The 243,153-nt window shown below is 41.0% G+C and overlaps 4 protein-coding genes and 1 long non-coding RNA gene across 14 annotated transcripts; 4 read left to right on the top strand and 1 right to left on the bottom strand.

Annotated features, from left to right (window-relative positions):
- Positions 1 to 42,725: 42,725 nt before the first annotated feature.
- SGMS2 (sphingomyelin synthase 2) lies at positions 42,726 to 76,994 on the top strand. 5 transcript variants are annotated; one of them, XM_061992706.1, is made up of 6 exons: positions 42,726 to 42,752; positions 66,005 to 66,670; positions 67,460 to 67,577; positions 69,305 to 69,458; positions 72,345 to 72,511; positions 73,288 to 76,994. In XM_061992706.1, exons 2-6 carry the CDS (start codon positions 66,216 to 66,218, stop codon positions 73,489 to 73,491), a joined length of 1,098 nt encoding a protein of 365 aa, XP_061848690.1. In that variant the 5' UTR covers positions 42,726 to 42,752; positions 66,005 to 66,215; the 3' UTR covers positions 73,492 to 76,994. The 5 variants fall into 5 exon arrangements, with proteins under 5 accessions (XP_061848690.1, XP_061848689.1, XP_061848688.1 ...); XM_061992705.1 differs by lacking the exon at positions 42,726 to 42,752 and adding an exon at positions 43,029 to 43,082; XM_061992704.1 differs by lacking the exon at positions 42,726 to 42,752 and adding an exon at positions 43,101 to 43,585.
- Positions 76,995 to 84,964: 7,970 nt separating this feature from the next.
- LOC104551484 (cytochrome P450 2U1) lies at positions 84,965 to 99,369 on the top strand. Of its 3 annotated transcripts, XM_061994159.1 has the most exons (5): positions 84,965 to 85,629; positions 89,611 to 90,243; positions 94,589 to 94,750; positions 95,730 to 95,897; positions 96,310 to 99,369. In XM_061994159.1, the coding sequence occupies exons 1-5, from the start codon at positions 85,206 to 85,208 to the stop codon at positions 96,486 to 96,488; spliced, it is 1,566 nt and encodes a 521-aa protein (XP_061850143.1). In that variant the 5' UTR covers positions 84,965 to 85,205; the 3' UTR covers positions 96,489 to 99,369. The 3 variants fall into 3 exon arrangements, with proteins under 3 accessions (XP_061850143.1, XP_061850144.1, XP_061850146.1); XM_061994160.1 differs by lacking the exon at positions 95,730 to 95,897 and having other exon boundaries at positions 84,967 to 85,629; XM_061994162.1 differs by lacking the exon at positions 95,730 to 95,897 and having other exon boundaries at positions 84,968 to 85,629; positions 98,778 to 99,364.
- Positions 99,370 to 100,837: 1,468 nt separating this feature from the next.
- HADH (hydroxyacyl-CoA dehydrogenase) lies at positions 100,838 to 120,383 on the top strand. 2 transcript variants are annotated; one of them, XM_061994163.1, is made up of 8 exons: positions 100,839 to 101,008; positions 104,458 to 104,586; positions 106,041 to 106,198; positions 110,904 to 111,030; positions 113,733 to 113,822; positions 114,632 to 114,704; positions 117,787 to 117,903; positions 118,969 to 120,383. In XM_061994163.1, exons 1-8 carry the CDS (start codon positions 100,880 to 100,882, stop codon positions 119,085 to 119,087), a joined length of 942 nt encoding a protein of 313 aa, XP_061850147.1. In that variant the 5' UTR covers positions 100,839 to 100,879; the 3' UTR covers positions 119,088 to 120,383. The 2 variants fall into 2 exon arrangements, with proteins under 2 accessions (XP_061850148.1, XP_061850147.1); XM_061994164.1 differs by lacking the exon at positions 117,787 to 117,903 and having other exon boundaries at positions 100,838 to 101,008.
- A 2,062-nt stretch (positions 120,384 to 122,445) lies between these two features.
- LOC133625178 (uncharacterized) lies at positions 122,446 to 148,492 on the top strand. The gene is made up of 3 exons (XR_009818484.1): positions 122,446 to 122,494; positions 145,285 to 145,448; positions 146,108 to 148,492. It is a non-coding gene; the product is annotated as an uncharacterized LOC133625178 (long non-coding RNA).
- LEF1 (lymphoid enhancer binding factor 1) lies at positions 133,253 to 204,504 on the bottom strand. Of its 3 annotated transcripts, none has more exons than XM_061993450.1 (13): positions 204,442 to 204,485; positions 204,267 to 204,355; positions 203,524 to 203,755; positions 202,565 to 202,628; positions 200,934 to 201,067; positions 162,336 to 162,468; positions 158,335 to 158,425; positions 155,857 to 155,940; positions 153,926 to 154,048; positions 153,037 to 153,199; positions 150,332 to 150,439; positions 146,576 to 146,624; positions 133,253 to 134,382 (listed from the first exon to the last, which is right to left on the bottom strand). In XM_061993450.1, the coding sequence occupies exons 3-13, from the start codon at positions 203,731 to 203,733 to the stop codon at positions 134,303 to 134,305; spliced, it is 1,239 nt and encodes a 412-aa protein (XP_061849434.1). In that variant the 5' UTR covers positions 203,734 to 203,755; positions 204,267 to 204,355; positions 204,442 to 204,485; the 3' UTR covers positions 133,253 to 134,302. The 3 variants fall into 3 exon arrangements, with proteins under 3 accessions (XP_061849434.1, XP_061849435.1, XP_061849436.1); XM_061993452.1 differs by adding an exon at positions 145,848 to 145,888 and having other exon boundaries at positions 134,293 to 134,382; positions 204,267 to 204,504; XM_061993451.1 differs by having other exon boundaries at positions 203,524 to 203,752; positions 204,267 to 204,504.
- Positions 204,505 to 243,153: the final 38,649 nt, after the last annotated feature.

Here is a 243,153-nt window from a genome sequence, read left to right as displayed (position 1 = left end):
CTGTCCCGTTCTTCTGTGCCACAGGCAAGCTAAAGGCATAGCCAAATCAGAGCACTCTTTCCCCTGCCTTGGAAGAAGGACAAGACTTTGCAGCATAGCTTTAGCTTGAAGATGATGAATCCCTTAAGAAGCATCAGAGTGGGCAGTGGTGGTAATGTATTCATGAGTGACTTGGAAGGCAAAGATAATTTTATTTCAGTCTCCACAAGGGTTTCTCCAACAAACAGCTAATCTTGTGTTGCATGCTAGGAAATGTCTCTTACTGTGAACTACCAGAAGTTCTCAGATTCTTACTTCCAGGAAGAAACCGCTTTAGCACTCAAGTGCTAATTCTAAGGTGGAAACAGTGCCATATTAACCAGAGTAATATTTGCTGTATAAATATTAGTCCATTTATATTAGGTACGAAAAGGAATGCTTTAGCACTTAAGTGCTTATCTTGTGGTGGAAGTCTAACACGAGTCAAATTTACTGTAAAAGTATTAGCCTGTTTACAATCTGTGTGACAGTTTAAACAGGAAATAAAAAGGCCCTCCTTATGAATGAATGTTTACTCTTGCTAATATCAGAAATACATCCTTTCAAAGATATTAAGGTGTTGGTTTTAAAGCACATATTGACATTCAGATGAAATGCTTAAAATCCTTATGCAAAGTAGGTGACCTATTTGAATCAAGAAAAATAATTAGATATCTCTCAGGCAATCTGACAGAATTAATACAATGTAACAATTGAAGTTATTTATTCAGGCTCAACTTGAATGACAAGGCTGTACAGCATGGTGCCCTGCAAGCTGTCTGTGCAACACATGCTCCCTGGCCTTACAGAAACAGAAATTCTAACCATCACAAGCAGTGACATAAGCAAGGTCTGGATTTAGTTAGCAAAAGCTCTCCCACGATGCCCTCTCAAGCATGGAAAGAGATTTGGCACACTGCTATGGAATGGTGAGCTGAGGGCTTCCCACTGCTGACTGTTCTGTTATGTCTCGGGCATGCTTGGTTAACTGAGCTTTGCATAACATTGTTTTATGTGGCTTTAAAGTATTTCTAAGCGTTATTTGCAATTACATTCTTTTCAGAATTCTACTGTTGCTTTAACGGCATTGACATAGATTGGTTCTGTTCATTCTGCGGTCTGAGAGACAATAGTGGGAAGATGGTAGTACATTAAATCAAAAAAGACAGGCAGCCCACTTAAGTATGCAAGTGACTTCTAACAGGCACACTTGGCCCCCTGTAATGCTCACATAATGACTGGGAGCAAGAAACATTGTTGTGGGTTTTTTTTAATAGTCTACATAGGAGTTTTTCTTTGGTCAGCTGTTTGCCAGCAAGGAGTTCCACCCCATCATGGGAATTATTTTGTCACTTTGTTTCTAGAGAAATTGTGTTGGATTTTAATTGAAGATTGATAAAATGAAGCTTTGAGCTTTGAAGTTTTGGCCAACCGTATTTACAGTTTGGAATATCAGAAGAAAAGGAAATGCAGTTGTATTAATCAAGATGTATACACAGTATTGCTGTCATGGTTTGGCCCAGCTAGCACAGCAGCACCACGACAGTCTCTCATTCCGTGCCCCCATTCACCCCCACCCTCGTTAGGATGGCAGAGGCCCCAGCAAAATGGGAGTAAAAAGATAAGCAAAGTTGTTGTGGATTAAGACAAGGGCAGGGAGGGATCACTGCCAATTATGGTTCTGGGCAAAAGAGACTCCAGTACTCGACTTAGAAAGGAAAGTAGGAAAGTTTATTCTACAAGAAACAGAATGGAATAAAAGCAAAAAGGAAGTAGGATGATGAGAAAATTACAACCAGCACTTCAAGATCTCCCTCCCCCATCCCTCCTTTCTTCCCAGGCCCAGCTCACTGCTCCAGATATCTCTACGTCCATCCCCCTCAACAGCTCAGGGAGGCAGGGAGTGGGGGATGTGGTCAGTCTCTCACAGATGGGCTCTGCCGCTTCTGTCTTCTCAGATGAGGACGACTCCTGGCATTCTTCCCCCGCTCAAACACGGGGTTCCTCCCCCAGGACACAGTCCTTAACAAACTTCTCTGGTGTGGGTTGTTCCCAACAGCTGCGGCTTCTGCCGGTACAGGGTCCCTCACACGGGACGCAGTCCGTGGTGAATATCTCTGATGTGGATTCTTCACCACGGTTGCAGTTTCTGCAGTTATAGGGTCCCTCTCTTGGGACAAGGCCTCTTCTGGGCATAAGTTTAATGAGCTGCTTTGCCATGGGTTCCTCCCCACAGTTACAGCTGTGGATATTAGGTCCCTTCCTCGGAACACGGCCTGCTCCGGCCATAATGATAAAGGGTCCCTCCTTTGGGACATGGCCTCTTCTGGCCATAGTTTCAAAGAAGAAAATCACTGCCCCTGGCTCAGGGTCTGCAGTGAAGTGGTTGGGTCTCCCCCACGGGACACAGCCTCCTACGGCCATAGTCACCGTCCCTGGCTCGGGGCCTTTAATGAAGTGAATCGCTGCCCCTGGTCCGAGGCCAGCTTTAGCAAAATGAGTCTCTGCCCCTGATATGGGCTCATTATCAAAATGAGTCTCTACCACCAATGCGGGGTCTTTAAAGAAATGAAAAAAAAACTCATCTTCACCAGTTCTCTCCACAGAATGCAGGGGAGTCTGCTCCAGCACACTTCCTCCTCTCTTTCATCACTGACCTTGGAGTCCATGTGTTTTTTTCTCTCACCGTTCCTACTCTGTGCACCACCACCAGCCAGAAGAAGAAGAAGGGGCAGAAGAAGGAAGAAAAATGGAGGAAGTTGGAGGAAGAAACCTCCTCTTCTGGCTTCTTCTTAAAAAGTGATTGTGGATGCATCTAATTGGCTCAGCCCTAGAAGTGGGTCTGGCTCTGAGCTGGGGAGAGTTGCAAGCAACTTCTTACAGGAGCCATCTTTACAGCCCCTTCCCCCTTACCAGAAAAGGCTGTCATGTCAAACCATGACAATTGCCCAAAGAGACCAAAGGCTGGGAGCTGCATGATTCCTTCCACAAAATATAGAAAAAAATCCCCGATTAATGGATCATATCCTAGTGAAATCTGAAGTGTGACTGCAAATATAGACACCAGTGGCCTAGATGAAATAGAAAAACATTTCTGAGCAGCAGTTCCTAAAACAGATCAGCTTTTACAATTACACTAATACTTCAAAATAATGTATACATATTTTATACATAATGTATACTATATACATGTGTATATAGTGTAGTAAAATATTAACTATACAGTAAAGCCATGTGTGTAGATGAGGTATATCAGGCAATAACCAATGCTTGCATGTTTTACAGAGGCTCATGTAACAAGCATAGGTCATATTTAATCAGTTCCTGTCATCGCTGTTTCAGTGAAAATGTAAATATACTTTTGGAGTACAGAAGTTTGACATATAAGTCCATCCAGAGCTGTACAAGCATTTTGCCTAACATTTTAACCTCCTGATGAATTGCTGTTATTTCTTAATCTGCTTCCAACCTGAGTTCAGAAACTGGTCTCGTGGCAGCATATGCTCTTTCAACCCTTCCCTATGGAGCTAATATGCTATATGTCTGTGCCCTTACTAAAAGTTAAAGTCTGTTGAGAGAAAGACAGCAGAAATTATATCATGAACTAAATGTTTGGCTAGTCTGATCTCCTCAAAAGAAGACACACCCTGCCTCTGGAAGAATCACCAGGATTTAATATTCTTGAACTGATTGTGATGCAGAATATTTATGTCAAAGAGACACTCTGTAAAATGACCATAATAAATTTAGATTTTATGTTCTTGAAGGAGCAAAAAAAACACTTCTCTTGTGCTTAATTTAAAAAATGTAAATTACATTAAAATGGAGGTACTTGTTAAATAGGAATTAGTAGAATCTCCATAAGCAGCACAGGGCTAGATAAAGAAACTGTGTTGGATTCTGCTTTGAAGGCTTTATAAGAGCAGGCTTTGAGCACAAATGAAGCCTTAGACAAAGCAGTCTACTTACACACAATATCACTGAAGAAGGACTAGACAGCCCAGAACAAATTCTACATATGGACATGTTGATCAGACCAAATCAGGGAAACCCTTTCAATTCCATAGAAAATAATTCTCTACTGAGTTAGTATAACTGGCTAAGGAGAAGCTATCTAATACCAATCAATCCCATATACTGAGTCCCACCCAACATGCATTATTTAACGTTGTCCCTATTTAACATGATACACAGTGTCAAACAGTTTTAATCTCTGTTAAAATATGGGCTACTTACCACATTAGGAAATAGATTTCAATATTTCATCTTAGGTTGTATTCCAAAGAAAAGTAGAAATTTGGAGGGGGAAAAAATCAGCTTTTCAAATAAAACATATTTATTTAACCATGGTATTAAAAAATCGTGATTTCTGATATTTACTTTTTAATATAGCGTTTCACCAGGCAATCTGTCCCAGGATGCCACTGGAAACAACAGAGATAAATCAAGACTTAGAATGTTTAAAAATAGACAAGAGTATTTTGAGTAACTTCCAGACATCAATTATAACACAAAAGAGATGTCTGAGTTAGACTTGACTACAGTCTAGAGACAAAGTATTCTAGTACACCATCTAGTTGTGTATAACTAAGACAAATCCAGAAATGCTTTACCTTTAAGATACATGTTCTCTTATTTCTATGAAGAAAACCAGTGTTATTGAAACATTCTCCAGAATCCAGGTACTGTAGTCACGTTTGATAAAATGAGAAATTAGGGTAGAAATTACTTTATTACCAGAACTGCTCCCCTGATAAGCATTCTGACCAAACACTGCTGACATGTCACGATCATGTAAAGATGCATCTATTTTTTTTAATTTTTTTTTTTTTAAATACCCCCAGCAGTGTAACTCAGGTAGTCACACAGGCTCTCTGCAGTTGTGTCTTTTTTTTATTGAGAAACATATCATCTTCAACATAGATGATGCTGCCTACATAGAAAATGCTCATCACTGTTCTGTCAGAATTGTTTCCAAACTTTATTTCTCACATAAATCATTCTTCTTTTGACACCATTCGGGCAAATGAGAACTTCAGAATTACTTTTAAACACATTAAGTATTTTGTTCAAGCTCTTCTCAAGTATTTTTCAACAGAGGTAGTAGGATCAGGAAGCAATCTTTAATGGCTCTTAACCATAAATTCCTTACTCAGTGGTCTCCTGATGGAGGTGCTATATTTCTTCTGTCACCAGGTTTGTGTAGTGGAAAAGATGACCACAAAATCTACCTGAGATTAAAAACATCAACATGTGGATATTTCAGCTGTAATGCAGCTTGGGTTGCTGACAAGGTACGCTCATCTACATAAAAAAAAAAAAAAAAAGGCAAATGCAGGAAATCCTGTATAATTTCCCTATTTGAGAAAGATGGGAATAAAAGCAGTGTTTCTAGGAACTCATTCTCTGTTTTTATCAAAAGCTTTTAATAAATTCTTTAATATTTGGACTGATAGTTACGTCCAGCAGAACAATCTGACCCAGCTGTTTATAAAGAAGCCACAGAAAGATCAGCAGAAATACTAATGAAAACCCTGGGAGGTAAGAATACCATTTGATTTCTGACAGACTGCTGAATGTTCAACACAGATTTCTTTTCATGTCGCACAATACCGAGGATTAGAGCTCTCTTTCCAATTACGCTACAAGTTTGACATCTGCTGAGTTTGCTCTTTAGACAGATAAACTCACTCCATATCAATGTTCACAGTGGTCTATTTTGGCAATCAGTGAAAGATGAAGGTTGGTGGCCAGTTCCAGGTAATACCAGTGATGTTATGGGAAGCTGGACAGATGTCATATAAGGTAACAGGATACACAGCAGCGGTGGGTTGGCCGATGGAAGGCTATCTCTGACAACGTTTTAGAGGTATATTGAGGGAGGTAGTGTCTGGCAGAGACAGACAAGGGCCAGTGCTAGAATTCTGGTCTTAAACTCCTGCAGAGTTCACGAAGTTTCACTTCGTAAAGTGAAATAAAATATTATTTCAATAGTGACAGTGGTAGAGCAAAAATTGATCCTCATTCTCCACGTCTCTAGAATGTTCCAAGCTTTGTCATGTGAACGGCTGTAAAAACTGTCATGACCACTAGAGGTCATTCAATGAATAAGAAATAATCCAAGCTTTCAGTTTGGTGATTTTCTGATTTGAGGTTTATTTGCTTTATTTTCTTCTTTGTAGTTAAGAATATAAAGAGTTAACTTTACAAGACAGCCAAGTACTATATTTCTAAAGATAACTGACTATCTGTGTACTCTATTGGCACACAGTGTACTCTATACATACACAGTGACGGTAGGTAGCCCTAGGTAACTGCTGATATTTTCAAAAGTGATAGCTAATTTGGTTGAGAACTAGATATACACCTAGAGACCTGAATACTTTGTACTTCTCTGTGTTGTCAGGTAATCAACATCCTTAAAAAATCAGGTCCTAATTCCAGCATTCAGAACTTCAAAAATATTTATCTATATGACAGATGTCTATTTTCCATATAACTTTGTCTACTTTAAATTTAGGTACTATATAATGTCACGCTGTCTTTGGCAGATACAAGGAAGGACAGGTGTACAGTTTATTTACACATCAGGAGCAATGCTGAGAAACTCCAGATGGATCTCTAGTGAAGCAAAACTAAAGACAGGTTAACTTTAAACGCGATTTGGGATTTTTTCTACTACTATTAAAGTCTCTTTTCAACATTTGAAGGAAAATACTTATTTCTTTGTTTTTCTACATCTCTGGATGTGACATTATGTGGAAAAAAAATCTTGTGGCAAACCTCTAAATAAGATACACCTGGTAGGATCTCTGGGATTAAGAATGGAAGGTTATGAGGCAGGAAGATGGGAAGATGCTTTGAGAATAAAACAAAGATGAGCAGTCATAGCTCCTGTCAGGTGAGAAAAAGATTAAGATATATGCAGCAGTTCTTACCCTAATACCAAAGAAGGACCAGCTCTTCTTAGATACAATCCTATTGGGAGAGACAAGCTGAGGAAGAAAGTGAATGTGAACTAACAGTTTGTTTTCTTAGGGATGAGGACATATAGAGCACTTTCACACTTGTCACCAATCCCAGGACATATCTCCAGGACTGTTTTTGCCAAATCACAAGTGTTGAAAAGGAAGTTTCTTCCAAGAGTACCTAGTTCTCAATTAAAGTAAGTACACTGTACGTAAAGAACTGAAAAGTAATTTCTAATGTGACCATGTCACTGAATTGCTTTCTCAATAGCTACAAGTAATCTACCACTTTGTTTGCTACTCACTACATACATCATTTAGCTTAGTAATAGTCATTAGAATACAAATTTTCTTTAATGAGGAAAGCCTTTTCTCAGAAATATTTGTAATACAATTTCTTCTTAAGTCATTTGATCTGTGAGCCATTTTCAATAGTTTATATGCAAATTCACCTGAGTAACACATTTTGGAGAAAAATATCTATGTCATCTCTAAAAGATTTTTTTTGACTACTAAATAGAGAACTGCATCACAAGCATAGCTACCTGTTGGAAACAACCACAGCAGCATATCTTTGGCAGTGCAAGCATGGCAGGTTTTGAGAGTCTAACTAATGTTTACCCCAAGAATTATTTATTCTAAAAGAAAAAAAAAAAAATCAGGAAAGCTACTTTGGTTGCCTTTTGCAGTTTTGGCAAATCCAAATAGTTTTAAGCTCTATTTTTTTTCTAAATGGAACTATCAAGTTCAAAGGTCATTCATAAATAGAATGTTGCCCACAGCTTTAAAAGATAGAAAAAACCATTTTACATGAGAGCGTTACAAGTGTGGTAGACATGGATACTAGAATATAGATTGGTGAGTTGCCACAGAGTCACTGAACTTTGAAAGGTAGCATCATAAGAATCACCAGTGAAAAAATACATTAAAGGTTTTCAGAAGAGTATGGTCTGCTTATTATAAAATAGGACAAGGATCATGACATGCATACAGCAAAGGAAAAAGTAATGTATATTGTTCAGTAACAGACCTTTTGACATAGGTTTTGGAGGACTACTCAGAACTACTAAAGTCACATAGATGCTAACAAGCATCCTTAAAAATGAGTACTTTAAATAAGTCTGCAAACCTACTACTTAACACTAAAGATTTTTGGCTTATCATTCTGTGTTAGAATTTATTCTTCTGTAACATTTATCATTCTTTAACATACAAATAATCATTATTTTTACTGTAATCATTTTATTTGAGAAAAATGCTTTGAAACCAAAGGCTTTTTATATACCTTAACTATTACTATATCATATACATCAAATAAAGTTATTCTACCACGGTAGCATTTAGCTGTCATAGTAGCATGGTAGCCTGGATACGTTCCTAACTGACCTAATCTAGGTGGAGCTGCTTGAGCAGGGGGGTTGGTGTAGATCTTTATAGGTCCCTTCCAACCCCTGACATTCTAGGATACTGTGATTAACCAATACAGAATTATAAAACTTATTTTGGTGGAGAACAGACAAGGGCCAAAGCTAACAGAGGGTCAAAACACACTCTAGTTTGCTTAAATCCAGCAACTAGAGAACTAGGAGAACTCTAATTCAAATTATTTAATCAGTTGGTCATTTCCTGTGTTTCCTCTACTAGTTAAAGGTAGCAGCAGCAATACTTGATTGATTACTGTCCTGGTTTAGGCCCATCAGGGAACAAAAGACCATGATTAGCCTCAAGTAAGGAAGACTTGAGGATTGCCAAAGGGCAGGGAGAGCTTAATTGCCACTTAAGGTTCAGGACAAAACAGACCAGGCTACTTGGCTTGGGGAAGGAAATGGAAAATAATTTAATGTAATACCAACTAAAACATACCATAAAACCCCAAAACATAACCAAAATAAAATGACACAGAGTGGTACAACAGTGAAGAGTCCAACCATCCCTTTAAGACCACCTTCTCCCCACCCTTCCCCTCTTCCCGGGCTCAGAGCCCTGATCCCGTTTTTTTTACCTCTTTATCTCTTCCCCCACTGAACGGCCCAGGGAGGCAGGGAGTGGGGGTTTCAGTCGGTCTATTCCTGATAGCTTCTGCCATTTGTCTCTCCTCAGGGCAAGTGGGCTCCGCACCAGTCCTCCCTGCAAGTGCATGGGGTTCCTCACACACACCGCAGCCCTACACGGGCTGCTCCAACATGCATTTATCCCAAAGGCTGCAGCTCCTTTCTGCCTTTCTGTCTGCTCTGCGGTGCGCAGGCTCTCCAGCATGGCCTGCACTATGGCTGCCTCCTCACACAGTCCCTTGCCCGTCCGGGTGCACTCACACGGAGCTGCTGGTGGCTCTCAGTCCTTCCCTGGCCCTGCATGGGTTGCAAGGATACAGCCTGCATTCTCGCCACGGCTTGCAAAGGGATCTCTGGTCTGGTGCTCCTCCTTCCTTCTGCCTTCTCTGACTGTGGGGTCTGCATGGTCGCCTCCGTCTTGTATCACTCTTACACCTCCTCCCAGAACTCAAATTCCCATCCCTGAATAGTGATCGCAGAGGTGCCAGATTGGCCCAGCCGGGCCAGAGGTGGGTCTGAACCCAGGAGTCGGGGAAGAGTTCAATAGCTCTTTACGGGGTCTTCACTGCAACCTGCTCCCCCAGTTACCAAGCAAAAGCTGCTCCTTGCTAAACCATGACAGTTAGTTAACTAACAACTAACTTGGTTCCCAAGCAGCAATTTCTCACCTCAGTGCCTCAGATAGATGCTTGTCTCAGTCTGGTTTTACTGTGGCTTCAGGTCAGAGAGATACAGAGAACAACCTGTGAAGTGTTTCTACCCAGATCTCTTACTGACTTGTTAGAACAGATGATTAGCGCACTAATCAAATCAAAAGGAGCTGAAGGTTCTAGCCCTTTTTAAGAGGCTTTTAGCCTAGTAGCTTATAGGATCAATCTCTAAATGATGGAATAATCATTTCTTTCCTTTTATTCCTTTTGATGTCTGAGAACAATACTCTCTGTTATGCTGACTGAAACTGAAATAGGAGGAAAAATTTTTTGAATTGCCATCAGTTCAACTGTCTTTTCTCATGGGAGCAGTCAGTTTTGGTCAGACCCATTTATCTAGTCACTTAGACTCCCTGTCTCCTCAAAAATTCTCTCTTACGTCTACAAATAATGTAAAAAAAATGGGAGGAAGAGTTTTATAAAGGTACCTAAAACAGAGGCCTTTCAAATCTTTTCAACTTTGCAAACATATTGAAGTAATTTTTTGAGTCACTAGAAGTTCCTAACCATAGAGCTACACAATATGACGAGGGTTGCCCCTAGAGAAAGCTCTGGAATTATTGTTACTCTCTGAAAAAGACTGCACAATCTCTTGGGCAAACTCTTCAGTGAGCCGACTAGATGGGATTGCATCCAGAATCTGACATTGCATTCAGCAACAGCCAATAATTTTCCAGGCTGGTACTTGTCTGTTCAGTAAAGCTTCAATTTTTAACTGGGGGAAGTAATCCTGGAAAACATAGCCCCAAGAATGATGCCTTGGAAGCCTTCAGAAAAGGTAGGAGAAGAAAAAAAAGAACTCCTTTTATCATCATGTGAAGAATGGGAGAGAAAAGGAGGCAATGAAACTAGGAGAGAAGCTGTATATCTGGCAGGAAAGTTTTTCTGAAATGTCAGCCTGTGAAATGTCTCAGAATGAATCATTACTTCATGAACACTAAAATTGTATCCTAATTATGAATCTTTCTTTGCTGTTATCTCTTTCTGCCATAAACACTTCTAAGAATATCAAGCTTTCTCCCCAATATCAAATAGTTCATTTAATATAGAACCCAATCAGATAAACTGGATGACTGTTAAACATTGTTATGAATATACAATGTCTATGTGGAACACATTTGTACTCATACCTGTTATAAGGATTTGAGTAATCTGATTAGAGACTGTGTTTATCTCAGACTTAAAACATGGATTGTAATACCTAGTTGCATAAGTTGACACAAAGATAAATAAGTCTTATAGAAGAGGGGCTGAGAACTTTAAAAATAATGAGAACTATCCTATGTCCTATATCCTTTTACCCAAAGCAGGTAGACCACTTGATGGAACAAGTCCTACTGCATTAAATAGATAGACTTCTATAGATAGTCTTTTATCTAAATAGATAGACTGGTGTGCTGCTTGACCTGGTACTGACAAATCAGGAGGGTCTGGTTGGGGATGTGAAGGTTGGAGGCAACCTTGGCTGCAGCAGCCATGAGATGGTGGAGTTCAAGATCCTGTGTGGAAGAGGCAGGACACAAAGCAGGACCATGACCCTGGATTTCAGGTGAGCCAACTTTGGCCTCTTCAAAGACTGCTTGAACAGATCTCATGGGATAAAATCTAGAAGACAGAAGTGCCCATGAGAGCTGGTCAATCTTCCATTTCCTCCAAGCCCAGGATCAATTTGTCCCAACATGCAAGAAAGGAGGAAAAGGAGGTAGGAGGCCTCCATGCATGAGCAAGGACCTGCTGGGACAACTCAGGGAGAAAGCAGCCATCTATGAGAGGTGGAAACAGGGGCTAACTTCTTGGGAAGAGTATAGGAACATTGCCAGGGCATGCAGGGGTGCAGCTAGGAAAGCTAGAGCCCTTCTAGAACTAAATTTAGCCAGGGAAGTTAAGGACAGTAATAAGGCATTTTTCAAGTACATCAGCAGCAGAAGGATGGCAAGGGGGAATGTGGGCCCACTGCTAAACACAGAGGGTGCCCTGGTGATTGAGGATGCAGACAAGGCTGAATGCCTTCTTTGCTTCAGTCTTTATGGCCAAGGCTGGCCCTCAGGAAGGATGGACAGAGGATGGACAGGACAACAGAGGACTTGCCCTGGGTGGAAGAGGTTAAAGACTTGTTGGCCAAGCTTAAGGCTCATAATGGGTCCAGATGGGATACATCAGAGAGTGCTGAGGGAGTTAGCTGATGTGATTGTTAAGTCTCTCCATTATTTTTGAACAATCATGGAGGACAGGCAAGGTGCCTGATGACTGGAAAAAGACCAATGTCACTCCATTCTTCAAAAACAGCAGGAAGGACAACCCTGGAAACTCCAGGCTGGTGACACTTACCTCCATACCTGGAAAGGTGATGGAAAAACTCATCCTGAATGTTGTCACTAAATATATGAAGGAAAAGTTGTTATCAGGGGGAGTCAACATGGGTTCACCAAGGGGAAACCCTGTTTGACCAACCTGATAGCCTTCTATGAGTGCATAACTGGCTGGCTAGGTGAGGGAAGAGCAGCGGATGTCATCTACCTTGACTTCAGCAAGGATTTTGACACTGTCTCCCATAACATCCTCATCAGAAAGCTCAGGCAGCGTGGCTTGGATGAGTGGACAGTGAGGTGGATCGAGAGCTGGCTGAATGACAGAGCCCAGAGGGTGGTGATCAATGGCACAGAATCAAGTTGGAGGCCTATGGCCAGTGGGGTTTAACACAGGGATCAGTTCCAGGGTCAGTATTACTGAACATTGTCAATGACCTGAATGAGGGGACAGAGTGTACCCTCAGCAAGTTCACTGATGACACCAAACTGGGAGGACTGGCTGATTCACCAGAAGGCTGTGCTGCCATTCAGTGCGATCTTGACTGGCTTGAGAGTTGGGCAGAGAGGAACCTCAGGAGGTTCAACAAAGACAACTGCAGAGTCCTGCATCTGGGAAGGAACAACTCCATGCATCAATACAGGCTGGGGGTCGAACTGCTGAAGAGCAGCTCTGCAGAGAGAGACCTGGGAGTCCTGATTGATAATAAGCTAAATATGAGCCAGCAATGTGCCCTTGTGGCCAAGAAAGCTAATGGCATCCTGGGATGCATCAAGAAGAGTGTGACCAGTAGGTGGAAGGAGGTTCTTCTCCCCCTCTACTCAGACTTGGTGAGGCCTCTTCTGGAGTCCTGTGTCCAGTTCTGGACTCCTCAGCTCAAGAGGGGCAGGGAACTTCTAGAGACAGTCCAGTGCAGGGCCACGAAGATGATCAGGGCACTGGAGCATCTTATGATGCTGTGGGAAATGGGGCTTTTTAGTCTAGAGGAGACTGTGGGGGGATCTCATCAATATTTATAAATATCTAAGTGGTGGATGTTAGGAGGATGGGGCATCACTTTTTTCTATTGTATCTAGCAACAGGACAAGGGGTAATAGGATGAAGCTGGAACATAAAAAGTTCCACTTAAACATAGGAAAAAACTATTTCACCATGAGGGTGACGGAGCAGTGGCACAGGCTGCCCAGAGAGGTTGTGGAGTCTCCTTCCTTGGAGGTCTTCAAGACCCGCCTGGACATGTTCCTATGTGACCTGATCTAGGTGGACCTGCTTCTGCAGGACTAGAGGATCTCTAAAGGTTCCTTCCAAACCTACCGTTCTATGATTCTATGATTCTAGTCATTTGAAAGAAAAAAGTGTATTGCATTTAGATACTGTTTTCTACCTTATAAGTAAACATAGATCATGTTTTATTTCTTTTGCCTCTCACTAAGTTTTTACATTCACATCTATATATGCCCAAAGAACTAAAACAGTTAAAAATGTCCATGCAAATTGAATTCTTCATGAAAATGTGCTTAAACAATGAAGAGTCTGAAGAGCCAACAGGCACGGGAGTCACTTTGTTGAACTGAATGTTCGGTTTCAGAAGGGACCGTTAAAGTTTGTACTTCACAATAGAAAGGAAGCACCTGGCGTCTCTTTAAGGCTCCATAAGCTTAATGCATACCAGGCCCAGTTGACTGGGAGCAAACAGTACAATCTGCTAAGTGTCCAAGGGGCAGATTGACCTGGTTTGTGGCAGCATTAATTCATGTATGACATTGTATTTCACTTGGTCAGAGAGATATGGACACAGTTTGTTTGACATTTCTAAATGTTTATAAAAGTTATGTCTGTGTATGGCTTTTAAAATCCATGGTTTAATATATATTCACTTACATGTTAATTCATGCAAAGGACTCAAGTAATGTTCAGCAAAATGCCTAACAACAACTAGAGAAATCTTAGGAGTTTTATTACTGTGATGAGTAATTATTCGTATTAACATTATTATTCAAAGTTGGATTGTAATGATACAAAATGCAGCCATGCAGGAAAAAGAATTTTTCAACAGTGTGCTTTTGTTCTCTTGAAAATTTGCTGCAGAATTATCTTTCAAGATATTATGAGAAAATGAAAAAGCTCACAGTAATTTGAAAAAAAAGAACATTTGAATAGAAGAGACAAAAAAGCAGAACGGAAGAAGTTAAATAACATAGGAAACAAAGGAAGCTTTGAATTTGTAAAGCAAGGTGTACCTCTGGCAGAATCATCACTGTATTCATATCCAAATTTTCCTTTATACAATAGCTTTCCATTTCAATCTTCTGTTACTCTGGAAATCAAAGCACATGATCAAGATGAAATTACTTGAAATGCAGGCATGTATAAAAAGAATCATCCTTTCACGTAATTTTTTCTTCTTGAGTAAACTTTAGTTAGTGCTCCATAAATATCTTTGCAGCAATTCCAGTGTTTACATATTCACTGAAGATTTAAGGTGAAAAACACCAGGGTTATTTTAACTCGAAGAAATGGTTACATATAGGTTTGGCTTATCACATGTAAACACAATCTATATACCTCAATAGACAGTCAATCAACAGAGTGCTACCTAAATTCAATCTGCCGTACAGAGAGGAAAAAGCATGAGGATTAGTTGGTTAGGTTCTAAGCTAAAAGAGCTTCTATATAGAGTTTTGACTTCAATAATAATAATTACATTGGCTACCCTGAGGTAAGGCAGTTTTAAACACTCTCTCTGTAGGAGCTGGGCAGAGGATCAGAGTAAAAATCATGGTCTTAGTACTTAAGGTGAAATATTGACAAAAAATACACTATTTTATCCATATTTCAAGAAACTCTTTTTTGGGGGGCTGGGGGCATGGTAAATTGTGTAGAATTTTGAAATAGAAAGGCAACCTGTAATGATGAGGGGAATGGTCATCATCACAGGAAATAAATAATTGTTTATGCTACTATTTATTATTTCAAATTCCTCCAGTTAACCAAAAACACATCTCAGATAGGAGATGGAAATGAAGTTCATTCTAACAGAATCATTTTAATTTTGCCTTATATATTTTTCTTTATCCTCTACAGCATCTCTATTACTTTATCACAATTGTTTGTTTTAGGGATAGTATCTTCACAGCAAACATTTTACCTCACAGTGATTTTAGTCCCTTAGCTTGGTAAAGTTATGATTTCATTCAGAACACAATTATTTCAAAGCTGCACATGAACAGCTGGCTACCTGCTGTGGGGGTAGCTCCATGTGATGCTAAGCCTTTGTGTGTAGTCTCTTTGATATGGTTAAACTGACCTCTACCATAAAATTATTACTTAATTTCTTGCTGCCACTGATGCTCACCTTGCCTCACGTGTCTGAAACCACCTCCATCTATTTGCATTCTAAATATTTGTCTATATATACAGTTTTTCAGTAGAGTTACAGTGACAAGTGTGTGAAGACAGGATATACCATGAGGAGTCCTTATTTCTGAGTCTGGTTTTAGCTGCTGGCTGATCTCTTCTGATTTTTTTCTGTTTTGTTTTGGTAGAGCTAAAAATGAATGAGGGGAGGTTTGTGGAACCTGTTATTATGGCACTCAGTGAAAATTGCACCAGATGAAAGCCTAGAGCAACTATTGTGGGAAACCACATCAAGAACCACTCTGTGTATATTTACATAGCAGCCTATAAAATTTTATTCTGATCTGACATATGAGTATGTCCTTCATCATCTTCCTGTGTAATTTAAAATTGTAGAAATACAGTTTAATGGGGTTTTTTTTAGCTCAGAAAACAAATTATTCTTGGACAATTTCATAGGTTGCTTGGGAAATTTCCCAGAGGTGGAACTAAGAAGGGACGGGCTAACCTGTCAAAAACAGAAGAAGATAAAAAAGAAAAAGCCAAGATAAGAAACTTACATGTTTGTCTTTTAAACAATCTCTGTGTCTCTGCATATCGCAGAAATGAGGAACCTGAAGCTTTGTATTAAACCAAACCATAAAACCAGTCATTTCTTCTCTACAGATACTATGTCATGAGAGGGCTCAAGGTACAATGCTGGCTGCCAAAGCTTTCATACAGAACAATTTGTTTAACATGTAGAACACAAACAAACTTCTTACAGACTTTCCCTACACTTCAAACCACGCAAGATTTTCATGTTATTTACCCAGAAAAAAATGCCGAGATCTATCAGGTTTTCTGTGGCTTCACACTGCATAAGATTCACATTTCAAAGATCTGAAAGAGTAACCATCTTGTTCTGAGATGACACAGTGATGTATATTCTGACTGAAGGAAAACATGGGATCAACAGATGCCATACAAAACAGCTCAAGCACGCTCCACCATGCTCCATACTTGTCAGCATCTATACGATTTGGCAGGTTTGGATAATTTCCTTTGCTCCTGAGGCACTTCAGCCTCATCCTTTCCATCTAAGACTGCAATTTTCAATCCAGTGGCTTGAAAGTCTCAATTGTAGACCTAACATTTATAGTAACCCTTGTGATCTATCTAGGCAAGACAGGCCTCTTTTCAGAATCTATAATCTCTCAGTTCAGAGCTCATATTTGAAGACTTTGATTCACTGTGGTTTAAAAAAAAAACTTTGAAGCAGAATGCACTCTTCAGCAATAAGGAAACCCACAGGCTTATGTCCCCTTTGATGAATCCATCTGATGCCTAGGAAAGCAAAGGCCTTCCTCCATCTTAATAGGCACATCCCTGAAATAGCAGACACAGTACACGTTGACCGCCTATTCACATTTCAGGAGGACATTACAAAAAAAAAAAAAAAAAAAAAAAATCAACAAGCAGGAGACATTGTTTTCACAAATCAGACAAGAAGACCTTTTTTTTCAGATGTTCTGGCTTCAAGAGAACCAGCTCTAAAGTATCTGTGTCCAAGGCTTTCTACTATGAGTGTTAAAGGAGTAAGACAGATATATTTCTGGATAAATGTCCAAACTTTAAACCCCATTACTGGGGCTGCTAAATGGCTACAGTCACACTGGATATTGCAAAGAAAAATCCAGTTCCCTATGCATGGAGCAGGAGTTCAGATTACCTCTTGAATTTTTTTTGTAATTCTCCTTCATGATCCCTTTCTACAACACAGGGCAAACAATGACACTATTGTTTCATCCTGGAATGGTATTTTTAAGTAAGTTTGAGGTGGATGTTGCAAGGATGACAAGTTTTATTTAACATTTAAAATAAATGTATTTATTTATTTATTAAAATAAAGGATATAAGGATGACCATTTCAGATGTCATAGAGATTTAATCTCTGCAAGTGCTTTGCAAACATGGAAAAATTCAAATTCATATATCTATTGTGCAGTAGGATTTGAACCATTCCAGATGGGAATATCCTGATCTTTCTTTTCATTTATACCTTTTGTAAATTCTGACAACATTCTCCAGGATGCTGGCAAGTCAATACTATGCAGTTGATGGATCTTTCTTGTTTTGGTGTTGATACAGGGAAAAAAAAAAAATCACACATTAATTAGGGAATACATCTAAGAAGGCCAAGATAATATAAACAGCTGAACAAAGTATCACTTTTTAAGAACATACCATGTGACAGAATAATAGTTCAGACCAAACTGATTAGTAATTCTTATGGTAAATCACAGTGACTTCTAATAAGACAGACTAGAAAAACCGAGCATTTCAGCAATTAACTTAATTGAGATACAGTTACAGTGAGGCCCCTTCTTTTATTCCCTAGTTCAGATATAACCCCTGTGGATTTGATGACCATTGGGCAGACAGCCAAATGAGTTCTGTAGAGTTGTTGCTTTAGGCACCTCAGTTCTGCTCCTAGTAGCACAGTACTCCTTGCCAAGCTTATTTTGGGAATGACAAAATTTTAAAAAATCTGTTACTTTACCTGAAATGATGAACTGAAAAGCAAAGGGTTAGTTAATTGGGTGAATGAGACAAATACTGTATTATATTACTAAAGATTAGCAAATGGAGTCTGGCCAGAGAAGGGGAAGTAACCAAATAAACTATTAAACTGGCTTTAATGGCATGCAAGGTTTTGAAACACACAGCATAGGAAAGAACAATTAACTCATCAAGGTAAAAGAGAATTTGAAACAAAAATACAAAGATTCAACCTGTTGCACTGAAAGGGGAAGTGTATGGAGGAAAGTTACCAGCAGAATTTTCTAGCATTAGTTTGGAGACTAAAAATAGTGGATTGTATCATAGGTAATTTTGGTACAGCATATGTGTGTGCTTATGACATTTTCTGATGACACAGTCTGGAGGAAGTGTCAAACTAGAAAAGGCTTGGAATACTATAAAGGTCACTGAACTTCAGTTACTGAAAGGGGATGAGGTTAAAATGTACAAAGTGCAAGGTTGTACGCTTTGGAACTAATAACAGAAATCTTCTATTACCAGCTAACAGTTCATAGTTTAGAAAAAATACTTAGGTAAAAATCCTAATGAATTCATCTGTTCCAGCAGAGATACATACTACTAGGGGATATGAAGCTATGAAACCCTCCCCACAGTTTTCCTATAGACAGGCAAGTGACAACCTACTATATAAGAATTTGTTACAACCTTTTCTGAAATAATGTAAAATGAGTGACAAGCTTGATAAAGGAGATTGAGAAGATTTACATTATTTAGATTTATTACCTTATTTCTTTATCTATGGAAAAAATGAAAAAAAAAAAAGTTTATTCTTGTTCTCCAAATATATTGCAGATACGAGAAAGTAAAAGAAACACCAAAAGGAGAGAGACTTAAAGCAGAATTCAGTTTCAGCATAAGATCACCTGAGTAAATTGTCATAAAAATTTATCGTGGAGATCAGAAAAGTTTCCAACTGTCAGGGACATAAAATATCGCAACAGCTTCCCAATAAGAATATGGAGGCAAAAATTCCTCAAAACCGTTTTAAGACGTAACTTTGATAAATTTACAAATGGGATTATGACCCGTTTAACTGAAGCAGGAAGGAACTAGACTCCATAGTCCAAGAAATCTTTTCTGATCCTCTGTGCTACTCGAAAAAAAAGCAAATGAGAAGGTTCTGCAATGAAGAAAGCAAAAGGCAACACAAACATTTGAATCCAAATATAAAGGAACAAAAATTTAGTTAAATGCATCTGTTCCTTCAATGTACCCATAACATCTTTCTACACCTGTGCCAACCTGAATATTTTGTCTGAAAGCATTGCTGATTTAAGAAAAAAAAAAAAAAAAAAAAGAAAAAAGAGCAGCTAGTTCAATAAAAAGCAATTCTCTTTTAAAACTTTGCCTTGAGCATCTTTCAAACAACAAGGGACAGTCAAAACCTAAAAGCAGTTCTTGAACCACTTTATTTACAAGAGCCTAAACAAAGTAACTCACGATTAACTTTCACACTCAGTCTTGGGTTCTGCATTTTGTTGGCTGGATGCTTATCTCTGGTTATCACCAATCGACACAGTTGAGCTGCCTCCATCACTGCCAGTAACTGGATTCATTCCCTCACTGGAGCAACCTCCCCTCACACAGTCCTTAGCCCCATCTTCCCAGCACAGGTGAGTACACCAAACTCTTATGGGTCAGTACTTGCCTCAGGCTAGAATCTTCTGCAGCAGCTCAGCTTGGAGGTTCTGGAACTCCCCAGCTTGCCTTTCCAGGTGCCTGCCACTCAGACCTCATCCCCTCTCCAGGCCAGGCACCACTTGTATCAGGCCCCTGGTACAAGCAAGAACGGGAAGCCTTAGAGGTAGTCCCAACAGTCAGCTAAAGGGGGCAAGGTTGCTCTTAAGCGGGCACAAATGGCCGGATCTCACAAGCAAAGGCCCCACCGGCCGTTGGGGGGGGGCGCTGGGGACAGCAGAGGGCACTGCGGGCCCCAGCGGTTGCCGTTGGCCGTTGTGGCCGGAGTCGAGGAAGGGCAGCCGGTGTGGCGGAGTCCCTCCGCGGGAACAGCAGGCCTGGCTGAGGGGATTGGATCCGCCACGGCCTTTCTAGGGGCCTGAAACCTCTGCGCGAGTTGGGCCGTGCGTGGGCCCTGAGAACAGACTGCTTCCCACTTCGGCGGCGAGCTTGACTGACTGGCGATCCCAGCGCCTCGCCTAGGAAATATCCCCTTACTCTTTTGACTCCAGGCAAGAAAACCTCACCTCTTCTCTCTTACTTTTACTTAACTCTCCCACCCACCCCCCTCCGCCAAATTCAGAACAAAGCAGTCTCCTTATCCCCACAAAAATCAGCTAGACTATCCATGGCTTCTGTCCGTGTGTTTCTGCAGCTCGCATTTTTCCATAAAGGTATTTCAATGTAAGGTCATGACTTGTAAACTTTTCAGGTGGTCTTCTCAAGCAGCTAAACTAGCAGGCTGTGCTTTTATTTTAAGGACAAATGGGGAAAAACATTCAATTACAAAGGATGCTCAAACAGGCCTCTCTAATTTTGATTTCTTTCCACTTCAGGCTATAAATACAGCTGAAGATTACAAAGGGTTGTAAAGTGAATACCAAAATACAACATTCACAGTTTTCCACACAGCTACACCCTAAACCAATAATCTTGTATTTGTGAAAATATCTGTGTGAAACTTTGAAGTGCTATTATAGTTTGTTACATGACAAAACACTGGGGTTTATGTATATTTATTTAGGCACCTACCACACCCTTGCTGAGTTTTGAAACCCATTTGTTTGCTATATAGAAAAATGTAATATTAAGGGAGTTGTATTTTCAAGTAATGGTGTTACAAAACATTAAATGAAAGTAAAATCATGCTAACAATGTATCTTTGACTTGTACTTGACTTGATAACATCAAAATCTGCTTTTAATCTTTGATCTGATGCATCTATTTTCTCCTTAATTATTTTCCTCATACTGAATGCTTTTCCTATGCTTCTAGAAATAAACTTGTTTAAAAGTAATTTTGACCTTAGATCCCATGAAATACACAAAGTAAAACACAAAACCACATATTCATAATAGTAGTTGTGTTCATTTGGGAACACATTGAAGGCAGCAGGTGGTACAGATGATATAATTTAAGCAAATGATGTAATAAAGCAATACTCAGGATTAGGAAGATTTCCTTTCCGTATTTAAATTCATTATAATCTGGATTATAGTGCCACATGCTTTCCTAAACCAGAATGTCAGAGCAACTGATGAAATTATATCTGAAGACTAGATTTTTTAATAATTTTTTGCATTAGTTTTAGAATGCCAGACCAGATGAGAGAAATTTCATAGTCTGCAACTTGGCTGCATCTCTTTCGTACAAAGATCAACAATTTTGAAGCATAACTTTAGTCCCTCAAGAGTTTGCTGCATCAATGAGAGTGTGTATTTATATTTATTTAGTAATAAATAATATGTATTTAATGTGTAAATATTTAGGAGTTTCTACTGAAGAATATGTGGAATCAGATAATCCAAGGGAAGGTTGCAATAGGAAATTTAAAGTGAAATTATAAACCATAACTATTTGAATAAAGCTGATCTATTTTTATCTTTATAAATGTGTTCTATCTAAAAGGACAAGGGGTAATGGGATGAAGCTGGAACACACAAAGTTCCATTTAAACATAAGAAAAAACTGTTTTACTGTGAGGGTGAGGGAGCCCTGGCACTGGCTGCCCAGGGGATTTGTGGAGTCTCCCTCTCTGGAGATTTTCAAGACCTGTCTGGACATGTTCCTGTGTGACCTGATCTAGGTGGACGTGCTTTGCAGGGGGGTTGGACTACATGATCTATAAAGGTCCCTTCCAACCCCTACCATTCTGTGATTCTGTGAAAAACAAATTACATGAGAGTAGATGAAGCAACTGAAAAATAGTGAGTTTTGTATTGTAAATATTAACATAAATTTTATTAGTCTCCTCCCTCTTTACAGGTCCTTCCAGACATGCTTCACTTAAATGGAGGGTGAGTAAATACATCTGGTGTTGGTACAGAGCAGTAAGCCAAAATCAAACAGTCTAAGCTGAACTCCATGTTCCAGCATCTAATCCATTTACCAATTCCAACAGTACAGCGTTAATTATAGTAACATGATTTGTAATATGCTGAAGCAGTAGGAAAGACTGTGCTACATCTGGAGCAATACATAAAAGGAGAGTAAAACAAGAAAAAAGAAGGGAACAATGCAGGTTTTATTTTCAGACTCTAAACTCCAAAAGACTCTCTATAGCACAAATTAAAATCCTGGAATGTCTTGAGAATTTCCAAAAAAGTTGATGTTGTTAAGGCATCTTGAGAAACACCTTTAGATCCAGATGGTTTTACATGCTTTAGCATGTAATCCCTTTACAGTCGTCATGGAGTAATTGTGCTTTATACGTGAGGGGTTTTTTTCTCATTGATATACTTAACCTCATCCTCCAATGTCTTATATGCTATAGAAAGTGAACAGAAATATATTGGTAACTGAAGTCATATATGTTGTAGAGCTGTAGAGTTATGTCTGCACTTTTTTTAAGAGAAACTCAAGCTAAACTCAAATAAACTAGCTCAGCTACTGGAAACAGTGTAGCCATGGCAGCAAGCAGTTCAGTGTCAGATGTAAAATCTGCTTGTAAAGGTAAGTAAATATTTGGACAACTTCCTGGCACAGAGTAGTTGTGCTACAACAGTTATACTACTTAGCTGCTTTATATGCCACTCAGGGTGACCTCAGCCTCAGAAGACAAAATAGCTGTACCGGTTGGCTCCTCAGTGCCTTGCACAACAGACTTGGAAGTGCTCGTGAAATGAAAAAGAAATGAAAAATGATTCCATTTCTTTCTGAGTGTCTGTGTAGTAATCTCTTAGTCAAAAATGTGAGACTGTAATAGATACTTATACCTACTCCTAAGCTGCCAGTACCTTTTCCTTTCTCAGTACTCAAGTATCCCACATTTTAGAGGAAGTGGTAATAGTTAGCAGTGCATCCAATTAATATTACCAGTTCTTGTATGTATATGTTTTCCATAAACATGTTTACATATTCATCTAATTATTCCAAGGGCCACTTTGCAAACTGATTTTTGTTTCTGCACTGTTCAACTGTGGATTCCAAGAAGACTAGTGACTTTGGCCAGTCCTGTTTCAGGGTGCTCGTTGAAGGCCTGATTCCATTCCTCTTGAAAATTTCAAACCTGGATCATTACATTAAGTTGCTTTACAGTGCAGGGGAATATACATGTGGTAAGACACATGTGAAAAACATCTCAGGCCTTTAGGATTGGTCATTTAATATCCACATGGTTTTGTTTTCTGCCCCAAAACAATGTAAGCAGGCTAGCATTTCTGGGGCAAAGAGATAACCTGTTAAGATGCCTACTGAAGCCTGTTATTTACAGTTACTTTACACCACTGTTTCTATATTCAGTAGTTTTTACATGGTGATTGAGTTATTATTAGCAACCAAATGATTGTTAGAAATCACTATAGCTAAGCCAGCTGACTTTACAATTCTGCTGCTCTTAAAAAGGATTTCAGTAAAGGGTTTTTTTCTAGAATCTAATTTGTTTTAGCTATGAATAATTTACAGACTTCTCTTACAAGACACTAGAAAGAATCAATACAGTTATAAAATGTGCCCACTACTGTACATGCCAGCTATTGCAAAATGCTATGCTGTTCCTTTTGTAGAACAAATTGCAAACATACACACCAATTCAATAGAGATTATTTAAATCATACAAGTTATCCATTAATTCAGTAGCTAATAGTGATTTTTACTTCTTTTATCTTTCTTTGAATTACAAAGTCAGATACCAACAACAAAAGAAAAAAGTTGCTTTTCATTGTTCAGCTTGGGGAACAATAATGGCTATTCATTTTCAGGGTTTTTTAATTTAAATCTGTATACATATGCTAATAGTTAGAATCTGTGTTTTTGTAATTGAGGTGGCAAGGTGTTTGATACATATTTTGTATATTTTTTGTACATATTGTACAAATATTTTGTACATATTTTAATGCATATTTTGTTATTTTTATGCTTTTGTGTGGCATCCAATGGGTTTAGACCCGAAAACATCTGGGCAAGCAGAGCATGAAAGCTGTGGTCAGAGGAGTGGCAAGATCTCCAGCCCGGGGGCCACTGCCACAGGAAGGACCAGCACCAGGACCTCTCTGGTTCCAGGCTGGGCAGGGGGAGAGGAGCAGCCAGGAGGACAAAACCCAGATCTCCTCGCCAAGGGGCTGGGAGCATAAAAGAAAACTGGATGTCAGGAAATGTGGTTCTTTAGATGCTCTAAACTTATTTGGCTCTAGGGTTACAAATAGGCAGAAAAATGCTTAGAAATGCCCTAGTCTCTGAACATCTAAATTGTACAAAGTACATAGACCAGTCTTTCTACTATTACAATTAGACTTCAAAAATTAGTATTGATGTGAATGATGATAGCTGGCTTTCTGATTTGAAAGTTGCGATGTAAGTTTTGTAACTGAAGTATTTCACATAAACAGAATTCAGGAGAATCTAGAATATGGTGATATACTTATGTTGTGGTTTTGCCCAGCCAGCAATGAAGCACCACGACAGTCTCTGGCTTGGTGCCACCCATCCATCCCCACCCTCGTTAGGATGGTGGAGGTCTCAGTGAGATGGGAGGAAAAAAGATAATCAAAGTTATTGTAGATTGAGACAAGGACAGGGAGGGCTCACTGCCAATTACAGTTCCAGGCAAAATAGATTCCACTACTCGACTTAGAGAGGAAAGTAAGGAAAGTTTAGTCTACTACCTACAAGAAACAGAACAGAACAAAAAGCAAAAATAGAGTAGAATGATGAGAAAATTACAACCAGCACTTTAAGATCTCCCTCCCCCATCCCTCCTTTCTTCCCAGGCCCAGCTCACTGCTCCCAATATCTCTACCTCCTCCCCTCTCAACGGCTCAGGGGGGCAGGGAATGGGGGATGTGGTCAATCTCTCCTCACATTCTTCCCCCGCTCCAATATGGAGTCTCTCCCACAGGACACAGTCCTTAATGAACTTCTCTGCTGTGGGTTCTTCCCAGCAGTTGCCGCTTCTGCATATAAAGGGTCCCTCACACGGGACAGGGCCTCCTCTAGGCATAGTTTTAATAAACTGCTTTGGCATAGGTTCTTCCCAACAGCTACAGCTTCTGTGAATATGGGGTGAGTCACACAGGACATGGTCTCCTCTGGGCATAGTCACTGCCCCTGATGGAGCGTCTTTAATGAAATGCAAACAAATGTCTGCTTCACCAGTACTCTCCACAGGATGCATGGGAGTCTCTGCTCCAGCACACCTACTCCTCTCTATCGTCACTGACTTTGGGGTCCATATGTTTGCTTCTCTCTCTCTCCCAACTCCTTGCACCACCATCAGCCAGAAAAGGACAGATGAAAGAAGAAACAGGAAGAAGCCTCCTCTTCCCGTTTCTTCTTCTTAAATAGTGATTGTGGAGGCATCTAATAGGCTCAGCCCTAGAAGTGGATCTGCCTCAGAGCTGGGTTTCAAGCAACTTCTTACAGAAGCCATCTTTACAGCCCATTCCCCATTACCAGAAACAGCTTCATGTCAAACCATGCCAACTTATATATGAGTATATAACCTGAAAATATAATTGACATAAATATCTAACTGGAATCTTGTTGGCTAATCTCAAAAAATGGACAGAAATTGGTGTAAGCAGTTAGCTGTTGTAACCAGCAGCATCTTAAGGGAGCTAGGGCTCTTTATCTTGGAGGAGACTGAGGGGTGATTAATGTTTACAAATACATAAAAGATGAGTGTCAGGAGGATGGAGACAGGCTTTTCTCAGTGATGTCCAATGATACGACAAGGGGCAATGGGTACAAAAGGAAAAACTTCTTCACTCTGGGGGTGATGGAGTACTGGAATGGGCTGCCCAGATGGGTTGTGGAGTCTCTTTCTCTGGAGACATTCAAAACCCACCTGGATGAGTTCCTGTGTGACTAGGAGGTCCTGCTGTGGCAGGGGAGTTGGACTAGATGATCTTTCAAGGTCCCTTCCAACCCTTAAGATTCTGTGATTCTGTGATTAAGAGAGGCTACATTTACCACATACCCAGCCTTCATAGTTTTTACTGTGAAACCTCAAAATCTTTTTTCTGGAATGTGTATATGCAGAATTTACTCCCCACCAATACCAGATAAAATTGTAGTCAAGATTTGCGTGGTTCCAAAAATAGCATAAAATATAAATTTTTTAACTTCTAAATATTGATTTTCTCCAAACTTGAAGAAATGAGGCTTGGTTTATAATCAAAACATAAATTTTGCCAGACTCTCAAGTCTGTCAGATTTTAGTAGTTCTTGTCTTCAAGTTGCAGTGTGGAACCATTGCAGGATTTATCCTTGGGGTAAAGAGTTTGTACACTGTTGGGTAAGTGACTATGTGGAGTATAATAGAAACATAGCCTTCCCCAGATCTGGCCATTATTGTTAAAAATTAAATAACAAAGAAATATGTACCTAGACTTTCATTTGACCTTGGCTATTGTTGGTTCTAAACCATGTTCCTCTATTGACTCTGCTCCTGAGAGATTCTCTAGTGCATTTCATATTCTGGATTAAAACTAGTGTTACCCAGTTGCCCTTATGGGGGATATTCTTCTGTGTAAGATTGAAATGACTCAGCACTCCCTGTGCAGGGCCTTAAAACCTAGGCAGCCACTGTTAGGATCTAGTGATGTGTCTAACTTGTACTGCTACCTTTAAAACTTAGAAATACCCTTCAGAATAATTTGTCAGTTTTGCCTCTCCTAATTCCCATTATCTGTAGCAGAGGGATAAACTTAAAAAGGCCAGCCTGTCTTCTGTTTATTTAGAATAGTTTAATTTTGTTTGCAGTGTCAGCAGAGAACGACATAGCTTCAGAAGGTATTAGTTAACTTCCTTTACAATGTTAGGAGTTTGGAGACACCAGCGGCTGTAGCTGCAGCTGCAGCAATAACAGGCCACTACTGGCAGTGCCAGCTCTTGTCCCTGTGTTAGATTCTGCATCATTTTGGAATCACTCCCTGACCAAGAGCAGTGTATAAACCACAGAAATTCCCACTATAAACTCTTATTCTAAGAACAGAACAGAAAATATGCCTTTTGATGTGCCAACAAAATAAAGAATGTTACATTTTCTCCCCATACTAAAAAGACTATAAATACTTTTAAGTACTACGTATGAGAAGATTAGAAAGACTTCAATTTACGCTGTCATAGTCTGGTAGACTTTCAAGAAGCCCCTTACATTTAACTTGAGCTATGATAACCGGTATTCAATACCCCTTCTGCTGCAGTGTGCTAAACCATCTTCTACTAGGACAGTTAAATACGATGCATATAAGCTTGTTGAGTATTGTTGCTTGAATATTAATGATAAAAAATTTCCTACATTTCCTAATTGCAGTGGTACATGAAAGAAATACAGGGAAATGTTTTATTCATTATTAGGCTGATGGACAGTTCTTGCAGAGGCTGCTAATATGTCTTTTAGTTGTCTTGAAGTTGGATTCTGCTGTTTCTATTCTCTTGTGATGTTTCAATCTTTTCATAGTTTATTTCCTTTCCATGCTTGTCCTTATTTGTAAATTATTGTCTCATTTTGTTATAACATACTATGCTTTCTATTTCCGTATCAATATACACAGATTTGCATCTTGGGAACCCCCTTTTTTAGGCATTACGGCACAACACGTCTCATACTTCCACATACTTAAAAATGCAGCATTAGTGGTAGTTCAGCTTCAACAGTGGGCTATAGCATCCTAACCTGTAATGAGTGTCCATGTGACAGTGTTTCTGCTAGCACAAAAGCACCTGATCAGTCCTTGTGAGGGTCAAGTAGACAGAAGAGGTCAACATGTAATTTGCCATACACTGGCACACTCTGGCCAAAAACAATGAGTGGAAGAACGATTTCCGTACTCTGAGGCAAACTGGAGCTGATTCAGCAATGCATAATCTTACATTAAAGACTGAAGAAGTTGATAGTTTAGCAAAAAAAAAAAAACAAAACCACGTGGAAACAGACATCAGCATTAGTCATATTGCTCATTCTCTGGAGTTTTTGTGAATTTAGCTTGAATACCGCATAAAGTAGTCTCAATTTATTAAAGAAGGGAACTTCTTTCTTGCCTCATTTTTATTTATCATCTATCACCTCACAAAAAGAGAACACAACATGGATGTAATGTCATTCTTACATGACATTTGTAGAGCTTTTCCTAAGAGTTTAATTCATTGTAAAGGGTTTTTTTAAAGTGGATCATTTCACCAAGCTGATTTAAAGTATGAACACATACTTCTCATAGCAAAGGAAGCATTAAGTTGTAGCACTTAGGTAAGAATGAGTACTAGGGCAGGAGGGATTTGAAGGTTTTGAACCTCTTTAATTGGCCTTACCATTAAAGGAAACTGTAATGTCAAATTTAGTCGATGGTGTAAAATGCTAGTTCTTCAGAATAAAAGCATGTTTACCCTTACCTTGCATCCATTTTTTAGAGATGAGAATATCTTCAGCAACTGACAAAAGTTGAGAACTAGCAAACTTCCTTATTGGTCACACATGCAAGGTAATAACTACTGTTAAAACTCAGCAATTAAAAAAAGTTAAATCACTGTTCCCTACCTGTACTGTCAATTATGTGTACTTGATGTGTTACACAAAGTATACACAAAGTGCACATAGCTGTGCTTTCTGTTGTGGTTTTTTTCCCATATATTGGTATTTTCTCCTAGTGTATGCCCACTTCAGGAAAACATTAAAAAAAAATTAAAAAAGAAAAAAAACATTTTAATAAGAAACGATATAAATTCTTAAATGTCACAACTTTCTATCAGAGCTCTTTTCTCGGCTTTAACTACCTGACTATTTTTATACCATCTAACACAAATATATTTATGATCAAAAGTAATTAATGTTTTGATCAAACAGTTAATAGAGATTTGACATTGGTTAATGTGGTCTGAGGGGTTACTCTTACTCAGCAAACATGCATTCCTGGCTTACTGCAATGTTGAGTAAAATGTGTTTGCATAAAATACTATGGAAGGTATTGTAAAATGATTTCTTCTTCATACTGTAGTTGTCTGGTGATGATTACAAATGAGGATTGTTAGGAGGGGATATAGAATCATAGAATCTTTTTGGCTGGAAGAGACCTTTAAGATCATCCAGTCCAGCCTTCGTCCTAGCTCTATCAACCACTAGAACATTTCCCTAAGTGCAACATCCACTGTCTCTTAAACACCTCCAGGCATGGTGACTCCACCACCTCCTTGGGCAGCTCATTCCAATGCCTGACAACCCTTTCAGTAAAGAATTTCCTCCTCATATCCAGCCTGAACCTTTGTTGTCGCAACTTGAGGCCATTTCCTCTTGTTCTGTTGCTTGTTACTAGAGAGAACAGACCAACCCCCTCCTCACTACAACTTCCTTTCAGATAGTTGTAGAGAGCGATAAAGTCTCTTCTGAGCCTTTTTTTACCCAGACTAAACAAACCCAGATCCCTCAGCCATTCCTCATAGGAGACATGCTCCAAATCCTTTACTAACTTGGTAGCCTGCTTCTGGATCCTCTCCAGCACCTCAATGTCCTTCTCGTAGAGAGGGGCCCAAAACTGGACACAGTATTCTAGATGTGGCCTCACCAAAGCCAAGTACTGGGGAACAATCACCTCCCTGCTTCTGCTGACAACAGTTCCTGATACAGGCCATGATGCCATTGGCCTTCTTGGCCACCTAGGCACACAGCTGGCTTATGTTCAGACAGCTGTCAACCAACACTCCCAGGTCCTTCTCTGCCAGGCAGCTTTCTAGCCACTCCTGCCCAAGCCTGTAGCAGTGTTGGAGGTGGTTGTGGCCCAAGTGCAGGACCCAGTGCTAGGCTTTATTGAAACTCATGGCATTGGCCTTGGCCCTGGCCCAGCCATCCAGCCTGTCTAGATCTCTCTGTAAAACTTCCCTACTTTCAAGCAGATCGACACTTCCACCCAGCTTGGTGTCATCTGCAAACTTACTAAGGGTGCACTCTGTCTCCTCATCCAGATCATTAATAAAGATGTTAAACAGGAGTGGCCCCAGTACCCTGGGGGACACCACTGGATTTAACTCCATTGACCAAGACTCTTTGGACTCAATCATCTAACCAGTTTTTCACCCAGGAAAGTGTATGCCCATCCAAGCCAAGAACAGCCAATTTCTCAAAGAGAACACTGTGGGAAACAGTGTCAAATGCCTTACTAAAGTCAAGGTAGACAACATCCACAGCCTTTCCTTCATCCAACAAGTGTATCACCTTGTCACAGAAGGAGATCAGGTTTGAAGGACCTGCCCTTCATAAACCCATGCTGACTGGGCATGATCACTGGGTTGTCCTGTATATGCTGTATAAAAGAACTTATGATGATGATCCACTCCATCAGCTTCCCGGGCACTGAAGTCAAACTGACAGGCCTGTAATTTCCCGGGTCATCCTTCCGTCCCTTCTTATATGTGGGTGTTACACTGGCTGACTTCCAATCAGATGGGACACCCCCAGTCAGCCTGGACTGCTGATAAATAATGGACAGTGGCTGGGTGAGCACCTCCACCAGTTCTCTCAGTACGCCAGGATGTACCCCATCTGCCCTCATAGATTTGTGTACATCAATGTGGAGAGCATGTCACTGACCATCTTCTGAATTGTCGCAGAGACATTTTGCTCCTCTCCCCTGTCTTTTGGCTTGGGGGGCTAACTTTCCCCAATGGAAATGCTGCTATTACTAAAGACTGAGGCAAAGAAGGCATTAAGCACCTCAGCCCTAACCTCATATTACCAAATTTCCTTCTGGATCTAATAGGGGATGGTCTATCCCTGGTCTTTCTTTTATTGTTAATGTATTTATAGAAACTTAATATAGAAGAGAAACTAATCTAGAAAAGGGAAATGCCAAATAGATAGAAGGAGGAAAATATCCTGGTGAAGAAGTAAAGCACTGGAATTTCTTGAAAAAAGTCAATGGAATATACATCCTGGGAGGTACTCAAAACTTCACTGGACAGTCCTAAGCACCTTGACAGAGCTTTACATTTATCCCTGCTTTGGTAAAGAGTTGGATTTTATGTCCTACAGAGATGCCTTCTAACTAACCTCTGCTATGATTTACTGTTAACTATCTGTACTACCTTACGTTTGAGTCACAGAGAAAGATGGAAATATTGTAGACCAGCCAATTTATAATAGAAAATGGATACTCAGTATAAATCCATGTTTTTGTTTCCATTTGTACTATTTTAAAACTTAGTTTCCAGACTGACTTGTTTGAAATATATTTTTAATGTGTTTACAGGCTGAGCTGCTCTGTATTAACTTTAAAAAAGACATTTATCATGGAAAGCTTGACCCAGAGTTAATTTTAGAGGTGCTTGCAAATGCTGCTCTTATAAAGCCTCTTTTCCTGTTTATGGTAAGAACAGGTCTTCTCTTTTTCTTTTACTTAATTATCTTGCAAAAACCAGAAGTCACTAGCAAAGTGAATCTCTGCTTTTTAGCGCTTGTGTCAATATAATTTTAGGCAACACAGACAACTGCTGTACAGTACAATGTTTCAGTTGGAAACCCATGAAATTTTCAAATAGTGAAAACTACATTTGAGTCTACATTTTTCCCATTACTGTTATTGATCTTATTTGTATTGGGTGTGAGGGATGTCAAGTTTTTTTGGGAAAAAAAACCCAGCAGTCCTTGCTGTTTCTCTTACACAGTTAGTTTATGTTGACTAAGAAAGGGTATTCTACAAGCTGAAATGGTTACAACTAATACAAGTATACATCCATTAGGGCTTAGGATGCTATAGCCCATATCTTAGCTGAGCTAACATTAGCAGTACTTAAACAATACAAACAATATACCTGTATAAAAAACTCCCAACCTATTTAGTATATAATCATGCAAAATCCTGGGAAGTCAATAAATATATGATAGAGACTTGATACTACAAGTGCAGATGTACAGTCAGTTTTCTAGGTTTTCATTTTTAGGTAAGGATTTCAAAAGTATTTTAAAAAATGGACAGAGAAATGGGGAGAAAAAAAATATTTTTTTCCCCTGCCCACCTCTCCCCAATATATGTATAAAGTTATTTGAGAGCTTTAAAATACAGCCACAATTCATCAAAATCTTTAATAGAAGAGGCTGGTCCTAAGTCTGTTGTAACTGCCAAAAAGCGAAAATATATATAAAATATAGTTAGAAGCCACTTGATCAACATCACAATGCAGAGCTGGAAATTAAATTCCAGACTTCTATTTAAAAATCATAAAATACACACTAGATTTACAGTGTTCCTCAACTTATATACAGTTTGAGGGGTTTTTTTTGGCAGACTAAGAAAGTTTATCAAAACACTGTGGGCTTATGTGACCTTCTTTCTCTCTGCACTGTTCTTGGAAGAATGTTACAATACAGTCATGTTAAAAGGTTTTTCCAGCACTTTCTGAATCCAAAGTTCCTTCCTACAGTTTGTATATCAGAAGCCTGATCTGTCTTGCATCTGTGCAAGCATTCACAAAGCCACTCCCTCTGTTACTTACGTGGTTGAATTCTGGGTTTATTTCAAATTTTGTAGATCTAGTTATTCTACACAAACTAGATGTAAACAGTGTGATGTCGCCTTACAGCGTATAAATCAGTGAGACAAAGTCAGGAATTCTCATCCTGTTTCTGATATGCAAATGAATCCTGGAGAAGCCACCACTGTATGATCTTTAACTGGGAAAATTTTACATATCTTCCTTTCTTAAAAAAGACTGGAGGCATGTGGATTAAAAAAATACTAGATATTATATTACTAATAGTGAATGCTTAGAGAAATCAGCTGAATATACATTACATATCTTTCAAGGATTGAAGGCGTCAAAATTATTTAACACATTAACACTTAAAAAAAATCCTTAAATATGTAAAAAAATAACCATTTATTTATTTTCTTACTAATTAGTGTTTATTATTCTTCAACAAAGTCCTAATTTTTGTAACCTTGAGGATCATATAAAGAGAAAAAGGTAGATCATACAAACCTTGAACAAAAGTAAGAATATATAGAAAGCACTGCATCTATAAGAAAATTTGTAGAGCACGGGGAAGGAGTAGCAGAGGAGGATGATGAAAATAGTAATGAACAGGAAAATTTATATAAAATTTAGGCAGAAGAGAAGTAGTCATAGAGTATATGCCTCAAGAATTTGAGTTTAGTAATTCGTGACTATCTTGGAGTCTACCATCAGTAAGAACTGAAGTTTTTTTACTAATGAAAAGTCAGTGTGAAAATAGAATATTTATAACTATATGTAATCTTGAAATATATATTATTCTCCTATTAGAGCTTCTATTCTTGATTAAAACAATGTGAGTAGCCATTTTAAATCTTGCAGAACAGAAATTGCTCTCAATGTCTTTCACATGTTATCTCAAATTACTGAAGAGGGATATAGGTCTTTCTTCCATTTTATTTTGGAAACTCCCTCATAGATCAATATAAAGAAAAAGCTGGTGATTATGACCCATCACATACTTAGTTACTAACTTCTGAAATAAAATGTTATTCTAGATTTCTGCTAAAAATCTTAAGTCTACAAAAAGTGTTTCTGATTTTTTTATCATACAGAAATTCAGTAGAATTTCTAAGATTTTATCCATGACCTGCAAAACTTCATGGATTTACATTAATATCAAAACTTTTAATCCAGTACCTCCCTAAACACTTTACAGATTTAGTAGATGGTCTGTTACAGCAGAAAGTAAATTTGTCAGAAGAGTAGCCTTAGTGCAGCTTTCCAATGCTTAAAAGTTACCAACCCAAGGGTCCAATGCCAGAATGAGAAACAAGAGAGTAAAAATTTGAGAAATTCAAGATAGAAAGAAAACGCATTTCAGTATGATGATATTTAAGCATTGGAGCAGATTTCCCAGAGAGAATGTGAGGTCCCAGAGGTTTTCAAGACTCAAGTGGACAAAGCTCTGGGCAGCCTGACCTGAATTTGGTGTTGACCCATCTACAAGAAGGAGATTGCACTAAGTGGCTTCCAGAGGCCCATTCCTCCCTGATTGAGTTTCTGATTCAATTTCCAGCTAAGTCTGGCACTGAATGTGACAACTTTTGAACAGGCAGCATGCAGCACTGCTGAAGAGTTTTGGACAGAAAGCAATATGTAACTCTGATACTCTCAAGGAAAATTTAGCTAAGTAGAACAAATGTAGGCAAACTGCCGTCTGCTTTGCTCCCATTAACTAACGTAAAAGCAAGTGAATATGTGACAGTTTTCCTTTAAGTTTCTTTGTGAAGTCACAGTCAGCAGTATTTGCCTGCATCCCATTTTTGCCCTAGTCTGCCTAATATTTTTCAAAGGATAGTGGCATTAAAAAAAAAAAAAGTGAAACAGTTATTCCACAAATCTACTATAATGACTGAAATGTAATTCTACAAGTGACCTTCACATTTAAGAGAAATACACAGGAAGCAAAAATTATCCCAGGAATTGATGTCTGTGTAAAAGCACTGTATGCTCATAAACCTGTTAGTATCAGCATGTAGTCAGGATTGTGGTGATGTACAGGAAAAGAAAGGAATGGAATTGATTAACACTGGCCACTGGTTGGTTCCAGTTCTGTTCTCAGGATGCCCAGTGTGACCATGATCTCTTAGGCAAGAGCTCTTTGGTTCAAAGGCAGTTGATCCCAAAATGATTCCAGAGATGTAAGAAGTATAAGACACTCATATTCCACTTCCCAGATTTTGTATTTTGAATATTTTTTGCTGTAGGCAGTATCCTGTGCCTACTCTAAAAAGCTGTGATAGGAATCAGAAACACAAACAAGGACATGTGTACAAGGAACTGTCTTTAGCTTGTTCTTCTCCTTGTCTCCATATGGCAGCAAAATTACAATTCCTAAGGTGTAAAGAAAGACATTTTGAATTAAGTAACAGTAGGTTTCAAAAATATATTTTTATAAATCTCAGTACCTCTATATACAATGTTCAACTAACATAATCACTGCAGCATGAAATCTTCAGGAATCATTATGTACACTCCACTTACGGTGCTTAGGTGATGTGAAAATGCTTGTCCACTGTATTGTGGGTTATGCCATCACCAGCTTCCATCTGTCCCAGGCCTTAGCAGAAAGGCATAGAAGAAAGAGGTCCTAATTAACTAACTCCCAGTTGCCACAACATCCAGTTTAGACATGACTGCCTACCATGGCATAGTTCTCTGCTGTTGCAATATTTTTCTGTTATTAGCTTTCTCCTCAACAATTTTCTCAAGAAATTAACAAAGTCATTAAATAATCTTTAGAAGTATCAAGCAGAGCAGAAATAAGAGATTTGAGTGACAGCACATACTGGATACTTACAGAGTGAGGCTTTTTTTCCTTAGGAAAGACCACTGTTACCACGGGTTTTCCAGGTCGACTAGAAAAGTGCTTGCCTCGAGTTATTTCTACAAAGTGATCATCAAAGGCTGCTTTTGTTTTAGCGAAACACATTAAAAAAGCTTCTTTTCATTAATTTCATTTGAATGGTAACTCACTAGGGATATAATTGCCAGCTGTGGATGCCAACACTTTATCATAGCAGTTATATCGTCATCAGTGTTTCCAAGAGTCACTTGCTTATTCCTGAGTCAGAAAAGAGCACTACTCTCCAGTCAGAGCATAATATATTCACCTTTCTTCATACTCTGAAAGGAAGTCAAAGATCTTTGTATTTCTGGTTCCGGTATATTTCCTTCTTCAAAGCCTATCACCTTGTATATCATTCATACTTTTTACACCTGTCCCTGAACTAGGACAATGTGAATTCAGTTCAGTGCATAATTAATCAGTATCAATTATATTCATACCATATACAAGATTCCCATCAGCTTCAAATTGCAGAATACTCTTCCATTGTCATCTCACTTTTTATTGCCTTTCCCAGTGTGTGCAACCTTGGAGCCATCTATATTTACAGCTCCTTGTGATTTATTTATAAGAACAGAACATGGATCTACAATCTAACAATGAAGATCATCTCAAAGATCTGCCTGCATATAAATTTATAGTACCTAAAGTCAAGGTTATGTTATGGTGCTTTCCATGGAGACATTTCTGTCAGGCTCTTCATCTCTTCTGAGAACTGCCCCTCTTCTCAAACTATAGCCTTGAGAAGACTTTTTGTCTTTTTTTGCATCAGATTATAGAAAGAACCCTGCTCCCTGTATTATGACTCACCCTTTCTGCATCCTCCTCCAAATCAATTTCAAAAAATTTGAACCAAAGAAAAAGACACTTGAGAACACATTTTAATGACAGTAAATGTACATTTGGCAGGACATAACACTACCCGGATCTCTTTACTTTGGCATTATGACATAGCATTACACAGTCACGTCTGTGTGATGATACATATGAACTGGCGTAAAGTCATCAGGAAGTGCTTTTCAGTCTAAAACCCCATCCATTAATCAACATTTTCTCAGCCAGGGCCTTTGCACCAAATGTCTTGGCCATGACCTTCCATACACAGGACAAGGGCATTTTGCTCCCACCTAAGAAAAGGCTCAACATTTCAGATACAGTGGAACAAATGTCTACATGCCTTTTTTCACCAAATTAATTTATCTTCTGTGTCCTCTGAAAAAAAGAGACATGTTAAAACCCTGCTAATACACAGACTATTGAAACAAACATGCCATATTTGAAACTCAGAACTAATACGTGAGTCAGCTCTGTCTTTTACTTCTTCATATCTCTGAGGTTCATGACTCATTCAGTTACTTGACGGATAACTGTCAGAGTGCCTTTAGCCATTATTTCACACTGAGATTTTATTCTACAGCCATTTGCAAAGTAATAGCGAGACTTCACAGGATCACAATCACAGAATGGTAGGGTTTGGAAGGGACCTCTAAAGATCATCTAGTCCAACCTTGAGACTATTTTGCATATCTTCTAGTATTTTTACTCAAACTTTTTTAAACTCTTAGAGAAACTGGCATGAGATTGCATGAAGATCTTACATATTGGAGGAGTATCACACCCTACACGTAAAACAAACAACAAAACCCTATCAAAAGCAGCAGTCTTTTTTGGTATTCAGTGTGTACCATCATTAAGCCCTACTTGTTGGTTGCTGGTCCTTTTATATAAAAGGAGAAAAAAATATCTCCTGTTATGCTAGCCAGAAAGAAAACAAAAAGCAAGTACTTTGGAATAGTAAACAGGTAACCAGCTAGAATAGAAATATTCTTTACGCCTTTCTTTCTTTTCCCTAGCTTTTATTGATACTACCATTGTGCCTTTTCTGAAGCTTCTTGCACTGCCTGCTATCAGACCCAGGAGAGCAAATTAGATAGAAGGTTACCCTATTATGATAGATCTCTCCATATGTTTCATACTGAATTTACATTCAGATGGTAACAGCAGTCACATTTTTTTAAGTAGGCCACCTGTCCTTCATGCAATTGTGTCAGCTGTTCAGGTTTAAAAATAATTTTTGCTAAAAAAAAGTATTCACACTAATAGAATCCTAAAATGTAAGATAATGAGATAAAAATTGTATTGCTTGTAAACTTCAATGGGGAGGGGTAAATCTTAGCAGTTTTGTAACTGCTCATTCACATTCCAGTCTTCCTTTTCCTTCTATTTCTTTTTCCTCCTTTCCCAAATGAATAAGATAAAATTATCCTTCATAGAAAAAACACATCTAGAGAGACAAAAAGAGAGTGTTAAGCTAACTACTAACTACTGTTAGTCTGCATTAAAATTTAGAGGCTTTTTTTTCATATTACTGGGTAAATGCCGTATAAACTTTGTGGTTAAGAAGATGGTTACTAGTAGTCAAAGGCTATTCAGGAGCATGAAGACAAATTGGATAAGGCTCACTAGCAAAGAAAATTGGCTAATTTAGCTCTTAGCTGACTCTGTGATAATTGTGACAGTTAAGCAGTCAATTCCTCATTTTCATTCATCTAATGTCATATCCTTGACTTCTTATCATGTTTACAGAAAAACCTTAACAAGCTTTTTCAGCTGCGTAGCATCATTCTTCTGATTGTTTCCAAAAATGCTATCTCTTTTCCTAGAAGATTGAGAATATTTCCCATACTTCTGCTTGATGCAGTTTCCTAGAATCACCTTGATTTTCAAACACGCAGACAGAAACGGTAAACTAAAATGTATTTTTACTGTTCTCTGATGTCCTGTTTCTTCTCTACACCCTGCGTCAAGTAAATACCTGTACTCTATTTCTTCCAAAGCCTTGTTTCGTGTGATCTATTCTAGGTGATTCTGCTCTGGCAGGGGGATTGGACCAGATGATATTTCAAGGTCCCTTCCAACCCTTACAATTCTGTGATTCTGCGATTTCATCAAATTCTGCTGTTGTGTATAGAAAGAGCTCTGAAGCTGGAATCAGTAATTCTAGATGCACATATTTTTAGATAGAAAATCAATGTTTGGCTTCAGTCATAAGAGAAGCTGGTTTAAAGAAACTGAACCAGTTTTCTTATTTCACAGCATCTAAAGCATATGTGATTTCAGATAGCTTGAAACCCCACACCACAGTAGTATCCAAAAGAAAAAATAGGGTAACTTTGTGATATAGCTTTTTCTGCTTATGTAAGTGAACTATTGTGAAGCAAGTACATAGCTTGTTTTCTGTTATTGGTTTGTTAAGAAAAAAACCCCAAAACAACACAACACTGTAGACTACATTTTTCTCTTTCTCAGTTCTCCTCATTCCTATGAGCTCTAGTGGGGAGTATAAATTCCACAAAACATCAACATTTTTTCTTGAAATAATAAAAAAATGTACTGAACATGTAAGTGTTTGGAAAAAAAAACAGTTTGGAAAACTTAGCATCTCTTCTCAGCTTTCAGTTAATAACAGCAATTTTTGAGGAATGTAAATTGTGTAAAGTACTAAGAATAGACAAATAGTAAACAATAATCACAGGTTTTCTAAGTCTTAGAAATTAAATGAGAGCAGCTAGAGAAAGCTCCTGCCCTTCAGAGCTACTTCAGACAGTGCCAAGCTGGACAGGAGCAGCCTCGCTGGCAACGGTAGCGCAGACCCGTTTTCTCCAGGCTCTCCAGCGCCACAGCCGAGCACCCGCGGGGCGCGGCCCGCGGGCTCCCTTCCTCAGGCCGCCCGCCTGCCATTGGCCTGCCGCCGCTTCCCGCCTCCTTTGAAAGCCTCAGAAGAGCTAGCGGCGACGCTGCCTTAGCAGTCGGCGGGGTAGGAGTTTGCAGGTAATCTCTGGGCACTTGGGGGCTGGTGACTTCCTTAGCTCGGAGTTTTCAGTTGTGAGGGTTGAAGGTGGGCTCCTTTGACTTTAGTGACCTTCACTGTGGTTTCTTTGCTCACCAGTTTTCTTGCAAAGTGATAGCGACTAATCAAAATCTTGAAAGTTTGTACACCTAGTGTAGCAGTGCTTGTCTTCACAGCTTAGTGCTTTATAGTAGGTATTATTCCTTCCCTGTGCCTATTTATTTGGGTTCAGCTTCTGTTGACTTAAGGTGGAGGTTTGCTATCTGAACAGCTGAATTTGTGATTGTGCTAGCTGTGATGATTTATAAATGTGTTCCTAAAGGTCTTAACTCTTGCAATAGTGGAGTTGTACTGTGTACTTTTGAATGTGATGCTTATGAAATAGTCATAAGAAAACTTATCTTAAAAATTCTTTTGTTGGTTATCTTTTCATCTGCTTTTTCAGTTGCCAAAAAAATAGTAATATTAATGGTGAACCTATAAGGTAAACTTCTTTTTTTTCTAATCTTGTTTGAAAGCCCTTGATGATGAAAAAGAGATCGTGAATTTATTAAAAATAATTAGCTGGAGGCATAGAATTTGTGTGATTGCTGGAATAGATCTAATCCCAAAATTGTGAAAATTATTTTTGCTAGGTGGTATTAAATATCCAGTGAGAGTGTGCAGATGAAGAATTTCTTTATGAACTAATACACTATATACACTTGGCTCTACTATATTTTTTTTTTCATAACTAGATGGGAATAGTAGATAATTCTAGAGTTACTTGATCTGTTTCAAGGTAGGAGTATTAACTAGCCGTTTCATAGATATTATGGGGCTGCTGTGAGAAGCAGGGCATGGAATATGTTAGATGCAGTTTGAAGGATTACTCTCATTTATACACTCGAAGAAAAAGCAAGAGGCTATACTTGGGGGAGATTATGGGACACTTCAGTGAAAGATATCTATATATGTTTTAATCTGCCCTTAACGCAGCTGTAACAAAAGTGGCAAGTATATGTGAGCTCACTAGAATATGTGCTTACACAAATACTTAGGCTGAGCACAGATAGAGGGTTCTTCCCTATCAGATTTCAGCATAGATTTCTGCTATGACTAAGTAGGCTTTTTCTTTTTGTACTTGTTTGTTTACTCTGTCTATAAAGCATAAAGCTAGCTTGAACTAGAAATTCTTATCTGACTCTTGCTTCCCCTACACAAACCCTATCTTGCAGCTTTAGTTCTGTCCTGTGGCAGAACTAAGCAGGATTCTGGTGGCTGCTGCTTTTGAAAACTGCCTCAGTGTCTCTTTGGAAAAAGTCATAATTTCAATATACAGGCTGGCTATGTTCATTTATAGAATTACTCTTTCCAATAATATCCCTGCTGATCTCATGGAAGGGGGAAAAGTAAACAGTAATGAATAAGATGTTGGGTTTGTTCCAGCTGAAAAGAGCAATAATTTTTTTTTGTTTAGGTCTCTTCTTTCCTCCCTTCCTCTGATCTGCCTCTCTGGGAGGTGAAATGCGACTTGTGTGTTGGTCTGCCCATGGGATTTTGCATATGTGAGATGTTTCTTTTTACACATAAAACAAGTTATCATTCTGCAAGTCTTAAGTTTTCTCCCTTATAACTTCCTGCCTGAAAAGGACCTTGTGAAGTTAATCTAGTTTAAAGTAAGAGATGTTTTGCTAATTCCTCTGCCAAGTTTTATGACTTCACAAATATGCCACTTGCTCTCAAAAGTTTGTTGCTATGCAAGACTGGCAAACAGTAGTTACTGAATTAGTTACAGACCATCTCCTGCAAGCTGTTCTTTATAAATGCAGCTCTGAGTTCAACAGGAGCTCCATGACCAAGTGCTATACTTCAGCAGATCACCTGTGATGATGTTCTTATAGAGTTGGATGTGAAGTGTAGCCTTGAACAGAGTGAGCTAAAGTACTGTTGTCTTTTTCTCTCTCAAATGCAGTACTTCAAATAATATTTAAGAGTACAGTCAGTGTTTTAGGTTACTGGGGTTTTTCTGTTTGTTTAGATAAAACAGTTCGTTTTCCCTTCATTACTTTTAATCTTCATTCTGTAAACGGTTCTTTTATTGCTCTATAGGGCGGGGCCCTCTGTCTAATATTTGCTATACCTGTATGCATGTTGGCCTGTAGATACTTTGTACTCTCATTACTATTTCTGCTCTTCAACTCTGTCAGTCATTACACTCTTTGTGTAACATCTTCAAAACCCAGTTCTCCGAAGACTTGCATGTAATCAAGTGTATGCAATTATGCATATGTTTCTGTAACCAAGCAAACACCATGCCCTCCCTTCCCTGGCTCTGGTACCTCTATTGCTTTTTCAGATTAGTTTCAAAGATGCATTACCCAGTTATAGAAATCTGGGGGGATCAGTACAGGCAGTGAGAATGCAGTGAAGTTCCAACAGATTTCTTTGGTTCAGCACCACAGGTGTGGGGGGTGTGTGTGTGTGCATTCACCTAGCAACAGGAACAGCAGTTGTCTAGCTGAATTGTTTATCTGGTTATAATATACTATTTGTGTTAAGCCTGCAGGAAGGGAAAACTTGAAATGCTGGCATACTGCCTGTACCAGCACTCTGTCTGTTGCTTGTTAGATCAGGGTGCAGTTTCTCTGTCCCACAGAACTCTGAGAGTGCAGAAAATCTTTCCACTCTGTGCTAGAATAAAGCAGATTGCCCCCTCCCTTTGCCCAAGCTTTTGTGGGGAAAAAAACCAAAGTGTGAGCAACCCAAGCAGAATCGCCAGTAGCTGGGTGGAGGGGGCTTTCCAGGGATGTGACAAATACAGGGTCAGGTGCCTTCCTTGAATCTGGGACTGTGAGCCAGGCCTCTTTCTTTCATGGGACTATGCTTGCTAAAGCTACTTGATTTAAAGGAAGGACAAGTGTATCTCAGACAAAGCCAGTTTTGGTATGACTGAGTTTACACTTCTCCCCTTCCTCTATTAGTCCTGTTTGTTACACTGGAAGAGTCCCTATAGAATCTGGTTGCTGCATAATGTTAGGGAGCACCTCCATTTTTAAAAGCAGGGAGGAAAAAACCCCCTACTTTTCCACACCCCCCAAAAAAACCCCAAGCAAAGCAAAGTTCGAAGATGCAGGTGAAACTTGAGAAGCAAGGGGGTTCAGTGGTAGTCATCCATTATTTGAGAACAGCGTTCGGGAAATTAAATCCCCCCGGAAATGCGGGAAGCCTTTCCCCGCTCGGGTCTGGCCTCGCTATGAGGGTGCGGTGCAGCCCCCGCCGGTCAAAGACCAGTGCGGTCACGGGCACCTGTGCCGCTGCCACCGAGCTGGCGCCCGCGTAGGGCGACGCCCTCTCTGTTATCTCTTATGGGTGCAGTCTAGATGTGGGTATCTCGTTTTGAGACCTAACTTAACCCTTCCTCGGCGCTGAGCGTGGCTGAGCCGTCTCGCCCCTGGGAGAGAGGTATGTAGTTTGAAGAGAAGGTGGCTGAAGGCAGGGAAGAGAGGCCGGGAGCAGCGGTGGAAGGACACTGGCAGCCCTGCATCTGTCAAGACCCGGTGTAGGGCGGAGGAGGTGCCCTCCCCGACGCGCCTTGGCGGCTCGGTAGGGCCGGGAGCTGGCGGCAGCGTCGCCTGGCAGCCCGCGCGCGCGCGCGCAGAGGGCGCGTTGGGGGGTGGCGGCAGCGAGCGGGTGGGGCCGTGCCGCCACCCGCCACCTTTAGCGGCGGGCGGGGGTTCTGTAGAGGTCCTGCCGGTTTTTCTAGCCGTGTCTCTGAATAGCAGCAGCGCCAGGGTGAGTCACTGTTCGGAAATGGAGTGGGCGGGTGTATGTGTAAGAGGATGACTGATGTCGGGGAGGACTGTGGCTCTCGCGGCGAGCATGAGACTTGCGGTAAACACGGCAGCAGCCCCAAGCGAGTGCTGCACCCAGTACCCCCGGCCCGGCGCCACCCTCCAGCGGGGGAGCTCTCCCAGCGGCGGCTACGCTGGGAGAGCGCTGCTGGCAGGAAACCTCGCCGTGAAGTGTCGCCTCCGCTGACGCCCTTAAAGCCAGTCGCTTTCGCCAGGAAGAAGAGTCTGAGGCTTTGAGAAGAGCCAATTGCAGGGGAAGGTAGAGATTGTGGTAAACTTTCTAGCTGCTTCTGCGTGCTGCTGCCACCTCAGTGGTGGGAGTGTCTGGCCATAAGGAACTGCAGAGCCCAAATCTAAGAGCCCCGAGGCTCCAGAAAAGACTTCCAGCTGCCTTTAGAGGAGGAACTGCTAGCAGTACAAGCTTGTGCGTATACAGCTGAGTAGGTAAGTTGGGAACGGCATAGGTGGATTAAAAGCGTGCCATACCACGGATAGATATGCACTCACAGAAGACTGGACTGGACAGACTGGGAAGAACCATCTTACGCTTATAGTCTCTTCCATTTCTGGAGTATGTATGTATTACCTGTAAAATTGTCTTAATTTTACTCTTGAAGAGGCCCCTCTTATTAGGGAGGACACCTGCTGTACTGATTTCTCCTGCAAATACATTTTTGTGTGGAACTTACTTAGTTTGCTAGTAAAATTTTATGTTCTTACTGTAGGCAATGTGTACATACCCCGTAGAGCGCATACCTGGTTGAACAGGAGGGGACTTCAAAATGCCCAGTTTCTGTTCAGAAAAATAAAGGATTGCTATAAGGATCATAATGCTGTTGTAAAGGTGCACTGCTGTAGGATTTGCTTGAGGTTTTTTTTTTTTCCCTGTATGTCTGCTCAGTTGAAGTCACTCTTAAACTTCTTGAAGCACAGTCAAACCCAACTTCTTGACTCAGTGACGGAGTACATTTCTAACACTACATGATTTCTGGTATAAATTTAGCTTGGAATACGTGTGAAAAGTAGTTAATGCATAATCTTCTGGCAAGATAATAGAAGTCCTGGAGTACAATGTAGACTAACTGTTGTTAAGTTGAATCCATTTCTAATCTCTTTTTTTTAAGACTTTAGAAAACCAAATAACTGATAAGTGGTTTGAGGATAGACAGATATTATACACAGCCAATTATATAGATAAATAGAAGTATTAGCATAAACCGAGCAGGTATATGGTATTTTTTGAGACAGCAGGCCTTACAGAAGTTTTGGCAAGGTGCACTTCAAGTTGTGTTTATTAAATGGTTTGACTAAAAACCAAACTGCTTTTTAAATGGTGTTTAATGTAGTTTCTTATGTATATTATTATTTGATTGGGCAGATTTTTTGGAGACTGTACAGCTTGAGATTTTTTTTTTTAATATATGGAACAAATAACTTATTCTGTATCTTAACCTAATGCTTTAGGGTTTAATTTACTGGAAGAGTCAGTGTGCTTGCTTCCTTTTTTTTTGTTTTGACAGAGTTTATATGCAGTTCAATGAAAATTTATAATCTGTAACCGATTTTTAGAGAAACACTTCTGTCTACACATACTACACATTTCCTTGCGTAGTATGTAAATTCACAAGAGGATTTAGACAAATCAAAGGTATCAGGAGGGAGGAACCTTAGGTGAAATTGTAAGGTGATGACAACAGTATGTAGATAAAGGCCTCTAATGATATTGTATAAGTTGTACTTCAAGGACAGTACAGAAATAAATGGAGAAATGAGAACTTGAAAAGATCAAAGATGGAATTTTTTTTCCTACTCTTAGATTGGTAATCTGAATCCAGAGTCACCTTATGTACACCTAAGTTTTAAATATTGAGCCATGGCTCCCATGTTGATGATTTTTCTGGATGATGTGTCTTGTGATTGTAATATTATAGGGCACAAATGATGGGGCTTAACAATCCTGTTTTCTTAAACTAGTTTTCTTCTGAATTCAAACCTTAATGTTCTAATTAGGCACCCGAAATATTCTATCACAGATGCAGTATTGTGAAAATGTCATATTTTCTTATCAATTAAAAAATCCCAAACAACCCACACGACCCCCCTCTCGCTGTCTCTGGGAGAACTGAGTAAGATTTCATCTCAAGTATTTTAATTCTGAAAAACAGAAATCTTCATTTACAGTGTATTAGTTTACCAGATAAAAGCATAAAGATTGGAAAGTAATATATTGATTTAAAAAAAAAAAAATTAAAAATATATTGAAACAAGAAATTAGTTATTTTACCTTCCCTGGTCCTTAAGAAAAAAAGTGTTTTAAATAAATGGCTCAATACAGTTAATGGCTCCTTGTATAGAAATGGACTTCGAAGATTCTGCTATTTGTAACAAAATTGCATACATCTTCTGTTTGGATTTTTTTCTAATGTTGATGGGCTGTTGGCCTACAATGTTCTTTGATACTAATTGTGGGGAGTGGACAATACAGATGCTGTGACATTTTATTTGGTATGGATATGGTATTGCAGTAGTCCAAACAGATGCTGGAAAAAATTATGTAACACTAGATCCACTGTCTTCAGAGATCTTTGTCTGATAGGAGGATTGTTTGTACCATGAATACCACTGTCCCCAAAGATACTGCAGACACTAAGAATGTCAGGCATCCAGGCACCACTGTCCCAGCAGATGCTGAAGACCTTAAGAACCGCTGATGGGAAAGTTTTATGTAACACAGATGGCTTTGTCTTGTCCATTCTGCACCTGTTTGAAAGAGATTTCTTAACTAAACTCAACTGTTTTAGTGAGGCTTCAGAACTTTAGTAAGCAGAAGTGTCTCATGTTAGGACACTTGTTTATATTATCATTTTCTTGTTGCCACAAGAAAGTCTTATGTGGACATATGTGATACAAAAAGTAAAGAAGTACTTACCAATACAGTTGGTTTTGGAAGTCCACAGCTGTTGATACGAATTTTAATAAGAGTAAACTGTATACTAAAGCTAAATCAGCTTCAGGAAAACCTGTTACTTGCCCTCTAGCTAACATAGATGTAGTGTCTGTAATACAAGGGGACTACCATGCCTTGAGGATGTGCTTGTGGTTCCTGAATAAAACTTCCTGCTTTACTGTCTGTTAAGTCCCTTTCAAAATATGCAGTGTCAAGTGTGGGTCCTCCTGTTTGCAGTCTGTTGGCATTTAAAAATACTGAAGTCTGTCTCTTGTACAGATTGAGAAACTGAAATAGTTTTTGAGAGTATCTGGAGCTATTGAGTTAATAATTGTAAACAGAATGGTTCTTAATGTTTAGGTCTAAATCCTCAATCCTCGAAGAATATAATTCTTGAGCATGGTTACTCAGGAAAACTTCATTGCATTCACTCTGACAGGACAGTTTTATAGTACAAAAGCACATATTCAGTATTTAACTATTTAATTTTCCAGAGAAAATACCTCTTCTTACATGTATAACCCTAGAAGTGTAGAACATTCTGCTGAAAGGTACCTGAACAAAAGAAGCAGATGTCTTGCTTTCACTTGCCTTCCCCAGTTTATGCAGGTTAATTTGCAACTGCCATGTTTAAGTTTCAAGGACATCCCACTTTTGTAAACAGAAACTAAGTTCTTGCTAACATTGGAACTGTGAGGCTTCCAAAGGATGAGCTTTGCTGCTGCCTAAAACAATAAATATCTTGTTATTCCTGGCTTTTGGACTTAATTTCTTGCTGCTTCCTTCTGTAGTCTTCTCTTTGCTTTTCTCTGTAATTCAGATTTTCTTAGACTGAATCTTACTAGAGTACTGTGCAATGCAGTAAGCTTCACATTGAACTTTGCAGTGTTTTTCTGTGGTTACTGATGCAAAGTAGACTATGATTTTACACCTGTTCTTCCTTGAGAAAAGATACTGAACCTCTTGGGTTCAGTTAGTCCAAAATTGAGTGTTTTGGAAAGTTGCATCAGCTTAATATAGGGTGATGTAAACTGAACTGATGCAGAGCACTTACGGACACTTACGCTTAAGAATAGTTAATTTATTTTTAATTCATTCAGGATTATTTTTGATTTAGCAGTGATTTGGAGTCTTAAGGGGAGCTTAATAGAGTTGAATTCAGCTTATTAGATAAAACATAAGCATGTCAATGGGGAAGTTTGGAGTACAAATAATGATTAAATGTGTATCTTCAATTACAATAATGCTACTGTGATGGTGAAAGAAGTGGACATAGTCATAGGATGGTAGGGATTGGAAGGGACATTTAGAGATAATCTAAGTCCAACCTCCCCGCAGAAGCAGATTCACCTAGATCAGGTCGCATAGGAACATGTCCAGGCGGGTCTTAAAGACCTCTAAGGAAGGAGATTCCACAGCCCCTCTGGACAGCCTATTCCACTGCTCTGTCACCCTCATGAAAGAAATCAAACAACAAAACCAGGAAGCTAAATATATTTAAGCTGTTTATCTAATCCCACATTTGAGAATTTATAAACTGCCCGTAGCAGTTTGTAATTGCCAGTTTTCTGAAGCTCCTAGTTTTCACAAGCAATTGGTAGTGCTCTTTGTGAAATATGATGTTTGAGGCAGATTTGCCTGTTACTAGTTACAAACCAGTATGTCCTAGGTAAAGTTATGTAACTTTTATTAATTTGGGAGAGATCTTTTTACCTAGTTAATATCTGTTGATATCTAAGGCCTCAGTCAATCCTGCTACTATTGTAAGCTCCAATGTTCCAAAAATCAAGTCCTAAGTACTAATATGGATTAAGTCATACTAGTATGTGTGTTTGGTAGTTGTCTTCTGATGGTAAAGTGTCACTGTTAACTGGCAAAACTTAGTGAGTTGCATTGATTGAGTGCAACTTACAGGAAGATTTTTGTTTTTAGTCATATATCTCTGGTATTCATAACTCTAATACTTGAACTTAAATTTGTTTGGTTGGTTTGTTTGTAAAATAAGTAGGAGCTTGCAACCCCATCAGAATGCAGGAACCTGTCCATCCTCAAAGAACGAGCCTCTGGCAGAGCCTGCCTAGAACCTGGATAGTCAAAGACCTATCTTAAAGCCTTAAACGAAATTTAATGGTTTTTCTTTATTGAATTGTTACTATAGGTGTTTTGCTGTATACTACTTTCTCAGTATAGCATTAATAGAACACTGACATCTGTAGAAGCCCTTTATTAAGCAGTTACCTGCTCTTACTCCTTGATCTTTCCTATTGAAATATGTTTGCATTTCTTAGATATTCCCTTCTTAGAGCTTTTATTCTGCTTAGCCTCGTAAGATTTTTAAACTGTTGTGTTGTGAGTGTTCTATGACTTTTCAGTTAGTTATGTGAAATGTACATAACAGGGACAAAATGTTTGCTTATCCACACACCCATGTTCCTGCTTATGTTCACTTGCGTACTGGACAGTTGATTAGTGGAATGGACCCAGATAAGGAGGGAGAAACAGCAATAGAGAAGGTCATGCCTCATATTTGTTAGTCGTCTTTCATATGGAGGGCATAGTATAATCCTGTAGTTCATTGATAGTTCTGATACATTTCTATAGTAATTACAGCTGGTCTGATTTTGGTTTTGTTTTTTTTTTTGTAACTTCATCCGCATCAACCAAGGGAAATGACACTTGCTGTTTGTAGATGCTTTATAAGGGTCCCAAATACCACTACCCATGTCTTGGTTTGAGACCGAACACAGATTATATTGAAGCAATATAATAGTGTTCCCATCACTGCTACCACTTCAAAAGGACACCCTAAAAACTGGAATGCTATGTCTTAACAGTGCTAAAAACATGGCTATTGTAAATTTCTGGTATTTCATCCTCTGCCAGTTATTCTGGTTCAAATTCACATGTTACAGTTTAAATATAAACCTAAAAGCATTTAAACCAAAATGTTGAAAGGATTTTCTTGTGTACAATTAAAAGAAATTAATTGCTATAGATCTACTTTAGTTGATACTTAGTAGTTTTTTCTGGTAACTTAAGTATTTCAGGAGTGTGTAGAAACTATCAAAAGGTTGTAGCTTAAAAATTTAACTCATGTTACTTTTAGTTCCTGTACATTAAAAGCCTGACAAAATTTCTATCTAAGTTTGAGATTTTTTTCATATTTTTGTAGTACGGTACTAATCTGTAAGGGCGCTATGTAACAGTTCTTTACAGTGCCACTCTTAGAAGCATGAACTTGTCTTCATTTGATTTTTACTCTGATTTTATTTTGAGTGTGTCACTTAACAGAAGTTCGCTCCTGTCTTCTGGTATATCACCTTGATCTTGTAGAGACTCATTACAAGGGCAAAATTTTGCTATACTTAATAAGTAATGAGACCAACTTAAGGCTCAACTTGCTTGTCTGCATTTACTGAAGCAGTGCAGAAGTCATGCTGTGTTTTCACAGCATATGTATATGTTTTGTTTCACTGCATATGTGTACACTGCAGGCAGCTATGGGAAGCAGCTTTTTGAAACTTTTTGAAAAAGCTCAAACAGCTCCACTTGATGTGGAAAATGTGCCAGAAAGCTGAAGGTGGTCCTCCAGAGTTGTTTCTTACCATCCTGTGAAAAAAAAGGATTGACTGAAATGATTGTATGCTGAATTTGCAGAAATTATGTAAAATTCATCCTCTTAGCAGTATTTACCACTATGAAATTGAATGCATAAATCACAGAACCGTTACAGTTGGAAGAGACCTTTAAGATCATCAAGTGCAACCACTAACTTCACACTGCCAGATCGATCACTAACTAAACCATATCCTTCGGCAGTGCTTCACATGCTCTCTAGCCGAATGGCAAGCTCTCTCCACTGAGGATAGCACGCTTTTTTTCTGTGGTAACCATGGTCATTAACTTCCTCTATGGAGGTCTTAAAAGACTGACTAAGCTATTTTCATAGCTACAAGGAGACATATCTATTATGATAACCAGTCCTTTCTTTTGTGTAAAACAACTGTCGGTGTAAAGTAGAGTGGAATAATAGGTATGTCTGTAGTAAGTCAGTAACTTGTACTGACCTTTAAAAGTTAGAAAGATGGATAAAATACATCTCAGATGACCAACCATGGGATGAGGCATAATGTCTGTCAAATATCAAAGCTGAAGCAGTTGGGCCAAGGAAATTTGCATCTCTAACAAAAATCTAAATAATTACACTTCTTGCTCTAGAAGTAATTTTCACTGTGTAGTGTTTGGTCTTTTTCAAAGCATAATTCACAGATTGCAAGCTGGTTATGCTTTCCGGTGGACACTGCTTTCTAGTCATTGGACAATCTGAACAAGATAAGTAGCTGTTTGGCGTAGTTTTCTTCTGCAGGATGAGTGTTCCCATAAACAATTTCTGCATTTTTTTCTTATTTTGGACTTGGAGAAAGATTAAAATAAAATCATCATAGGGTTTGGACTGAACTCTTTAGATCCTTCTACATTCGAGGAACTTAGTACTAAGTGAAGTTAAAATGGGATACTGTTCCCCTCAAAGGCATAGAGTGCAGAGAAGAGTTGCAGGAAAGTAGGAGTGGTCTGTTTTGTGCTGCATAAATGGCAGTCACTAGAACCACGTCCTTTTACCTTACCTACAACTTTTTTTGATTGTGTATGCATGTTTGCCATCTGCATCCTGTTCTAGTGAAATCAGACACAAAGCTTTTAGCACTGTAAGCCTTTCTAGAACATGAGCTTAAGGCAACACACTGTAGTCAAAATATGACTGTGGTTCATGTAATATGTGTGAGAGGTTGTTGGTTATCAAAACCTATATTGCAATTATAAGGACAACTGCAAGAGGAGTATTGTACTTAGGCCTCACATAATTTGCTCAAAAAACTATGATTTCAATTAATCTTCTATAACTATTACAGAAATGATTTTTTTTGGTGTTTAATTGTTTGTATTACTTGGCAAGTGTTAAACTGATACTGTGTAGCTTATGATTTGGTTACACATTTCTGAAAATGAGACATGAAAAATCTGCTTACACATGCATTTGTAACAATGTTCTATGGCATTCAATAAGAATTAGGTTACAAGCCTTTCTCCTTTCATCAAAAGGCTTGTAAACAGCAGGACACAGTATTTTTTTTGTTGTATATTTCTAGTAGTCTGAGTCAATGGAGTGAAAGGTGTATTGTTATTTACAATTACTTTTTTTGGTCGTGTTGCTACTATGACTGTGGAAGCTGAGTGTTTTGAAATACCTCTCCTGCCCATCCCCTCTTTTCATAAGTTCTATAGATCTAGGACAGTTTGCAGAATAAGTTTGATTTATTGTGTATATTTTTTTTTCTTGCCAGTGCTGAGTCACTTCATAATTCCAGGTATGTGAATTGGAGGTACATGTACCTCTAGAAAACCTCTCCGCTTCCTTAGTTTAGAGTTCCTTGGGCATTGTTTGAACTATGAAGTGGCTGCTAAATCTCACTGTCACATAAAACTTGTTATGAGAAAAATTTCAGGCTCATATTCTGAGGAAACAGATTGAAATGCTTCACCCATAGCAAGTTTATTTGGGGAGCTGAAGATACGTAAGCCAGATGTACTCATGAATTGACCTATACCTTAGCTCAACAGGACCTTCTTCCTGAGGAGATATATGCATAAAAACGGGCTGACTGCTTTTGGCGTAATGTTCAATGTACGGCCTGATGTAACTTAAGTCTCTCCTTGTCTGAGAGGACCTTTTTGTCTGTTTCTCTCTTAACCAGGCAGCACCTATAGAGTAATTGCCTATGAAATATGTTTACAGATAATCAAGCTGTATTTCAAATAGATCCTCATGTTGGTATAACATCTAGCCTTTTACCTAACAGTTCAGAGTGGAGTTACTACTTTAGCGAAAGTATGTAGATCTGTAAGCACCTTCTTATCTTGTGTTATTCTGCCTCCTGTATGTGATGAAAATGATTCATGTAGTTAAGCTGAATAGTAACTTCTTCCCTACTTTTTTCTATTTGGTTTTGTTGGAGTGGTTTGTTATTTGGTTATGGTGGGTTGTTTTGTTTGGGTTTTTTTTGTTTGTTTGTTTAAATGGCCTGCTGGAAGTCCCTACTTCAGCTCAAATGTTGTGGGTTAGTGGAAACTCAAATTCTTTCTGGCAAGTGTCTTGATATGTGTACAGGAGTATATAGTGTTCTGGTGTCTGAACGTACTTGATAAATTTTACTGTGAATTCTGACCCTGGACACTTCGGGTGATTGCCCTGACTGATTACTCGCAGAGTAAGAGATCACAGCTTGTGCCATTGTAGGGTTTGTGCTGTTCCCCATAGAAGCAGAGCTGAATAAGTTTCTATTCTATCCAGATCTGTTTTGTCAAGTCTCTCTGTCAGACATGAGTAAACTTTGGGAAGCTGGGAGTTTTCTCTGAATAGTACTTTTTAGACTAGAATAGTTAATTAGTCTGTTAGAATTGAACTATTTCCAAATTGGTGATAAAACTTTGAGTGTATGCTTTAGTTACCATAGGAATGCAAGAAGAAACACTTTTGGCTTTGGAAGATGACTTTACTCAAAACATGTCATGGTTCAAGCCAAGTTGGCAACAAAGCACAAGGCAGCCATGCACTCATTCCCGTCCCTATGCATCCTGTAGGATGGGGGGAAGAACTGGAGAAGAAAATAAAAAATCATGAGTTAAGAGAAGAACAAGTATAATAATTAAAATAAAACATAGTAACACTAAGTATATAATAATAGTAGTTAAGAGACACAAAAGACACAGACAAGTGATGCTGTCATGGGTTTGTGTGGAGCCATTTCTGGTAACAGGGAAGGGGCTCCTGTAAAAAGTTGCTCAAAACTTTACCCAGCTTGGAGTCAGGCCTTTCTTGGGCCAAGTCCATCTGTAGTGAACTGACCATAACCCCCATTCCCCTGTGCCACTGAGGGGGTGGAGGTAGAAACCTGGGAAGAAGGGGAGGGATGAGGGAAGTATTATTTTAGGATTTGTTTTTTACTTCTCACTTCTCTACTCAGGTTTGATTGTTCATTAATAAATCAAAGCATTTCTTCCCCAAGATGAGTCTATATTGCCTATGATATTAATTACTGAGTTATCTCCCTGTCTTTATCTCGACTTTCAAACCTCTCGTTATATTTCTCTCTCTGTTGTCCAGTTTAGGGAGAGGAAGTGATGATGGACATCTGGCACCCAGCCAGGGTTAAACCAAAAAAAGAATCGTAAGTGAAAGGACGTGAGATTTGCCTGGAAGCTGGACATGATTTTCAGGCAGATTTGTTTCCCAGTTTTTACTGGAACGCTAACACTACTGCATAAAGACCACACAATAAAAATGTATTCTGTCTTAAGTGAGATATTGAATGATGGGAGCTCATCTGGGAAGTTTTAGGAAAGGGTAATGTATCTACTTTAGGGCATAGATCCTGCTTTCTGAAGGACTTAAACTGCAAAATTCTAGCTCAACTTGTATCTTACACCTGAGCAACATTTTGCATTCCTTGTTGTGTAAAGACTTTTTGGACAGTTTCTTTGTGATTTTTTTTTTTCATATGTGTACTATTACAAGAACTTCTGTTTAATTAAAAATAAATGCAACAGAAAGGATCTTTGACTTCTTAAAAGTCCCAGGTATTCGGAAGGGGGGAAAATAGATTGGTTCTGATATTTTTAGATACATTCCTTACATTCCTTCTTAAAACAACAAAACCCAATACCACAAGAATCACCCTACACATGTATAACTTATGATCCACTGTGTTTATACAGAAGTACAATGAGCTGACCCAGTTGCTGTTAACATCTTAGTAGAACGCAGATGTTAGAATTGTAACCTAATGTACACAGGTCTCTTGTTTCCTTCCAATGGTTTGCATTAGTATAGAGGACTTTAATGTCTCCACTTTCCAGTCCTGTACTTGCTACTGTGGAGGTGTCTCTTACTATGTGGTATCTATCATGCCTTTCATGACAGATACCACGTAGTATTCACATGTTTAATGTCATCCTTGTCATGTTGTGATATAAAGTGTTATCTTCTGTGCTCCAGTTATACAACTATGAAGTTATTAAGTTACCTGCTCTTTGAAGTAGTGACTGTCAAGTGAAATTGGCATGGTTTGCTTTCTGGATTAATTCCCAATGAGATTTCCCTTGGTTACCTTTGCTGTCTCTCTAGAACAGATGTGGGTTCTTACAGTAGTATTGGTGCCATTGATATTTGAATGGACTGTTCTACTCCTGGCAAGATAGTATTCTCCCTGATGAGCGTAGCTAAGAGCAGTGGCTCTAGCTGCAAAATGGATACTCAACAGCAGTTCCTGGAACAGCTCATTTTAGCAGAGGTTAGATTCTGCAAACCCTTGTGCTGGCCTGTGTTTAGCCAGGTAGGTACCTTAAGAAGCTTTGTGGATTACTGTATTGCTATACTCTAAACTAAAAGTCTCTCAGATTATGTCAATTTACCTTGAAGTTAGAATACTGTTTCTAAAGCCAGTACATGAACTATCCTTGCTGATACATGCAAATCTGTTTTGGCATGATTGATATTTTTGATGAAAATTTATGCAGGAGCACAGCGGAAATAGCAGATGTCCTCCTTCTTGAGAAGACATCAGTTGGTAGACCAGAGTAATTGTTTTTACTGTGCCCTAAACTTGCTGAGTTCTGCATTCTCTTTTGAAATGGTGAAATCAGTTTTAAGTTGAATACTTAGTTCTTTCCTAGGACTTTTGTAACTGATCACATGGAATTAGTTGATTCATCACTTATTCACACTATGGTTGCTTAGCACACATGTACAACATTACTAGCCTTAATGAGTCTAGAGATGAGATTGACTTTATTCTCTTTAACAGTGTTGTCAGCTGCGGTTCTGGCTACTGCAGTGTGTTTCCAGGTGAACAGTTTATAGAATCTGTTTGTCACCTTCTCATTCTTTCCACTTTTGAGCTAGTCTATGTGACACCTCTGTCTTCCCTTTCTCAAATCAGTGTGCATATATAGATGTCTGATTGGACATGGGGTAAAGGTGCCTTAAAATGCTTTTTGATTTTTTTTTTTTTTTTTTAATGCATTCTATTTAGAGAGACATTTTAGAGCACATGAAAATGTGACCAAGTACTATGAAACATATTTGGAAATTACTTTTCCCAAATGTCCTTTTTGAAACATTAGATGTTTAGTTAGGTATTGAGGTAAAAAAATAGCTGTGAGGGGCACTAAAAACACATTAATAGTGTTATCAGAGTCTGACTTCTAGGGTGAAGTTCAAATGGAGATAGCAAAATGTCTGAGAAAGTATTACAGAAAGAATTTGGGTGATTATTTGTAACTTTCTCCTGCTGTCCCACTGTTACCATGCTCTTGAAACTTCATTTAACAATGATACCCAGTGTTACAAAGAGGTAGTGTGCTGGGCAAGAAAAGAGCCAATTCTAAGGAAGTGTGTGTTCTGTTTGTCAGTCATGGCATAAACAAAAAAGAAGGAAGGGTTGAAGTGCATATACTTTAGTATTTAGAGCTAAACAGTGTCTTCTTCCCCGACTAATCAAATAATATAAAAAGGAAATGTTTTTTTCTTTTCAGCCCAATGTGGAAAGTATTTTCTTCTATTAATAGAAAATCTTGAGCTAATAGAACAAGTTGAAGGAAGATGTGGGACTGCATTGGAAGGTTGGGTTATGATGACTTCTTGAACTTTTTTTAACAATGTAGTGGTTAAACTTGTTTGCTACGATTTCAGTGAAGAACCTAGTTACATGTAGAAAATTTGGGTTATTGCAAACTGGAAGTTTGAATCATATATTAATAACAGATTCTGAGCTGTTGTTGTAATTCCCTTCATAACCATTTGCATGGGCTGATCATAGCAGTCACTGAAATTGCTCAGTAGTCTTGGTGTTAGAATTCAACCTATCTGGTTTTACTCTGAAAAACCTGGAGGAGGAAGTGAGAGAAAAACAAACATCCAGTGTATGAGCTGAATGTAGATTTGGGTGTCCAAGCCTGTGAACAAGCAGCTTGAAAAAAACGTCTGAGTAATCTCATCTCTATTTTACTAGGGGTGTTGACTGTGATGTGAGAGCCTTATGCTGTTGCTGCTTGATGGTAGGTCAGGTTGGGAACTAGTAGTTGTAGCAAGAAGATAAAGGGGAAGACCAAAATAGTGGAGCAGATCATGTTTCATGATCAGTTTCAGCCAATCAGTGTGTTTACTGTCAGTGATAGAGGATGTGTTGCTTGTATATCATTCCTCTTAACTAATAGTCATAAAGCTTTGACAGCTACATCAGAGTTGAGTAAACTGAAAGTTATCTAGGAATTTTTAGTGGGGAGAGGAGAAGGTACTCAGTGTCTCCTGATTTATGTGGCAGTGTGTAGCACATTAAATTTTCAGTATTGGCACAGAGGGTAAAACACATCTACAGGATGCCCTAAGATAAGGCACACACATGCATGTGTGTGTGGAAGGGATTAATGTTTCTGAAAAGCGATTTTTTCATTGCATGAGGCTCTGAACACATCAAGTGTTACTCCTGTGCAGAGATCCATGAATTGCTATCTGCCAGTCAAACTGATGGCTATGTGAAACTAGCTTATGGTATGGTATTTAATCAATTTTAAATATGCCTTGTCCTAAGAATTGGTGTGGTGTCTTTCTGCTATAACCAGATAAGGATTACAGTTAATGGTTGTTTCTTTAATGTCACATGCCTAGCAAGGACTAATGTCTGTATTAGACTTCTGTTAGATGCAACTTATGAGTTGTGAACCTCTGTATATACTTCACTGCAAATATAGCTTTTGTCTGGGTTCTAAAATTTGTGCCTGTATTCCCTATTTATTACCTGATAAAATGCTGTGCAAACTTAAGTCATTACTGCCCTCTCACTTTAAGGAAGTGGGTTCTTATTGCTGCAGGAAATATTTGAGAACGTTCTCATAAATGTGACCTCTTACTTTGCAGTTGCCACGGCTGCTTTTTGGAGTTAGCACAGGGAAGAAAATGACAGACGTTATCTGCTTGATAATTACTCAAATATTTTTTAGGGTGTATCCCTGATAAAATATGTGACTTTCTCTTCTAGCTGCCTGATGGTAAGCTGCAGCAGGGTCTCTTTAAAGCATACATTAGTCACAGTGCTTCCTCACAGTCCTGTACTGAAAGTGCTGACTAATCTGCAGGTCTGACTTTCCATTATGAAGTGCAACCTTTACCCTCTGTAACTAGGTGGAGGATTTCACAAAACAATCTAAAACATGCATGCTTTCCATGCTGGGCCCCACACCTCACAGGCTGTAATCTACAACTTCTGTGTGAGCTAGAAGGGATTTGGGACATCAGATGTGCTGCTAGATTATTAACAAATCTTTAAAACTTGCTGTCTCTTTGAGAGGAGTCTTGTTTCAGAAAGTGCTTCTTCAACAGAATCTTCTAAGGTATAGTGGAAGGGAAGGAAGTAGCAATGAGAAGCCTGAGACCCTCTGACAGCAAGCTGCATAAAAGCCTGATGATCTGGAGAGTTTTTTGTCACTCTGTGAGAATTATTTTGCCTGATGAGACTAAGGTAGTACAGTGACTTCTACTCTTTGTAGAGTGTTTTTAATTATAATTTTTAATGAATGGAAAAAGGAATCTAAACTCAATAGTTCTTTGCCATGCTACAAAATATGCAATGATAGAGAGGCTTTTTAAACTTTTTTTCAAAAGCATCTGATTCAGAGCTTAAGTATCCATCCATACAAGTGAGCAGACTTTTCAATATTTCAGATCTGGAGAGAAAACAGGCTTGTTTTGCAGAGGAAGGATTATAGAAGGAAGACTTAATCTCATTTTTTCTAGAGTGAAGAAGTTGTGAGGGAGTCTTTAGCCTGTTGGGAAAGGTCAGTATTTTTTTTGGCTCTATGGAAAAGAGATTTTGCAGTGTGTATTGGCAGCAAAGGCAGTCAACACTATCCTGAGTTGTATTTAATAGGAGTATAACCAGTATTTGCAGGAAAGTGACTATTCTTCTCTGCTAAGTACTACTTAGCTGTATGTAGAATACTGTGTTTGTCTTGGGATCTTTGACCCAGGAAAATGTAAACTGGGAGCAAACCTAGTGGAGAGACCATCAGAGTGGTCAAGAGGCTGGAGCACAGACCCTTTGAGGGGAGGCTGAGGTAGATAAGTTGCTTCAGACTAAAGAAAAGCAGGGTCAAGAGACCTATAGCAGCAGCCCCTTCATACATACAAGATCATCAGGAACATCCATGCCAGGCTTTTCACAGGGGCAGGATGAAACACACAGTGCATAATTTATAATAAGAAGTAAATACAAAATAAGTAAATTGAATGTTTGTTTGTTGGCTTTTTTTTTAATGTGGAAACAACTATGCAGTGCAACAGGCAATCTGGAGAGGTTGTGCATCTTTGGAGGTATTAAAGATACATCTGGATGAAGCACTGAGCAAACTAATCTGATGTTATAGCTGATCCTGGCCCGAGGCCTAGAGACCTCCTGAGGTTTCCTCTAACCTGAATTATTCTGTTGGTGTTTCTGGTTCTACAGATTTGACTGAGCATTCTCAAAACATTTTTTTTTTCTTTTTAGGAAAGACTGTTAACCTGTAAATAAAATGATCTTTTTGTTTATGCTATGAACATGTGGATTATTGACAGAGTGAATTACTCTAAGCACTAAAGGATAACTAAGGTTTAAACTCAGCCAGCAACTAAGCACCACACATCTACTTGCTCACTTCCCTGCCCTTCAGTGGGATGGAGAAGAGAATCAGGAGAAAAAGTAAAGCTCATGGGTTGAGCTAAGAAGAGTTTAATAACCAAAATTAACTAAAATACAGCAATAGCAGTATATTAGAACAATTGCAAATGAATAGAAGATAAATAAAGATCAATAAAACCCAGGGAAAAAAGAAAAAAAACAAAACAAAAACCAAGTAACACACGGTACGGTTGCTCACCATCTGCTGCCTGTTGTCTGAGCAGCTTTCCCCCAGTTTATACATTGAACATGGAATGGCCCTTCTGGCTAGTTTTGATCAGCTATCCTGGCTGTGCTCCTTCCCAGCTTATGCACCACCTTTCCATGTCCTCAGCCTGCTCACTGTCAGGGCAGGGGAAAAGCATAAAAGGCCTTGACTGCGCAAGAACTGCTCACCAGTAACCAACACTTTCCTGTGTTACTGTTTTCAGCACAAATCCAAAATATAGTCCTGAACTGACTTCTAGGAAGAAAATTAACTCTAAAATAGCCACAACATCTGTGTATCTGCACATAATGTGTGTATGAATATCTTTTTGTACTATTTCAGAAATCTTGCCCTGCTGTAGAATATGCTGAATACTAAATGCCAGGAAAATGTAAATTAGTATCCTTGCTATTTAGAGCTGCAAAGAAACAGAATTCTGTAGAACTGGTAAAACTTGGATTGTGTAAATAGAGGGGAAAAGCTTCAAGGTTACTAGTTACCTATCTGGGTAAATGAAGAGATTTAGTCCTTAAAGGCAGTTTCTCCTAGTAATCCTAAATGACAAAATTGCAAAATCCCTCTCTCAAGGTAGAGGGTGTAGCTACTCTGTTTTACTGGTGAAAACAATTTTAGACAATGCTTTTTAAGAAGTTTTAATTTATTGCAAGAGTCAATATGATGATGATCTCAGTTCTGAGAGCATGTGAGTGAACAGTACTTCTGTGAAGACAGCTTTCGTACTTGCATTCCTCTAGCATTGCATGAGCAAATGTGTTGGCAGAGAATTAGAGAATGTAAATAAACCTGTAGCTTTTAGAAAAACTTCGGTTCAATTTGTGCATGCATTTATGTATTGTAAGCATAAACATTTTACAGATGAAAGATGATCACAGCTCTGAAAAATACTGTAGGGAATAGACATGACAAGCAAACCTATTAAACTTGGTTCTGTTTCTGCATACTTTGATGTACTTTGCTCAGATCTGGTTTAGCAGTTGGCTTTTGTTGTTGTTTTTGGTTGGAGTTTTTTGGGTTTTTTTCCCCAATGGTCTGCATGCTATGAGGCATAGATACAGTGTGGAAGAAGGGATACTATAAAAACAACTGGGATCTGGAATGCTTCTAAAAATGAAGTAAGAGGAGAAACCCCCAAAAGACAATTCTTATTCCTTTCTGTCAAGGTAGCAGAGGCTACCCAGCTTCTTTTCTAGTTGTGTTCCCGTAGGTATTCCTAAAAATTTGACATTTGCTGCAGTGTACATGCCAATGCTTTTTCTTTCCAGCATGTACTGAAAATAATTTTAGATGTTTTAATCACAGAATGGTAGGGATTGGAAGGGACCTCTAGAGATCATCTAGTCCAACTCCCTGCTAAAGCAGTTTCACCTTGATCAGGTCGCACAGGAACATGTCCAGGTGGGTTTTGAAAACTTCCAGAGGAAAGAGATTCTACCACTTCTCTGGGCAGCTTGTGCCAGGGCTCTGTTGCCCAGACAGTAAATAATTTTCTCCTCATAGAATGATAGGGGTTGGAAGGGACCTTTAGAGATCATCTAATCCAACTCCCCTGCAGAAGCAGGTCAACCTATATCTGGTCACATAGGAATATGTCCAGGTGGGTCTTGAAGACCTCCAAGGAAGGAGGCTCCACAACCTCCCTGGGCAGCCTGTTCCAGTGCTCTGTTACCCTCACAGTAAAATAGTTTGGTTTTATATTTAAATGGAACTTTTTGTGTTCTAGCTTCATCCCATTACCCCTTGTCATGTTCAGGTAGAACTTCCTGTGTTCCAGCTTGTGGTGGTTTAATGCTGGCAGAGTGCCAGGTGCCCACCAAAGCCATCTACCACTCTCCCCTTTAAACTGGACAGCAGAAAGAAATGTAATGAGAGGTTTGTCAGTCAAGATAAGTATAGGGAGATCACTCAGCAAATACCATCATGGGCAAAACAGACTCAACTTGGGAAAAACTCTTGATTTATTAATGGACCATCAGAACAATGCAGGTAAATGAGGAAAAAAAAACCCAACCCTGAATCTTAACACCTTCCCCTACCCTTCCTTCTTCCCAGGAGTCTCCCTACTCCTTCAGTGGCACAGGGCATGAGGGTTATTTTCAGTTTGTTACAGAATGACTTTGCCGCAGCTTCCTCTCAGGAGGAGGCCTCCTCTCGCTTCCCCCTGCTACAGTGTGGAGTCCATCCCATAGGAGACAGTGCTCCACAAACTGCTCCAACATGGGTCTCCACCACAGAGTACAGTTAGTGAACTGCCCTAGCATTGGTCTTATGCATGGGGGAAACTCCTTCAGGAATGAACTGCTCCAGTGTGGGTCCCCAACAGGGTGACAACTCCTGCCAGCAAACCTGATCTGACTTGGGCTCCTCTTTCCACAGGTTTCAAGGTCCTGCCAGGAACTTATTCCAGTGTAGGCTTCCCATGGTGTCACAGCCTTCTTTGGGTTCAGGCATGGGGTTCTCCCCAGGCTGCAGGTGGATCTCCACTCCCCTGTGGCTCCCATGGCCATAATAGAGGCTGGGCTGCACCACCACCTGCAGGGGAAGCTGTGCTGTGATGGCTCCTCCTCTTCCTTCTTCACTGACCTTTTTGTCTACAGAGATGTTGTTCTCACACTTGTACTCTCTTCTGCTCATGCTGCAACTTAGCACCTGCAGAGCAATTTCTTCCCCTTCTCAAATATGTTACTCACAGGGGTGTTAACTCCATCTCTAATTGGCTCGGCCTTGGTCAGCAGCAGGTCCATGTTAGAGCCAACTGGCACTGGGGATATCAGATACAGGAGAAACTTCTAGCAGCTTTTTAAAATAAGCCTCCCCTGTAGCCCTCCGCCACCAAAATGACCACACAACCCCCACAACATAGCTTTTGTCTGTTGAAAACACAGCAAAGAATGGAAACCTTGAACATATCAACTAGCTAATGGTTGTTTCCTGATAATGATGATATAAATAACATGATAGAAGTTATAATATCATATTATCTCCACTTGTGTATTTGTTTCTGCAATACTTTATTTACAAACCCTTCTTCTGCAGCTACCAAATATAGGAATTTGTACAAGCTGTATTAAAGGTTGGAGCCAGCCTTAACAGAAGTGAATGACTTTTAAAAACACTATTTCCTAGAAACCTTTTCCATCTTGTATACAAGTATGTTGCTGATGATGTAGCTTCGTGTCTGAGTATATCAGTTTTACTGTTTTGGACACTTGTTCCAATAGACTTGTTTTTATTTGGAACAGCCGGGTCAAGAATATTTATTTGGAAGGCCTGTGCAAATTGTAACTATTCAGTCCTTGAGAAATTATAGAAGTTAAACTATTTTGAGAAATGAAATGGAAGTTCCAAATACTGGATGAGAAACACCACTTGTGAGCTAACTTTGTGGGAAAATGACCTGTAGCTGAAAATCAGATGACTAACGTGATAAATAAAACTGCTTGTTGTTCTTAAATTCTAGTAGGAGAGCCACATGTAGTCCTGCTATTGCACTTGTCTCAAAGGTATATCCGCAGTCAACTGTTTTCTTTTGAGTAATTGTCAAATGGAGATGTATGCAGAAAACTAAAGGAACTGTTTGTATGGGAGCAAGTAGAACCTCGAGATAAACAGTTAGGATCACTGCTTTTTTTTGCATCTTTTTCACTCCTGAAATTTTCTTTGAAATAGGTTGTTCCTTGTCACAGTAATGACTTCTGCTGGAGTATTGCTGGTTAAGAAGCTCTGCTATTTGGTGAGGGTACATGTCTATTTTTAGAAGATATTGAAGCAGTTCCAAGAGAAATCTTTTTCTTGCACCCAGTTTTTAAGAACAAGATTTTATCCCTTAAAGGAAATTTAAATGAATTTCCTCTTGGGTAACTTGTCTGATTTCATGTGAAGTCTTTTGAGACTCCCCAAGTGTGTATTCCATAGCTTAGGGCAGTGAGGATTCCCTCATGGAGACTGGGATGGATATGTGACTTGAGGACAGGGACTTGGCAGAAAAAAATTATGTACTTCTGGGGAGTTCCTTTTACCATCTGTAGCAGAGGATGATTAGGCTGTTGGTGCTCTGTATCTACCACTTCTCTGGATAGTCAGATTGGCAGTGAGGGACTGAATGCTTCAAGCAGTGGTTTTGTCTTTTTCATCAGTAGATTTTTTTTTTTTGCTTTCTTTTAGGACATGGGAGAAACAGATTGAAAAGGTACTATAAAGGAAAGCCTTCATATTCTTGCAAATCACTGATCAGATGACATATAGCACCTTGAGCTGTTAACCAAGGCTTGACCACAGTATGCACTCTGCTTGAAATAATCTTGATGAGCCATCAGAAATGGGGGATCAATATGCCTTAAAATACATTTAAAAGTACCAGGAAGGAACACAACTTCCTCCTACAAGCTGTAGGTATAATTGGCTTTGCTTAATAAGTTAATATAAAAACCTGAGTGCCACTTTACTTTTAGGATGTTGGATTATTGTTCATCTGTAGTTCAGATACTCTTTGATCTTTAAGGCTCACTTGGATGTCATTAAATATCTGAAATGAAAATCTTCCTTTTACATATCTTACTAGTAGTGTTAGATGTTTGTGGGGAAGGGAAGGAGATAAATGAGGTTGCAGCCTACTGTGATGTTCTGTTTTTCAGTAAATGCATAATTCTTAAAACGTTTCACCTTGACAGATATAAAATGTATCAACTTTTGCTGAACTCTACCTCAGTGACAGCTGTGTATAACAGCAGGTCGAGAAGAATCTTAACTTAGTAGATGCACACTTGCTAGGCTTCTTTTCTAAAATGTAACCAATCAGACTGGTTCAGATTTTTTCTGTTGGGTCTCTTAAACATTCTGTGGTATATTCCTCTTCCATGGACAGAGGAAGTAGAAAAATGTGTGTGTTAGGCAAAGGACTTGTGAAAGTTGATGTGTTATTGTACTACAGTTTTAAGTAAGGCTAGTGCTTTTGCAGCTGCTCTGAAAGAAAGTCCTCACATGTAGGAAGCATCAGAGAAGTTGTGGCCTGGCTGCTGGATTAAACACCCCCTTCTCCTATGGAAGCAGGGCTTACAGTATGATTAGTAAGAGGGAGTAAAAGCTTCTGAAATCATGACTTGTGTTCTTGGGTATTGTTTTCTTTTTGGAGGGATGGAGAGTTGTTAAGTGTTTTGTATGTGTGTTAGTTTCCATGTGCTTTTTGATTAGGGATTTAGAAAAGATCAACCAATGATCATGGATTTCAGAAACACTGCTGGGAGGTTAATTTAGAAATATTTCTTGACTATTTCAATATTATTTTTGAGTCTTGCATATTTGGGATCTGAACCCTTAATCATCTCTGCACTAAGAGCAGCAGTGTTTCCTAAGTGATTAGGGAAACTGGCAGCTTTGGTTTCCATTATGAAGAAGTAATTGTATATATAACATGGAAAACTGTGGTAGCCTGTATTGGCATGCAGAGACTTGTGGTGGTAGGGTTGAACTTCTCTTAGAAAATCTGTTGAAAAAATTAGAGAAATAATTTACTGGTAGATAGTGAACACTTTGATTATAATAGTACTACTTTTGCCATAGGAGCTGAGTTAAATAATAAAAATAGTTACATTGCAACTATGGTAAGTGGTTTCACAGAAGTTCAGATGGAGGTGGGAAAATGGCCTTTGTTTTGACTAAAACAATTGTTATTTCTGCAGGGGTGAGCTGCTTTGCTTTTTGTAGAAAATGTCATAAATCTTATGCACTTAACTATTTTTTTTTTTTTTTTAATCTAGTGAGATTTTATTGTCTTGACAAATGCAGCCTGAAATAAATACTGTGTGATAATGAATCTTGTTATTTGTTCCTATTGAAATCTATTTAGACATTTTAAAGTAACTAAAGGACAGACACAGATCCATTTTATAGTCTATTCTACGTATAGGTTACCATAACTAAGAATCTAATCCAGAGGTATATTTCTCAGTTCACTGACATTTTAGACATTATTTATTGGGTACTACAGTATCGAAATAGACACTTAAATTTTCTGGTTAAAATACTTATTTAGATCCAAGCAAACTTAGTTGAGCTAACTATTGAGTAGATTGATGTAAATTATGCTATGCCTTGTGAAATAAAATCCTGTAGTCTCTTCTGTTTTCTGTCCTGTCATCTGGACTAATAAGATTGCCTGATCTATATGGAGAAACTGTGTGTCCTGGATTTGTCTGGGATAGAGTAAGCAGCCAAAGGAGCATGGCCAGGTTATTCCATTCTGGGCTGAGTTGTGCTGAGTATATGGGGGGTTGGTACTGGCCTGGGCACTTGGGAACTGTGGCTACTCAGTCAGGATTGAGTGTTGTATTTGGGGCAGTGGGCAAAGCAAGCAATGCCCAGTATATTTCTATATTGTGGTTATGGTGATTTGTTCTCTCCTTGTGCTGTTCTGTTAAATTGTCCTTGTTTCAACATACCTTTTCCTCTTTTCCATCCTCCTGAGGTGCAGAAGAGTGAGTGAGTGGCTGTGTGGTTTGGTTGTTGCCAGCTAGGCTTAGACCATGACACCATATTAATATCTATAGCAACCCTAGAGTCAAAAAGGAGATCTGTTTTATGGAGTAATATAAGCAATAAAATTCAATGTTCCTGCAAACGTGCATTAATCTTAATGCTGACAACTGTGCTGTTATGAATATTAAACTATGTGGATCTTGTCCTTTTAAAATAAACGAAAACCACACGAACAATAACTAAATTGGTACTAGTTCCTAAACAGATCAAATGATAAATCAGTAGGATTCGCCTTATTTCAAGTTAACTACCTGTTTCTAGTTTGCCTTTTGACCATGTATGTAAGTAGACTTGAATGGAACTTAGAATAAACATTTTTAAGATAATTATTTGATGTCTCATTCCTAGTTCTGAAAGTCCTCAGTATTTGTGTTGTTCTTTTGCAGATGATACAACTCTCCTCTAGAGGAAAGAAAAATTTTGTTCACAATTTGCTTTACAGAATCTGAGTGGTGAAAGCACAATGGACACTTTTTAGAGTTGTACAGAAATCAAAAGTTATCTAGAAACAAGAACACTGGACTTCAAGGAATCAGAGACTTTAGAGAGTCTGGAAATTGATCACCGATAAAACCAATTTGGCCATACAGCTTGGGAATGAATACCATTGAGACAGCGAAGCTTGAAGAGCATATGGAGGGTCAAAACAATGACACTTCTAATGGTTACTCACGACCTACTCTCTCAGTCAGTGAAGAGAACAAAAATGGCACTAGCAAACCAAAGGGCTTGTCTAATGGCTTGCGAAAAACAACGAAGAAATACCCTGATTACATACAGATTGCTATGCCTACTGAGTCTAGGAACAAATTTCCTCTGGAATGGTGGAAAACAGGCATTGCTTTTGTCTATGCTCTCTTCAACCTGATTCTAACAACTGTTATGATCACTGTGGTCCATGAGAGAGTACCTCCAAAGGAGCTCAGCCCTCCCTTGCCTGACAAATTTTTTGATTACATTGATCGTGTGAAATGGGCTTTTTCTGTATCAGAAATAAATGGAATGATACTAGTTGGCTTATGGATATTCCAGTGGTTGTTTCTTAGATACAAGTAAGTAGCCTCTTTTTTTTTTTTTTTTTTTTTCTATGCTGTATGTTTTCAGAATGCTGGTTTCCCTTGTTCACTTGAGTAGAAAAAAATTGTAGAATCTGTAGTAATATTGTAGAATAAGGCTGGCAGGAAAATGACAACGAGATAACTTCTTTAGAAAATATTTCCGTGTCCGTGTTGGATACACAAGTACAGGTTTATCCTGGTTGTTGAATAATATTTTTTAGATATAAATTTCTGACACCTCTGTTGTACTAGTCCCAGAGTAAGTGTGACTGGGCTTTCCTGAGTGTTTACTGGCATGGCAATATTTAAACAGCGGAAATCATAATGATGTAAAAAATCTAATCCACATTTGAGGAGGAACCCACTGTTCTCTACAGCTAGACTAGAAGCTTCTTCCTTTGTCTTGATTTGCTTAAGCCAGACATGTTTAATTCAAGCATGTGGTTATAATATGGGACTGAAAAGAGAAGGTCACAGAGTCCAAGAAATCTATGCCGAATTCCACACTCAAGTTATACCATGGCCATGGTAAATTGGTTAGTTAGCTTTGATGGGAGCCTTGTAGTAGTCCTGTGCTATTATGAACTAGCAAGACTAAAACTTGAAGAAAGAATTTTTAGTGTTTGATTTAGAGAAGTGTATAGGGAAGAGTAGTGGGTGGAGCTGCACTTTAATTCTAGGGATTTAGCTAGCTAATCTAACTAGAGCTCTGTAACTGTTGTATGTATGTCCCACATGAACTTCACACTCAGTCTTTTTTTCCCCCCCTTCCCTTGATTACAGATCAATAGTGGGACGCAGGTTCTTTTTTATAATAGGAACTTTGTATCTGTACCGCTGTATTACTATGTACGTTACCACCTTACCTGTGCCTGGAATGCATTTTCAGTGTGCGCCAAAGGTAAGAACCTTAGCTCCCTAATTCTTGCCTTTTTAACTGCCTAAGTCCTCATGGCTTATTAGAGCAAATAGGAGATAGCATTCCAGATGTTAACACAAATTGCTTTTAGTTGATGTCATTGGAAACATAAATGGTGATAAATGAAAAGTTGTGTGGTACAGAAAGACACTCAAGCTGTTGATGCTGTTGAGGTGCTTGAAAGGGTGGTACCTATGTTGAAGTAGTGCTGCTACTAAATTAGTAAACTTGCTTTTGAGACTCGAGCTAATCACTTCAGCAGTGTTTTTGCTTACATGGTGGGATACTTGACGTAAATGTTGTAGTTCATAGGCTTGTATGCAAGCTTTTGTTGCATTGTAACCACAATCATAAGTTTTCTCCTGTTTCTTAACACTACTTTGTCAAGAGCTGTCAGTCAACTGCCTGTTATTGCTTGCAGTCTGCAACATGTGTATGTATTACATGTGACTAAAACAAGTTTAGCTATTTAAATGAGCTGATGCATATAGAAACACACATACTTGTGTTTCTACAATAATATCTTTTTTAAATTTAGTCAGTGTAGCTAAGTGGTGGCACAAAGTATGTTACTAATAAGTTTTAGACGTAATTGTCATGAAACAAACTGTATTGTGTTGATTGTACTGAAAGAACAGTGCATTTAGGACAGTAAGAAGCAGTTTGGCTTTGCTCTGAAAAATAAGCATTTTAAACAAGAGATATTACAAGTTTGCATGAGGGATACATTTGTCAGTTCTTGGGTAGGATTTCATTGGTCTTGAGATACAGCTTATGACTGTTCAGTGTTACTCTTTCACATTGGGGCAATTTAGGAATATAGTGGATGAGCTACTTTTTCTTATGAATTGGTATCTATTTCAAGAAGCTTTATTTACATGCCACTATTGTAAAGATTCAACTGTTCTGTTCTACTGCTTGAGGAATGACTGTGTAGTAGACTGTGTATCAAGGAGTAAGAAGAGGTAAGCAAAGCTCTGTTGAGAGTACACTTTGCTAGCATTGAAACAGGATTAATTACTTGAACTCTGAAAAACATGATAACTTTTCTAGATTTTTTTTTTGTCACATGTAAATATTTTTCTGGTTATGGTAAAGTCAGTTATCCCTTTAACTTGTTTGTTTTTTCCCAAGTTAATCTTTAAACAGCTAGATGAAATTGAGTATTTGCCTAGTATTTATGAGAAATCAAAAACTGAACCTGATATGTATTTAAAAAAACTAAATACTCTAAATCTGAGTAGGTCCTGAGTGAGTTTGTTATGAAATCTAAAATTGAGTTTGAGGTTTCTGTCCTGTAGAAACATTGCTCATCTGTCAACAGGATGACAGAAACACTACTCAAGGTTGTACTGGTTGAACCAGTTTTGATTAGGTGTTTTTCGTTCTGTCAATGGCTATCATGAGATTACCCATTTTTAATGTTTCTCTGTCTAGTATATTTCTACATCTCATTGATGTACAATGCATGTTTTAAAACAGTTTGGGAAAGCATAGACATAATGCTAGTGTCATCAAGCTGATCTTCAGCACCTGTCAACTTTGATATGCATGCTTATTTGTTTAAGAATATCTGAAAGAAAGCCAATGAAAATGAAGATAATGTGTCCTTTTTCTCCCTGAGTCCATATGTGTTTGGACAAGAAATTTTGAGTCACTTATGGTTTGTCTTAAACTTTTCTTTTGTACTTTTTCTATGGTGTTCTTAGTTGAATGGAGATTCTCAGGCAAAGGTTCAGAGGATTCTGCGACTGATTTCTGGTGGTGGTCTGTCCATAACTGGATCACACATCCTGTGCGGAGACTTCCTGTTTAGTGGTCACACTGTGGTATTAACACTAATCTACCTGTTCATCAAAGAGTGTAAGTGATGGTATTTCAATGCACTTCTCTCATTCAAATCCATTGTATTGGGAAAATACTTGATAAAAGTGCATGTAAATTTTTTGTCCTCCAAAAGCTGCAAGTCAGCTACACACAGACTGTATGAATTTGAAAGAAAAATCATGACTATCAGCAAAAATGGAACATGAGTGTAATAGAAGTGGTGTGGGTTTTAATTATGGCTTAATGTGACTAGACATTGCTTCTATCTTTATATAACACGTTTACTTGTTGATTGAAGCAAGCTAGCTTTTCATTATTCGTTGATAGACTATTCCCAATTTGGGTAACACATACTGTAGTTAATTATGTGAGTTAAGGAATTTTTGTGGCTCGAGTACAGTGTCATTGCATACTTTCACTACATTGTCATGGTTTAACCCCAGCTGGCAACCCTCAGTGGCTTGATAACTCCCCCTGGATTTGTACCCTCCTCTTCTGTGATATGGAATAGCCCTTTGGACAGTTCAGATCAGTTGTCCTGACCATGCTGCCTCTCAGCTTCTTGTGCACCTCTTCACTGAAATTGCCAAGTCCTTAAGAAAACTAGTACTTAACACACTGTTATTTTAGTTGTTGCTATCAACATTATTCTTACACCAAATTCAGAACTGTACCAGCTACTAGGAACAAGAAATTAACTATTCCTGACAAAACCAGGACATACATCCAGAAGCAAAGTTATTTTTTGAAGTGTGCTGTATATTAGTTACTGCAAACAGTGGAAAGTTAGTTCATGCTTCTTGGATGTCATCTGCTAGAGGTCCTACTTTTGCCTCTTGGAGTTGATAAGAATTTGGCAAGCACACAGAAGATATAGTTGGAGTTATGGTTTCCCCTTTTCTTTACATTGCTGTGAGGCATGGGGAAAAAATCTGTGCTGTACACACAGAGCTTTGGAGAACAAAGTGCTATCTTCTGAATCTGATACATGGTAAAGTAATGCTTCTACCGTGTGAACTTGGCCTCTTATGAATGTGTAGTGAGGAGTTCCCTTTCCAGTACACATGTCTGGAATTGGAATCTTCTCTCTTACTGTTGTTCCAAACTGTACAAATGCTAGCTTGGCTCATGAGAATGTGTAATTCTCACTGAAACCAGCCAGCATTAGTTGAATGCCTTCCTTGAGGAAAGGAGGTGTTGCAGTGCTACATTCTGCCTTAAAAAAAAAAACATGACAAACTTCAAATCTACAGAGTGGTTTACAATGCTGATTCTTAGGCCTAGGTCAAAATTACCAGAATGGGTATTAGGAAAATCACCTAATAATAGACTGGTTGTTTGCATTGTTTGAATATGTTATTAATGCTAGTTATGTACTCTTCAGTGTCTTTAGTACTAGGAAAGATGCAGGTAACCCAATATTTTCAGGACTAGTATAACTCATGTACTCTCATCATTAAGAGGCTGAAAGAGTTGTAGATGTAAATTCTTGTAATAAGCCCTTTGCTGCCTAATTGTTGGGTGTCTGTTTCACTGGAGTTGTGTTTTCTGAGAAATGTATTGCTTTCCTTTTTCTGCCTCCCATATAATTAGAAAAATGTTTTCTGAGAAAGGACTTGAGCCTTATAATTGCTCCAAATTAGACATTGCTTATGATATTCTTTTCAGCTCTTCTGATATGACACATCTTGAATACAAAATGCACTCTGAGGTTTTTATTATTTCTGGCTTGGTGGATTTTTTGCTCTGCTCTTTTGTTCCTTTCATCCTTTTTCTGCTGCTTCATTTATTCCCCCACATTCCATCTTTTTTTCCCCAGAATAGTTATTTACATCTGTAGCCTTGCTATGTCTCTCTTGCTGGGGCTGTTTTCATCAACTTCTTGAGATGATGTCTCTTTTTTTTTTTTTTAATGTTTTGATTTTAATCAGTAGATACAAATTTGTCTGCAGCATTTTGGGAATAGTTGTTAGAATTTTCTGTGTTCACACTTGTACCAAAATTTAAGTCTTCCTACAGTAACTTGTTTTGGTCAGGCCTCTCAAACCTACTACTGGGTAGGCTTGTTGAGATGGGGAACTTCTCCGCTGGTACTGTGTGAAACAAAAGGGTGACCATTGACCCACAAGGCGACAAGTGCCAAAACCTCCCACTGTGAGTAAAATGAAGCCCATTAGCCTGTCAGAAGTTATGAATGGTCATTGTGACACTCAAGGCATTTTTCAACAGGGAAAGAAGGGCAGGGAAACTTTTCCACTGAAGCGGCTTAAATGCATTTTGAAGAATAGCTTCACTCCCATTTGTTAATCTTTAATGAAAGGGTATAAATTCACATACTGTACTTCCCTGTACAGTGTATTCTTTTTCATAGAACAGAGGTCTTGTGCAAAGTACATAAACCTAGGAAATAAAATAAGGGTGTCTATTTCTGTTTAATCTGTGCTCTCTGCTCACTTCTTATCAATTCTGGATATTTGGGTGTAAGTTTACTTGAACATAGACCATTAAAAAGAACAGATATTTGAAGCACTCAAAGTAAAATAATCGAAAAGTATGTCTTACCTCAGTTCCATCTCTCCCTCCATACTCTAGAAGTGATTTAACTGGTAAACTTAGTTATTTGACTAGAAAATGGCTGATGGTGCTGTCTGTCTCTAACTGCAAGATCATCTTGGATTCATTTTACAAAGTAAGAATACCTCACTAAGTTTAAATAATTCTTCTATTTTGTTTTCTGTGTCAAAACAGGGTTCTTGTACCAGTGTGGCATAAATGAGTTAGGATTTAAAATGTAATAGCCTTAATTAAATAATCTTTTTTATCTTTTTTCCTTTCCTTTGTGGATTGCTATAATAACATATATGGCTTTTTTTTATGTATGTGGTTTTTGTTTCTTCTCCCCATCACCTCCCTGTTTCACAGATTCACCACGTCATTTCTGGTGGTATCACTTAATCTGTTGGCTAATGAGTGCTGCTGGAATAATTTGTATCCTTGTTGCTCATGAACACTATACTGTAGATGTCATCATTGCTTACTATATCACCACACGGCTTTTCTGGTGGTACCACTCAATGGCTAATGAAAAGGTGAGTGGTGAGTACCTTTAGAATCAGTATATAGTCTGCATTTGTTAATACTGCACAAAGTTCAAAATAAGTTATTAATTTTGAAATGAAAATAGAGGTTCCATATTGAAATTTTAAAAAATTAGGCAAAGAGTGAATATTTAATGGTTAAGATGTTATTTTTTTTTTGATCTGCACCTGTTATGAAGCTATTTAAAAATTTTTTTTTTCATGATGTTATTTTTATAACTCCTGATACTTTGGAAACTTTAACTTCAAGGTTTTGTTGCTGTAGTGGATGTATAGAATAACCTTTGTTTACCTAAGCTCATAAGTTAAATAGTAGTTCAGTAAAAAAATTTCTGACCAACTTAAATTGCCTAGACCATTGAAAGAGTTTAGTGACAGTTCTTCTGTAAATGTCACTAAAAATACTTTATTCTGAAGATACGTGCTGCAGTTGTTTCAAAAACAATTTTCAAGTAGAAACATGGCTCTTAAGCCATTTTAGTCTAATTCTCAACCCTAAATGGACTCTTGTTGAGACAGACTTGTTTTATCTTCTTGAATCTTGCACAGCAATGAAGCATACTTTTGTCTCAAATATTCTTAGTTTGTAGTATATGTTTCGACAACCATGTGTAACTTTCTTTTTCTAGGCTAAATGCATCTTGTCTTTGCAGAAATGCATACAAATATAGTGCATTTTTAGTTGTCTTGACTCAATGTAATTGATTATACTGCTTTAAATTGATTGTCTGTTTTCTTTGCTTCTTTATTTCTTTGTGCCAATACAGACTTTAAAGGTTTCTTCTCAGACAAATTTTCTCTCTCGAGCATGGTGGTATCCAATATTTTATTTCTTTGAGAAGAATGTGCAAGGCTCTGTTCCTTGCAGCTTTTCCTGGCCAATATCTTGGCCTCCCAGCTGCTTCAAATCTTCATGCAAAAAGTATTCACGGGTTCAGAAGACAGGAGAGGACAATGAAAAATCTACCTGAAGAAAAGGAAAGCATCTGTTCTGTTTTTTTGTTTGAGTGTTCTTTTTTTACCAAAACATTAATGCTGTAACCAAAGTTCTTAAGAGGACTTCACTGTAACTGAAGAAGTGGACCAAGCTTCTGTGCAATTCATGGAAAGACAATTGTAGACAAACGTTTTGTCATTTCATATGCTTTCCTATCATCAGGCTGTACAGACCTGTTCTACTCTTCAGTGCTGGAGTGCACCACTGATGGGATTATTTTTATTAAAGAAAAAAAATTGCGGGACTTTGCTTTACTAATGATAGAGGTGCCGAAGACCACATTAACACTTTTATTACTATCACTCATCCACAGAAGCACCCAAAAGTCTCATCTTCAGGGTTCTGGAGTGTCCAAGGGCAAAAACATGCTAAAATTTAGAGGCACAGTGTCGGCATATTGAAGTGCATAAAAAAACCAAAACCCACAATTGTGGGAAGTGGTTTGTTGCATTATTCTTACTAATGAAGGTAAGACCTTCGTGTGACTGGTACAGATGGAAGTGAGTCTTGACTTTTTTACCGTCTGTGGGTATGAATATCTTAAAACTCTAAATACTACATATCACCGTAATCTCCCATGTATTCAATATACCAATTTTTACATTTTTATTAGTAATTTTATATTTAAACTGTTGTGCTACCTGATGACTTTGCAAATTAGTAATAGCTGCTAACATCAGAGCTCTAGTAGCCTGAAATTTTATTTTTAAAAAAGGACACAGTTTCAGAGTCTAAATCTTTAATTGCAGTTTGGCATTGTGTACATAGCTATACAATGCCCATCGGTGTTATGTACTTGCATATACACCTAAAAGCACACATTGCTGTGTATTAAACACATATTAAACAGAACTACTTAGTGGAAAGAGTGGTTGTACTGTTCTTTATTCAGGAAAAAGTCCCATAAATCTCTCCTGCTTGAAGAATCCAAGGCCAGGTCCATAATGGGGCTATATTTAAATATTAGGTTTTTAAATTTTAGTAGCTATCTCTTGTTGAGACTACATAGCAAGCTTGCTTGGGAGTCATAGTTCTGCATTTCTTTTTTTTACCTGTTGGATATGTTTCTGTAACTTAAAAACCAAAAAAGTGCCAAGGTGAATACCTCCAACAGTAGCATTTCTTCAGTTATTACCTAAGCTCATTTCGTATTAAATGACACTGGTAGAATTCACATGCAGATTCCTTTACTTTTTTTTTTTTTTCAGAATTTGAGTCCAACTGAAATGGCTGTTTAAACAAGTTGGTTGAGAATGTGGGAAATTGCCAAGGCAAACATAAAACAAACCCACAAGTTAAGGGCTACCTGGTTCTTCTTGGTTTTTATTATTTTCTATTGTTGGGAAAGCAAGGTAGAAAATTATTATTCCATGTTTAATCAATTTTGTTCTATATTAATTTGTGGTTAACTCAGTTTTATTTTCAAATCTTCAGTAAAACTGGATCGCAAAGATAAAACTCCAGTAAGTTTTGAAGTAATACTAATATAAAGGAAATGCTGCTTATTTTAGGAATGTCTTGAACTGAGTGACAAGCATGAACACAGTTTAAGTAATGACAACTTGTTTTTAGAAAGTCTAGTTGAAGTTATACAATGCAATACGAAACATTCAAATATTATTTTTTCCAGTTAAGGGGATCAATTGCTATGAGTTGTACATGAGAATATTGTTGGTGTGCATTTCAAATATATTTGTGCATTATCAAAGTAATACAATAAACAATGTTCCTTTATAATACATCCTTGGTAAAACTTACCTAAGAAAGAAATTCTGGTGATGTTTGGTTTTGTTATTTAAAATAAGCTTCTTAGACTTATAGTGTGCCCCTGGGAGTTGTGTGTGTATGGGCATACATGTTTTCATTTGCTTGCTCCCAGCAGACCCTGAGTAGCTGAAAAGCCAGTATCAAAACACGTGAAAGTATTTTTTCTGTATTATATACATTAATCTCTTCCATGTCAGACTGTAAATCTCCTACGACACTTATTTTACCAATACTACTTCATAGACCATAGTTTGCTTTTTTTGAAGCTGAGTGCTAAGCCTTGCAATATCTTAAATACAGTCATGTTATCCCACTTGTAGCAATACTATCTTTTTAGAAATAGTAAATTAATTTATTTAGTGCTAACAATGCCTTGAAAATTACATCATGGAAAGTGTTCCAGTAAGGAGCTTGAACAGTGGTTTTCATCGCGTGGCTGAATAATAAATACTTTGATAGTCTAGATACCTAATTGCCAGCATAGACACCACCATGTTTCAGTGGGATTTCTGTATCATATCTACAATGTAGAATTTCTTCATGCAGGATGAGGTATTTTGTTTTTTTACACTTAATCCTATTTCTGGAAAGGAAACATATGAAAGGGATGTAATAGAACCAAGTAAAGATTATGCTTTTTTTGGGCAGCCTAAGCTTTTATTCTACTACTGCATTTGATAGAAACTTCTGTTGTAATACAAATCGAAAGTTTAAATGGCAGACCTAGCTCAAAATATTTTATATTCTTATTCTGGCTCAGTCCTCCTTTAAGTACGTAAATCTTCTCTATTATATCAAAGCTCTCAAAATGGGGTGTGTGTATGTATTTTTACTGAGCAGGAAAATGTCACTTTACTGTCTAGCTATAAATTGCATTTGCAGACTTGGATAGTATGGATGTGTTTGAAGACTATTTAGGCCCATGTGTAAGGTGATGAAATGGGGTAAGTAGCAGTTATATGCTAGTGCTTACTGCTATAGTGGTTTATCCAATACAAACTACAGCTGGTGCATAAAAATGATTAAGGACTTAATGATGATAAGTACTATGAAGCTGAAAACATGGTTTCATCCTAAAAAGGGCTGCAGTAAGTAAAAAGAAGAGAAATTTAGACTTCATTTAATGTACTGATTGCTTGATTGTAGGCTTATTGGAGATGTAAGTGGCCAAAGTTTTGCAGTACGCTTTTTCCTGGAGTTACAAGAGTCTGTCTTACATGTAGCACATGAGCTACATATATACTGTGGCTATAAAGAAATGCTCCTTCTCTCTACTGAAAAGTTACATGTAAAACTTTCTAGACACTTTAGAAAAAAAAAAAAAGACGCTACACTTGTACACCTTGCTTATCAGTATGACTTAGGTGCTCTTAGGTGCTTTGCATTTATGAAACAAGCTTTCTTAAATGCCTAAACTGAATTTAAACATGGATTTAAAGGTAACTTGAGCATTTAAACGGGCTGCTACGTGGTCATGTTACACATGATTAATTCTAATGCTAGAAATTATTAACATATACTTGAAACAGTGTAAACTGACATTTCTCTAGTATGTGCTTAGCACTCCCATGTGGACATAAGTGGTACTAAATGCTAATCATTGTTTTCTTGGAAAAAAAACTACTGGCAGGGTAGGGGCAAAAAGACCTGTGCTAAACATTGCTATGAACTCTAGTACTGGATTTGCTTCCCTCCTTAAAAAAAAAAAAAAAAAAAAAAAAAGTTAGAGGGGTGGGAGAGAAGGAAGGAAAAAAAAATAAGACTATACATATATATATATATGTTAAGATACACTACCTTCATATAATGGAGATATAAAGCTCAGTAACAGAGACAGAACTGGGAATTACTTTAAGAGATGAGTGAGAATTCTCTTAATTAGATTATTGCTAATCCACTTACCCATATCTTAAATCAGAATCTGTTCCAGCTTTGGCTTCCTCCCATCATTAGCATCTGGTTAGACAATTTATAGTAAGTTGCTTGCCACTAACTTGAATTCTTTTTCTTATTTCAGTAGATGAGAAGTTTGATTTACAGGTCTACAGACCAGGGCCATTAACTTAAGTGCAAGGTGAAGGCTTTCCATTTAAATGAACTTTCCGAAAGCTCCTAGAGTTTTTCAAATTAAAAAGCTTAAAGATTTATGGGGTAATTTTGAAAACATGTCCAATCTGTTAGATGTACTGAAACCATTTTTCCTAGCTAGCAGACTTAACAGCCATGTAAAGCTCCATTGTCATCTTCATATTTTTACAAGACGTATTTGGGACTTATCTGAAATCTATTGGCACACAAGAGTGATACTGTAAGATTTAACACTTCTGAATTTAAGTGTTTTATACCAGGCATTGTAAAATCAGTGTCTTCAATTCAGTTACTGAAAAAATGGGCCTTAAAAATAAATATTTCTGTGAACACTATTTAAATGAGTGTTGCTTCTTAAGTGCATGGGAAAGATATCCTAGATACCACTGAAGTACCTTTGCTTCTAAGTTAAACTTCATATGCTACATTACAATGCTTCCCTGTGTTCAAAAAAAACCCAAGCCTGTGACAAACTGATGATGAAGAGAGGCTTTTATTCTAGTATTTGAAAGAAAATGGAAGGAAGATGAAAACTCTGAAGTAGATGGTGACTATATATTGTTCTTTACACAAAATTGAGCTGCAACTACACCTAAGTAACGTAAAATTAAATTGTTTGTGTAATAGTGCTGAAAAAACCCTGTAAGGAAACAGGCAGTGTTAAGCATTTCACTCCACCGTACAGATGTGTGGCTCTCATCCATAAGTTACAATATAAAAGTAAGACCTGACTTAGAGCTACTTGGAGATTTTAAAGCATTTAAATTTTCATAAGCTGTTCCTCTGAGCTGTCATTAGTAGTTTCTAAACCAGAAACAAAGCGCTGCAATGCCTAAAACATACTGAAGCTTTCTCTATTGGCTCAAATTTCCACGGACATAATTTGATTAGCATGTAAGAATTTCAGGTTGGGTACAGGTAAATTAAATATTGTAGGAAATTGTAGGAAACTAGTTCTGAACTAGTCTTTATTTCGGTGGCTAATCTTTCCTAACAAAACACTTAGAATGCCTGAATAATGTTTTAAGATCAAGTAACAATATTGTGCAGTTGATAGAGTGTATCTAAAGTAATTATATCTAAATAATTGAGGATTCTTTCTTTCCTGGTGAAAATTAGTTCTTAAATCAGGAAGATTTGACTTTTTAATTGAAAATTCTTTAATTCCTAGGGACTTCCAGTTTTGCACATACTATGAGAAGTTTGGTTTTTGTGGCTGTTTGCTCTGAGCTGACTTTTGTCTTAAAGATGCAACCCAGCTGGGAGGAGAAGACAAACCAGCTTTTGCTGGAGCAAGTAATTTATTACTTTTTGAATTCAAATTATATTGGCTGCATGCTACAGGCAGGCCTACCCATACCCTGATGGAGAAAAGATGCTGTATTTTACTACTATATTTAGTGATCATTTTTTCAAATGATTCTGTGTTGGTTGGCCTGGTCCTTCCACTAGATGAGGAGTGAGTGCTTTTGTCCTTTACTTGCTGTATGGTTAGTCATAGCTAGGCTTAGTTCTGGTAAATGTGAATGGAAAAAAAAAATGTAGATCCATTGTATGCAGTGACTAAGATGTGTTTTTCTTAAAGTTTTTGTGTGGATTTCTTCTAGCAGAAATACTCTTTTTTATTTATTTTTTTTAAGCTATGCTTATATAATATTATATGTCAGCATTTGTATTTGCCCTCTATGTAATAAGGTCTTTAGGAGGTTAGTATTTGTGAAACTGCAAAGACTTATTACAGAAGAATACTTGTTGTGCCAACAGAGTTTAATTTTTCACAACATAACTTTGCTGAAATATTTGAAGGTGACTTTTGCCTTTTTTTTTAAAAAAAAAAAAAAAAAAGTGTGGTCAGAAACTAGTAGTAGAAGCATCTTGAGCAGTTGAGGATCCAGGCACTGTGCACATACACGTGTGTGGAATAGCATCTCTGTGGCTTACAGGATATTGGATGGAGTACAGAGAGACTTCCCTGGGAGAGGATAAGCTAGGTTGTACTTGCAGTGCCAAAGGTGTCAATAGCTAAAAAAACCAAACCATACTTAGGAACTAGAAAACTATGAAAAGGGCTGAAAAGGTAGACCACTAAAACCAGTCATCAGAGAGGTATGTTCCAGTTCAACAGAATATATAACCTGGTGTTACTTCAAGTGTGTGTGTTGCGTTTAAAACAAGTGAGTCTGTATGCTTTTAAAATTATGGGCTCTTTTAATTGGAGATAACAGGAGTACTGAGAATATCAGGAGGAAATCCATCTCTCCGGTTACTTTTGCTTCTGCTAGTGAAGTGTTTAGCAATATTGTTTAAGGTCCATAGATAAACTCCAGTCCCTTTTCCCTTTTGAGTAATTTTCGTATGTTTTATTACTTCTGAAAAAAAATGGGTTTGCATTCCACTTCTTCCATAGTTTGTTGCTACTCAAAATGCTGCTTACATTTTAACCTAGGCTGCTTTGGGCTCCTGTCTTGATCTGCTTCTGTTAACTGTCTTTTCCAAATGGCTTAGTTCAGAAGAGTAGGATTTATACTGAGAAGAGTCCAAAAATAACTGGCTGAAGCTGGTGGGCATTCTTGTCAGATACATCTTTGCACAATTTGAAACTTTTTAATTTCAAGTACAAAAACTAACATCCTAGGGATACATTTTTATCTCGGGAATGAATCTTGCTCTTTACATGGTTAGTATGTTGATTTGTCTTTATTTTCCTGATTTAGGAGAGCATGTGTGACCTGAAAAGATAAATCCTGGATATTTTATAAGGTCAGGGTCACACCAAGGAACCAGGAGAGTAAAAGGGAAAATAATGGTTTGATGGCTGTGGTTCTTGTGCTTTCCATGTGACTTCGACAGAACTCTAAACAGGAGAAACCGTACAGGGTGTCACTTTTAACTGCAACACAGTTTCATCCTCATTGGCTGACAGCTTTTCTTGCATGATTTCTTCTAGGTTGAGCTTGTTGCTCTATGTGTTAATTGGGGCTGTATATGCAACCTGAGAAAAACTAGGCAAGAAAAGCCATTGTCTGCTGAGGAACCTTACATGGTAATATTGATAGGAATGCTGTAATACTTGCATGTTGATGAGCTAAAATATGGCCTTTTAAAATAGCTTTAGGGTCCAGTTCTGCAAACACTGTGTACAGACGGGATAATGCAACAATAACGAGCAATACTACTTGAGAGACTTTTTGTGCTGGAGTTCCTAATACTGTAGACATAAACTGTTGATAATTACCAAGAGTTGGCTTTCAGGTTGGCAAAATGTTCAGGATGACACTATCTAGCATCTCAGCAATTTTGATTAAGTGGATGACAACTGAGTTCCATGAGATACTAGAGTTATAAGATATGGCAATCTATTCTCACTGTGTAAAAAAACCAAAACAAACCATTACACTTGCTGTACTTCTTTTAAAAAGCAGTAAAGTGAGCATCTTGTAGCTTTTCTCTCCAAAGGTGCTATCAGTCATGATCATTTTCATTGTTGACCTGAATTTGGTAAAAACACATTAAAGAAATTGTCCTGTGTGGTTTACTCAGCACATACAAGTTGAAACTTTTTATGGTCCATCTGTGTACTAACAAATGCAATACTTCAGACAACTTGCATCACCAGACACATCTTTAAAAATCAAAAGTCTATGTCCATTTATGGTGCTAAACATTATCAAGACCTGCTGTTTCCTTTAGCCTTAAACATTAGGAAAGCTTTTGTGAAACCTTTTCAACAAAGCAAAAATTCTGTTTTAAGCCTATTCCAAATGCTTTTTATATAAATATGATCCTTTATATTTGTTTTCTATAAAAACTGTTAAATACTACAGTAGTATTTTTAACGCAGGAAAATGTTGACATGTATATGGATCTAGACTACACATCCAAGATTAAATTTTCATACATGCTTAGGAGAATTAGTTTTTAAAAAAACTTGGTCTAAAATATAAGAATTATATTAGGTAGGAGTGAGACTCCTATTTAAAAAATAAAATTCATCTTTGGCTTCATTGTCTGTCTCCAACAATAACAATGTGAAACAGACAAAACTGTATTGAGAACATAATGTAGCTGCATCTTTTGCTGAAACTTTTGAAAAACTTGAATGAACAGAAGTGAAACAGCATAATAATCAAGGCACTTCATAGGAGGACATCGTAACATGTGAAAGAGCCTTAAACTAAGATCGTTTAGATTATCAAACAACAAAGTACTTATGAAGCTTTAAAATAAAGATAGAAAAGCAAAATTCTCTTAAGGTCAAAAACTATCTTGTGCCTTCTTTTGCTGAACATATTGTTGCCTTTTTTACCCTCTTTGGTCATAATTTTTGTGTTGCATATAGTGAAGGACAATGCACTTCCAAATGTCTTCAAGAGGCACTTTTGGGCAGCAGTATCTCCACTTTCTGTCAGTGGACAATATCTTGCCTTTAGTTCTTGTTAAAGGCCCCTTACTTCCTCAACTTTCAGTTGTCTATCTGTAATGCATTTAGAAACCCTCTAGTCAACTCTGAAGTTAGAATGATGCTCTTAACTGATGTGGACAGATAAACATGCAAGTGGGTACCACATCCCGGTGCACACTGATCAAGAAGTGTGCATGTCCAAGGGTACAGCCTGGAACATTGTGGCACACTGCCTCTGCTCCCAAGTAGTTGCATCCTGAAATTCTGGTCATTTAACTGCTCTTTTTCATATTCTGGAAGTCAAGTTCACTTTTGCTTAGTACTCCAGGAAATAAAGGGGCTTCTCTCAGATCTATTTTGTGGAACTTCTGTGTCTCTGCAAAGAATACTCCAGGTCTATGGTAACTTAATTTGAAGCAGAAGCAAATCCACCACCTAGGATAAAAGCAGGGTTGGCTGGGGTTTTTTGTTGAGTGAGGATGGATAATCTGGTAACAATGGTCTGTACTGGTAACAACGGTCTTGCTACTTCTCTCAGTGCTTGCTTTAATAGTGGGACAGGTGGAAGAGGCAAAGATAGAACAAAGTCATCCATAACAGTTCTAAGCCACATGAAATATAACTTCCTTATCTTTTAATTACTAGATAGTTCAGACAAAACTGGATGCCTTTTTAAAAAACAAACAAACAAACCAAAACAAAAAGAGTGCAACATTAATAGAAAAACTAAATGTTTGCATGTCTAAATACCCCGAAAAAATGCAGCCTTTGCAAGAATGTGACATACTCTTGACTGAGAGCAGGTTTTTGGCATTGTCTGCTGTGCATTACAAGAACATGTTTGTCGGTGCAGTAGTCCAACTTAGAGCTTTCAAATATTTTCAATATTCTTTTAATAAGGAGACTTTTTTGTGAATAAAGTGCCAGTGGAAATAAAAATTCAGTTGCCTGCAAATTTAAATAAAGTATGTAAGAACACTTGAAGAGCAATAGGTGCTAACTCAGCAACTGGGGAGAATAACTGGTCAACAGTCATGTTGATAGGATTCAAAGGCTAAGATAAAGTTTGAGAAATAAATATTATATTGCTTTAGAGTGTTCACTGCATTTAATTAAACAGTTGTTTATGTCTGGGCCTTAACAACAATTTTATTGTCTTTCAAGAAAAAGGAGTTAATTTAAACTATTCTAGGGGGGGGTTGGTGTTTTTTAAACCACTAATTTTAATGACAGTCTTTGGATTTTTTGGTTGGTTGGTTGGTTTTTTTTCCCCCTGTTAAAACTTGAGTCATCAAATGGTTTGATTATTCAGTTTAGGGCAAAGCAGTTTGAGGAAAGCATTTTCCTTCAGAGCAGGAGTAAATAGGAGTGGTTTTTATTACACTGATAGTAGGCTTGAGGAGAAATTATTTCCAAGGCAAGTGTTACAGCTTTTAAAAGTTCTAGTGGGTATGCAGAACACAGAGTACCTGGTTACATTTTGTTGTTAATTTTATTCTTTTAAAAGAGGCTATTCGCTTCTAATTTTAATTGCAAAAACTTACTTTAATATTGTAACCACTTCAGAGCAAAGTTTACATTTACCAGTAAATTCACTTAAAACTATGACAGTTTCCTTTTTGTCAAAATTAATGTGAAATTTAATCTCTGGACAACCTAGAATTGGCCATATGCCACTGAAACCAATTTTTTAAGTGCATATGGAGGCAAGGAGAGAATTTCATTATCTAGTGCTACTTCTCAACTAGACTGAGAAGGAAGTGAGGCTAGACTACTTTTCTATAAAGAAAAAGGGCAAAACTGGTAATTTGGCTGTTTCAGCTGTGCTGAATAGCTTAGCTTGTTTCTTTTTAGACTGCAGAACTTTCTGAGACTCACTTAAAATGTCTTTGGTTTCACCTGTTTTTTTTCTATATTTTTCTAATAGATACATTTTATTGATCTTGTAATTAACCACTGAATTTCTGCCAGATACAGAAAAAGAATGCCTTCTGTTATGCTGATTTAAATGTCATATTTGGTTTTCTACCTTGTTTAATCTCTGGCTAGCAGAATATCCTGTTTATACTAAAGAGAGATTGCATCCAGTTGCCTTAATTATTTAGAAGAAAACTGACCTTAAGCATTTGAAGCTCTATGTATTTCTGTATAATTGCAATAAAACTTTTCATACAGTCCAGACACTATTTTCAGAGCCACTTGTCACTATCTTTACTGTAGTGTTCAACTGTAATGTTTAAAAACCACCCAACACCCTTTTTAATGAGAAAGCACCGTTCATTCCTTGAATTTTTAATTTTTGGGGGTCACTTTAAAGGTGGCATACTTGTGTTTTGCCCACAATGCTTTCCTCTGTTAGTAAGGGAGCATCAGGAGTGCTAAGATGCTGCACGTTGTTTTGAAGACCAAGTAATAGCATTTTTCAATGTCTAAGTAACTTTCTAAGAATTAAATTTTACATTGTTGATGAACATCTACATGAAAGTGTATTTCACAGGGACAATGAGATTACCTTGAAAACTAGTTGGAAGTGTTTTGGGGGTGACTGGATGTGGGGTTTTTTTGTGGGTTGTTTGGTTTGGGGTTTTTTTTGTAGGGGGGAGGCAGTTGAGTTTTGTGGGTGAGGTTTTTTTTTTGGGGGGGGGAGGTTGGTTGTGGAGTTGGGAGGGTTTTTTGTGGTTTTTTGTTTCTTTTAGGGGGATGGATAAGAACTAAACCAATCATTCCTCTAAAATTTAGGTCTGGCTCTGTGCTGTCTGGCATTGGCCAAGCACTTAACCTAGAGCTAGGCCAGTGTTCCAGGTTTGTCCAGAAAATTTTGGTGTATTACCTAGAAGTGCCAGCTTCTCTATTTGGGAGAGGAAAGAAGGATCAGCTGTTCTTCCTTTCCTTTTAAGCCGTCCACATCCTATAGTGTGCTTATTTTTAATCATGTCTTATACTGAAGTTAAAGCGCTGACAGATTTTGACCTACATAGTCCCCCTACGTTACCCCCTGCAGCCGCGTATCTGTATGACTGGATGCTATACGCCACTCCCCCAGCCCCTGGCCCCGCGCTGCACCCGCGCCTTGGGCCGCCAAGGCGTGAAAATCCCTGGTAAGCCCTAGGGGAGCCGCTGTCCTTCCCTCCCTCCCTCCCTCCCTCCCGTTCTATGTAGCCGCCAGCGGCGCCACGGAGGCCGCAGGCCGCCGCTATCAGCCGCGGCAGGAGCGAGGCGCGGCCCCGGGGCGGACCGCTACCCGTCCACTCCTCCGGCGGGGACGAGGTCAGAGCGCCAGTAGGCCTCGCCTCCCGCCCGCCCCCGCCATTTTAAACGGTCACCGGCTGAGAGCGGGGCGGGGGGGGGGGGGGGGGGGCGAGGGCAGGGTTGGGGGAAGAGGAAAGCGGCGGCGGGGCGCTACGCCGCCTGAGGGGACGGCGGCAGCGGGCATGGCTGCTTGGACGTGGCTGCTGCGGACCCCTACCGCCACGGAGCTGCTGCTGGCGGCCCTGTGCTGGCTGGGCTGCTACTGGCTGCTGCGATGGCCGCGGGCGCCGCGGGGGCTGCCGCCGGGCCCCGCGCCCTGGCCGCTGCTGGGCAATTTCGCCTTTGCCCTGCTGCCGCCACCGCTGCTAAGGAGGTGGGCGGTGGAGGTGCGGGGCGGCGGCCGGGGCTCCCCCGCCTTCTCTCCCCACGTCTTTCTCACTGGCCTCACCAAGATGTACGGCAGCGTCTTCCGACTCTTCGTGGGCAGCCGCCCCTTCATCGTCCTCAACACCTTCGGGGCGGTGCGGGAGGCGCTGGTGCAGAAGGCGGAGGTGTTCAGTGACCGGCCCACCGTCCCCATCGTCCTCATGATCACCCACAAGAAGGGTAAGGGCCCCCGGGAGGCGGCGGCAGGGCCGGGCGCCGGGCCTGTCTCCAGCGCGCTGCTGGGCTCCCCGGCGGGGCCGGCTTCTTGAGCTCCATGAGCTGCCGGGGCGATACTTGGCAAGAGTGGAACATTTAACGGGAGCCGCTCGCTTTCGTGGGCTACAGTGCTGAGATTTACAAATGACTACTGTCAGTTACAGACTGAACCACCAACTTGCTTTTTGCTCACAGTGTGTGTCCCTTGTCCTGCTGGTGACAGAAAACATGCCTAGAGAAACTCACTCCCTGTTTAGGTGAACATACAGCATCCCTACGAGCTTGGCAGTGCTGCAGTGTGCATAACTGACAGCGTCACCACGACTGAAACGCCTGGTCCTCTGTTTACAGTAAAAGGAATGTCATTTGTTCACGGATTTAAGGAACAGCTAGTCTGGCACCCAGGGGTTTTCTGATTTTAGCTCTATCAAGAGAAGAAATTTCAGAGACTTTGGCAGCAGTATGAAATAATTGTGTGCTTCCTTAGGTCTTGCCAAGGTGATGATGGCTGAGAGCAGGCTTCCATGGAGTCCCATAACTGCACACTCTTTGCTGCCTGCATGCAAGCCACTGTTGCTGAGATGTTTGCAGCAGTGTTACTCTACTTGACAAAACTTACTGAGCATATTTTGGGGCTTTTTAATAGGTCAGTTTACTAGCTTTCACCAAAAAATAAGTCATTAGGAGTTTGAACATGTGATGGCAATGTCACAGCTAAGTTTTTTCATGTTTGGCCATTAGATCCATTACAGATCTCAGTGGAAAATTACCATTCCTTTTTCACTTCAGGAGGCTTGTCAATATACTAACTGTATTGTGAAATTTGTTTATTTTCCTGGCCTCAGAAAAAAAATACTGGTTGAGTGCCAGAAACTTTTATCTTCAATTTTTTACTGTACCAGGATTGGTCCAGTAAAGATAAGAGGAAAGCAAGGGATCTAGATGGTGTTTATTAAAAAGCAATCAGGTACCATTGCTGTAATTGATTTAATGACATTGATCTGAGACAGGTCTTACTGACATGTAGTGCATGAATATTTTTAGGTACAGTAGATTTAAGAAGGACTGGAGGAGGGAAGGAGAAGAGCAGTTAAACGTTAGATCTGTTTTAGCAATGCTATAAAACTGCATGTTCAGGCTCATGGTAGATTTCTCTTTCTTTGAATGCTGTGAGTTTGTTATGTTTCTTGTTACTGCAAAACTATTGGGATAAGAGGTGAGCAAGACAAGTTTTCTGAAAGCCTTGCCTTCTTTTTTATTTTTTTTTTTAGTTTTTATGGTACAAGTAGAATGCAAATTTCTAACCTCAATTTTCAGATATTGTCCATAAGAGCTGTGGGCTAAGAAATGTCTCTTTTTGTGTGTGGTTCATGGAGGAGGCAAGTGGGTTACAACACTCAAGCTGGAGGCTTCCTAAGTTTGATCTGGGAGCCTCCCCTGCATCGTTATGGGAGTTCATGGGTGAGACTTCACTATGGATCAGGGCAGTGACAATTGTATTTGTGTGTACTAGGGAAGGAAACAATAGAAGCAGGATGACTGTGTAACTTCAGATCTACCACTCGTGACTTGGGTGCTACAATGCTAGGATGCTCTCATTCTCTGAAGTGTCAATTTTGGATTCTTATGTCTTCATCTTATAAAAAAAACTACCGCTGTAAACTTAATGGGGATATTTTGTTTTAGGCTACATTTTTGTTGTAGTTTTGTCTTTACTCTGAGCTGACATGCTGGGTGTATGTTATGGAAGAAAGAAGGCCTTGTCTCTGGCTTTATGTGGCTCTGTTTCTTGTAAGATGCAACTAAAATATTGTGCCTGGGAGAGAGCAAGTGGAAGTATCAGAAATGGCAAATGCTGCATTTCAGCGACTAAGTAGCAAAGAAGGGAAGCTTTCTTAGCTAAATAGGAAGTGCGAGGAGAGCTTCAGAGAAGAGGCAGAGGTCAATTCTAAATTGAAAGCAGAAAAATAAATACTTGACTTGGAGTAAAAGTAGGTTTTGATATTTTGTTGTAAAGCATTTTTGTATTCTGCAGCTATGAGGGGTAGCAAAGACGCAATCTCTAGAGCTGATGAAACTTACATGGTTGTCTGTCTTTACAGTCCTGCTCTGTGGACATGGGATAATACAGAAGTGAAATGTTATTAACTGCTGTGAATTCTATATTTGTTAGTATTCCCACTATTGCAGCAACATTAAAACTAGTAGGAAGAAACTGGAGTTAGTCTTTGCCAGAACTTACAGAAATTCATAAAGAAATTCCAGAAATTCATAAGGATTTGAATTTTTCATGGAAAAAAGAATAAAACAAACTTTCTATTTTTTCAGTGCATTTGTTGCTTTGTTGGTTATATTGAAAAGTTTTTATTATCAGCTCATAGAAATTGTCCCTTTGTAATGAGCATGAGGTCCTGGTTATTCTGGGTTCTTATTGTTTCAGAATTTATTATTATATTTTCTTCAGATGTCTTTTATTTTGTTTTGGTTTTTATTTGTTTGGTTTTATTCTCTGATTAAGTATTGAAATGTGTTGCATAGAATCATAGAATGGTAGGGGTTGAAAGGGACCTTTAGAGATCATCTAGAACAACTCCCCTGCAGAAGCAGGTTCACCTAGATGAGGTCGCATAGGACCGTGTCCAGGCGGGTCTTGAACACCTCCAAGGAAGGAGACTCCACAACCCCTCTGGGCAGCCTGTTCCACTGCTCCCTCACAGCAAAATAGTTTTTTCTTATATTTAAGTAGAACTTTTTGTGTTCCAGCTTCATCCCATTACCTCTTGTCCTGTTGCTAGCTACTATAGAAAAAAGGGATGCTCCAATCTCCTGACACTCACCACTTAGATATTTGTAAATATTAATGAGATCCCCCCTCAGTCTCCTCTTTTCTAGGCTAAACAGCCTTAGTTCCCACAGCTTTTCCTCATAAGGAAGATGCTCCAGTCCCCTGATCATCCTTCTGTTGTTATTTTCTTATGGCCATATCTCTTTCAAATTTAACATTAAAATTTGCAGTTGACAGAAAAACTGAAGTTGCTTTTCTAGAGTAACTTTTTATTTCAATAAAAAAACCCAAACAGGTGTGGGCTCATTTTATTGCAAGAACAAAAGCAGGACTGGCCCATGTTTTGATGACTTTGATAGCTTCTCAGTTTAACCATTGAGTACATTAGAAATAGAGGGTTGTATATTTTGTTACAGTGTGGTATTTTGGTATGGTCTGTTAATTGAACAAAAAAGGTGTTGCTGTTTGTAAGTGAGAAATATTTATACTTGAGGCTAAGGGATTTAATTGAAAGGGTGTTTCATGCACACAGTCATGCAGAACATGTGCCTAGAGGCATCAAAACTGTTGAGATGGGAATCCAGCAGATTTTTGCCAAGTGGCACTGAACCTGTCTTCACCTTCCCAGTTTGCCACACAGGTATCCTGTATTTTGTTCACAAGCTGAAGAAAACCCTTGCTTCTAATAGAAATACGTACACATGCAAACGGTATTGAGAAGTTTGTGTAACATGAAGGGGAAAAGCAATGCAAACCAATTTATGTTTTACTGTCATCTGCCTCACTGAAGGACTTCATGTCTTGGGACACTGAGGAGAAAAAAACTCAATGTAATATATGTCCCATAGTATCAGTTTCTGCAGAAGTGTTATCATTTGTAATAAAACATCTATAGTACCCTTTCTCTATCTGTTAGTGTCTTGCAAAGACTAGTAAAACTACTAATGTATTCATTATATGCATTTCACTGGTAGAAGGAAGGACAGGATTTCCTAAAGCTACTATAAAGAGCCCCGTGGTCTTCCTTTAGCTCCTAGCCCAGTACTTGGGATTGGTTTGTTACATATTGTTTCCTTTTCTTCTGGCTTTTGGGTTGCAGGCCTAACTATTTCTTTTTTAAACAGAGCATTTTTGTTTCAGACTCTCCCTTTCTCTTCCAGGTGTTATTTTTGCACCTTACGGCCCTGTCTGGAAGCAACAGCGGAAATTCTCTCTTTCAACTCTACGTCATTTTGGAGTAGGAAGACTCAGCCTAGAGCCTAAGATCATTGAGGAGCTGAAGTTTGTAAAGGCGGAAATGCTGAAGCACGGAGAGGATTCGTTTAATCCCTTTCCGATCATTCGCAATGCAGTGTCCAATGTTATCTGTTCCATGGCCTTTGGCAGGCGTTTCAACTACGAAGATGTTGAGTTCAAAGCAATGCTGAAGAACATGGCCCGTGCACTGGAACTCAGTGTGAACAGCTACATGATCCTGGTCAATATCTGCCCTTGGCTCTACTACCTTCCCTTCGGGCCTTTCCGGGAACTTAGGAAAACAGAATTAGATATGACTGCTTTTTTGAAGAAAATAATTGCACAGCACAGGGATACGCTGGATGTGGCAAATCCCAGGGACTTCATTGATATGTACTTCATCCACGCGGAAGAAGAAAAGAACAACAAAGAGAGCAGTTTTAATGAAGACTACCTATTTTTTATCATTGGTGACCTCTTCATCGCAGGCACAGACACTACCTCCAACACACTATTGTGGTGCCTGCTCTACATGTCTCTCTACCCAGAAGTACAGGGTAAGACTATTTTTATTCTAGGTGTTTTATTCCAGACTGTAAAGCTCTAGATAGATGTTTAGAAACAGAAGCAAATGGTGACAGCAGAGAAGTTCTTTTGAGTGCAAATAGCACACGTGTACGTATAATTTGAAAGGCTGAAATGTAATCAGATATCTTCCATCCTGTCTTGCTATAATGATCTCTATGTTAGTGCTATATAAATGGTCCTTTATGCATTTCTTATAGTTTGAGACAACTTACCTTTCTCAAGCACTTCCAGGGAATCTTAGCATGCTTCAAAAGCTTTGGCAATTGTGGTATTCAGGTCTATAATAGTCAGATGGGATATGTGAGATATATAAGAGATATATATGAGGTCTGCTTTTATGCCTCCCTGAGCAGCAGGTTCTTGAGTGTAGCAAGAGAGTCTAGGGAAGTGAAACACTGAACTTAAACAAGTCCACAGCCCCAGCTGGTCAATGTCATTGCAAGGCCTCTCCCTACCAGTCTTGAATGGTTATGGTAGTGTGGTAGGTTGCTGATGATTAGAGTGAAAGACACATGGAGAATGTGGCCTCAAGGGACAGGCAGAAGGAACTGGGTTTGTTCAGAGGAAAAGGTGCCTGAGGGGAGACCTTATGTTGTCTGTAACTATCTGATTGGAAGATGCTAAGAAGATGAAGGCAGTCTCTTCTGAGGTGTGCAGTAGAAGGAATAAAGCAGCAAGGAAAGTCTACAACAAGAAAATTATGATCAGATACTAGGGAAAAATGTGCCCTGTGAAGACAGCAAGGTGTTCAACAATTTGTCCTGAGAATTAACAGGTCTGACTTTAAAAGTATTCAAAACTCAATGGGATATGATCCGAAGTCTTAAAATGAGTGGCTGAGGGAACTGGATTTGTTTAGACTGGAGAAGAAGAGGCTGAGAGGAGACCATATTGCTCTCTACCTGAAGGGAGGTTGTAGTGAGGTGGAGGTCAATTATTTTCCAAGTAACAAGTGACAGGACAAGAGGAAACAGCCTCAAGTTGTGCCAGAGGAGGTTTAGATTGGATATTAGGAAGTATTTTTTTACTGAAAGGGTTGTCAAGCACTGACACAGGCTGCCCAGGGAAGTATCCCTGGAGGTATTTAAAAGACATGTCGATGAGGTGCTGAGGGACACAGTTTAGTGGTGTGCTTGGCAGTGCTAGGTTAATGATCATCAATGAACTTGATGGTCCTTAAAGGTCTTTTCCAACCAAAAGGATTCTGTGATTCTGAGTAGTCTGATGAGCCCTCAGGTTGGATCTAACTTGGAAAATAACTTTGCTTTGAGTAAGGATTTAGATCAGATGACCTCCAAGGGTTCCTTGCAACCCAGAGTATTTGGTGGTGCAATGATATGGTTTTGATGGAGTTCTAGAAAAAAATGTGTAGACTTTTGTGAGTATAGAAATACCCATGGTCTTGGAGAGGTTACAGTGTTAAAATAATACTTGCTAGAGATTAATTTCTTAGGATAAATTTTTATTGCCAAAGACTTGAAATTATTATTGACTAAATATTTTTCTGTACGGTGTTGTGACAGTACATGTGGCTGCAAAGCCAGTGTTTTCTTTAGTGCTATTTATTAAATTTAGATGGTTGAATTTAAAAAATAAAGCAATTGATTTATTAATTTATTAGCAGCTTGTCCTAAAATCTTACATAGCAACTGTTTTCTACTGGAAAGATTGTGGGACTGGAAATCTTGTCAGGATGGATAGATTCTACTGGGGTGATTCTGACTCAGTTTATAGTAGTCGAATATTTCCTCAATAGAGGACTGCTTTGCTCAGACTTCTTGCTAACCTGGAGTGAAGGAAGGTAAACCTTAGGTTATCTAAGAACAATACAAATCTGTATTACTTTGATAAAAGTATTTGAGATTTTTGCAAATAAGCAAATAGATACTTGTTTACAGAACCTATCTGTCTGGAATAATCTCTTTAAATAGGTCAAGATCATAGTGCATTGCACAAAGTCAACTAAATTGTTGAGAAAAGATTGCAAAATAGGGCATCAGCTCAGTATTGGGAGAGAGAGACCACTGGGGACAAATGTAAAAAATTTTTACTGGATAGGCTTATTCTTCTTTTTTTCATGGTTGTGTGTTATCACTACTTGACTTGATATCCAGTTAAATGAATTAGATATGTTCTAAATTACACAAATTTGATCTAGAAGATTTTTTGCTGTCTTTTTTTAACCTTTCTGTTTTTTAACCTTTCTGTACTGCCTATAGTATTATACATGTGTGTGCTAGTCAGTTTTCTCTCTTCCGCTGATCTCGCTGGTTTCTGCTTTCCTTGTATTGTGGCTGTTGTCAAACAATGTAAATAAGCAGAGGAGTCCAGAGTGCATCACTTAGCTGTGTAATGTGATTCTGTTACTTCCAGTATGCCATTTCTGTGTCCTAACTGCCTGGGAGTCATCTGTGGACCACTTGTTTTGTTTGTTTGTTTTTTCTTCCCCTGATATGTTTATTTTATTCCCTAAAGGTAACACCTGAATTGCATGACATTTAACAGAAACAAATGTTGCAGTTAAGTTTCTGGAAAGGCAAATGAAGGACTATTGAGGGGAAAAAAATCAGGAAGAATATCTATGGAAGCTAGTTTATCTATGGAAGCTAGTTTTGATTTTTAAGACAAGGGTGTGTGCGTGTGCATGCATATACGGAGGCAGTGGGGAGGATTTCCTTTGGTCTGTTGATTCACTTGGTTTTGGTCCTTGACTTCTGAAGATCTGTGAGATTTTTTTAAATGCATGAATTGTATTAGAGCAGTTCAAATAACACATTGTTAGCAGAGAACTAACATTTTTGCAGTTGACAATGTTAAGCAGCAGTTTGTCTGCTTTCTGTGTAGTCCTATATATCTTTCCAGACTCCAAAGAAATGTTGTTCAGGATAAAATGCTGGTGTGACATTTGGCATGAGACAGTCTTCTTAATTTTTAGTATTTCTTTTAAAAAAATATTGAAATCTGTACTCGACTGTCCTGTGGACATGCATACCTGAATACAAGGCTATAATGTGTCATTAAAAAGAGTAGCAAAACCCCACAAAGCAGGTACTGGAGAGCCATGCCATTAGCATATGTCTTGCTGTCGAGGAATTTTTTCCCTGTGTGCCTTAGATGAGAACTTGTTTTCCCAGCGAACCCAGTAGATGGCAGCACCTGTTAGCTGAATACAGTTCATAGGGTAGTTCCAAATGCTGCTCTGAAAAGACAAACTTTGCTGCATCGAGCTTTCATCTAATCTTAAATCAATGCTAAAGAGGGAAAAAAGCAAAAACTTAGAGTATCAGTAACCTGGATTCTGAATCTTGGAAAAGGCAAGCAGGACAACAACAAGATATTCAGACTATCAAGGTTAAAAAATGAAAACTGGCTTTGATTATTTTTTTATTAAAGGTTAATTTTGAGGGGTCTTCCAAGATCGTTTTTTGCTACTTAGATTTCAAGTTAACCTGGAAGTAAACGTGCATCATCTCATGCATCATATACATGGGTGAAACAAATACTGCATCTTAGAAACTTCTATGAAGAGGTTTACTTGTATGCTGAGCCTTTAGGGAGATGAAAGGGGCAAACAAATATTTTTATATTTTGTGTGTCACATGAATGAGAGAGGAGATAAACTCATCAACTTCTGTTTTTTCCTTTGCAGAAGGATTGGGGGTTGGGGGGGGGAAGGAGCATCTGCCGCTGCCTTTTGGGGGAACTGGGAAATAGCTGAGTTTAGGTTCTGTTAATAGAAAGTAGGAAACAGCAAGAATAAGGTAAATTACTTCAACCTTTGCACTAATAATGCCAGAATTTTTGCTCCAGAATGAATTATCTACAGCAACTACATGAAAAGCCTTCCCATCTCTTCACCACCTTTCCTAATTCTTGAAAACTAGATCTCCCCAGGGACACAGGCCAGCTCAGGCATGCACTGTGTGGTCTCTTTTTGTTTATTTTTTACATGCACACCCAAAGCTTCATGTTTCACCATTCAAATTACTGTATGATTAAACTTTTAAACTAAGATTACAAACACATTTGGAAGTAGAACCAAACTTTTCCAATACAGAAGTGCTAGCAATGTCTGTCACCTCAGTACTCTTCACAGTTACCAAGATTGCACTTGATTGTTATGTTTGTAAACTGAGTCTGTTCCTAAGGCTTATTTTGGCATAGTTATTTCAGCTGTGAATCACCTCTCATAGTAATTTTTGACAAACCTATCTAAACAGTGAAACATATGCAAATAAACTTGAGCTGGTGTATTCTGACATATTGTGTATCTTTTAAAAGTATTTATTAATTTTTCTTGCTCCCTTTGAATAGAGAAGGTTCATGCAGAAATTGAAGCAGTTCTAGGATGTGACAAAGTTCCCTCCCTTGCCCACAAGGCTCAAATGCCCTTCACAGAGGCAACCATTATGGAAGTGCAGAGGATGACTGCAGTTGTTCCCCTTTCTATTCCTCGAATGGCCTCAGAAACTGCTGGTAAGTGTTTGTAGAGACTTGTTAATAGAGCATTTCTTTTGTAGGTGAAGATCTGATTAGACATCTAGTGAGAATTTACAAAGACCTCATTTATGTGTTAGACATGTAGCCCAAGCATGTAAAATGCCATTTGTAGAGAACAGGTGGCCTTGAGATATTCTATTTAAGCAGCATGTCTGACCTAGCATTGAGAAGTTTTCTGATTTTGAGTGATTTCTTTTCTGGAGACCAGCTTGTGCTGACTGATGTGTTTAGTGGTATTTGGCAGCTGAGACTCCACCTTTGAACCTGAAACAGCAGAGTTGGTTTTGGTCATCTGATAGAGAGGTCTGAAAACATTGATTTGGAGCAATTAGTTTGCTGAAGCCTGAAAGGCTTATACCATTGAGCTCTACAGGTACAAAAAACAACAATAAATATCCTCTTCCAAGTCATCTTGTTGGCTATATGTTTTCATAAACATAGCTGAATGCTGGCTGAAGTGAGCAGGAGGTAACAATAATTGACCTTAAACCCAGTACTGAATTGATCTGCTTTTTATGTTTTGATTTGCAGCACAGTGAGGTGCAACAAGCTGAAATGAGACTAGTCATTTCAAAGGCCTCTTGTGATAACAGTTCAAAACCCATCTCTCTTCCTTACCTTCCTGTGTTGAGGGTCTGTGATATCACAGGACCAGGAGGAGACCAGGTCACAGCACTTCCGTGCAGCAGAGCGCATTTCTAATGATTGTTGCTGCATCTTCCCTGCAGGGAGCTCTTGGTGTAACTCAGTGTCTTTCCAGCTTCTCTGGTCTGTATGACTCTGACCCAGGCAGGCTAGCAGGGATCACCTTTGCCTCAAGCTCCTGCTACAGTTTGCAGCTTACAGCTGAGGATCCATGCCATTTTTGTTACCTCTTCTGTTTGTCTTTAACAAGTCCCCCATGATTCCTTCTAGCAAGTTGTCATATCTTCTGTCTCTGTGCTTTTGTTTAAAGTGCTGCAGGGATATACTATTCCTAAGGGCAGTGTGATTGTGCCCAACTTGTGGTCAGTACACAGGGATCCTAACATTTGGGAGAAACCAGATGAATTTCAGCCATCAAGATTTCTGAATGAAAATGGCCAGCTAATTAAGAAAGAGGCATTCATTCCTTTTGGAATGGGTAAGATATCCACATGCAATCCACAGCTGGTTGGAAGGGGGGTGATAGTGCTTCATGTGTAGCACCTTGGAGGCCTGAGATGTGAAAGTTGTGCGTAAGACCAACTACAGAACTTGCTCTGTTATTCTAGTGGGTGGCTTACAAAATGAGTCAGGTTCCTAAAAGCTCCAGTTCCCAGGCAGAAATGAGAAATGCTGAATGATTGCTTGATAATAATTTTGCTATGGATGTAAAAGCTGTCAATGCGAAGCAGTACAGCTGAACAAGGCTTAGGCTGAGAGATGGGAGACCAAAGCTTCACAGTTCATAATGAAGCATGACAGCAGCTTGAGCCTTTCTGTGATTGCATGTGTCTTAGCAAATGAATCAATGGTATAAAACTAGTAATATGTCTCTTCTAACTGTTCTTTAGGTAAACGTGTGTGCATGGGAGAGCAGTTGGCAAAAATGGAACTGTTCTTAATTTTTGCAAGTCTAATGCAAAGTTTTACCTTTTTGTATCCTGAAAATGCTGCAAAACCATCTATGGAGGGAAGGTTTGGTCTAACTTTAGCTCCATGTCCATTCAATATAATAGCTTTGAAGAGATGATACAATATGAAAAAAAGATTAAACAAAGAAACACTGCACTTTTAAAATCCAGGTTTCTTCGGTTTCCAGCTTATTTTCTTACTTTCTTTCCAGAAAAACACCAACTGCATAGGCTTTCATGGTCAGTGAGAGTGATCCATTTAGACTTCTGGAAAGAGAAGATTATTTATTTTGTCAGCTGTTGCATTCCACAAATGAACTGACAGCATAGTTTGCAATTTGATATTCAAACTTGCTGGGCTTAACCCCTCTGTCTATAAGCTATTACTGCCAGTTTGTCAACTATTAATCATGGGAGAATGGTCCAAAACATCTCTTAATGCTTTAGCAAATCATAATTGCTATTTTGGTAAAAGCGGTATGGAAACAATTTACCAAATGAGTGAAGGATATCATCTGATACTGAAAGAATTAATGAATGAGAGGGTATTACACAGAAAATGCTAAAGAAACATGGTAACTGAGCTTAAATAATATCAAATACTTTTTGGAAATTAGTAAGTGACACTTAGAGGATTCTTTATGGCAAGTAACTCGTAGCAGTTGATTGGATCAAATCAGCCTGGATTCCTGGATCCAAACATTCTTGGCCATCAGGCCTCACTATAAAGAAGCAAGTACCACCTGTGAAAACCCAGGCTTGGAGGCCAAACATATCCATGAATACATCATGTTCTTAACATGAAAGGAGCGTGCAGTGTCTGGATGCAGATGTTTTATCTCAGAATATAAATGAGGGCATATTTCTCTTTGGTGCCAAGCAGACACTCAAGACAACATCTGTGGTGCCACTTTACTGTTTTTCCTATGTCAGCAGTGGCTGCGGTCTGGACATGGCCAGCAGCCCAGCCCACTCATTGGGGACGGCTCTATAGGCATAATGCTGGAGCTGGGACATGCACTCAGGTTTTTCATTTACAGGCAGTGTGGACAGAACTGGCACAACCTTTTTGTCTCTGGGCACTGGAGTCTTACTTCAAATATGGCATCAATATGGCACTACTGATATAGGTCTTAGACATTTAGGTATGGAACATGGGGAGTCTGACAAGTTTGAGGTTTCAGTGTAAAGGTTTTCTCTTTGTTATCTTCCATATGGAGTAAAAAGATCTGTAGTTCATACACTGTGTATCAATACCTTACTCTTTTTCACAGGCAATGTTTTAGTGCTGTTTACCGCTATCAAACCAATTGCCAAGAAAACCTGTTGTTTTGGAAGGAGGCACTCAGTCTTGCCTTTTGTTGGAAGGATCTCTCAAACATTGAAAGCGATCATTTGGGGAACATAACAACCTTTAAATAATTGTTCTTTATCATCCCTAAATCTCTATACACCTCTTCATCTAGCAGAATTTCATATCACATGAAATAAGTACATAAGTACTCTTTTAAAGAGATTCCCCCCGCCCCAAACTGAAGATTTTGTGAATACTTGAGGTCCTCCTAATGTCAAGTTAACAAGATTAGAATGGGAAATTCACTGTAAAGTGGAGACATCCAAAACCCACCTAGATGCGTTCCTGTGTGACCTGCTCTAGGAGGTCCTGCTCTGGAAGGGGCATTGAATAGATGATCTTTCAAGGTTCCTTCCAACCCTTGAGATTCTGTGATTCTGTGAAACTAAAGCGAAGTTGTAAAAGAAAAGTCAGCTCCTCAGCTTTAGACTAACCTCTGGTTTTGTCACTTTTAACTTGAAGTTTTAAAAGGCAGGTAGTGCCTAGCAAAACCTGGAAGAGAGTTACTTTGGTTTAAAGTTTTCTGTTAGCTGTTTTGAATAAGAGAGTGGCTTAATTTCTGAGTGACGGTTTTGGTTGGTCACATACCCCACTGTCTTGAGAACTTCCAGTTTCCCATTTCTGTGAAAAGTTATGGGAACTGGAAGACCTGGTTAGCAGGTCTAGCCAGACACAGGTTAGCCTGTGCTCATGTTTATTTTTTTCTTTGAAAATTTTGAAAACCCCATAGCACAAGAAAAGTTGAGTTTAGTACCAATGCTAGTAAACTTGCACTAATACCTGACAGTACTGGAGTAATAAACATTTATTCAACTTATATTTTCCAATGTATAAGTAGATTCTGTGCAGTTGGGATTTTTGTCTAGAAATCCTTAAAATGATATATGCTTGATTACAAAGCTAAAATTAAGTGCTGATAATATTTATCTTTCTGTTGAGATGTTTCTTTAAGCAACATAATGATGACGGTGTGCAACTGATTGCTTCTATAAAAAATATGCCCTTTCAATCAATGAGGACACATTTGAAAAGCACTTTATTATTTTCTTTACAGAGTTCAAAGAGAACACAATTTGCATAATCCCATAGTATATGGAATTGTACATATTTGTGTTTGTTTTGCCTGCTGGGTTTAAAATGTCACCTTTGAAAACTATCTTTCAAAAACGATCCTTCTACAAACACTCTTTTGAGATGCGGTTTTTGATGATACCTATAATCAAATGCTGCATGGTGCAACAGGCTAAAAACACTGATGTGAAGGTGCACCCATGTCCATGTCTGACAGAATGCAAGATGCTGTTGGAAATGACAATAAAGACTCACCTTTCATGTCTTCCAGATGCACTGAAATTTTCACAAGGTGCCATGAAAGTAGCTAAACAATAGCATAACACCAACAAAATGTTTTTGAAGTGTGTTGCCATCTATGGTAAGCTGTAAATAAAGTGGTAGCAGATTTGGTTTGTGTTTGTAAATATATCCTTCCCCTCCCTTGTTTTAACAGAGGAAGCATCTCAAATGCCTTATTGAAAACTGTGTGCTTATGTAAGTGGATGGCTATTTCTGAATCCTGAAAATATCTTTATTTCTAAAAAAGACTTATGATTTTGCTTCAGTGTCATTTTGTTTTTAATAAAGTAATTTCCAAGTAAGTGTTTGACAGCTTTTTGTAGTCATTTTCATGAGTTCCACTTGTCGACTAAGCTTGTGTTGTTTGGTGGTTTATGTCTTACAAAGAAAGCTTTTGCATGAGATGTTAGAAAATGTTTTGGACAAGGAGTGAAAGAGGTGGAGGAATAAAGGGAAATTGGGAAGATAAAATAGTAAGCATGTTATGAGCAAATGATAGAAAGAATATGTCTGTTCATTCTCTCAATGCAGTTTTTTAAACAGTTACTTGGAATAAAAGGAGGAGAAGGAAGAGTAGAGATGAGGAAGACAAAAGAAGGAATGAGTTGCCACCAGGAGGAAATGCAGAGTCTGAGGACCAAGGCGGGAAAACAAATTATGGACAGAGTTGAGGTTTAGTTTTGTTGGACTCCTTGCACTGTCTGCTCAAAGAGTGGAGGACAGAGAGGGAAAGGGGTGTTCAGGGAGAGGCTGGAGTAGGAGACAGAGAGCTGAGGCCTGTGGCCTGAAGGGACCCCAAGGAAAGGCAGGAGATCCTTGCACATAGGAGGGGAGGGCTGAGCAGGATGCAACTGACATGCTTGTGGGGAAGGCAGAGGGGTGTGTGCTGGCTTGTACGGAGAGCCGGGTGCTCAGAAGCAACAGCTGTGTGTGCAAATCTTGTGTCTTACCCCCTGGAAGTTAGGCTGTAGGTAACTTGTCACAGTGCTAGTTTTGGGGGGAATTTCATTCATTACTTGCTCAGCTGTCCTTTGTATACACAGGGAATAGTAACGGAGTTTCTGGGTAAAGCTGTTTCTAGCAGCTGCAGACTGCTTCTGACTAATCTGCCTCAGATGAGGCTGAGTAAGGAAAGGAAAATTTTTGCATTGTGCTTTTGGTACAAAGTGCAGAGGTGTGAGAATATTTTGCTTCTTGTGTTTGAAGAAAAGAGGTTGTTTAATGCTTATCTCATGCTGACTCAAGAGGAAAATGTGCTATAATGGCCCTCTTGTCAGCTGTTTCTGACTTGAAGTGCCGGTTGTTCTGGGGATGAGATAGAAAATTGTGATACTCTGCATCTGATATAATTCAGCCATTAGTAGTATAGAAGGATTTCATATTTTTTGTTGTTGTTTACTCTGGAGCTCGTGCTAGCCTGAAAATGAAATCCCGTTCTAGTTTGGAAATACTCTTATTACGAAGTGCTTCTAACCAGAAAATTAACTACTACAACGGAAACACGAACAGTTGGAAGGCAACACAGCGGACCTTAGCGCGGGCTCCTCAGCAGGCCCGCCGCTGGCCAAACGCCCGCCGGGGTCGGTGGGGCATCCCAACTACGAGCTGCAGCGCTTCTGCGTGCTGATCTCGGTGTGGCTACCGCCTCCTTAAGGAACAGAAAGCGGCCAAGGTGAAAGTGCTTCTCCCCGCGGTGGGCAGCTGGGCCTGGGGGCGGCCACCGCTCCCCGGGGCGGAGCGCAGCCCTGGCCCCGCCCGGCCCCGCTGCTGTTCGCTCCGTGCTCCCCGCCGCCCACCTTCAACATGGCCTTCGCCACTCGCCACTTCGTGCGCGCCGCCTCCTCCGCCGCCGCCACGGCGGCCGCCAAGAAGCTGATAGTCAAACATGTGACGATCATCGGCGGCGGCCTCATGGGTGCCGGCATCGCCCAGGTGAGCGCGGACCCGGCCCGGCAGCGGGTCGGGCGTAGGGAGGACGGCGGCGCCATGGCGGCCGTTGGGCGGCCGTTACTCACGGGTGCTGCCCGAGGGCCACTTTGCGTCTCGTTTGGGGCTGGGGCTCGCCCCGTCGCGGGCGGGTCAGGCGAGGCGGGGATCACACTGGCGCCCAGCTGCCCCAGAGGCCCTGTTTGCAGGGGGAGGCGCCGCTCCTGTCCGGCGGCCAGCGCGGCCCGGTCCCGGGCGGAGGCGCCGGGGAAAAACCCCGCTCTGGTCGTACCGCACTGCTGCGCCTCGCGTCGCCGTCGCTTCTTATAGTTGACCTCCGTTTTTACTTCAAGCTGGGTCCGGACCCGGGCTCGGGGCAGCGCTGTGACCTGCCCCGGGAGAGAAGGTGGTGCGCGGGAGAGGGCGAAGCCGCCCGTCTCCGCTCTGGCCCCCTTGAGGCGCGTCACGTGCTGGTGCCAGTTGCCGGCTCGGCCCAGTCACCTTAAACGAGTCGAGTCGCCTGGAGCGTTCGTTCTCTCAGATGTGCGAGGCAGGGCTGATATTTAAATGACGAACCCGGACTTCTCGGAATGTTTTCTACTTGATGTTCAAAGTACTTGGCTCTATGCTTTTTTCAGCTTGTGTCTGCGTGAGAAGCAGCGGCTGCTCTTCCTCTGGAGGGCCCCACGCTCAGCAGAGCCCGACAGCCCTGGCCCACGGACCCGGCGGCTGGCCCTGGGCGAGGCCGTGGGCAGCGTGTGCTCATGGCACCCCGAGGATGAGAGTGGAGGGACACGCTCATTCTACTAGGTTGGCACACTGTTGCCAGTTCTGCTCTTAACACTGTGAAGAAGTAGATGATATTGTTGCAGTGCTGCTGTCCAGGCGCTCAGCTTTCACCCTTATTCTTCTCTTGGTGATCCACACACCTCCGCGTCAAATGAGTAGGCAGGAACAGCCAAGCTTGATGCTTTAAATTGTTTCAGGTATTTTTTTAAGACAATGTGTGGACTATTTATAAACCAGATGGCATGGAATAAAGTTTGGATAATGCTGGTCCAAGGAGAAAGCTTCTTCTAATCAAGGGAGCAGATCAGGATGTATTTTAGAAGTTATAAAATCAACATTTAGCTGTCAGCTGTGGATTTGTGGTTAACATTTAAATAAGACTTATTTTCTCAGTGTTTAATCTCAGGCCTTTGACTTTCAGGTTCATCTTTAACTTGATAAATTTGCAGCATAAGACTGGACAGTCCTGTCAGTGGTTTAAGATCTAGATATTTACGTAAATCACAGAGAGCCTGTTGCCCAAGATACCAGGGTAGTTTACAGACTTCAGAAGGAGTAACTGGAGTGTGCAGGCCTCCCCATGCAGAAACTCACATTCATAAATAGCAATTCTCCATTTTAATAAATTAATGGGTTTCCTTCTCAGAGCTGAAGGTTTCTCACATTCCTGGCAAATCTCTAGCAGGAGAAATAGTGAGGCTTTTTTTTTTTTTGCAGGGGAATTATCTAGTTGTTTATTAACTTGTCAGGTAAAAACAGTCTTCTGTACCTTGATATTAGACCTTGAGGTTTCCACTGAAGAAACTATCAAAGAATAACTTTGAAGAAAGTGATTCTCATGTTTGAGGAAGATGCATATGATTTTGCAGGGAATGTGAACTAATGTGTATATTCTGTTGGACCACACATTTGCAGAGAGCACGTTGTCGAGACAAACGTGTCTGGTACTTGGTAGTATAGGGGTTGCAGTCTTCTGTCACTGTTAAGGACCAAGGATTGTTTTGCTGACTATCTGCCTCCAATTTATCAATCCAAAATTATGTCAAAGCAGAGATGAGGACAATGTTTAGTGGGGTCTCTATACTGTATTAATAAAGATTTTCCTCCCTTTTAGAACACTTATGAAGTTATCTCTCCTCTTTCCTTACTTTCTGATACTGTCAGGAGAAGCTAATTTCTGCTAAAACGTGTGTCTGAAAGCTAAAAATTTCAAGCACTCTTGCATTTCGAATTTAATATTCTTAAGATCATTGGATAGTAGAGTCTAAGCAAGCATGTGTCTGAGATACCTTCTGCTGGTTTTCTTCTCTCCTATCCATGGAAATATGGTAAGAATGAGGTGAGAAAATGGAGTCATTAAGTTTTCTAGGATTTTTTGTCAGCTGGTCCAGTGATGGTGTACTTGTAAATGGATAATCAGTGAAGCATCTCTTATAAATGTCCTTGATACTGTTTTTTTTTTCCTGAAGAGTGGAGGATCTTGCTTTACCATTGCCAGTGATCAGCAACAGATGAAGTGTTAGGAGTGCAAGTCCAGGCTTGGTTTGAACTCTTTTTATGATTTTTTTTTAATGAAATGGCTATAGTGAAAATAAAACGAAGATGGATAAAGAAGTGTCCAGCTGCAGACTGATGCATTCTTAAAGCTGTGCTGCTGCTGTCCGGAGGAAGTCTGGCATCACTTTATTGGGTGGATTAGAGAGGTAACTTGGATGAGGATAGCACCATCCTTTTCTTCAGGAGATATCTGTATTTTTCATTTCAGTTGGCTTTCTTGGATTAGGCCTTGTGGGCGAGTGTTTAGTCTCCAGATGCAAGGTTAGATGTAAAGTAAAAGTTTGCAGAAGGGAAGCTCCTAAATTGTGGAACCATATTTTAACATCCACAGTTATTATAGTATAACTCTGTTACTTCAAGAATTCTGAAAATGAAGATGGGCTGTGGCTAACTAAGAAGAGACACATAAATTAATAGTGAAGTAACAGATAATGAACATCTGATTCTTAACAGGCTGTTGCAATAGAATGTTATATGTTTGAAATTGATTGAATACCAACCAAAAAGACAACCCAAAAGAGCTGTCAGTAGCTGAACCAGCTTTTGTACCAAGTACGTAGTAGGAAGAGTTGGCAGGCCATCAAGGTCTTGCAGAGTCCTGGAGTGGCAAATATTTCACTGCTACTCACAGCTCCACTGTCACCTTCCTGTTGTTTCAGGAACATACTCACAGCCTAACAGCAGAGTTGTGTTATACAGCAACCCAGGGTTAGCCATCCCTTATGCCACCTGCCACCCTGCCAGCATTCCTGTTTCGGTTTCCACAGCCCTTTTCCCTTCCCAGATCTAAGGATCTCAGCTAAGGCACTTGCTCTTTTTAAGTCAGCTGTTTGTTCACAGCCACAGAATTCAGCTGCCTCCAGGTGCAGGTAGCATTCTGTAGACAGCTCTGGGAAAAAATTGATTTCTTCTTTATTTTCCCTCAAGTTGTTTGAGATGCTTTCGCTCTGCTCCAACCTTGTACAAGTTTTTATGATTCTTCTAGAAAAGTGTGTTCTTTACCTCTCTTTTGTCTCATTCATTGCCTCATGTATTGTCTGCCCCAATACAAATCAATATGATGTGTTTTTTTATGACACTGATATTGAATCTTGTTTTTTAACTTACAGGTTGCAGCAGCCAGTGGTCACACTGTGGTGTTAGTAGACCAGTCAGAAGAAATACTTAAGAAGTCTACAAAAGGAATTGAAGAGAGTTTGAAGAGAGTGACAAAGAAGAAGTTTGCAGATAAGCCTGAGGTTGCCACCTTGTTAAATCCTCTAGGAAAACTTAGGAGAAAAAAAGCTAACATAATGATATTGCTTACAGTTATGCATTATAAAGCATGTTAATACACTGTCTTGTGCAGAAGAACCAACTGTCTTTGATTCAGGGAAGTTGAAAGATGTCTTACTTTATTTTCTTTCTGTTGTAGTCTTCAGCCTTGAGATAAAGATTTAAAACCACTTGATGACCTGTTAAAACAGGTGCTAAATGTGAAATGGTGCCAAATTATTAATCCTAAATTAATAGCAAGCTGTCTTTTAGCTCTTACTTGGGAATGCACCAGTTCTGTCCAAAAGGAAATAGCAAAAAAATTGTCTTAATGCCTTAGTCTTCCCTCTCCTCACTGTGTCTCAGGTACAGGGTTACTGCAAAGACAGTGTGACGGTTTAACTACCCTAATTCACTAACGTTAATAATTTGCATTTACATCTCTAAGACTTACATATAGCAAGTCACAGTGGAGTAGTTAATGCATCTAAATTTATATCCTAAAGGTTATTTGTTGCTATGCTTGTCTTTCTAAATTCCACGGCAGGTTCAAGTCTTCTTTTGATACATATTACATATGTAATATATACTGGTATTGATGATTACTGGCATGAATGATGCATCAGACAAAGGAAATGAAAAAGGGCTTGTTTGAATGTGGGAATACAGGAAAAAATTCTAGTAATACCAGGATAACCAGAGTATACATAGATCATTATGGGGAGTCTTTTCATCCAAAAGAAAATTGCCCACATGGTGCTTGCACTTTATGTACGACATGATGCTCTAGCATGCAGGTGTGTTTTTACTTGTGCTACATCTCCATTTACTCTTGATTCATAGTCTTACAGTTCCATTTGATTTCTGTCCTCACAAGCAATGTCAGTGATTGTCAGGTTTACTAGTCAGAAAACAATATTTTTTTCCCACATATTTGACTGAATCTATAATGAGTGTAGGCTATTTCATTTCATGAAGTATTGTTGAAGTGGCACATATTTGTTCGTAGGAGTGAACCAGATAATACTGAATGAAAACAGTGCAAAGGTTTGAAACTGAAAAAGTTCCTCTTTGTGAAGGGCAGGTCCAAGTTGTCTCAGAAGCTACTGATTGGCCAACCAAATGTTTGCTCAGACTCTTGTGCTGATGTTCACTCAGGGTCTTATGCTGCAGGTTGGACTGCAGTGAGTAGTCTTCCTACAATAATGAATTTACAGGTCTCCTGTTTGCCTCAAAGCAGATTAGATTGTCTAGGAAAATTTTGTTAGTGAAAGCATCATATCTGTACATACTTAAAACTTTATCACTGATTTGTGAAATATGGCAGACTGCCTGCATTTCTGAGGGCTCAAAACCACTCCAGAGCACATAAAGGGATTTTCATGTGAAAATAAACTAAATAATTTTAAAACATTGCAACTTCTTGGAAATGTTTCAGGCTGGTGCTGAGTTCATTGAGAAGACGTTAAAGAACCTCACAACAAGCACAGATGCAGTAGCAGTGGTCCACAGCACAGATCTGGTGATAGAAGCCATTGTGGAGAACCAGGAAATTAAAAATGAACTCTTCAAGAGGCTGGATAAGTTTGCTCCAGAGTATGTGGGTTTTTTTCCTGTCACATTTTGAAACTTCGACCTTTGTATCTTCTGGTTTTATTCTGCATTTTCTTAAATGCTTTTTATAAAAAACAGGAGCATTTCACCCTTAGACTAACTTGACTTTCATGTAGTGTGGAATAGTTGTTGTGCCAGGTACATATGTTACACAACACTTTTGGATCTTTCACTGAGTTTATTTACTTACTGCATTGATGTGCTTCTGGGCATGTTTAGTCATAAAGATTGTCTATCTGCTCAGCAAGTTCAAATCCAAATTCAAATGTACGACAGTAGAATAAGCTGGTACACATGGGAGGCATGGTTAATGTATGTGATCACAGATGTAATTAGGCAGTTGAGATCATAAATTATTAGTTTTCAGTGTGCCTAGCATGAGCAAGTTAGCAGAAATCTCAGCCTTTAGCTGTAAGTCAGAGTCAGCAGTGGCCTAAGTGAACTAAGTTTACTTTTCATTACAAGAGTTTGAAAATTGCTCATTGCTGGGTGTCGTGTGTGAGGTAAAAGTAAATAATTTCCTAGGATGCACTCACTCAGTTACTTACAGTTCTTGAAACTTCCTTTGAACTGTATTTGGTAACTGTTGCAAGTTACTGTTGAATTTTATCCAAACCCAAAAAATGTTATTAAGCTGAGTATGCAGTCTCAAAAGCTTGATCCTTGTAATGAGTGACTCAGAATCACAAGACCTCGACTGCTTGCAAGTTGAGATTTTAACTAGTGCAGCTAAATCTGGGGGTATTGGCTAAGAAGTATTCTAGACTGTCTAACTAAAGAACTAGGCAAGCTGCAGCTTGAAGGAAATGTCAAGGGAGAAAAGATGTTATCGTTAGATGACTTCAGCCTGGGGACATACTCAGGCTATCTCATAGGGTTGGTAGTGAAAATTACCTGGTACTTCTGAAAGCAATAAATGATAACAAACAGCTGTGCACAGGACACAGGGTAACTTGCATTACTTTTAGTCTAACAGGCGACAGTAGCTGCCTTCAGCAATTATCAGGGTACCTTGTCATGATTAGATTGTGCTTATTTTGTGAAAACAGATCATTGCTTGCAGAGATCATGTTCAGCAGAGAAAGCTAATGAGTAAATTAGAGCCTACAGAATGGCAAACTGTCTAGCACCAGTCAGCAAGGAAAAGCAGACATGGGGACTTGATATGTTAAGAACACCTGAGGCTGTTTTTCATAAGACGGAGCTGTTTATAAGCATAGCTGCCTTGAAACATCAAATTTTACTTTAAAAAAGACCAGGAGTTGTTCAGATATGCTCCTTCCTATGGCAAAAGGCATGATTTTGCAGGATTGGGAGAAAACAGCATTATACAACAAGCCTTTCTTTTTAAGAGGGGAGCTGGAAATGATAATAAACATACAGGTCTTACATGTAGGATAAAGAAAAGGGAAGTGGATGCTGAAGAGTATGAATTGCAGTGTAGGAAGTCCAGATGAAAGGAAAGAAGAGCTGGTAAAATAGTGAAAGTAGCCAAGTGCTTAAAATATTAGCCATTAGAAACAATATGTACTTACAGGATGAATATAGATTTGCAGGTTGTGTGGGGAGCATGAATAGAAATGTCTAGTGAGAAGCTGCAGGCTTTATTCACCTGGTGTGGGCACCGGAGTGGAATGGAAAGCTCTAGCATTGCAAGTGTCCTGCAGCCTTTGCTAAGATTCACTGTTTCAAGATTTCTAAATCTGATACAGAGTAACTGTTGTGTCAGCTTAATGGAGGTGGTGAACTTGGGATTGATTGGTAATGGAGACAAGATTTGTTTAATGATAGCTTTGAGTCTTGGGACAAGTTTTGCTTTTGTGGGACCCTGGGCATTGATGGCTCTATGAAGTGTGTGTTATAGGCAGAGATCATAAAAGACCAAGCTCCTGAGGAGGCAAGACTTGTCTTGACTTAGGACTTACTGCAGGGGTAGCTAGTAGCTGATGGAAAGGTAATGGGCCATGTGTTACAGTTGCTAAGACAAGATGTTGAGTTAGGCCTTTGGAGCATAAGCTGTGTGAAACAGCTTGCATTTTTCTTCTCTTATACAGTATCTCATGTCTCATGTGTTTCCTCAGCTGCAGCAGCTATATGTTTGTCTCCCATTTTTACACTCTGATGACCTCTGCAATGAAGTACAAGGACAGCACAAAACCAAAGCATTGCATTAAACAACAACAAAAAGTTTTCTCCTCCTCATTTTCTCTATAAAAGAACTGTAATTCCTCTGAAAGTGGATCCGTAAGTGGAGGGAGGTGAGAAAACTATTCTGTTTGAGAAATGTTTTATTCAGGAGTGGGGAGAAAACTTAATGAGCTAGGGGAATTTGGCAACTCCAGATAACATTGTCAACTCAGGGTATTCACCACTGGGAGACTGTCCAGGTGAGTGCGGTTTCTTGGATGCAACCAGTCTGAGAGCATACTAGCTTTGCAAAAGGCTTATATATATTTCAATTAGTGTTATCCTCCTAAGATAGTAATTGTTACTGTGTTACATGGTCATCATCTTCAGGCAGTAAAGCGTTGATACAGTCTTGTGTTTCTATTTTGGAAAGGTCAAGCTAGGGTTTTTGTAGAATATTCTCACATTCTCAGTGGGTTTTAGGCCTTTAAACACTGCAGCAGTTCTTCAGACTGAATCATAATGAAAGTGACAAAATGATTTTTTGGATGTCCACTTAAAGAGCTATTGACTAGTTGTTTTCTCTTTATTTCTGGGTGATGGGAATGCCCATCAACATCTCTTGATCTGGGATTTATCTTTAGATGTGGAAACTCAACTAGGAACTGGCCAGTGGTTTTCAGCTTATCACTGTGTTCGAGTCAATGTATTATAAGACTGTTACAGGCTGGGCAATGGTGTTTTTTATTCACCGTGTAATGGAGCTGGGCTGCAAGAGTCAGGTTTATTACAATGCCATTTCCCTGGTGTTGGAATCTCTTTCTAATGCCTTCCCCTGACCCTCTGAATAGCACCCAGAGAAAACACGCTAGTGCCTGGAAAAGTATGGCTGAGGCTCCAGGGTACTACTGCTTTCAAAAGCCTTCCAGCTCTGCTAACACCTGAAGCATGGAGTATGTAATTCAAAGTCAGAGAGGCATGTATGTAAATTCTTTTTTAAGCTCAGTTTAAATCAGTTGTTTGGTCAGAGCAGAAAATGTAAATAAAAAGTACTTGTACACAATACAAATTTAATACTTTTACCCCCCAAGGCATTATGTTGTGTGAGGTTGCAGTATTCACTGGCAGAAGGAATGCTGAGGTAAAATCTCTTACTTTCAATGAACCCAGATGCAAACATATCAATCTTTTGATAGGTTTACATCTTACATCTATGTGCTTAATTTTTATATGGATATTTGAATTCTTTGTATACAGCACCAATTTTTCAGTGAAGATAAGTGTCTTTTGAATGCATTGACACGTGTCAGAACTATGACACATAGAACACTCTTTTTAATACCCTACTCCAGAACAATGTAAGACCCACTTTATGGTGGGGAAATAACAAAAAATAGTGTTAGTAAGAAGTTTAAACACGAATTTTCATATTTTTTAATTTCTTTCTCCATAACAAATTCTCAAAAACAAAGAAAATGTAACTCAAAATGGAAATCAGTGTAGGGGTTTTTATCTCCAAATATTTTCTTTTAATTCCCCTATCCCTGTGACTTGGACATAACTTTTTTGAAAGCTCTGTTGTGAGGATCAATTACGTCTTAGTGAAAGATAAGCAAAAGACCAACATAGATGAGTGTTTCATAAGTCCAGTATGACAATTTTTTGAAAGATCAGTAAGATACAGCCCAGAATGGAGGATAGAATTTCATGTCTAATTTAGTTTCTTATCTTTGTGATTTGAAAAAAAAGCCATTTCAGTGTAAATCAGGACTGTTTAGGTTCTGAGATATTTCTGGAAAAAAACAATATAAATTGCAGTTAGTAAATAAGATTCATGTCTGGAAAAGTACTTCATGTGTGTTAAAATTCTTGTGATTTTTTTTTCCTTTTTACATTCTTTGCATTGTCCTATGCATGGCAGTTTTCATCTTTTATCTGTTTTTTTCTTTTCTTTCCATCAGCTCTTTGCTCTGATGGTAACTTTACTTATCACATCTACCATTGATTATTATTTTTTTTGAAAATGGATTTCAAATTTTTCTTAATGTTCCAGAGTGCATTTTTGACATGACAGTGCAGTTTCCCTACATGTATAAGTGATAATCAACAAAAATACTATTAAGTTTCTACAATTGCTTAAGGAATTACATTGAATGGATTTGAGAAATTAACAGAAATTTTCTATCTACAGAGTCTTTTACAATGGCCTAATAAAAGTATTGAACATACATACTTGGGAGTCAGAAGCTCACACAGCTCTTCCAGTGATTGTTTTCTCATCAACAAAAAGACTGTGATAATCTGGTGGGATATTTCTGAGAATTCTGTGCTGGTTAGCCAATGGATATCTGATTATGTTTAGGACACCAGTCTCCTGCTGTCAGAAAACTAGCTGTCATCACAGAATGTCAAGGGTTGGAAAGGACTTTGAAAGATCATCTAGTCCAAACCCCCTGCCAGAGCAGGACCATCTAGACTAGGTCACGCAGGAACATGTCCAGGTGAATTTTGAATGTATCCAGAGACAAATTTACACAGTTCTTATGTTTCTTTTTTCCAGGCATACAATATTTGCAAGCAACACTTCATCCTTGCAAATCACACAGCTGGCGAACTCAACCACCAGGCAGGACCGATTTGGTGGTCTCCATTTCTTCAATCCTGTGCCTATGATGAAGCTTGTGGAAGTAAGTGTTTTATAACATCATCATCATAACCACTGTAACACAGCAATGCAATTGTCATCACTGAGAATTCACTTAAGTGAAAGAATAATCTAAGTTGGTAGCTCTTCTGATACGGAATAAGGTACCTCTGCCTCTCGTGAAAAAAGGGTGGTGCAGTCCCTGTTGAGGGACAAGATGAAGAGGTGGGTAAGTCTTTCAATCTTAAAGTTGTCCACTGAACTGCCAACAGAGGTGCTATTTATAGTGATAATTTCAGGCAAGCAAACAAGCTGATTAATAAGAACTGCTGACAGCTTAAACAAAATCACCTGATGAATTGGCAAAGGAATTTGTTATGGAAATTGCTTTGTGTGGAAATTGATAGAAAATGATGTGAGACAAAATCTTTCTGCCTTGTGATTTTTTGAAACAGTCAATCGTGTTTGTTTCAATGTTCCAGATGATTTATCTGGAAGTATTGCAGTATTTCACATCCTTTAAGGAAGTGTAAAAAGAAATTTTTACATAACTCTTCAAATGTCTTTTCTAAACATACTCTCTTTGGCTACAGCATGTGATTTCTAATAATACTGCAATGCAAAGCAGAATGAGAAATAATATGATAAAAAATTTACTTAAACATCCAAAGTAAAGGTCATATTGGAGCAAAAAATACAGATCTATTTTCTCGCTTCCCCCCATTATTGTTGACATTGGTCAGCTACAATTTATTAGTTCATTAAGTGAAAATAAACTTTGCATTTTGTCCACCATGCCCCGAAGTTTCATGTACTTCATGCCCTTAAATGCTGGGAATCATTTTCCTCTGTCCCATGAGTTCTAGTAATGCACTGGTGACAAGCACTTCACATATATTGTGCCTGCTTTTTGAACTCCTGAGATTCACTTAATTGTATTTTTTGCTTGTTTCCTATTAAAGTACATACACAGTTGATCACTTTGTGCCGTTGAATATATTATTCTTTTCCTCTCTTGAAATGGTTGAACCTTTTAGCTGAAAGGAACCCATTTGATTCAGAGTATGGTAGTCTCATGAGGGCTCGGACACTTTTAAATTGTCACTAACTTCTGTAAGCATGTGAATTTTAAATTTTTTCATGTTTAATGTTTCATCCTATATATTGTGACTAAATGACTGAGGGAAAGAAATGTAAGAAGAAAAGAGAGGATTTCTCTAGGTGTTTTCAGAGATAATGGAAATCTTTAACGTAATTCCTTAAGGCTAACATAGGCTTTATTGATTTTTGTGCTAAGAACCTACTTGTTGGGAGTAATTTATTACAATGTCTTGTCTCAAGCCTGAAACAGATCACGGTCTTTAGAAATCTAACCTAAGCCACTGTGAGATTTGAAAAATACAGAACATATGTCTCATTATTTGTAAAAAGCCATAAACGGAACAATCCCTGACTGATTACAAGCTTTGTCATTTGTGACGTTTTTTACCTGACTTGCACATGTCCTACCCCAAAGTCAATCAAGTTGATGAGTAGTAATTGAAGAACTTTATAACACAGAAGCTGTGCTTTTAGTGAAAAGATCTTGAGAGATGCCAATGTTAGTAAATAAATACACTTTTAAAGCTTTGCTTTTGTTTTGCATCTCCTGCTGTAAGTGAGAATTGGCATTGACAAACACTGTAGAATGTGTAAACCAGACGTTTCAGTTTGAAGTAATCTGGTGGAAATCAAGAGAATAGCCAAAACGATGAAAGTTATTACTGAAATTGCCAGTAATTGGTCATGGAAGCTGTCCTTCATGGGTCACAAATCTGCAGTGCCTTTGAGTCTTATCTGCGCGTTTCATAGATTGTTGATCTCATGCTCAGAAGCACATAGCTTTGATGGGATTTCTTTCTCAAATAGTCCAGAAGGCTAGTGTTGTAATTCTAAAGTCTATATTAAAACTCATTCTTGAAACTGTTACAGTCTTATGTAAGTATCTCAGATATTTTTATGTAATATCAATTAAAAGAGCATTATTTTTTCTGCTGAGAAACAAGACTTTTCCTCACTCCTAACAGTGATTTTTTTTTTTTCTTTTTTTTTTCTTTTTGTGTTAGTCATTAGGGTGGGGGGAAATATCTGTGTATCTTAATTGTATGAACAAGGAGGTCAGCCTTAACTGCTTATGTATAGCAGTTTTTGGTTACCACACATTAACAAATGACTTTAATGCATGCCAACTGCAGTAAAGTATAGAAAATACTATATGTGACAAAAAACTCAGTTGTGAAGAACATCAACATGGAAGCATACTACTCAAAAGATAAGAGGCTGTCACAAATTTGAAAGACAGATTTAAAATTTTCTTTAGAATTTCATGTGTGTGTTGTGCCTATATTGGGCACAAGGTAGATGTTACGACCCTTTTTATCAGGACCTATGTCTGTTAATATGGTTCTCTAGAGTGATGTCAACAGAGGACTATGCAGCTTTTAAAGTTGTTTTTTCATAATATAATCTCTAAGTGTGATTCCAAAGGGTGGTCACTTTTACCATCCATACTGGTCGTGTCTTAAAGAAACACGTAATTTCAAAATGTGCCAAGTGCTGTATCTATCTTTAAAGTAGATTTCTGTGACTGTTATGTATGTATCCACTGAAATTTCTGGAATAGTATTCTGTGTTACAGTTTAATCACCGCTGTACTGGAAATGCAAGAGAGTGTGCTTACACTTTCCTTACCTTCCCTCTGCCCAGGTCATCAAGACTCCAATGACTAGCCAAAAGACTTTTGAATCGCTTGTGGACTTCAGTAAAGCAGTAGGAAAGAGTCCTGTCAGTTGTAAGGTCAGTAGATTTTGATCATATAGTGTTCTTGAAAACTATTGATTTTAAGGTAGTAGGTTTTAGTATATGTAAAAGCAATTATAGGCTGCTTTTTGCCTAGTTTCTCATCTGTGTTAAAAGTATTTGGACAAAGAATACATTCTCATTTACCAGAAATCCCTAAAGGTAGGGTAACTCTAGACATCTTGTCTAGAGAAGCAAAAACTCACAAGTATCATGGTTTGTAGGTTTTGTTTTTTCTTTGTATTTTTTGTTTTGATTAAAGCTCCTATAAAAGAAATTCTGTATCAGTTTGTTACCTTCTTCTGACAGCATGTGTTTCACCTTTTCATTGATAACATTGATGTTTGCTATTGAAGTGATCCTAACTTTCGAAAGCATGGTGCACCAGCAAGCAGTGGGATAGAAGCAGACTGTTAGCTAGGAGTGTTTCTAGTAGTGAACACACAAAAAACCTGTTAGGGAGGAACTGCTGTTCTTGTATCCTTCAGGAAACTGTAACAGCGGGATTTTGCTAAAGAAAAGGCCAACTGGGCACATGAAATTATTTTAAGATCGAGTTGGGCTTGTAGTAGTCTTAGTGTTCTCAGCCACGAGCAATTTCAGAAATAAGGAATGGCATATAAATGCTCATCTTTTGTGTTTTGATACTAAGCAGATAAATCACATGAAAAATACAATTTAGAGAGTACCAGAAGCTGATGATTCAATAAGTGTCTTCATCCAATATTTAATTTTTCATGTAGCATTTGAATGTATTACAGGTAAGGAATGTTTATTCAGAATCCTCGTTTTCTTTCTTTTAATAGGATACTCCAGGGTTTATCGTTAACCGTCTCTTGGTGCCATATATGATGGAAGCTGTTCGACTTTTTGAGAGAGGTACTTGGGATATTGACTTTGGAGAGTGTGACATAAAACACTGCTAAATATTAGATCCCTCCAGAAAAGCCTTGGGATTCCCTTAAAACTTTCAGACTTTCAAGACTGGAAGTGAATAATGAACATCAAATAGGAGCCAGTGTGTACATTGGCAAGACCTTGTCTTCGCTTTGAAATGTCAATGTATGCAGAGTCAGAAGGTCCACGTTACTTGTGTGGGAAATTTCTGGTGGTGCAAAATGCCTAGGGTTTGGAGATGACAAGGTGAGTGTAGAGCCACTGCAAAAATATCCTCTGCCAACTACTTGGGAACCTCCTTCTTTACATCCAAGGGATGTATGATAAAGTTTTGAAAATCCTATAATGGGACCATTAGCAAAGTTCTCTTGAGTTCACCTCTATTGGGCTTGTGAAATAAACACCAATTTTCAGCTGAGGTAAGTAGTATAATACTCGGTGTCATGCTACAGTACTGGCATACAAGTGATTTGGGTTCAATTACTGCACCATAAATCCTCTTAGTCCTCTTTTATGTCCTTTTTTTAGACACAGGTTCTTTACGAACTCCCAGCTCCCTGCTGGTATCTTTTATGTTAATACTGAAGGTAGGCAGAAATAGTCATGAATCCCCAAAGAACCACTAACTTTTCTAAGGCATTGATAATTGTTTTGAAAGGGAAACAAGCCAATAATGTAGTGGTTAAAGAGGAAATTATACTGCTTTTGTTTCAAGTGCTCTGCTCGTAGCTCCCTGCTACTAAGAATGTAATTTGAAACATTTTGTTTCTGAAATAACTTTTTTACAGATGAAAGCACTCCATCGTCAGGATTCCACCAAATATGCTTTAAATATTAAGAATCTCTTTTATATCACAGGGAAGGGACGGTTTGAACTCTAGGGAAAAAATATAAACCAACATTACTTGTTTATCCATCAACAGATGTAACTAACTACACCTCAAAAGGAGAAAAGAGCAAATTTAATGACTTGAAAGGCAAAGGCAGTGATGTGAAGGGGCATTATTCTCTTAGAAAAAGTAACAATTTTAAAATAAAGTGTATGGGTATTTCAGTCCTTGTAAAAAACCTGCCTTTAAGTGACATTTTATCATTATGCATATTTCAGGAAACAATAAGACTTTAATTAAACATAGAAGAAAGCAGTCGTTGAGATGTTAAAATTGACTGTTTTCTGCCTAAGTAAAACAGTATTTTGATTTAATCTTCTGTTTTTTTTTATTCAACAGCATGATATTTTCAAACTTGTTAAGGTTCATTTATGAGTTTTTAATTCTAATGAAATCTATTTTAAAACCTGGTTAATGTTTTGAAAAGCCTGATGGCTGTCTTCTAATCCATATTTTCCACTGAATCGGGTTAAATTTTTATCATATTCTTTGCATTAATTCTCAGAGTAGACACTTGAGCCAAAATGTATGAAATTTGGTCTCTTTCCTGGCAACTCCAAGCACTGAAATACTATTTTATTGGGTCAGTCCTCAAGTCTTTATTGATGCACATTTAAGACAAGGAGATTTTGTGTTTTTTTCATGGGCAAAATACCTTTAGTGTATTAACAGTGATTTAAACGGGGACATCACATAAATATTAATGTATGGTGGTCTGTACTACCCTGTTCTTAGTGAAAAAAAAAATCAAGAATTCAGCCAGTCAAGTTTCTGTGGAAGTCTGCTTTATAGCAGGAGACCAGTATGAACTCAGGCCACAACCCTTGTTTGGCCCCTTTTACTCTTGAATTGTTATTGGAACTCAGCTGTGTACAGCCAAGTGGCCAAGTCTCAAGTTTGACAGACAACGAGGAATGAATCTGTTGATTAATGAAGTATGTACACCTGCATCAACTTAGAATGATTTGAGGATTTACATGTGTTTGAATTTGGGGAACTGAAATTGTTAGAATGAATTAAGGCTGATTATCCCAGTTTCCTGGGAATAAAACCAGGTTTTAAAAAAAAGTATCAACTTTAAGGAGTGAAAGGAAATATGTAAAATTATCCCTTCATACAGAACCTGCACTGAATTTGTTGCCTTTACAAGAGATTTTGAAAACTTCTTTCTAAGATTCTCTGATCTTAGGTGTATAAGTTGCATAGGCTGCCTGATAAGCTTTTGGACACTCTGAATGCCTGTACGTGTTGAGCATAGAGGTTAATTAACAGGTACCTCTGGGGTTGGTTTAACTTGGTCCTTTTTATAGGATCTGCAGAGAAGTGCACTGCCTTTATCAAAATATGTACTAGAAATAAGAAGTAGATGTGTGTCTGCTTTCATGACAATATAAAATATGCATTCCCAGCAAAAGAATGAGGTGAAGATTAAGTGTGACACATAGCAATGCAGTATTTGTATTTTTACTGGCACAGACAGAAACAGAAGTAACAACAAATTTCTCATAATTTGGATTATTTTTTAAAAATAATTTTGGAATTTACAATTTTAATTGCACCTGCACAGTTCCCTTCAGGTCACTCCTGTTTGCCATCTCCAAAGCTAATGGATATCGTTTGGTGAAAGCTGCTGTAACTAAGCTTGTTACTCAGCTGATACTGCTCCCTTCTCTGTGCCTGACTTGTCCATCAACTGGACAGACATCACTTGCCTTCTGGCTGTTGCAGAGTAAAGGTAGCTCTGTCCTGTGCATCATTCAGAAACTGCTTCTGATGACGTGAAATTGAGATATTTCCTTACTTACACTTTTCATCTGCCTCTAAAAGAAGCTCTCGATTCTTCACAGTGAACAGTTCTTCCTCTAGTCTTGTGGATAGGTTGAGCACAGTAGCTGTGGCTCCATCAGTAGTGTAGCGATATGTGTTGAATTGCAAGTGGGAACTACAAAAATGGAAAGCAGGCCTGCAGGGCTTTTTTTTTTTTTTTTTCCTTCCTGAGAGATTCAGCTTTATACTCCAGCATGTGTCTGCTGACTCCAGTTTTTGTGATTCTGAAACGTGCAAGGATTGAAGAGCTGCACTAGGGTGAAATAACACCCTGTTAATTATTCATAAGTGGTGCCCAGTAGATACGGATTCTTCTCTGTTCATCAAACTGTCAATCTTCTCTCTAGGAGATGCATCAAAGGAAGATATTGATGTTGCTATGAAGCTTGGGGCTGGCTATCCCATGGGTCCATTTGAACTACTGGACTATGTTGGGTTGGATACCAGTAAATACATTATAGATGGTATTGCATGCTTATTTTCTTCTATTTTCTCCCTTTTTAGCCAAATTGCAGATGAATGTTCTAATGAAAGTCTGACTCTTAATTATTTTAAATGGAATGTTTATGACATAGCCTTTTAACCGCTGAGGAGAAAGGAATGTGAATTGATCTCAGAATGCTGTACTTGTACAACATTTGTACTATATTCCTGTACCCTGCGTGCATGGGGACAGAATGGTGGTATGTTTGCTGACTTCATCAAGTTCCAGTGGAAAATAATATTAGTGGAAATTGATATAACTAAAAAGAGTCAGTGGGAAGAAATACATGTATTGGAGATAAATTCTGACGAAAAGCAACAAATGTTGAGACTACCCTGTCCTTTTTCCGCCAGCCACGTTGTCATTCTCACCAAATAGGAAACCCAGTAAATACCTTAAAAGATGCAACTATGCTATCTCCCTTTCACTTCAGTCTTTCGAGGTCCCTTCCAACCCTTAAGATTCTGTGAGTCTGTGAATGTTAGTAAAATAACAAAAAGACCCCATGATTGGTGATGGCTTCTTGATGGTTGTCGTGTTATTTTTGAAGGAGCAGCTTAAATATTCTCCACAACAACATTCTCAATATGGCATCTTCAATGAAACTTCTTTTGCTTTTAGCCAGTAGTGTGAAGAAGTGCTACATTGTTACAACTGACCATGCCTTTTGCAGATAGAAATTCAGCTTGGAGTGAATTTCCCCTTTCATGTTTTTTTTTTCAGTATAGCCTTTGTTTTATTTCTTTGTACTTAACTATATTTTTTAAGTTCTTAATGGTTTTTTACAAGTGTTAAAAATCCTCAGTCATGGTGACTATAAAGTGTTTGGAGTAAACTAGGCTGAATGACTAGTTCGTAGATTTGTTCATAATCATCAATCTGTGCTTTATGAAGCTGTATTGAAGGGTCTCAGAGTCTGGAATAAGTTCCAAACCTCCTTCTGTTTTCTGAACTCTTAATTTTCTTCAAAGGAGATGCAGATATCTGTTATCTTCGCATGTTAACAAAACTGTCACTAATTTATCCACTTCTTTTCTTCCACCAGGATGGCATTCCCTAGAGCCCAACAATCCTCTTTTTGCACCTAGCCCGCTCCTGAATAAACTAGTACAAGAAAAGAAGCTGGGTAAGAAGACTGGAGAAGGATTTTACAAATACAACTGAACTCCAGACCTTGAGAGCTGTTAAACTATCTGTGTATGATATTCAGCATTGCTGTATTGCAGGTGAATTCTGTTTAAACCTTCCCAAGAATGGCACAAGCTGCATTTAGAGTGTAACCCACCTCTTGAGTTGAGAGATTGCACTAGTTAACCATTTCTCTAGTGAAAGCTTGATTTAGTAGATTATTTTTTCCTTGTAATTTTGAAGAGCTATATATGTACAGTGCCTTCATGCAAATGTTGATTTTTCAGGTGTGAGACAATGACAAGTGAATTTATTTGAAACATTATTATATTGACAGTAAAAATCCTAAAAATAACTGCACTTTCTTAAAAATAAAATTTTCAACACTTCTGTATTGAAAGTCCCGACTTGGCAGTTGATGCACTTGGTTGTAGCCCACTGGGTGGCAGTCTGTTTTCACCCTGACAAATGTGGGAAGCTGTTTTGTTAGGCTGTTTCTGAAGTGCTGTGCTAATCTGTAGGTGTAAATTACAGTGCCTTGAACAATGATTTTCTAAATGTTGTAGTATTTAAAAAAAAATAATGATTCTTGCAATGGCAAGCTGTCACCTGGACAGCATTGTAAAGCAAAACTCATAATTTGGTTTGGGATTTTCTGGCATTTTCAATTACTGGTTGAGGGCCTCCTTTTGCTAGGTGTTGTGGAAACATAATGAAGAGATGGTTTCTATTCTGAAGTGCCTAATATGTCAATTTTATTTTTTATTTATTAACAAAGCTGGGTACCAGGTGAAAGCTTCTGTATGCTTTCTAGAGTACTGTAAATTGGCTTTACTGGCTATTCATGTTAAGTATTATTTTTACACCCTACACTGCTACTATAGTTGTGTACTTCAGGAGCTTGAAATTGGAGTCTGTGCTGTGTAAACAAATAGGTGTGTCAGGCTGCCTGAGGCATCTTCTGTTTTGCAACTCTGTTTCCTTGGGGCTTAGCAAAGCCTGGATTTGTTCATGGTGGGAGTTGCTACAAATCCAGCCTTTTCTCCAAATACTGCTGAACAAGTGGGCATGAGGGTTGGAGTTCCAGTTCAACTGAGTAGTAGCCTTCTTTTAGTTTGTGAATTTGGTCTGTAAACCGAGTGCTTTTATCTATATATGTTTTTTAATTAAAGAATTTCTTCATAATTATTTAACACAAAGTTGCCTCTTCTGCCCTTCACCAGCATCTAGTTCAGATTGCATCTAAAGAAACTGAGGCTGACAGATGCTAATTTCTTTGCACATGATCACACAAGAAAGCTGAGTAAAGAATAAAAAAAAATTGCTTTATTATATCCTGGTTCCTACTTGCAGATCTTCTGATTTTGTGTTGCTTGTCTTGAAAGAAGAGGATTAAAAGAAGGAAATGGCACTGTAAAAATTCCTCTTTCCTTTACTAATATATTGTTAAATTGAATCGATTTTCTTAAAATGCAGCCTACTTCTTGCATCTGAGGTCTGTTTCACCTGAAGGTTCTTAGTGTCTGTTTAGTGACTGAAGTGGTGCAGGGTGAAGATAGCTTTAGAACTACTGTTTTCATTAGTAATTAAAAATTGGAATATATATTATTCTTGTGCCTTAAGAAAAGGCAGATTTTTTTCCCCAAACATTTAGGCACAATTAGTGGTGCTCCCTTTTAAATTTGGAAATGCTTGGGTTTGTAGCAAGGCATAGGCTATTTAATATTAAATGCTCAGAATATTTTTCAATATTAAATTTGATATTTTAGAAAAACAAACTTTCTCTAAAACAGTGTTTTCACTTCAAGAGCTTTAACAGGTACACTGTGTATATATGTAATGCATACAGAAACATGAAATGAGGCATTTGTAAGTCTGGCTTGCAATTTCAGAAGAGAGTCCTTTTTTCTCAGTAGCAAATAGGCCATGTGGAGCTACTTTACTGCTGGGTGAGGATGGTTTATTTTATCGGTATGTCAAATGCTAGCCAGGATGAGGAGAGATGAGATAAACAGCCAAAACTTGAAATACTCTCCCTTAAATCTAGTTCAGAATGTGTAATTGAATGACTGAGGCCATTGAATCAAGGTAAGCCTTTTCTTTTGTTCCTCAGTGAGGATGCATGGAGGATGTAGAAGCCCCTTCTTGGGTTCAAGATGGTGATGAAATTGGTCAGAGTAGGACATTAAATAGTTGCTTCTGATTTGTACAAGGATTTATGCAGCTTTGACAGTTTAAAGAGGAGGCTTAAATACCAAGTAAAGTCTCCACCTTTCCCTCAGTAAAGATTATTTTCCAGCCCTTGCTATGCCTGTGACTTGATGCAGAGGTACGAGTCCCACTGCAGGTGGTGTTAATGACTGAAGTGGAATCTAGCTCATCCGTACCTCAGACTAGGATGTGGTAGATTAGAACTTCTCTCACCAGTCAGTTCTTCCTCAATTATTTAATAGAGACAAAGAGATTGTGGGGGGAAAAAAAAAAAGAGGGACAGAAGAGAAAGGAAGATGGGTACTTAGGTTCCCTTACTGACTCCTTTTAAAACCTAAAGTCTTCATTATCTTTTTTTTGTCATCGGGCCTCACATATTTAGAGTGTTGGCCCCACTTCGGTCAAAGCTTTGAGATGCACACTTGGCACAGCTTGAGGGAAGCTTGACAGCCAGCAACTGGCGAGTCGGATGTAAGCCCAGCTACTGCGGCTGGGAGGATGGCTCCAGATTCTGCATCTGGGTCATTTCAGCTGCCAAATGTGCTCCATCTATGGCCATTCTAGCTGCTGACACAGCTGGGGAGAAGATGGAACACAGTAAACTTAACAGAGGGAGCTGAAAGCAGAATCTTGGCTGGAGGAAGGTGGTCTGCACGAAGGGCTTATGGAGTATGAAGTGCAAGAGGCTGCAGTAAAGTTTGATCCAAAGAGGAGTTAAGCGTATAGAAGTTAAAACTTGGCTTTACTCTAACAAATGAAATATTCTCCATTAATGGCACTGAACACAATAATACTTGTGTGTGGGTCAATAATAACAGCTGCCTGTTTGTTGAGTGCAAATGTCTTGAAGTTCTAAATCTGCATCTGTGCTTGCAAAAGTCACTGAGCTTTTCCAGTATATCACAGTAGGAGATCAGTTTTCTTAGGAGGTACGGATATTGACTTGCAGTACGGATTTGAATCTGGAATGGAAAATGGAGTTTGTTGCTTCCTTCTTAATTCTTGTGGGGACTTGCAGAACATCATCCCGGTAGGAATTTAGTTGGGAAAACAGCATGGCCAAAGAATTTAATTGATGTTGTCTCTTGGTGAAGTTTAGCCCCTGGAAATGAGTAGCTGCCTTGAAATGGATAGCCTAGCTCTGTTCAGGTTGGAGTTTTGTGAACCTATGCCTTATTTTACACAGTAGGAAGAAGAGTTGACTGAGGAACTGCATAAAACAACATGAAAAGGTATGTTTTCTTTCATGGACAAGCTGGACTTTTACCCCCAAACCTCTGAGCCAATGCAAACATCCTTCAAAACCAAGATGTTAAAAACAACAGGTTGTTGACAAGACAGGAGTTAACTCCAGCATCTGGCACGGGTTCTTCAGAGTCATGAGACCTAGTACTGCCAGTCCAGTGCTTCAGCACAGAATCAGGCCTCTGAAAAGCATGGCATTGGCTTCAAAATGAGATTCAGAGTTCTGGCTCAGTTTTGTTTTCTTAATACTGTATGTGATGGTTCTTCTGCCAATGTTTGTTCTGTGGATCAGGCTCTTACCAGACTTTGACCTGATCTAGCTGAACTTGCTTTATCAGGGTTGTTGAACTAGATCATCTCTAAAGGTCCTTTCCAACACCTACCATTCTGTGATTCTGTGTATCCCAGTCTTGTTGCTTTCTTTGTCGGAAGAGGAACGCATACACAGAAAAATGGGAACTTAAAAGGGCATATCTGTGGAACTTTAGAGGTTTGTTATTCAATCTCTTCTGTAGATCCACTTATTATAAATTAGTAAATGTCTGTCAGGCTGGAGAAAACAAGAAACTTGCTGTATAAAGTTAAGTGCAACAAGATGTGATTGTCTGGGTACATCAATACCTGTTACTAGAAAGAGAAGGGTGTGTGAAAAAGAGGTATTTCCAGTTTGCCTGACCAAACAGTTGTCTTGGTGGAAAAAGGCCTTGTGTATTCCTGACTTTGTGCCAGGCTTTGATCAGTAAAGTCTGCAAATGAGTTTGGTGTAGGCTAACTCAATGTAACATATTCCTGTGGTCAGAAGGTAAGTGCTAGAGGATGTAGGTACTAGCAAACCTGTTGTACTTTAATTGGTGCAGTATTAAGGTCCGAGATCCCCAAGAATGATTTTTTGGATGTGTTCGATGTAGTAGTGTAGAAGTGATGGGATTGCATTGTTCCTTGGGGGAATAAGAGTATGATCAACCATGAGAAAGTACATGCTATTTCTGATGCTGCTGTAGGAAAGCACTTCTGACTTTTATTTCATGAAAAGTTCTTCTTGCAGAGAGACTGGAGAGCTTGTGTGAAGCTACAGATGTGTACTGTTCTCTGGTGAATTCTTTGTGTAAGCATCCACTGTGCACCATCATGACACACAAAATGTTTTCCGTGTCTCAGAGTATTGCTCTTCAAGCTTGAGTCCACTTTGATAGATACATAGCTGACAGTTATTGCAAATGATCATACTAATACTTTTTATTAAGCTATCCACACATAATTGTCAAAGCTTCATGCATGCTTGTTATTCTTACAACTAGAGAAAGCCACTTTATAGTACAAAGGGACTTCAAAGATGTGGGTAAACCAGAAGCAGTGTTTGTAGTTTTTAGGGAAACATAATCACTCTAAATTTACTGCTGACAGATTTGGAGTTAACTTTTTCAAGAGATACAGTAATCTTGCACCTGTAGCTATGTTCTTTTTTTGCTTCCTAGTACCAGAGCAGTGACCCATGTCTCAGTATTTTTATTCAACTACAGTTTTCAACCACACAAGCAATTATAAAAGTGACCTGAATTATTTTGGAAGAGCTGAGACCAGGACCAAAGGCAGATGCCAAGATTCTTTTGAGAGCTAGATCTTTTCATGTTTTACGTTCCTTCCCTTTGACTGTGAACGACAGGAAAAACTACTGAAGTGCTTCTGCTGAATTCTGTTACAGAAGGGTTAAGTAGAGCCACAATATGGTAACTGTAAAAATGATTTGTAGAATGATCTGTCTCTAATTTTATGATCTTCTCAAAAGTTCATGTTAAAACCAAAATCCTTTTTATTTGCCACTTGCTATCCAGTATACTTTTCCATTTATAAATGCAGCACACTGCCGAGCCTTAAATTAAGTGTGTATGACCACAGAGCAAGATGCTATGAGGTCTGGGGTTCTTACTGATATTATATTAATAAGATTTTGGTTTGTATGCCTATAGAGCAACTTTGCACTTGTTCAGTTCACTCTTTTATTTCCTTAGAGGTTTTCTATTTGGTTTTCTATAAATTGCAAATAACTTTCAGTAGTGCATTCTTTGCAGAGAAGCTAGCACCATAAAGCTCTAATGCAGCCTGGATGTTGCTTCTGGGGTAGCAATAATACAAACCACCAAATCTAGTTATCAAAAGAGCCATTTCTTTTGTCATACAGTGCCATGAGGCATCTCAACAAGGCGGAGGGCCAAGTTTTGTTTCCAGCCTTGGGTCAGATGCTGATAGTTGGCTGGGACACAAGAGGATATTTTAGCACAAGGCTTTTGCTTGGCGGGCACTACGGAACTTGTCGCTTACTTTGGCTGTTTCATGCTGCCAGATAACAGGATTTTTTTCCTAGCCTGTTGTTCACTGCTGCTTTGGTTGGTGCATCTCTGTCCTGCCTGGTAACAGCTTCTATTCTGATCCTATTTTTCTGCCAGCAACCACTTCTAGGGTGGTTTTCTGTAAATGGACAAACTCTTACAGTATTCACTAGTTAAAGAATGCAGAATTTTTGTTATTTGTAACCTAAACCTCCCATTTGGAGTCTTGGCTTCAGTAACAAAAATCTTGTGGATTAACCACTTTCACCAGCAAGAAGCTTTCTGATGAGCTGTGGGAAGAAATGTATACTTGGCAGTAGGTCTACAGTGAACAGCTGGAATTGGCATGTGACGAATTAGCACCAAATAAAATCCCCCCCTTTTTTTTTGCTTAATTATCCTTGCATACTCAAATGGATCTATGAAACATTTGTACAATCACAATTGGTAAAACCACACATTTACAATAAGTGGGTTTTGATTGTGCACAGCTTGAGACTTGTCTGCTCTGCTGGTGGCAGGGCCTGTGTAGGTGGTGGAGTGGCCTGTGGTCTGATGGAGGGAACATCGGTCCCTGGCTCCACCTCAACATGCAGTGATGAGCCTCACTGGGAGAGCACTGTAGCCATTGGAAGCCCTTGCTTCAACTCCAAATCTCCAACTGCTTTACGTTAACTTTGAGACCTGCTGTTTTGAATCCTACAAAGCTGCAAGCATAGGCAGGTGTAAAATGTACTGCATTTATATTCCACAGGCTTTTTAGTTGTTGGTTTTATCTGAAGAGGTTGTAAAAGGTAAAATCTGACAGCTGCTCAAGTCCTCTTTGCTCTGAGGAGGACAAGAGGGCTAGTGGGTTCCTTACAGCTGATGTTGCAATCTTTCTTTGCAATTTAGGGTGAAGTTTTTAAAAGCCTTTTTCAGTTGGAAGCCTAGTGATGTTTCTCAGAATGTCTAAAGAAGTAAGGCATCTAGCTTCCCATTATTTCTTCTCAGCACTAAAATGACTCTCAGAACTTTAAAAAGTATTTATGGAAGAGCCTGATTGTGAGCATCCTAGTTTAAATCTTGGATTTAGTTTTCAAAAGAATAGGGAATATTAGAAGAGAACTGATGTCATTTTAATGACAAGTTCTCCCATCCCCCTTCAATTCTTCAGAGAATGTAAACCAGCAATTTTAAGCCTTTTCCTCCTCTGTTTGCTGTTTATCTGCCTTCTTAAACAGAATCAGTTGCAGGAACAAAACTGCTCTTTCTGCTAATTAGTAATTTTGAACAGTAGCAATCAGACTGTGCCTCTCACAGGCAGAAAAAAATACCATCTCCTGATTTCTTCAGCCCTCTTGCTTCACTTTCTTTTGAGCCAGAGGGTGGTCACAACTTCTTATGGATTGATTTCTGGATGCTATCATAACATTGGTGTCAGAGGGTGACCTATGGAAGTTAGGTACCCAAAGAATGTTTTAAGTGCCTAAAAATACTTATGTGAGCCCTTTGGGGAAGCAGTGTGAGTGAAATAGGCTACAGGGAAATACTTCCTTAATAGAAATTATTTGAATGAGGCAGTGGATTCTAAGACACAGTCAGAATGCTTTTAGGAAAATGGTGCCTGTGAAGAGTGAGATCTATGATAAGCATTTAAATAGCTTACTTTGGAGCAGGAGATAGAAGATACTTGCAGAATTTAATTTATTCAGTACTGCAGAGATGAAGATTTTGAAGTGGTAGATTTTTGCTTTTAAAAAGGAGAGAGAATATTGGGGAGAGAGAAGGATGTTGTTAATTTTAAATAAGTGATTTTCCTGATACCATCTTTTTTATTTCTTTAAACAAAAGCATTAATTGGAACTGTGGAAGAAATGTTTCTCTTGGTGACTTGGCATTTTGTTTTTGGCTGAGATTGAAAGTTATTGTTGCCTAAGTTGACGCTACACTGGCAAATCTATGAACTGAAGCCAGTATTGTTACTTGAATCTAAATTTGTAAGGACATTTGGTTGTCTTGGAATAAAAGTTGAGCATATAGTTCACCTCAAGGGCAGATTTATATTCTAAAGATCGTTTTCACAGGCTTACAGCTGAAAATGTTGCTTAGCTTATTGACATATGACATTTAAAGTAGCATGCTGATGGAAGGGAAGAATAGTAGCAAATGATTGTACAGGAAGCTTGATCTTCACCTGAAGGCTGGGTGATTTTTGGCAAAGAGTAGACCTTTTCTAAACTGGCAGCTAGCATTACAAGGAGACAAGTTTCCAGTGAAGACTGTGATTTTGAAAAATCACTTTTATTGTGTTTTTAGGGAACCATGTGTTTCAGTGACATAAATCTGAGCTTAGCTATGACTGGTGTCGGTTTGACTTAGAATTTAATTTTCATTCATGTTACTATAGTAGTGCAAACCCACAGGCATCTATCTCAGCTTACAACTGATTTATATTGCATAGTAAATATTAGAATTGGGAATTAAAATCTAAGAATCAATCTAAAAAATCAGTCTACACAACAGCAGGTTATCCTGATTTAAGTATAGCAGTTTGCTAAGGTTGCTTCCCCACAAAGCTTGCTTCGTTTTAACTCATAATATTCTTTGTAAATTTTGGCTACGGGCAGGAGAGGAGAGCCACTTTCTCTGCCTTCTGCATAGAATGACGTTCTTTTGGAGAACTTGCTGGATTTACTAAAGAATAGAGAGAGAGAGAGAGAGAGAGGAGTAACAAAATTTGGTATTTGACATGGCAGCTGGAAATCCAGCATGTGTTAAAGGATTTTGGATGTCTTTAAAAAGAACCAATTTCAAGATGTGAATTAGCAAGGACATCTTTCAACCCCAACTAGTGTGTGCTCCAAAGAACTTGCAGGCTTTCCTGAACGTATTAGGAGTTGTCATGTCAATAAATGACCTAATTTAACTATTGTCCATAATGCCTGAAAAATATTGGATGAAATCTGGTAAAGGGACAGGTGAGCGAGTGCTGCCCTGTCTTCAGTGTGTTTAGCAGTCATAGGGTAGTGGTGGGTAGTTGGGACTGGTGTTAATGCTTTTCTGTTTCTTCTGTTCTGTGAGCTGTCACTTCTGCTTAGTTACAACCCTCAGCCTAAGTGTAAGTCTCTTCACGCTTCCCTTGGATCACGGAAGGGTAATGCTGCAATAGTGCACAACAGAAAACAGTTCAGGTGAAGCCCTTAAATCCACGCCCATCAATTTACTTCAATGTGTTACTATTCCCTGAGTTGTTACCATTGCCTTTGAAAGTGAGAGAATTCCCAAACAAAAATAACAAGGGGTTGAGCTAGTGAGACAGCTGTTGGGAGTAAGGTGACTGGAAGAATTCTTGGAATGTTGGCTGATACATAAATGTGGAGCATACTACACTTAAGGATCTGGTAGCAGTTACAACGATGTGTGCATCTCATTTAAGATATTCCTTAGTTCTTTATGTCTTTACATGAAAAAAGCAGTGGCTTTTCTGCCACATGGTTTGTTTGCAAATATGATTACCGCCTATCTAATTAAGGATTTAGAAGAGAGGAAATAGTTGTTGCTGATGATGTTCCTATGTGACCTGATCTAGGTGAACCTGTTTCTGCAGGCGGGTTGGACTAGATGATCTCTAAAGGTCCCTTCCAACCCTACCCTTCTATGATTCTATGTCAGTTGTGACAAAAAGTAAAACAGATTTCACGAGAGAAGAGTAAGAAGGAGACATAGATCTTAAGAGTCTTGTCCATCTTGGGCTTTGAAACTTCATCTCTGTCAAGGTGTGTAGCCACTGCTGTGTTCTGGTCAGTACTGCCTCCTCTTTCATTACCCAGCAGTTCACTTTCACAGGTAGGTGCTGAGAAAAAGTAGCATTTTGCTTTATCAAGATCCAAGTCCTTGTTTCCATGGCCTTTTCTCAAGAAGAGTACATTAGAGATAGTTCTACTGAAGATAAAGCCTAAGCAATACCCTGCAGAATTTTTTTAGCCAGAGTCCAAATTTAAAGAGCTGCCTCTCCAAATAAGTGTCTTGACCACCGTTAAGTTGTTGACTGTATTATTTTTCTTATTCTGTGAAATACTTTGTCATAGTTATCTTTTCTGAGTTAGAGTGAACACAACAGACCTGGGGTGAATTGCTTTTCTGGTATGAGGCAGATGGAAGTTTTTCTTCTAGCTCTGCTGGTTCATGTTGGTTTCCCATAGCTGAGAGAAATGAACAAACCTATCACTTACTAGATCACGTTGGGTTTCTGGGAGGTGGGATGGATCTGTTTATCGTGATGGGGTTTGAAGAATGTCATTTACAGAAAGAAAACCTTAGTATCCCAGACCAGGTAAGCAGCAACTCAGTCAAGCAGATGGTGCTTCTGTAGCTCAATGAAGTTATAATTCTTGCAGAAGAGTACCAGCCAGAGAGAAGACGTCATTAAAACCCTATGGCCTGAAGGTATGAGTATTCCTGGGAGGATGGGGAGCAGAATTTTTGTCCTTGCATTGACTTAACTGGAAGCTGGTGGTTAAGAGGTTCAGTTCCTATATTTCTGGCAGGTATGTCCTTTTTCCAAGAGCTGCAGATGCTTGACTGCTTTCTAAAGCTGATCTTTTTATGTGTGAGGAGACTCATGGGGTAAATTCGTACATTAATCCAGAGGTTCTCTTCCTAGCTTGTCAAGTGGAAAAAGGATTGTGTTCAGGCACACTTAGGCTTTTGGCTTCACCTCAGAATGTCTGTGTTTGCAGCAGACCTTTTTCCTGTTGCAACCACTCTCTTTTTGGCTAAATCCCTTTGTAGCCCAGTAGTTTCCTCATTGACCTGACTTAGGAGAAATGTGTACCTGACAGGCTTTGACTCTCTGTGGAGTCACTTTCTCTCTTGATCTACTTTCTATTGGATACTTCTGCTCTCAGAGAGGCTTCCTGGTGTGTTAGCCCTCTGGTGAATGCAAGGAAACAATCTGTAGTGGCATTACTGGAGAGGTCAGTGGGCATTTCTTAGTCTCTGCAGCGTCTTTCAATTTCTGCCTGTCTTGCTTTGGCCTGACTAGCTGCCATGTAGATCATAGCAGGAGGCCATTGGGAAACAGGGAAAGCTTTGTACACCATAGTGGTTTCAAAGGAGTGCATATGGCTGGTGCTCTGGATTCTGCTGTCCTACAGCCCAGAGCAAGGATTTGGTCCTTGAGGTCCTGCATTTGTTGCAAATTGACCTAACCATTGAGTTATCACTTGTACAACTAACTAACTGCCTTTTCTGTTACCTAACCTGAAGCGGAAACTACAACAGAAGATTATTCTCTAGAGCTGGTGAGTCCCTATAAGCACAATTAGTGAATCTGTCATCACTTGCTGTGTAAGGAGCCAAAGTTAGCCTGAAGCATTGTTGTTTTACGTAACAGAGAGGAAATGGCTCTGGTCCAGGTGATCCAGAAGCTTGGGGAGCCAGACCATCCTGTGATGTTGGCCTGGTTAGCTGTAAATAGTCCCAGCTCAACTGCCCTGTTCTGTGTCTTTGGCCTTTGCTGGTTTGTTTTTGGTTTGGTTTTTTTTTTTTTTTGTGAGGGGGAAGGACGTGTGTTTCCTAGCTACTAGGATATCTCCTGTGTTTATGAATGGGACTACATGTACCATGATCTGTGTAGAACTGCTTTGGGTGCATGCATGGAATGAAGTATGGAGGGAGGGAGTTTATGAACGCTTGATCAGAAGCATCTGGATAATTAGCTCAGCCATTAGGTAGGAGCATTTAAATCCCTAAAGACATTTTCTGTGGGAAATACAGGGTAGTCATTTCAAGCACACAAGAAAGATGTGGCTAGATGCTGACTTCTGTCCAAACTGCATGTGAGGAATTTAGGTGTTGTTTTTGAGTTTATTTATTTGGTATCCCGAGGATTCAAACCTAGTCCTGCCACCAGGATAACACCATCGTCGCTAGGCCATTTTTACTAGCTTGTCTTCACTGACGAGCTGACATGATACAGTGAGAGCCAAGGTCAATTTAGTCTTTCAGTTCTCCAGGAACAAATGCTTGATTAGCAGTGCAGGGCAGGAGCAGATACTGACCCGAGTCAGAGAGGGTATTCCAGGATAGCATCATTGCTCTCTTTCAGGTACTCTCATGAGAAAACCCAAAGTCTTGCATATTAGTTAACCTTTCCCATAGTTGCTATATGTACAGGTCCTTTGATCTATGAATGAGTCCAACACATGGTGCTTACTCTCTGTATGTTAACAGCAGAGATGTTATTTATAGCTTCTGAATTTTGCCCTTCACTATTAGTGCTGAAAGACCTTTCATCCTTGAGACAGGGAACTGTTTGCTACCTAGTGTATTTGGGACAACATGTGACATAAGGCTTTTACACCTCTGTGGGGAACAGGTTTTTTTTGATAAATGGGTGACTTTTTAAACAGCCATTAAAAAATCTAAGTAAAGTAGTCACGTTTAAAAAAAGTTTTAAAAGGAACTGTTATCTTTGGAGCATGTAACTTACAGAACTCACTGCAGTAATCGATTTTGAACAATTAGTGCACTAAAGTACTTGGAGTTTTTACCTTTAAAAACAAAACCAAAGCCCAACTAAAAAACAGTCAGGTTTCCAACAAAGGCTGGGGTGGTTGACTGGAATGGAAGTGTAGCTAGGCCTTGCAAAACTCTAGTATACAGTTGCTGTTGTCTCAGAGGTCTTTTCTCCTGCAGTCTGGGAGCGTTCCCTTGCCTGGTCACTTGTTTTGCTTTTTTTAAAACTCTACTGGGTTTGTGTGGCACAGTTTTGGTTGCAGTGGGGGAGCTACATAGGTGGCAGTTGTGAGAAGCTGCGGGAAGTTTCCTCTCTGGCCAGTAGAGCGAAAGTCAACTGCCTCCAGGACAGACCCACAGCTGGCCAAGGCTTGTGCCCACTGGTGACAGTCGCAGCACCTCTGGGATATTTAAGAAAGGGGGGAGGGGGAGGTAACTGCACAACAAAACTGCAGCCAAAGAGAGGAGTGAGAATATGGGAAAGCAACAACTCTGCAGACCCCAAGGTCGATGAACAAGGAAGAGGAGTAGGTACTCCAGGTGCTGGAGCAGAGATTCCACTGTGACCTGTGGTGAAGACTATGGTGAAGCAGGCCGTGACCCTGCAGCCATGGAGGCTATGAGGAACAGAGATCCACCCGCAGCCCAAGGAGGACCCCACGCCAGAGCAGGTAGATGCTTGAAGGAGGCTGTGACACTATTGGGAAGCCCACCCTGGAGCAAGTTCCTGGCAGGACCTGTGGAAAATCATAAAATTGTTTTCTCTCCCCTGTTCAGTTGAGGAGTGATAGAATTTGGTGGGCACCTGGTGTCTAGCCAGGGTCAACCCATCACATTAATGTAATTGCTAGTTGCTAGAAATTAATACTGTTAGAACTAATATGCTGGTTCTGTTCTTACGATTGTGTTTGTGTATGGTGCATGCTGATTGGAGAGGAAATGGTTTTATAACATTTTTAATCATGAAATTTCTTATGCAACAGAATTTAAGGGTCCGTCATAAACAATCTAATCCAAAAACTTCCTTGGGGAGTAACTCACCAGTGTAATTTCTTGTAGTTCAAACTTGACTCAGTCCAGTCTCACACCACACAATGTTCAGGAGTAAGAATACAATGTATGTTGTTCAATGTACAGTACGTTCATAAGATTTCTTCTGCAGTGGTGCTCACAAACCATTTGAATGGTTTATCTTTTTTTTCCTTTTGAAGTCCTTTAGTAGAAGTCAGGCAGCTGTGTGTGTTTTTCAAAGCTGTGGAACACCAGTCCAGGAACAAAAGGGGAAAGGTGTCAGAGAAGTTGCTGGTTGTGTTTGGAGCCTGAAAGACTCAAACACCTGTGTTTTCAGTTTTGAAGCGTGCGGAGGAGTTGATTGCTATTGGCAGCCAACTCTCGTCCCTGACTGTGGGACAACTCATACAGCTATAAGAAATTTAATTGTAGACTCTTACCCCTTGTGTGGGCATGGACTGCATCCAGAAAGAAGGGCATATATATTCCAAATCATCAGCTTAAACCCACTGCTGTGTTTCCTGAGATTTTAATAGGAAACGGAAGATAAAATGGGGGGAATCACAGACCCTGGTACTTCTACTTGGGCCAACTGATCTAACTGAGAAACATAAGAGAGCACTGGGCCTGCGCATTCTGACTCCTGGTATGTAAACCAGAGAGACTTCTGTTTTCTCTCTAGGAGAAAAAAGAAGGTCATTCTCCAAAATGGCTTTACTTCAGGTAGGCAAACAGCTGAACAGGCACACTGCATTTCCTACTACAAGGGAAGATGGAGCCAAGTCCTCAGCCTTAGAAGTGCCTGTGCCTTCCTCAGCTTGCTTCCACCTTCGAAGGATTCTGGTGCAAGCCATTCTCTCTTTTTTTTTTTTTTTTTCTTTTTAAAGCCAGACATTTTCATTTTATTACAAAGCTTTTATTAAAAAACCAAATGCTCAGCACATTAACTCAAACTGGAATGACCCCCCCCAAAAAATAATAATAATAAAAAAATTGGTTGACAGTATTTTTGGCAAAGGCTGTGCCTTACTATTTTAAAAAATGGGTACATCAATGCTCATTTCAACGACTGGCATAAAATCCCACTAACAGGCTAACAAAAACAGATACAAATACAGAACAATTGAAATAATAATTCAAGTGCTGGGCTTTTTACAAGTAAGAAGGGGAATGGGTGAGAAGGAGAACTCACTGCAGTCAGAGTTGCTGGATGTATTGCTTATGTTTACAGAGTAGATGATACAAGACTGAGGTGTCTACTGACCAGCTGACTGTTGTTACATTTATTTAGTTCTATAGGACACTGTATTATATAGACTGATAGGCCACTATTTGTTACAAATAGTTGAACAAAAATGCCACCTTTTTTTTCCATACATGTGTTTCCTCTGGCAGGGAAAAAAAAAAAAACACCCTCTTTTATTTAAAAAGTATTTCAGATTTCTGACAGTTGTTTAAAAGCTCATACCTAGTAAAATATACACCAAAGAAATTACAAACTAAAAGTTAAAATATAAAAGCATTCAAGTTTCTTTAAAAAGCTAAAACCAAGATTGATCCTGTCGCACCATTAAATAAAATGAAGGTTGAGTGTGTCATCTTGGTCCAGGCAAATTCCATTTCCTCGAGGTGCTGTATTGGGGCAGCTGTGGTCTACGTGATTCTTTTGGCTGAAGCAGGCAGAGACAGCCACGCTACTTTGCTGACTCGATACGGACACAGATGAGATGGGGGCTTTAAGAGTGCAAGGCAGAGGTGAAGTGAAGACAGAAGCTGTTCTGCTGACCCAGGAGCTCATTTGCGCTATTTATATCGGGGCTGGACCTCGTGATAGTGAAGGATTTTGGCAGTGATTGTCTTTATGATTCAGTGTCTCTAGCAGTGACATCAGGGTGAATGACATCCTAGACAGACTCCTTGGGGGTGGCCTGTGTGGATGAAGGACACACCTAGGGTTCAACAAGCTTCCATCTCCAGAAGGGGTCCTGGTGTCGCCGCCTTTGCTTTGCAAGTTGAGAAAGCATTTCTTTTCCCACCTACAGTGGGGGGGGGGGGGAGAGAGAGAGAGAGAGAATGATGAAGACTATGTGAAGCTTTTTTTTAAAACCTTCAAAGAAGTTGGCATCACTGTAATTCTGATGTGACCTATTAGTGGAATCACAGAATCTTAAGGGTTGGAAAGGACCTTGAGAGATCATCTAGTCCAACCCCCATGCCAGAGCAGGACCACCTAGAGTTGGTCACACAGGAACTCGTCCAGGTGGGTTTTGGATGTCCCCAGAGGAAACATCACAATGTTTGCAATGTCCAAGTTAAGTGCAGAATATTGCTGCTTGCTCTCACTTGAAATATTCGCAAGAGTATCTGTGGAGAGTACTTTGGATTGTAAATAGATGTCTGCACCATCTAGAAAGGTGGGCTTTTAAGCTATTTAGATGTTCAGTGTATTACAGAAATAATTCCCTTTTGTGGTGGACTTCATTTATCCACAGCATTTGACCCAGATACCTGGTACAAAAGTAGACATCCTCAGGCTTTGTTACTAGAGTGGTTGAGGTCAATCAAACCTCTACTTCAGAGCCTCAAGCTCCACTCCGTACAGAAATGAAGAAATGCTGTCTTCGGTTAGCAGCAGGGTAGAGGAATGTGGTGGGTGAGGCTTGTGTGAGCACTCACCCTACTGTGCATCCACAGGACTCGGGGAGGGGGGGGTTTGTTCTGCTCTTCAGCAGAGTAGGGAATCATCTTCCAGTTGTGTAAGAGCCATGGGCCTCTAACCTAGCAGTAAAGTTCAGAAGGATCTTGGATGATTTTACGTTCTTACAGCATGTGAAAAGGCTGACAGTACAAGCATTATAGGTATTGTTCATTCAGAGAGGAACAGCTCGTCATTAGGTCTCTGGGTTACGTCAGCTGATTTGCACAATCACTATCTCAACCATCACCCCCTGCCCTTCTGACCTAGACAATGGGGTTATGACAGGGACTCCACCCAAGGACTAACAAGTCAGGTTTTTTTGTACAGATGGACACGTACTCTCCAGTAACAGTCTCAGGATTAATGGTATCTCAAAAAAATCTACATTACTCGCTGGGCCTCCAGGTACTACTCAGCTGCCAAACAAGTAGAAGGTTCAATGAGCAGAGCTTTTGATAATGACCAAAACTAGCACAGGAACACAGTTCGGTGGAGGTGAGTGAATTTTCACCACAAGAAACACAAAATGCTTAGTCACACAGAGAAGATAGGCTGCAAGCACCTCAGATCACGCAAGGCAAGACAGAACAAGTTTATGAAGGAATGGTTTAAACCACAAGTCAAACTTCTGTTACACTAATCATAACAGATAGTCTGACACAAGAGCATGTAAGAGGCACAAGCAAAATTAATCAGCAAATATTGCAGCAATAGTATTTAAACCAGGGCCATTTATAACTGGGCATCCACCTCCCATCTGCCGCTGCTCCCACATAAGCCATTACAACGCAAAGCAATTTGCCCAGAGTGGTTGAGTACAGCTCCTGAAGAAGGAATTACAGAGGCTAATGCACTCCAGGGTAAAAGCCTCCAAAACTGATTTTGGACCCTTTGATTTTAGTAAGCACAAGCTGGGGCCCCAATATCTCACTACAGCAAGTTTACACCTCATCCAGAGGCCATTCATGTGACTGTTGTTTTAGTGGAAAGTCAAGGATGCTGAAGAAAGTTCAGCTGCAGACTAAGGTACAACATGCACAAATTTATATCAAACTATCCTGTATTCAATTAAAGCTAAATTTGAAGGACACTCTCCTCTCCCCCAAATTCTACCATCCCTGATACATAATGAGTAATTTTTATCCACTGCTAGTAGCCACAAAAAGACACTTAAAGCTACTGTGGCCTCTTAAACAGCACAGCTGAAATCCACTGGCAAACCAAGTGGTTTCAACAGAGGTGGTCTGTATTGACTAATTCAGTTCCTATTTCCTCATAAAACCAGCCCAAGTCCCAACTAAAAAAAGCCTGAGCTTCCTGCCTTTTTTTTTTATATATATAAAGTAGCACAGTGCTCCGTAACACATGCGGATCAAAGAGCTGTGGAGGGCTCTACCTTTCCAAGGAGCACGAAAGAGAGGCCAAGCAAACAGCAGAGGAACACTGGGGAGAGCACCCTGCAGCTTTATATTTATTTTGTGCCTTTTCATCCCAGATTTTCAAAGGTTTGGTCCAGGTTGCTCTTCCTGGGAAGGTTTTCCTCTCAGTCTTACATGAAAACATTCAGCTTCCTGTTGAGGAATGGCCTTGAGGCGCCAGGCCAGTAGTTCACAGCAGTCTGATACAAGCGCCGCGATTCAGAGCAACTCCCCATTAGCAGCCAGGAATGTCTACTTCACTGAAGGAAATGAAATGCTCTTCTGTTGAGATGGTTCCCTGCCTCCCCCCCTGCCTCCCCTTCCCTTACAAGCAAGCTGTCTTTGAAGTCAGGAGGTTAAAATAGCGACCGTGGCCTTGCTCTGGCCCTCAGCTTTTTCACACCATCACTCCTTCCCCAATCCGGCAGCAGCTCTGGCAGCTCGTGCCTCCTCTCCACAGCCCTTCTCGGCGCCCAATTAGCCCCGGTTTGGAGAGAGGCTGCGGATACCACTATAATTCTGCGAGGGCTCAGGAACAGCCAAGGCCCAAATGTTTTTATTCTTACGTGAACACAGCGGCACAGCAAATGACACTGAAGCTCTCCCAAAACCAGTGTCTAGAACCCAGCCTTTCCCCAGCTGCACACGCAGGCTACGCACTGGAAACAGCTCCAGCTGCTGATAAACCAATACCTAAAAAAATATGGATGACGATGGTGTTGCCTTACAGATATAAAACAGGTCAAATCAGGATTCTTTTCAAGAAACCACAGGCATGTGCTAAGGAGACTGAAGACTTCCCACATCTAAGGCTTCACTGGGGGGCTGTAGCTGAAGTCTCGCCAAGTGAGGCATGCCCTAGCAAAGCCCGATCCACAAGTGAAGTCGGCGCAATCAAAGACTGCAATTACAGCTCCCTGGCTGTGGTTAGGCTTCAAAGAAAGTGCTGCAAGTCACATTTTACATATGTGAAGTCTTGAGCCCGAGCCACAATAGGAGGCACTGTCTGTGCCATTTGCAGTGTACATCTGACTGCAGGAGGAAAGGAAAAAAAATGCACCTCGAGTAAGAAACAGATATAAAATTCAACAATAATTCAGTGTAAAAAGAAAAGCCTTAGTACTGAAGTGATAAAACTGTATTTCGGGAACCACTACAGTAAAACTAATGCCTCCTAACAAGCCTGGGCTGGATGGCTGAGGGCAAGAACATCAGAGGAGGATCAGAAGTCCTCCCCATGCTTGGGAATGGCATGGATTGAAGGGTGAGTCCACAAGGGCCTTGTGCTCCTCCTCTAGCCTTTATTTCGTCTCCATTTTGCTAGAACAAAGGAGAGGATTACACAGCTTCATCCAGGTCATGCTAATCGGATGAGGTTATGGAAGAAAGTCAAGAGTGTCTGGGTCAGTACAGGAGTTAAGTAGAGAAGAAAAGAGATAGACAACCCCCTCAGAAAACAAGAGAAAGTAAAACTCTTAAACCAGGTGGGTTTTTTTTTCTGTACTTTTCCCCACCACAGGTTGTAAGAGACCAGATGACATATAACAGCAGTTGTATGTATTTAAAAAAAACAAACCAAACCAAACAAACTAAACAAAAAGTCTGTCTCCAAACCTGGCTTTTAATCCAGTACTTCAAACAACATGGCAAGCTCAGGGACCCGGCAGCTGTCATTTTCTTTGAACTCCAAAATGAACATGTTCAACTGACTGCCAGGTTTTCACCAATACTCCAGAAACTTGGGTACGCAAAATTGAGTCATTATTTATTAGAAAGGTTCATGCTGTTTTGAAGTCCCACTGTATTTTCTTTAGCAGCAGAGCTGGAGAAAGTTTCAGGCACAAGCAGACAGATGCTGGCACTGCACTCTGTTCCCCTTCCTGCCAGCTGTACCATCCATGGTTTGTGGGCTTAGCCTAAACCAGATCCTTGAAATGGTCTGGGCAAATAAAAACAAACACTCCACAACCTTTGTTGTTTCTAAACAGTAACAATAAAAAAACCCAACCCACCACCTCCCAACAAAACCCCAGTCATTTTAGTAATGCAATCAGCTTCAGGGTCCCATAGGCTGTTAACAGCACATGGATGGAAGGGACCTACAGACAGGAAAAAGCCCTCTCTGCAAGGGCTGGAATCAGCAGGCAGAAGAGAAAACCTTTTAAGATGCCTTTGTTGCTAAAGAAATTACATAAAATTGGACCCTAAGACTGTAACAGGTACTGCCAGGTTGAAGCTATGTCAGTGGTAATCTTTTCTTGTTTGGGGTTTTTTTTTAACCCCTTGCTATTGCTAGCCTCAGAACATTGCTGGCAACTGTGATTGGAGTCAGCAGTAACAAATTATCCACTGGTGTTTTAGATGCCCTGAAGTAGCTACCTCTGAAAATAGGTCTCCATTGACTTCAGGTGGAGACCGGTGTCCTAGCTTCTGCCCTCTAGTTTGGCCTAAGCTATATGCACATGGTGAATATCAGGGATACTCTTCCCCCCTCCCGTCCTCCGATCATGAGACAGAGACCTCTTCCAGAGGGGGTTACTGTCAGCATGGCAAATGCCCAGGTATTTTAGGGCTCTCACTTTGTGCAGCTGAAGTCAGTGATGGCAAAGCAGGTGTGTGGCTATCAAAGGCCTCCAGTGTAGGCAGCATGAAACTAGCAGTACTATCACTGCACTGCAATCTTTAAAATGATCCTACGGAAAGACGAAAGACCAGTTATGTGGTTTTCTTGTTTGGGGTAGGAGGGCAGAGAGGTTCCACGATTATAATAAGAAACAGATCACCTCTAGACAGCCATCTCTAGTTGCTTCCTTAAGAAGAATAATGTACTAAAAATGAGCTGCAAGGGAGGAAGACGTAGACTCATCTGCTTTTTGTATCACCTCAATATTTAAATCTTCTAGCACATGGAATAACTTAAATAGCTGCTTTCAAGCAACCAAAGGTAAGGCAGACTTTTACTAAGTACCAGATAAGGACATGGGGAAGTAACTTGAGTATCATCTTGAGCTCCATCAATTTTTCTACACACACGCACCCAATAGAGAAACACGACTAGCATAAGACAGTGGCACGCAGAAAATACTGCAGAACTCAGACACATCAACTTTACTTCGATACAGTTTAGTCATCTCAGCAGAAAATCTCTGCTGGTCCAAAATACACGAGTCTCCTGTTGTGTATTTCAGAAGACATACATATGAGAAGAAACCCAGCTATTCATCTAAACACAGTCTCACCTAGTGTCAAGGCAAACACATACACCATAAAGCTAATTATATGTACTTATTTTTGTACAAACATTTTACTTTGTGCAATTTCAAGTAGCCTAGAGATGAAGGATACAGGACTCTCAAAACTCCCAAGCTTAATTCTGATGCAAGTTAATATTAATGAGGAAACATGTATCTTGCTTTTGCAAGGTGGAAGCAACTTCAGAAATTATGTGTCTGCTCCGTTAAGCATCCTTAGTTCTCTTACCCCTTGGTCCTGCTCTACTGATGCCTATGGCAAAAATGGTAATCCAGAGAGATAGTTCGTGGTACCATTTCCCTCATTGCAACCAACCCTGCTCACACTGAACAACTGGGTAAAGGATCAGAGATTTAAAAGATGACTTGCATAAAAGTCTTAAACCAGAGGATTAAGCAACTGACTGGTAGGAGAAGGTTGACTCTATTAGCAGTGACTTTAGAAACAGAAAATTTAGGCTTTTGGGTTTTGTTTGATTTGGGTTTGTTAGTTGGTTTGTGGTTTTTTTTGCTTTCTGGTTTTTGGATTTGTTTTTTTTTTCATCTTTGGGATGGCTGGTTTTGCATTCATGTACATCAGAAGACCTCTTTAATCCAATCATAATCTCCAAAAGTCAGAAACAAAACAGTGCTAGAGTTTGCTGAGCTTTGACAGGACTTGCATTTGAATACAATCCTGTCAAAATTAGAGGACAGATTTCACTCAAGCTTAGTCTCCAGAAGTAAATGGAAAAGACTTTGACAATACCATAACAACTCGCTTTCTAGCTGTGCAGGAACATGGTATCAATTTATCATTTTTTATTTTTTCATGTAAATACCCTTAAGAAATGAAAATGCAATACAGACCTGAGGTGAACACTAAAGTGTGGAGGTGTTCTTCCAGCTGGGAATGAAAACACATTTCAAAATCTTACCATTTCTTTATGAAACTGTTTCTACAGATTTTTTTTTCCTCATGACCTTAGAATTCTCAATCTGGTAAGATTACTAAATCCACTAAAATACAGCAATTTCATCCAGAAAAGAATGGTGCACCAGCTGTCAGCTCTCTGTCCCCACTCTATTCCACAGGAAGGGTTAGAACAACAGTCATCTTACTGTTCCTTCATTCTAGCCCAAGCCACCCACTGCTAACACCTCAGAAGTGGAAAGATACAGGCTTTTTCTTTTAATCACTTATAAATGTGGCTGACTTCAAGCTTCATTAAGCATCTCTAACTTCAGCACCATCGGCAACTCCAGCATCTCTGACAAATTAATCTGGTTCTAGACATTTGCCTGCCAAATTATCTACTTTTGCCCTTTGGCAGTGTCAGTTTAAAGCATGCAATACTGAAGGTCAGCTTCATAGGTGCCCATGCTACACTCTTTGGTTGCAAAAACTTAGACTCTGTAAATACTTACAAAATTTTATTTCCCTAATCTCTGCTCATTGTCTAGTTGAAGGTGTTCTGCTGTTTTTTTCTTTAGAAAATTGATACTTGGCCTCTACCCTGACTTACCCTTATCCCTCAGTCTCTGATTGCACCCAAAATAGCTTGATGTTCCTCTTGATGTCAGAAAGCCTGAAAGAGAGGAGGTTTTCCTTTCCTGAAAGAGAGGAGATATGGCCCATAGGTCAAGGGTGGCTCTCCTCTCCCTCTACTCTGCCCTGGTGAGGCCTCATCCGGAGTACTGTGTCCAGTTCTGGGATCCCCATCTCAAGAAGAACAGAGAACTTCTGGAGACAGTCCAGCACAGGGCCACCAAGATGATCGGGGGACTTATGAGGAAAGGCTGCGGGAACTGGGGCTGTTTAGTCTAGAGAAGAGGAGACTGCAGGGGGATCTCATTAATATTTACAAGTATATAAATGCTGGATGTCAGGAGGTTGGGACATCACTTATTTCTGTTGTAGCTAGTGACAGGACAAGGGGTAATGGGATGAAACTGGAACACAAGAAGTTCCATTTAAACGTAAGAAAGAACTACTTTACTGTGAGAGTGAGGGAGCACTAGAACAGGCTGTCCAGGGAGGGTGTGGAGTCTCCTTCTCTGGAGGTCTTCAAAACCTGCCTGGACACATTCCTATGCAACCTAATCTAGGTGGACCTGCTTTAGCAGGGGGGTTGGACTAGACGATCTTTAGAGTCCCCTTCCAATCCCTACCATTCTATGATTCTACCTCGCAAGATCAATGTCAGTTGCAGGAGGGAATCTGTCTGAGAGCTATAACCCTTGTCTTCGAAATTCCCATACTTACTTGAAAAAGACTGAAGTTAACCAAACTATTCAATAATACAAAGGTTTTAATACAGAAAATTTTCTTCTGTTCATTCTGTTTCTCTCGCCTATGCTGAAGGCCACCATTTATAGGCAAAACAGGGAACAGTGAAACATGGGTCACAGGAAACAATTTTTAAAGCAAATCAGGACACGTGTCTGCACCACCACCAGCACACAAATTCTCACACACACTAACTCCTGCACAAATCCTCCAGGCTCTGTTCAAAGCTACTGAGCAGTCAAAGGGTATGGAAAGGGGTGGAGCATTTGTTTCACTTTCAACTGCTCCAGCAATGATTTCAAGATCACTGGGCAAGTCAGGTTAGAAAACGGGTGCCTCAGAAAGCAAGGTTACCACATCCTCTTTGCACCTCCTTTCTAGGATGCTGGCCAGTAACCCATGGTCATTGTCAACCATGACCGCAGCCACCAGATAGCTCTTTTCCACAGTATTCTGACTGTAGATTGGTCCACTTTATAGTCTGCTTTTGCAGCCTCACTCCATTTTCTTTCTAAATAATGAGGGAAAGATAATAAAGTCATAAATGCCTGGTTACAACATTATCCAACAATCACTTCCGCACCAGAATTTGTTTAATTTCCATACAGAAAGTTTGAAACATTATAGGTAATTAACTGTTTAAACAGTCTCAATGTGATCCTTTTAAGTGCTTCTCATTGTAAATCAGTATTAGTTAAGTTTCCTCATTTTTGAAAGCTCTGATCTAACTGCTAACCGTCATGGAATTTTGCAAACCACAAATAAACTTCTCCCAGGTTTTCCAATATCTATTAAGCTTCTCTATCTCTCTTTATAGCCCTTGAAGATATGCCAAAACACAATGTTATATTATGTAGCTTGTAAGGACTTCCCAATTGCATCCTGCCTGTGTCAAACAATGTGCCTTTTACAATCACATAGCAAGTCATAAGAAGTTAACTATTTCCACTGTGTGGAACAACCAGGAATAATTTTTGTCACCACTCTTCTACCTCATTCATGAGATGCTAAAAATTAGAATTTTTTTCTTTCCAAAAGTCAAATTGGGTGGGAATTCAGGAATATCCACTTCACAGAATTGCACTCATTTACAAGTCTTTTAGAAGACTATGCTTAAAATAGCAAGAACACATTCCATTCCATTCTGGAAGTTGTGCCACAGGTGATCTCTACATTGTCCTTAATCTTAGCCTTCTTCATTTCCCCTTCCCTCCTCAGCCTCTCCCCAGCCCATTTTTAGTATTATCAGGTCTTATGCCACTCTCAGTTTCAAAAGGGAGAATAAATACAAATTATTTTGAACCAAATAAAATTTATTTAAAGCATTATGTTGGGCCAAGTCAACTGGAAACAAATCCCTGGAAAAACAAAAAACAAAACAGCTCTGCAGCTCTTAAAAGAAGGGTGACATGCTTCGGAGAACCGTGGGATAACTCAGCAAAGGCTGGAGCACCAGGCCACGATATTCCTAAGGCACCTGAATACCAGTATTATACAAATGGGCCATTCAGCAGGCTGGAGAGTCAGTTAAATCCAAAGCACTGAAACTGTAAGAAGCCCGTTTCTGTGTACAACCCCAGGAAGAGGAGCAACTTTATGCTGACCCCTTGGCTTCACTGCTCAAATGAGGTTCAAGCTAAAAAGCAGGTTATAGGTCCTCCTTAAAAATCAGTTATGTGCTGAAGTGTTCACAGACAAAAAAACAACACACACAAAACTTCACAGTATCTTAAATCACTCCTGTTTGAATGTCTCTTCCGTTACTTTCCTCTGAACATCCCACCACACAACCCTCCCACCATTGCATCCTTCTCACTTACATCACCATAATTACAGCCCTGGCTGATCTCCTTTGTGCTGATCTCAAGATTCTTTCTTTGGTCTTGCCACCTACTCATTTATGATTCTTCTCAGATAACAGAACGCTTGTCTCCTTCCCAGACCTCCCACCCTTCTTCCCCCTCTTCCTTGCACCATCCCTACAAGTAAGAAAGTGAGTGTTTTCCTATCTTCAAGAGCTCTTTGCAGCACTTACTAAAAGGCATTCCAAAACTTACTATCTCCATTCAGTAAAGACTACAACAGCTCTGCTATGGGCCTGGTAAGATACTACGCTTGTGGGCAAAACATTCTTTGGATTAGGCTTGTAAAGGGCAAGACTCTTAACCATCAGAAGTTTACTTTGAAGTCTGGCTGATACAGGTTCCCTCAATCGTTGTGCGCATCTACTTCCAGCTACAGCACATCTGTGTGTCTCCCATGGAGAGCATTCACTTGGCATGCAACGTTTAGGGAGGCTCACACAGAACACTCACCCTCTTCTCTTTCAACTCATCCTCTTCTATGGAAAATGCAAATGGAGAAACTCCAACAAAAGTAGTTCAGTGTAGGCAAGGCAGCCATTCTTAGATTGTAAGACATCCAAGAAACGAAATATCCCCCAGTTTCTAACTGTCACTTGAACCTTAGTTGTATTCCGATCCCAAATGAGGGCTCTGCATCAATTCTGATAGAATTATGTGTGTTTTGCTTACTAATACTGTGTTAATATCAATGGGAAAAATACTCACAACAATTATGGACCTGAAATATGAATTACAAAACTCAAGGTTAAAGTACTTGTCCTTTTTTTTAATAGGTATAATACTTACAGCAGTCACTGTAACTAATGACACTTTACATCCGTACTTGTTGGTAGGCTACAGAACCCAAATGCTTCAATCCACATCAAAAAACATCACTTAGGCGTCTCTTTCAAAGAACAAGACCGTTTACTTGCCTGAAAAACTTTTGCTTAACAGGAAGATAAAAAAAAAAGGGCATGTATTTTGCCTTTTCACTTTACTTCAGCTTTCGCAAAAAAGCTCCTGAAGACATAAACTCAACCAAGTTTAGACCAACCAGCATAATGACAGAACTACAGTAGAGGCTTGAATTGTGCTGACTGACAATTGACACACTGCACAGAGCAGAGGGCCAACAGGAGGCCACTTTGCTGACCGCTCTGAGTGCCAAGGTGATCATGTAGCCAAACAAGGCAGAGGGGATAAAGAGATTATTTCTGTTACCATGCATAGGTGAGTTTAGAAAGTAGAGTTTTATAGACAGTATAAATACAAATATTATGTGAACTGAATGCCATTCCTACTAGAAAATCTGTCTCACAGAGGAAGAGAAGAACCGGCCTTCCAATACAAAGACTAAGAAGCAAGGGTCTTGCTGCGGTACGGAGTGCACTCACAAGCAGACTAGATGGTGTTATGGGATATGTGTTATCAATGCTCATTCCACCTTCTGTGCAGATGATACAGTATGAAGAGAGAAAACACACGCTGGAAGTACAACAACAACAACAAAACGACAACCCGCACCACACATGAAATATCATCATACAACTCAGGGAGAAATTCTCGCTACAACTGGAATGCAGCCCCATTTTCTCATCAGCTCTTTTGTTAGTATACAGGTGAATATTTTTTTTTAATGCGTATGCAGCCAGCATCTTGTAGATGTCAGCAGATAAAATGTCCTCTGAAGCCAGCATCTAACCTGCTCCTATGAATGGTGACAATCTGCTGTCTGGGAGGATTTGCACTGCTTAATAAATCTATCTCTCTGTTTCACAGGCAGACTTGCAGCGAGTCAGTGAGGTATGGTCAGTTTGAGGATATAAAGGTTAAGAAATGAAATGGTGAACACCTAATAGATAGCCGGTATAAAAACCATCAGTAGTCAAAGTAACATTAGCTTTGGGATGTGATACATCTGCAATTTTTTCTAAATTCACATTATTGCATAAAATTTATAAGAAAGCTTATTTTACAATTCAGTTTTATCATCAGGAAAGCTTTAGAGATGTTCTTACCATGCTTCAGATGTAGGCAGCTGTCATTCTGGGGGCTGTACCTGTAGAAGATTGTTTTCCTTTAACAAATTTCCATTAACAGCGTTTTTGCACATTCCAAATAAGTTTGTTCGATACAATAGTACGTGGAATTTTTTTTTTATGTGGTTTTGGTTTTGTCATTTGTTCTTTCTTTTTTCTTTTTACTTTTTTTCCATGGTTCTTATACCAGCCATTTTTTGTTGGGGAAAACAAGATGTTTCTTTGTATATCTTTTACAGGCAAAGAGGAGACCTCACTGATGCTTTTAGCCGACCTACTAGACAGCAGTTAGTGTACACAGAAACGTAAAACATAGCAATAAAAAAAGATATACAGTGGCTACAAAAAGGTCAGTGTAAAGTTTCCACTGTCCACTAATCACACACAATATTTGGGTCATGGTTAAGTCCAAGGATCCAACATTGACTCGGGAGAAAAGCAAAGGTAAAGCAGGACGGTGATTGCAGCAATACACAAGCTCAGTCAAAGATGCTGATGCAGTCAGGACTGCTATATGGAAAGGCGTAACACGGAAAGGAGACACGTCTTGAGTGCATTTTCACAAGCTTGCATTCAAAGCAAAGCATCTTAAAACATCTCTCAGAAGCATGTGTTAGAGAAAAGCACGTAAAAAATCCAATAGTGCGGGCCCTCGCTTCTGAAATACACCTGAGGTGAAAGGCAAGTAAGAGTTGGTCGTGGCCTACCTGATGCTGACTCCTGCAACTTTTCCCTCTTCCTCTTCTTTTTCTTCCCCTGAAAAACAGGCAATTTTACTATACCATTACATGCACAGAACTTCCTTTGTCTCTCCCCCACCTCACAGCATAGAAATAAAAACCATCTGGACACTGAAAAAGCAATTAGGCAAAAAAAAAAATCAATCAATTGTTTTGGGTGTAGGGAAAACCTTTTCTAACCCACTTCCAACTGTTTCAACAGTAACAAGGTTTGCTCCCAGCATCTACAGAGAAATATGCACATGAGCAATACATGTTTTTATATTCACATGGAATTACAATTTCTGGCAGTTTTTCAACTAATGCTGGCAGCCACAAGCCTCTAAAAGACTTTTCACACTTAATAATCTGATGACACATGTGTTGATATCATAATTTATGGCTCTTACAAGAACTCTTCGCACATTCAGATACTTACACTGTCATACATGGCAACAGCAGACAGGGTGTTGAAAGTACCTAGGACGACCATGACTTGCCCCCAGGGTGCAAACCAGCCAACTAAAAACTGTTCTGATAACGCCCATGCCTTAACAAAAACCAAGTCTCAAATGGATGTGCCCATAGAAAATGCTGTACAATAATGAAACATCAGATTGCTGTAGAGTGAAACACCCTTAAAGTGACTGAGGTGCAGGACAGAAATGGACGTCAGGCAGCTGTCTTTCTTGGACACCACGCTGGCACCATCATGCCAACCCACACATTCAGCCTTCTCCTGCACCCCCATCTATGGAAAAGGACAGAGCTCTCAGCACAGTCCTTCAGGAAACAAAAGGTCAGTTTAGATCCACAATTTTAAACCTCATCATCTTGCTTTGCCCTAATTACCACTTTGATATTCCTCCATATGACTTCTCCTCAGTATCCTGCATCGTCAGCCAAAGCTTTTTTTGTTTTGTGCTTTTTTTTTTTTTTTAAAAGAAAAGTAATATCCATTTGTATTTTAAAGAAGGCTTCAAGCTGTCAGCATGGGCCCTAACAGAGGTAAACCTTGGTGTGGTTGCTGCAAGCGTGCCTGTTGCCTGCTGTCCTTTCTTCTGCCCCCAACCAGAGGTGACCCCACTCAGCACACTCGAAGCAGACCATGCCATGCACCGTGGCCACAAATTGGAAGGGCTGAGATGGAAAGACACATCTTTCTTTTAGCTATAGCTCTGCAAGGTGACAGGATGGATAACAGGCCGTGTGAGAATCCACCTCGAACCACTGCAGTACTCACTGATGGATGGCAAGTGAGGGCTCCAAACATAAGCTACAGTGAAGCTACAGCACATGAACTTAAGTAGTCTCCAGTCCACTTGCCTGACTCTTAAGCTATTATCCTTATTTATCCTGAGGGTGGCAACAGGGCTCAGCAATGCCTTTGTGAGTGACCTCCCAAAAACGAGACCAAGATTGGAAGCCGGAAAGCAGATTTCAAGGGCTCTGGGAAATGCAGAGTGATGTGCTTTATCACCTGGGCACCAAGGCAATGATTCTGATTTAGATGTTAACATGGAAAAAATCCTGTGAGGAAAATTATATTTTGTTCTCTACAGTGCACTGATTTCAAGTGCCAAGATATACTGAAAGCTAATCTGAGATCCATCTATGAGATACCAGAAGCAAAGGAACAGAAGGAAAAGGCTGGGCTGAAAACTACTTGTCAGTGTTCGCAAATGAGGGAGTTTCTAACAATTCCAGCACGTGCAGACACTACCACATTATGAAAACACTGTGCTTCTCATGACTAGCACATAACTTTGTGGGACTACTTTGCGTATCAGTAATAGGAACATAATGAAAAGCACACAGATATTGTCACCAGTGGAATAGCAATGCTTAACATTTTCATGAAATTTCTGAAATCCTCAATATTCAGGCAAACCAAAATAGAAGAATTAAAACCAAATACTACGTATTTTTTATTTGTATTCTTTAGTGAAATTTAGCTACGGGAAACAGAAGAGTCACCCTTAAGTCTGTTTTAACTTTCAATATATACTGCAGTAATATCCACGCTAAAGGAATACAATTTAGTTTTTTGACTGTTCAAGTTACAAAAAAATGGAGAAAAAACCCCTCCAAACATATACCTGAAAAAGGTTTCAGTGATCTACTGTGATCACCTTCTAATCACCGCTGCAACAAATGTTTGCATTCCTGGAGAGGCAGAGAGAAAGACTGCAAGAAGAAGCTAGCAGAGTTCTCCACAGTAACATATCAGATTGGAGTATATCAGGGCTGTTCTACATAGGATGTACGTTGGAAGCATATCAAAGAGAGACTGTGCCGCCTGACACTCTCCAAATGTCTACCAAGGCACTTAAGAAGTCACAGGTCCACTGCGCTATATGGCAGTAGGCTGCGCCAAAATACATCAGATTCTCAAAGTCAACGTGACTGAGTATCTCACAGAACAATCTCGAAGACTGATGTCCAGTAAGCGCGAGCTAACAAGACTTCAAAGTGGTTTGGTTTTCCAAGAAGTAAGTTCAAGACAATTGAAATCCTCTTGTTTTCAAGGAATTTATCACCAAGGCCCCATTCAACCCCAGGTATATTTCAAGACAGCTCTGTTGACACAATTTGGTTACTGGAAATAAACCCTATCTGTGTAAAGTCATGACAACTCCTCTGCTAAGAAGGTTGACATACAAAATAGACAGAAAGATGGTGCTAGGGCTTTCGGTAGTGTCTGTCCTTACAAACTCAGCAAGACAAGGCATTTGCTTTGGAGATGATCGCACAGTGGCTGTGTCAATGTCTTTTGTGACAAAGGCCATCCTAAAGGTCTATAGCTAACAATGAAAATTTTGTTTAAGGCGAACAGCAGCTGCGCTGGATTGCAAATGTCAGGTACTTCTATGGTTTCTGTTAAAAATGTATTTAGGTGCCTTATACACTTCAAGGCCCACAAGAGATCACTAAAGTAGAGAAATACTACTGTCCACCTAGTACAGATGGAAAACTGAGCCAGATATACAACGTACACTTCCTGTCACAGTAAATAATGTCACAGCTGATGAGGGAAAGGAAAAGAGCCCAGATCTCAGGCTGGGACCAGTCACTCTGGATTGCAGCTTGAAAGTTTCATAACATAACAAGTGGCTACACTGACAGCTCATTGTGAGCAGAATAGTTTAATTGTGCAGTACAAGCTGCGCAACATCCTATTAATGCTTGTTTGATATTTAATTATAAAACAAGAGTAATTGTAAGAAAGCATCTTAGCTTTGCCAAACTGTATGGAAGCAGAATCTACCATAAAGTTTAACTCTACCAACTTTCCAGGCTTGATTTCAGAGATGGACCATTCGGAATTACTTTCAGCTAAAGTTCAGTTTGCATTAAGACTCCTGGGCTTCCCATTCTCTCTTTTTTGCTCAGGTCTAAAGAATATTTCTCAATAGCAAGTGATAGAATAGAAAATTACAGAAAATTCACAGCTACACAGTAGAACAATATTTCAGAAAGTACTTGCCTTAGAAAAAAAACCTTTCCATGCTAATTTTTTCCCCTCAAAAACTGTGTTTCGTAAGAAGCATCTCAATGACAAAAAAATCTCAAAAGTTTTCTTGATGCTCAAAGTGCAAACAAATATAAGGCTTATGTGACACGTTTGTTCACCATCCTTCCATTCAGAACTTTCCACAAGTTAAAAAGAAGAAGAAGAAAGACAAAAAAGAAAGTTTGGTAGAGGAAGATAATTTGAAAAGAGCCTTCAAGTGAGTGACTTACGTAGTTGTCTCTTGCAGACCAGCCTGGATAAAGCTGCATGTGTAGCTGCCTTTCTTTACGAGCTAGTTCATAATATTTCGCTTGTTCTTCACGGGAGAGAGCATGCCACTGCAAACAAAATAAACACAGCATTAGACTAGGAAATAACTCATACCTAGGCAACAGATGACATCAGGAAGTGTTTTTGTGACTTTGATTCAGCCCTTCCCCACTGCAAAAATGAAATCTATCGGCAATTATAAGCACTCGTGTTTATTAACCAACTTTCAGGTATTTGTCAGCTCTTCAACTGCCAAGTGCCTTCAGCAAGGCAAAAATCACTCATGGAAACAGTGCTCAGCAAATACTGTGCTCACAGAGCCACGCTCTCCTAACACTACTTAAAGAAAACCCCACCACCACAACCCCCCACCTCCACCCACCTCAAATGACAACAAAACCCCACCCTTTAGCTCCTGACAAAACAGAAATGTTTTGTGCTGTTTCTGAAGGGCAGCAAGCTCCCCACCACAGAAGGGTTTGCTGTATTGCTTTTAAGCAGTAGCTACACATGTATTCGTAATGCCAATGCAAAGGGCTTTCTCAGCACCAGCAGGCTGCTGTTCCAAGATCAACCTCTAAGCATTGAGCTTCAAGGTACCCACTTTCTGATTTCTTGTAATGGAAGAAAATGGCAACTGCAAAAAGTTTCTAAGATACAGAAAGCACAGAACTGTAGTCTTCCAAATTACATGAGTTGACCTCTGTAGCCAAGTAAACTTTCTGCTTTTATCTACTTTTAAAAAGAACAGACAAAAAAGTCTCTTACAACCTGCACATCTGAAAAAGCACCAGCTACATAAATCTAATAATTTTGTTCCTGTTGAAACACATAGCCCTGAACCAAAAATAGTAAAGGCTTTTTATTTAGAATCAGGTTCCACTGCTGCAGCATTAGATGTGTCTCCTCGCTTGGCTTTGACAACATGCATTGGAGGACAGGAGAGACAGGAAGATATTTCAAGAAAAAAAAAGGGGGGGGCAGACGTGAAATCATTAAGACACTCATGCAAGAATAATTTACAGAATGAGGATTTCAGATCAGATCACATTTGTATGATTTAATATGTAGTTTTGTTACATGTCAGAAGATGTGAACTAATGGGCTTCTCTGTCTTGACTTGGCAAGTTCGATGTGTTACTGAGAGCACAGCAGTTCAGCCTGTTTGCAGCTCTCAAATTGCATGTGTGTTATTTCAAAACTGCAAGGTAGTGAACATTATGCCTTGGCATCAGAGAGCTCCGCATCACATAAAGGCATCAGCTCTTCAGAACAGAGGTGGTTCCTGCTTGGGAGTGGCACCTGGTACATAGGGACCAGGATGACTGAGCACAGAACACTTGATGATAATTAATCTCCAAGCAATTATATTGGATAACTCATGAATTGTTTGTACCATAATTAAAGTGGAACTTGAGGTACTTTCAGATAGAATAGTAACTTGAAAAAAGGAATCAATCCTGTGGAAAGGGAAGGCAGTGGAGTGCTGAGGCTTGGTTCATTACCAGAATGAACCAGATAAATAAGGCACTACCCTCATTCAGGCCGAGAAAATAAGGCTGACATACTAAGCAACTAAGACTGATCATTGAGGGAGTGAGAATGAAAATATCATCCTAGAGATTTGCATAAAAGAATGAAAAAGGAAAACACCAAGATGTCCTTTAAGAAGAGGTAATAAGAATATATAAAAAAAAAAAAGCAGAAGGCCACAGGAACCAGGACAAGCACTGATACATTTCTGCTCTGTTTGAGACAGGAGACTGGGAAGTCTTCAGAACACAAGCAGCAGTTAAGGTCATGTATTGGCTTCCCACTTAAAAGCACAGGGTTTTCAGAGAGTTGCAGTGCCTCTCAATAGCGACTTAGCAGTCAAGCAGAGAGCTTCACTGAGCAAGGGATTTGAATAATCTGTACTCCAACTCAGATACAAAAGTCGTCCCTTTTCTCATTTCTGGGGCCATTGAGGTCAAAAAGGGCATTTAATTCTGCTGTCTTCCCTTGGGAGAACACTCACAGTGAACACAAAGTTTGTAATTGTGGGTTGGCCTGCAATTTTTTTTTCTGAGCATGAAAAGAATAAAACATGCCTACAATACCACAGGAGCACATGTCTCTCAGCACGGCTCTGGCGGATGTACCAGGACTACTAGTACTCAGCTGGTGAGTTAGAGACATTCAAGAGTTGACTGGATAAGTTCCTGAGCATCTGATGTAACTGGACCTGCTTTGGGCGGGTGTTGGGTTAAACAAAATCCAACAGATCTCTCCTAACCTATGTGACTTCACAGATGGACCACATTATATTCACTTTTGAGTTCCACCTCCAGTGGTGTCCAGTGTTCTCTGACAGATGCCAGCCTAAAGGAGGACCCAGAAGGTGATTTGAACACTTCTTCAATGTGTGAATGAGGATATTTCATGCCTGAGGTGCTGACACCATAATGTGAGTGGAAAAGACACCAATTTGGTGATGTTGTTAATACTGAAAAAATGAAATCAAGATACTGCTCTCATTTTTAGGTGCATGTTTTATCTTCTATAGCTAATTTGATAGTTGCACATTAGTTAGCACCTCAAGCAGAAAGTGAGCCATCACACGCAACTAAAGGGAAACACATAGAAATTAGCACACGTGAGCACACACACATCCTCCAGTACATACCCTTCTGCCAAGAATCTGGTTGATAGCTGCGCTTTCTTTCAGAGTACACTCTGCTACAACGTTCGCTCTCATTTCTTTCATGTACAACATGAAAGCATTCAGAGGTTTCTTAATATGAGGTCTTTTTGGCTCTTGTTCTTTTCTCTGTTCGTGCTGAGGCTTCCTAAAACGTGGTGGGGGAAAGGGAAAGGAGGGGGAAAAAAGCATCCATTTACCTTCAGCCTAAAAAAAACCCAATGGAAAATTACCAACCTGTGGTTACAGTAGCATTTAAGTAATAAGAATGAGAATTTCAGTGGTCACATCCCATCCACTTTCGTATCTTCTCAGAGAACTGACTTAACTTAATACTCACGGAGGATGTCAGGCTGACATTCTCTAGCAAACATTTGATCTACAGATCCATTCCAAATTCAACACTTGTCTCCATTCTCTTTTTGAAAGGCTATCCATAGTAACCTGACATAGCACTGCTACAAGCAAGAGGATAGCTCCTCATCCACTTTTTTCTTAGGCTTTTTGCCTTCAAGTATTTAGCAATAAAGCTGCTTTTTACTAGTATATTTTGCAGTTAAGACCTTTTCAAGTAGAAGTTGCTGAGTTCACACTCAAGCAACATCCACAGGTAGATAGGTCTGTGATTATGATGTCTGGATCAAGATAACTGTTGCCGATAGCTAAAAAAGTGCTGGACTGGAAGGAAGAATAGCTTAATGTCTCATTACTCTTCCCAAACAGTAGCCCACATCTCTCATTTTAGTTACAGGAGAAGAGTTAACATTCAAAGAGGTAATGAACGGCATGTTTTTAACATCTTTGACTCTATCTTTCAGATCGAGCTAGTTCTCATTTATCTAGATAAAGGGCTAGTACAGGAAGGTAGACTCACACATGCATGAGCTCACTGTCGTTGTGCGGATGTTCTTGTTTTACTTGAGGTGTTACAATAGCTGGGTGAGGGATTCCAGTTGTGTGAGGGCCTGGAGGACCAGGAATCATGTGATGTGAAAACCTAAAAAAGAAAACAAAGGAAGATCTGTAACCCTACTGAAGACAGACATCAAACATGACAGAAGTGGGATGCCCAAGAATACAAATGCTACAGAGCTTGCAATGGAAAACAATTCTTAAAGAGTGCATGAAAAATATTTGGCTAAGATTTGTGCATTGTAGCCATTTACTCAAGAAAAACAAACAAAATCAGTCAACATTTTGGTCCTAAAGATGATATTTTACTACCTTTCAGGCAAATGGTTTTAGCAATGCACACAAAAAAAAGATTTAATGGTTGTACTGGTGCACTGACTAGCAATAATAATACACATTTCTTAACCAAAAACTATTTCCACACCAAGATATAAACATTCTTAAAATATCCACCACCAGCCAATGCAAAGGAGGGAACTGCCATGCAGAAACAAAATAAAAGAAGTGTCTTTTCATGACATCCTTGATGGCTCTCTAAGCTAAAAGACCTTAATGTCACTTCACCTAAACTCACTATCCTTCCCTCAAATGCTTAAACTAAATTTAAAAAATCCTGCTTCCTTGAAGGGAAAAAAAAAGGAAGGGAGAAAAATGCTTTTGTTTGTCCTAAATAAACTTGCCATTGATTTGTACAAGAAGGACAAATGGAAAAGAAAACCAAAGTACCACTACCTCAGTCATCTTATCTTATTAACAGGCCATCCTGATGGATAGCTGAGACAGATCTTGAAGGTGCTCAAGTGTAGCAGATATCCTGCACGCTTCACTCTGAACTGGTGGGCAGTACCATTAATATCAAAAGCAACCTCATGCTCCAAAGGTTTGCTAAATGAGTGTTGGTTGAGGAATTGCACCCAAAATTGCACCCAAACTCTCTTTTCACCATTTTCTAGTCCTTCATGCCATCAAAATAAAGCAAACACAGAGCCCTATAACCAGATCAGGTCCTTCTATTATGGAGAAAAAATGGACTTTCTCCCCACTAACCCTTACAGGCATATGCTTATGACTCCCCTGTAGAGAGGTGAAGGGACAGTGATAATCTAAAGGAGCCCACACAGAGGCAAGAGGACTCACCACTTAACAAGTGGCTGGTCTTAAGTCCCCATGCAAGAGGATGTGTCTTCCACAGGTCACACATAAAAAAACCCCAAGACCAAGAATGGCATATTGCAATCTTGTTTACACCAAGCACAGGATGCAGAAGCTGTCTTTAGAGTGCAAAAGCAGAGGAGAGGAGGTCTGGAGTGTGTCATGGCAAAGGCTCAATCAGCATTGCTTGCTTGCATTTAGACACAAAGACACAGTGCCTGATTCACACACCAGTACAAACACACTGTGCTGGCATCCCTTGCCATTAGTGGCTTTGGGCTATGAAATACCTACTTGCAAGTAAGTTTTCACATGGAATGACACCTAAATGATTCAAGACTAATTACCAACAACTTTGAGATTAGAACTAGAGAACACAGACTAGAATGATGATCCGCCTGGTTGCATACCTGCATGAGCAAAACCCAAGGATGCACACTGTGCGTTGCATCTAGAAATGAACTAATGACTCATTTCAGGTGAAACAACTCAGTTAATTATTGACAATTCACTGGTGCTCCTGATTGTAACACTTCAGAGATTGCCAAGAAAGTTCTGAATGAGACCAGTGTGGGATCCAGGCAAACTGTATATACACAAATAAGTTAAACAAAAATGTACGCATAAAGTTTTAGCTGACTGAAAAGCAAGCAAAGGCAGACCAAGATGCAAGCAGAAGAGCAACTTGCCCTCTAATGCCAGCAGTTACTCCCCAGTCAGTCATTCACCTCCTACACCTACCTGGACATGGAAGGGTCGACTGACAGTGAGGATGGATAGGGCTGCCTGAATCCACTCGAGATGGGATATACAGGCTGACCTTGCCTGAGGTCACAGAAGAGAGGAACCCATCAATCATACAATATGGTATTCAATAGTTACTGTAGAGTTACAAGCACTTGATGGGAACTCAGTACTAGTCACAAGTAAACTTTCAAGAGTTCTGCTGTATTCAAAGCTAACAAATACTTGATTCTGTGAATACTTGGAACATTTTGGACTTTCTCCCTTGCTATCAAAAGATTCTCAATCTAGGTTTCCACTGGGGAGAACAAAACAACCAGCCTTCCTTCCCCAAGGCACTCATACTCGCACACATACACACACATGTGCATGCACACTATCTCTCTCCCTCTCTCACCCAGTTTTAAAAGCACCGGAATCAGATTTGGTTAACTAGCTCTTAGGAAAGAGGCATCTTATTCCAAATAGTTCTACCATAGATCAGCACAAGAATATCAAACTGTGAATTATTAAGCCAGAAAAGTTTTTTTAAGAGTGTTATTAACTCTTTGAAAACTTAGGGCTCTCTCCATTCACATTTTCCATAGTGAGGTACAAGTCATCGGTAGTTTGTTTGATAAGAAACCTCCAACAACCACCTAAAAAGGCCACAGATATGCAAGTCCATCTTAACTACTTAAAAGTTCAAGAAGTTCAGACTTTGCAATGCAGTGTCCTGGTTTCATCTGGGATGGAGTTATTTTTCTTCCTAGTAGCTGTGTTTTAGTTTCAGCTGGGACACACTGTGCATCACTTGGGGTTTGGGGCTTTTTTCCTCTTGAGTTTTATTTCTCTCTTTTTGGTTATCCTTTTTGTTACTACTATTATTGTTACTGTTATTATGTATTTTATTGTTGTTGTTATTACTATATTTTATCTCATTTCGGTCATTAAATTGTTCTTATCTCAACCCATTGGTTTTACTTTTTTTCTCCCAGTTCTTGCTCCCATCCCACTTAGGGCAAGCAAGAACTGTACAGTGCTTAGTTGCTGGCTGGGGTTAAACCACAGCACCCAGTAAGAGAAGCCTGTTTGAAATTCTTACCTACTTTGTTCTCCTATATACATGGAATATTTTGTCTGCAGCCCATCATTTGGACACTCTAGATTTTAATCATCATCACTACTTTGTGGTTACTTTCACTTAGCAATGGTTCAGGTCATAGCTGCAATTAACACCCTGAAGTAGCATGCTATGGCAATGCAAACAAATACCAGTTCAGCCCAAATACCTGAACCGACCCTGAACTGGTCCAGAAAAGCCACCACCCACATCAATCCTCTTCAAACAGTTAATGACTGGCTGATCAGCTTTCAGAGAGGTGAAAAAAAGGGATATTGGCCTTCCAAAGGTTCAGTATATGGGTTTCACACTTGGAGTATATTACTGGAACTGAGCAGTGCTCAAAGGGAAAGGAAAACAAAAAATACTTAATAAAAGGCAGAGGAAGTCTCAGTAGTGCTACCACACAGAAGACAGCTGGAAGCTGTACAGAATAAGTGATGTCTGGGTATGTCCCGCTGTTGGTGACTGCCACCAAACACATCCCCAAGCCTTCTAAGATCAGATCTTATTTCTCCTTTCTCTTTTCCTTCTTTCCTCCTGACATCCTCTGGATCAAGAAACTATTCAGAAGAATGATTGACCACATCTGGAAAATGCATGCCAGGAACTGCCTGGTGGTGGTGTAAGGGGGGAGTCCGTTGAGTAGCAACAAATGATGGGGGAAATAATAACAATAATAATGATAATAGTCATCTACTTCCCTATTTTTTTTTTAGTATCTGATATTAATTTGTTCCAAAAAGGCAGGTGGCATTTTATGAAAGATTTGCTAGCAATACAGCATTTTCACCAACCTCTGCTCTCACTTTCTTTGCCTGTCATCATCTGTATTATATTTCCCTTCTGCAGACATCTGAGTGGCAGAGGGAGATTCTCAGAGTGCAAGAGCAGCAAAATCTCCCAATGACAGAGGCTCCTCTCCATACAGAAACCATAAAAAGCAGCAGACTACAAAAGTTTGTTCTCCATTTGGGTGCAGTTTCAAGATATTCCCCCCTCCCCACACTTCAAAGTTCTTTCTCACATTCCCTCCCCTCAGTAATTGCAATTTTGTTTATTAAAAAGTTACATTTAATTCCTTGAGAACTGTTTTCTGCTATCTTTCCAATTTGTGGCCATGAGCCACAAATCTGAGCCATAAGAAATATATAGACTTCAAAGTGAAATCTACACACTTCAATTTCTGTACATGTTCAAAAACCAGATTCAATTCATTTCAAAGATCGACATTTTTTGATCTTTTCAACTAAAATAATGTAGCAATTTTTTACTGCAGAAAAAATCTTATTTTGTAAATGCTGCAATGGACTCAACAACAGCAAATGGTGTGAATATGCACCTTTGTCTGAAAAGAAGCCAAAAGATCTTACCAGCCAAGAGGTGGTGTTATCTGTCCAACCCCCCCTGGAGACAAGGGATAGAAGGTAGGGAGATCAGGAGCTGGAGGATGCCTGGACATGCCTGTTAAAGAGCACAGAAGAGTGAATGACTTTCCCCTCAAAACACTACACGTGAGCTACAGTTCATAGTCAACACCACGGCGGAGTTAGTGCTCTGGATAAGAAATAACCACCTTCTTGGTTAGCACTAGAAGCAAAAGGCTACTCACACCACCTTTAAAACAAGAACTAACTTGGCATTCAATAATGCAATTCAATACTGGAAAAACCAAAGGGGAAGGAGGAAATAAACGTATGCATACGTTAGCAAGTTTCCATCTCCTGTAAAGTGTGTTGGGCGCTACTGTCCTCTCAACGGCCCCACCCAACCCACTCGGACCCCTCGGACCTCTTGTAACAGAGCATGAAACCAGAGGAAAATAAAGCACTGTCAAAGAGGCAGCACAGCAGAGCTATTAGATTAGGTAAATTGTTACTTGTACATTTTCGTGAGTTCCCTTATGGATTCACAGATTTTGGAAACTTGCTACCACAGAGGATCAGTGGTTAATTAAGAATCATTTTCAGGCCTGTAATGGTCACACTTGATATGATTCATTTGGCTTCCAATTGTCACTCCAGCTCCAACTAAGCTCTTCATCAAGTTGACTCCTGTGGGCTCCAAGGTCAATCTGTTTTGCATTGGTAGTATTTCATGGAAAAATAAGAGTCCCATCAGGAATGATCCATCAGCTCACATTCCCCAGAACAGAGAGTCCTACAACTGCAAGAATCATCTCAAGATTAAAGCTAATCCTTGTCCCAAAAGGGTCTGTGGTCTCCATTCTTCACCTAAACCTTGTGCCCCCAGGAGACATGGAATTACGGTTGCAGAGGCCACAAAGACATCGGTTTATTTAAATGTGTTTGGGGAAGAGGGGTTGAAGCAGAAGGAATCGTTAAGTCTACTTCACATGTTAAATCAGCTGCTTTAAAAGGGTATTAAATATTTATGTGGTGACACTCCAAAGGTCCAAGACTGAGCGTGTTCTACCTTGAGACTTGGTTTATAGATTGATGCTACTGATTTATTCCCCCTTGCCTCAGTTTCTATTTAAATCTTCTGAATTTAATTACAAGATTTGAAGAATATCTTTCAGAACTGTGTACAGGGGAAAACAATACTGGTCATGTTACTGCCTCAAAAAAGCTGAATTCTCAGACTTCAGACCACAACCTGAATGAGGATCAAATTTCTGGACAGTTGCCTTTTCAAAGGTGTAAAACAGCTGGTGGCTGACAGGAGAGGGAACACTTTATATATACCAGGGTTTTTTCATGAGAGGGAATGCTCTTCCAGAGCAGTTTAAAGAAAAACCTCACAAGGGTGAAAAACAAGCCCAGTGTCTCATCTCATCTCTGGTGACGGTTCATGCTTCTGGAAGTGAAGAAATGACCTTGCCCTTGCCAGATCAAGTTCTGTGCAAGAAGCTGGGCCACTCCTTCCCCATATTCTGCACTTCTCATTCATGGAGACAATGTTGCTCTCTCTGCACTAACGCACAGAGGTTATCCCTAATCCAAAACTTCTGATCCCTTACCTAATTAATGCCCAGAAGAAATACATGCAGCTACGATACAGCCAGCGTATGCAAGCTCTTGCTTGTGACAGTTTGGAAAAAAACAAAAATTAAAGGGGAAAAAAGAAGTGATTGTCTCTAGTAAAGTGGTGGCTGTGTGTCCATCGCAAAATGCCTGAGGCGCAAGAGGCAGCACTGCCGGCAAGCTGTTGTGGATTCTCTTCTCAGGGGGTTTTGGTGGGAGGAGGGCACTCTGGCATCAGGGCTGGGGTGCCAGGGCAGTGCTTCATTCCAAACCCACAGTGGGAGGCAAGGACAGAAACAATGGTTGGAGGAGTTTGGCAGAGGACTTGAGGGGGGGAGAAAAAAATGCTCTCTTCACAGCAACTGCAACTTTGGGCCATTTCACTGGGGCTGCTCCCACACGCTAGCGGCACCAAAACAGGGAGTATGGGAAGACCACACACATCAAGGAGACTGTCACAGACAAAACCAGAAGGCTCCAGCCTGTGTTATCTGTCCCCATCTTCACCAGACACTGAGCAACACGATCAAGGGCCCGTCAGGAACATTGGAGGGGCATGAGGTTTGCGCTAGAGGTCCCTGGCCATTCCCCCAGCAGAGCCTCTTGGTTTATACTCAAAGACAGGGATGAGAGCAGTGGACAGATGAGGGTGGACAAGGGAGAGGGCAAGAAGAGGCAGAAACAACACACCAGATGTTGTTCAGTTTGTGTCTGCAGGACAGGAGTACAAAAATAAACCAGGGGTAAAGGCAAAGAACTGAGGCACAGGAAGACAAATCTGTCATTTGGTAAGGGAAAATCTCTTGAGCTCACAAACTGCAGCAGCGAGGCATGTCCCAGTCATCGCAGCCAGCTTGGGCAAGAGGTGGAAATCCCATTCTCTAAAGTACAACATCCCTGGGATTTCAAGCAACAAGCATGAATATCCTTCTCTTGGGCACTGATGCAAAGGAAGAAGACAAATGAGGACAAGAGGTCTCCATTTGCTTTGTACAACCCAGGAAAAGATATTAGACATGTATTTACAGGCCAGGCTTTCCAGGCAGAGTGCTTTATGTATTCCCCCTGTCTAAAGAAAAACCCCAACAAACCAATCAACAAATTGCAAAAAACACACGGAGCGACAAGGCCATTTTCTGAGTGTAGTCCATGACTATCTGCTTAGCAAGGCCAAAATGGAAACTAAGCATTCTGGGAACATCAGAACTAAAAAAATATCTCCCTCTCTGAATGATGGTGGCTAGACACCTCGCCAGACAAATGTGCATGGGGATGCATGCCCAGGTAATGCAGAGCTTCACAATCTTCCCAACGAAGTGTAATGCCATGCAGTGGGACATGCGAGTGAAGAAAGAGGCAGCAAGAAGCACCTTCCAAGACCAGCCCCAGAACCAGCGGACTTTAACACCCAGGTAGAGCATCCCAACTACAGCACACACCTCCATAAACCCTCTGCTGCCTTTCCCTCCTTCCTCACCTCTAGCCCTGCCCTACAGTGGTCTCCACTTTGAGTGCTTACCCAAACCCACGCTGGACAGGGTCAACCCTCTCCTTGCACCTCCCCAACAACCATCACAACCCTCACCAGCTCCTGCTTCTCAATGCAAGCACGCAAAACCCTTCCCAGGAAACCCCTGGGTTCACCAGAGTGCTGGGTGGGAGCTCTTGGTGCAGGCTGGGCTCGGCATCTCGGAGGCTGCTAGGGCTTCACTGTGGGCCCACAGACTGATTCATCCAAATGAGGGTCTGGTGTTTGGTTTTGATTTTTGTTTTGGGTTTGTTTTAAGCAGTCCTAGAGGCACAGTGAAAACTGACATCCATGACTTTTGGACATGTAAAAAAACACTTTCTGAAGAAGGCAGTTGGCAAAAGAGGGTTAAAAAACTATGTTTGCAAAGCCTCAACTTGCACAGGCTCAAAACTGTCATTTATGCAGTTATGCCAACTGATAATAGAAGAATTCAGGCAGTCAGAATAGGACATAAAATACAGGTTTGAGTAAAAGAGAAAAAGAAGAAGTTTCGATAACACCACCATTGAATCCCTATTCCTCCCCCCGTTTCCAAGACGGTGAGGGATGATTGCCATTTCCACATCTCCACACTGCAAGCCTCAGGCACCACAGGGCTTGGCGAGGACTGGCTTCTGCTCATTGAGATTTTAAAAGATTTTGATGAGTAAAGCAAACCCAAATTATCACATTAGGGAGAGCATGAAGATTTAATCAGTCAAGTTAAATATCAGCATCATGGCAGAATTACCATCTTTGAAAGCGGGCACACAGGCCTGGAAGCCTCCCTCTAAAACATTACAGATCAAACTTCAGCAGCAAGCGCAGCAGGCACTGAAACTACTCTGTATCCCCACTGTGGGAAAGATGGGCTCACCTTGTTTAGAGCTGACGTCAGAGGGGATGTGAGATGGGTGCGACCCCGGGGAAAAGTGCTCATCGCTGTAGGTGATAAGAGGGGTGAGGGGGTGAACCGCGTGAGAAGGCTGTACCACTGGCACCTTGTTTGACTGCAAGAGAAATAAAAAAAAAGCAAATTACATAGTGTTAGAAAAGTGGGGACATACATGAGATTAGAAAGATGGACATACATGAGATTGGGACTGGTGGATGGCAACCATGGTTGCTGCCAGAATCAGCATCCTCAAATCACTGGCACCTGAGGAGGGATGCAGACGCTGAGGAAATGTCAGGGAAATGGGTGGGAGTCAGGAGCAGAAGGAAAGGCGTTTGGGAGACACCAAGAGAAGGCCAGTGAGTGGTGGCTGCACGGCCACTTAGCAGAAGGAGCACCATGCTGGGCAGGCAGGCATTGCACACCAAGGGTTGCCACTAAAGGACATCAGAGCCAGCAGAACCGCTGAAGAAACCCTTCAGTCACAGCATCAGCATTAATTTTATGTATGGCCGTGGCATGGCACAGTGACAACAAGCCCCAGCCTTTGCCAGAGGGTTTGAAAGGCTTTTTCCCTTGCAATTTTCCAAACCCTGGTTGAAATATCTTAGTCCATCTAGTAAGCAACTGAAAATCACCCTTAAAAACCTGATTTCATATATAAATGGTTAGAAGTGGCCTCTCAGAAGGGCTAATTACTGGGAGGCCTCTCGCCACATCATGCCAAGGAGAAACCAGTGCACTACAAACACCAAAGTGGGTGCCATAAGGCAATGACCATGCAGGCCAGGATGCACGCTTCCCATCAGAGCTCCCCACAGAGATACAGACAGGGCACTTGGCGTGGCAGAGGGAAGCCACTCAAAATCACACTCTTGGATCAAGGCTGCAAGACAATGGGTCTCATCTATCCTGATGAAACGTTACCATATTAACATTGCTTGAAACACAAGCTGCTCTTTCTGTCGCAAGACAAGCTGAAGCGATGATGCTAGCCTACAAAGGGCCCTTCTCATTTGCACTCCACCACTCTATTCCACTTCTTAGTAAAAATAACTATGGCACAAACTGGTTCCTAATTAAATTAAAATTAAAAAAGAAAAAAAGGCAGTGGCAAAAACCCTCTTCACACAGAAATGTTGAAAAAATTCAGCAAGGATAGCCTGCCAATGTAAGGAATTAAGGAAAAGAAATAATTTAGGAGGCCGACAAAATTATTTTTCTTTGAGTTCATTATTGAAATTCCAGCACAAACAGATGTTAGGACTGTACAAACCCAGGATTTCTCTGGACTTCAGGAAACGGAAGGGTTAATAAATGGACAACTCAATCTATTGTTAAGGCTGGCAGGAGTAGAGGAAAAAGAGCAAATGGGAACCAGTGCAGCATTTTCTGCTTGCCTTGTTTCCAGAGCACCACCTTAAGGAACTTGCATTAGCAGGCAGTATCTTCTTAATGTCTGACCTATCCCTCCAGTCATATAGCTCAGAATCTGGTGCCATGAATTTTTGCTAAATTATGCTATCCTTGCTCTCCTCTTAATTTTACGGTTTTCAACACAGATTTGCTTTCCTGTGGGAAAGAGATAAGAACCTGAGGATTTTAATTTAAGCTTCGGCCTTGTCTTATATTTTGCAAGATGGAGAGAGAAAGCAGCGCTAGTAGGTGTTTTAAAGCCAACAAGCATTAGGTCCATTTTTGTGACCAATTAATAATAGCAATATGAATTCTCAATAATATCCATGAGTTGAGTTGTAAAGGGGGTAGCTCAGACTGTTATTCATCTTCCTCGTCTGTATAAATTCAACAAAAAACAGATGCCAACAAATTTCAAACGATTTACAAATCAGGCCTCAGTCTTAAGCTACAAGACTTGCGGGCCAGCCCACCATTCAGTAATTACTTTATCAACAATAAACTGTATATTATGAATAAAGATAAGCAATAGATGTATTTAGGTCACACACATGCAACTGCTAATCAGCATTAATTTCTCAAAATTTAGTAATTAACATTTTGTATTATACTGCATGTAATTGTCATGCACGCCCCTGGTATCAGGGTTACTTGCTTTCAGAAATCACTCGTTTGTACTTTGAGCAAGCCTATCCTCGTTCCCCCCCACTCTCTAGCATGCTGCAGATTTTACTTTATTTTCTAATTCTTGGCACCTTATCCCCTAAGCCCACGGCAGCAGCTTTCAAAGGGCGAAAGAACCGTGAGAAGTCAGGAGAAAAGCGAACGGCTTGTCAGAGGGCTTAAAATTAACATATAAACGGGCCGTATCTCCATTAAGAGCATTTGAGTGTCTGCAGAGCCAGAAGTAGGAAAGAAAAAAAAAAGAGTAACAATAAATAATAATAGTAATAACAAGCTCTCCATCCTGTCTGCCCCACACTGCTTTGGGAGGACCTAGGGAGCTCTGGTGGCTAAATCCTGCTGGGCTCCCACGTGTGCCACCAGATGGAGACTCAGTGGGCACAGACTGAGTCTCCCTATTCCCTGTGGTCCCACCAAGATGACCACAGTGATTGACAGGGGAAGAACACACAGGACGACATATGCCAAACAAAATCAAGATAAGAAAGGACTGATGACGGATTTTCAAAAAGCTCTGTGGACTAAATTAGTTCTGCTATGGCAGCTGTCCTAGAAGTCAACTCAGATGGGTTACCTGAGTCCTCCTCCCAGAGAGGGTTCAGGCCAGGAGACAAAGATCTCGTATGGACACCCCTCTCAACAGCCTCTCAACCTTCCCACCCCTAGGCCTGGGCAAGGAGAGGATCAAGTTTGCCCTAGGTGCCCTGTTCAGTTCCATGGACTGCACTCTTCGCTCTGGGGATATCCGAACTGGGGCTGAGACTGAAAGTCTATTTCACTGTCTACTGCTCACAGTGGGTGTTACTGGCACAAAGGCTCTTCAGAGCCACGTGACATGGCCAAAATCCTACCTCACGCTGAGGGACAAGACAGTGCTGACTACACTCTTGCTGCAGCCCACTGTCTTTGGCCACAGGCTTCTTCCTTCTCCCACAAACATAGAAAAACTACTTCATTTGTCTCCTCAAACCCTCCAAAGACAATGCAGCAGCAACATCTCAGCAACCGACAGAGATGTGAACCCAGGAATCGTTGATCTGGGTCAACATGAACTCCATGAACTCATTCCCCTGTGCTTCACTTAGCACCTGCTAACCAAGCCAGCAACCACCATGGCTCTCCCTGGCACACTGATGACATTTACATCTAATATAGGTACAGTTTGTGGAGTACCTTTTCTCCTCAATGCAACCTTAAAATCTTCTCCTGGCAAACTCCAATCAATCCATTGGGTTCAATGAGACAACTGCATATTCACCCATTGTCCTATATGAGGTTCCTCAATATTTCAGTACAAAAATTATACTTCATCCACCCACCAAAATGTAATATTTTTGTGCAAGATCACAGATGGAACCTAAGCAGCTTCTAGCAACACAATAAAGCAGATGAGGATACAATTCCTATATCCAAGACAATATGAAGAAGTTGGAGGTTTGTTGAAACTGTTCCTAACACAGTCCAGATGCAGTGTATGTGGTGTACTACCATACCACATTAGTTTCACTCTGGGCCTAAGCTTCTTCATACAATCTGGAAAGTAAATGAATTTGAACATATAGCCTATCTCAAGATCTGCAAATTGGAAAACATTAATAATTTAAAATGAAAACCCATGGTTTAGAAACCTGAAGATCTTTCATTATGCTTTAAGGCACTTTGTCACCTGTTTGTTGTAACTGGTTTATTAATATGAAAGGTTAGCGGCAAAGGGATCACCCACATCTTTTGGTCTGGGAACACCCAATTGTGCCCCACACAACCCAGTTCATAGAGACGTTTGCTCCTGAGCAAACAAACATTGGTGGCCTCCTTCTGAGAGGCCGCTGGCCTACCAGGGCTCCAATTCCACTGCACAGACTTGCAGCACAGCTTATGGCCGCCTTCTGTGGGAACTAACCTTGCATTCAACAGACCTCTCTGTGTGCCTCAGGGCACTTCTGCTGCTGGCACATTTGCTTATCTGCTTGGCCTTCACAGTTGGTGTTTTTCATTTCTCCTGAGCACATGTCCAGGCTGAGGTGAGGCAGCACAGGCAGGAGACAATCCTCTGAAGGGACACCAACAGGGCAAATAGGCAGGGCTGGAAGAATATGCATGTCCAGTAACAAATGATAGGACACAAGGAAACAGGCTCATGTTGCACCAGCGGAGGTTTAGAATGTACGTTAGGAATAACTTTTTCACCAAGAGGGTTATTAAGCATTGGAATGGGCTGCCCAGTCAGGAGGTGGAGTCACCATCCCTGGAGATATTAAAAAGACGCATAGATGAAGTACTGGAATATGGTATAGTTTAGTGATTGGCTTGGCAGTGTCAGGTTAGTGGCAGGACTCGATGATCTTAAAGGTCTTTTCCAACTGTAATGATTCTATGATTCTGTAATAGAAACAGTAGGAGTCAAATTATTTGGCCAGTTAGTGTTAGGATAAAGCTGCTATTCATCTTTATGACTGACCCGAAAAAATAAGACCCAAATCCCAAATAAAATGTTGGTAGGCAAAGCATAAGAGCTCACAGGGAAGAGTACCCTGACCCAGCAGTCTGCATTACCCCATCAGGAGCTTCGACAAGCATTGGACACCAGTTTAAAATTATTGCTGCATTACAGTTATGTAGGAACAACCGCCCAAGTCAATACAAGAGCAAATGCTTCCCTTGCGAACAGCAGTCACAGTCTGGAAGTAGTAGGGCTTGAGTCACACTGAGGCATTTTAGGCAGTGCAAGGATGGGGAGGAGAAATACCCTTGCCACAGCACTGGCACAGCTGCTGCCATGTGGCTTGGTAATGGTGATGCCATACCTGAATTTGCAGAGTTGCTCACCATCTTAAACATACACCTGTCCACTCATCTGAGGAGTACACTTGGAGATAGCTTAAATTAATCTCTGGTGAGTTGATGGTGAAATGCTGCATCTGAGATTTGGTTTGAATACAGGAAGTTTTCCCTCATATTTGAAATGCTTCTGAAGAAAAGCAAGACCAACATTAAAACAAAACAAAACAAAACAAAAACCAAAAAAAATACCCCAAGCTCTTCCGTAGTGAGGCCTCATCTGGAGTACTGTGTCCAGTTCTGAGCTCCTCACCTGAAGAGTGACAGAGAACTTCTGAAGAGAGTCCTGCGCAGGGCCACCAAGATGATCAAGGGACTGGAACATCTTTCATAGGAGGAAAGGCTGCAGAACTGGGGCTGTTTAGTCTGGAGAAGAGGAGACTGAGGGGAGATCTTATTAACATTTACAAATATCTAAATGGTGGTTGTCAGTAGGTTGGGACATCCCTTTTTTCTATAGCAGCTAGCAACAAAACAAGGGGTAATGGGATGAAGCTGGAACACAAAAAGTTCCACTTAAATATAAGAAAAACCTATTTCACTGTGAGGGTGAGGGAGCAGTGGCACAGGCTGCCCAGAGGGGTTGTGGAGTCTCCTTCCTTGGAGGTCTTCAAGACCTGCCTGGACATGTTCCTATGCGACCTGATCTAGGTGGACCTGCTTCTGCAGGGGAGTTGGACTAGATGATCTCTAAAGATCCCTTCCAACCCCTACCATTCTAGGATTCTATGATTCCCAAACAGCTAGCTAACATTTCAGCAAAGGTCTGCACCTGTAAGGTAACCTATATGCTACAAGTGTGCAAAAACTATAAAAAGCCTGGGACAGCCATGGCAAAAATGCCTGTAGGTCAGCACCAGGCAAGTCAGGTGGCTGGGAGCTCCTGCTGGAGCTCGAGGGACCATTTGTTCCAGCTGCTGCACAGAGAAAGATATGAAATTAATGACCCTTCAAAGGACATACATCTACAAAGGACACAGATGGGCAGGGAGAGTTACAGAGAATCAGTCCACATGCACAAGACCCAAGCATCCCCAGGTCAATACTCAAAGAGGTGTTGGATGGGTTTTATTTTGTTTTTCCTCTTTTCTTTAATCACAAAGCTGCTTTTGAAAAGCCAAAAAAGTCCCCAGTCTGTCTACTTTTCCTCTCTTGTCAACAAGTTGTGTGTTGGGTACAGGCACTAGCAGATGGTCTTCTCAATTCAGGCTAAAATAAACCAATTAAAAAAACTCCAAACAACCAAAACTTCAGCATGAAGAAATGAATACGTTCCCTTTCATTCCTGAAAGAGAGGGTCATTTGAAAAAAACAACACTGCTTCAAATTTTTCCCAGCAAAAGCCAAATGGAGGAAAGCACAACAACAGATAGCTCCCCCCCAAAAAAACCCAATCCAAAAAACAATAACTCTAAATCAATCCACTATTGCTACAGCACTATAGTTCCTCAAAATAAAAGAGCCAATGACTTGTTGGAGGATTTGAGGATACCTTGACCTGAAGAAACAAGATAAAGCCATTCCCTTTTTCACCCTATTTAACTTCTAGTTTCTAGAGCCCTGAAATCATCCTTAGGCAGGAGGTTTTAGCAAATCCAGAATACAGTATTTTCAGTTTTGCTCTCCAATCAGGGACAACATTTTAATGTCTAAACTAACTTTGCATTTATGCCTTTGTTGACCAGCTCTTGCAATAAAAATATGAGACCAAGAAGAATGTTGTTTTGGAGCAATGTCAAAACCAGGCCCATGTCTGGATTCATCACACACAAGCACAGCGGTACCAGAGATGGTAGAAGAGGACGTAACAATAAGATGTTTTCGACAGAAGCAGTTACCATTAGATGAAATAAGCTCATCAACATCAGCAATAATTGCAATTACTATTTGCCACCTCCCTGTGAACTGTCATACAGTCCCTTTCCACTGACAACAACTTTGCAGAGATGCAGTAAGCTCAATACATAAAGAGCTCAGGTTACTCTCCCTCAACTCAAAACATTTATTTAGAGCAAACAGTTTTACATCCTAAGCCAACCTCCTTCTAGGCTCTTGACAGCAGAGATCTTTTCTTGCTTAATTTTCAAAACCTCCTCAATTCCTTAGGCAGTGCAGTTGGGAAGTGACATAGCAGATATGGGGGTGGTGGATTTGTAACCCTAGTTTTAGGCTCACCTGAAGCTATAAGTAATAGGGATGGGAAAGCACACCCACAGGAACACCCCACATGCAGGAAACAGTGCTTAGGGATATCATGATTTATGAAAGCCAAATGAAAAAGGCACAGTCTTTCTACTCTGCTTCACAACTCAGCAATGGGAAGCTATTTATCTCACTGACCTTCCATGCTTACAAACAGCAGGGGTGACACCTCAGGGACTTGCCACAGTAAGGAGGGAAAGAAAAACATTGTATTCACTCTGATGAGAAGTTTTACGGCTTTGTAACTGCTAACACTTATTCAGAGCAAAACTAGCATTGAAATCACATGTTTCAAGGGGCAAACTGATGCCCTGCTGAGGTCAGAAAAAAAAATCTCTTGGTTTTCCTTTTGCTCACATACTATGATTACACAGTGAAGTGCTGAAGTAAGTTGTATGTAGTATGAGGAGCTAGGGAAGAAAAACAGGAAAGTTGCAGGAAAGTTACTTTAAGCCAGTTATTGCAAGCTTCTCCCTATCCCAGCAACCACAGTGCAGCAGCATCCTGGGAGAACCCCGAGAGCTGGAGAGGAGAAGCTGTCAGCACATCAGTGGGCAAAGGAGGCATCCAGAACCCTTGCTAGAGCTTCCTGTGGTTATCTGGGAGCAGGAAGTTTGTGCTCCTTCTCCAGCTGCCCAGTCTTCCTTTCTTTTTTGGGAAGCCCAGCAGCAAGCAGTTGTGACTACAATGCATGGGAAAGGCAGCTTCATTGACAAAGGTGCTTTGCTGTGGTCTGCAGACACGAAGACCAGCACCCAAAGCAAAGTGGGTGTCACAGCTGGAAACAAAGACAGCATATAAGGACAGGCAAGAGAAGTTGGAGCAAATCTGCCTGAAGCTTTACTGCCTGAAACCTCTGCCTGAAGCCCAAAGGGTCAGCACACAATAAAAACTTCAGTACAGCAGCCAGGGGAGCATTGCAAAGAAAAGAGTAAATGCGATTTGATAAAGCCTAGGATAAGCATCTATCTAGATGGATTACAATCAGTAACCGGATTCAGGTTAATTGAAATGTTAGTAAGAAACCACCATGCTAATGGCTTGTCTACATTCTTGTCTTTTTCCAACTTTTTTTCCCCTCCCTTTCAATCTTGGAAATTAATATAGCACAACTGTGATGGGTTTTTGCTGAAAAGTTGTAATAAACATTTGAGTTCCCTCAAGACAGCTTTAAAAACACGGGTGTTGAATCTCTGACAGAAATGTGCTTTATTTCAAGTGTTCATTAAGCACTGCCATTAAGTAAGTGATTAAAGCACACCCAGTATTAAAATAGCTTGATTAGAAATCCCCTGCTATCTCCATTTTCTTCTCTCCCGTGACTTCTTAACTTGTTTGTTCTTGCCTGCTCAGGAAGGCTGTCAGGAGACCTGGAGTGCTGGTGAACCATGTAGGGAGCCAGGCAGGTCTTGCAAGGCTCCAACTGGGGGAGGACAAGCCCATTTGTACAGATTATACTTATAGTGTTTTGCACAGCTCATTAGTTTTAGAAATATGTACTAACCAGTGACAAGGCACTAAATTGCCAGCAAAGCCACACGTTTGCAGGGAAATCTTTCCCTGTTAAAATGTTTTGCAATGTGTTATTTCATTCTCCAAACTAAGCAGCGGGTCCTCTCTGATGGTAATTAATTGCCAGTAAATGCTCCACAACTTTGCCAGGCAATGCTTGTTTTAAGCCCTGGTTCCCATGACACGGTCCTTTTAACTTTGCCCATTCCAAACAGTCCATCTTTTTCCTCCGATGTAAATATATGCACCAAGAATCCTGCACCTAACAAACAGTAACCTGCAGCATCAAATCACATACTCGACCCCAAGGGTCATGAAGCACTCCCAAAACCTGGTAAATGGGAACATTGACATTGGAAATCCTCCGGATGGTAACATGCCCCATGGGTCGCAGTTCCCCAGCCTTTATCCTGTGCAGCACCCCTGCTTCTGTCTTGTGTATCTGTGTTGCACACAAGCCAGCTGAAAAGGCTTTTTCTCCCATTGTTTCCTGACCTGCCCACAGCCCTTTCTGTTCTTTATTGGCCAAGGGGAACACAGGCACCACAATGTTTAAACAAGCCCAAGCTCGATCCTCTGAGTCACAGGGGCCTGGCTTATTAATTGCTTTGATCATAAGGGTCGTTGCCTTAAACCAGCAGAGGAAGCCTGTGGGATATCAGAGGAGCTGGTGCCCACAACCCAGCCATTTGCCAGGGTGGGATCAACAGGGGAATTATGTGCCAGGGAGCCTCAGGGGTTTTGGGTGGAGGGAAAGATGCTGGATCTCATCCCAGCATCACCTCTTGTGCTGTCTTCAGCTCCTCTCTGAGGACAAAGCTGCTCTGGTTTATGTCACCAGAGCTGCCTGTTAAGACAAACACACAAGCTTGTTTTGCTTGCCTTGAGGTTATCAGGACCCTTGCTCACAACAACTTTGTCATCTTCTCCACAGTAATCAGACCCATAAGCTAACGTGCCTTTCCTGGGCAAAGGTGTGTGCTTTGGTCCAAAATTCCAACTGAGGACTCCTCTGTACCCCTGAGCATCCACTTAAATCAATCATGAAAACCACTCAGGCAAGTGAAACATCATCTACTACACAAGCACACAAGTTTTGTGTGAAAGCAGGCAGTCTAATGGCAGCCTCTGAAGCCCGGCATTCCTGCTCCGGCAGGCAACATGCATCACAGGATAGGATGATTCTTCCTCATCAGTCTCATCATGTCCCACAGGATAAGGTCTCAGGCTCCTGGGGGAAACCAAGTAAAAAAACGCTGTCTTGCACCCTGGTGACAGGAAGATGCCTGTCGGCATTGCACATATGGTGGATCAAAAGTGCTTGAAATAGAACCACTCTTAAATTTGTTTACATTAAGTCTATGTTAAACCTATTCAACACCACATGACACAACAAAGACCATCAGAGGCCCAGAGGACTGAGAAAATGGGTCAACTTCTCTTTGAGTAGCAATTTTTAAGATGCACTGAATAGAAATGGTCTTGCTTAAGAAAATGCAACAACATGACATCCATCAGGAAGACATTTTGGCTCTGTCTATAGAAGGTAAGGACAAGGGCTCAGATGCCTATGCAGGCACCTCAAGACATTTTTACATGTCCAAAACCTCTGTTCATTATGCCTAGATCTGCAACTTACAGGTTGACCAGGCAGCAACTGCTTATTTCTAGCAAAAGCGAGATCAATCTGTGCTGGCCATACATGTGACTGACATTTTTGGATGTGCTCTTGCCCTGTCCATCTTCTAAAAAAACAGGGAAGAAAACTCACCAAACCCGAAATAGATTTGAAGACAGAAGAGTGACTAATTTGACGACATTGATGATGACTCAGCTGGTCCTTGCTCCTGGCAAGCCTTGCTCCCCACCATGCTATTGCTGACAAAAGGCTCCCATGGGAAACCCACCGCTGAGGCTGACACTCACCAGGCCCCAAAGTGGCAGGAAGGGCTGCCCACGCTTTGCCAGGAAGTGAGGAGTCCCTGCTGATGGAACTTCAGCTGCTTCAGGGGAATTTCCTGGCAGAAGTGGAGCAGACTTGTGCCCAGTTTGAAGCCAATAGCTGGGGCTACATGCATGGCCTTCAATGACCATGGTGGCGGGGGCAGGTAGGGCCAGGCAGGATCAATGCAGGGGTTGTTTGGCCTATGACAGGGTATGGAGGAAGCCCCAGAGCAGCCACTTTGCTTAAATTCAAGGCTCCTGGGCAGCACTGACCCTGCGGACACACTGGAAAAAGTTTTCAAGTAACTTCCCCGAGTCTGACTAAACCGTATTAACAGATTTATCCAATAACATGCAAATTCAGATTTTAATGAAAAGTCTTAAGTCCCAGCTCTAAATGATTTGGACTTTTCTGCTAACGGCATCTGCTAATGACCAAAGATTTAATGCATCGAGTCTTAGCATACATCAGTACAAACAATATAACCATTTAGTGGAGGTAAAAAGTCATCTCATTAGACATCCATCATTGGATGTGGGCAAGATGGTCTGAAGGCTTAAAATAAAATATTCATTTTGAAACTAAGAAAAAAAAAATCCCTAAAAATGTACAAACGATTAGGCCAAAGGTAGCAGTCTGCTAAAGCTTCACTACAATTGAAAATGCAAACTGCAACGTTTATCTGGAGGTAAAACACATTTGCAAGTACGTAATTTCCGCAGCACTGTTTCATGGAAGGAAAACCCAATTTTAACAGGAATTAAGGCAATAGGGCCCTCCAGAAGCAGGATGTCTCTTAGACAGGTTATTTGAACCATCAGTAGAAGGTCACAACAGGAATTATTTCTCTACCACATTGTGCAAGATGATTTCAGTACAAATAAAAGTGTTGAAAAGCCACTAACTTAATTTCATGGATCAGTCCCATGAGGGTTTGTCACATCAATAAGACACAAAAAACAAGCCCTAAAATTACATTTATGTGTAGCTAAAAATATAAAAATCACAGCACATAGTTAAGGATGAGCAAAGAATGACTTTAACAAGGCACAGGCTGAAATGAGCAGGGCTGCAAACACTTTTTTGGCCTAAACCATCAATGCCAACTGTTTCATTTGGACTCTTGGATAAACAGGACAAATAAACCTACCACAAAACACTGTTGGATGCTGAGCCACCAAGGCATAATCTAAATGCTCAGTATTTTTAGTCCCATTTGCCAAATAGCATCTCAGAAGATATAAAAAAGGGACTGATGCCTCCCAGTCACAGGCTGCTGGTGGGAGATGACTCAGGTCAGGGGAGTATTGTAATTATCATGGGCCCATGCCAGCTGCCAGCCTGTTTGCAGCAGAAGTGAAAAAAAGGAAGAGAAAAGGGATACCCAGAAAAGATGGAACACTCCACTTTTGTGCCTTCTGTCTCCCAGGACAGCTTAGGAAAGTTATTTTTCTTTTTCCCTCCCTGAAAGGCAGACATGGCAATCTCACAGCAAGCCTTGCCTCCAACTGTGAAGAGGAGTCAATGAATGAGTTCCCACATTATCTTTGGGGATAGATCAGCCTCCAAGAGCTGCCATCCCTGCCAAAACACACCCTCATAACCCAGGGAGTCCTCAGGACCCAAAATGTGTTGGTGACATTGGCTCTCCTCTGTCTTTGCCCTAGCGTTGTTCACCATCTGTCCTCATCTCTGCCCCATCACCCTGCACTCACCCCCGGGGAAGTTGCTTGGACCTCCCTGGCCCCACTTGGCTTGTTTTACTGCACAGCACCCTTAGGCTCTGCAAAACCATAATTTCCTTCAGTTTTCAGGTTTTACTCATGCAGGCACATGGCTATCTTGGGCACTGACCCAAAGGCTCTCCCATAGCTGGGGTGGCCTCAGCTTAGGCAGCCCATGAGGTGGAGGGAGAAATGTGGGGCTCACCTGCTTCCCAACCCACTAAATATTGTCTGTTACTACTAAGCTCCTTCCCCTAGTTGGCCACATGGCTTAAGAGGAGGTTGCTGGTATGCAACACATGTGATGCCTTTTAAATCTTTTGTAGGATATATCTGCCTGTCACTAGACTTGATTTTTTTTTTTTTTTTAAATTCAAGAGCTGCCCTTTAAAATTTGAAAATCACTCTTAAAATAATCACACCCGGCCAACAAACTAAGTTTTGTGTAACAGGCACCTACATCCTCATAAAAATCCTTGGCTGTGCTTTGTAACATGGGTAAAAGTCTAAACATCATAAAAAAAGAGCCTAAATTGCCAGATTGCTCAAGCCTCCAGTAAATCACCCTTCCAGATGGGCTTATGGCTGCACACAGAGCCCTGCTAGTAGCAATGGGTCACCCCACAATCATATTTCAATCCTACGAAACTCAACAAACATTATATGACAGTTATGCTTGATTTCATTAAAGAGGCACTTCCAAAGTTTACCACCACCCCATCATTATCAACAGTTTGATTCTTTGTGCAATTAGTACTCCCCTGTGCAATTAACTTCCCCCACCAGGCATGGCGGAGACAGAGGTGAACAATTTCTTACCACAACTGTGCCCCTCCTCAGTACTTCTCACTGCAATAAAGGCTGCGCTGGGGAGAAATCCAGCCAGGTTAGGCTCTGCAAAGCACCGCTAAGCAGTTCATCAAGCAAAAAAGTAGCTTGTGCCAGGAGAGCTCGGGGAAGCACTTAGCTCCTCTCCCCCATATGGTCAAGAGTGCCAGAGATGCCCAAAAGCAATGCTGACTCCTTTCTTTTTTTTTTTTTTTTGGAGATACCAGGTATCTACGTGAAACCTGCCCACTGCATACACACTGCTGTGAGGCAGTGAATCCTGGAACTGCTCCAGTGCCCAGTGATGCCTCCCAACCAGCAACCTCTCCAGCTGCCACTCCAGTCAGAAACCCGGTCAAGGTTTGCAACCACATACTGGAGAAAACATTCTATTTTTGTATGTTTAGCCCCCACTACCCCTTCCTGCTCTCTTTCCCCTGTTCCCAGTAGAACTGGCAAACTCTTTCCCCATTCCCAGCACAGTATTTCAGAGGTCAGGACCAGACCCTTCCCTCTCCCCTGCAGAAGGAATACAATTTTCAGCCCAATGCTCTGAGATCTGAGGATCATCTTGAGGTTGGGCAGCAGAGACCGCTGCTCCTGCTGTAGGCCCCACAGGTGCTAAACACAGACACATTTTCAGTTTGTTTGAGAGACCGCATGTCCACAGCCAGTTGCAGGTTTGCCATATTTATTTGCAGATGAGGTAACTTTTTACAGTACTCCTTGTTCAAGAAACAAGCTGGGAGACACAGTCAGGGACATCAATTTCAAACTTTTAAACATAGAATCAAGTGCTCTGTTATAGAAAAAAAATAATTTTCCCATTTCATGGAAGCAAATGCCCTTGCTGTGTAATATTTTATGCTGCTGGAGAGAAAGCAGGTCTAGGTCTCTCTTACTCCTGCTCTGTACCTAGAATAAGGATACTTTAACCTCATTCAAAAATAAAAATTATCTCAAATTTGAGGCTGCTAATATGCTTCCACCATCTCAGAGATGCTGGCTCACAGCCAAGATGCTATCACACCAAGAAACACATGGCAGAAGATGTCCTCCTGCCTTTCATGTAGTTTCAGTACCCATGCCTGAAGACAAAGTTGGCAAAAACACTCGTCAATCAAATGGGCTCAGCCCCTAAGCACAATCAGACATGGGACTGTGAGCCACAGGGTGAACCCCCATCACCCCAACTCAAGAGGTGCAGCCCCGCATGTCAGCAAACTTGCACAAAAATATTGCATCTAATGTTCAGAAGCAAAAATCGGATTTGCTCATCTCTAGCATCTCTTCCTTCCGCTCACCCTCCCCAAACCTCCCTGTCCATGCACCAGCTTCTCATGGGGGATTTAATCAGCTCAAAATGAGTAATTAAATGTCAGTCTATCAAAACAGAAAACAACACCCTCTCATTGGAAGATACTGTGGATAATTTCTCACACGCCCAATAATTTGGAACTCACCATTCGTATCAATTGCACAAAACTAGGAGCTGAGAACATGAGGAGAGCAGCTCCTTCGGTGTAACACAGAGACGGAGCACAGCTTTTCTCAGCATCAAGCTCTCTCACACTGTCAGAGGAAGGAAATGCCGCCTCCCCCACAAAATATTTTTTAAATTTTTTTTAAATAACCACCTTTCCTCTTCAGAAAACCCAGGCCAGGTGTTACATGCTCTCGACATCAAGCTAAGGCCAGGCTGGCTAATCTGTAGGTTCAGTCGTTAACGAGATAAAGGATTCCAGTGCAGTGCCACAGCCTGGGCTGTGGGAGCTGTGGGCTGGAGGAGTGCTGTCGGCAGCCGAGTGTCACTCCTGGAGGAATGCCTGACCTTTCCTGGGGCTTTGATCATGCTGGCTCCCAGCGTGAGATAACCAGCCCTTTGCAGAATCCGGAGGTAATAAAAAAAGCAGCTTTGAGGCCTCATGTTTTTGCAGGGAAATACTTACCTGTGTTCCCAGCACACTGCCCAGTCCTCACCACCACTCTCCCCAGATACCACTTTAAAGCCAAACCCATCAATGTCAACCAAGGGAATCACATAAAGCGTTCAGGTGAGTTTTTAGCTCTTGTTTAATTTCTATTAATTGAAGAGGGTACTTGTGTACCACTCTTACAGAAGACACATGTACAGAGACTCAAAAAAGAGCAAAGCAACAGAAGTATGATCTCCAATTAGTATGTGATTAAGATGTAAGCAGGATAACAGGAGGAGAAATTTTGCGTCTTACACAAGATAGCAAAAGAGATACATAAAAGCACAGAACGGAAATACAGCTTTATCCCGGGTTCCTCTCTGAACACTGAACCCATACAGAAAGGAGTGCATTTGCTGAGGAGTTTTTGTTTGTTTGTAATTATTTTTAAGGGAGGGGGGGAGGGTGTTGTGTCTTTCTCAGGACAGTTCATGATGGGCAATTTAAACAAGCCACTGTAGTACCAGGTTAGAAAAGCATGAAGCACCTGGAGCCCTGGGTTGAATGTGTTGAATCTTCAAGTGATAATTAGATCAGTCTTGAATACTTCCTTTAATGAGTCTACTCAAGTACCACATCCACCCAGTCTGCTTTTGGTCAGTTCACATGATCTCTCAGGCTGCGGTTGTTTTGGGTTTGGGTTGGTTTTTGGTTTTTTTGTTGTTGTTGTTTTGCTTTGTTCAGGCCACTGCAATACAGTCTTTAAAAGCTGGAGCCACAATTCCTTGGTGCTCTCTGCAGGTTGTACACAAGGCACAGGGCTTGCTCTGCAGCACTCCTCAGCTGCAAACAGGCTGATGCCAAACAGAGCAGACCTGGATAACTTACCCCTCCACGGGGGGTGGGGGGTGGGGGGGAAGTTGTGCTCAGCTATGCTGTCTTCCTCACAAGGTTAGCTATGTAGATTTCAGATGCAAATTTTACTTTAGGGCAGGCTTTATGGTATTAAGAGTCTCTTTTTCAGCCTTCTGAAATTTCATATGTATACATGCTAGAGCTCTCTCATCTCTGTTAATTGGGTTTTGTGGAATTTTGAGGCCCGGAGGCCAAGGGGGGAGGGCTTCTGATTAAAGCACACAGTGCAGAAGTGGATGCAAAAGTGTTGCAAAATAACAGGAGGGAAACTGAATTCCTACTTACCTACCTACTACCTACCTACTTACTTTCACAGGCGCACTCTGCCTGCCACTCTAGAGGAACCAGGTCTTTCACTTCAGCCTTCCCAAGGCTGCAAGGATGGCTCCTGCCCCCTATGACAGGCATCATGAGGATGATGCTCGTTCCTGCTTCTCCAGCTGTACAAATCAATTTTAAAGACTTTGAGGCTGATCTGCAGCTACATTTGCTCATTGCACAGTGTGCCCTCACCACAGACTTGAACAAGGCTGTCTTTCCACAGCCCTAACTCCCAAGCAGCAGCAACAGGGGTTAGGGGGAACCCACACTTTGACCTACACATTATGAGACCATTAAGAAGGAATAAAAGTACATTTAATCCCTCTTTATCTACTTTCATAACCCAGTGTGTACATGTGTGTCAAAATTTGTTAGGCTGCTGTGTGTGTGTGTGTGTGTGTGTGTTCGTCTCCATAATGAGGGCACGGAAAATACCCATTTCTGCATTTGGCTGAACTGTATCTCTTCACATACGAGGATCCAGTCCAGGAACTTGTTCACTGGAGCTAAATACAGATATTCACACACCCATTATAAATGCAGTCTAGTTTCATTTTTAACCCACAGGAGGGTGTGGAGGGAGAAGACATCAAAGCATGGACACAGGCTACCCTGGCATTCTGGGTGTGCAATTTTATCTTCCCCTCATTTCCCTCCTCTCCAAACCAGCTGCTACAACTATCATGATGCCTGCCCTCTGGCCAGTATGCTGGAAAACTGGCTTCCAAGGCAGTCATTAATCTCTCCCCATTACCCAGCTGGCACAAGATTTTGCTTAGATCGGAGGAGAGTCAGCTCTGTGCCCTCCGAAACACCAGAGGCAGCTCCCATAGCCACATTGCCAGGCATCCACCAGGCACAGCCTGGCGCTGCTGGCACTGCTGTGGCAGAAGGGCTACTGCACATCAGACAAAGAGAGTAAAACTCAGACACAGGCACTGAAAAGCCCTGAAAGAGAGTCTTTGATGTAAATGAAATAAAGCCCACTTGTGGGCAGTGACAGTGAAAAGAAGTGCTGTGCACCTTCAGGGGAAGGTGGCTTGGTTCAGAGCTAAGTTTAGAGGCTGACTTCTTGCATAGCAATAGTAGCAGAGAGCAGCCTCTACATATGCACATAAATCATAGAATCATAGAATGGTAGAGGTTGAAAGGGACCTTTAGAGATCAATAAATCTTCAGCAAGAAAACGCAGCTCGACAGTGTTATGCTTTTCATTTGGCCACCTCGTTTCAACCCATCTGAGGTAACAGGGCTGGAAATATGCACATAGGTACATGGTATGCTGAGCACAAGCAAGACCTGCTCCAGTAAAGCCAAGCTGAAATGAGAGCAAAGGGGGCTTAGGAAGCAGTAGTGCGCACCAGTGCAAGTTTATTAGGGAGATAAAGTAATAAGAGATATGTTTTGTATAGTTACCACCAGAGAAGCAGACGTGTTACTGTCCCTCACCATATACTGCACTGTCCCAGCAACACTACGAGGCAACATTTGACCATCTACACCTGGACAAAAATAATCTTTTCAGCAAATACTTTTTTTGTGTGTCATCAGGGTGACTCATACCAAACCTGTCATATACTCTCAGTAACATTGCTCATTTGCTACTTAGAGAGGGGAACAACAACAGGGCCCACCGAGAGCCTCATGTATACATACATAAACATGCATTTGATCTCTCAGTAGGACCATAGGTTCCCCTAAGAAGAAGAAACATACAGATGAGTTTTTGATCTTCCATAAAGTGCCGCTTATCTCAGCTTTTGTTTGTTTTCTGTTTTTCGAGTGTGGGATAGCGTCTGATGTGAATGCCACCCACCGTAAGCTATCTAGGCAATGAAACAACCATCATAAATCACCCCTGGAACAAAAATAGCAGCACCTTTCTCTCCTCTGCCCGCCTTGGGCATGGGCCACATGTCTGATGGTATTGCCAGCATATGCAGCTACAAGTATATTTTGCAGATCACAAACTGAGAAGCACTAAGCATCAGTCTCCTGTCATTATCTAGCATCCAGACACTCATTAGGGAACTGCAGAGTCCTTCCTGATGACTACCAGAAAGAGCAGCTCTTACCAAACAGCCGTCGAACAGGAAGGGATGGTCCCCTCAAGGCTGCTGGTGGGTGCAAACTCCAGCTTGGCCCAAGGAAAGCTGCTGCCTGCAATATCACTGGGTGAGCAAGCATCTACAGCAACAGCTCAAAACAGTTTCGTCCCATGCAACAAGCCTAAACAACAGCACTGCCCAAGTCTTTATCTTCTCACATCGCCCTTGATGTTTAAAGTGAGTACCAGTCTGTGGCTAGATGCAGGACAAGGTGCAGCAGTAATGGTACTAAATCTTAACTTGAATGGGGGAAGTGGTCTGAAAGGTTGCAAGTTAAATCAACCTTCACCCACACTTATAGCTTAGTCCCTCTTTAACTCTGGACCATGCTGACCGACTGCAGCCGCACCTGAGCACAGGAGAGAGGTCTCCAAGCGGCTACACTTCTACCATATTTCAGAATAGAGAGAAAGGACAAAAAAACCCCTGTGGCCAGATAGAGGAAAGAGCTCTTAATTAGCAGGAGGCAGCAATCAGCTGCTACACTGCCTGTTTTGCAGCAGCCAGCCAGGCAAGTGTGTGGTGCATGTGGCCACCAGCGAGTACCACGTGAGCCCTCCATTCCCGGCACATCCTTCCTCCACAGGAAAGGACATAAACTGCTGGGAACTCAGCTGCAGGGTCTGCTGCCTAAATCCTGCAAGGCTCCTGCTGAAAAGCACACTTAAAATGCACACTAAAAATAGAGCCTGCACCAATGCTATATTTAGCAGGAGGGTGCACGCTTTCGGAAGGACCGTTGTTCCCTCTAGCAGCAGGGCCAAGGCAGCCGGGCATGTCCTCGGGATGGTCCCGCATGCCAGCCCCACTGCAGTGGTATGTGCCAGCACCCAGCACAAGCCTTCCTAGGGAGGGCTGCATTTTCTTACGGAGAGGCAAGGGCAAGCTGCAGCAGACCATTTACAAGCCCACTGGACGGCAGTCTTTGATTTGGAGCAGCACGGTGGGAGGCAGGAGCCTGGCCCTCTCCAGGAGTTGCACTGCTGACCTGTCCCACAAGTGGACTCTTCCTTCCCTGTGCCTGGGTTTTTCTACCTGTGCAAGAGTGATAATAAGCATTGCATTCTTCACAAAGCAGTTACAGAAACACTCCTTCAGCCATGTTCTTGGAAGAGTCAGGCATGGCTGTAGGAACTAGTATTTAATAAGGGCCATCAAAAACATGAAAACACGAGAGCTCCTGCTTAACTTCTCAAGCCAAGCATCTGTCAAAACCCTTGACTAACTGCCTCCCAAGTAAAGAGCAAAGCGTCCATCCACCGGCTGAACCATCTAGATTACGGGGGCAGATTTGGCGTTGATGCAACCCAGGCACTGCACTCTGCACCAGCAAGCTCAAAGGGGCAGATTTGCGCTTTTCACATTTCATGACAGCTTCTCTCTCTCCCAGAGCAAATCCAAAGGGAATGTACCGCACAAGGATAGGATACCGTGCGGTCCCCGAGGATGCCGCACAGACAGAGTGGGCACCTTCCTTGATTGACTGGCAGAGACCCATGGGGAGGTGAGGCAAGGTGGAGGGCGTCCCATCTCCGGTGCCCGGGAGGAGACATTGAAAGCCGAGCTTCTAATTAAGACCACAGCTTTGGTTAATTGAGTCCAATTCACCTGTGACATGAAGAGCCCCAATCCCATCAACAATAATGGAACTGCATCGGCTTACACCAGTAATGACTTAAAATCAGCAGCATAATAAAGCTAATTCAATACTTCTCCAGGTCCAGCTGATGAGGCTGCCATGAGAAAGCAGAAGAGAGCCTTCCTCCTGCCACACTGACACCTCCTCTAGAGGAGAGGGTGATGTGAACGGTAGCAGGCTCAGGTTGGTTAGAAAGACAGGAAATGTAAGAAATAAAATTTCCAATGAGAAGACTGAGGCTTTCCTTTAACACTGAATTACTCTTGCAGGTGATCACGTGCAAGAGCTGATAACGAAGCAGCATTCCCCACAGCTACCTACCAGGACAAGGAAAAGCAAAAGCTTGCACTTGCCTGAAATACCTGTGCTGCTGAAATACCCTGCAAGCTGGACCCACCAACTTGGGTCACTGGAGGCAGGAACCATATCATGTGTGTGCCAGGTAGTGCCTGTCAGGGTGTGGGAAGGAGCTCATGGGAGATGGCCACATCTTGGTGGCCCCTGGGAGGAACGCAGAGCGACATGAAAGTTGCCCAACGTAGGCAGACATGCAAATCAGCAGCTGTGTAGCTGCACCAGCAACCTCCTAATTGCTACAACAGCAGCCTCCTAATTGCCACAATGCTGGATGCTCTTTCAAGACAGGGGCTGGCAGTAGCCGGGAGGAGCGGGAAGGAGTGAAACCTTCCCACTGGAGCTGGGGCCGCCCGGGGACAGCTCGAGTGCCCCGAGGGGTAGGAATGGCACAGCTTGGCCCCCAGCCGCCTCACACAGGCCACTGCCTTGCGCACACAAATTTGTCTCTGCCTCCAGCCAAAAAAAACCAAGCTGCCGCTCTTCTAAAGAGACACACGTTATTTTAATGCAGTCAAGTTATGACTGGTCTGATTTCCATAATACATGCTCTGCAAACATCTGCCTGTTATTTAAGGCTCGGCTCCACCGGGACAGAAGTTGAACAGGGCAGACCTTTGAGCCGGCGCATCCACAGACAGCTCTGTGCACCAGAACAACCGCAGGGCAGAAATGTGCCTATTGGGAAGTAAGGATGGTCATTCCTCACATCGGTGGCCACAATCCACTTCACATTTCTAAGCCTTTCCCCACATGCCAGCAATGCTCCTACTCCCATCCCAGGAGGGTTCAGAAGTACCTGGTGGAGGTAAAGAAAAAAAAGCAGTCCCTAGACTCTGTGCCACCCACAGGATTATCCACCAAGTGTATCTGCCCCAGAGAGACATGGGCTATGTATCAGGGATGTCACCCAACAAATTATTTGGCAACTTCACGTTGTCTGTCATTTTTGTAACTGGACAGTTGAAACCTGAGTGTCCCAATTAAAGTTAAATACTGCCCTGAATGAGAGCATTGCTGGCAAGAAAGCTATCCCAGCATTACTCAACTGCTTTCTCCCTGCTAAGAGACTGCAGATTGGTGTTTAGAGACTAAGTAGGCCACCTTTGAGAGATCCTGCCCACTCCACCATCCTGTGAGCTTCGGCTTCCCAGGGGAGCTCCCCAAAGGCCACAGGCTGGGTGCAGTGGCCTCTCATCACACACTTCCATGCCATGCCCTCACTCTGCACTGAGCCCCTGCTCTATCCTGACAGACGCAGCATTTGGCTGCTGGTTTTACTCCCTGCATGCTGTACTGGCAGAGGCGAAATAACCAAGTCTCTGTACTGCAGTGAGTTGACACAGGCTAAATCAATTAGCTGCTATTGCTCGGATGCTCAGCTAGGCCAGATCAAAAAGAAAAAAAAAAAAAAAAAAGACAAAGAAAGAAAAGCCTCACACTGAGAGGAACCAGGCCCAGTCAACACATTTCTCTCCAATACTTTAATCAATGTATTTGAAATGAGAAAGTGAGATGGCTGGTGCCAAGGTGAGGACTTGCTTTCCTAGGGTAGGAAGGGCAGAGGAGACAGGTAGAGCACCCCAGCTCCCATTGACCTCTGTTCTGTCCTTTGTTTCCATTGAACACACACTTACACAAACACACAAAAAAAGCACAATATGCTGTAAATTCAGTTAAGTCACTTTCTATTTCAGATTGCCTTGTTTAAGCCTTGTACATCTCGTGGTTCATTCTAATTCAAACCAAAGTATTTTGCAGCTCGTGCTTAGCATCCTTCAGGAAGGGTACAGAAAAGATCACAACACACGACATGCTCGCATGCCCCTCTTCTCTGGGCAGATTTCCTTAGAAGACTACTGGTCTTCTTCTCACTGACTTCTGCAAAACCACACCAGTCATTAAGTAGTATGCCCTGTACCCAGCATTTTGTGTACCAAGCCCTGGCCCCTTTTTTGCTTCCACAAAACACATTTCTTTAGAGAGAAAATTACTGCTGACAAAGACTTCCCCTACATCAGGGACTGGAGGAAACTAAAACTGGTAAAGGATGAAAGCAGCTCTTCAACACCCAGCCCTAGCTGGGCAGCCTCCAGCTTCAGCTCAGCCCTTCGTGCAGCCGCTCCTGATGAGAGGTATCATGCCACGCTGCTCTTCACTTCAAAGAAGAAAACTGTAAAGAGAACTATTAAATCAATTAAAAAAATATTATCTTTAAGATGCAATCTACCCAGATGAATGGGAATAATTATCAAGCTGCGGATTTTTACTTTTTTTTTTTTTTTAAGGCAACATCTGTCTGAACATTTCTTCTGAGTAAAGTTACCTACAGTAACTTCTATCTTAATGAAATGAGAGACTGAAGATACCATTTTCCTCACATTGTGGGCCACATCTCCCATATCATATCTCACAGAAACATCTATACTCACTAAAGCTTTTTCTGTTCAGTTCATAATCCCATAAACACCTCTGTAGCAGCTCAGGCAATTGTTTATGTAGAAAAGCATGATTTATGTTCTTCTCAAACCCATGAAGGCAGCAGATCAGCAGCCATAAGTGAGAAAGGGCCAGTCCCAGGTTACCAGGCAGCTGTCTGAAACAGCCTCAAATTCTCGGTGAAGAATAAGACCCTTGCTTCAGCTTGCTTACATCTGCGTATCTTGAATCCTTTATTCTTCCTCCTCTGCTCTGTCCCACCTATGAAATGGATATTACACTGCACTGCGGATGGGAAAGAGGCCCTGAGACATCAGCTACTGGGCTAACATGCATCAACTGGACTTTCCCAAATTCTTTGAATATTAGTGCACTCCAGATATTTTTGCGTACATCACACAATTCATGTCTGTTACTCACTTTTGGTTGGAAAAATGTGTTTTCTGCTGTTGGAGTAGCTATTACCCGAAGCATTACCTGCTCCTGTCTGCCTCTAACATGCCCAAGGGCAGGTACCAACATCAGCTACCCAGAGCCAGGGAAGCCGACAGATGCCTTGAGCTCTTCTCAAAATGCATGCCGGCCCCTATAATAAACCTTTAAAGATGCAACAGAAATAGAAGAAATTCAAAGCCAACTGACTTCATTCCAAAGAAGGCTTATTTTTTTGTTTGACTACACCCCAAGATGTCAATCCTGAAGAGGGACACAGCAGTGTTTAGCTTGAGCATTGTAACTTTGGGGCATGATGTTCTCTTCTTTACAAGTCAAGGCTGAAGATATGTGCTTCATTTAATCAAGACAGTTAACTAGCACCAAAAAATCCAGGAATTGGCTATAAAAACACAGTTTAAAACTCCCTTTTTAAAAATATATTTTTTAAATTATTTGCAATTAGTTTTTGGTGGGTTTTTTTGGAGGGGAATATCCCCAGAAGGAAATGGGTTTACTTGTTTTTGAGATCTTTCACCAAATGCCTAAAAAGAAATCTCAGTTCATACTTGTAATAACAAGGGATTATCAGAGTCCTTAATTTACTGTTGAAGTCTGCAGTGAAGTGTCATACTTTAAGTGAGGTGCAGCCTAATCCCTGTGAGTGATTACATTTAGGAGTGAGAGAAGTATGCAAAGGGTGGGAAGAAGTAACTTTTATTGAAGACAATGCTTCAGGCAGCCCCAGAGCTGAGTGGATCCAGTTTGAAAAGAATTGGCAACCCTAAAACTTTTTGATAAGATAAAAATTCATTGATGTTGATTCACACTAGGCCCACTTCAACTCTGCACTTGTCCTCTGTGTTTCCTTGGCATATCTGTTCCTTTCCTCTATCTGCTTTAACATAACTTTATTTTTCTCTTTTATCTTTAGCTAACTGCACCCAGGGACTGGAGGGATTGATTTTTTGTTTTGACTTATTGTTTGAAGATCTGTAACTCAAAGCAGCTTCTTGCGCCTCTGATGTCTAAGCTTGAGCAGTATAAAAGGTAAAGCTCATCCTGTGTACCAAAGTGAGCAGGGATACCATTTTATAATCAGTCATCTGTGTTTTATTTTGCTTTTTTGGGAGACAAACTATTTTAAGACTTTATAGGCAATAATACTTTAAATAAATATTCTCATGGCAGATACTACATATGCCAATTCTCTTTTTAAAGACAGTCAAGTATTGCTCACCACTCAGGGGAAGAAAAACAAAAAAATGAAGTTCCTAATTAAAAGAGGCCATGATACATCAGAAGATATTTTGAGCATCACGTCACACTACCGACAGCCTCCCGCAGCCAAAATGTTACCATGCAAATCTAAAGACGCTGTTGCCCCGAGATGCACTGCCACGAGACTGGCATAGATCCCCGCCAGGAGGGAGGGGAAGGCAGGAGGCGGGAGGCCTGATCCTCACTCTCGTCCATAAACAGCCATCTCTCATGGCCATCTTAATACCATCCTGTCCCAAGACAACAGGGAGATGTAGAAGGATTTTTGTTCACTTCCTCTGCCTCTGTGGGCCTAATTTGGGAGACTTCTCCATTTCCCAGGCAATTCTTCCCTTCCCCGCCCCTGCCTCGCAAAAAATGCTACTAGGTTGTCTTAAACAAACACGTATTCAGGACAGGGCACCTAGGTTTATATGGAGTGGCACACACCCATTTCTGTACCATGGAAAGCTGAGAGCAGTGGCACACACAGACTTTGTTTACGGTCGTCGGTCTGGGCTGTTCCCTGAAGTTGCCCAGCTTGCTGAAATATGGTTACATATGCAAACATTATCTCCCAATTGTAACCTCATTTTCTGCTCTGCTGGACAGCGTGACCAGCATTTGTCATCTTGCCGCCCCCGCCCGCCACATCATTCATGTGTCTATAATTGTCATCAAGATGTGGCATGTCAGCAGGACTCCCACGTCCGCTGCTCCCCATCTCCACGCAGTCACTCAGGTAACAAACCCATAATCTCGCCCTGTTTTCATGATGGTTGAATTACACATAATTGTTTCTGCACAGTGATTGATTTCTGCCTGAATAGAGACCTCTGCCTTTTTTCAATGCGAGCGAGTGGCAGCCAAGTCTCTCCATCTAGGAGGAGGCAGCAGCCTTTGAAGAGATCAAAGCCAAGGCCGCGAGCAGTTGTGCGCCCTGGGAATATGGAAAGCCTTTATGCTCTCAACCCCATTTCCAACATCATGTTGGATTGCAGCTGCATTACATTCTGCCAGCATTCTTAATGCTTTTAGTATTGACTCTGACATCACCAATAGCTGTTTTAAAGTAACAAAAGCTGAAGGATGACTTATTTTCACAACTCCGTAATTGGAATATGCCAAGTTAGGGGAAGGGAGCATTTGTTTTTAATCTGAGATACAAAAGAAAGCACAGAAAATTATATAAGTTCCCCAAAATTAAAAACACGTTTTTCATATGGAAAGAACAGAGGGGGCATTTTTATAGCCTAGACCACACAAAATGAACTGATTATGCACATGCTTTTTCAAGCCTAAAGGCTGAAGTAAAAATACGATTGGGTAAGCGAGTCAAATTGGTAAAAAATATTGTGACTCACGGTACCTTTAGTGACTTTTAGCACCTGACACAAAGCAAAATAATGCAGATGTCCAGGCTGTCGCCTTCCCTCTGCAGCTCCTTGTAACACACTGACAGCAGTTCACTTACCCTAAACCAGACACATGGCACACGACAAACAAACACTAAATCCTCTTCAGTTATCTGAAACATAAATAATGGCCCGAAAGTGTAAAATACCACAAAGCTTCCTCTAAGACTCCTTCTCTTCCAGTCATACAGAAAACTCTTAGGCTGCCTTAAAACTACTCTTGCCACAAGATTGTTTTCAGATGCATCAAACGCTCCCACGCTCCTCCTCTCCTCATCTGGCTTCACTATTGAAAACAAAAGTAAACCTCTATCAAGAAAGGCTGTCCTGAACTTTGATTAAATCTAAGTCTACGCTGCCCTGGAAATATACTTCCAGTGAACTTTTAAAACTTTTTGGTGGAAAGGAAGGAGGATAATTAGAATATAAAATGCCTGAGCCCAGGAGGTTGCATTAGCTGAACCACTCTGTGTCCATACACTGACTGATGTGAGCACCACCGCCACTCTGACAAATATTTTTATTCCTGCTAAAACCACTGAATAGGAGCTTTTAAGAGCAGTAATTTTGAAATATGGTAGCTGCCCACTACAGTGTGCAGAGTCGTGAGGAAGGAAGAATGTGCAAATAAAGCATAAGCTGTAAAGAATTAAACATTATAAGCTGTAAAGAATTAAACATTATGAGTACCCATGTATTAGCAATAAAAAGAATTTCCTCTTAGCTGTATCATTTTTCTTCTGCTGTTCTAACACTCCTTTTTTACCCTGTAGTCATTAAAACTTCGACTCAAAGACAACAGCAAAGGGATCTGCCCTCCCTTCCTCCCTGTGGACACAGAGCTTATGTCCCTATCATTTCAAGGCTGGGAAACTGTCTTGTTTTTACTTTGACTGTTCTTTAACACACACACACACACACAGAGACACACACCACACTGATGCCGAAACTAGAGCCAAACCTAGCGAGATCTTTACTAAGACGTAAAAGCTTACAGTTTTTTAGCAGTATTAAGACAGAAATCTTTTCTGTGTTAATCCAAGGTTTGGGGTTTCCCCCCTCCCTCTGCCATTGCCAGCAAATTTACTGCTTCCTCTGCAGAGCCTGCTTTCTTAAATCGGGACTAATTCTCTGCAGCTCTGGTGTCCACTCTGATAACCAGAAGGACGTTCATAAAGCAACACTGAGGAAAGAGCGGCAAGATACAGAGAGCTGGAACAGTCACTGTAAATAGAGGTGTCTGCTGCCATGTTGGCAGGACAGATAATTCAACTTCTGCCTATCCCACAAGGAGTCTCAAGTATCTGGAAATTAATGCCAGCCTCCAGAAATGGTGCAAGGAAAGCACACAGCATTGCAAAGGTCTCCAAGCCACTATGAAGAAACTGCAGCAGAAAAGTCACTTTTATATGACACTGCAATCCTGCCTTTCGGTATCAAACTATTACTGTGATGAAAAAGTATGTTTTACTGTAATTACTGCTTATTTTTCCCTTCCAGAGACTAATGTGTTCATTTGCAGAGGATTCACTTGCTACTTGATGCTTTTGCTTGAAAGCTCCCTACTTTTTTGCAGCCATTCACTGAAATTTAAGAGACACCAGTTAGCCCAAAAGAGGCACACAAAGGCCGTCATCAACTAGGTTTTCATCCTGTGCAGCCCACTGCATAACCTGTGCAGACAGCTTTCTGTGCCCAAACAGAGGCACAACTTGTCATGCAGGATTTTCTGGTGACCATGTTAGGGAGAGCCAGGGGACCTGACAATACACTTCACCAGTTCCTTAAATCCTAATCCCTGCAAAGCAACAACCTGCATGGCTGCAACAAATGGAGTCTTAGGTTTGGCTGTGGTGCTGGGGGACGTTAAGTTGCTAGCTGTGGCCAGAGTGCATGGGCTGCAGCCATGGAGCTCTGAAGAAAAAGAGAAAACAACAGCAATGAACCCAGTAACCCTGGGGAAGACGGTGACACCCCAGAACACTGCTCAGGAAAGACAGAGAGGAAGACAAGTACTGTGCTCCAGTGAGCACAGCATATTGAAGTAGCAGGTGTTTCAGGATGTCTAGGAAGAAGTTTAAAGCCTCCAGCTTCAAGAACGCTGGCACCTCCTTGCAAACCACTCTTCCCACCAGAGGCTGCTGAGGCACCAGGCACGGACGTTGTTGAGGCTGTCAGGTACCCACCGTGGCTGGAAGAGAGGTGCTATTGCTACCAAGTTGCCATCCCAAAAAGCTGCTTTGAGAAGCAGCCAAGCAAGGTCCTCCTTGTCCCACAGGAAACAAAAGTCCCACCACACTGGTGCCGAGGGGAGCTGGCTGACAAGCCCTGGTCAGTGGCCTCCAGTGCACTGTGTGCAAGAGCCACGAATCAACAGCAGCTTCCTGGGAGACAGGGCCCACCGTGCTGGTTATCTAACTGCATTCATACTGAATTTCTGAGAGGTGGACAGAGATAAAAGTGGGAGGTGCAAATAACGATTCTGAGGGCAAGCAGCCTGCCCCCCCTGCGGGGGAGAGCAAACAGAAAACAGTGGGAAGATACAGGTGTTGCTGTGATGGTTGGGAAGGAAAATGAGAAAAAAAACAAAGTCTGCTTTTTGAGAAAAACTTTTAAAACTAATTTTCTTAACCCTCTCCTTGCTTTTCCTTAGAAACTTTGGTAGGGTTGTTTGATCTTTAATTGAAAGACTGGATGTGAAACACAGCCACAACTAGCAATGACACCAACTTTCTTCTTATTTGCACTAGTTTCAATCCTCTTATTTCCTCCTTCCACATACATACCAGTTTTTACTTTCTCAGACTCCTGGTTTGTTTTCATGTAGAAAAAAAACAAATAAAAACAAAACAAAAAACCCAATCCTAGAAACACCTTTTTGTAAGAGCTGTCTTTCAGGTGGGTTCCCGAAGTGAACTCAGGAAATACAGATTTTGTTCCCACCTCTGCCATCACTTTCCTCTAAGTCTCCGAACAGATGTTACTTTTTCAGTCCTCATTTGCAGAAGCTTTCTCCCAGTCTGTGCCTTTGCTTTTGCAGCAGGGTGGGGGGAGGTAGAGGACGTGAATCTCCCCCACCCCCACACCAGTGTGGATGCCAGAGTTGCCTCCCAGGAATCTGCAGCAGTCACTGACGTGCTGCGATTTCCACGGGTCACATCCTCATGCTAGACTCTAGGCTGGGCAATTATACACAGAATTTACCTATTTCATGCTTAATTGCACAGGCACAAACTTTTGCTCCACCCCCAAAACAGCTATAACCTACCAGTGGCACCATGGGCAGGTCTGCCAGCCCTGGCTTAACCCCTTAGGCTCAAATCTCTGCCTCTGCCTTAACCAGATATCTCCTCCTGGAGAGGAAAACCCATCAAGCTCAGCAGAGGAGATGGGATGCAGGTAATGCATGAGAGGCCAACGTCAGTACATGGCTGACTTATGAGCTCCTGGGCTGTGAAGTGCCACCTCTAGAAGATAAATTCAAGACCCATCGCAGGCTCTTCTGCTGACTGAAACTGAAAAAAATGCTTTGTCAAGTAGATGATGCCCAGAAAGATTCGTTTAATGGAGGAAGGCATTTTTTGTGCCGTGCACACAACTGTTCGACTAACTGAATATATTTACTTGCGGTCCTGGAACCAGAGCTGGAAGACAAGCTCCACGAAATACACTCTGAAATTTCCTTTTCCTGAAAAATCTGCCTGTACCCCAAACACAGGGGTTTCTGAACTGGCTTTGATCAAACTGCATTTCCTGACTGAATGTTTATTATTCGACCCCATTAGCCTGTAATTTTCTCATTTACATACATACCTCTGGAAAGAAAAAGAAAAAAGAGGAAGGTTTTAGAGTTTCAAAGAAAGAGGGAAAGCTTTCTACACAAGTTGTTTTGGAAAAGCCCTTGAATTAAAAAGGTTTCAAGCAAAACAGCATTTTGACCATCTCTCCTAGAGTCTCTTAACATTTCCTTATGTAAAAGTATGAAGTCATCTTTTACAGGTCACTCTGATAAGCAGCTTAGAAATTGCCAGATTAAAAAAAAAAAGTGCTTGCAATAGTGCTGTCAAATTGTCTGGGAAGTTGCCTAATAAATTACCATTTTTTTGCAGTTCTCCTATTCTGAGTTTTCCTCTTGAATATTTACATCTAAAACAGAATCTCTGTACTATTATCTTAGAAATAGTCTCAAAATAACAGAGAGGGGAGAAAAAAAAAAGTCCCAACAAAACCAGAAAAATCCACACACTTAAGAGATAAGCTTTATAAAGACTTACTTCTTTTTTCCTTTAAATGCAGCACAGCTTCCTTTTCTCCCTAAACCAGGGATATTTAAGACACGAAATAATGTGTGAGAGACAAGGTTTTCAGTAACAAATTTTCCAAATCAAACATACTGAGTTCAAAACTATTTCTTAAAGCCGAACTTCAGTTGTGCGCAGGAGGAAACCAGGCAGAAAAGAACAGACACAAATACAACCCAGCATGCTGGTGTCGGAGGGCAGTGAAACAAAAAGCTTTAGGGGCATTCTTCAGGGTAAATTAATTTAATTACTTATGTTTTTATGTATTTTATGTTCAATATATGGTTTATTTCATCAAGATCCTCAAAGGCTCTCCCAGTACTTTGCCTTTCCCTGTTGAATCCCAACAGCCTGTGGGGGACACGGGCATGCTGAAGCCTGTCCCACCACTCCAGGCTCCATCATCTGCCCATCATCCACCTTCTTGCTCCTGAAAAAGCTCCCCAAGAGGCTGAACCTGTGTGAATGCTTGTATTTGAGAAAGGAGGACCTTTGCTGGAACCTAGGAACAAGTTTTACTCTCTGCAGGGGGTAATTCACATGCAGATGTTGAGGGGAGAAATCAGAGTCTCTCCCAGTTTAGAGGGGTCCCTAAACCCAGCTATTCTGCTTCACCTCAGCTTTTCTGTAGCAAGTGTTTCTTTGGTTTAAGAAACAGAAATACAGCCTGCCAAGCCGTGAGGAGTGACACAGTGATACAATAAGTCGCCACAAACCCAGCAGAGGACAGGGATGTGAGAAGGAATTCACTTTGTAAAAACAAATCCAGAAAGGCACATGGTGGTGGGAAGATGCACTGCGGTCCTGTTTTGCAGCACGGCTGTCTGGGATATACCACGGGTTGGTGGCAGGAACCTTGCTCGCCATAGGGGTACACAGTAGTTACACAAAACTGCAATGGAGGCAGTACCAGGACTGCGAGCAGGGGAATAGAGTGCAACTAAAACCACAAATACCACTTTCCTAAACCTGACACAGCAGCAGTCAAACTTTAGAAAATACAGACTTTAAACAAAATGCTGGACTGTGGCATTTTAACAAAGTAAACACATTTGCACTGCTAGACACAGTTTATCTGCATTTTAGCACGTCGCCAGGGAAAAGGCCTTCTCCCCAAGCACAGTCTGCATTTGACAAGTGTTGACACCTTTAATCGTCACCTCCATATTGTACTTTTTTATGCTAGACAAAGCTTGCCAATGGAAGATTTGGGGGGAATGAAGAAAGATCAAGGCAAAAAGATATGCCAAAACTGTGGAAAGACAAGGTAGTCACAAAGATAAATCTCTGAGGAAGTTCAGAAATACAGAAAGGCAGTATGAAGTAGAGCCTTATGACATAGCTAAGTGACCAGCTACTGAGACAGAGTGTTGGTGCTGTGTCACTTGGACTCCAACCCAGAAATACAGATCCTACAGAGGTAGTTTTTTAGCACTCACCACTCTTCACCTCTGAGACAATAAAACTGCCCAACAAAAGCCCCATGTTCCCTTTCCCTGATTTTTTTGACATGTATGATGAATCAGACCATTTCCAGACTGGTTTTCTTTGGATAACCCCTGCATCCCTGTCCAGAGCTCTGTTCAAGTCAGCCACAGCTGAAGCTAAGCTGCCATCAGCTTTGTTCAAAGCACCAGGATTTTCAGAAGGTACTTTGTGGTAATCATGTGCATGAAATCACAGGCTCCCAAGGGACTTCTCCCCTGTGCACCAGCTTGGGTGAAACAGACCTGCTCGCTGACTTGTGCGGCATTGTTTGAAGTAAAGGGCTACAGTACTGAAAGCATTTGGAGAGACGGATGCCTTTGGGAATTAACTTCTCTCTGGCTTGCCTAGCAACTCCTAACCAAAGTAATTTTTTGGTTTACATGTTACAGCTGGTGACAACAGAACACTTACTTTTAAGTTAAGCTGCCCATTTTATAAATATTCAATCAAAGCCTCCTAACTTTACCCTTGTAATTTTTGCTGACTAAGCTCCTCCTATTGATTTTATGCCTCAAAGTCACTTATATCCACAGACACTTAAAGAAAATAAACAAATGTTGAGCCCACCTTTCAGCTCCAGGAAAATGTTGTTCTAAACAAGGGATCTGGTATCTTTGAAGATCACAGGCAAAGATGCTCTAGGTCCGTCATCTCAACCTGAAGCATCAGTGAGCCGCACCACTGTCAGAAGCCCAGGGAAGGCATGCCACTTCTCCTCAGGCAGTTTGGTCTGCTTTTATTCCTCTTTAGAACAGGCAATCCCTGGCTGATTAGCACAGTTGGTGCACACGTTAACTCTCTACTACACTTTTAGCTCAATTCCAAAGATTCAATGAATATATTTTTATTTAAGTGCTCAATCACTTTCTTGCTGAGAGGACAGATTCCTTTGAAGTGGGAAACTCAAACTATATAAACATATCCACAAGATCCAAGTCTCTAAACAGAACCCATTGGGTTGCTAGATTAAGTTATTCTGAATGCAATTTTCTTAACTGAATCTAACACTTCTGAAGGGCCAGACTGACGGGGACACTAGTCTCCAACTGCCCATGCAGGCACACACCAAGCAGCTGCGCTGCCTTCCCCCAGAGTCCTGCGAGCAGAGACCGAACCCAGTAGCCATATGAGAATGATCTCCACACCAAACGTGTCCTACATCCTAAGACAGCTTAGAGACAAATGCTTGCTAGTCAGGACAGGGGGCAGTTTGGGGTAAAAGGGTGTCAGGCACAACTGGAGCGTCACAGCAAGCAGCTGCCCTGCAGCAGTGGGGATGATGCATGCTGAGGACAATCTGCCTCCATCAGCTCCAGGTCCCAGAGACCAACCAGCCTGGCTCCCAGCAGCGTTCTCCTCAGACCAGCCACACACTGGATCAGGGGCTGTTCGTGTGAGAGCAACACAGAAGATCACAACAGGCCACACAATGCACAGACCTCAGGCTGCAAAATGTCTGGTGTCCGTATTTAAACAAGCTCTTGCATGTGTGTCATCTTCTGAGAGACACTGTCTGTGTTTTACTACCAGCAAAAAAAAGCACACACCGCTAATGTGACTTCAGAAATATTACAGCAGCAGTAAAATGCTTTTGTGGCAGCTATTTCCTTCCAGTATCAGGAGTTTTCCCTAACTATAAACAGGATTTAAGTACTCGAGAGGAGTCAGGCCTGCGGTGCCCAGGCTTTTCGATGCCTGCAGCCATGGAAGTGTCTGGAAACAAAGTCTTCTCCTTTTTTGATGCCTGAACCTGTGGAGCTTTGCACTTTTTTCTTGAGCCATATCCTCCCTGGCACTTGCAGCCCATAACAAGCTATTCCTGTTCACACTTTTTTTCTGGGCTGAGATTAAGTTGGAGAAGAGGTGGCACGGCATCAAAACAACAGAAATGGCAGTTTGCTTTTAAACCACCCTTAAATGAAAGTGGCAGCTCCATCTTTTACAGTCGATATTGAATTAGCTTCTAGATATATAGAAAAAAAAAAAGAGGAGATTCAGGACGTAAGCATACACACATAATGATATACAAAAGCTTCAACTGATGTTTTATAATGGGTGGGGTTTTTGATGACGTCTCCACTGAAGCCACTCACATGCAATTGCTGCCTCTGGACTGAGACATCAAGAGAATATTTTCTTTCCCTCTTGCCCATTCACAATTAGATAGATTTGCTAGTGGCATCACCCTGACAAGAGGATGGCAGCAAAAGCAGAAATGCTTTTTTCTTCACCTGTATATTCCCAAAAACCAAGCTAATGATGGACATATGTACATAAGACTCTGCTTCCATCTTGATATCTTATCGTGAACAACTAGGTCCAAGCCTTGGACAAAGGTGAACCTAGAGGCACTGCAGTAACTTCTGCTCCCTTTTCCAAATGGAGAACTACTTTCATTAAGGGGGAGAAAGACAGTACCACTTGGACTTGGTCCACCAATATTTATGGCTTGCATTTCCACAGATACCTGGCTCATATCTTAGACTGATCAGCTGTGATGCTTGAGAGAGAGCAGCTGACAGTCAGGTTCACAGCAGTGGTGTCCCTCTATTAGCACTAAGTAGATTCCTCTTCTCCCCTGGTGCTGGCATTTGGCACGACTTGCCAAGTCCCTCAACAAATAGTGCTAAAATTCCTCCCTGTGAAAATCTGAATAAACCCCAGCAAGTTCTTCTTCCACAGAGTTAGGAAGCTTTGTGCTTCTCTGCATCTGATTTTAAAGTTCTTTAAGGAGCTAATCAACATCATTCAACCTCACTGAGGAGCCATGCGCCACACAGGGTGCAGCTCATCAAGCCCCTCGGCTGCCCCTGGAACTCTCTTCCTCAGGCACAGGTTGCAGGGAGAATAAAGAGACTTGTAATGGGACCACTTCTGCCTACAGCCCTCAGAGAATCCTGCTCCAATGCTGACTTAGACATTAATGCAAAGCTTGATGGGGGATATGGAAGCTGGAGCTGAGCCCCAGCATCTGTGCTACAATGCCCATTTCATATTGGGACAGGGATCTTTCACCTGACTACAGTTCCCAAGCGAGTGCCTACAACTGCAGTCAGCAGAAGCGAACTCTCACAAAATGACAATAACATGAAAAAATAGGTTTGTGTTTTTCTGCAGCTCCTTTGGGGTTCCAAAAATTCTCCTCAAGCAAGTGAATCAGCTTGCTTTCAGAGGGACAGCAAGTTGCAGCTAGGGAAAGAAAATTTTCTTACTGAAACCGCTCATTCCTGCTATTTCTACCCTCAGTCTTCCTCCTGTCCATATTTTCTGCACAACTTTTCCCAGGATATTAGATTTTCAAGACAGGAGCTAGCTCCATACTCCTGGCCATGCACAGGCCCCAAAATAATTTGGATATTTTTGGAATATCCAAATAAGAGGCAGGATAGAGAAGTCCTGTAAGTGTTCTTCCCTACATTCAAACTCTCTTAGCAGAATTCCTCATCATTTTCAAGTGGATATGCCCTGCTTTGCAAGTTGCTGTAAGGTGTTTATAGATTGTATCCTCCAGCCTATTTAACACCTCCGGCTGCTACAAAGAGACAGTTTAGCCTCAAGAAACAAACCCAGACTCCAAGAATAGATAAGAACAGACAAAAGGGAGGTTTAAGAAACCCTCTGTCTTCCCACAAAAAAGTTTAATTAATTGGGAAACATTGAGAAACAAAGCCAAAATGAGTTTCTGGATGAGTTTAAGGAACACAGAAATTAATCTTCACCCTTGTCCCCATGTTCTCTTTATACAGATGAGAAAGGTCTGCAACACCAGAAGTAGTCTTGTTAACAAAAAAAAAAAAAGAAAAACCCCACACATGTTAGAAAACAAACATCTGTCTTTATCTCCCGTCTTTGGTACCCCCAAAATGCTGAGAAACCACCAAAAGATCTCTTGAGCACACAGGATGCACATTCACCAGGTGTTACTGTGGTTTTAGTACCTTCACGTGCCACTTCTCCTGCAGACACCCAAACCAACCGCTTTGCTTTTTCACTTACCCAGCTATCTGATAAGATTAAGTTCTGTGGCACAAGTCTTGTAACTGAACTTTTAATTAACACTCTCCTGCTCCTACAAATATAGCTTGTAAAAGGCAAAGCAGTTGCCACCAAACTAAAAAAAAAAAAGGGGAAAAAAAGAGAATAATAGGGAAGACAAGACCACTCTAAGAACTGTCGATTTTTTAAGATTTTAAATCCTCTTCACATATCCTCTCCCCTCTGAAAGCTGCACTGAAATTACACTTCACTTTCCCTAAGACATGTTGTGACTGACTATAGATTTGTATGTTTTGTATTTTTAATTTTAGAAAGAAAGAATGTAAACCATTAATCATTAAAAAGGGGCATTTTGTTTCCTACATATGCTGGTGATAGTAACTCTCTTCCTATTCCAAAAAAGCTTTGCTCTCTCTGTCGTGGTATAGCAAGCCAAGGCCGCCTCTGCCAGAGATGGTCTCTGGTGTAGATCAGGCTGCGTTTCCCTTGGGGTGCATCCCCTGGGCGGTTTGCGGGCAGGTTTCCAAGGTGGAAAAAGAAGATTCAGAGCCCCAGGGCGGCTTTTTAATCCTGCCTAACACCTCCGGGCAACAGATCCATCGACAAGCAACGGCTTTGTCATGCAAATGGAAGGGCGCAGGTACACACCACAGGGCTGCTACACACACAAATGGCCGGGGACTGACGCCCCAGGGGAGACCTCCAGAGCTTGCAGATCTCACCTGCTCCTTAGCCCTCAGCCCTGGCACATATCTCCAGAAAGCAGAGCCAGAGTAAACCTTTGGGGAGGCGATTGGGACCCCGCAAAGGTGAAGAGACAGCAGCGTGTGGCGCTGGAGCTGTGGTTATCACCATGAAGTGAGCAAGCGTGTCATCTGGATGTGGTGTTTTGATCTCGCGCACATTAAAATCCAGCTATCAGCTAGGAGACTAACAAAGATTATAGTTAATTAAACAAACAAAAAAAATTATTTAATAACTCAAGCGTGTAGCTTTGTGGTTAAACTGAAAGAACTCCAGGCTTATGTCAACATTGCAGCCCTGCAACAGCACTATTTTACCGAAATAGCGGTGCTGCTCTAACATGCAAAAGCAACACTGAACTAAATTAGCCTCTCAGATGTTCAGCAGGCTGTTTTACAATTAGAAATCAGATATGTTTCCTAGCTGCTCCCCTCAATGTACGCACATAGCATGGTTCCTTAAGTACCTGAGCAGGCAGACGCTCCCCACAAGAAGCCGATGTTCTGGGGGCATTGATGCCAGATCAGTAAAGAGCAGCAGCCCCAGCATATGCAGAGAAAATCCTCAGTGAGTAATTAAACTGGATTCTTTTGTTCAAAGCCTTGCATCAGCACTAGGGACTTTGGAAGGTACTGTGGGAAAGATGGGGTAAAAAATGGTCTCAAGTTTCACTGTCCTCAAATGGGCAGATTTTAGTCTTGAGAATCTGCATCCTTTTCCCCACAATGAATCCAAACTGAAGTTTCCCCTAGAGCAGCATTTACAACAACAAATATCAACATACTATGGTCATCATCCTTCACCCTCAATGGCTGCAGGCCTCTGAACTGCAATTCACACACAAAAACCAGACCAGAACTATAGAAGAAAATATATTGCACAACTTTTTTGCATCTTTCAAACACAAATGATGACATATAAAAAGAGCAGATCCATGTGTTTCCAGTGTCCTACCGCCCTGTCATTCCAAATCCAAACATCCACTCATTTAACACGCTTTGCTACTGTCAAATTACCAACACAGATTAGGCCCTCTCTTTTTTGTTTTCAAAGTCAAAAGCCACAACCCTGAGGAAAAATCAGGAATGTCAGAGAGCATAATAAAACCAGTTGTTTGACAGAGGCCATCAAGTAAAAATCTAAGAGCCAGTAAAGACAGAAAACTGCTTTATCACTGGTAAATAACAGCACTCAACTTCTATTATCACAGCATACAGAACTGTAGCAGGACTTTTTCAGCAGGATGCCTACAACTGGATTTGTTTCTTGCTCCACTCTGGTTCTAATATAATTTACTCAGCTCATCCTAATATTGCTTCCCCATCTCTCTACACGTATACCAAGAAGTTTACAAAAATAAATGGGAAGTATTTAAAGTATTTTAAAGTCTATTAAAAATCCATCAAATGTTAATCTATGCCAATGGAAATTGAGTGACTGACCTGGAAGAATCAAGGTCTGCCACAAGGTAAAGGAAAACCGTAACTGCTGCATCACAGTTGATACTAATTCCTAAACAACTGTTTCACAATTTGTGGCTGAAGACACAGAGTATATTTCAAAGCAATACTGCCAGAAATACAAAGACTTCATGTGGAGCAACTGATGGCAGAAATAAATATCAATCAGCAAACAGCAATGCCATATCTGAAAGGAAAAAAAAATCCAATCTTTTCATCTTACTGACAAGTAACTTTAGCAGCTCTTCTTCCAGACCTCGATTTTCCTCGATAAATGAAGAGTTAAAGCCAGAAAATTCTCATCTGTCCCAGTCACTACAAAGACAGCATTTACATCATTCCACCATACAATATCCTACAGTCGTAAACCAAGGCTCCCCCACTCAAAGCCCCTAGTCCTGTTCAAAGGACCATCAGACACTGTAGATGTTAATATCAGCTTTTCCACCACGATTGGAAACAACACCTCTAGGAGCTCTCAAACTCCACTGGACAGAGGCTCTAAACTGCAGAAGCACAACCTTCACCGTAAATGACGCTCCCCCAAAAAATCCCCCAAACCCGCCATGAATGTGTGCTGCAGACCAAACAGGAGGAAGGAACCCCAACTTGACAAAAATGGTCTTTGGAAGAGATAACTCACTGTTCTGGGGATGGGTGGCGACAGAGATCCATTAGACATGTACGGGTCGTTATTCATATTTGGCATCATGATATACCCAGAATAACCAGAGTATGATGGTCCCTTGCTGTATAAGCCACTGTCTGGATGCTTTCCTATGGAAGAGGAAACAATGATCACATTATTCCCCACATCCCCATTTCTTGTAAGTTAAAGCACTTAAACAGGTACCGGGCATTCATAAAAAATGTTCTGCATGCCAACATTTCCTTACTCATGGAAATTTCCTTTGCCAGAAAATGGTCTGCAGCAATTTTGAATAAAATTTACGTAAAGAATAGTTAATCCTTAAAGATGCAAGTACTCTCAATGAGGAGTTTATGCTTAAAATATGGAGTAAACAAATAATTTTGCTAGTCCCTGCTAAGGGAGAAACATCATGTTTCTTCCAGGCAAAAACATCAGGAATGACATCACATTTCTCAAATAAAAGTTCTCCACCATTTCTTAAATCTCTCTAGGATTTCTGAATTCAGATATATTGCCAGCATGGGTTTCCAACATCATTGTTAGGAAAGAGAGGAATGGGGCAGTGATAACTAATAATTTCGTCTCTCACTGAGCTGCTATGTGCAACAAGCAGTTCATTCTGGCCACACTCACCAAGAACAATTAGAGGACAAGGGCTGGCTTGGAAGGAGACCCTTAATGACGTGGGAGTGGGCTGCTGGATACACATGGCACTACAGCCAAGAAGGAAGCCCAGTGAGGGAGGCTGTTTTGTAGAAAAATTAAGAATTTGGGTCCAGGTCCTGCAAAGACTCATGAGCAGGTCTCCCACCTATATGCCTATTGACAATGATGCTACTCACAGGTGAAGCTTTAAAAGGATGCAAGGCTGGAAAGAAAACTACACAGAGCTGACCTCCTCCCCTCTACTGCCAAAATGCTGTGAGCATGTACATTACTGTGTTTAGGCTGTTCAATGACCAATCTGGAGAAAGACTACCACATAGTCCTGGAAAGTACCAGAACTGGACGGTGTCTGTCTTTACATGGAATTTATGACCTGATTTAGTTTGTGACGATAACCATTTCATTTTAAAAGTAATTTCCCATTCTTCACAACACACATTCTTTCTACACGTGTCCAGCTTCCTAAGTGATATTTAATGAACTCTGTTATTTCTCGTCCTCCGCAATCAAAATTAATCAGCCAGTACATTAAAAAAAGAAGAGTTATATCTGTCCATGCTTAGATTTGGAAAAGGAAATTCACGTAACAGACTTTGGCTATGGGGAAAAAAAGCACAGAGTTTCTGAACCCTCACAACTCAGCTGCACTGTATGAGTGAAGAGATAGATGTGTTTAAGCTGATATCCTAAAAATAGTTATTTCTTCAGTGAAGATCCATTTGGCCTGCTTATCAGTTTCTAAACAACTGAAATACCATTTGGTCACTCAAGATAAACGTGCTACACATTCATCTCCTTTTTAAATGCACTTTGAAAGCACCCTGGCATCCCCTACCCCAAAAGGTATTAAATGTATGTTTCTGAAAACAAACAACGCTCCAGTTTGTGGACCATGCAGAGACTCATGGAGGGACTAAGAGGGACAAAATGGCAAGACAAGATTGTGTGCTTCTCACCTTCCTCTGGGTGCTCTCTGCCTTTCTCATGATAGGAATCCTGGGCTTGAGTCTGTCTGGAAACCTAACCGAAGGGAATCCACGGTCAGAAAAGAAGAAATAAAAGAAGTCATTGTATGGATGCTCATGTATTGATCACAGTGCTACAACGTCTTGTAGAGAGGAAGAAGTTAGGGCAAGAGATAAGCATCTTTCTTTTCCCTCTTAAGTCGCTTCGAAGGCAACTGTATCAGAAATGTTTGTGTAAATGACCGTTTTATGACGACGTTAATAACCATGGGGCTTTGCAAAGCCTTTCTAGCAGAAGTGTCCTACATTTAATGAAAGGAGCTCATTTTCTGGAAGACATTTGGAGCTTCGGTAAACATTCTTAGTAAAAAGATACCAAAAATAATAACGAAAATCAGGTTGCCCTCATTACCAAATCTTTAGGAAAATAAGAAAATATAACCACAAAAAAAGAAAATAAAAATAATTTTTTTTAAAAAAGCAGGTTCCCCACTCACCCCTTAGTTGTTTTAGCATCATAAATTTCTTCCCAAACAGTTTTATACAAATCCCTTAAAGAGTTTATGGCTAATGCTCCGAACCCGCTGACTTTACCGAGGAAATTTCACGGCTGCTCGAGGTCCCATATCCCCGCAACGTAGAGGGACCTGTGGGAACTTTCTCGTCCCGGGACGAAGCGCGCAGGGGGCCGCCCTCCCCGCCTCCCCTTCCCCAGATCATCCCCGGGCGCGGTGGGTCGCGGAGCCCGTCTGGCCCTGCCTGCCCGCCATCCCTCTGGAAACAGGAGTTGGGGTAGGATGGTTTTCTTTTTCTATGGGAAATTCGGAAAATAGGGGTTTTCCCGGCACCCCGCCGAAGCTCCCTTCCGGCACCGGAGTCCGCAGCCCACTGGCATTTCGCGCCTCCGCGGCCCGTCCGCGCTGCCCCGCGGAGCCCCCGCGGTCGCGCACCTCGTGCCCGTTGGCGCCGGGGGCGATCTCGGACTCGTTGACAAGAGAGGACTTGATGTCGGCGAGGTCGCCCTCCTCCTCAGGGTGGCTGATCTCGGCGAAGATCTTCTCCTTCTGGGGGTCCCCCTCGTCCTTGAAGGGGATCATCTCGTCGGTAGCGCAAAGCTCTGGGTCCCCCCCGCCGCCCCCGGCCCCCGGCAGCTGCGGCATCCTCACGGCAGCGCGGCGTCTACTGCAGCCGCCGGCCCGCCGCGGGAAGGGGAGCGGGAGCGGGAGGAGCAGCGGGGGAAGGAGGAGGAGGGAGGAGGACAGAGGAGGAGAAGGAGGAGAGAAGAAGGGAAAAATCCCGTGAAGTCCTCGGGGTTGCTCTCAGACCCCCGCCTGCTCCCTCGGGTACTGAGGTACCCCCGCTCCCGTAGGGCCCCGCAGGGAGCCTCACGCCGCCGCACCGCACGGGCAGAATAAGTCGAAATACACCCGCTTGTGTCCCGCCCGCCTCCAGGGACGGCGCCTGGGCCCGCCCCCTAGAAGCCCCGTCCCCTAGAAGCCGCGTCCCCCTCCATCCACCCCCCTGGGGCCTGAGCTCAACCTAGGGGTGAGAGGACGCGGAGCTGAGCCCACCCGAGTTTCGCCTGCGAGTGAAGTTGCCGCCACCCAGGCGGAGGGTTAAAATGGTTGGGGGGGGGCAGGGGGAGGGGGCGCCCGAAGGGATGGAGACGGCGCTGCCCGCGGCGCGCACCCACCGGGCCTTTGTCCGCCGCTTCGCTCGCGGCTTCGAGCACGGCTGGGCTCGGCTCGGCGGCACCGTGGGGAGGCAGGGAAGAAACAGCCCCTAGAAAGAAGAAGAGAGGGAGGGATGGAGCGGGCGGGGAGGAGCTCCCCGCTTCCCTCCGCGCCTCCGGGCAGGGAAAAAGTTACCGCCGCGGCGCCTCCGCGCGCAGCGGCCGGCGCGGGGCTGCTGCCGCTGCACTGCCGACGGGCGCGGCGCCCCACGGCGGGCGGCGGTGGGCGCGGGGCGGCGGCGGCGGCGCAACTTCGGCACCGCGGTGCCGCCTGCCCGGCCTCCCGCCCTCCGCCGTCGGGGCGGAGCGGGGCGGGGGCGGCCGACATGAAAGGAGCCGCCGCTATGACTGACATTCTGGGCGGGGGGCGGGGAGGGGGCCGCGGCCGGTGGCTGTCGAAGTTGGAGGCGGGAGCGGGTGTGGGGCTGACCCCGGGCAAACTTTGCTCGGGCTGCTCCGAGCAGCCTCTGCGTGGGTTGTCTGGTGTGTATGTCTACATGTATATGTGTGCATGTACGGGCGTCGCGGCGGGGGGGGCTGCGCCAGGGTACTGCCGCTCATTTCCCTCCTCAGCCAAGATCCCGCCGAGGAGGGCACAGGCGCTCTCTGCATCCTCCGCTTTTCGAAGGTTGCTTTGTCGAGATTTCCCCTTTTTTGGGGGAGGTGGGTGATGTGGGTGGTGTGGGGTGTGCTGCTGCCACATGGCACTGATCGAGTAGGGGGAGCGGGGGGAGTGCGCGAGGATCTGCCCGGGCGCTGCTTAGGAAAAGGGCAGAATTAACACACCGCCGTTAAATCCAGCAAGTGTCCAGCAGAAATGTGTAGTAGCCCCGGAGCGACAGGGAGAAAATCAGCGGAGATGAGCTCGCTCCGTTTTCAGACTGATGAATGGAGCCAGAGCGGTAACAGAGATTCACCCCTCCGCCCCGTCCCTTCATCAGTCGCGCTGTCCCATTAGCTCCCGGGTGATACGACATCGCCCCGGTGCACGGTGCAAGTACGTTAAAAAAATAAAATAAAAGGTCATAAAAACAAAAGCAGGCTCTGCGTTTGGGAAATGGGATCCGTAACTTCTTTTATTTTGCGAATGCGATGGGCGCACATTTTGCAGGAAACAACTTCCCGTGATTTTGGAATCGGAAAAGGGCGCTTCGTGTCTTGCTCACGCCCCGAGAGGCTGCTAAACCTTCCAGCGTCGGGATACGGAGAAATGGGAACATGCGGCTGCTCAATCCGTTTTCGGGAGCCTCTGGTCTCGGCGCGCCGTGTGGACCGGCGGGCGCGGCGGCAGTGCCGGTGGGGGCACGGGCGGGCGGAGCCCGGTTGCCCGCCCTGCCGCTCGCCTCCTCGCACCAGCGCTCTCCAACGAGACATTAAAATCAATCTGAGAAACGAGACTCGCCAAACCTCGAGAAAGGGAGCGGGTACTGGGAAACGGGGGATGGACTCGTCCAGCCGAACAAGTGCGTAAAATAAATAATCGAAAGAAATGAGAAATGTTAACCCGGGCAAGGGGCTTAATTGTGTAAGGCTCCCTGGACGGTGGGAAACCCCTCTCTCTGCCAAAGGCGGCTGGAGCGGCAATGGGGAAACGGTTGACTGGCAAACGGCAACTCAGGGATGGTTTGTCTCCGGAGATGCCGCCGCATCCCTCCCGCCGCTCTTCCCTTTCCCGGCGCTCGGCGGGCACTGGGCAGTTGGGCCGGTGGAAAGTGCCCCGGGATTATCCCTTTCGGGAAAAAAAAATCCATAAAACAAAACCCTTCGGCAAACGGCCGAGCATTGCATCCCGCTGCCCATCGACGGAGTGGCCCGGCCCGGGAGCAGACAGGGGTCTCCGCTGGAGGAGTCGGCAGCGCGGCCGCCCGTCTGTTTCATTACAGGGTCTCTCTGGAAAAACAGCCTCCCCCCGCCCCTCCGACGTCCCGGGGTCTCTCCCTTCATGTGGGCTGAAGTTTTTCCCGGATCAGTTTTGTGGTGGAAGGATTTTGAAAGCTGAAAAGGGACGCTGTAGCGGCGGGGGGGGGGGGGGGGGGGGGGGGAGGTGGAGGCAGTAATGATTTACGACAAGAGGATAAACTCAGGAAACCTCAACTCCAACGCCAGATTTGTCTGGAGACAACACAAAGCTGTCGCTTTACTCGAAGTTTGTTGGACTGGGGAGGGGAGCATGGCCGGGGAAGGGGGAGGGGGGTGCACGGCCCGGGGTCGGGGAGCACCCCGCGGTGCCCCAGCCCGGCAGGACCTCACCAGGAAGCGCGCCCGCCGCTGTGCCCGCTGCCTGCCGGTACCCGGCTCCACACTGGCTGCCGCCCACTTTGGTACTTTACCAAGGTTTATATTTGCGTTTTAATTTTTTTTTTTCGTTTCATGCACACATGGTTTTCGATTTTCCCGTGTTTGGTTTGGGTTTTGGTTTTTTGTTTGTTTTTAATTTTGTATGGTTTTGCTTTGTTGTTTTGTTTTGGGGTGGATTTTTCTTGAGTTGAAGCGAATTTGGGGGTTTGAAGGTTCTTTTTTTTAAATTCTATCCCCCCTATTTCAGTGGTGAGGGTGTCGCATTTAGAGCGCTCCCCGACGGCCAGCTCGGCTCACCCATTCCCGGGGGAGAGGCGAAAAGAGAGAGGAAACCCGCCGTCGGCCCCGGGGCGCGCCGAGCATCAGCGAGAGGCAGCGAGACGACCCTCGCAGAGTTTCAGGGGGAAAGTGTGGCAGGAGACAGAGAGAATCCGGGGTCTCAAGGACAACACACACCCCCTTCCCTCCGTTCCCGGGTGCAATAAGCGGGACGAGGAGAGGAGGGGGTACACCTTCGCGTGCGAAACGGCGTCCGCCGCCGGCGCCTGCTATATAGGGGAGGCGGGAGAGAGGCGGGGCGGCGGTGCCTTTGATGTCCCGCCGGCGGCCCCTTTCATCCCCCTCTGCCCCCCCCCGGAGCCCTTTGTGTGACTAAATTTGGCAGGAGCATGGAGGCGCGCCAGGGCGCCCACGTGTGCGCCGAGTTCCCAGCTGAGCAGGCAAGGGTTTTCTTCCGGGTAAGGAGACAGCGGGGGAGATCAAAGAGTTTGGGGAGCTGGAGCTGAAATGTGCAGTGGAAACAAAATAAAAATCACAAAAATAATAATACAGAAAGGATGAAAAAAATTTTAAATCCTCCGGCCTGGACGCACGGCAGCCGGGAGGCACAGCGGAGAGGGGGTGCGCTGCGCAGAAGACGGGGAGGGGCCGGCGGGAAGGAGCTGATTTTCTGCTGGGGGAGGGGGGTAAAATATTGTATTTTTTCAAGGTGGAGGTTGCTGTTATTTTCTGAGGAAACAAAATCCAACAAACAACAAACCCAAACCTCAACTCTTTTGTTTAAAATCACCGGTCTGTGGAGCCAAGCGGATGCCGTCTGGAAGAGCCACCCGACGGCGCGTTCCTGCGCCCGGCCGGGCCGGGGCTGCGTGGCCCGAGGGAAAAATGCCTTTATACTGCCCGAAAACCGAGCAAACGGAGGCGAAGAGGACCCATCGCCCCGCGCCAGTGCCAATTCCAAGGGAGTCTTTCTAGGCGATTCCTCGGCGGGTCTTTCTCCCCTGACTGGGAAATACCGAGGGGTGGTCCCGAGAGGGATGGGTGCGCTGGAGAAGCCCTTTGTGACAGCCCACGGTGTGCCCTGCGGCTCCCCGACAGGATGGGCATGCACCTGGCTGCTGCTGAGGTGCAGCACAATCGTTTCCTAAGCATGAGGTGCATGGATGGCAGAGCTGGGGTGCAGGAGGAGAGCCCTGGGAGGGGCCGACTGCCTCCCTGTAGATTCTGTTCATCCTGGCCCCACTGGGACAGCCACCCACCTCTGGGCTCCTGCTGCTCCCTCAGGACTGAAAAGCACAAAAAAGGATGTTGAGTTTAAAAATTTCTCAAATCAAGCTTTTACAGTGCCTTTTCAAGGCAATGTGACTAAATTCTGAGCGTTCTCCGAGTCTGTGTTTGCCACCCTATTTGGATAACATCCATGATTTATGTGCAAGTCAAATATCTAGGCTGAATTCCTAAATTCTTTCTGAAGCAAATAAATCTTCCTCCATCAGGACATGGGGTGAGCAGGGCCTGAGCGGGATGCGACAATTAGCCCTGGGCTTTGCAGCGTTATCGCTGCAGTCTCCCACACACCACTGCTGCACAACACCACCAGAGAGCCAGCCCTGGGCTGCTGCAGGATGCATGAATATCATGTAGAAATACGGACTTGTTCTTTGCCTCTAAAACAAGGAAAATACTGCTAAGCCTCTTTCTCACCTTGTGAGAATAAATATGATGTTGTGTGTAGGAGGCTCACTGCTCCTGTGGTGAATGCGATAGGAAAAGCTGTAAATAACAGTTCTGGATGTTTTTGGGGCAAAAACCAAAGTGTCTTCACTCTTACGTTGTAGCAGGCAGACAATCCGTTTGGCAGCGCAGTCCCTTTTCAGTGCATTTACAAAGGCAGGGTCCAGATTGCTGATGTGGCTTTGGATTTGAGTTGTGGAGACTGTGACCTACAGGCTTGTCACCCATATCTGGCTGCTCATTGTCATGAGTCGCCCACTGTGGTCTCCAGATGCTGCTGGGGCTGTGGGGACCTGAATGATGAAGCAATGATGCAGACCCCTGTCAGCCTTAGGAAGACTTTGGCAGGAGTGGTGTGGGGAGGATTTCTCACTGTGCACATCACCATTTCCCGCATGGGGGCTAAAAGGGCTTCTTTCTGACAGCCCATGGTTGGGCAAAGTCAAGAGGATGCTGGTAAGTGCAAGGGAACAGGTCCATATTTGCTGTGAGTTTGTGCTTTGAATGTAGGAGAAAACAAAAAAGGGAATAATGTGTGCTGGTTTAGAAAAGTCAGTTATGAAATACGGACTCATTTTTTTAAAATTATAACAAAGAGCATCCTGGCTGTGTTTCTAGCAGCTATATCAAAGAGTAAGTGCGCTTCTCACTGAAAGCTACTTTGTAAGAGATCACATGTAATAGGTATTAGGATATTGAGAGTGTATATGTGCTTTTTGCTTTTTAATTTACACATCCAGCTTTCCAGTTATGGGATGCCATTAATATTCTTAGCTCAGAATTACTCTGTTTAAACAGCTAGATTTTCTTAGCCCTTGCGACAGCATGGGCTTTATGAGATTTGAGTGGGCAAATCTCACCAGCGTGTTTTTACTGTAAGAGCTTTTGTTTAGAGGAAGGCATTGGTGGCTCAGATCTCACAAATATGTTATCTTATTTTGAGATTACAATAGTTAACAGTTCAGGGTCTGCCTTATTCTTCATTCTTTAAGTGCAAAATAAATACAGGGGAAGTGGCATAGTTTATTCAACTATATGGTGAGGGAAAGTAGCTTGTGAACTAACTCTTACATCGAGCAGTGCCATTGCAGGACTATTTCTGAAGACTCATCAGATCAGATAATCCACAATATATGGCTAAAAGGGGTGACAGGATTCAGAGTCAGAACCAAATCCAAAGAGCCATGCATGGGAGAATGCAAAATATGAGGTTGATGATGTATTAAAGGTAAGACCTGAAAAGAGCACAGCAATGTGGTGCCCTCCAGCAGGGATTTTTAGGCTGGGATTTTTGAAAGGAACAGAGAGATGTTCAAAGGGAGTAGAGTACTACATCCCCGAGGGAGCCTTTGCAAATCCAAACTTTAGTAGTTTTGTTGGACACCACATTTATGAGAGACTCTGGCTGAAGAAGTGTGTTTTAATTGCATAGTAGTGATTTTGCCCTACATCAACATTTCCTACTTTCTTAGAGGGGGAAGTTCTGCTCCTGAATAAATAAATGTTATATGTGGCCCAGAACGGATGAGATTTTCTCCATCCCTGAGAGCCAGGATGCCGCACCCGGGGGCAGTGTCTGTGGGCAGGTTTTCAAAGGCCCCTCTGACTGAGTCCCGCTTGTGCTCTGCCAGCTTTGTACTTGGATGTACTGGTGTGTGTCTTCTTGTGACTTCTTGGATGCGCCAGGGAAGGGCACTGAGGGGCTTTTGCCAGGAGTTTGTGCACATGTTGTTGGAAGCCTTATGCTGAAAATGTTTATTTGCATTGGTGTGTGTTTGTACAGTGCAAAATTAGTATCTGTAGTTCCAGAAGTATGTGAGGTCTTTCACAAAAGCCCTTGACATGGCTATAGCTAGGCCTGTTTTGGAATTCAGCATAAACCAACTGATATACCCTGCCAGATATATAATGAACATGCAGAGCTGACTGTGCTCCAGTGTTTCCTCCTAGCTTTTGAAAAGGCGACCGTTCCCTTTCTGTTCTCCCAATGAAATCAAAGCATCTTGTAATCCCTCGCTTGTTTTTAAATGACAGTAGTCCTCTATGCCCTGACAAATATTGCCAGCAGAAGCTTGGTAGCTCCAGACAAGGTCCTTTGAAAGAAGTGGGAGGGGAGGGAGGCTCCATGGGCAGCTCTCCAGCGGCAGCTGTGCACTAACGGCATGGGAGTGTGGGAGGCTTCTCCTGGGTTAGTGAGACAGTTCAGCAATGCAGTGAATGTGTGCTCCCAGTGCATGACTCTCATTTACTTTTTTTTTTCATTCTCTGACCTCTGTCTGACCAAGTCTGTCGCCCATGCGCAGCTGGACAGGGAGGGGGAACAGCAGCTGGGCTGTACCAGCGATCTTGCTGTGCTTACAGAAGTGTGTGGCACTCCCTCAAGGAAGGCATTTGAAGCAAACAAGTAACAAGGTCGCAAATTTTCCTTCTTGCTGAGGAAGTTATTTGGAAGTAGGCCTTATTTTAACGTGTCATCTCACACTTCCCAGGGAAGTAGCTGCCATTAATACCGACATTAATACAGAGGTATTAAACAGCAACAGCTGAATGCCAGTCAAAGGCAGTGGTGTTTGTCTAGGGAAGTGCCGGAAGAAGACAGTTAGGAGTTTGCAGGAGTCTGGGATATTGTTCAGAGCTTGGTCATCTCAGCATCACAGCTTCACAGTTTCAGGTCTGGCAAAGATCCAAAAAATAAGTATCTTGAAGGTGCCTGGAAAACTGAGAGGCACGACATCTGGGGACAGTATGTAGGACTCACCTTTTGATGAAGAGCAAGATCAGTCTGAGTTGCAGCTGACTCCTTCACTTTTAGCTCCATTCTCCTTTGTGTGGGTTTTGTGTCTATGTCCTGGGAAAAAGGGAGGTTTTGGCTTGCAACTGGGACTCTCAGAAAGGCTCCTGAGGCTGAGGGATGAGAGCAAAAGTCCTACAGACTTGTCAAAGACATGTGAACACCACACAAGAGGAGATTTGAGTCAAATTCTGCAGATCTTAAATAATAATTAGACATGAGACTCAGAGATTGAAAAAGTGTGGGATGACATTAAGGACAGCATGGAGTAGAGAAGAAAACTTAAAGCATTAGTAAATGAATATTTGCACTTACCGTCACAAAATTCCCCATGTAGTGCTGGCCTGAGTCTTTCAGACCACTCTTCTTCAGACACTTTTCAGTTCCTGCTGAGTTCAGCCAGAGCTCTGGGTGTTCAGATCCTTCTGGGAATAAGCTCTCTCTGATGAGGAGAATGTTTTCCGCCTCGATGGTGAAGGGTGGTGAGAGAGAGTGACTCGAGACTGGCCAAGTGACTTGTGGAGGTCGAAGCCAGACAGGTTCCAGATTGTGGCTGTTGTTGCTCATCTGCCAGATTGGGTCATTATGCCATGATTGATCAGCCATCTCCTGGTTGCCTATCTCCACAAAAAGCCATGTTTTTTCTCCCATTTCTGTCTTACCTCCTCTCTTGTTTTGTGCTGGCCAGAGGGAAGGAACAGCTGCAAAACTTGTAAATCTGAGTGAACTTCAGCAGCAGAACTGACTGTCCTTGCTCAGCCAGCAAGACTTTTCAACACAGCAAGGGACTCCAGCTCATAGTACTCTTCTCAGCTAAAAGACTTTAATACTAAATTTTTAGTAATTTCTGTACCATTTTACACAATGTGTAATAAAGTATGAACCTCCTTCCTGTAAGATGTCGTGGAGGCCAAAATGAAGAATGGATTCAGAAAAGGATTAGGCAAATTCATTTTGGCTGTGAAACATGACCAGCCAAATACGACCTCCAGCTTTAAAAGTCCCTGAACTTCCAGATTTCAGGCAATCCCTCTGGGCACATGAAGGTAATGCAGCAGAGAAGTGTGGAGTGGGAAACCAAAAACTGCAGAAATGGACCCAAATGCGTGCTGTGACAGAAAAGTCTGAAATCTGATCTAACTTAAAATGAGATTTAATATATCAATCAAGAGGATCATCTTTTTTTCTCTTCGTAGTTTTATTTTGCAGCATGCTGTCAGTCACTGGCCTCAAGCTATAACCAAGACTAATACCAGCTGATCTGTGTATGCCTCTACTATGTTAATGAAATAAAACTTACCCTGGTTTATTTGTCTGTCCCTTGAGGAATTCAGTTTTTCAAACCTCTCTCACAGCCAAGACTACTTTTTGTAGCATTTATTTATGTTTTCTGGCCATGAAGCATCTTAATAACATTTCTTAAAAAAAATATATATATGAGAAAGATCAGAAGTGTTGCAGGGTATTTATATTTCTTTAAAGAAGGGATCAGTGGCATGCAGACAGGCTGTGGCTTGACACTGTATATTAGCAATAGATCATCCATGAAACATTCACCATAACAAAAATAGTATTAGATAACTAGGAAAATTATCTTTTAATGGGATTTAATTTAATTTATGATATATTATTTTGACTTTCAGTAAACTTTTCTGTTTTCCTGTGAGTACAAACACTTTTTTTATGTTGCTCTCTCTTCTTTTCTTCTGATGCACCCTGCATCTAGCCCTGATGCAGGCACAGGATTCACCAGATTACTTTGCATTAGAAGAGTGCTATCTTTAGCGAGAGCAATTAAAGCAAAGGGGCTGCAGGCCAGAGCACTAAAGCTGTTTAAGTATAGCAGAAGCTGTAGATTAAGCTATATATTAATTACTCAGTTCCCTACTTGGAGCTATGAACAGTGAATTCTTTAATTTTATGTTGCATTTTTAAGGGAGTTTGTGGTTCACTAAATCAGGAGGTTTTAAAATGGTGGTGCTTTAGAAACTACTGTGGTGCTTTGAAAAACAGCTGAGGTAGACTCCAGAGGCAGATCCTTTCAGAGGAGGGATGCAGAGCAGCTTTTTGGAGTGTTCAGATCCATTGCTTTATGCAAGCTCTTGTGCAAGGTTGCAATGAGCTGGTTTTATTTCATCTGCATCCTGACTTGTGCTAGTGGATTTGATGCTGTGAGTGCAGATGAATTTGATTCAGGCAGGAAGACCTCCTCACCTGCTCCCAAGCCAGTTTATGGAGGTGCCCATCAAGCCTCTGTTGTGCCCAGGATGCTCTTTGCATTAGCAGCTTCTGCTTTGGAGGATTCTACTGTCTTAAAACTTGCTTGATTTATCTTCATCTGGGGAAACTAATTATCCTTCAGCTCTTTCTCACCTCTTAAAATCTCGCTGTTCCCTCAGTCACAATTTTGTATCCCTTGTTACCACTGCACTTCATCTCTATGAGCTTCTCTTGCAGCTGGGGAAACCTGCAACATCCCTTGAGATCTACTGCACATTTCAAGCCAGGCACTAGGGCAGCTGCCTCATTCCAAACACCCAAGCAGGGGACGGAGTCTTATTAATGTTGCTTTTTTCAATTGATCTTGGTCTTGTAAAATATATATGCCTTCAAAAATCTTGACTCTGACCTGGGAAACTGGTGGCACCTCGTAAGCCTTTTCAAAGGCAGATCTCCTCATCTGCTGTGTAATTTAGGCCCCTGTGTTAATGATAACTCAATGTGGAGCAATGCCTGTAACTATTGTACTGAGGCCAATATCTGCATGTTGGTTCAGCGGGGCTCTGTCACCCTCAGTCCTGGGCTAAGGGCCTCTGCCTGCTTTGGCTATTGTCTGTCATGTGAGCAAGGGATCCTTTGTGCATTCCTCCTGTCAAAAGCATAAATACCTGTTTGCTATATGGTAGAGAGGAAACAGCAACAGCAACTGTTTTCACACTGATTCCAAAATCCATACCTGTGATAATGGAGAGATTAATATAACATAATTTAGTAAACATTCGATAGTTAACATTTAACTTCTCTACTCCTTTTGTTCTGTCAGGAGCCTAAATGTTGGCAATTACTTGGGTGCTGTGGAAAAAACATGTGTTGAGATCAGCCCAGGTGCTTAGCTTCCTTTGAGATTGCTCTGTGGCTGGAGGATCCTGGAGAGACATGTGAGCTAACCTCAGGCCCAGGGTGGAATTGTTGGAAGCCATTTTGAGGGAAAATGGGCCAGGCTGGCTGAGGACAGAAACTTTACAGCCTAGTGGTGTGCTTGTCAGAGGTGCAGGAGAGAAGCCTGGCTGGAGGGCAGGCGATAGGGAAGTTTTGCCACCAGCTAGGCAGGAGAGGGATGAGGAGGCAGTTGCTTTTCTGCAGGTATGAACATTCAAGTGCAACCAGTGGATAAACCAAGCCGCATGGAGGCAGAGGGATGAAAGATGAGGGGAAAATCCTTGAAAATGGCTCCCTGGCCACCCCAAGGGTGGAAGAGCTTGCTAGGTGTTCAGCTCTGAAAACATAGCTTGTTAGAGGCTTATAGCAGCCCTAGGTCTGGCCACAAGACGTGACATAGCCTTTGCTGTTGCACTCTAGGGAACCTTTCCCCCCATATTGGGTGTATTGGGAGTGCAAGGTCTTTTGCCTATGAAGTTCTACGAGACAGATGGATGATCTGAAAATTGCCCCAAGGTCTCTTGGTCTCAGTTTTATGAGACTCAGACGTGAGGCCAACAAAGAAAAAGAAAGCAACATTGACCAAGACCTAAAAGTATTTAACATCAATTGTTCCTCACTGAAGGGGAGAAAAGATGAACTCTTCATGGAAGAAACTGAAGAGCAGATTGCCAGAATTGCTGTGGTGCTGCTGGGCTTAGAGTCCTGTTAGAAGTCATCTGAAGGAGACTGATTGCTCATTCCTAATCTCTCGGCCTCCAGCACAAAGGACAATGAAAGAGTGTTCAGAGACATACTTTCAGCAGTCTTGGCAGCAGTTGCTTAAAGTTTATCCTTACTTGTGGTTTCAGAGACTTGCCTCTTGGAGCAGCCTCTGGTATCCTCTATTTGTACTGTGAGGAACACAGCAGGACTCCAATCCCACTTTGATTCTGAACATAACACCTATACATCCGTGTGCACATACATTTTTGTTTACATGTAGCATATATAACCAGGCTTAGCAACTTGGCATGAGTGTCTCTGTAGCCAAGACAGTGGCTCAGGCAAGCAGACCTAGAAGGGTCTGGTCTAGCCCTCCTTTTGCTGGGCCAACAGCAGAGCTCGCTACGCTGCTGCAGGAGAAACCTTGTTCCCCCTTTTCCTTTGCTCAGGTGAAATGTATTTGGCATGCTTTTTTCTTGGCAATTGTAGAACTGCAGGTCCATGATAGTCACAAATACAAAATATATTTTAATTAATTTTTTCCCAAAATTATATTTTAATTATATTTAATTATAATTTAATACAATATTATTTTAGTTTGTGGGTGCTGCTTATACTCCTCAATTAGGTCGTGGAGGGCAATGGCAGTCCAGTGAGGGTCTCTGAGAGCATTAGCACTCATTTTGTCCATATAACACAACACAGTGTGCAGTACCTCTTCAGTTTTGAGGACTGAAAATGTGTTTATTGCAACTAGATGGCCAATCTCGGAAGGTGTGAGAGATTTTCCTGAGGGGAAGCTTTTAGCTCTCTCCCTGGAAAGGCAGGAGGCTGCTGAACCTGGGCATTTTATTTGTTGTTACCTCCTTGCCCTGCCTGAGTTTAGTTGACATAACTGTGGGACAACGCACATTTGCCTAGCTGAGATATTTTGTTGGCTACACTTTTCCTTTCTAATGAAATATTTTCATCTGTGCAAGTTACTGTATGTAAAGACAACCTATTACTCTGAGTGGCTGGGCTATACCGTCAACCAAGCTCACGTAAACTAGGAGGATTTCTGCAAAGAGACCACCATCTGTTTAGTAATGGTGAATAGATCTGCCCATTCAGAAACACTGGTATAATGGGAAGGCTTTATCAGGAGAAATTTTGCAAGAATATTGATTTATTGCATTGATACAAAAACTATAAGGGCATCTATCCAAGTCTGTAAACTTTGAATGCTTGAACCAAATGAAGCTGATAGAAGAACACAAAGCTTTTCAGCTCTGTGAACCCAGCTCCTCTCCAAAACCGACCTCTGCTGACTGCAGCCTGGATATGTATTTGCAGCCTTTGTTGATACCATCCTGGGAGAAGTTGGGAGAGTTCTCTGTAAAGCTGAATGAGCCTCACAGCACATGCTGTACCCTGGAGTGCTTCTTCCTTCAAACTTCATAGCACCTGGCCCAAGCAACTCTGCCAGCTGTGATGGTTATGGAGTAGTGCAAGCAGAAAAGCTGCAAGCCTTTTGGAGAAAAAAAGTAACACACCTGACAGAAAGGTATCAGGTGAGGATATCAGTAACACTCAGTAATTGCATCTGCATGTTATTGAGCAACCTCAGTTTTGAGGTGGTGTTGTCTGCTCACTGATGTGCAAGAGGATCTGACCCACCTCTCTATTGCTACCGAACTTAGAAATCATTTGACCTGAGAGTCAGTCAAACATACCATTGCATCATGTTGATGTGCTTTCTTGTGTATTTTAAACTTAAAATATTATTTTTTCAGCAAGATTTTGAAGCAAGATTTATTTTTATTTCCTTTAAAGGCAATTTGGAGCCAGAAAAGAACAAAAAAAAAACTTCCAAACACTAATGAAGTGGCACTGCTGAACAAAGACGCTCTTGTTTGTAAACTTCCATTTTAAGGTGTTACTGCACAGTGTACTGAAACAGCTTTTCACCTTTCACTTGCACAGTCCAATTTTTTAAATACTAACCTATTCAAGAGTCAAGTACTTTTTAATGCCTGTTTGAATGTCTTTTCAGTGCTGCATCCCTGTTTCTCAGAAAGCTGAACTTGTTTTTCTCCCATGTATTGATCCGCTTAGATAATGTCCTCAATGAGAAAAATAAGAGAGCGATTCAATTTGCAGAGAAGCAACGTTAAAGAGGCTGAGCTGAATTTGTCCTGTAATCTGTCAGCTGCAGAGCCTTCATCACTTAATGATTCTCACCTCATGTCTCTGCCACTTGCAGCACAAGAACAGGACTCTGTTTCAGGAAAGAAAACAACCCAGGAACAAAAAAACCCAGCTGTAGTCCCTTGCTCCCTGCTCAACTTTCCTTTGAATCTAGATAAGGTCTAGCCAGGAGAAATTTTTTTCTCTGCACTTCTACCTTAATATTTCTGTCTACATTGCTTTACCTTTCTCTACCACCAAGGCTAGGTGTTTTGCTAAATTAAATAAACCATGCTGCGTTGACAGAGCTCATGAATGCTGCTATTGTCACCAGAATCCTTTTGTTGGTCCGACCCCAAATCTTAATGCCAGCTCTGGGTTTCCTGGCACAATAGTAAGCGAACAAGAAGTGATCACTCCGAGAAGGCTAAGAGAATCTCCAAAAAATCATTTTGTAGGCTGGTTTTGACACAAAGTGGCAAAACTTCAGGTGTGTTTTATACCTGGTCTGGTTTGGAATTGGTCCTGTCTGTTAGGAAAAGTTTTTTAGTAATTTTTTTTTTTTTTTTTAAATTAGTAAATGCTCAGAAAATGAGCAACATGTTAGAGAAAGGCTTTTTGTCCTATGGCTGAAATAAAAATATTTGATGATTACAGTCACATGGTAGTTGTTAACATCGGATTTAATGAATTTCTGTGTTTGCATGATGCAATAGGAGATAGTGCAAGGAAAAGGATTGTTCCTATCTGTATTGTGGTGAGGAATCACAATGTAAAGTCTCTAAGATGAAAAATGAGAGCCATTTCTAACACAATAGTTTCTTAAGACCTTAAGAAGAGAGATCTAAATTCTCAAACCAAAACCATACTAATTAAAGTCATTAATAATTAAAGGCCATTCAGTGAGATCTCAGTCAGCTTGGTAGTTGGGCAGAGAGGAACCTCGTGAAGTTCAACAAGGGCAAGTGCAGAGTCCTGCATCTGGGGAGGAACAACCCCCTGCACCAGTATAGGCTGGGGATTGACCTGCTCAAGAGCAGCTCTATGGAGAGAGACCTGGGAGTCCTGGTTGACAGTAAACTGAACATGAGCCAATAATGTGCCCTCATGGCCTAGAAGGCCAATGACATTCTGGGATGCATCAAGAAGAGTGTGTCCAGAAGGTCGAGGGAGGTTTTGCTTCCCCTCCACTCTGCTCTGGTGAGGCCTCATCTGGAGTCTTGTGTCCAGTTCTGGGCTCCTCAGCTCAAGAGGGACAGGGAAGTGCTGGAGAGGGTCCAGCACAGGGCCACCAAGATGATAGGGGACTGGAACATCTTCCTTATTAGGAAAGGCTGTGGGAACCGGGGCTGTTCAGCCTGGAGAAGAGACTAAGGGGGACTTCATTAATACTTACAAGTATTTAAAAGGTGTATATCAAGAGAATGGGGTGACATTTTTTTTCTATAGTGTCCAGTGACAGGACAAGGGATAATGGGATGAAGCTGGAACACAAAAAGTTCCACTTAAACATAAGGAAAAACTTCTTTCCCGTGAGGGTGAGGGAGCAGTGGCACAGGCTGCCCAGGGAGAGTGTGGAGCTTCTTTCTCTGGAGGTTTTCAAAACCTGCCTGGTCATGTTCCTGTGTGACCTGATCGAGGTGGACCTGCTTGAGCAGGGGGTTGGACTAAATGATCTTTAGAGGTCCCTTCCAGCCCCTATCATTCTGTGATTTTGTGAAAGTCCCCTGATTTTGCGTATCTTAAAAGCCTATGTATTGTTATGTATTCCAGAATCAATGACTCTTGTGCCCTACCGACAAGTTCACATTACAAAATTCTATGAGATCTAGAAACAAACGTGTCCAATTCAGACTCCAGTTGGTCTTTGTCAAACTACCCAGTGAAAGAATGTCCTGCCTCAAATCCCACACCATTATTTCTTCTGACATCTATTGTTTCTTCTCCCTTTAGCCATACTGAACAGTAGCAGCAGGAGAAGAGACACTTTGGGGAGTTTTGGCAAGGAGCTCAGACCAGTATTGGGGTTCCAAAAGGGATATTGGCTTAAGGGTTTCAGTTTCTCTTTTAACATATTTGCATGCAACAGGACAATAGCCTTTTCCTTTAACAACCTTTTCCTTAGCACTTTGTTTTTCTTTCTGACAGTATACCACACAAAAACTCAATGTGGAGATCTGCTGCATGAATGACTCAAGCTGTCTCTAGACATTGTATTTCACCAACATGTATCCTAATCTGAGGACTGTGGTCTCAGCCCTGTGGTTTAGGTGAGTCATGCTCAACCCAGCACCTGCCAATTGGAGAAAGGCAGCTTTCATTGACTTTTCCCAGTCTGGCCCTTGTCAAGGCATATTTACTGCTAGGTTATCTGTGGTCTCACAGAAGCACTCAATCTGTTGGAGTAGCCTTTGCCTCGTAGGCAAGATCTCCTGGCTTTATTTACGCTTTAGTGTCAAAGTGAAGGATGCCTAGTTTTTCCAAAAAGAAACCCTTCCTATGTGAGCTTTCTGGCCTATAGAAGTCATAAAGGAATTATATTTGTTCTCCTTATGAGAAGAAAAGTTTCATAGTGTTTCAGGTTCTTAAGCAGAAGCTCTAGGATATCAGGGCTTGCTCTGTTGAGGTTCTGGTGTCTTGGAGGATTGTGGGAGAGCTGGTTCCTGTGGGTTTTGGTAGCAATGCAAGAGCATGGTGCTGGAAAAAACACTTCCTTTCTTCCTTGGCCAGGGGAGAGAGAGAACTGCAGCTTTTACAAAATCTCTTATTCAGACAATGATACCAACCTTGTCTCTGCAGTGACCAGCAGAGTCTGGGTTACCATTTGACTCTTACTATGCCAGCAGAGACTGGTGGTACAAAGCAAACTGATAATTTACATCCAGCTCAGAAGCGACTCTTAAAAAGCTCCAGAATAATTATTTCACCTGGAGTTGGATTTTTTTTCTCCAGGCTTGACTTACGGTTTATAAATATGTGAGATGGGAGATTGGTAATTCAGTTTATAGTTTGTATGAACCCTGAAGCTTATGTCAATGCTGTTATCTATTATAGAAATGCAAACATGCTCTTTGATGTGTTATTCTCAGTGACTTGGGAAGATAATGATGGAATACTCTATGGGCATTTGTAAAAGAAATTCAGAAATTGCAAGTCTACTAGGACCTAGTAGCATATTTTCTTTTTTTCTTCTTCTTTCACAATGTGCTTGATTACAGCAACTTTAAACCAAAAGGAGTATCACATGTGTCGAGGTTTCTGCAGTAGGAGAGCTCAAACCAGTTTCACTTCTATGCCAAACTCCCTTTTTTGAGTGTGCCAAATATTTATTATATTATCACAGAAGGGAAATTAGGTGCCATGTGTCTGCACCTAATTGCATGTCTATTGGAAAGATTTGCTTGCTCTAGGAGCACCTCCTGCTGGCTCTATACTGAACTGTCCTTGGACTGCTCATCTTTTCCAGATTTGGGAATAAAGAAAGGAAGCCAAATGAGGTTTCTTAAGTTAAAAAGAAATGATCAGCATGGGACCAGCTCTGCTGCTATGAATGATGACAGTGATGACTCTGGTGACTGGCATTACCCAAACTGCTACAGATACATGTTTATATAGTCCCTAATGGGGTATTGGTACTCCACTGACTGAGTTCAAGAGGGCTATAAGACACTTTCTGTTCCCACATTTCCATGGTGACCCATCTAAGTCCACAGAACAGCTGGCAGCAAAAATCAGTAATAGGCAAGTAAGAAATAACGAGATGACTTTGTGCTTGTCACTGGTAGCTTCAAGTAGTTCATGAAAAAAACCCAACACCTTTCCACCAAAAATGCCATTTTGTAATGTAAAAAAAAAAGGAAGCTCTAGCACTCTGTGAGCATTTCAGTGGGTTCTATTTGAAAATATAGGAGCAAGCTATGAATACATCCTTTTTGATTAGTGCCACAACAAGCAGCTTCAGTGTTTTGTTCCCAAGCATATTTTTCTTGAAGGTTTTTTTTTTTAAAGAAGCAGTTAAAAAAAGATACTAAAAAAAAAAAAAAAAAAAGGTCAGACTACAAATGATATGTTAAAGGTGAGCTAAACAAGCCATCCTGACCAGGGTGTGGTGGTTTTTTTTCATTGGAAAATGAAAACAATTGAAAATACTTGCTGTCATTCAGATGCAAAGCAAAAATACATTTGAAATATCAACATTTCCCCCAGAATGAGAACACTGCCACCTCTGACATGTTCCCTTTGGTGATCAAAGCTCTTGGGATGGATGGAGATGACATAAAGAAAATGTGGTTTGTTCATTTAAATGCAGTGGGTGGGGAGAATGAGAGAGCAGAGTGTTGTAGCAAGTAGGACTCAAACAGAAAATAAGCAGTAAAGCTCTGTTCATCAGTGCTTATTACTAGCAGTAAGCATCATCACTGTAGCTGCACTTAGACGCTCCTGTTATTTATGGTTATTCCAATAGTACATAAAGAGACTGTTGAGACAGATACAAGAAAACAAGTGGAAGAAGACACAGACCTTGTCTCTACAGCAATTAAGCTTTGATTTTACAAAGGGATGACCCATGGTTTAATAAAAGAACATTTTCTTCTTTATTGTCCTATTTTAATATTTCAACACACTCTAATGAGAACACAGCATGCCACTGCGATGCCATGCTGTACTCCATTGTCATCTGTTTTGTGCCTGTGTGTACACTCCTCCTGCATGTTTCTGCAGCCTCCTCCCTTGGTTAATTGCAACCTACAACGGGATGGCCGCTGCTGAGGAGGATGTCACAAAGGTGATGGATAGAGTTCAGGTGGCACCATTGCAAATGTGCTCGTGCCAGCCCCAAAAAATGCTCAGCTAGGACAGTACCCACAGTCTTACAATCTGTATGGCACAAATGTTACAGAAATAAAAAGTAGGAAATAATTTGGAGATATTGTTGGAGAAAATGGTTTAAAACTTCTCTGAGGTTATTTTGGTAAATCTTGCCTCTCATCAAGCCAGACTCCTTTTATCTCATAGGAACTAAAAGGCAGAAGAAAATTATGACTAATACATTTTTAAGAATTGAAAAAAATTACCTAACCCCACATATTTGGAATATCAGAATATTACCATTTAAGGCTGTGATTTTTAAAAGAGTTTATGGGAGTATGGCGTCCGGACCTACTCCTACCCCAGTGAAATGCTTATTAATTTACTATCAACTTTCATGTGAGGGATCAAAACCCTTCAGCTCTTACTGAACTTACTTGGGAGTTTGGTGACTGTTGCAAAAATCCTAGCTCAAACCTCCTAGCTGTCACTCTCCTTTCAGGGGAAATTATGTGGCTATTGCGAAAATCCCAGGCTGAACAGCCTGATAACTCCCGGCTTTCAGGGCAGGAAGCAAGCACTGTGCATCCCACCCAAAAGCCATCAGGAATCTCTCTTTTCCAGTGCAGAGGGTTTTGACATTTTGGCCTCAGCTACATCCTTCAAACTGGGCAGAGTATGACCTGAGGCTTGTGATGGGTCCTCTTTGACAGAGGGGGAGGTGGGGTGGAGGGGGGTGGTGGTGATGAGTCAACTAGAGCCTATGTCTGGGCAAGAGAAATCAATATTTGATCTGGCTGTAGCAATCCGTTTCTGTTAAGTAGTTACTTTTTGAAAGGTGCCCAAAAATATGCACTGACAAAAACCACCTCTCATGAGCTGGACTACAGGATGAAGATGGATGGGACAATCACACACTTAAATTGCTGTATATTACCAGCCCACTTCAGTGCCGCTGTCAAACGGATGCCTTCCTCTTTCTGGGACAGAAAGTGGTGTGTGCATTATTTCATACAAAATTGCTGCAATGAAGATCTTCCCAGTGGCTTTGCAAGTCAGCACAAAAAACAATGTCAGCTGCAGTCAGTGGGATGCGGCAGGGGCAGAGATAGCCACTTGTACAAATGTGATGGCAAGACTTTCTGTGCATGTGTGTGTGTGTTTGCACGTGTTTATCTGGGATTGAACACTCTGACACCTGCACACAGGGATAGCAGCAATGAGAGGGACTGCTCTTGGGAGAAACAGATCTGCTTTACTCTAACTGCTCCAAGTCTGTGTTTTATTTAGAAGAAATAAAGTGTATCAAACAAACAAATCAGCCCTGCTTGCCAGCGCTCTCAGAGCAATGGTAATTACATAGATTTTTGGTCAGTCCTGTCATATTTACTCCACTAAGTTGATTAACCTATGTAATGAGTACAGGACTGTGACCAATACTGACCCCACATCAAAGGCTGATATTGCTGCTGTGTGCTGACCTGAATTTTAATTTTTCACTAGGTTTTGTAATTAAACCACAAATGTGCTAAAGAAGAGATTAGGCATTTTAGCTGGCAATGTATGTATTTTCCCAGGTGTGCCAATTGTCTACACTGTAAAATGTCTGATGCCCACATCAATACACAAGTACGTTAACAACATGCCACTTCACAGATACCTAAAGCCGCCTCTTTTTTTTTTCTTTCCCTTAATATCTTAAAATAGGGAACAAAGGTAATTTATATGCTAAAACTTTTCTGTATACATTATTGTGTATCACCAAAGCTCTTGCATAAATCTATATAAATAAATCAACAATGAATAAATTAGGATTTCAAGTGCTTGTCAGGTTCCCACAGGCTTGCACGCTCAGTCCTCAGAGTCCAAAAAAGCTACTGCAGCCAGATGTGTTTTCCTTCTTCAGGATCATCAGTGTGGTACATCTGTTACTTCAGCCAGTGGCTATGCCAGACTCAAGAGAAAGCATATTGCTCCTTAAATGAAGACAACTACCAGAAAGAAATGAGAACATTTGGAAAGCTACCCATGCCTCGCTTTTGTTTGAAAGACGCTTCTCTTTTGGAATCTCTTGCAACATAAAAGAGAGGCGCTACACTGCCTTGCTCCATACAACTCCTCCCCTTCTTGTTTTGCTGGAGAAAAATGAGTATTTTGACATCTGAGCTGCCTTCTACCTCACACGCTTACTCCTTTGGCAAAGCGAAGTCCAGTGTCTCTGTCTCTGTTGATGCAGCTCCCTGCTTTGCTTCTGACCACACAGATAGAACTAAATCCAAGTGGGTTAATCCAGATTTGGATGGATTGTGCTGGAAGGGAACAACTGGGAAGAAGATCCATCTTTCACTCCTAACATTTTGTTTGAAACATATGGAAAGAATTAGGAGCTACATTTTCATCTTGATGAACTGGGGCTTGGGAGCATGTCTTGAGATTTATGCAAGACCATGATTTTAGTCTGAAATGATTCTTATTTGGTGTGCTTGTACTTCTTCCATCTTCCTGTGATTTAGTCTTTCTGTGATCTACCAATGATAGGTGCTGTCAGGACTCACAAAAATGTGTTGACTCCATGGATTTGATTGTGAGCAGCAGCCTTGGCTGAAGGAAGAGTAAACTCCAGATTTCTTTCTTATAGGAAGATATTATGCATAAAGAATAATGAGGGCAAGATGACAAAGCGTGGCAGATTTGGGGAGCAGGAGTATCTGGGATACTGGCTGTTTGTTTCATGCCTTTTGATAGCCAGAGTTCTTCTCACATGGTCAGTTTGCAGTTTTCTACTGATACTATGTAAAAAACCCCATTTTTGTATGTAGTTGTGTAATTTACTTTTTTTTTTTTTTTTGATAAAACAAAAGCGTCCTGCAGACCCACCTGACACTCAGTAGTGTCCTGTGGAGCTTGGTTTTTTGGGGTTTTTTTTTCCTGTGTGCTGCCCAGGAATCCCAAAGGCATCTCTGGGAAGATTTTTCTTTCAACAGGGGAATTATTTGTTCAGCCACATAGCTGAGTTCACCAACTGGGTGCATTTTTTCCTTTACAATGTGCTCCAGGATGCCTTGACCCACTCTGAGAGCCTCAGAAGTCAATTGAGTGTTGCTTGGGTGTGAACTTCTCTGCCTGTTACTCAGCTCAGGTCAATCTCAGGCACAAGTCCTGCCATAAGGGTAATTCCTGCATACTGGAGTTTTTAAGAGTGCTGAATTATGTCATACCGGCATCAGCATACTGACATCTTTCTACTATTTTGCAATAGTTATTAATCCATTTAAGCATGTGACCAGCCTTGAAAAATTAGTGAGAACTCTTAAATGCTGACTGCTGGACTCTATGAAGACTGATGCCTTTGTTATTAGACTTGAATAAGCACAGCAACCTTGCTTCCTTGTTGAGAAGCACCCTCACCTTTACAGAAAGCCTACTGTGTCTGGCCATCTTGAATGTATTTGCAAGGACTGAGTGTTAAGTAAAATACCTTCTAGCTAAAGAGAATAATGCCCAAAATATCGATGTGGTATATTCTTTAAGAGTGCTGCATGAACCTGTAGGAGCAGACTTTAGATTGTAAATAAGGCCTCCAATTTTTCTTCCTGAGTCTTAAGCTTGCAATGACAAAAGCCCCTGCAGTGCCTAGTGATGCCTCCAAATAAAAATGCATAAATGTGCTAAAATTCAAAAGTATTTATTGCCAGAAGTCTTAAACTCTGTGAAATAGATTTTGACTTTTCAATTGAGACAATAGTATTCAAACAAAATTAAGTGCGGTAACCAAAGATTGAAATCCTAATACAAGAATTGACAGGGAAGGAAAGTCATAAACAAATTACTGAAATATAATTTTAAGGTAAATATGTTAGTTTAAAATAAGTTTGTGTACTCATTTGAAAGATGTAATGTCAAGAGAGAATGGTTTAAAATTAATATAATTTATTAACAATTAAAAATTGTAACACAAGCGGAGGGAGGTTGGAGGTGAAATACTGAGTTTCCTTTGATAGGTAGAGTAATTATGAAGTAAGCTTTTGAAGTTCAAGAAGAGAGCCTTAGGACACAACATTTTTTAAAGTAAAAATTGGCTTGCACTCTGTTCAAGTGATTTATTTTGCACTAAGAAATGGGTGTGAGACATGATGTGATTTAAAATGTCATCCCTTGATGGAACTGCTTGAGGGTGACATCATTTTTTTCCCCACTCCTTTTATTTATATATTTGTCTGCTTGACTTCTGAAGTTTTCCATCTTAGGGAATCTACTGAAATTATGTAGAAATTAAAAAAAAAACCCAAACAAATCACCAACACCCCCACCTTCCTCAAATAAAACTTTCCTCTGAAGTTCAGGAACTTAACTTCAGTGGCATTTTTATATGCTTGGTGATTTTTAGAAATCCGTCAACTTTTATTCAAAGCCATAGCTATTGGAGGCAAGGGATTTATATGAGAATCTCATAGATTTAACTTCAAGGTGAATCTCATGATGTCTTACCTACTGCTAGCTGAATAGATCTTGTGGGTTCTGGATAGTACAAGCATCTGGACATACAGTAGCTCTGTTGGGCAGCTGTAGGGGAGATCCACCTGCACTTGTTACCTACAGAAATTACAGTCAGAAATAAAAGAGAAAAAAAAAAAGAAAAGGAAAAGAATACCATAAACCCTTCAAGTTTCACACAGATGTGCTCTGCAAAGCCCTGAGATGTGGGTGCTCTTCTCACTCTTAACTCTACCAGCTCTGCAGGGCTGAGTGGTTGAAAGGAAGGGGAATGTATTTCATCACCAGCATGAATAAATTATAACCGAATACACACAGGGCACAGATCTGCCAAGTAGGAAAAGACATTTTTTTTCTTGTCACTTTTTAAATAAAATTGCAATCTAATCTAAAATACGACAGTCTTTCTAAAAGTCTGTGAATTCTCTTTGTACAAGGAGCTGTAGCAAAGTTCATAGGCAGACTTCTTGTAAAAACATAAGTTAAAAATAGCTATGCAGTCAGGGAGCAAGATCCAGCTCTAAATGGGTGGCCCAGTTTGCTCTCACATTCAAGTATCATAAGCAAAAATCAACTTCTTCTCTTTTTAGGCAGCTGATGATAGCTTTTCTCTTGCCATGGTGAAATGTTGGCACTTTCCCATTGTCTGACAACTCTCCACTGTTTTTCTGGTCTTTGTTCATGAAAGGTCTGTGTCAACAAAGTACCAGTATCACTTTGACTGTGAGCAGCATATTATTGGGAAGGTGTTTCTAATGATGGAAAGGGAGTAGCTTATTTTTCAGATTAGAAAGATTTCTGCAGGAACTTTGCAAGCTCACTACACTTTTATTCTCAGCCTTCTGCAGGACTTGCTATTGCTCTGGTTAGTAGACAGAATTGCTGCTGAACTGGGAGATGGATTAGTTCCTGGTCCCACTCTGACAGCCATAAGGCTTCCATGAGTTACACAGCCTGGTGTTTTGGGTGGAGCAATTCTGGAATATTCATCCCAGCTGTGTCTCACATCAGGTGGCAAAACAAACTATAAGGGACTGAGGAGTTGAGGATGTGGATCCTCCTTTTCCCCGCTGTGCTGTGGGTAGGGATTGCTGTGTGTGATTGCTGCCTGCCTTGTTGCACTGTGGAGAAAGTTGAGGATTCAAAAAAAGAGATGGTAAAAGGTATCTAAGCTGGTATTAGTCTATTGTGACTGGAAGGTTTGTGTGGTTTTGGGTTTTTTTTTTGTTTCTTTTTTGTTTTTCTCTGAAATGTTTGGTTCAAGAGCAGTGGCAATCTTTCTATGTTTTCTGACTTCTGCTAATCCTTAGCCTTACTAGAGCTTGCGCTGTTTTACTTTGCAAGCCTTGTTTATGTCTATAAAATACAGCACAGAGACCTGTATCTATCTATGAAAAGTGAATGTAATATTCATTGATCTCAGAAGGGTTTTAGATTTTTTTTTTTTTTTAACTGTAAGTCTTTTGAGACTGGGAATATTGTCTTTTGTGATTGCTTGGTGCCAAGCAGAGGTAGTGTTAAGGGCAGACTGTAAAAAGTGCTTTAAAGGCACTGGATGTGAAGGCTAAAGAATGAAAAGGCATTATTTTAGTTTAGGTGTTTAAAAGGGTGACAGGCCACAGGAAGATGAAGGCATGTTCTCCAATACTAACTAACATTTTAATGTGTGGTCTTATGAGGGCAACGATATTTGCTCCTTGCCAAAAGCTAGTATTCCTAATAGTTTACAAACTTCTAATATATCTTTTGATCTCTTACATTGTATCTGTTGTCCAAGATGAACTTAATAATACTGTAACCAATGGTGTCCTACTGCTGAATCAGCTCTTGCAAGAGGTTTGGAATGCTGTTGCAAAGCTAATCCATAAAATCTTAAATGTATGTAAAGCAACGTGCAAATGACATCTACTAAGTGGAAATTGCTACAGATAAAAGATATCTGGCAGCTGAATCACAAAATATTATTCAGAGTAAATAATTAACACCAATGTAATAGTCTAGAAACAGTTCCACCACTCAACCTTCAAAAGCATTAACTAATTTGAAAGAGTGGGCTGCTATTAAAATAATAATGAATCCAGCCTTGTCCCTTCTCCTGTATATCCTCTAGGCTCTGTCTGGTGGGGCTCTTTGGTGTGTTGTTTTTTTTTCCTGTCTAATTCAGTAAAGGACTAGTCAAACTTTATTCCCAAGTACAGGTTTAATTTCCTGTGTGTTCAGAATAGCACTTCAATATGTGCTTAAAGCTCAGAATCTTGTTGCCTATTGCCTCCACCAGCAGCAAGATCCAACACAGACAATTTGTCTGATGAGATGTTGAAGAAAGAAGGTGATAACCCATAGCTTGTGCTGCTTGCTTGTGGACAAGCACTTGAGTGCAAGTTTAATGTTTTGCATTATGATGGAGAGATGAGATGTTTTCTACTGTCTAGCAGGCAGTTTTAACAGGATGTGACTGGTGACCCTGGGCTTGCATGGGGCAAACTGCAAGCACAGGAGGAGGCAGAGGTGTGTAATCAGGGAATTTGCTTGTCTTTTCCTCAGTACTTGACTAAAAGAGCACCTATATAAACACTGTTCCTCACCTTTCCAGCATTTTAGTTGCAAGTTATGCTCAGGCCACCACATCAGCTCCAGCAAGGTGACAGGTGGCACAGGAGATTGGAGTACTCTGTGCTGTTGTTGATGTTGCTCTTCTTTGCTTGACACCTGATGCTGTAAAAATTTCACCTACTTTAGCAAAAAATAATCAGGAAGGATCTCTAGCCCTTTCCCAGATGGGAGTGAGTCTATTAAAATGAATGATCAAGAACCTACCATGTTGCTGGCATAAGCCGTTTGCATATTTAGCTATTGAAAATCAACTCGTTTTCCTTTCACTGATGTTCCTGCTGCCCTGCAGCAGTGTTTCTTTGCAGTTCAGGATTTGTTGGCTTTCAGTTCAAGCTGAAAGGATGCTCTAGAAATTAGGGTGGTGATCTAGGACATGAGACGCTTATGTTCACTATTCTGCTCACTCACTGACTGCCTGTGTGATATCATGCTTAGCCTCCTTGTACCTCATCTCCTTGTTGAAAAATAGACAGAGTGAGGACACAGAGATGGTCTGAGACTGAAAATTCCCTTTTGATAGTACAGTGGTGTGTTGGTCTAAGGTATACTTTCAGGTGAATATAACCCAGTTTCTGTATAGTCAGAAATCTTGATAGTGGGTTGCACAAGAGCTACTCCTGTCCTTGTGAAGAAAAAGTAACTTTTCTTCTGGACCTTCTGTGGCAGTTGATCTGCCGAGCTTTATTCTGCCTAGGGTGGGCTATATCTACTGTGGGAATTAGTTTACTGAGAGCTGGCTATCTGCAGTGTTGTGGAGTGCAGTAGAGACATACTTTCAATGTATGATTTTTCAAAGCACTGCTCCTTCACATACAACAGTTTCCTTGATGACTGCTATTGCTTCATAAACTGGCTCAGGTTCTCTGTATGTAATATATAGACAGGGACATGGGGGTGTTGATTCTCAGCTGGCTGAACATGAGCCAGCAGTGTGCCCAGGTTTCCAAGAAGGCCAATGGCATCCTGACCTGTATCAGGAACAGTGTCATCAGCAGGAGGAGGGAGGTGATCCTTTTCCTCTACTCAGCTTTGGTGAGGCTGCACCTTGAGTAGTGTGTCCAGTTTTGGGTCTGTCTCTACAGGAAGGACACTGAGGTGCTGGAGAGGATCCAGAAGCAGGCTACCAAGTTAGTAAAGGATTTGGAGCATGTCTCCTGTGAGGAATGGCTGAGGGATCTGGGACTGTTTAGCCTGGAGAAAAGAAGGTTCAGGGAAGACCTTATCATTCTCTAAAACTAACTGAAAGGAAGTTGTAGTGAGGTGTGGGTAGGTCTGTTTTCTTTAGTAACAAGCGATGGAATAAAAGGAAATGGCCTCAAGTTATGCCAGGGGATGTTCAGGCTGGATATTAGGAGGAATTTATATACTGAAAGGGTTGTCAGGCATTGGAATGGGCTGCCCAGGGAAGTCGTGGAGTCATCGTCCCTGGGGGTGTTTAAGAGATAGTTGGATGTTGCACTTGGGGAAACTAGTGATTGATAGAGCTAGGACAAAGGCTGGACTTGATCTTAAAGGTCTTTTTCCAGCTGAAATGACTCTGACTCCCCATGACATATATAGAAGACTATTATATAGTGTCCTTTGAATTTCATGTTCATAAACACTGTGAAAGGCTACCAAGGCCTTGCAGAAGGATAAGGAATATACAATTTTGTTATGTATTTCTTCCAATAAATGTAGCCAATGCTCAGCATCAGTAAGAACCACAAATATTTAAAAAAGCCAAACTACTTACACTGAGCCTCATGATTACTATTTGATCTCATTGTTTATTGAAGAGCACTGTCACATCTTAAGAAAATGACCCATATTATACTTGTCACAAGTAGGAGGACTCCATGGATATGTGTGGCCTAGCTGCTGGACTATTAGCTCTGCTTCCCTCAAGGAGAGTTAAAGCCACATGGTGTCTCTGGATACTGAATTTTGTACTTGGACCTCTGTACTAAAATATACAGAGTGACAACTCCCTATTGAATATACATCTGAAGAGCTGCAAGAGTGCAAGCCATTCTAGCAAGGGTCTGGTACAAATTATATTCAATAAATTAGCTCCAGATAAGTCTGTTTTGGACTCTGGAACATGAAGAAGTTGTCCTGTACTAAAGCTTCCTATTTCTTCCCCAAACACTGTCTCTTTTCAGGGAGCTGCCATTGTTGACATAGAAATATGGATCCAGGGGCTGACAGATTTTGGATGGCAAAAATCCGACTGGACCACATTTTGCAGAAAGACTGCTATTAACCAATTGGACATATTATTTAACAACTGGGAGATATGCAGTGGGATCTAAGAGGCTATATCAGCTACTTAATTTAGCTATAGCAAATTGTCTTGTGACATCACACATCTTGATTTCAATGTGTGCAGCCTGAGATTGTGCAAAAGGTAGACATGATTTAGTTGTTTAAACCTCAACATGTTTTAAATAATTGATTTCTAAGCATCCAAAGTAAAGATTGGTTATTCAAAACATATTTACATTTGAAAAAACACACTACAACAAAGTAAATACTTATAAATAATTTAAAACACATTTGGAGGCTTTTAATGTTGCAAAATGTCTAACAACAGTAAAATGTCAATAAGTTTGATTTAATAATTCTTTTTATATAATATATGTAAACATGCTATTGACAAGAAAAAAAAAAGTAATTAAAAATTTGGCAATGGGGAGATGAGTTCACAAAGCCAGCTTGTAAGTTTATACTTGTTTTGTGACATGCACAATTATGAGAAAAAAATATGTTTAAGAACTCCTAATTATTGATCTAGTGTTGCATAATCTGATAAAGCTGTTTAAGAGGTTTAGACTTGACATTAGGAACCATTTTTACGGAAAAGGTGGTATGGAACAGAGATCCTTGATGTTGCATGCCTCTCAGTGTTTAAAAGGCATTTGGGCAATGCTCTTAATGTGTTTTAACTTTTGGTCAACCTTGAAGTGGTCAGGCAGTTGGACTACATGGTTCTTGTATGTCCCTTCCAACTGAAATAGTCTGTATCAAACGAGAAATACTTGATGAGGCTCTCTAGGCTATTAAGAGCAAGAAGTGCAAAGTGAACCTTTAAATGGATGTAGGCAGCAAAAATAATTTCTCTAAATTGTTGAGGCTTTAACTAGTTACTGTATATGCCAATAACATTCTACACCTCTGCAGAAAGCAAGAGGATATGCTTTAAGGACATGTCAATTATAAGAGGTAGACAGAAATACTACTAAGCTCCATCATCCATTGAGGTAAGGACTAGACTGCCTCCTAGGAGAAGAAATGAAGGCAAGCTTTATTCAGCTCTAACCTTTCCAGAAACCGGGCAGCTGACGACAGTCTCTCTGAACAATTCTAGTCTCTATTCCTGCCATCAGTACTTGCCATGGTCTGATTGCTGGTGAGTTTTAGTTCCAGGCCTGTATTTTACCTGCTGATGTAAACAAAGGATGAGGTATAATTCTTGCTTTGACAAAAGAGGCAGACTGGATATGCTTCATTGGATGATGTTTCTGCTGACATCACCAGGTGCTTCCTTGGAATAAGGACAACAGTTCATGCACCAAAAGAACAATTAGACATTAAACATTTGGTGTCACTTCAGTCTCACTTGTAATATAGTTAAGCTGCATGCCTGTAAAATGTTCCCTTCTTGTAGTAAAATAGCTGTTATTTGAAATCCATTTCAGATTTTGAAGTTCCATTCCCATAGTGATGTCAGTCCTGTCAAAAGTAAATATAGATACATGGGATAGTCTTGCAGTCTGCAGATTTTGAGCTGACTTTGACTGTATGCCTATTATATACTATCATAATGCAACGGATTTCCCCCCAAACAGTTGCTGATTGCAGTATTTTGAAGGCTTGTCTACATGAAGTATGTTTAAGAACTGAATTAGGGCGTGAATGTAAATCACACTAGCTTTTTTTAAAGTTCTATGAGGATATTTTGCTTTGAGTGTCTACATAGAGTTTGGACTAATCCACATACAAAAGTAATTAACACATTAATCTGCTCATGTTAACTTTTCCCATAGTTGGCAAACTAAATTAACATTGCTCTCAACACCTGTAAGCTTACGAATCACCTGTCTCTTCTTTCTTTCCCATTGTATAGCAGTGTGATTATATACTCAGTGTTTCTGAAATAGCCTCAACCTGGAATTCCCCAGTTAGAAGTTAAATGTTTCATGTTGTGCTCTGTCTCTCTGATGATGATAGTACCTACATACATGTGAAACTCCCAGGTCTACTACAGTGAAGAAGTTTAGGTAAGCATCTATCTTCAATACTATCAAATACTGTTTTGCGTGCTTTTATGAAAAGTGTAATGCAACACAGAATGCTGTACATGGGTTCTTCCAGCTCTGAATTAGTCTTTTATCTGTCTTTGACCACAACAGATGTTGGCAGCCTTTCTATTCCATATCCCTAAGTCAGACTAAGAATATCAGTTCCGCTTAGAGAAGCTGTAGGGAAAAAATTTAACCCTCTCAGGAGGCTTTCTCCTAATTTATTTTCTTTTTTAAAGAATGTGACTTAATTTAAAGCAAGAAAGTCAGCAAATGTCCAAAATAACATGTTATTTGCGTGTCCTCAGTTTAAATTTCAAAGAAGTGTTAATTGGTCTGTGCATTTTTGTCAACTTTCCTCTTACTTGGGAGGTTTAAAAGATCACTGAATATTTCCAATGTATAGCTAGCAAAATAATTTGCATGGAATGGCAGCAATATTGAAAAAAGCTTGTGAATATAATCTTCAGCATAGACACCATGGACGGTACTGGCCATATTTGTGGAAAATTACCCACTCTTGTCCTCCTTGGACAATCAAATCAGTTCATTCTATTGCACTGATCATGATATGAAATATAATTTTAAATGTTTGAAAAGCAGCAACCTATTTTTCCCTATAGGCAGAATTAACAAGAGCTTTGCCTACCTAGATTCTCTTCAGAATAACCTTGGACTAGTTGCTTTCATCTTAAAATTCAAACAATAGCAAGCATGAAAAAGTCATGTGTCTGTAATGTAAAATAACTTCAAATGTGCACATATTTTTTCACATATTTTACTTAATCTTATCAGAAAGTCACTATAGATATTTATACTGTAATAATTTGAGAAGAACTCGTTGCATGTCCACATAGCCCTTGCAGCCTGTTCAGCTTTTCTCTCTGGAATGACCAGCTATTGGAAAGACCTTGGCAATGGCAGAACTAAACCAACATTTTTATTACTGTTCTCCTGCCACAATTCTGCCTCTAACAGAGCCTGATGTGTAGCTAGTTACATTTCTTTAAGGCAGAGGGCTGTAAGGATCTAATTTTAATGACTGACATGGACTGCAGAAGCATACACAGCTTGGTCATATCCTTTGTGGAGCTGGAAGTGGAGCCACCTTTTTTCTTTTTTCCTTTTTTTTTTTCCCACCACACAGAGACGCCATCACATATGTTCAGAGGCTGATGAGCTGAAAAGATCTGGGAGCCACATGTGACCAGCAGCGGAATGAGCATCAGCCTAGGGCAGATTTTCAGTGGGAGATGACTTTGGGAAAGTTCCCACAGAAATGCCATTGTAGGACTTCTGTCCTTGCTGGGCCTGATTCCACTTATTCTAAAGCTACTTTACATGTCCCTGGCACAGAAAAAAAATCCTTAAAGCAGACATAAAGCACACTTTCAATCACATAAGGATGCCCTGGCATTGCCAGAAGGGTGTCAAGGGGATACTTGTGTCAAGATGGATCTGGCCCACTGTGTTTATTCATACAATAGCTTCTGCTGAGTCACAGTGTCTGCCTCAAAGCCAGGAAGAGGAAAGGCTTATTTTCATTAGGGGACGTCTCTGAAGCCACCAGACAGCATTGTACCAGGGTGCAGAGTGTGCTGAGAGAGGGTCACAGAAGGCTTTCTGGAACACCAAAGCAGGAACATGTTAGTTTGAGTGACACAGTAGGAAGGATGATGTTTCCAGTTATCCAAAAGTATCCTTAAGGCTTAATCTCCAAAGCGTGGAAAGTGGGGGCTGATCCTTCCTTTCCTGTGAGAATGAAAGCAAAAGACCTCAGGAGGCTGGGATGATTGCACAAGTAAGCAGGACTCCAGACAATTTGCTTGTGAAAGTGTGGGCATCACCTTCTCTGACGGAAGACCTACTGGCCTGAGTCAGCTTCCAAACTAGGTGCCTCTTCAGAGAAGGGAGTGACAAAAGCAGGCTCGAGGAAACGTAGAGGGAAGATAGTATGTAGAATAGAATCATTATGGTTGGAGAAGACCTTCAAGACTGTGAGGTTAGTGGTTGGACTCAATGCCAGGCCCATCACTTAAATGAAACTGTGTCCCTCAACACCTCATCTATGCATCTTTTGAATATCTCTAGGGGTGGCGACTCCATGACCTCCCTCAGCAGCCTGTTCAATGCTTAACTCTTTTGGAACAAAGTTCTTCCTAATGTCCAATCTAAACCTCCCCAGCACAAAATTTCCATCAAGGTATGGACTTTTAGTATCTCAGGTGACATTTATCTGGCTTATAATGGATTTCTTGGGTAGACAAGGTGTATGGAGGGGCAGAATGATGGGGGGGCACTAGTGGGTATAGGTGGTAAAGGGAGGGCTGCTCTTGGAAAACATTGATCTTTATCATCTTGTTTGATGTGGGAGATGGGGCTGTAGAACACAATGGGTTCCTGCTGAGGGAAATGTGAACTAACTGTTGTAGCTTTTCATCAGCCTACTAGATGCAGGAAGGAGTAGGCAAAAAGATAAGCAAGGTCACATATCAGTCCTCCCTCTTGATGCTTGGAGGATGTAGTGAAGTCTAGAGCTGAGATTTCCTACCTCTGAGGGAACTGTCCTGACCCTTGGCTGAGGAAAAAATCTGATCTCACTGACTTTTTTTTTTTTTTTTTCCCCAGCAGAGCATTTCATATCGCAACTTCTAATTTGGGGAAAGATGCAAGCTAAGCATTTTGGAAGCAGTCATCCCCACTGCTCTGAGACTGTTAGGAGAGGTTCTGGTGCCCTGATTTCCATGTAGTACCCACCTGTGCCACCTCCCGGTTTCCTGTCTCCTCTGTTACTGGCACATCATTAAGGTCCTCTAGCCAGTGTATGCCTGTGTACACAATAAGGATTCATGCCTTCTCAAGTAGAGAAGTGATCTGAGACTGGGTGAGTGCTTTATCCACTTTTGAATAAGTGGGGCATGCAGTGGCCTTCTGCAGTCTTGCGCATCTGTCCCTTTGCTTCCTTTGATTCTCCTCCAAGTGTGCACAAATGAAATGTTTCATACTAAAAATATTTTTCATGCCCAGTGAAATATCTTACTTTCAGTGTTGTGAGACAAGAAATGAAAATTTCAAAAGTGCTGCAGTCAGGACCCTCCCTATCTTCCCTGTTTTGTTGCCAACTTGAAAAATCAGTTATTCCGACTACTGCAACTGTTATACCAGTTTGAATTCAGGCACAATGTCAACATTTAAGAGACAGGTCGTGAAATGTCTTGCTGTTAGTGAGGGCTTTGGAACTCCTACTTAAGAGACTTTTCTTGCTGGGAAATGAACTGTTGTGTTAAACAGCAACACATCCTGCAATTACTATAAGGTAATGATAACTTATTTTAAAGTATGCCAGGCCTGTTGGTAAATGTTGCCTAACAATTGATAATTCGAGGGTTTCTTAGTTGTTTGTGGTAGTGTTTTCTTCCTCTTTTCAGGATTATCAGCCTTTTAAGTGGGATACGATAACTTTTCTCAAAAGTGTAGAATAGTAGATTCAGTCAAGAAATACTTTGAAATGATATTTAATCTAAGACTGATAGTGTTACAGAACATGAAGGGATAATTTTCCCTCTCTTTCAAATTCACATCTACAAGATTAATTGCATTATTTATCTATAGCTAAATACTGTATAAAACTCTATTAATCTCCGTTGCAGTTCAGCAGTGAAATATCTAGATGTTATGTATGGTCTCTGCTCAGTGTTAATTTCTCTGTTTCATTAATATATACCTTTGCATATCTATACAATTCCAATAGACTGGAATTCCAATGATTATTCTTTTTATGTTAGGTAAACATCTAGTTTTCATTTATAAATACTGAAAAAAGTTGAAGATGAGCCAAATGGCACAACTGAGAGCAATATTAGTGACTTCCCATAGAGTTCTCTGTGATGGTTTTCCTAAAAGGACTCTTAAAATCATCCTACATTACTCCTATCTTCCTATGAATACGAAAAAGCCTCATTGTCCCCAGGCTTTCTTACACTGCCCTATGTGACAGACATATTAGGGAGTGCTCTAGGGATGGATTAAATTCCAGAAGTGCTGGAAACATAACCTGAGATATTTAAAACTGGTCTAAGAATCCTGCAAAGTTAGGAAAGAGGTAAATGAATTGGAAACTCTCAGAAGGTTCTCTTTTGTCTCTATGTTAATGAACTCCTGTAAATTGTCCAGTCCCTTGTAAGCCTGGAGTTGACATAATTCCTCGAAATTTACTTTATGGCCATTGAAGTGGGCTATTGTGTCAGGTAAATAGGCCATAATGGCCGCTCCACTTCACTGGTTGCAAGTGAGTGTGAGTGAATATTCAGAGGTCTATGAACTGGAAGAAAGTCTGGCCTGTCATATAACAGGCAGAGATTGAGACTTGAAAAGTGTCTATCCAAATAAAATTCACTTCCTTGAGTGCTGGCATAGTGTTTCATGAATACAGGGCTCAAGCTGCTGCATAATTAGTTATCTTCCTGTCAGACAATTTTGGGACTGAAGAGTTCTGTTAATATTGGTTCATGTTCACATGAATCATTGAGTTATGTTGCAATCAAAGATCATGTTGCCTCTGCTTAAAGGACTCTGAGTAAAATATATAAGCTCAGGATTTCTTTAGGTTTGTTCTGTTGTCTGGGTCTTTTGAAACAAGTTTCTGTGTGAAATAGACCCAATGTGAAACTCTTACTGCTACGGTGACTAAACAATTTGATGAACTGTCCACTGAGATCCTTAAGGAAAAAAGTCGCTCTTGTTGGGCTGGAGCAGGATTTTTGTTTATCATGCTCCTCAGTGATGTGGGATTTTGAAGTGTTTCCATTTGGTGAGCTATTGGTTTCTTACTCTTCCGCATAAAATTGCTTTCTTACTTGCATAATTTTATTTTGATATGACTAATGTAAATATATATATTGTCTTGATCAATGACCACTATTACAGACAAATGTAGTTATTGTGATATTTAGTTCAGAAGAAGTGTTCCAGAATAATGTCTACGGTATTCTTGAGTCTGTCCACCTATGACTTTTGGCTACATTCAGCCACCTGAATCTGTAGACTGAAATTTCACTCTGACATGGTCATCTTCTTTCCTTTCTAGTCTTGAATGCCAGCTCCATCTTGTTGGAAAAATTGAGCTAGAAAGCAATAGTGACTCCCCTCTCCTATTTCATTACCATCTGATATTTTAGCTACAGATGGTGACTGACTAATGATGAACATCCTGTTCCCTTCTGCTGCAGGAAGTCCATGTAGGAGAGAAGAGCATAGAGGCAATGGGAGTCCACTGAGCTCCCCACTCTTGAAGCTGCAAGTGGCAGCACTCTGGTGAGCTCCCAAGATCTGGCAATGGCATGAGAGATTGCCATATAACTCCTGATGTTTCTTGGCTGCTTTCAAGTGTGTATGCACCTGACTAGGTTTTTTTTTTTTTTAACTAAGTGCCTGCTGCAGTGTTTTGAGATTGGCCACTTTAGTCCATGATTTTACATTTTTATGGCTTTGAGAAAAATATATTTGGTGACCAAATCTCTGCTCAAATCTGTCTCTTCTATTGAGCTAGTGGTAGTAAAAATGGAATAGATCTTCAGAGCAACACAACTGTTCAACTTGGAGGAGAAATCCCTGCAGATTTCAACTCCGAGGACTCTTGTATCTTTCCTGGATGGACGGAGTAAAGAAATAAGGAGGCTGTGAACTGTACTCAGCTTCAGTGAACTCACCAGTTTTTGCCTGAGAAGATACTGAGCTATATGGAGAGCATGACCTATTCCATCTCCTTTGAAACAAGAAAGCTCTGAACTCTCAAAAAAAATCCATGATTTAATCCAGTTTTGTAGTCTGAAAGGATGCTGAGCAGAACTTCAAGTTGCCTGGACTGGATGTGCTGAACTACTCTTCAGTCTTCCTACTTTTTTCAACTTGGAAAATTGTATCGGTCCAGTTTGAGGAATAGTGATCCTCAAGAGTGATAGAGCCTTAATACATAGATACCTTCAGAAAAGAAGTACAAAGACTATATTCACCTCAGCATGAGGTTGTTGCTAGTTAACATTATTCAGTAAATAGGAGAACATACTGAATTTGGAGCCTAAGTTATTTCTCTATTCTAATGCTACCTGGATTCCAGTGTCTGGAATAGTAAACTTCATGTAATAAACTACTCTTATAGTTTATTTATACTTGCTTCACTTGTCACATTAATAAAAGTCCTCAGAACTTAATTAAAGGGCTTCATAAAAGAACTTTGGTAGCCAACTAAAATTGCAGCCTGAGTGTTTTCTCCTTTCTCCTACCCACCTCTCTACTACAAATGCTTGATGTAAAAAAAAAAAAAAAAAAAAAAAAATCAGGGATAAGGTGAAAGTAGATTTAGGAAGCTATATGTTGTAAGCATGTAGATTTAAAAGTAGGGTATTTCTGCTATTAGTGACATGTATTCTAAGCCTCCCAAAGGGCTGCAGAAGAACTCTTTAGGACTCAGAAGGAGCAAGATGATGGATGTTAAAGTAGTGTCATTTTTAGGCATTTTTCAAAATAAGTGGCTATTTTTCTTGCCATTTTTGAGCTACACAGCAGGATTAATGGTAACTAATGCAGTGTAGGTTTAGACAAAAACTAGTCCCAGCAAGCAATTTTGAAAGTCTCTCCGACATTATCTGATATTGTAAATAAATAGGAATACATGATCACATGATCTGATTTGTTGGCCTGAGTATCAGATAATATTTTTACCTTAAAGTAGTATATAACTTAAAATAGTATGAGTTTTCCAGTGCTCATTTTTGAGTATTCTATATGTACTGCATTTCACAGTATTTTGCTATATATTGTGAGTTTTACATGTGCTATCTCTTTGGCAAAGTTTATCAACAGCTAGATATTTTACATGTACCTGGCTTTATCAGCAATAGTAATAGATATACTTTACTTAGGGTCATAGGGGAAGCATTGTTTCTATGTCTTAGGAAAAAGTTGTAAACCTTGTAATAAAGTTACTTTACAAAACAACAGCTGCAAACACTTTTTCTCCAACCTCCTTTTTTAATCCTGCTTTTTGACACCTTCTGCAAAAGATTTCTGTAACTATTGAAGAAGAAAATGTTGTAATCCTATAATACACCTAAGCTCTGATGTTAAATTTGGCAATTTAAACTTCAATTAAGCCCGTTTGTTTCCCCATGAAGATGTGAAAATAGAGAAAAAACTGATTGAAAGAAATATCCTAGGCAAAAATTTGCAAATCAAGATTGTTGAGGAAAAGAATGAGATAGAAAATGTAGCTATTAAAACAAGCAGTGAGCTAACTTTAGTTGTGGGGCAATTATTCTGTGGGAGTTGCAAAAATGAAGATTATGGTCCCCACTCGAGGGAGAGAAGGGGAGAAGACACAGGATGCACAGTTGCGAGTCAGGCGAATAGTGATACTTCAGCATGTCTAATTGTCTAATTCTGCAGTGTGTATAAACTAGGGCAAGCTGTATATTATACAAATTAAAAGCAACCCAAGGCTGTCTTTCTGTATGAGCTCTGCTGCAGAAGAGTTAGCTTTGATGGCAGTTGTGTTTTCTGCATTGCTCACTGCTTGGTGCTCCCGGTGTGGAAGTGAAGGTGTCTTTCAGTTGGTTTTGAAAGACGCAGTTGCATCAGCACTGTATTACTGGGAAAGACTTTTCCTATCATTCTGTTTTTGAATGATTGCTAGCAGTCCCTCTGACTTGCCTTTGGAGATTTAAGTTGGCAAGTGCTCAGTGTTGCTCTAAGTCATGTCTTTGGATGTGAACTGGAAGTCTTTCTCGTGACCTTCCATATCAGCATGCAGAGCTCTGCATATGGGATATTCTAAGGGCAACAGGAGTGGTGTTGAAGTAGGAAGGCTTTGCATCATCAGGCTTCAGTCATTGGAAGTGCTTTGATTATGCACTTAATCTCCTTGTAGTGAATGTAGAAACAGGCTTCTCAGAGGAGGGACTTGGAGTACCTAGACTAGAAGCCTAGTGTTACATTTTTTTTTTCTTTTTATTTCGCAGTTACAGCCTCTATAACATCTCTCCTAGAGATATTAAGACGTGAAAAACCTCGTTTGTGAAAATACAGAGATGGAGCCTACTACTTTGAGGAGAGGAAGAGAAAAATACTGGAAACTAATTGCCATGTGTTTGTGTAGAGCCACTTTTTGCTTTGTAATGGGAAGGGACCTGCAATGCTGGTCCCAGGAGGCAGTTCTAGAAACATCCCCTGGCTCTGAGGTGTACCCACCTCATGCCTGGCTGGACCATTCTCGTGTCTCTGCCGTCGTTTGAGAAGGGAAATCTTCAATGGAAGAGGAGGTGGAGGAGTGGTACAAGCTAGTGGTTACCATATGGATCCCACAGTCAGAGAAGGAGGAAGGAAAGAGAAGCGCCAGACTGAAGACTTCCCTGCAACCCACAGTGAGAATCCAGTCTGTACCCCTGCAACCCATGGAGGGTAACGGTAGGCCTAAGAGTTACCAGCAGCTCTGTGTGAGTGCACCCGGATGAGCAGGAGAGTCTGTGAGGAGGTGGCCATGGTGCAGGCCATGCTGGAGAGCCTGCGGGCCTCAGAGACACCCAGAGGAGGAGATAAAGACAGCAGGATCAGGGGTCTGAGCCTTGGAAGAGGGGAGAGGTGGGGAGAAGGTGGCCCACCTCTTACAGGGATGGTTGTGCTTTCATCATTGTGTCACTCTGTGTTGTTTTCTGTTTGTTATGTTTTGGGGTTTTATGGTTTTGGTTGTTGTTGGATTAAATTATTTTCTGTTTTCTTCCCGAAGTTGAGTAGTCTTATCTGCTTTGCCTGGGACCACAAGTGGCAACTGAGCTCTCCCTGTCCTTAGGGCTCTAAAGGCCTCAGTACTTATGGCTGATCATGCTCCTTTGTTCCCAGGTGGGCCTAAACCACAACACTAATAAAGTGTCACAAAAAATTGCGAATTGCAAAGAAAAGGTAACTTGAATTTCTGTTTTCTCTATGCCATAGCATGTTGCTTTCCTAACTCACCAAACTATATCCCAGAAATGGAAGGTGGTCAGTTCTGCTCCTCAGTTGCCTCTGTTGATATTTACCTCTACTAAGCATCACTGACTGCCTCTTCCTCCCCACATTCCTTGAAGCTATATTTTAATCTTAATCCGCTTCCAGGGGTTTGGCAATGTTTAACTATCTTGTTAAAGATCTTAATTTCATCCATATATTGTCTTTGGTAATAAAAGCTGCCTAATAAGAAAGAAGTTAAACTGTGAACTTGTTCTTGTACAGTGGGAAGGGCTTGAGACTCATGTCCCATCACATGTTTTGCTGGACTGGGCCATTCAAAGTCCATCTCTGTGACAAGCTTTTCCTAGCATAGGGTGTTGTCAGCTGCTCACATGGATCACAGTGAGCATGCAACATCTTGGGTGGAAACAATTTTGGCTCCATCCTTAGCAAATATTATTTATTGTTTTGTCATAATAACTTAAACCTGTGCAAAAAACTAAATTAACAAGATACTTAATGTGAAAGGAAT

Source organism: Colius striatus, chromosome 3, assembly GCF_028858725.1.
Source record: "Colius striatus isolate bColStr4 chromosome 3, bColStr4.1.hap1, whole genome shotgun sequence".
Classification (NCBI taxonomy): domain Eukaryota; kingdom Metazoa; phylum Chordata; class Aves; order Coliiformes; family Coliidae; genus Colius; species Colius striatus.
Note: the sequence above shows the minus strand (reverse complement) of the source record. Positions and strands in the feature narration are given on the sequence as shown.

Excerpts from the sequence above, each read along its gene's own strand:
- SGMS2 (XM_061992706.1), top strand. The coding sequence starts at position 66,216 with ATGAATACCATTGAGACAGCGAAGCTTGAAGAGCATATGGAGGGTCAA. Across the intron at positions 67,578-69,304 it reads ATTTTCAGTGTGCGCCAAAG|TTGAATGGAGATTCTCAGGC; the intron begins GTAAGAACCTTA and ends TGGTGTTCTTAG. Across the intron at positions 69,459-72,344 it reads CTACCTGTTCATCAAAGAGT|ATTCACCACGTCATTTCTGG; the intron begins GTAAGTGATGGT and ends CCTGTTTCACAG.
- LOC104551484 (XM_061994159.1), top strand. The coding sequence starts at position 85,206 with ATGGCTGCTTGGACGTGGCTGCTGCGGACCCCTACCGCCACGGAGCTG. Across the intron at positions 85,630-89,610 it reads CATGATCACCCACAAGAAGG|GTGTTATTTTTGCACCTTAC; the intron begins GTAAGGGCCCCC and ends TTTCTCTTCCAG. Across the intron at positions 94,751-95,729 it reads AATGGCCTCAGAAACTGCTG|TGCTGCAGGGATATACTATT; the intron begins GTAAGTGTTTGT and ends TTTTGTTTAAAG.
- HADH (XM_061994163.1), top strand. The coding sequence starts at position 100,880 with ATGGCCTTCGCCACTCGCCACTTCGTGCGCGCCGCCTCCTCCGCCGCC. Across the intron at positions 111,031-113,732 it reads CTATGATGAAGCTTGTGGAA|GTCATCAAGACTCCAATGAC; the intron begins GTAAGTGTTTTA and ends CCCTCTGCCCAG. Across the intron at positions 117,904-118,968 it reads CAGTAAATACATTATAGATG|GATGGCATTCCCTAGAGCCC; the intron begins GTATTGCATGCT and ends TTCTTCCACCAG.
- LEF1 (XM_061993451.1), bottom strand. The coding sequence starts at position 203,733 with ATGCCGCAGCTGCCGGGGGCCGGGGGCGGCGGGGGGGACCCAGAGCTT. Across the intron at positions 153,200-153,925 it reads GACAGTGAGCTCATGCATGT|GAAGCCTCAGCACGAACAGA; the intron begins GTGAGTCTACCT and ends ACCACGTTTTAG. Across the intron at positions 146,625-150,331 it reads GGTCTGCAAGAGACAACTAC|GGGAAGAAAAAGAAGAGGAA; the intron begins GTAAGTCACTCA and ends CCTGTTTTTCAG.